This window comes from Canis lupus, chromosome 11 (genome assembly GCF_011100685.1).
Source record: "Canis lupus familiaris isolate Mischka breed German Shepherd chromosome 11, alternate assembly UU_Cfam_GSD_1.0, whole genome shotgun sequence".
Taxonomy (NCBI): Eukaryota; Metazoa; Chordata; class Mammalia; order Carnivora; family Canidae; genus Canis; species Canis lupus.
In genome coordinates this window covers 8,216,401-8,439,923 of record NC_049232.1, presented here as the reverse complement: position 1 = coordinate 8,439,923, position 223,523 = coordinate 8,216,401, and the positions used below count along the sequence as shown (strand labels likewise).

Genomic DNA, 223,523 nt, shown 5'->3' with positions numbered 1-223,523 from the left:
TGGTGAAAGAGAGTGGTCTAGTTTCATTCTTCTGCATGTGGCTGTCCAATTTTCCCAGCACCATTTATTGAAGAAACTATCCCTTTTCCAGCGGATATTTTTTCCTGCTCTGTTGAATATTAGTTGACCAGAGAGTTGAGGGCCCATTTCTGGATTCTCTATTCTGTTCCACTGATCTATGTCTCTGTTTTTGTGCCAGTGCCACACTGTCTTGATGATCACAGCTTTGTAGTACAACTTGAAAGCCAGCATTGTGATGCCCCGGCTCTGGTTTTCTTTTTCAATATTGCTCTGGCTATTCGGGGTCTTTTCTGATTCTACACAAATCTTAAGATTATTTGTTCCAATTCTGTGAAGAAAGTCCATGGTATTTTGATAGAGATCGCATTGAACGTGTAAATTGCCCTGGGTAGCATTGACATTTTCACAATATTAATTCTTCCAATCCATGAGCATGGAATATTTTTCCATCTCTTTGTGTCTTCCTCAATTTCTTTCAGAAGTGTTCTGTGGTTTTTAGGGTATAGATCCTTTGCCTCTTTGGTTAGGTTTATTCCTAGGTATCTTTGGCTTTTCGGTGCAATTGTAAATGGTACTGATTCCTTAATTTCTCTTTCTTCACTCTCATTGTTAGTGTATAGGAATGCCACTGATTTCTGTGCATTGATTTTGTATCCTGCCACATTGCTGAATTGCTAGATGATTTCTAGCAATTTTGGGTTTTCTATATACAGTATCATGTCATCTGTGAAGAGGGAGAGTTTGACTTCTTCTTTGCCAATTTGAATACCTTTTACTTCTTTTTGTTGTCTGATGGCTGAGGTTAGGACTTCTAGTACTATGTTGAATAACAGTGGTAAGGGTGGACATCTCTGTTGTGTTCCTAATCTTGGGGGGAAGGCCCCCAGTTTTTTCCCATTGAGAATGATATTTGCTGTGGGCTTTTCATAGATGGCTTTTAAGATATACTGAGGAATATTCCCTCTATCCCTACAGGCTGAAGAGTTTTGATCTGGAATGGATGATGTATTTTGTCAAATGCTTTCTCTGCATCTATTTAGAGGATCATATCGTTCTTGTTTTTTCTCTTGCTGATGTGATCTATCACACTGATTGTTTTACGAGTGTTGAACCAACCTTGCATCCTGGGGATAAGTCCCACTTGGTCATGGTGAATATTCTATTTAATGTACTTTTGGATCCTATTGCCTACTATATTTTTGAGAGTTTTTGCATCTGTGTTCATTGGTATATAATATTGGTCTATAATTCTCCTTTTTGTTGGTGTCTTTGGTTTTGGAATTAAGGTGATGCTGGCCTCATAGAACGAGTTTGGAAGTATTCCATCCTTTTCTATCCTTCGGAACAGCTTTAGTAGAATAGGTATTGTTTCTTCTTTAAACGTTTGATAGAATTCCCCTTGGAAGCCATCTGGCCCTGGACTTTTGTGTCTTGGGAGGTTTTTGATGACTGCTTCAATTTCCTCCCTGGTTATTGGCCTGTTCAGATTTTCTATTTCTTTCTGTTCCAGTTTTGGTAATTTGTGGTTTTCCACAAATGCATCTATTTCTTCTAGACTGCCTAATTTGTTGGCATATAGCTGCTCATAATACATTTTTTAAATCATTTGTATTTCCTTGGTATTAGTTGTGATCTCTCCTCTTTCATTCATGGTTTTATTGAGTCTTTTTTCTTTTTAATAAGGATGGCTAGGGGCTTATCTATCTTCTTAATTTTTCAAAGAACCAACTTCTGGTTTCATTGATCTGTTCTACAGTTCTTGTCTCTATTTTGTTGAGTTCTGCTTGAAGCTTTATTATCTCCCTTCTTCTGCCTAGTGTAGGTTTTACTTGCTGTTCTTTCTCCAATTCCTTTAGGTTCAAGGTTAGCTTGTGTATTTGAGTTTTTTTTCCAGTTTTTTAAGGGAGGCTTGTATTGCAATGTACTTCCCTCTTACGACCACTTTTCCTGTATCCCAAAGATTTTGAACAGTTGTATCTTCATTTTCATTCGTTTCCATGAATCTTTTAATTCTTCTCTAATTTCCTGGTTGACCCATTCATCTTTTAGTAGGATGCTCTTTAACTTCCATGTGTTTTAGTCTCTTTCAAATTTCTTCTAGTGATTGAGTTCTAGTTTCAAAGCATTATGGTCTGAAAATATGCAGGAGACAATCCCAATCTTTTGGTATCAGTTGAGACCTGATTTGTGACTCAGTATGTGGTCTATTCTGGAGAAAGTTCCATTTGCACTTGAGAAGAATGTGTATTCAGTTGCTTCCGGATGCAAAGTTCTGTATATATCTGTGAAATCTATTTGGTCCAGTGTATTATTTAAGGCCCTTGTTTCTTTGGTGATTTTGTGCTTAGAATGTCTGTCATTTGCAGAAAGTGCCGTGTTGAAGTCTCCTACTATTAGTGTATTATTATCTAAGCATGTCTTTACTTTGTTATTGATTGATATACTTGGCAGCTCCCACATTAGGGGCATAAATATTCATGATTGTTATAGACCCTATGAGAATTATTATTATTATTATTATTAATTATTATTATTGTTATTATTGGCTAGACCCTTTAAGAATGATATAATGTTCCTCTTCATCTCTTACTACAGCCTTTGGGATAAACTTTAATTTATCTGATATGAGGATTGCTACCCCTGCTTTCTTTTGAGGAGCATTTGAATGGTAAATGGTTCTCCACCCTTTCATTTTCAGGCTGGAGGTTTCCTTAGGTATAAAACGAACCTCTTGTAGACAGCAAATAGATGGGTCTTGCTTTTTTAATCCAGTCTGATATACTGTCTTTTGTTGGAACCATTTAGCACATTCACATTCAGAGTAACTATTGAAAGATATGAATTTAGTGTCATCATAATATCTATTCAGTCCCTGTTTTGGGGGATTATTTCTTTGAGCTTCCTCTTTCTTTTACAGGGTCCCCCTTCATATTTCTTGCAGAGCTGGTTTGGTGGTCATATTCTTTCAGTTTCTGCCTATGTTGGAATCTTTATTTCCCCTCTATTCTGTATGACAGCCTTGCTGGATAAAATATTCTTGGCTGCATGTTCTTCTCATTTAGGACCTGGAATATATCCTGCCAGCCCTTTCTGGCCTGCCAGGTCTCTGTGGAGAGGTCTGCTGTTAATCTGATATTTCTCCTCATATAAGTTAGGGATCTCTTATCTCTTGCTGCTCTAAGGATTTTCTCTTTATCTTTGGAATTAGTAAGTTTCACTATTAAATGTTGAGGTGTTGAACAGTCATTATTGATTTTGCGAGGAGACCTCTCTACTTCCTGCATCTGAATGCCTATTTCCTTCCCCAAATTAGGGAAGTTCTCAGCTATGATTTGTTCAAATATACTTTGTCACCCTCTCTCCCTCTTGGCGTCTTCTGGAACTCCAATTCTATGTAGATTCTTCCTTCTCAGGCTATCATTTATTTCCCTTAGCTTTTCCTCATGGTCTCTTGATTGTTTTTCTCTTTTTTTCCTCAGCTTCCTTACTTACCATCAACTTGTCTTCTCCGTAGTTCACTCTTTCTTCCACCTCGTTAACTCTTGTCATTAGGACCTCCAGTTTGGATTGCATCTCATTTAATTGATTTTTAATTTCAGCCTGATTATATCTAAATTCTTCAGTCATGAAGTCTCTAGAGTCCTTTATGTTTTTTTTTTTCCCAGAGCCACCAGTAGCTTCATAGTTGTGCTTCTGAATTGGCTTTCTGACATGGAATTGAAATCTATATTCTGTAACTCTGTGGCAGAGAGCACTGTTTCTGATTCTTTCTTTTGTGGTGAATTCTTCCTTCTAGTCATTTTGTTCAGTGCAAAGTGGCTGTATAAGCGGGCTGAGTCAAGAATATCAGTCACGACCTAAGTAAGTTCCATCCTAGATGATTCTGACATGGTTGAGACCAGAAAATGAAAACGAAGATCTGAACAAAATAAAAGGATCACTAAAGTGCAAAACAAATTTTAAAACAAAGTAGTAAAGAGTAAAAGGCCAAACCACAAAGAAGAAAAGAAAAAGAATAAAATAAAAAAGTAGAGAGGAAAAGAAAAAAAAGGAAACAAGGGGAAGGACTGGAAGATGGTGGTGGTGAAGAAGTTGTAGTGGAGGGAGAATTTAGTCTACCTGAGGGGTCCTAGAGGGTGATCCTCTTGGTTCTGAGTGTATTAAGTTCTGTATGTTAGAAGAACATACGTCTTCTAACATAAAATGCTCAATCCCAAATTTATATAAACCAGCAATAATTATAGAAAGCCACAACATTGACCACCAAAACACATACAAGATAAAAGAGGGGGGCAGAATGGAAATGAAGAGAGAATATAATCTCACAGAATGAACCAGCACAGTGTACCACTTGATTCTGGGTGTAGGTTGGTCATGTTTTAGAAGGTATTAACTTTTGCCATTGTAGAATAAAACAAGGCAGAGAAAACAAGAAACACAAAAACCCATATCTCATATATCTCCCAAAATTATATTGAGTATGTTGAAGGGAATCCAGAAGTGAAAAATATATCTAAGACAGTAATTGTAGAGATATGGATGTCAAAAAGGAAAAAACCTAAAAATGAATAGCTGGTAATATATTGTAGTTAAGGTGGGAAAAGAGAAGAAATATTGGAAATTATTTGTCTGATATAAAAACAAGTTGTAATGGAAAAAGGAAAAAAAATAATAAAAAAAGGGATTCTCTAGTTCTGTATACTATTTCCCTTGGTCCTGGAGCTTCCCAGCGCCGCGTGGTCCAGAACTTGCTCCTCCCTGTCCTTCCAGCTGGTTCCGGGGGCGGGGGGTCCTGCTGCGCTCTCAGGTGCGTGCACCTGGGGGAGACGCCCCGCCCCCCACCAGGTGCCGGGCTCCGCCTGCGCTGCTCCCCGGCGAGGCCTCTGTCCCCCGGGCCCCCCTCCCGGGCTCAGGGGAACGAGGAGGAAGCAGCAGGAGGGCGGCGGCCGGCTCTCCAGCCCTGGAGTCAGCTCCGCGGGCAGCACCGCAGGCTCCCCCCCCCCCGCCCGCCCCCGCCCTGGCCGAGGTGCTCCCGGGGCTGCGGCGCTCCAGCCCCTCCCCGAGGTCGGCCCGCGGGTGCGGGGAGCTCTCCCCGGGGCGCCCCTCCCCTCCTGGGGACCCCGGGAGCCTGGAGGCTTCCCCGCCCTCCTGCCCCCCCCTCCCCCCTCCCCCCCTCCTGCCCCCCCTCCTCCTCCTCCCCACCCCGGCCTCCCCGCCACGCACTTGTCCGCCCGGGAGCTCCGAGCCGGTCCGAGGTCCCGCTTCTCGGGCGGGGCTTCCCGGCTCCTCGCGGCGCCCCTCCCCCACCTTATTTTTTTCTGCCTTCCTGCCTTCTTAGAAGTGAAAACGTCTCTGTGGCATTCTGGCTGTTCTCTCTTTAAATGTCAGGTGAATTCGGGTGTTCAGGATGTTTTGAAGTTATCTAGGGCAGCCGGTGGGCCGGGGGGGGCGAGGCCCCTGCTCCTCAGCGCTCTCGCCTCCGCCTCCTGTTCTCGGATTTGCGGTTAATGAGGTTTAGGCTGAACGTCTTTTCCAATGTTTGTGTTTCCTCTTCTGTGAAGTGACTGCTCCTGTCTTTATCCCATTTTCCCACTTTTTGTGTTTTTCTAATTGATTCTGGAGTTCTTTATATATTCTCGATATGAATCCTTGGTCAGTCCTATGTGTTACAAATTTTCTTTTAGTTTGTAGTTTGTCTTATCTTCTATATGGTATCTTTCTACCTGAAGTTCTTGATTTTAATTTAGTCAAATCCTTGAATTGTTTTTATGACTTGTGCTCGTGTGTGTGTGTGTGTGTGTGTGTGTCTTTTTAAAGAAGTCTTTCTGGTTTCAAGATCACATTTTCAATCCTTTGTAATACATCTTGATATTTGCCAGAACTTCCCTTCACATTGTTCTTCTTCAGGAATGTCTTAACTACTTTTGATGTTCAGTTTTTTATGTAAATTTTGGAATGAGCTCATAAAGTTTTGCAAAAAGCCTGGATTTTTACTGGAATTAATTTTTCTCAGATCAATTTAAGAGTTTACTTATTTATGATTTCAAGTCTGTGAAATATATTGTATTGATTTTGATCTTTAATTTCATTTAATAATGTTTTTTTACACATACGGTGCTCATGTATCTGTGATTACATTTATTTCTAAAAACTTCGTATTTTTGTTGGTATTGTGAATGGTGTTTTAAACACATTAAGTGATTTTTTTGTGTGTAAAGTAAAATGCTAGAATTATATTGATTTCTGTCTAGCTACTTTGCTAAATTAATAATTCATCTGATTCTCTTGGGTTTTGTACATGGAAAGTGAAATTATCTGTAAATAATGACAGACTCTTTCTTCTTTTCCTATCTGTAGCTATTTAGTTTCCTTCCCGTAATGTGCTGAGTGGGACCTCTAGCACATTATGAAGGAAAATAATGGTAATAATGCTCATCTTTGTATTATTTTTGATATTAATGGAGTTGTTTTCCCTTTTGCTGTTATGTATGATGTTTTCTGTGAGCTTTTTGTAGGTTCTTTTTATCAGTGTCAGAAGTTTCCCTCCATTTGCTTTGATTAAGTTTTCTTGATTTTGGAGAGATGTTGAACTATATGGAAGGTTTTTTTCTTCAACTATGGAGCTGTGTGAAGAGGTGTTGCCAGAGCCACTTTCACAAAAGGATTCCGCTCTCCAGGTAAGGCCACCCAAGCAACAGAGGACCTCAGTCAGTGAGATTTTGTACAACCTCCTTGCCCAGGCTCACCCCCTTTCCAAGGCGGCCTGTGTCTAGTGACTGAGCAAGGTGAAGGATGATGATGGCCCAGTTCCCTCTGATGTGGGACAACTCTGCTGGTTGGCCATGGTTTTGTGGGGTCTGTACTGCTGTGTGGGTTGTGTCTGTGCCCAATCCTGCTTTTCTTCCCCTTCTTTCACGGATGTGGATTTCTAATAAACATTCAACATCCCCAAATCAGCTACGGTGTCTGCTTTGGGAATTTATCTTGTAACAACATGATTTTTCTTCCTTTTTACTTGCTCATATAATGAATTGTATTAATTAGTTTTTCTTCTGTTAAGCCAACCTTGCATTTCTGTGATAAACTCATATTTATTATTATCATATCATTATACATTGATGGATTATGTTAATGTTTGTGCTTATTTTAGATTTTTACCATCTACAATTATGAGTGAAATTGACATTCCTTTAGTGTACTGTCCTTTTCTGCTTTTTGTCATAGAGGTTTTCATTGGACTCATTAAACAAATTGGGAATTTTTTTCTCTTTTTCTTTATTCTGGCAGAGTTTATGTCAGAATGTAATTTTTAAAATTGCTTAGCTTTAAATTTATCTATCTGGTATCTTCTTAGATTTTTTTCATAGTCAGATAATTTAGCGTCCTTTATGAAACCTCTTTAAAAGTAATAGGTTCCTACAGAGAAAGAATTTCCCCAGTGAGTCTCCTTAAACTGACCACAAGTAGAAAAAAGATATATGAGAAAAATTTCCCAAGTTAATCAACTGAGGCAAGGTTAATAGACAACTCTACTGTGTGGTCCACCATAGATAATTGTCTGGGGATTCCAGATGGGCATCCTTGTTCCTTTCCTATACCCTATAGGATAGGGACTTAGTGATGTTATGTTTCAGAAAATCTTCTCAGTGAGCATTGTGGAGGACAGAAATTTCTTCTAGCTTAAATTCATGAAATAAATGCAGTGCACTAACCTAATACTTTGTGTAGGTATCTGGATATCTGGGGTCTAGTCTTGGCACTGCTATAACTGCTGACCTCAGGCCACAGGTGAAACTCTTATATGAGCTTCTTTATCTGTGATTTGAGATGTTGTACTGAATGCTCTTGGGATATTTTAATCTAACTGATTTGACTTGTTTAATGGTTATGGGAAATCAGATTTTGTACATACTTTTGAATCAATTTGGTGTGTTACATGTTTTTCTAGGACGTTAACAGTTTTATCTGTGTTTGCACATTTTTATAATATTATAAAAAAGCTTCTTTTTGGTATTCTTTTATAATTTTCTGGGTGCAATATCTCCCTTTTCATTTAAGTTACTATTATTTCTACCTTCTCTTTTTTATGATGAATCACGTCAGACATTTATCTATTAGGTCTTTTCTAAGAACCAGTTTTGGCTATGTTGGTTTTATGTTTTTTATTTTGTTAATTTATTTTTTCTTCTATTTTTTGGAACATGGTTAGAATTCTTTTTACCAAATTCTGAAATTAGGTGCTTATGAATTCATTAATTTCAGATTTTTTTTTAGCCATTCTTCTTTTCTAATGTAAACTCTTGAAGCTATGCAATCCCTTTTAAGTACCATTTAGCTTCATCATATGTATTTTGATATGCAGTATTTTTATATAATCATTTAAACATTTTATGATTTATTTTTAACTTAGATGTTATTTAAAAGTATTTTTAAATTTTCACACCTGTGCAATTTTTCTGTTTATCACTCTATTGTTGATATTTAACACAATGGTATCATGGTGAGAGAATGTGCTCCAAGTAGAGGCTTTGTGATAACAGATGCTCTGTTTTTATTTCTACCAACTTGTTTTATGCTTTCTGTTCGCCCTGAATTTTCTGTTTCTTTCTTCTTCCTTTCTTCTTTTGTATTCACTTTCTTTCCTTCTTTCACTTTCCCACTTCATATTCTCATTTGATAATTATACAGTCTATTTGTTTAAGCATCCTAGAAGCAAACATTGATAAATATACGTGCTTAGTGTTGCCTAAAATGAGTATCTTTACTCTCCAGAATAATATACATGAAACTGAGCATACTTCAATTTTGGTTATTTTGATCATCTGGCTTGTACTCCATTATTGGACTATATTTCAGTTTTTTTATTTTCAGTTTAGATACTATTGTTGTTTTATATAGTTGTTGAGATTTATCCACATATATATTCAGTTCTTTTTGTACTATTCCATTTTACATTTTTTACTTTCCTAACAGTTTTGTGTTTTCTTTCTGCCTGGAGTACATACTGTAGAATTTCCTTTTAGAGAGGGTCTATATTGTCAAACTCCGTTTCTGTTTGTCTGAAAATATCTGCAATCCACCCTCGATTTTTTTTAAAGGGGATTCATTATCTAATCTTTGTTTGAAGTTCTGTTTTCTTAGAATTTTAAAGATATTGTTCCACTGTCTTCTAGCTTCTTTTGTTAGTATTGGGGGATCTGCCATTAATTTGATGCTAAGTTCTCTGTAGGTAATTTGTATTTTCTCTTTAACTTATTTTAATATATTATTTCTCTTTAATATTTTCAAATTTCTCCATGATATATTCAAATGTGGATTTAAAAAATGTATCCTGAGCATTCACTGCATTTCCTGAGCCTCATTGTTATCTTCATTTCTGGAGGAGTCTCAGTCATTCTCTCTTTTTATGTATTTTATCTCTCATTTTTTCTTTCTTTCCTGTTGGATATCTTATTAGTAGACTTTTTCATTCTATCTTCAGTGATTTTTAACCTCTGATACATTTTTTTTGGGATTATTTTGTCTCTTTGTGCTGCACTGTGAATATCTTCAAATCTGTCTTCTAGTTTGCAAATTCTCTCTTCAGCTGTGTCTAATTTGTCATTGATTTCATGTATGGATTTTAACATTTCATTAATTAGAATTTTCATTCTCAAAGTTTTATTTTTTCAAATTTGCTTCATTTATTTTATATTTACTTGCTTATCATATATTAAGTATTCTCTTTTATATCTTGATGATTATTAAATATCCTTATTTTGTAATCAAAACTTGATAATTTTAGCATGTAAGATCTTTATAGGTCTGACTTCTGGTAGTTCTTGTTTCTTTGCATGTTTTGTGATATTATTCTATGGATTGTGAGCTTATATTCCTCAGAAAGTTATTTGATGGGATTTTTGTAATCTGAGAAAAATACACATTTCTCCAAATAGAATTGGTGTTTGTTTTTGATGGATGTTTGATGATACTACTTAGTTAAGAAATTAGGTAATTCAGGCTGATTTTTTTTTGGATCACAAAGGTAGTGTTAGAACTCAGGTGAGAAGCATGTGTAGTTGCTGGTGATAGTAATGAAATAACAGAGGAGATCAATGTCCAGGTTGAGAATGTTAAGCTTCTGTTTTGTCCCCTTCTGAAAGGAATGTTTACTTCTGTTTTACTCTTAAATAGCCTATGGAGCCCAATTTATGGAGATGTCTCCCACTAAACAGCTCTAGGTAGCTCTAGGATAGTTTCTTTTCTTCTTTCAAAACTGAGGCTTAAGCTCATAGGATTAATTTGGTGACCTCAGGATGAAAATCCTCTGAGTTTTACTCATCTTTCTCAATTCCAGCCGTCACTTCTTTTTACCTTCTTTGAAGAGTCCTTATTTGCTTGCCAGGTCAGTGATGAATTTTAAAAGATTTTTTAAACATATATTATTCAGTATTTTTTGATATTGTCAGTAGGAGGGATGTTCATAGTATCTGTTGCATACTGTTGTAATCCCATGTTTAAAAATGAGGAAACACAAATTCAGAGGCCAAACGTTTGCCACAGGTCATAGGACTTGAAGGTATCAAAGTTGAGGATTGTTGTTCCCATGCTAATTGTTCCTGTCATTTCCTGGCGCTCTGAAAACTGCAACCATCAGTTTAAAAGACTACACTTAATAAACATACAATTACAGAGGTCATTTCTATAAGATTTTAAGGCATTTTTTTTCTTATTTGGAAAAGTGCTTATAATCTGATTCTTTTTTTAAAAAAGTTTTCATTTAAATTCCAGTTAATTAACATACAATGTAATCTTAGTTTCAGGTGTATAATATAGCGATTCAACACTTCCATGCAACACCTGGAGCTCATCACAAGTGCACCCCTTAATCCCCATTACCTATTTATCCCACCTTCAACCAGCACAATTTAATTCTTAAATGGTCTTTTATGAGGAAAACAAAGTAGTCATCAATATTTTTTAATTTGGAGACAGCAGGAATTCACAACCAATTTAGGATAATACAAGAGTGTTTTTTCCAAGTCAATTTTGGAAAGTTTGGAAGTAGCTTTTAATTTTCAAATAATTTAGATAGAAATATTCAGAATAATGAATGATAATCATAATGTAATGTTTGTTCTCCCTTGGAAAGTAAGAAGAAAATTATGCAGGTATATTTTATAAACAACAAATAAGCTGACGATTTTTAAAAGTAAAGGTTTATGTCTTTGAGGAGCACTTCATTGTGAAGAATGTGCTAGATGATTCCTTTGGCACATTTCTAGATTTAGGGCAAACTTTTCTTTCCTTAGATAATTCTGTGAACACTGATCAGAGCATATGAGGTGAGGAAAAAGGAACAGCCAATTCCATGTCCCTGATGTCTGGGTGCCAGTTGGTACAGTTGCTACTTTTGGTACAACCCCATAATATGAAAAGGCAATTATAGGATAATTTGAGATGGGAACAGGTGAAGCTCAAATAATTTCAGCCTGAGGAGAGATGAGCAAATGGCAGCTATTCTGAGCAGCCCTGGCGCAGTTACTGTAGTGTTTGGACAGGCATGTCTCCTAATGTGATTTCATTATGCTCAGGTTAAAGACTTGGGTTTTAGATCAACAATGTGCAAATTTGGTTTATCACCTGTGTTCAAAAAAGAGATGACAGAATTCCAGCAGGAGAGCTTCAATGTTTGCCAAGAGCACCAGCGGAAACATTGTTCTGTTTTTGTCTCTCATAGAACAAAAGGTCTGAGTAGAAATGTGAAATTATTTGTATTAGAGAATAAGGAATGGCTAACATTTCAAGAATACTCTTGAAATGGTACTGTTCACGTATATGCATCTTTGCATGCTTACTTATCAAAGTAAACTTTGATCCCCATTTAGTGATTTTAGCCTATCCAGGACTTGGTGATTTTTGTGGTAATTGTACTCAAAGTGAATGAATCACAGAAAAATATTCACTGCCGATCCCACCCAGCTGGTTCCATAATCGCCACTGCAAAGGATAAGGAACAAATCCTACAGCCCAATTTGTCCTTGTCAGAAGAGCAACAATGCTTAGGAATAAAACTCAAAGTTATACATGACTCTAAAAAGAGCAATTTGTCAAGCGTTTCATTGGCACAAATTGAAATGAAATGAGGTCTTGGGCTCTTGAGGTCACTTTGCAACAGGAAGAATTCATTATCTAACTATACACAGAGGAAAACACTTCACAATTGTATTTGCTTGTAAAGGATGAGTGCCCACACATAAAGCCAAAGCAGCAGAGGTCATTGACAAGGAATAAACTACATGAAAGCAGAGATTCAAGTGTCCCAGGCTCATTGATTCTTCCTTATTTCTCCTGGTCAGAGCTGCTTTGTGGCATATAGCTCAATGGGATGTGGGAAGTACTTGGGGAGCTCTTTGTTGTTAATACAAAATCATTTGTACAGGTCCTGCTAAGTTGTCTACTGGAAGCACAATGCAGTCTTGTATGTCTTTTCCCCTTGGGGTGGGAGGACTTTGTTCTCCATCCTTCTCCATATTCCATATTATTGTGAAATGTACATTTTCTCTTAAGGCATTTTATGGCGTTCTCCCCATTATGTGGAACAGGTGCAGCCTTGAATATTTAACAGCTCATTAGGTAGTTAGAGATGGGGCATTGTTTCAGTTTAAAAAGTGGAGAGAAAGAAGTGCATGCTGAACACATCAATTCTGAGGACTGCATTTTTCAATATATTTACAAATAACTAGGAACAGAGAATTGATTATTACATTTTCTGTTGGGCAGAGTTGGTGACAGCTCTGAAGATAATGACAAAAATCAAAGTCATTTAAAAATGAAAGCAAAAAAATAGCATGACTACAGAGAATGATTTTAAATGAGGGTGGGAAAAGGAAGTAGATGTGGAGATGTATTCCCTTGATCTCCTTCAATAGCTGAACCCTCCCCAAACTCATGCATCAGGAGAGAAGGGCTAGAGAGGCTCACCTCTCAAAGTCAGAGGCCATTTTCCACTCCTGATCATTTCTTCTTACTGAATCAAGTCTCTTTGCCTTTTAAGTTATTTTTCTTTACATTGTTTTCTGATAATGTAGTCTCTAATTTATTTTCTTTCTCACCTTTCTATGGCTGCCTGTTGATTGCAATTGCCTTGAAACTATAGATCACTTTGGATAGTATGGACATCTTAACAGTATTAATTAAGTCTTCCAGTTCATGAACATGGGATGTCTTTCCATTTATTTGTGTCTTTTAAAATTTCTTTCAGCAGTGTCTTTTTTTGGTCTCAAGTGTAGTTATAGGTGACTACACATTTGCATTGTAGTTTTCTTGAGTGATGGGTGACTTTGGACATGACGGTGGTGCCCTGCATTGAGATACAGTGTCCATGAAAAGAAGCAGTCTGCAGGGCATGGGTAAGACCATGATCCAACTGCTGGCCCTGTTGAGTTTTAAATGTTAGTGTGGCATCTACAAAATGCACTGAGATGAAGAGATTTAGAACTAGAAATTGATGATGTATAAAACCATTAGAGTGAGTGAAGATACTTAGGATATGTATTTACAGAGAGAGAGAGAAGGATACAGAGAGGGAAACCAGTTTTCCCTTTAGCTCTATTCTCCCAGTAATAAACCATCTAAGTGACATGTATTCCAACCTACTAAACCTGTTTCTACTTTAATTTCAAGCCACAACAGCCAACAGGAAAGGGAGGACATTAAGAGGAAAATTCAGACAAGCAGCATGAAGTGTCAAGGTAGCAAAAGCATAAATGCCTGCTTATTGCTTCCTTCCAGCTGCTTGAAAGCCATATTGAACAATCATGTTTCATCTTGTAAGATTTCCCTCCCAGGGCTTGTAAGTCATGTGATTCTTTTCTCATTTCCCCTGACAGAAATAACTTTGGCCTTGAAGGCTTGATGGAAGAAGAGACTCAATTCCATTTCTCCTTGTCTAATCATTTTTTCATTATTCTCTCTGGTCCTCAGTTCAATGGGCAAGCCCAAATAATTTCATGAAGGCCTCTTTTCTTACCCAATAGAACTCAATCTCCTTAAAATTCCATGTAACACATTTAAAAGTGGCACAGATTCTCTCCAGGCTAGAATGATTTAACTGTGATTTGGCATTGAAGGTGGAGACTACAGTGGGTGGACAACCAGCTCCATCATTCAGTCATTGAAGTGAGGTAACAGTAAAGAGAGTGAGCACCTTGAGCTTACCCCAGCCCCTCCTCCCAAGGGGTTGGTAGAGTTTCTTAATTCCTAAGTATTTCTTGGTATAATTCATAATCTTTTTAATCATTTTCTTATGGTTTAGTTATGAAGGGGATGGAAGAAATGTGACAGTGGTGGTCATCTTTCCCATAGCACTTCTGATTGTGAAATATTATATTTTGTATCTGCCTGTTTTATTCACAATTTCACCTGCAGTGCTGACAACAGTGCCTAGCATACATTAGCCACTCAGTAGAGAGTAACTTTTATGGTCAGATTGTGTATTGAATATGTGATCATTTTGGTTTATAAAATGTAATAGCTTTGGCCATGTGACTTTGCATTAAACTGAATAATTACAACCACACTTTAGTTTGTAGTTGCTTTGGTGATGTTTCCTAATTCCTTATTTTACTATTGCATCTTGGATCTGGCACTGGATCCTACTGTCAGATATGAAAGGATAGTGATGTGCCTTTTTTTTTTTTTTAAACAAGTTTGATTTACACTTTGCATTTATTGTTACTTGTCTGGCCTATAAAGAGACCTTGATAATTGACAGTTGTATTCAAGTCCTAAAAGAACTCAGAGAACTGGTGATTAGAGGTGCCTTCTAGCTGTCACTTTGATTTCAGTGGGATTGTGCTTCAATGCTTTGCTTTGGAACACTAGGAGAGAGATAGTTTTCCTTTACAGGCTCCCTGTAGGAAAACTCCACCAGTGTGGAAGAAAAAAAAATGACACCTACTGACTTTACTTTTCATCTGGAATTAATACAATCAGCAAAGTCTAAAGAAGGTAGATAAGGCATGTTTTCATTTCCGTGAAATCAAGATTTTCAAAGCTTTTGAGCTACTAATCCTGCTCCCTCCTTTCTGCTACTTTTCCTCTTTTCTCCAGTGCAATGTCTGCATCAAAGCTACATCTCTCTGCCATGAACAGAACAGTCAGAGGTGAGGTGAAAATGCAAAGCATGACGATCGAACACGGTTACTTCACAGAGAGGCACAGATCTAAGATGGGTTTGCAGTGGTGTCCCATCCTGACTACCAGCACAGCAGGAAGTGCAATGAAAGATGCCAGGCTGGATTATCCTGGGGCTCCTTGGCAGCCATGGAACTTGGTACACCCTCTCCTGACAGGTGAAACCCTTAAAGAAAGTCAGGCTCCAGAAAATTGAAGGGATATGACTTTTTTTTCTCTATGGTCAAGACCAGTTTCCATTTATCCTCTTGTGGTTTTCAGAAATGACTTTACACTGGCAACTGAGAGGAATGGAGTTGGAGGTTGGAGAAGTGGGGAAACCCCTGGTGGATCAGGTGCTCTGGTTTGCTAAGTAGGTTTGATTCGGAGAGTGTGACATGTTTGTAAAGGAAATACTGTTATAGTGGAAGAGTTGACTATGAATCTCACAGCAGAGGCAGAAAGAAAACAGAGTCAAAACAAGGTGCTGTATTTAGGAACTCAGTTGTTTAAATCAACATCAGACAGTTTTAGCTTTCTTTATTATGGAAATTAGGCTCCCTATTCAAATTGAGGATACCAAAGGAATGGAAGAATATCCTAACTTGGAAAATGTGTTGACCTGTGTATTATAGAAAATTATCTTTTAAGCATTAGCTCCTTGGAGTTGGCAGGGATTCTATTAGTATGAGATCTACTCCCCAGAGACAGAGGTCTGCATGCCTCTTGTTAGTTTCGAATTCTGTGTGGCATTTCTGAGGCAAAACCTCTACCTGAAGCGTCTACCTACTGAAAAAGATAAGAGGAGGTGTATAAATTGTGCTAGGATTGTTAAGGTGATGAAGTAGTAATGTCTAACAGTGGGAGGTGGTGGAATGGAATAGTCAGGAGATCCGGCGCTGGTGTCATCCTGTTTGGGTTTGTATCCCCACCATGGGTTCTTGGACCCTTGGGCAAGTTACTAAATGTCCAGTCAGTCATTGGAAGTGGGTTTATCCTGAGAAGGGGAGTGACTGTAGTCAAGGCAGTTCTACTGACAAGTCTCTTGGAGGGGCTGGGAGTGGAAGGCCCTCTGCCAACAGCTGAGGCAACAGGTCCTTCCATGAAGGGAGATTTGGGTGGCATCAGTGTCTATGATGCTGAGCTTCCTTAACGTTCTGTTTACTAAGCATAGTTTTTTTTTTTTTTTTTTTTAATCAAATGAGATGATACTTGTAACTTAGAACTCTGTGTGGCATGGAGTTAATATTTAATTATCACTGTGTACCAGGCAGAGGTTAAATAATTTGTCCACAGTCTCCCAGGTGGTAAGTGATGAGGATGGCCTTGGAACTGAGGCCTGACTCTTTACAGATTTTTTTTTTTTTTTTTTTTTTTTTTTTTTTTTACGAATGAGGCAATTTATTAACCCAGCATTTGTTCGAATGCTTCTTGTTGGCAGCTGCCACCTGTCGGCGATTCTGTCCAGATCCCACTGTCCCTGAGGTGTCAGTTTGCGGCCCCCATCTTGGTCCTTTTCCACCATTTTCAGCCGCTCTAGGGCTTGGAGGACCCTGCGGGCCCCGCTCTTGGAGCGTCTGCTGAAGTGGCTGGGCATGACCCCGTTTCTCTGACGTCCCCAGGAGACCTTAGTCATGGAGCCGACCCCAGCGCCTCCCCGGAGGTACAGGTGCCGTGCTGTGGAAGCAGCTCTTGTGTAGAACCAGTGCTCATCGGAGGGAGCAAGCCAGCTTGACAGCGTCCACCCATTCAGGGACTTTCTGCTTCCCGAGCTCTGACGAACTCCCGCTGGCTCACGTCTTCTACAGTAACTCCAGGCATCCCGCGGCCTCCGCGCTGCCCGCCAGGGGAAAGGGAGCAACGGGGCTTCCCGGGCGCGCAAGTCGGGCGTCGAGTCGCGCGAGAGGCGCGGGAGGTCGCAAGAGGTCACGAGAGGTCGCGAGAGCGGGCCCGGAAGAGCCGCGCCACCTCTCTCAGGGCGAATGCGGCGTCGCCTCGGTGGAGGTGGCGGGGCGTGTGGCGAGGGGCGTTTTTAGTTTTGATGATCGAATATCTAACATGCTAGAATCCATACTGGTTTGAAGAGGTTTGCTTCAGTCAGGTTTGCTCAGCGACTGCACCTCAGGTAAGGGAGACCTCCCCAGCCACAGCTGACGGAGGTGAAGCGATAATGTTTCCTCTGTCCTTTTCTCTCTCCTCTCTTCTCCCTCTGCAAAGCTCCTCCCACCCGTGGCCCCTGTCTCTGCCCACACTGGTTTCTAGTGATGAGCAAGGGCATGATTTGGGGCAGGCGAGTTGACGTAAGTAACAATGGTGGAGGGAAGGAGGAGAGGTCAAAACCCGGGCTGTCCTCTTCGTCTCCCGACTCATGGTGTCCCGCCTTTTTCTCCCACTTTCCAGTCCTCCTATGCCACCCCCCAGACTCTGTTCTTTATATTTTGTGCCCCGTCCTAGGTCCAGAAATGAAATGCTCGGGTATTCTTTGCGCGACAAGAGGTCGGGGCGTCCCCCCGAAACTCAGATGAGTCTTCACTAGATCCAAAGATCTATGCTGTAGGTCTTCAGCGGGAAGATCTTTCCCAAGCGCCCACACTGGGATGTGAATGAGTGATCGGAGCACAACCTATTTGTCTTGAGCTGCCTGTATTTTCTCCCTCTGAGTTACAAGTTGAAGAGCCAGTGAGTTCCGTTTTTGTTTTTATATTTCGCATACCATTTCTTCTTCATGTATGCACTATGGGAATATATTTACAAGTAAATTACCATAAGCGTAATATTCTAGAGCATACAATGAAGTAAAAGAATGTATTTTCAAAGAGCTTAAAGCCTTCTTCAGGGTTGTATGACACAATAAGAAGTAGGGCTGAATTTTCAGAGGACTCTGTTTATGTGATACTTAGTTCTTCTGGGTTTGCAGCACAAAGTTAAAACGGAAATTTTTAAATTGTTGATGTCAACGAAATATATATGTTACACACATAAGAGCAATAGAAAGCAAATAATTTGTAATAATTACGTGCTCAACCCCATGCTGAAATCTGTCCACTGTCCTCAACCGTACAAAGCTTTTTCTCATGACTTTGAAGTTCTCATTAACCCAAGAGTCATAGCAGGTAGAGAGCCAGGATTCTGTGGTCTTTTCCCACCTCACTTACTCCTCCCTAGCAGAGGAAGAATGACTCAATTTTATTGGTAAACTAGAAGGAGATAAGGGTCATGGCATCCCATTCTTTGTTTCCTCTTTAAAAGAAGACATAAGGATCCCTGGGTGGCGCAGCGGTTTAGCGCCTGCCTTTGGCCCAGGGCGCCATCCTGGAGACCCGGGATCGAATCCCATTTCGGGCTTCTGGTGCGTGGAGCCTGCTTCTCCCTCTGCCTGTGTCTCTGCCTCTCTCTCTCTCTCTCTCTCTCTCTCTCTCTCTCTCTCTCTCTCGGTGTGTGTGTGACTATCATAAATAAATAAAAATTAAAAAAAAATAAAATAAAAGAAGACATAAAGTGCCCGAGTTCACCTTCCAAGGGGCCTTTCCCAGTATAGCACTTCCTAGAACTGAGTGTATAAGTTTAATTTTGGAATTTGCAGTTGGGAAGCCCATTGACTCACAAATATAAATCACTTTTCTCCAATGTCAGTTTCATAATAATGATAAATAATTTATTATCAGAGGCAGCCTGGGTGGCTCAGCGGTTTAGCGCCGCCTTCAGCCCAGGGCGTGATCCTGGAGACCCAGGATTGAGTCTCATGTCGGGCTCCCTGCGTGGAGCCTGCTTCTCCCTCTGCCTGTGCCTCTGCCTCTCTTTCTCTCTGTGTCTCATGAATAAATAAATAAAATCTTAAAAAAGAACTTACAAAAATTTATCATCAGTAAAATGTGGCTACTGTATTTGGATTCTGTTTATCTTACTCTTATCTTATTCCCAGTTTGAATCCGGTGGGGATGAGGGATGTCATTTGTCAGTTTCTACTTAATTTGAATGTTCAAGTTTAAGGTTTCCTCATGAATTAATTCCAGACCCAGATGACTGCATACTAGATGGATCTGCATTTATTCAACAACATTGTGTGTGTGTGTGTTTCTTCCAAATAGGAGCTCTTGGGAAGCAGGAATTAGGGAAGAACTGCTAATTTGAGTAGATCCTCTTTATTCAGCTGAACAATCATTTTTAAACTCCCGAGATTAGGTAATTGGTGCACCAGGCCCAGAGGACACAGATTAATAGGACACGCCCAAGGGCCTTTGGATCCTACAAAAGATAGTGGCACAGGGGAGTGGAGGAAAGGTCAACCAGGAGTCAGGGTAGGAGAGTGGTTATTCTTTTTCCTCTGTTTATAACACTTCCTGAATGAGGAGCACTTGGGTTAGGCTCTAGGGTCAACTGTCACCCTAGTGATAAGGATAATTGAAAGTAGTCTGATGTTTTTCCTCACATGTCAAGTTTTATATAGAGTAATCCTATCATTGTACAGAGATGAGAGATAAAGAGTACACGCTTTGGAGTTTGATTAGGACAAGTGACTTAGCTGTGTGTTTTTGTTTCCTTACATGAGAAACAGGGATGATAATAGTACCTGCCTCATAGAGTTATGGGGAAGGAGAAGTGAGCTAATGCACATGGAGGCTGAGCCCAGTGCCTGGTATAGAGGGCTTCTCAACCCAAGTGAGATCCTATGGTTACTAGCTATTATCAGGAATGTACATGTATGTTGAAAATTTAGCTAAATCACTCCATTGATATTGCTGCCTTGGCATCTGTTTCGTGTGGCCAGACAGTCTCCAAGATCCTTGAACTGTCCCTAGTCCATCCTGAGATGCATGTTCTAAATAACGGTCAGTAGAAAACAGCTCACAGGATCACAAGCAAATTTAAGCTCCTACAATTTTCCATCAGCTCTTGTGAATAACATTCTCCTCAGGTCTTTCCCCTTTTGTGTCCCTTAGATAAGACCCCCTTGAACTTACCAAAACTCTGCTCTTTTTGAACTGACCAATCTGGCCTTAGTCTGGGAACCCCAAAGCACTCTACCTCTGGTCTCTAATAAAGGCATGTGACCTAGGGCCTGTCACTGCCTTGACCTCCCCATGTAGCACCTGTAGGCATGCACTGTGTACTTCCTCCAGAATCTGTAATAATCTTCTCTATTTCAATCTCCCTGTGGTCTTTTTATTGAATCTAGGCTCACCATCCAATGTCCCGGGGCTCCACTTAACAAATGTTAAGTTAACAAAGTCACAACAATGTGGCATGGAACTGGGGAGGAGAAGTTGAACCAGGAAGACCAGATAAATGGGTGTTTTTTTTTTAAATTTTTATTTATTTATGATAGGCACACAGTGAGAGAGCGAGAGAGGCAGAGACACAGGCAGAGGGAGAAGCAGGCTCCATGCACCGGGAGCCCGACGTGGGATTCGATCCCAGGTCTCCAGGATCGTGCCCTGGGCCAAAGGCAGGCGGCCTGGGGTGTGATCCTGGAGTCCCGGGATCGGGTCCCACATTGGGCTCTCTGCGTGGAGCCTGCTTCTTCCTCTGCCTGTGTCTCTGCCTCTCTCTCCCTGTGTCTGTCATGAATAAATAAATAAAATCTTTAAAAAAATCATTCAAGGTAGATGTTGTTTTCTTGGTTTTATAGATGACAAACTTGGGGTTTAGGATCTTTCCAAAGATAATAAGATAGAAGTTGCCAGAATTTGAACTCAGGATTTCAATAAGACTTTCTTAAAGTTACATTGATTTAATGAGGTCCTTCCATTTAATATTAGCATGTTGCCTACTACTTTTAATTATGAATTTTAGAAATGCAGAAGATCATCAAGAGGAAAATAAAAATCATCCATAATATCATAACTCAGTAATAGACACTATTTAAGTTTTGGAGTATTTTCATCCAGTTTTAGTGCATATATATATATATATATATATATATATATATATATATATATATTTGTTTTTTCCCACAAAAGTGTTTTTAGAAATCTCCTTAAAAGTATGTTATGAAAGTTTTTTCATATTATTAAATAGCTTTCCAAAACCTGATTTTACATTCCTACACTTACTTAAGTGGATGAAGAAAGCCCTTATTGTTCAAATGTATATTTCCCATTTTCCAAATTTTAAACCTCTTTGCGTATAATTCTTGTGCATATCTCTGATCCCCCAGAATAGACTTCAGAAGAATAATTACAATGTTAGAGGTTTTTTTCACTTAAGTATTGGTGTATAACAAACCAACCTCAAACTTAGCCACATTAAATAACCACCATTTTATTATGCTCATGGATGCTATAGGTTGGGTATTCAGTCAGGACACAGCAGGGATGGTTGTTCTCTGCTCCATGATGTCTGGGATCTCAGCGGACAGACTCAAAGGCTGGGTATAGCTAGGACTGTTGAGTGCTGTTCCTACATGTGGCCTCTCCAGCCTGGTAATCTCAGTGTGGTGGTACTTTTATGACTTGGCACAGGGATCCAAGAGTATGTCAGCGGCACAAGGCAGGTGTATATGGGCTTTATGCCTAGCCTTGGAGGTCACATGGTGTAACTTTTGCTGTACTCTATTGGTTGAAGCAGTCATAATTCTGTCCCATTTTAAAGAGGAGAGAATATAGACCCTTACTCTCAGTGGAAGGGGTGTCAAAAAATTTATAGCCATGTTTTCAAACTACCAGAGAAGCTATAAACCACTTTAAGGATTTCAATGTATATCATCAGGATGGTCCCCAGAAATGTTATATAAATCAATATTTTTTCTAGTAATAGCTGAGAGTACTCTCTTACCCATACTGGATATTGTAATTTTAAGAGTTATTTGTCAAAAAAAAAAAAAAAGAAAAAAGAGTTATTTGTCAATTTGATAGGCAAAAGATAGCATATCATGTCATTGTAAATTTCAAATATCTAAATTCTATTTACATTCTGTGTTTCTTTTCAGATGTGTGTCAAAATTTAATATGAATTTTTATTTTTTGCTGCTTTTTTGTTGTCCTTCATTAATTGGTGCATTTTGTCTATCTGTTAAGACTAAAGCCAGGTTATCTGACTCTGGGTCAAATTCCTTCACTACCATACTTAGCAATTGTAAGAAATGAATATTTTTAGGACTACGTGTAAGGCACTGTTTATTTGTAATCCTGACTCTGCTTCTTCCAAGCTATGTGGCTTGAACAATTTATTTAAACCTCCTGGACTTGGTTTCCTCTAATACTGGGATGGTAACATTCCTATCTTACTGGTAACTGTGGAGGATTCAAAAATGTCCATGCAAATGCTATGAAGAAGACTTATTATATGCTAAGTATCCAGTAAAGGTAAGTGGTTATTCTTAATATTATTACTGTCACCATAATGGTTGACAGTGAGACCTGGACACTTGTGACTATCCTAGTGATTATCTCATTCTTTCTCTTGGCCAGTTTGTGACTGTGTAACTGTAGTCATGTCAGAGCCATTTGACTTCTGAATTCAGAAGGCTCATGGTTCCCCTGAGAAGGATTTCATCTTTTGCTTGCTAAACTTGGTTCTCAAGTTTTTCAGAGTAGCTAAGTCACAAACAATGCAGGATGGGCTTTGGAGCAAGGGTTGGGAGGGGGCATTTTAATTAATTGTTGAGATGCTTGGAAATAATCACCAGCCTTGATTGCCATGCCAGTACAATTAGAAGGATGTGGGGAAAGAATTCATTTCTTTGTGAAACTCCTGAGACAAAACTAAATTTGATGGCATATCCTCTGCTTTTTTCATTTGTCTTTCCATCTGTCAGACTGATTGTAGAATAGAGCATCGTAGAGCAGTGCTGATAAAAGAAAAGTAAAACTCTTTAGAAGGGTAAGTACCAAAGGGCCCTCATTGCTTCAACTCAGGAGAGGCCTTGGAAACAAGCAGCCAGGGTCTGGGTCTGAGGTGGCCAGGGGCAGCGTTCAGCCGCACACCTGTCTCATTCCTCTGAGCACGCACCTTCCTCCCAGCCTCACACAGCCTCTTTGTGTTCTTTCTTTTCTGAGCCTCACGGGGGTGTTGGAGTGCCTTGCTTGGAGGTGTGGGGAATGGAGGGCTGCAGAGGCGGAGGCAATGTGAAGCGAGGCCTGGCGGCCTGTCTGTACCACCTCCGGGGGCACTGAACATTTGTTGTCTCCAAAGAGGGCTTCTCTGGCTTCAGCCCAGCTGTCCCTGTGTGATAACCACCATGGCTAATACTGTACTGATGAGCCACTTCGGGTCTCCGCCTCACCGCCTCTGATCACTGTGAAATATGAGTTGGGGGAGCTTTCTGTAACAAATGCCTGCTTGACTGAGTCCCTATTCAGGCATCCGGTGTCAGAACTTGATGCAGACAGCCGCTCCAGCCAGACAGTGACAGATTCAGCCTCCTGCTCAGACTGTCAGGGGAGTCTCCCCAACAGGCTTGGGCTTGTCACAGGAGTGCCTGGCTGAATCCTGCCAGGGCTGTGGGCCGCACCTGTGTTTCCAAATGTCAGTGGGCTTGAGAGCCAGCCACTTCCCATCGCCCTTGTTGTCAAGGTCAGCAGGCCTGATGGGGGAGGGGTGCTCCTGAACTGAGACGGACCTGCCTCTTTTGTCCTTTGCCCCTCCATCAGAAGACAGATCTTTCAATACCAGAGGGTCCAGGACATGTCAAGAAAGGATGTGAGAAGATCTTCAGTAAACATTAAGAAAAAAACAAAAACAAAAACAAAAACGTAAACAAACTTGCCTGGAGATTGGTCCAGGCAAGTTTACTTCTTTGAAATGTCATTTTCAGGTTTCCTTTAATACTATCTTGCTAGTCTGGACTGAATATGGTGAAGGAGAACAAAGCTAGTAGTGGATGATAAGGGAGAAAGAGTTCATTTCAGTGGCCACTTTTGGGATTCTTGCAGCGGTGGCCATATGGTGATCATAGTGATGATTTATAAATCAGAAGTTATAAACTGATGGCCCATGGACTGAATTTGGCACAAAGGATTTTTATTTGGCCAAGAATGCTTATTTGTTTTTGATAGAACTTAATGCTAATATTTAGAATCCAGAATATCTCACATACAAACATGGTTTCTGGCCTTTCTTGAAGCACACAACATTGGACTTGCATAGGTAAACAACATCATTGTCACTGCTCACTTTAGAAAGGGCACATAGTCTGTACTTTACCACAGTCCTCACTGCTCCCTGTTGTTAGATCCAAACTGCTTCTCTTATTTCTATTACATGGATGATTCCTGTAGATACTTGAGTTGGTAACATCCTAGAAAAAATGCTGAACTTTAAATTTTACTCAATCTTGAGTGAACTCTACTCAGTGTCTTTTTCCCCCCTTCCTGGGATGATATGTGATGGAATTGCTTGAATTTTCAAGATGTAAATGCAATTGATGTTAGAAAAGAAGAAAAATAGTGGTTTTATTGTTATGTGAGGACCATAGTTAACCATTGCCAGGCCTTACCTTTTGACTTTAGACAAGTGTTTCATAAATGATCCACTCTGTGACAAGTTTTGGTGTTTCTACTGACAGGAAAAGAGAAATATGTTAATTGAAACCTATTATATTATCTCATTTTTAATCCTTACCCAAATCCTTCCAAGTTAGCAATATGGCTTCTTCTCTGTGAATGATGAAATGGGGCTCAGAGTTAAGGACCTTTCTCGGTGTTTTAAAGCTGGAAATTAAGGGAACCAGAATTTATATTTATGTAAAAGTATTTCTCTTTTCTACAGCATACTGCTCTAAACAATAGTATTTTGTGTTCTCTCTATGAGCTAAAATTCAAGTATTGTTGAGATAAAGTGTGCTACCTTTCTGAAATAGGATGCATTCTGTTTCTGGAAGCATATGTTTTTTGTTTTGTTTTGTTTTTAGTGGGGGAAGGGGCAGGGGGCAAGGGAGAGAAAGAATCTTAAGTAGATGAGCACAGACCCCGACATGGGGCTGGATCTCACCACTCTGAGACCTTGAGATCGCGACCTGAGTCATAACCAAGAGTCGGACACATAACTGTCTGAGCCACCCAGATACCCCTAGGAGCACCTGTTTAAGAGTCTTTGATAATAATAGTAAAAAAAAAACCCTTGTTCGTTGTGATGATTTTTTTCCTTATTTTTTTTTAACCCACATGATGTGCAGATTAAAATGGTACTTTATTGATTTCCACAGTGGAAATAGTAACAACAAATTTATAGAGCACTTACTGTGTGTTTACATAGGTTACCTTACTTAACTATCTCAGCAACCATTCAAGGTAGATAGTTATTATCCCCATTTTATAGATGAGGAAGCAGAGTCATGGAGAATTCTGAGACACATTAATGAACTGCTTGATAAGCCATCAGACAGGTTGGGAACAGAATCATTAATAGTCTTCTGTGTTAGTTTTCTACCTGTCTGACCTTTGATGAATGTTAGCCAAGATACTAGACGTGTTGTAACTATTCCATTTCTGTGGTCTCTAGCTATGCCAATCAGCTATCCCCTGTTCTACAGGGGAATAGTGAAAAAATCCCCTGAGAACTTATTTGACCAAATAGAACCTTAGCAAGTGCTTCTACAAATAAAGGGTGGTTTAGGAAGGTCATTAGTAGTTCTGATAGTTATAAATAAGTCGTTTTGCAGTGATGATTATGAGGTGGATCACTTATGGTTAAGTGGTATGATATGAGAATTGACCTACTTTCCAAAGATAATGAATTGTTGATTATGAGAAAAAAAACAAACCACTTTTAGATGACAGTAACCACTGTGCTAGGGTTGCTGTTTGAAGTGTCCATAGATGGCGGTAGTTGGAACATTTGAAGTATTTGAATTGAATGCATTTGAAGTAGAGGAAAGCGATGAAATCTCTGTGCCTGTCACGAAGGTGCTATACCGGGCCACATTGTCTAGCATTAAAGTGGAGAATTGACTTGGAATAGGTTTGAAGGACTAAATCTTAATGCCTGCCTTTGAAGAATTTCTTGTTACTGTTTACTCTTAATGCAGTTGGAGGCTGGCCTATGTCTTTTGGAATCCAGGGTCCATTGACTACTCTGATGCTGTCACAGAGAATATGTGAGAAAGTTAATATCACTCTGCTTTTTCTACCACTTGTCCCACATTCTGGGGCTAATTGGAATCTAAGAGGTATCCATAATGCCTGTGTGCATGGAGCTGTACCAATGGCTGCTGTGCATTTTTTTCTGTTGTGACCAAAGCCATCTTGTTTTGGGGCATGGAAAATTAGGTAGGAAAAAGCATGAACAACTCATGGATAAGGTATTATGAAACCTCTCAGTATAGATTTAAGTGGTAAGCCATCTGACATCCTCTCTTTCCCTTCCCTAGAGATGTAATGGATTAGCGTCATTAGAAAAGCTATGCTTGCCCAAGGTTTCCTCTCTGCTAGTTAAGTAACAAACCAGAGCTGAACCCAGTGCTTTTGGTGCTATTACTTGCCATATTTCCTTGTGGGCTGCTTTTCCTCTGACAGCATCCTACACCTCCCGGTTCCCAGGGTTTATCTTGGGCCTTTTCTTACCACTTTTCTTTATCTCCAGGAAGATTTTGTTAAAAAACAAACAAAACCCATATCTTTAGTTGCCACTTAAAAGCTGTTGACTCCTAAAGAAAACAGCTTCAGACCCTTTCTTTCCCTTGAGCAAGAGTCCTATATTATCTGCTGCTCATAAAACCCATCCCTGTGGATATTCCGCAGGCTTGTCAAAAACAACAGGCTTTAAGCTAAGCTCATTAACCTTCTTCACTATCTCACCTGCTCTGTTTTGTGCATGTCTTACTTTTGTGAAGTGTGTTTCAAACTTCATCATGCATAAATTTTGACTCATTAAAATGTCTACGATGGGGTGAGATACGTTGTTTTGCAAACACCTCTAGTGATTCTGGTGTTGTGGTCCACATATAACACTGAGAAAAGCAGCTGTGTGTCTGTGCCTCTCTCCATTTGGTCACATAAGGTAGAAATCTTGGAATCATTGTAGACTTATTTTTTTCTGCTTAACCAATGTCTCAGGGGCTACTGTGTCCTACTGATTCTACTTCCTCAGTGTGTTTCAAATCAGTCTCTTCCCTGTCCCTACTGCTGCTTCCTTCCTTCCATCTTAGATCATCCCAAGCATCTCCTTTTTTCTTCTTTTTTTTTTAAAGATTATTTATTTATTTATTTATTTATTTATTTATTTATTTATTTATTAGAGACACACACACACGGGGGGGGGGGGAGAGAGAGAGAGAGAAAGAAAGAAACAGACAGAGAGAGAAGCAGGCTCCATGCAGGGAGCCCGACATGGGACCTGATCCCAGGTCTCCAGGATCACGCCCTGGGCCGAAGGCAGCGCTAAACCGCTGAGCCCTGGGGCTGCCCTCCTTTTTTCTTCTTGACTTACTCTTGTCCCCTTTCATCTACTTTCTACTATGCAAGTAGAAGATTTTTCCAAAATACAAATATTATCTTGCTATTTCTCATCTCAGAAGTTTTCAATGACTCTCTATTCTAAAGGATAGAGGCTAACCTCCTTAGTGTGGCATATTAATTCTTGTGTGATCAGGTCCTGACATATACCTCTAGTTTCACCTCTTTTTCAATCCCTTATTTCAACCCATATTCCAAATATATTAAGCCATTTGTAAGCCTTAGCATTTTTTTTTTTTTTTTACTCTCTGTATTCCCTGTGTTATTATGCAGGTTAATCTTTTTGCTTCTAATACCCTTCCTTTTCTTTGGCTGGCTAAATTTTACTCTGTCATCTGGTAAATCAAGTCAAGCATTTCCAATTTAAAGAAAGACTTCCATAATCTTTGCTGACTGACTTAAGGATTTCTCTGGTTAAATTTCTTTAGATCTCTATGTCTTTAGACATCAGAGTATTTATTACAGGGTGTTATATTTGTTGGTTTACTTCTTTAAAACTAGAATGTGAGTTTCTTGAGAACCTTGACTATGTTTTTAATTTCTCTGTGTCTCATACTATGTCTGGCATTTACTGGGCAGGCAAAAGATTCCTGAGAATGAATGAATGGCCAAATATTTTTAAATAACTTGGTAAAACGTTAGTCACATAAAGATTCAGAATGAAGAGAAATGTCCTTTGGTCATAAGCCTAGCAATATAGGTAACTCTTGCTTTAGTAATGGAAGGGTCCCATCAGTTTCATTTTGTTTCTCCTAATGAAGGGGAGGTATATGTGAAGATCAGCTTATAACCTAGTCACCCTTCCCAAATTTGTTTTTTACCAAGTCCTAGTTCTTAGAGTATGCAAAGGAAGGTGGTGTTCCATTGCTAAAATGCAGAACCTCTGAGACAATTTTAGGATGTGGATTTAAAGCCTAATTTGTACCAAATCAAATGGAATTTCAGGAAGGTTGCTTTCAGTCCAATAAAAGCAGTTGGATTTTCCTGGGTAAGGGAGTGGAATCCAAATAGTGAAATAATCTCTTGTCACCCAAACTCACACAGAAACCAGGCTGTTGTTCGGGGCTAAATGGCAACTTGCTTATCAAAACATCGCTTTTATCCAAATATTGTGAGGGTCTCTCTGGCTCTCCTGTTTCTTCTTAAGAATAATCATTAAGTCAATGTTCAGTAGTATTTATTGAGCAACTATAAAGACCCTGGGATTGTGTCACAAGCTTAGTGTACAACGGTGAACAAGACACTGTCCTGACACAGAATAGGCCAGCAGGTAAGCAAGCAACCTAGACTTTAGAAATCCCTAACTGGCAATTTCTCAAAATCCTCCTCCACATCAAACAAACAAGAGCAGAGTTGGGAGTCAGGATGAAAGAAAATTTTGCTTTCTGTTGTGTGAGAAAAATTCCTTTAAGGAAAGGTGACATCTGCAATGTTTTAAGTGAGGATGTTCCAGTGGTCTGGGGCTCCTCATTTTTTTTTTTTTTTTGAAAAAGTATTTCAGAGTGCGGGTATGTTTGCTGGATACAATAAATGTGACCCTAGAAAAAACACATTCCTAGAAACAGAAAGCCTGTATGGCTTTTGTCCAACCAAGGCCTTAGGATGGAAGGAGCTTTGTATGGAAGGAGCTGCCTCACTACACAGTGAGAATGTGAAGAGACTAGAGAGAGGACACAGGTGTCTTAGTGAGAGCAGCCCTAGGGGAACTATGTGATCAAGTGACATGGTAAGTGGGATTTGGTAGGGGATATCTCTGGTTACCTAGGGATTGCACCTTGTGTAATTGAATCCTATTTTAGATTTTAAGAGTATGCCATTCTTCTAGTTTAAAGCCATTTTACAAAAGAAGTGAGTTGAGGCTAGTCTATGAAAGAACATGGAACAGTTGATTTAAGTGAAGGAGAAGAATATGAAACTATCCATTATGTTTCTTAGTCTCACATCAAACTTATTTGTTTATTTATGATTTTTTTCCCCCAGAGAGCAATGATTTTGTTGTTTTCTCCATAAAATACATTTATGTCACTGATGAGTTGGCTACAGATTCTTTCTCTAAATAGAGTGTTCCTTGAATATGATATTACCCATTCACACATCTGGTGTTTTCAGGATATTTCTGGAGGCAAAGTTGCTCTGTTACTTCCTACGCTGAGGAACAGGGCACAGCGAAGCATTTCCAGCATTGCTCCCTCCGAGGGAAGCTGTCTTTTGTGTGACCGTGGGTGATTAGATGATGGAAGGCAAAGAACTTTTGCTTGCCTGGAACTGGGCCCTGAGGAACTGTGCCACTGGCCCTCACCATGGAGCCAGGAGTGCCTCTGTCAGGGAGTGGAAATCAGCTTTTTTTAGAACTCAGGAAAAGCCTCACAGAGATACTTTTGAACAGTGCAACTTAGTTTTTTAGAAAGTGATGTTAAATTTTAGCTCTCATTCTTGTCAATGCCAGAGGCCAGGAGCTGGGATCCTGGGTAACTTTATTAAGGGCAGTCACTCAGGACTTCCCATTGAACCCAAAGGGTGGTGGAACATCACTCATTGCTGGGGGGACCCCTCAGCCCGCCAGTGCTGAACAACCGGGGGCCTCTGACTGTGTGCCCTCTGTCCAGCGTGGCAATGACTTCCCTCTGCTCGCATGTCACTGCAGCATGGGAAGGAGCTGGGAGTTGGGTTCAGCCTGCAGATGGAATATTTATAAAATATCCAATCCACTCCATTTGACCAAATCCAGCAATTTGGATTATAATATACCATTAAAATAAATCTGCACAGGAAACAAATGGGGTATTATGAATTGATCTCAGTTATTGTTCTACAGATAATAGTATTATAATATCAACTTGTCATACCTTATGCAATAGATCAGCAATAGAACTTAGAGGAGAGAGCCCAAGACTCCTCTCATTGCTCTTTTTTATGCAACGAGAAGGGGTGTTGAGGGTACTGTGATGGCGTATAGCCTGTTTGTCCGTATCCATCCTTTCTATAATGAATAAGAGGAAATTGGAAGAACGGTGTGAAATCCTTAGGGTGGGTCCCTGCATAATACGATATATCCAGCAGAGTAGGCTAAAGATGGATTTTCCTCTGGAGGAAATAAGGCCAGTGTGTAACTGAATTTTAGTCTAATTTGAGGCCAGAGTTTTAAGGAGTCTGTCCCCAAATAAGAAATTATCCTCTTCATGGTGGATTCTTGAAATTTTTGGTGTTTATGAGCTCTTGCTGGGGAAAATAGGGACCAAGTTTACTCAAGATGGGATTCTGATTGTCAATCTAGTAGTCACTAAACTTCTGTGGGCCCCATTCCTTTATTTAAAAAAAAATAGAGCATTGAATTGGAACTTTATTAGATCATTTCTTTATCCAAAGTTTACCATATTTATAGGAAAATCCTATGTTCACTTTTAATGCTGTTTCACTTTTCTGTCATTCACTTACTTAGTAGATACTTACAGACTACATACTTATGTTTCAAGCACTATGGAAGATGAGGGATATGCCTGCAATGGTGAAGAGCAGAGTCTGGCTTCCAAGGAGCCCAACATAGAGTATGTATGTTGCCAGTGTGTGGGGGATGATAAATGATACAGATAAATCAGTAACAATTACACAGTATAATACATGATAATCTGTGAGAAGTATAGGGTGCTTTGGAAATGCAAAGGAGGGATAACTCAGCCCTAGGAGCAGATAAAGACAGATTCGAGGAACAACAGATTTAATTTCCGTCCTGCAAGAGTTCTGCTGAGCAAGAGGTTGAGGGGTTGGAGCTGCAGAGTAGGTCATTTTCAAAGGAAAGGATTTGCACAAGGATTGAGAGAGACAGAGAAACAGAGTGGGGATGAGTGATAATCTTATGGGGATGGAGGAAAATCTGCATGAAATCCAGCACACACAGACAGGAAGGGAGAAAATGGCAGGAGACAGCTGGAAAGTAGGGTGAGGGCAGGTCATGGAGTACATTTTACTTTGCTTGTGGGGTTTGGATATTATTCTGAATATTGGCTGAGAAATGGGGGTTTGTAAACCAGGGGAGTGGAGCTATCAGCACTTTGCTTTGGAAGGATCTTTGGCTACTGTGTAGATGGTATTACAGGGATGGGGAGGTGGCTTGGAGGGTTAGACTGGAGGGAAAAACCAGAGAAGATGCTTCCATTTCTTGACAGGGCCACCAGCTGCGTAACTTGGAGTTTTCCAGGCTAGTGGACTCGAATCTTGAGGCTGTTGAGCCAGAAGTGAATGATGAGAGGGTACCAGATGCTGCTGTGTAAACTTGGGCTCCCTCTGAGGTTGCCTCAGCAGGCAAGGGAGGAGCTGCTCACTGCTTCTTCTAACCTGGGTGCTAACTGAGGCGTGTCTCCTGTCCAGATTGGGGCTGGCATTTGCAGCCTCACCAGGAGTGGAGAAAGAAGAGCCAACTCCGTTGTAGGCTGATAGGAAGAAGCTGAGGCTCCACAGGACACCATCAGTCAGGATTTGCGCATTGCCTGGCTGAGTTGTCCAAATGGACCCATATGCCCCACAGTTCCTATCCATGCCCTTGAATAACCTTGTCATTCTCAGCTTTTACTTTGTTGATTCATGCAATACTTGGACTTTCCAAAGAATGTGCAGACTCCTTTGTTGGAAGCAGACATCTTCTTCATGCTTGCAAAGGGCTGCGGAGTCCTGGGTGAGGGGCCTACAAGATCCCCAGAGAGAGCAGTGTTACAAGGAAAACAGGCTTGGCCCCATATTTCAGGGTCCTCCTTGGTCCTGGTGGGTAGAAGAAGTGCACATGTGTGAGAATACCAATATTTGGCACCTGTACCACATCCCATTCACACTCTAGTAAGGTGGGCTGAGGTAGGGGATGAAGATTGCCAGTCTTTCTATCCAGAGGAATCTGTGCTTGTATCTCCTCTTTGCTATGCTTTACTTCTGGGCCTGAGGGATAACCACTCAGTGTCAGTCCTTGATGAGCCTGTGCAAAACTCATGGAAGGCCTATGCTTCCTGAAGGTGTTCTATGAATATGTTATCTTAGATTTCATTCTATCTGTCGCCGTTACATGTAACTGTATATTTCAATCCCTTAGTAGGCTGTAATTCCTTGAGAAAAGCAAATGCATTTATCTTTCCTGGTTTTCCTAGAATCAGTAAGCAGGGTGCCTTGATTTTAAGACTTGTCCAGTAAGTGCCTCTTGGAATACTGGGGACTATGTGCTATATGCTTAGGTTTGCTCACTCAGGTCTTAAGAGTTTAATAGGGAAAGGAGGTCTTGTAGACAGGGTATGCTGCCATCAGTCATTTGCTTTTAATTATTGGATTCTAACCTTTGATAGCTTCCTAAGATAGATGAGATCCCAGATACAGAAAATTTCTGAAGGGCTCAAGGCACACAGCCAAGGGAAGGTCCATGAAAAGCATAGTTTTGTGTGTTCACTATCAGCCTTGGAGACCATTTACTGATCATTAGTCATCATATCACAACATGTCCCTCACATACAGGACCTCAGTGTCAGGCCCTGTGTGCCCAGTGCTGTACAAAGAGCATCTCTGCTAATCCTTGCCACAACCTGTGAAAATAATATTGCTGTTTTTAAGATGTGGACACCTAATGCCCAATGGAGATTATGGCTTTTGTTCAAGCTTAAGTAATATTAAAACAGGCCTCAAATCTAGATATGCTTGACTCCAAAGCTTTGGAGTCATTACATAGCTTCATTGGTTGTGTTAGTAGGACAGGGTTTTGAGCAGGTGGGCCAGCATCCCTGCAAGCTTCACTGGCATGGGCATGCATGTGTGGGAATTTGCTTCCTGGAAGATTCCATAGCAAGTAGAGGGCCACGACAAACTCCAGACTCCCTCCTCCTAGCCCTGGAATAATGATGGGTTGTTGCTATAACTTCTTGATATGTCCAGTTATGATCTGGAACAGAAGGAAGAGATATGGTTGTGGCTGAAGGGCCATTTCCGGGCAGGACAGTAGAAAGTAATTGTGTGTGTGTGTGTGTGTGTGTGTGTGTGTGTGTGTGTGTTGGTGGAGTGGTTTACTGACTGCAGATCTCTGGGCCCTCTGTCTGACAATTGTAGAGACAGAAATAGCAACCTTAGAGTTTGGTGAGTTTGTGTGGACTCTGATTAAGGTAACCCGAACAGGTAGTATCTACTCTCTACCGAAAAGTTGCACTTGAGGGCCAGCCAGTCAACTATAGTCTATGGAGCAGAGAGGCTGTTTCCTTGTAGGGATTACCCAGATTGAGGGGTTAGAGGAAAGAGGAATGTATAGAAGTCAGGAAGTCTAGAAACATTAAGGGATAAAGAAACCAAAGAGCCATTGATTATTTGTGTTCTTGAAATTGTCTGTGTTTTAGCTTCTGAATATTTATGGCAGGTAGAATCATTCCTTCCTCTTAGAGCATTAGGTACATGGAAAAGATAATATTCTTAAATGCACTTTTCAAAGTTTGGCAGAATTGTATGAACCCAAGGTGTTATTACTATACTGTAACAATCTTTGCTTTGCCAATAACCCTGATATTTTCTTGTGAATGCAGTCAAGAAATTGAGGCTCAATTTTCCAAAAATTCTGAAGTTTTTGTTGGAAAAGTAAAAGATGCTCTTCATTGTCACACTTATAATTCTAGTGAAAGTTCTTCTCCCACCACCTCCCTCAAAGACCCCACTGACTGTTCTAGAAATAAGGTTCAAATGATAGAACTGAACATATAGGCTTTGATTTATCTGTTTCTATTATTTTTTCTCAGTGGGAGAGAGAGGGCATCTTTGTTTAAAAAGGATTTGGAAAACAAACCCCCAGTCTAATTAAAGGCATTTTCCTGGTGATGTTAGACATTGTTTTTTAGAAATCGTTGCCATTGGCAGAAGAAATGGTTGAAGTTTGAACAATCAACAGCACTGAATTATCTATTTCTCTCTGCATAGTGAGCATATGGTAGTCCCTTTCATTGTGGTGTAGGCTTAATTCATCCAGGGAAGCTGTAAGTGGTCCCTTTTAGGTATGGCTCTGACATGATCAAGACCACCATGAAAGAGAAAAAAAAAAACAAAAATATATATTGTAGTCATGCAGCAGAACAAATGATTATAGCCCTACCTACTATTCCCCCTAAACAAACAAGTGCAGCAAGAATTGATCTGTTTACAGAGAGACAACTTTAGACTATAATGACCCATTCCTGGCTCACCATGTCCCCTAGACTCATTAAATCCATTTCAGCCTTCTTTCTCCTTTGTCGAAAAGCTCTCAGTAGAGCTAGTGACTGAAACAGTAGGTTTTTGAGATTCTGTTATTTGGTTGGTATCTGCATAATTCATTTAACTAAGTTAAGTTAAAATTGCACAAGAGTTGACTTCACCAAACAAATGTGAAACCAACTTTGTAATTGCATTTTGGGTGCATTTTTCAAATGGCATCTTCTATCTTGAAGTCCCTTCCAGACTAAAATCCGTCATTCTGAATGGCAGTTACAGAAACCAGATCTTATTTGGATCACCTCTTATAGGCAGATTGTCCATCTGTGGCCTTGGTTTGAAATCTTCAGTTTGTTCTTTTCTGCAGAATCTGGTAATCACACCTCAGACATAGGTTTTAAGGGGAGAAAATCTGTGCTCCTGAGATATGGAATATCTTGAAATTTTGTTCAGAGATTACTATGGGTGCTTCTTAACCATTCTCTTACAATCATAAAAATGAGTCCTGGCTAAGAAGTGGGTACACAGGAATGGTATGAATGTGAACTTCTGGCTTCGTGCTGATTCAAGTTCAGCGAGAGGCTGGGGGCAAGATTGCAGCTGTGACATCAACAAAATAAAACACTTCTGTGATTCAAAAGATACCTTCAAGGAAATGAATAGACACCCCACAGAAGGGTAGAAAAGTTTTGCAAATCATACCTCTGATATCAGGCTTGTATCTAGAATATATAAAGAATTATTACAACTCAATAATAAAAAGATAACCCAATTAAAAATGGACAAAGGATCTGAATAGACATTTCTACAAAGAAGATATACAAGTGTCCAATAAGCACATGAAGAGGTGTTCAATATCACTAGCCATCAAGGAAATGCAAATGAAAACCAAATGAGATAATACTTGTTACTTACTAGAATAGTTTTAGTCAAAAAGACAAGTGTTGATGAAGAAATGGAGAAATCAGAACCCTCATATATTGCTGGTAGATATGTAAAATGATGTAATTGCTTTGAAAAACAGTCTGGCAGGTCTTCAAAGGGCAAAACAGAGAGATTTAAAAAAATCATTTGGAAATCTTGAAGGGAGAAAAATACATAGATGATAATGTGAAATCCCTGCTGTTCCAACTTCTGATTTGACCAAGCACAGTTATACCCCAGAATTGGGTGAGACGGCATGGAAGACTTGTCTTTCAATGCTTTATGCTTTTGTAAGTAAGGAGAAAATTTTCTAGGAGGTCTGGTAATTATGTAATTTCAGGAATGGCCAAAGCAGGTAGTGTACAGACTGGGAACTGAAAAGGCAAGAAAAATGAACAGAGAGGAAAGACCCATTTCTAAGGTGCAAGAAGCCTTTGAATCTGAAATTTTTGTTGTGGCCCATTCCAGGCCTGGTGGTGACTTTCTGTAGGCCTGTTTGTCTGTTGTTGTGAGATAAAGAATCAAAGCTCTGCCCACGGCTCCTCTCCTTCAACCTATACCTTACTGAAGATTTTTATTTCACCTGCCTCTGTAGTGTGTTTGGGATGGAAATTGTTAAAAAGAAAATACAACAGAGTCTATAGGCCAAGGCAACACTGGAAATCATCCAGGCGTCCTGCAGAGCATGCACAAAAGAGATGTTGAAAGCAAGGCTTCATTTTGAAAGAAAACCCTTAAGGGAACACGTTTTAAAATTCTTTAAAAAGTCTTTGTTTGGCACATGAAAGTGAAATGACCAGAGGGAAGACTGAAGAAGTTAGACGCAGTCAAAGTCTAAACTTGAGGGCACTTCCCTGTTTTCTCTTCTACCTTATTGTCTTCCTCATCAGATCAGCTATCCTGTTTCCATTTATTACTTGACTGATTTATGAGTGAGGAAAAAAGAACTCAGAAGAAAGTGGCCTAAAATCCCTATCAGTGAATTGGATTTAAATAGCACCCAGGTGGCTGGTGAAAAATAAAACCAATAGCACAATCAATCAGAAACCGGCTCTAGTTGAGAAGTACAGTTTATGCTATGTGTTAAGCAAAATATTCAGGATTATTGGAATTTTTGCCCTTTTACCCTTTCTCTTTATTTGGCACAAGTGTTTGTTTGAAGAGCTTAATTAAAAAAATATAAAAAGTACTGGGGGAGACTGAAACAGAAGTCCTTCAGAGCCAAAGCTCAAAGCTTCTTGCCTTATGCTTTCCTAATATGGCTTATCTATGCTGTGTGTTTGTTGGCATATTGTTTTATTAATTGGTGTTGGCTTTTCTGGATGCTAAGCAGTGGATACAGGCAGATATTGATGTTAATTAGTGTTTTGTTAGAAACACAAAACAAAAGCAAAACCCTTCTCACATGAGGCACTCTTAGGAATGTGCATTTGTAGTTAAATTGGCCCACTTGGGCTGACCTCTTATGACATTAACAGACAATTTAGATTAGCATAATACCCTTTGTACTGTAGATGTTTCTACAAAGGCATTTATACCAGGACTATAGAAAAGACAAGTGGCCTATAGATATTTTCTATGCATATCGAAATAATTGTTCGCAGGTTGTACTTTTATTCTTTGGGAACAGACAGTATGGTGATTTCATTGTATCTCATTTCAGCAAGATGCAGAGAAACAGGTGGACACCTCTACTCCAAGATTACATTGTCCTACCCACCTTGGGCCTCTGGTGTACTTAGCACCTGCCGATGGGGAGTTGTTTCTGGAGTGGAATCTAGAGAACCTGGATTCCAGACATTGGCACTTGGATCTTGGACAGGTCCTTTAATCTCCTTTGAACTCTGGAGAGTTTTTTTGAAGAAGATTGGATCAGCTGAACTCTTGCATCCTTTCTAGCTCTCAGAGTTCATTATTCTGTGATTTATATACTGCTGCCTCAGGACTACCATTCTTAGAACAGGTTAGGTCTAATCACATAAATTAAAATGTAGACAAGGTAAAGCATATAGGACAGGGACATTATGCTTACCTTAGTTTTATATAATAAAAAAGGAAAATATGTTTTTACATATGCACAGATGTATAAATATTACATACACAACACATTAATGGTTTCTTATTTATTTCTTATTAGTGATTGAGCTGAACTTTACAGATAAATTTTTATTGCATTACTCCAATTATTTGTGGCTGTTAAAATTTCAGCAGCATACAAAACCAATAGCCTACCAAAGCCAGCTACTATCAATCCCTTTCTCAGTTAACAACAATTATTGTGCATCCGATATATGTTCACACTGTGCTAGGAACTCTAGGGCAATTGAAGAAATATGAAACTTAGTCCAATTAAGAACAAATCAGTGCTACATTCTTTGGCATTAATTGTATACATAATAGGGATTTAAGAAGGAGGAAAAAATAGAAAGTGGTTCTATTTAGAGAAAGCATCATTGAGTTTGTGACTCATGAGGTGAACTCTGAACATTGAATGGAGTATGGGCATTTTAGTAGGAAGGTGGAAGACAAACATAAGCAAAGGAATGAATATGGTATCAATCATGTGCACAAGCTATGTTGCTATTGGACACCGCTATGACTTGAGGGGGTGGCCAATATGGACAAGATATTTTAGAGGAATCACCAGGGAGTGCGCAGAATGAATCTTCATGCCCTGAGTTTACATCCTCTATAGAACAATTCCATATGTTCCCAGATGGAATAAAAGTGTTCACTGCATGCTCTTTTTCCATTTCTAAGTGTTGGGTTGCAATTAAGATGATGCTTATTGAGGAAACCTAAATTATCTAAGACCTACCTTAGCCCAGCGTATTTCCTTTTGAGGTCTTCGAAGGAGATATAATTCACAGAGTGATCTTTTAAAACCAGAAAGCATATGACATCACTCCTGTGCTTAAAATCTCTTAATGGGCTTCAGTGCCACTCTAATATGTAAAAAAAACTTAGTCATCACTTTTATCCTCATGACAAGAAATAGCTGGGCACACTGAAAATCAATGACTTTTTGGACCCATCAGAGAACTGAGTCTTGAGGCAAACCACAAGTAAGAAATTTGGAGAGCAAGATGCTTCCAGGGAGTCATGGCCAAGATGTATTTCCCTTAAGCAGAAGCTGCTGAAGCCATAGACTAGAAGGAACTCTTAAGTGGTAACTTTGATCAATTGTTAGAGGCTAAGTGTGGACTGTTTGAGAGTGAGAAACACTCGGGGGACCACACTTTATGGGCTTGGCCTCCAGGAACCCCGTGAGGTTCTCATGGTGAAGATCTGAGAAAGATCGTTGTATGGCTCTGACAGACAAGGGAAGCATAATTGTTATTAATTTGCCTCCAGCCATCTCTGTAAACAGAGGACATTCTCCAGGGGAAAAGGCTTACCATGTCCCAGCTGAGGTCAGGTCATTCCTTCCACCCCTGCTCCCTCCAGCCTTCCTATCTCACCTAAGGGTGGAGTGGTGGTAGTGGTGGACATAGATGACCAGGGCCAGGAAGAAAAGAAAGTTATGTCTGTGGATAAACAATAAAGATCAGCCCCAAGACAGACCAAAGAGAAGACCAGTGAGGTTTAATTGGAAGATGATGGAACACTGCCCCTCTCCACACTTTACCATGACATCAGAAGGGAGCCAGTATAACAGTTATCTATAGTTGAAAGAGCTTTAAGATAAGAATTCTTTATGGGGAGGAGAATACTCAGGGAAGCAAACACTGGGAGTGGGTAGGGGAGACATAAACAAGGACACTGGAAGTATTTGAAGTTCTGGCACCTATAGCTATAGCAAACATTAAATATAGCCCAACTCCTAGTTAGATTAACATAAGTACTCACACTGAAGACCATATACCTCAGTTCCTATTACCTGATACACATGAAACTTTCAACAGACCATTATAAGGCATGACAAAAGGTATGAAAAAAAAAAAACAGTCTAAAGAGCAATCCTCAGAACCAGATGCATTTATGACACATAGTAGTGGAATTATCAAATGGGGAATTTAAAATAACTGATTGTTATGTTAGGAGCTCTAATGGGAAAAGCAGACAACATGCAAAAACAGATGAGTAATGTAAACAGATGGAAACTCAAAGTATCAAAAGGAAATACTAGACCTCAAAACAAATGAAAAGTGGGACAACTTTGAAAGGTGTAGTATGTATAACTGGAATAACAGAAGGAGAAAAAAGAAAGGAGCAAAAGAAATATTTGAAGCAATAATGGTTGTGAGCTTCCAAATTAATGATGGATATCAAATCACAGACCCAGGAAGCTCAGAGAACACTAAGCAGAAAAAATACCAAAAACACAAAAACAAAGCACAAAAGAACCAAACCAAACCAAACCAAACCCCTAAATCATGGCATATTATATTCAAATTACAGAAAACCCAAAACAAAGAGTTTTTAACCAGAGTTAAAAAATCAAACAAAATAAGAGTACAAATATCATAATGAGCACTGAGTAATGTATAGAATTGTGGAATCACTTGTAAACCTGAAACTAAGATAACCCTGTATGTTAACCATACCAGAATTAAAATTAAAAATTAAAAAAAACAAAAAAACAAAAAAACTCCCCAAATAAAAAAAAAAACACACAGTCCTTTACCTAGAGTAACAAGAATAAGAAACCATGAAAATGAGAGAACAAAATGAAATATTTTGAATGTTGAGAGAAAAATTCCCACCAACTCAGAATTCTATATCCAGTCAAATAATCTTCAAACTTGAGAGAAGAAATAGATTTTCTCAGACATACCAAAATTGAGGGAATTCATTGCCAGCAGTCCTGCCCTACAAAAAAATGTTAAAAGATGTACTCAGGGGAGAAGAAAAATGATATAGGTCAGAAACTTGGGTCTACATAAAGAAATATATTGGAAAAGGAATAAATGAAGGTAAAATAAAACATTATGTAAAAGATAATGTTTTTTGGAAGTGATGATAATAATCATTGGGTGATTATAACGTGAGTAAGTGAAATAAAGTCAGTTGTGTCACAGGAATAGAAGAGAGAAATTGGGAATGTTCAATTATAAGGTATCTGTACCACATATGAACTAGTAGGATGTTGCTTGAAGGTGGGCTTAGTTAAAAATGCATGTTGCAAACTCTATGGCAATGACTAAATTTTTTAAAAAGGAGAGTAATTGATACTCTAAGAGAGGAGATAAAATGGAATCATATGAATGATCTAAATTAAAACCTGAGAAGGCAACAAAAAAAAAAAAAAAGAGGGTGGGTAGAACATAAAGAATAAATGCAGTGAATAGAAAACAGTTGCAAAAAGAAACAAAAGCAAAAATGAACTATTGGGACTTCATCAAGATAAGAAGCTTTTGCACAGCAAAGGATACAGTCAACAAAACTCAAAGACAACCTACAGAATGGGAGAAGATATTTGCAAATGACATATCAGATAAAGGGCTAGTTTCCAAGATCTATAAAGAACTTATTAAACTCAACACCAAAGAAACAAACAATCCAATCATGAAATGGGCAAAAGACATGAACAGAAATCTCACAGAGGAAGACATAGACATGGCCAACATGCATATGAGAAAATGCTCTGCATCACTTGCCATCAGGGAAATACAAATCAAAACCACAATGAGATACCACCTCACACCAGTGAGAATGGGGAAAATTAACAAGGCAGGAAACAACAAATGTTGGAGAGGATGCGGAGAAAAGGGAACCCTCTTACACTGTTGGTGGGAATGTGAACTGGTGCAGCCACTCTGGAAAACTGTGTGGAGGTTCCTCAAACAGTTAAAAATAGACCTGCCCTACGACCCAGCAATTGCACTGCTGGGGATTTACCCCAAAGATACAGATGCAATGAAACGCCGGGACACCTGCACCCCGATGTTTATAGCAGCAATGGCCACGATAGCCAAACTGTGGAAGGAGCCTCGGTGTCCAACGAAAGATGAATGGATAAAGAAGATGTGGTTTATGTATACAATGGAATATTACTCAGCTATTAGAAATGACAAATACCCACCATTTGCTTCAACGTGGATGGAACTGGAGGGTATTATGCTGAGTGAAGTAAGTCAGTCGGAGAAGGACAAACATTATATGTTCTCATTCATTTGGGGAATATAAATAATAGTGAAAGGGAATATAAGGGAAGGGAGAAGAAATGTGTGGGAAATATCAGAAAGGGAGACAGAACGTAAAGACTGCTAACTCTGGGAAACGAACTAGGGGTGGTGGAAGGGGAGAAGGGCGGGGGGTGGGAGTGAATGGGTGACGGGCACGGGGGGTTATTCTGTATGTTAGTAAATTGAACACCAATAAAAAATAAATTAAAAATTAAAAAAAAAAAAGAAAACAGTTGCAAACATGGTAGACATTATTAACCTAACTTTATTAGTAGTCTCTTTAAATGTGAATGGCCAAAATATACTAATTAAAAGAGACAAAATGGATTAGGGGGGAAAAACAGGCCCAACTATGTCTGTTGCCTACAAGAAATCCATTTTATTTATTTTTATTTATTTTTCATTTGAATACAGTTGACACAATGTCACATTAGCTTCAGGTGTACAGCATAGTGATTTGACAAGTCTATACATTATGCTCTGCTCACCACAAGTAGAGCTCCCATCTGTCCTATTACATTGCAATTACAATATTATAGACTGTATTCTGTATGCCCTGTTCTTTATTCTCATGATTTCCTCATTCCATGATGGAGGCCTATATCTCCCTTTGTCTTTCACCCATTATGCTCAATCCTCCATCCCACTCCCCTCTGTAAAAGCATAGATCAGTTAAAACCTTCCAATTGCTTTCCATGGCACTTGGAGTTAAAATTCACATTCCTTTATAAGGGCTACAAGGCCTTGTGGTCTGGCCTCTGCTACTCCTCTGGCTCCAGTTCTTACTGCTCTTCCCCTTGATTATTTTGCACCCAAGTGGATTTTCACATGCACTTCTACCTCATGACCTTTGTATGTGCTGCTTCCTCTAATTGCGATGCTCTTTCCTCAGATGTCTCACTCCCTTGCTGCCTTTAGGTCATTTTTCAAATGCTACTTCTTCAGAAAGTTTTCCATGCTCCTGTGTTTAAAATCTTCACATTCCCTCTACCTCTCCGCATGTCTTTTCCCTACTGCATTTTTTTCTCCTTTAGCTCTAAACCATCTAATGTTCTTACATTTTACTTTTTTTTTTTCTGTTCCAAGCTGTCCTTATCTACTACAATGAAACTCCATGAGTTGAATTTTTGAAAAAATTATTTTTTGGGGCACCTGAGTGGCTCAATGAGTTGTCTGCCTTCGGCTCAGGTCCTGGGATTGAGCCCCACATCAGGCTCCCTACTTAGCAGGGTCTGCTTCTTCCTCTCCCTCTGGTCCTCCTCCCCACTTGTGCTCTCTCTCTGTCTTAAATAACTGAATAAAATCTATAAAAAATTATTTGTTAATACTGTATCTCCAGGCCTTAGAATCATGCTTGGTACAGAGTAGGTCTTGATAAATATATATTGCGTGTTTGAAGGAAAAATGGATATATTGTTAAATGCAGTGTCCTAAGTGCCTAAACCAGTGCCTAGAAGAATGGAGGCTCAATAAAATACTTGTTGAATGAGTGAAAGTAACATATTATTAGCTGAGTTTTGTACTCAAACTCTAGTAAGCTCCAGTGACCTAGGCTACTTCATTTGGGAGATTCCTTTTTCTTAGGCAGGTGGAGACTTAGACGGGCTCAGATCATATAGGCCTTAAGGCCTGCTCTATCTTTTCCCCAGTGTCCTACCAGTGGTGTTCTGAAGCAAGTTTGTACTTGGTCTGGAGAGTCCATTGTTTAATTCTTAGGAATTCTAGAAGCTAGCACTTGACCATGATGGAAGTACTTATAGCACAGTATTTATACTTCCCTTTCATGTTTCCTCCTCATGCCTGGGCTTGAGAACTAGTCTTTTACTAGCACATCAGTAGGGGCAGGAAGGAGATGGGAGAAGGATTTTTTTTTCTCTTGGTGGTTTTCAAATGGGAAGATACATTTTGATTTCCCTCGGGAGCTTAAAATACACACACACACACACACACACACACACACACATACACACACACACAAATATCTAATACCTGGGTTCCATTCCAGACCTACTGGTAAAAGCAGTGGTATACTCATTGCCTACTGCTGCTGTAACAAATTACCATAAACTTAATGGTTTAAAACAACAAAAACATATTCCTCTATTGTTTTGAAGGTCAGAAGTCTAAAATTAAGAGCTGTATTCCTTCTGAAGGTATGAAGAAAGTATGTGTTTCCTTGCTTTTGACTGTTTTTTTTTTTTTTTAGCTTTGACAGGCCACCTACGTTCCTTAGCTCATGACTTCATGACATCTTCTCCTTCTATTATATCTGTTATTAGTGATGCTGCGTGTTCTGCCTACCTCTTAAAAAGACCCTTGTGATTACATTGGGCCACCTGGATGTCCACCTGGAATCTCATCTCAAGATCCTTAACTTATGTAATTATATTTGCAAAATCCCTTGACCTGGTAAGGTAACATATTTACAGATTTTGGGAATTAGGACATGGTCATGTTGAGACAATTATTCAGACTACCACAAGAGCTTTTCAACCTTGGCTGAACATGAGAGTCACATGGGGAACTTAAAAATTCTTATGCCCAGGTTCCATCCCAGAACAATTAAATCAGAATTTCTGGGCTGGGACTCAGGCATTTTATATTAAAAACTCTTCAGGTGATTCCAAATGTACATGTAGTGAAGCTTATAAAACACTGGGTTAGAGGTGCCAGGATGGGATCCAAGATGCATATTTAAAAACACCTTCAGAGGTGAAATCTGAAGAGCACCCTGATTTAGAACTCTTGCCTTTAAAACTGAGAGGATTTATTAATTTATATTCTGGTGGCTTATCAACCTAGGGAGACTGTGAGCTCCTTAGGTTCAGGGCCATGTTTTGCTCATCTTTGTCACCACAGGACAGCGTGTGATAAATATTTGTTTAATGCATGTGTATTTTTTTTAAAAAGTAATCTTATACAATGCTTCATCTCAACACTGTCTTCTACAGGATGCATGCAATCTTTTTAATGTCCATGAACCTGTACAAATTTATTAGGAGTACCAAGATGGGGTAGAGGAGGGCTGAGTGATTTCAGTGGGAGAAAACGATTACCTTATCTGCATCTCACTTGCCTGGTGGCTATCTCCTTTTCTTCACACATCTCTTCCTCTACTGTGGGTCACTTAATGTCTGTCTTCTCCTACGACATCCTATGAGACATACAGTGTATTCATTCGGAGCAAGGATAATGCATATTCCCCAGCAACAATGAGTGTTAGAAGTTTAAGAGGATAAGCTCCCATCTAGAGGAGGTGATGCAAAGTAATCTGTGTCAAGATTTTTTTATTAACCTGGGACAACCATTTTTTTTTTAAAGGTCTAGGAACTACCCACACACAGATGCATATTATCAGATTTAAAAGGGATATGATTCTACTTTGAGTGGGAGACACCGCATTCATCAGCAAATCAAGAAGGCCAGGTGATATTCCAGAGGGGTCAGTGAACCCCTGCTTGTACCCTTACCCACTGTGCTCTGGCCAGTCATAGTTTGTTGAATGTTCCAGATGAGGCCAAGTGCCTTTCTGCCTGACAGCCTTTGGTTGAGTTGGCTGTCTCTCAAATGCTCTTGCCTAAGATCTGCTTAGCTAACTCCCTTGCCAAGTTCAAGTCCTCCTCATCATACTTCTATTTACCTTGCTCTGGTCTACTTTTGTCTCTCTCTTTTTTTATCTTAAGGTGCTAAGCACCATCTGGTAATGTTTAAACAGGATGCTCATTTTAAAATTTCTAAATCTCTTTGTCTCCACTTTCTAGATTGTAAGCTCTGCAAAGTCAGGGATTTTAATCTGCTTTGTTCACTGGTATACCTCTGGACCTTGAACAGTTCCTGGCATGTAGTTGGCCCTCAGTGAATAATTATCGAATTAATAAGTGAACAAATGAGAGAAAAGGATTCCAACAGCAAACAGAGACACTAGAGAAGCACAGAGCATGGTATGGAGGAAACAGGATGCAATGTCCAGGATCTGTGGAAAGAGAGAAAACTTACATCTAGGTCAGCATGAGAGGAGATCCAGAGAAGTCAGCGAAGAGGAAGGAGGCTGGGGTGTCAATGGGGTTTTGATTAAGGTTAAGAGGCAGGAATTATGGTGCAATGGAGGAGACTTATTACTCCTGAGGAATCCAGAAAAAGGCTAAAGATGGTAATTTAACTTGGGAGTGGAAGGGGAAAGTGTATAGGTACTAATCATTTATAAGCTAAAAGTTCAGGGCTTTGGAACGAGGGTAGAGAAGACAAAAGGGCATTTAAGGAGAGTGCTGACAAGCAGTGTCTGGAAAGAATTGTGCTTAATATATTTATACCTGAGCTGTCACCAAAAATGGTAATGGTGCGATTGAGTGCTTTAATTAAACCTGAGCTGTGCTGACCGTATAATGTGAGTGTAAGTATTGTGGTGCTTCAGTGGGATGTGGTCTGCGTGAAATTCCCTCACTGTGGCTACTCAGCCGACTCGTGTGTGTTGGACTCCTCTGAATAATCAATGATTGTGGGTGGATGATGGTGCAGGAGGCAGTCTAGGGGAAAAGCTCCAGGAATTTTGGAAATGGGAACAGGCCAAAGCCAAGAGTGTGTGGTAGCACAGGTGTGCATGCGCACGTGTACCCATATACACATGTACATTTACAGGCACACATGCATGTTTCCATAATGGCCAGTCGGGACCAGTAGCAACCACATTTTACGGTCTTCCTGTTTGCCTCATGATCCTTAGCAGAATAGAAAGTAAGCACTTGAAATTAATAACATTAGTATTTGGGGGTTGCTGGTGGTCAATGGAGCATTTTTTTGCAAAGGGTTCAAGGAGAATGGGATTTGAAAGGTTGTTACTAAAGTTCCCCACCCTATCCCTACCTCATACTGGAAACAAGCAGGCAAACTGATCCCAGAACTTTTAGGTCATAGCACCTGATTGCTCACATAAACCTGCTTAGACATCAGTGCTGTGTGTCTTACCAAGGGAAGAAATATTTTTAGAATTGGACCACCGTGATTAGATCCTAAGTAAACATGAGCAGCGCTTGTCTGTTTTTCTTTTCTAGTCTGGGCTAATCAGGTATTTCTAGTAAGCCCAACAGTTCTACCCCTGCCACAAGCTTGGTGATTGGGAAAGGGTGGTGGAGTGTGAGTGGGCTGGAGGGTGAAGGTGAAAGGGCATTAGCATACACCTACAGCTTTCTTCTTCAGTTTATCCTTTAGAAGATTCCTTCTGAAATGGCTCTTACAAATAAGCAAGCGGCTGCTAGCACTACCATGCAGTCTTTTGAAGTTATACCACCCCTTTCTCCTTGATCCCTGAATTTCACTGATGAGCTTTTATCTTTGGCATCGTCCCAATCTTGCTTGGCTTTGATTGCTGACATAATGGATATGTTGTTATTTTCTGTAAACTCCACAAGTAGGTCTTAAATAACCTAATTAGCATTGAGGTTAATTAAGAGGGAGGAAATTGGCCTCATGATAAAAAGGACAGATAGGTATACAATGTCATTATGCATTGAAGGCTGGAAACTGAAAGAGGAAAATATAGAATTCTGGTTTTTAGGATTAATAAGGCTAGGTTCTGTTTATGTACTTACTGAGAAGTAGAATACTTACCCTGATGTGAAGAACATTCTGGAAACAGTGAAAATCCTCTTCATTAGTATGGGAAGCTTTTCTAAGTTATTTACTCTTTGGTACTTTGGGGAGATAGAATTTTAAAAGCTGGAAGACAGAACATCATGCTCTCTCTGACCTCAGGGCATATACAGAAGGATAAAAAGAGAGCACCTAGATAATATCAGTGGATTAAACACCAAGCACATTAGCCCTTTGAGGAAGCATGGTACTAAAAAACAACAGAGAAATGTTTACTTTATTGAAACAAAAACACGTGGAACTTATAATGTCAGTCATGACTCAGCTGCCAAACAAAAGTCACTTACTGTATTTTTTAGCTCTCTAAATAAAAATTATGACAGTACAATGACTCAGTATTCTGGATGTCATACTGATAATTCTGAATGATGAACACAGACCAGTGTGCACTGAACACAGGCTCGTTTGTAGTTTCATTCTTGCCCTGATAGGGAGCCAAAAAGGACACAAGTTCTCCCATCCTGGATCCCATCAGGCTTCTGTTGTGAACACTTCATATAAACCATGGACAATTTACTAGTTTCATTGAGTTCCATAAGAGCTGCCCAGTAGTGAGTACGTCTGTCTACCAAAAACATATGATAATGGAGGAAATTGAAGAACCAAGACCAGAAGCACCCCCCAGATCTGAGGGGTTAGAAACAGATTTTGAGTGTAGAAGAAAATCAGGAAATGGAAATAGGAGGTACAGCAGAGAAAGGATGTTTTAGGAAAATTGTTATGCTGCTCTGTGATGATTTTAATTAATTTATTTTTATTTTTTGTTATTTTTTTTTAGAAATTATTACATTTTATCTTATGTAAACTTAAACATTTTTCCTTTTTTTTTTAAAAGATTTTATTTATTCATAAGAGATAGGAAGAGACACAGCAGAGGGAGAAGCAGGCTCCCCGCAAGGAGCCCAATATAGGATTCGATCCTAGAACCCTGAGATCATGATCTGACCTGAAGGCAGATGCTCAACCACTGAGCCATCCAGGCATTCCTTAAACATTTTTAAATAGTGATTCCAGGCCCAAGTGTAGACTGGGAAGCTATTAGTTTTAAAAAGTTTCCAGTCTTCCTAAAAGAAGTGTGGGGTTTTGAGCTGATAGATCAATATCATAGATCAAATCTATTGATAAGGAACACAGATTTTGACCTGGTAACCTGAAATCATTCTGGAAACCTAGAAGTCACTGTACAGTGCCTTCAAAGGCCACTGGACAGTGTAGAAGTGGACGAGGATGTACTACTCTGAGAACAAGGGGGGACCTGAGGCAGTGGCTTCAGGCAGTTTTATTTTCAGCAGACTTGAAAAGGTAGAATGAAAATGGTAGTTCTGGAACTGGTACTAGAGTGTCTAAGGGGAAGACTGGCCAGCAAGGCGGCTGGGGGAAAGATGCTGTGGGAACGGGATTCAGGAGCCAAAAATAGATGGGGTTTTTCTGCTTCATCCAGTTTCTAGGTAAAACTGTGTGTGTGTGTTTGTGTGTGTGTGTGTGTGTTGAGGACAGATGAAAATACATTTCTCAGTGCCAGGCTGAACCTTTGGCCAGAACACAACTCACTCTTTGGCTCCTAACCATCTAGACCCCTTTAACAAACCCAGGTCTTGCTGGTGCAGTGGGTTGGGACAGCTAGCTGCAGGGTGCCACGTCTCGACCTTTGAAATAGTGGGGTGAAAACTATTAACTTTCTGAAAGAACAGTTTTGCGAAGGCAAGAAATGATACCTGCTTGTGTTAACAGTTAACAGTCTGCTTAGTTTTGAGTTGCTCTCAAGGGCAGTTTTTGAGGCTTCTCACCATCTTCAATAGCAACTGTAAAGATATTTGCAGCTTTATTACACTTTCTTACCCCCCCCCCCCCCCCCCCCCGCCCTTGGGCTAGTCTTGCGGTTCAGGACATTTATCAGGCACCATTACCTGCTATTTACCTTGGCTTGTTACTCAAACCTCGTTGGGTCTTGAAAAAGCAAAGTCTTGAGAAGAAACGAATCATAGATTTTTAGGGTTGGAAAGAGATCATGAAGGTCAACATTTGTCATTTTTATTTACTATAAGGTTCTTAAGACATTTCACAAAGATCATTGCTCTTGTGCTGGAGAAAGAGGTGGGAGTAAAGATAAAGACTCTAGCAACTGCAAAGACCAAATTTGCTCTAGGATCTGTATTCCCTACTTTGGGTTTCCACTGTTTAGCATTATTAACAAAAGCTGATCACCTGGGAGTAAACAATCTTCCTGGAGTCATTGGGCCTTTTAGAAGCAAGCATGGCAACATGCCAAGCTGCCACCGAGAGGGGTTGCTTTTCTGCATGCAGTAAGTGGGCTGTGTGGTGTGATGGGAAAGTAATGTTTACCATCAGGTCTTTGATGCTAAAACATAGGGAAGACCCCATAGCTGTGTCTGTCCCATAACAGGTGGCTGGGCTTCCCTACCCACTTAAAATAGACATGCATGGTTTCCTAGAGAGATTGGGAGGCAGTTTAATACCAGTGAAACAGGAGGACATTTCCCTACCTTTCAGCAGCAAAGAATGCTGGAATATACTTGTGTGATGCCCACATCTGATACTGAAATTTAGCAGGTGAGAAGAAAGGCTAGATATTTACTAGGCCATTTGAAGATCTTGCTAGAAGTTGTATTCTATTGTAGACCACCCTGGAAAAGGACTCCAGAGTCTTTCTAACCTAAGGATCTCCTATAGCTGGGAGGCAGGACAGTGTGTCAGTGAGGACTCACATACATGGACACGCATTATTTGTTGAATGGAACTAGAGTTTGCACCTGCCATGTGTCAGACAGGGTGCTAGACCCTGGAGAGGTACAAACAAGGAAGACTTAGCTCCTTTTGAGGGGGAAAGCAAAAGACAGGCATAGATGGACGTCATGCGGCTGATGTCATTCTTGTTACCCTGGGAAGAATAAATCATTTTTTAGGGCCTGAAAGTAGCTCCCTTTTCCTAAAAGTGGGCATAGTCCCAGTGCTCTGTGCCCCAATTTCCCATACAAAGGAGGCAAGTAGGGTTGATACCCTTTAGTGGTTGAGTGGAAAGCCCTGTTTTCCAGCATAAGCAACGTAATCAGAAATCTACGGGGGAGAGGGGAAGAAGTCGATGGGGATGCTCCTCCTGCATGACCATGAATGGCATGGTGTGTGGCTTAATTACCTGGAAAGGAGATGTACTGAGACATTCTGCATTTCAGGAGATGAAGGGGAAAACTGTTTTTATTATAGATGATGAGAGTCTCCTAGAAGGAAAAGGGAGTTGAGACCAGGTCTGTAAGGGCAGGTACTGAATCATCTCTGACACAGCATTCCTAATTCAGCTAATTCATGGAGTATGGTGGGTAGGGGGTTCTCAGGGCCTTTATAACCCAAGCCTGGGACATTCTTGGCTGAGGTTAACCTCCAGGGAGTGGATTCACACTCCTATGCAATTCCATGGGTGGGCTGTGGAAAGACTTGGAGCCTTGCCCCCAATCCTCAGCACAGGACATCCCAGATCAATTAGGAGCACTAGGTGAATGAATACCTTCTTAGTTTCCAAATCCCACTTCCTCAGCTCACCTCTTCTTTTGTATTAGTAGAGGTGTTCCTTGGCAGAGGTTAGGCCATCCTGTTCTTTTCAGGGACAATTATCATAATTACCCATCTCCTCTCAAGCTTCTATTTTTAGCTGTGTGTCCTCCTCTCTAGCTTCATGTTATTCTGCATCTCAACCCTCTCCCTCTTTCAAATCCTAAAGCCATTAGATTTCTTTCTGCCACAGGTTATTTGCTTGTGTTGTGCTTTATGCCTAGAATGTTTTTTTCCCACCTGGGATGAGCCCATAATATGAGGGGAATACCAGACAAAATGGTTGGTAAAATGTGGATTGGAACTCAGGTTATTTTTCACTTTAGTTATTATTGATCCAGTAAATGTAGATCAACATTACATGATAGTATGTATGGTCTCCTCTTTTTCTTGTGCAGGAGGGAAACCCAGGGAATTGGATGACAGAATAGGGCCCACAACCTCTTTCAGGCTGGATGTCGGAGAGGGCAGCAAACAACAGAATTCAATGATAAGAGGAATTCCTGATTACACCAGTTATGTTTCTGGACTTAGTCAAGGTTCAGTAGGACTGGATATGGCCTACCGGGCTCTCTCATCTTGGTGCCTTCTCATTTCACAATGTTAGCTGAAACTTCACTCCTCAGAGAAGGTTTTTCTGATCCCCACTCTGCCCTCCCCTCTTGAGTGGTTAATATGAGGGATTATGTTGCGCATCTCCAGGACCGTAAGCTTGTGTAGTAGATTCAGATGTGGATGGTGTCACTTTGAATTAGATAGTGCAGTTGCTCTTGGCATAAGTGATGAAGCCAATTTATTATCTTACATAAGGAATATGTGTGTGTGTGTGCTTGGGTTGGGGGGCTTGAAGATTGTTTAATTCACCTCAATGATGACATCAGCCATCACTTACCTTCTTTTAGCTTTCCTGATGGCTCCCATATGTCTGACACAGGACATATACAGTGCAAGAAGAGAGTCTGGCTCTTGCTACATGTCTCTGTGTAAAAGCAGGATGCTGTTTCATATGTGACCCTGGTAATCTTATGTTCATATCTCATGAAGCTGTAGGCATATACATGGTAATCACCACAAGGGGAATGGTGTCATAGCTGTTGACATATACCATTATAGACTTACATTTGGACTCACCATAGGATCCCCTCCCTGAATCACCTGGAGGGAAAACACCTAAGTATAAAGGTGTTCCTTCCCTGCCACCAAGGAAGAAGAGAGAAGAAGCTTTTATGCAGGCCACTCCCAGTGTTGGTGATGTCCTCAGTTTGGGAGGGGACCTTGTAAAAGCTCCTGGAGGACCATGTTTCTTTTCTTCAGGGCATTTCCTCTCAATTTGTCATTACATATTTATTAGTATTACTGTTAAATTAGTCTCCTTGACTTGTCTAAGTCTTCCTCAAGAACAAACTGGTGACTCTCAGTTCCTAACATTTTGCATGGGGTCTATCTCATAAGAGGCATTCAGTAAATACATATAGAATGTCTGAACCAAAGATCCACTGTCTTCCTTTAGGGCATGGAAACAGGACTGGCTTCCCCTTCTGGACTCCATAAGTCTCTAGAGATCTTGAACCATGATGGGGTGCATCCTCAGGAGGGAGATCCTGAAATTCTACCTACAGGCAATCCTCATTATTTGCAGTCTGTATTTATCAATTTGGTTACTTGCTAAAATACATTTGTACCACCTTTGCTTGCAAATTAACAAAGCACGTTTGCAGTCATTTGCAAACATTGAAGAGAATGATCAAAAATGTGAAATGTCTAATCTACATAGTCCCTCCTGGAGTAGAATAAGGTGATGCTCTGCCTTCTTGTATCAGCTCTCATACTGCAAGTGAATTCTCTTTTATGAGCCACTTAGTGCTGTGTTTTTCACATTTTTATGTTTTTGGTTGGTAGTTTTACTGTTTAAATGGCTCCCAAGTGTAGTACTGAAGTACTATCTAGTGTTCTTTAGTGTAAGAAGGCTATTATGTGCTGACAAAGAAAATGCGTGTGTTAGATAATCTTCATCAGGGATGAATTATAGTGCTGTTCACTGTGAGTTCTGTGTTAATGAATCACCAATATATATTAAATAAAGTGTTCTTAAAGAGAAACACACATAAAACATGGTAATGCACTGATTGGTGGATGAAAATATTGTGACAAGAGGCTCGTAGGAACCTAATCCTATATTTCCTGTAGGAGCAATGGTTCAGTATTTGCTAATTAAGTGTTCATGGCAACTTTTGGAGCATAACTACTGCAGCAAGAATCAACTGTACTTTGGTTTTTTGAGTAAAGAGTCAATAGATAGGACTACATTAGTTTGTAGATTATAGAAATATTCATAAAATTACATAATTAACACTAAATCTTTGTATAACCTCTGACAAAAGTACATAGGCATGCTTCTAACATTTTCAGATAATGGAACAAATGAATCCTCCAATCTAATTTTTTCCCATCTCTTGTTTTATCCTATACCATGTAGAAACTTACATGCATGTGTGAACAATTCAAATTCCATGTCCCAGCTCCATTCATACTCCTGCAAATATTTGCCCCTTGGTGATTCCTGTGGTCCAAAGGTGAGTATGCTGGTGGCATGGTCCATACTTGGGAGGCAGGCTAGGGAAAAGGCCTTTGCAAACCTTGGAAGAGGGCTCAGGGCCACTTCTTGGATCCAAATGTTGAGTCTAGAAGGAGGGGGAGACATAGACTTTAGGTGATTGAGTCCTTCTTCACTTATAGATTCCTGGTCCCCAGGAAAAGGTCACAGTCAGAGGAAGGACAGAGTAGGGCCCCCTCCCCCCCAGAATGCTGGGCTCTGCATAGGAGACTAATAAGTTTGCTGAGTTTAAGGTATGGAGTATGATATGGCACACAAGTGTTTTTTTTTCTATTTCCATATTAGGTAAGAAACAGAAATTCCTTATGCAGAAATAGTGTTTGAAGTGAATTTTGAGAGATGACTAGGAACTTTCCAGTGTATGGAGTTCAGGACTGGGTTGGGAGGAGAAAATTTTTCAGGCAGAACCAAGTAATATGGTAGTGTTTTCAGTGAGCTGTGAATAATTCTGGAGGGGTACAGCATGGTATGAGAGGCACAGCATGGTATGAGTGGCGTAGAGGCTCAGATGGTGGCAGGGGCTTGCTTGGTCATGGAGGGCATGGCATGCTGAATTGTAGAGTCTCTTCTTTATCTTGCTGGTCCTGGGGAATTATTGAGTGACACGATCCCATCTGTTTTAGTTAAAGCAATATGCATGTTGGATTGGAGAAGCATGGGGTGGAAGTTGGACTTTGGAAGTAGCTATGGGTATACTGTAATTTTTCCAATTGAAAGGTGAAGAAAGGCTGAACCTCAGTCCTAGTCTTGTGGGGTAATGTGAAAGAACATGAACAAGAATGATGAAATACATTTATTATGTTAAAGGAACTGTCCTTTACAAATGTTTTACAGATGTGATTTAATCTTTATGTCAACCTTGAACAACAGGTGCTGTTATTTTCCTCTTTTTTATAGATGGAGAAGTTCAGACAGAGAAGGGTTAAATAAACCACTTGCTACATGGTCTTAATGTGTATGTTTTCTCAAAATTCATGTGTTGAAGCCCTAATCCCCATTGTGATTGTATTTGGAGGTGGGGTCCTTGGGAGGTGGTTAGTTGTAGAGAGGTCATGAGAGTGGAGACCAGAAGAAGAGGAGGGCAGAACTCCCTCTCTTCCCCATGTAAGAATACAGTGAGAAGACAGCTGTATGTAACCAGGAAGAGAGCCTTTACTAAGAACCATGCTGGCTCCTGATGTCAGACTTCCAATCTCTAGAACTGTGAGAAATAAATGTTTGTTGTTTAAGGGCACCCAAGCTTAGGATATTTTTCTTACCACAGTCTGAGCTAAAGTACTGATCAGGGTCCTTTTGCTGGTAAGCAGTGAGGTCAGGATTTGAACTAGCTTGAACTCTAGAGCCTACTTTTATTATTAGCATGGTTAAGTCAAAAGTAGAGAAGAGGCAGAATTTGAGAGGTTGCGGAAAGGTCAAATCTTCAGGACCTGGTGTGGATTAGATGTGGAGATGAGACACAGAGGGTGTTCCTCAGGTTGATTCCAGGTGACTTAAGAAGATACTGTTCCAAAAAAAAAAAAAAAAAAAGGAAGATACTGTTCCAGTTTGAAATGGGAATATGAAAAGAAGAGTGATTCTGGGGGGGAAGGGGCCATGTTGATCTAGGGACATTCTGAGTTTGAGGTGACAATCACACATTTGAGTGGAACATCCAGTTGGCAGGTTCTGGAGCCCAGGGAATAGGTCAGTCAGAGGGTGGCATCCAGTGAAAGGTAAGGGCTTCTCATTTCTGATGTGCAACCTTTGGCTAATAGAAAATTAGTGGAAAAGTGGACATATTTAGCCTAGAAGCAACCTGTTCACCTAAAAAGTATTGTAGAATGGACAATAAAGTATTAACTGTGATCTTCGTCACTTATCAGCAGTACACCTGCCGTGAGTTGCTTCACTTTTCCTGGCCTCAACTTCTGAATCTATAAAATGGGAATGATAAAAAACTGTCCCTCACATTATGATTATGAAGATTCATGAGTTCATCCTGGAAGCTATTTACAACAGTGCTTAGTCCAAAATGAGAGATAAGTAATGCTTTTATATATGGCAGATATTTCTATAGGGAAACTAATTCCAGAGTAGAGTCTCTCTCTTCCTGGCTCTGTCTCTCTCTTTTTCTCTGCCAAATATTGACAGTATTTTGGAGGAAAGTCCATCATAAAGCAAGTCTATAAAATAGACTTCTTAATGCCATATTGAAGTGAAGTAGTAACAGGTACATACTATATTCAGATACTCATGCAAAAACAGTCACTTATTTTTTATTCTGTAAATTTCTTCCTGAGCCCTTCTCTGCTGAATACATAAAAAGAAGTAACATTTAATACAACACAAATTTTAGTCCTCTTCAAAAACTTAAAACAGTGGTGACTCATTCTGTCACAGGTAAATGCTACCTATCTGCAGATTTTCTTCCTCTTATAGTTTCCTCTCCAAGATGGAGCCGGGTGTATGGTGGGGGGGCATGGACACCCTTGAAGTGGCAAGAAGAGGGTGGCCTGAGACCCATTGTGGGGCTTTATCCTTTTCTCTGGGCCTCTGGCTTCTGAGGTCATCCTGGTTTGTCTGGTGTTGCCACTTGATCCTCATGTCTATGGCTGGTGAATTCATGATGGAGTCTATCATCCTGATGAGGCATCAGCTTGGCCCTTGCTGGCTCTTGCGCACTGCCTGAGCACTAGTTATGGCTCCTTTCAGCCCTCAGGCTGGGTGATCTGCTCTGTAGCCACAGAGTTGTTTCAGCCCATCATGACAAATCCTGAAATAAACTCCTGAGATAGATCATCTTTGACTATACTCTGTAATCTTACAATGTGGGAAACAGTCTAGGCCCTTCCAGTCTAAAGGAGCAGGTAGGGTTGGGTGTGGAAGGGTGTATGCTTTCTTAGACACAAGCAAGAACATGGCCACAGCTCCTCTCTGAGTCTTCTCTTCAACCTAATTATCATAATTTTTTTTCTACGACTTGAGCCTCTAGAATGTGTGGTCAGGAAGGCCTTGTCTCCTTTCCCCATATCTCTAAATCCAAAGGGGCTGGAGAGAAGCTACTTTTCATCTCCCCTTTGGTTTTGTGGGACATTCTCCATGTCATATTCACTTCCAAAATGGTGTTAATGTTCCCTAGTCCCTTTTCTGGAACTAAGTGGGAAATGAAAATAACATTGATTATTCTAGTGATACCAATGATGAAAGCCTGTGTTTCTGATTAAAGATAGAACCCTTGAAGAAAAGATAGGACAAGCATAAAACTCTACAAACATGTATGCATGTAAATAAGATTTCTAAATCTTAGAAAGTCATTTTTAAAGAAAAGATTTTATTTATTTATTTTAGTAATTAATACCTACTCTTACTAACAATGTGTTCCTAAAGAAGTTACTTAGCTCTTTATATCTATGATGCCCCATTTATTTGTAAAGTGGGTGTATTGATACCTGTGTCGTAGGGTTACTGTGAGGATTTGATTAGAACAGCATCTGGCACATAGTAGGCACTATATCAGCATTTGCTGCATTCATTATAATTTGAGGAGGCTGAGTCTTAACCTCTTAACCAATGCTTTCCTTTATGTCTGCAAAAATGGGTGTTAAAGTTTACTTTTTAAAGTAATTATTCTTTTTGTTATTTTTTTATTATATGTCATTGGAGCAGCTGAACATTTGAGACATACCTGAGATTTTGAGAGTTTGGAAAACAAAAGTAACTTGACTTAATGTAGAGCTTCATTCCCATTGCCTCACTGTGTTTTTTTTTTTTTTTTCTTTTAAGATATCCGAGGTCCTATTAATTCTGGGATGCCATGATTCTTTCTGCCTCTTTCTTCCTCTCCCTCAAATTCTTTGAACACTAAATAATTCAGGCATTACAATGATTTTTGGTCATTTTTTACTCAATTTATATACAAAATTATTTCAAGTGGGGAAAGATCTGATGTCATAGCATTTGCTAATCATAGCTACACCGTCAAAGGTTGTATCAAAGATACGAAAAGTTGGAAGACACGAATGTTGGGTGTTGGAGGAAGGTGAGAGTATTAAACCATTTGTTTTTTGTTTTGTTTTGTTTTGTTTGTGCATGTATGGCAGTTTTAAGTTATTAGTTTTTAAAATCAGTACTTTTTAATGGAAACAACTTGACCAAAAATCTGTCACAGAATTTTGAGACCCATTAAAACAAAAGTTTAATGAGAAAAAAAAAATAGAAATGAACCTTTTAACTATTTTTACTGAACTTTTGAAAAATTAATTCTGATAGTTTTACAACTAATTCTTTTGAGTTATTCTCCACTTCAAATTAAAATGCTGTATCACAGTAAGCTCCAAATCAGCTTCTATAGTTCTCTCCCAAATTCTAGCTATTGAAAGCTAATTTTTCAAAGTGGAAAGTGGAAGGTTTAGGTATAAAGTCCTCTTGTGGGCAGCCCCAGTGGCTCAGCGGTTTAGCGCCGCCTTCAGCCCAGGGCCTGATCCTGGAGACCTGGGATCAAGTCCCACATCAGGCCTGCATGGAGCCTGCTTCTCCCTCTGCACGGAGCCTGCTTCTCCCTCTGCCTGTGTCTCTGCATATCTCTCTCTCTCCCTCTGTGTTTCTCATGAATAAATAAATAAAATCTTAAAAAAAAAATAAAGTCCTCTTGTTTATTTTATTTTATTTTTTTTATTTTTTTTAACTTTTATTTATTTATGATAGTCACAGAGAGAGAGAGAGGCAGAGACATAGGCAGAGGGAGAAGCAGGCTCCATGCACCGGGAGCCCAATGTGGAATTCGATCCCGGGTCTCCAGGATCGCGCCCTGGGCCAAAGGCAGGTGCTAAACCGCTGCGCCACCCAGGGTTCCCCCTCTTGTTTATTTTAGATGGAATTTTATCAGAGTTTATCTGTAATATTGAAAATCACAGAGGTAGAACATTTTTCTTCTGTGTCTTCTCATTTCCAAGGTCTTGATCCAAGGGCTAGGGAAAATGGGATATGATTCAGCAAGAATAGCTAGTATATTCACAGTGTGTGCATGTATATAAGACTTGTTATAAGGAAAAATTGTTGACTTCTGATAGTTGCCTTTTGCTGGGCATTTTTACATTCATCTCCCCATATGGTTACAATGGCTAGCTGAATTATCTTCTCAATTGGGGTTTCACCTTAAAATTCTGAGCCATTTTCTTGGGTCTCTGAGAGCCTGGACCTTAAGCTTCATTCTTGCTATGTGATTATAGGATTTCAATTTTTATTTGGTCTTAAACAATCTTTCCTTTCTGCTCTCTGTCCATATCCTTTTATTAATGACTTTAAAAAGCTTTCTTCCTTTTTTGGGTAGCAAGAATAACACTTTTATTTCATTTAAAAATAGTAGTTTATTTTTTTATTTTTTAAAATATTTTATTTATTCATGAGAGACAGAGAGAGAGAGAGAGAGAGAGACTGAGAGAGGCAGAGGCAGAGACACAGGCAGAGGGAGAAGCAGGCTCCATGCAGAGAGCTCGATGCGGGACTCGATCCTTGGACTCCAGGATCATGCCCTGTGCTGAAGGCAGGCGCTAAACCGCTGAGCCACCCAGGGATCCTCAATAGTAGTTTATTTTTAAAAAAAGTCTTTGAGCACAAAATTGCTCAAGTATTATAATGATTTTAGTTATCTCTGAATTGACTAATAATGTGAATTATTTCTAATCACAGAAATTATGATGATGTTGCATTCCATCATAGGAGCTGCAGCAGTATGGGACAAATACAAGAAAGAAAAGAACCCGAGGGGAGGGACACGTCCTCATGAGAAGAAGTGTTGGTAATCAGCACTGTCAGAGATCAAACCAAATTAATACTATCTTTCCAAAGATAACACATATTTGTAGATTACCTTCAACCTTTGCCTTAGGGGGGAAAATTAATTTTCTCTGTTGATGTATTTAAACAAAGTCTACCCATAACAAAATGTTTCCTCTCTAGATAACTGTCAGGGCAAAAGACAGGCTCAAGACTTCTGATGTGTGTGTGTGGGCATGTACCAACTTCCCCTACCCACTGCCCCACCAGGTTTCTCTCAGGGTGCTGCCACATGGCTGGCAGAAAACCCCTGAGTTCGCTGGGGTGGATTTTTAGCATCCTTATATGGAGGCCTCCTCTTTGGGTGCTTTTGGTAGTCTGCCTGCTGCCAAAGGGAAAACATGAATGTGACATTTGGAAACATGAGATAGCTGTTATGTTTTTATATACTGTGAAAGGTTACGCACACACACATAGAGGCATATAGTGTAATACGGAATGAAATCTTTAATGGAAAATGTTGTACTGACATGGTGCAGAGATGTGTGTGTATGTGGTGGTGGTGGTGGTGGTGGTAAGGCTGTACCATTCCAACCTACTGAGATTTTCATATAGAGATTATTTATATGTGGTTGGTATGTGGAATGTACCTCTCTTGCCAAGTACTCTAGTTGGGTATCTTATTTCCTGGGTAATATAATTAGGAAAGCAAAACCCATAGAATTTAAGATGTTAACACATCTCTTCAGCTCTGAGTGAGAAATCACTTTACATGAGACAAGAATATATTAATTTGTATTCCAAGCAGAGATGGAAAAATATCTTATAAATTTTTAATCCACCAAGTGGCATGTATTATCCTGAGTTAGTATTGTCCTGGATCAGGCTGCATTTTGTACCTGATTGTTCTCCATTTGGAGAGGCAGCTACTGTAATGCAGAGGATAGAGCCACCTCTTTCCCCTACTCCCAACCTCAAGAAATACCAAAATGATGGGCTTTAATGAAGGGTTAAAATTACTGGAGTTTATTCTTCTTCATTTCCCTTTTCACCAGTGAGCTTAACTGAAGCAACATGGATTTTTCTTTTCTGCATCCGAACACTGAAGTTAAAATGTATTCCACGCTGAAAGAAAAAAAAAAAACCCTCATAGTAAAGAAAGGAATGTATATATGTATATATGTACATATATATGTATATATGTGTAGTTTAATTAGAACTTTTTAAAAACAGAGTATGTTACTATAATAACAAGATTCATGACATTGGCTCTAAGATATGAAAAATTGAAAGCATTACCAATAGTTATCAATTATTAATTTTAAATGATTAATATTATTTGTTAAGACTAAGTATAGCCTTAATTAAATACATCGTATTTTTGTAATTATTAAATTCTGCAGAAATAAATCTTCACTACTTAAAACTCAAGTGTTTACAGAAGAAATTCTCAAAGTTACTAGAAAGATATATAATATCAAATAGGTCATTAATTTTTCTCACTTATTTATGGCCAGAAGTAGGAGATTGAAATATCTTAGGGAAATCTCATAGGTGAGTATGAATATATCCTGCAACCAAAGGGCAAATGAGGAAATAAGGTTCTAAGTGTAGCATAGTGCTATTATCCTTAGTTATTCAGGTTTTTCTGTCAAGGAATAGGGGTATTTTCAGAGGATGGAGAAGGGTTTCTCTGGGAGCATAACTGAAGGAGGAGCCAGGATGAATATTTCCAGCCTGAGATGTCTTGGTGAGTGATGGTGCCCCTGATGTTCCTTCTGTGAACTCTTAAGATGGCCACAGTGAGAGAAACATGCTTTTGTTATCGTGAGGCTTTCTTAAAAAGAGCATTGTAATAAAATAGCATTTGGCAGTAAAACTCAATATTCAGTAAAATATATTTAAAATTGTACTGATTAAATTTCCCTGGGTATCATAGGTTATGACATTCTTCTCTGAGACATAAGGTCAGAATTTCACTGGTGCCAGAAATTAAGACCTACTGAAATGTTAGGTCATGGGAATGGTCTGGTCCCCAGTAGGAAGGGGAACCCCCTGATGGCCAAAAGGACCTTTGATGTTTTGCCCCTAGCGAGTTCTGCCTCACCTCTATTTCTGATCTTCCGCTGAATAACCTCCTAACTAACCTAATTGGTGGTCCTCCCGCTGGCTACCTCCAATTCAAATGAGAATGGCTAGATAATTAAGCCCTTTCTTAGCTGCCTTAAGCCTGGCCTTTGTGACAGTGTGGTCAGCAAGCCAGCTGACCCTGCAAGTCCCCTTTGTCATCATCCCCTTAGTTTGCTGAGGTGGATTTTTGGCATCCTTACATAGAGGTCTCCTCGCTGGATGCTTTTGTCAGTCCCTACCCGGTGCCAAGCAAACAACTCTCTTAACACTGGACATGCCCAAGTGAATAAAGCACCATAAATTACATCCCCTAAGGGCCTTAAACTTGACTACCTCCTTCCCTTACCTTGTTCACCAGCTTCGACTCCATTTGAATAGCATTTCTTCACACTACATTCTTAACAAGGTTATTTACTCTGCATGCCCAATGAGATTGTACCTTATGTAATAATTTCTCAGCTTTGAGAGATGCCTGAGAGGGCCAACTTGTTGGCTACTAAAAGAAGGTGGCCTTTATGGCTGGATGTGCCTTCGTAGCCCAAGTCTTTGGCCATTTAAGAATGTCACAGTGGTATATGGAGACTTTTACATTCTCCATGATAGATCTGTTTTGCTAGTCATAGTAACCAGGGGTGAGTAACAATCTGTGCCAGCTGTGTAGTTAAGTATGTCAATTTATTTAAAAAAAATGGCTCTGTAGAGTCAACTCGATTATTTATGGAAATAGGAGAAAGGAATGACAGCGATAATCAGAATCCACTTGTAATTTCAGACCTCATTTGGGTTAGTTCAACCCACTGACTGGCTGGCTCCTAGAAGGTAAGAGAAGTAAATGGGTCAGGCAGTGGGCTCATTAAACTCTCAGGATGTTGAGATCCTTGGATGTGCGAGAAAACCTTTCTTAGTTTTATAACTGTGTACCGAGTTGTTTAGACAGATTTGACAGATATATCTAGGCTTGGCACAGGGTAGGTGTTGTACATATTCTAATTCCCCTGAATGGTTCTTGCCTTATTTGTATGTTCGATGCATTTATTCACCTTGATAGTACCCAGATACTACCTACATCCCAAATACTCATCACTGCTAAACTCTCTGCTTCCCTCCACTTTTGATCTGATGCACAGAGGGGGACCTCTTACCACCTAAAACACCACCCTTCTGTTCTCTTCTTCCCCTTTTGTCCCAATATATTTTCATTTTGTTCTTTCTCGTCTTGCTTCTCTGCCACGGAGTGGAGGACTTGGCCCCTGGGGTGCCATTGAGCGAGGAAGGCGAGAGATGGCAGCAAGAAGTAGGATAAAGGCCTTAACACTTGGCACAGCAAAAAAAAAAAAAAAAAAGACTTGGCATAGCTGCAGAATTTTTATATTCAAAAGGTAGGTACCTCTTGAACATGGATCAAGTGGGAGTTGTATGTTGTCCTACTTTTGACGGCGCTTGAGGATATAGTTGTGATTGCAGGGCAAAAGGGGAATAGAACAGAGTAGACCCAGAATCCCCTCAAACACAAAATATGAAAACAGTGATTTCAACAAAAACACTGCCTGAAAAAAAAATCTGAGCTCAGAATTCTACTATGTTACTCTGGAGCCCTCACTTCAAATGGAAAAGGCACAGACCTTTTGGCTCTCTGTGCTTGCACCTGCCCTTCCACAGGTTGAAGCAGGGTTGTAGGATTGCAGGTATGCTGGGAAGAAGGAAGCCCAGCCTGTGGAAGGGGAATGACAACTTCATGCGGCTGTGGAAAAGGAACTGTGAGGAGGCTGCCTGTGGATTCACCTGAAATTCTGCCAGCTATTCTGAATGAGACCATTCTCGTGCTCAAATAAAACAATCCTGATTCAGTCTATTCAATGATCTATTGAAGAAGCAGTTAATGGGGAGAAAGTTGTCAAATCTTTAGCTTCTGCAGCTGTTTATAGTAGAATCTGGAACGAGATGGTGTATAATTTAACCCCAAATGATCGCATTTTAATTTCAGCAGATTGCCATTGTGCAGTGTTCTGAGAGAGCTCCTTGCTATCATGAGTCGTGCCTCTTGGAAGGCAAGATGTAGTCTCAATGGCCACAGATCTTGGAGCTTAGAGTCCTGGCTTTCTGCATAAGCTCTTCTGCTTTCTGGCTTGCTCTTGCTCAGGGAGCGCCTCCACCTCTCTGGATCTCAGTTTTCCCTGAACTTTGGCAAACTGAGACACTGACAATCACAGCAGAGCATTGTTAGGATGGTTAGTTGCAATTATGCAGGTTCAAAGTGCTCAGCCCTTTACCACAGTGTGTGACTTGCATCTGCACAGAACACGTCTCTACTTTTTTTCTTTACTTTTCCTGAACCAGTAGGAAAGACCACAAGTAGAGGAAACACAGTCTTTTTTTTTAAAGGCAATTTGAGTTCTGTCAAATTGTTGACCAGTGTTCTCAGACTTCCATGAAATCTTACCTGAAAACTCTCTATAAAACAGAACTCTGTTTAGAACATATCACCACGTGTGGCTGAGGTATAATACCACCACAGAAATGGAACTTCGGTTGGGGGCCTGGGGTTTCCACTGTTTTAGTCCCTCAAGCAGCATTTACCCTGTGACCTGTGAGAAGCACTCCCAATTCCTTGAATGGAGTGACTGTGGAGTTGCATACCGAAATGTACTCCCAGGTATCTCCATGAGCTACTCCAACTCTGTGCCTCTGGTGATTGGAATTACTTGTTCTCCCCTCATTTGCTTATGTATCAGAGATATCTTAATGGTATCCTACACTGGATTCATAGAGAATATTTTGGAACTCTGTACCACACATTCTCTCTGAAACCAAAGGGAGAGAAGCACATGCCTAGGGGATCCTGAAGCACCATGTGTTTAGACCCAGGATATTTCCTTGAGGGCATTCCATTTTTAAGCAATGGGAGCCAGCTATCAGCACATTTCTCAAGGATTATTGCTTGTGCTTGGGCATACGCTGACACCTGAGGTCAAGATGAGCTAGGATATTTACTCAATCCCTGGGATGTAGTGCATTTCCTGCTGATAATATATAAATAAAATATTTTAGTAGAAAGTTATGAATTCCTCTATATGTGCTCATCTATGCTTAACTCAGTGGAACATCAGTACCCAGAATGTTAAATCCTTTTTACACAATTGGATTGTATACTTATGCATACTAATAAGGTGTGAATTCAGGATGTTTATCTTCTTCCTGAGGATTATAAATTCTTTTGGCAGGTACTGTCTCTTTCTATTTCACTGTGTAATATGTGCCTAGAGGCAACTATTCTTTGCCAGAGTGTATCCTTCAAACCACAGAAATCAATGTGGTTAAAGAATGTCCTGAAATGTGTGTTTCAAATAGGTTGCGTTTTTCCCTCACCAGTACATGCACCACCATTGGTGGCTGTCTTCCCGTAGCTGTTATATCTATCATGTTGGTTTTCAAGATAAGTCCTTTATTTTATGATCATTTAAAGTGAAATAAAAATTGGTAGAGTGTAGAATGCCATACTTTGTTTTTGATTTGGGACAAATACTTAAATGGCTATTGTAAGAGCCAAATTTTCTTTTCTTTTCTTTTAAAGATTTATTTATTTATTTGAGAGTGAGACAGCGGAGAAGGGGCTAAGGGAGAGAGAGAGAGAGAGAGAGAGAGAGAGAGAGAGAATCTCAAGCAGACTTCCTGTTGAATGTGGAGCCTGATTCAGGGCTCAATCCCAGAACCCTGAGACCACAACCTGAGCTGAATCAAGAGTAAGACGCTTAACCAACTGAGCCACTCACGTGCCTCAAGAGCCAAATTTTAATGCTCAACTGCAGTTGACTATATTTTGAAATTTGAAAAATGTATTTATGCTCTCACTGTATTTGGTTTTCATTTGTTTGTTTTGTTTTTGCCTGTCTTCTTGTATCTGTGAACTAGAGTAAAGATCTTGGTTACCAGTTCTTTTGGTGTTTCCAATCCAATCTGTATCAAGCATTTGAGTGAGAGGTCATATGTTTGGGGTCAAATTGCTAGATCATTGAGCACTCAGCCTATTCTTAATCTCAGGAGAGGAGCAGTCCTGGGTTATAGAAAGATAAAGAATAAGAGGAAGAAGGAGAAGAAAAACTTTTATGCATCTACATTTTCTGAATCCAGGGGCCCTTATGACTACATCAACTGTTTGCAAGTGGTCAGTGCTTTCTTGTGGATATGTAAGTCAATATCCACTGGTGTGGTTCTATCATATTTTTTGTTATCTTTACAAATTTGAAAGCAATGGTAGGCTTTAGCAACTCATGATTTAGTAATAGATGCTTATAATTGTCTGCCAGGCATCCAAGGTTGGGCTTCCACAGTGGTGGTAGGGACTGTGTGCTTACTATTGGCAGTACATCAATTTGACATACTGGTTATTTGCTTCCTCCACTCTGCTAACCACAGTGGATCTCAGCCCTTATATGTGAAACCAAGAGAAGTGATTTGAAATGAAAATGAATATTAATAATCTATCACATAGGTGGCTGCTGGCTGTAATTCATTCTAAGTAATGCTGGTGAGGACTCTGAACACATGCCTGAGAGTCTTCAGACATACGACTGATTCTATCACACAAAAGCAGCTATGTACAACTACACTGCAGCAAGCTTCAGTGTTTATCAGCCTATATCAGTTTTAGGAACATCATTTTCTTAGATCTGATATCACCAGAGATAAACACGCCATCATAATTCTGTCACAGAGAGAGATTTTTGAGTGTGGTGGTATTATACCTCTGCCACACATGATGATATGTTCTAAATAAAGGTCTGATAATTGTAGACATTATCTCTATTTTGAAGACGAGTAATTTGGAAGTTGTGTGGAAATAATGCATCCATTATTTTATACACACACACACACACACACACATGCATCCAAATTGCATACTGGGGAAAAAAAAGTATTTTTTCCCCCCTGAGATTGCATCAGAGGTCAGGAAGGAAAAGTAGAAGCTTGCTCAGTTTATGAGGAAAGAGCTAGGTTCACTGGTGATGAGGCGTTAATCAGGAAGAGGATCCCAGAATGAGCTGGGAAAGGTAGCAAGCCAGATCTGGAAGGATAGAGTCTCATGGCCCCAGGGGAACCTTGTACTTTCCTGTGTCTTTGATACAGAGGTTGGCAATTGTTTTGCTTCAAAGTGGGAAGGGAGTGTGTGGACCAGAAAAAATAGTGCAGGGTGGGTATAAGCAACAGGAAGAAATCTTAAGGTAAATCTGCAGGTTGTTAAAAGCCCACGCAGAGTGCTGGTACAGAGTTCGTGTGGTGGTCTGTATGAGGCACCAAGGAGATTCCAGGCCTCTGCAACAGACCAAGTAGTAGGGACAATGACAATGACAGAGGTAGCAAGAGCTACCAGCTAACATGTGACAAATTCTAGGTGTAAATTACTGTGGTTAGCACTCGACATGCATAATCTTATTTAATACAGTAGTCACAGAAAGATAATATGCCCATTTTACAAATGAGGGAATTGAAGCATAGAGAGGTTAAATTGCTTCCTTGAGGTCATACAACCAGTAATAACAATAATTTAATCAAAAAGGAACCAAATTGCTCTTAGGTGTTTGTAGCTCTATAGTGGATTTTTTTTTTTTTTTTTCTGGAAGAGTAACGCAATTGATTCTCAATTTTAGCTGTGCTTTTAGAGTCATTTGGGGAACTTTAAAAACTGGTGCCTGATCCTACCTTCCAGACATTCTTTAGTTGATCTGAGGTGGGATTGGGAATTTTCAGAGCTTCCTGGGAGATTACACTAAAGTGTAATGGCGAAGGCTGAAAACCCCTGCTTTAAGGTAGATTCTCTTCTGTTTTTTTCCAGTAGGATTTCATTTGACTTCATCATTTGATTTAATCATAACTGTGAATCACGTGTCTTACCTGTTCCCTCTAGCAGAATGTAGACTCTATTCCTGTTTAGGAGTCCCATTTAGTGCTGGATAAATGAAAATGAAAGAGTATCATCCTTCTGTAAAAATAGTTAATAACCAGTCAGAAAGTATCCAAGCTCCAGTTTTTAAAGCCAATATTTAACAGTTGTTTGGAATAGTAATTTATTTTAAAGGGGTGTGGGGTCCTGGCAATCTCTCTTTGTGTGGGACCATCTAAGACAGTCAGATGGAGGAGAAGATGAGGAGGAAGAGAAAGACCAGGAAGCCAGTGAGGTCAATGGTGTGGAACTCTATTCCTAAGAGGAACATCCATTATACAAGTATTTTTCAGGATGAGAAGTGGGTTATTTGGTTTAAAATGGCATTTTAAACTTCAACCTAATATTTGATTCAAACTCTTACATCCATGTAAACAAGGAAACTTGTTGGATGAAGACAATCTGGGCAGGGAACCTTCGGTTTAACCAACCCTGCAGGGAAAGGCTTTGCTTTTCACCCAGTGCAAGTTGGTGTGGGCTGGACTGGGCTGGGTTGGGCAGGGGATCATCAGAAGCAAGGCTCTACTGTGTCTACTTTAGTCCTGGGCTACGATGAATACGACCAAAAGGCATCTTTCAGCCTGGAGAATAATTCAGGCCCCAACAGCTCATCAATCTGCTATTGCTTTGCAGAGCAAAAATTTAATACATAATAAATAATTTCTCGCTGCCTCAAAAGGAATGAAAATTTCTTTGTAAGAATATTTCCTATTTTAAAGTTAACCACCATCACACCATTAATGCTTGATCATACACTTAATTTGAAATCCAAATACTGCAGATTTAAACTAAAATTCTACTCGTAGAATGAAATGATTCACTTGGTATGTTGTGATTTCTGCATATAGTTTCAATACTCACAGAGATAAGATATGGAGGAGAAACAAAGTGGAGCTGAATGGGAAACACACTGAGTCAGGGTATGTGTTTCTATAATTAGTGTCATCAACTATTTTAAAATTCATTTAATAGGCATTTTAATAATACTTAGTATGTACCAGGCACTATTATGAACACAATATAAATATTAATTCCTTCAGTCGTCATATCAACTCTGTGAAGTGGATATTATCACTATCATTCCTATTTTACAAATAAGAAACCAAGGCACAGAGAGGTTAAGTGACCTGTTGAAGATCATACATCTTATGAGTGATACAGCCAGGACTTGATCCTCAGCTCTGGCTCCAGGACCTGCATACCTAACTACTAAACACATCATCTCTCTAGGAAAAAAAACACTTCCCAGATTTACATGCTCTCTTGTGAAAGCTGAGAGATTGCTTCCTCTGGAAAAAGCCCATTCTTGTCAGTTCAGTTGAAGATATCCCATGCCTGAGATGAAATCTATAAGATTGTTGAACAGTGATGAATGGCACTATAGGCTCATCTTGAAGGAATGGCCATCTGGCTGTCAGACATGCACTCATTGGATCAGTCCTCCCCTCCATGGTGGGAGTGGCTAAGACTAGAAAGGTGAACTCACATGTGTGTTTGCAGATAGGCTAAAAGAGAAAGAAAACATGTATGGGATAGATACAGTAAAAACATCCTCTAGGAAGTAGGCTGAGGTATGTGGCAAGTGGAAACTCACTTTTCTTTATATATTTTCTCTGCTGCAAAAGTATTTTTTTCAATACAATGCAGGTACTAGTTACATAATATTTTCAATAAAAAGGGATATCACTCTGTATATGTGTCAATTGGGGTAAGACTGGACAGGGAAGCTAGGTGGCCTTTGCAGTCATACATGTAGAAACTGTCAGTGTCTGAGCAGAGAGAGAGCAGATGAGGACGGGGTTGGGGGGTTTGGGTTTGGGGCCATTAAGAAGAAGCAAACTTGAGTCATTGGCAAAAGTGAAAGAACTGAGATGCATGATCTTAATGCCAGGTGGCATTGCCACTTGATGCACATGCATGTGTTTGAACCCTGGATGGACCATATTTTGACAACTTGGCAGTAGGAAATGTGCATGGAGGTAGTCTATGCCTGTCCAAGCTGGCAGACATTTTTTAAAAAGTTTATTTATTTGAGAGAGAGAGAGAAGGGTGGAGAGGCAGAGGGAAAGAGAGAGAGAGTTAAGTAGACCCCACCCTGAGCATGGAGCCTGACATGGGGTTCAATCCCAGGACCCCAGGATCATGACCTGAGCAAAAACCAAGAGACAGACAGTTAACCGACTGCACCACCTCAATGCCCCCAAGCTGGCAGACATTTTTGTTTATGCCCATGTCTGTAAGTCTAGTAGGAGAATTAGTTGTCATGAATTAAAATATATATGATTAAGTATTTTTTAAAGCTATGGTTAATCAGATCATGACAGAGTTAAATGAATACATTTAAACCCTTATTAATGTTCCTAATTCTAAGCATTTACAGTTAAAATCAGTATTTTTCTCAAAGCAATGACTCTAGGTACTGGATTGTATCATTTAAGCATATCTGTGACAAATATGCTAATTGGGAAATGATTTCACATCTAACTTTTCTATTAGGTAAACTGAAAAAATTAAAGGGTTTGAGAAAACCACATACAGCAATCTATTATTTTATGTAGAAGTAAATTTTTGTCAATAATTAATATGTGTTTAAAATACTGTAAACATATGAACTCTATAATACTGTATGAATTCGAAGAAGGCAGGAAAAATGACTGTTAATTAACTGTTGGATTAATGTTTATTATAACTAGGAATTTATATTTAGAATTGTCAAAATTAGGATAGAGTGGAATTGTATTTTTTATATGTTATAATACTTTGGATCCCCTCATATAAATAATGTGTCAGCATTAATAAAAATATCCTTTTAAGGGGTGCCTGGGTGGCTCAGTCTGTTAAGCATCTACCTTTAGTTGGTATCATGATCTCAGGATCCTGGGACTGAGCCCTATGTCAGGCTCCCCACTCAGTGGGCAGCCTGCTTCTCCTTCTCTTCCCCACTAGTGTTCTCTCTCTCGCTATCTCTGTTGCTATCTCTGTCTCTCTCTCTCAAATACATAAATAGCATCTTAAGAAAATAAAGAATATCCCTTAAAAATGGAGCTTAACCATTTTGCTGTTGTTTCCATTCTTTGTTTTCCTAAGTGGGTCTCAAGTATAAGTTCTTTCTGGCTTCAGGTAAAAAGGAATTTGGAAAGTTTGTTTAGTGTAATAATTAAGAGTGTGAGCTCTAGAGACAGACTGCATAGATTCCAGTCCTAGTTCCAGTACTTACTAGCTGCATGGCCTTGGAAAAATTATATAATTTTTGTGTGTCACAGCTTCGTAATCTATAAAAGGGGAATAAAAGTGGTACCAACTTCTACAGATGTAGGAATTACACTAGTTACTATATAAAGCAATTAGAACAGTGCATACATATAGTAAATGTTCACGTAACATCACATATCAGTATTAGTCCAAAGCTAATGACTAAGAATAGCTTTTGACTAATAATCAAATCTCAACATCTTTGACTTAAGATCTTGGAATAATGTGCTTTTAAGTAAGCCTATTATGAAAGCCTAAAAAGAGAACAGTGCAGCTCACCCTTGTTGGGTGCTTACTCTGTGTCAGGTTCTTTTCTAGGTACCTCACAAGTAATCTTTTAGTATATGTCAAGAAATAAAGAATAAAAGGAATAAAAAGGCATAGAAAAACTGAGATAAACATAACAGAGAAGATTTTTCCCTAAACCTAAAAGAATCCCTAAGTTGGCATGAGAGATGGTGAGTCTTGGTAGGAGGATGGTCTTGGGTACAGTTTCTCAGCAACTGAGAAGACGCTGCTGATTGGTGTTTCCAGGTCCATGAGATCATAGGCGCTTTTGTAAAAGATTCCTGACGGAAAGATAAGGAAGGCTGAAAGGAAGGAACATCCTAGTAGGTTCCCTGTTCCAACTCATCTTGTACTGCAGATTAGACGGCTGTCACTAGAGGGCACAGTGCCCACGTTTGCACACAAGGACTAGATCTGCTCTTCTGTACATGGACATCTCTAGAAGATTTCATTTAGAATCTAGGGCAATCCTTCCACCAGGAGAGGTACCTGCTTAGTACAGAGACTGCCCTATTCCATGTGTACATCCTTCCTCTTCTCACAACACTCCAGCACACCTGAGATCAGAAAACGTAGTGTGGCCGCCATCACTCAAAGAGGTAGGCTGTGCTATTGTAGGGCTGCTGTGAAGCCACTTAAAACCCAGAGCTGGTATCTTTTGCTTTGCAAAAGCTTCTTATCTTGATGAAGTCCCAATAGTTCATTTTTGCTTTTGTTTCTCTTGCCTTCATGGATGAATCTTGCAAGAAGTTACTGTGGCCGAGTTTAAAAAGGGTGTTGCCTGTGTTCTTCTCTAGGATTTTGATGGAATCTTGTCTCACATTAAGATCTTTCATCCATTTTGAGTTTATCTTTGTGTATGGTGCAAGAGAGTGGTCTAGTTTCATTCTTCTGCGTGTGGATGTCCAATTTTCCCAGCACCATTTATTGAAGAGACTGTCTTTTTTCCAGTGGATAGTCTTTCCTCCTTTGTCGAATATTAGTTGACCATAAAGTTCAGGGTCCACTTGTGGATTCTCTATTCTGTTCCATAGATCTGTGTCTGTTTTTGTGCCAGTACCACACTGTCTTGATGACCACAGCTTTGTAGTACGACCTGAAATCTGGCATTGTGATGCCCCCAGATATGGTTTTCTTTTTTAAAATTCCCCTGGCTATTCGGGGTCTTTGCTGATTCCACACAAATCTTAAAATAATTTGTTCCAGCTCTCTGAAGAAAGTCCGTGGTATTTTGATGGGGATTGCATTAAACGTATAAATTGCCCTGGGTAGCATGGACATTTTCACAATATTAATTCTTCCAATCCATGAGCATGGAATATTTTTCCATCTCTTTGTGTCTTCCTCATTTCTTTCAGAAGAGTTCTATAGTTTTTAGGGTATAGATCCTTTACCTCTTTGGTTAGGTTTATTCCTAGGTATCTTATGCTTTTGGGTGCAATTGTAAATGGGATTGACTCCTTCATTTCTCTTTCTTCAGTCTCAGTGTATAGAAATGCCACTGACTTCTGGGCATTGATTTTGTATCCTGCCACGCTACCTAATTGCTGTATGAGTTCTAGCAATCTTGGGGTGGAGGCTTTTGGGTTTTCCATGTAGAGTATCATGTCATCGGCGAAGAGGGAGAGTTTGACTTCTTCTTTGCCAATTTGAATGCCTTTTTTTCTTTTTGTTTCCTGATTGCTAAGGCTAGGACTTCTAGTACTATGTTGAATAGCAGTGGTGAGAGTGGACATCCCTGTCTTGTTCCTGATCTTCGGGGAAAGGCTCCCAGTGCTTCCCCATTGAGAATAATATTGCTGAGGGCTTTTTGTAGATGGCTTTTAAGATGTTGAGGAATGTTCCCTCTATCCCTACACTCTGAAGAGTTTTGATCAGGAATGGATGCTGTCTTTTGTCAAATGCTTTCTCTGCATCTATTGAGAGTATCATATGGTTCTTGTATTTTTCTCTTGCTGATATGATGAATCACATTGGTTGTTTTACGAGTGTTGAACCAGCCTTGCATCCCAGGGATAAATCCTACTTGGTCATGGTGAATAATCTTCTTAATGTATTGTTGTATCCTATTGGCTAGTATCTTGTTGAGAATTTTTGCATCCATGTTCATCAGGGATATTGGTCTATAATTCTCCTTTTTGTTGGTGTCTTTGTCTGGTTTTGGAATTAAGGTGATGCTGGCCTCATAGAACGAGTTTGGAAGTACTCCATCTCTTTCTATCTTTCCAAACAGCTTTAGTAGAATAAGTATGGTTTCTTCTTTAAACGTTTGATAGAATTCCCCTGGGAAGCCATCTGGCCCTGGACTTTTGTGTCTTGAGAGGTTTTTGATGACTGCTTCAATTTCCTCCTGGTTATTGGCCTGTTCAGGTTTTCTTTTTTTTTTCCAGTTCCAGTTTTGGTAGTTTGTGGCTTTCCAGAAATGCATCCATTTCTTCTAGATTGCCTAATTTATTGGCGTATAACTGTTCATAATATGTTTTTAAAATCGTTTGTATTTCCTTGGTAGATACCGTCAACAAAACTCAAAGACAGCCTACAGAATGGGAGAAGATATTTGCAAATGACCTATCAGATAAAGGGCTAGTTTCCAAGATCTATAAAGAACTTATTAAACTCAACAGCAAAGAAACAAACAATCTAATCATGAAATGGGCAAACGACATGAACAGAAATCTCACAGAGAAAGACATAAACATGGCCAACAAGCACATGAGGAAATGCTCTGCATCACTTGCCATCAGGGAAATACAAATCAAAACCACAATGAGACACCACCTCACACCAGTGAGAATGGGGAAAATTAACAAAACGGAAACCACAAATGTTGGAGAGGATGTGGAGAAAGGGGAACCCTCCTGCACTGTTGGTGGGAATGTGAACTGGTGCAGCCACTCTGGAAAACTGTGTGGAGGTTCCTCAAAGAGTTAAAAATAGATCTGCCCTAGACCCAGCAATTGCACTGCTTGGGATTTACCCCAAAGATACAGATACAATGAAACGCCGGGACACCTGCACCCCGATGTTTATAGCAGCAATGTCCACAATAGCCAAGCTGTGGAAGGAGCCTCGGTGTCCATCGAAAGATGAATGGATAAAGAAGATGTGGTCTGTGTATACAATGGAAATTTACTCAGCCATTAGAAACGATAAATGCCCACCATTTGCATCGACGTGGATGGAACTGGAGGGTATTATGCTGAGTGAAATAAGTCAATCGGAGAAGGACAAACGTTATATGGTCTCATTCATTTGGGGAATATAAAAAATAGTGAAAGGGAATAAAGGGGAAAGGAGAAAAAATGAGTGGGAAAGATCAGAAAGGGAGACAGAACATGAAAGGCTCCTAACTCTGGGAAACGAACTAGGGGTGGTGGAAGGGGAGGTGGGTGGGTGGTGGGGGTGACTGGGTGATGGGCACTGAGGGGGGCACTTGATGGGATGAGCACTGGGTGTTATTCTGTATGTTGGCAAATTGAACACCAATAAAAAATAAATTTGTAAAAAAAAAAAAGAAAAAGAAAACATATCCACACACACACACACACACACACAAAATAAAAAAATAAAATCAACATTTAAACTTAAAAAAAAAAAACAAACCCAGAGCGATTTAATCGCTGGGACAGCGATTAATGATCCCCACATTGCATTGATATTTTGTGTATATTTGTGTTTATTTCAGAGACTTTTAAAAATGTATACTTTGCCCAAGACAGAAGAGGTAGATTCTATACAGATCTCCCTAAATCCTTGTGAACCTAGGCAAGTCATTTCATGTTACTCATTTCTTTCATCTTGAAGAATTGAGAGCTTGGCTTATAAGGTGATAAAAATTTCTAATAGTTATGAATATCTTGTGTCTTAGAACTCAATCTGATGATTTTGAATACTTACAGAAGATCAAGGCTAAATTTTGGAAGCAAAGTTGTGATGTAGGGCTCTGATTTGTAGATTGACAAGGATGAAGGCTAATAAAAGGAGAGCAGCCTTTGGGGGACAGGCAAAACAAGCTGGTTAAGGAAGGAGAAACAAGAGTCTGGAGAATAGAAACAGGATGGTGACTGCTGGAGAATGTGATTAAGGTCTTACCTTCTGGTGACAAGAGGCAGAGATTTAGAAATCTTTGTGCCTTGGGTAGATTTGCAGGATGATTTTTGTTTGTTTATTTGTGGACCAAACAGTAATTTACAGCTTCTCTCTGATTTCCATAGGGTCTTTGATTTCCTTAACCCCGAGAACTTAAAAAATAGAAAGCTATGCACTGAGTACCTGGACAAAAGGAAAAATACAGGAAGAGTTGGCAGAAATAAGTTTCTTAGCTTTTTGGTCCCCAGTGCTTGGCTCCAGGATGTAATCTTTCACAAATTCAGGCCTACTTTCTTTAGGGAGGAATGTGGCATGGAGTAAAGAAATATTCATCACTCCTTGTGGACCTTGGTGATAGCTGTGTAAGTAGCACATATAACTGTGACCTTGAAGAAAACCAAGGACTAGAGACCCATCTCAGGGGATAGATATCATGCCAGCAGTTAGCAACTATGACCCTCCCAGCTTCTGTGTAGCGGAGTTGAACCATTCTCTTGTTGATTTCTCTTCTCGAGAGCATTAAAAGTGACTACCTCTCATTGGTTTATTTCTTCCTCAGGCTCATAAAATGGAGAACGAATCTAATTACTTTCTCTTATATGGGGATACAATTTCTATGAATTTGAAAAGCACTTTTTTGGGGCATTGGTTTTAGTATATTAATTAATATATCATTTGATATATAATACTTTCTAGATTTTTCACATTGTCATAGTACTTTTTAAAAATAAAAACAGGAGATAAAATATCTGTAGAGGGATTTTTTTTGATGAGGTTGAAGTCTCTTTCATTTTCTTACCCTAAGTAGTTGGGTCCAAATGACCCATATTCATACTCAGCAACTTAATAGCCATTAAAAAATTTAAAAAAAATTTAAAACCCACAGTTACTTGCTAATGGGATACATGTATCTGTTCAGCAATTCCCAGTCTCTTGAACTTTGGAATCAGACCGAACTACCTTTACTTCCTGTTCCATGTTGATTTTCATGATATACTTGCTTTTTATCATAGCAACTACCCAACACTTAGCTTTGCAAAGATGTGGCCCTTGTCAAAAGCAATATAGTGTGATCTAATATCAAAAGTATGAACTATGTCAAGCTAGGATTTTGTGCTATGTCTGAAAGATATAAAATAATGTTTTCCTCAAAAATACACAATATCTGACATCACTGTAGTGTCCCAGAGTGCCTTGATACATAATTTGGGAACCATGACTCTAAGGTTAGATGATGGTACTTAAAAAGTGGAATTTGAAGCAATTCCACTATAGTAGAGAGTTAGACAACTAACAACTTCTCCATTGCCTGTCACTCTCCAGATGGTGGGAAGTTGAGAAATTACAATTTGAGCAACCAGGAAGGCAGGTGTGATGCTAGCAGGGAGAAAGGAGGATAGCTCTCTTGGGAAGGCGCTGAGAAAAAAAAAATCTTGGCTCATTTTGACTTATGGAACACAGTGAAGGTCCTAGAAAAGATAATTCTACCTTGCATCTTAAAAAATTAGTGTTTGAATAGATTTAGGTGACCAGATCTCTGATATATCTGATATTGTCTTCAAGGTAGGATTACAACTTCTAGAACTAACATTGTATCTCTGGGAAAGTCCAATCTGTGTTAAGTTGGTTCTTTTGCATACTGGTTTTCTGTAATGAACTATGGTTAAAATGTGGATCATCTGTCTGGTATTATTGATTTTTCAATATACTAATGGTGAATTTTGTCTATAATATAGTCTAGAATGTATAGAGAATTTCCTTCAGGTGAATGCTTCTAGTCATTAGAATAAAACAATGCATATTTATTTCCAGGCATCTGTCAAGGCTCCAAGCCTATTGATACATGCATATTTTTTTTAAAGTCCTGATGATATGTTATATACATAAGTTTGTGCCCCTTATTGAAAATAAAACAAACCCTCTTTATTTTCTATCTTTTAGACATGTTGGGAAAAAGAAAATACCAGAAAATATATCAGATACGTTTTAAAGTCTGTTACCTAAATGATTATGTTAATATCGAACACCCAAATTAGGCAGATTTAAGCATTCACTTCAAGTCAGCATCAGAGTGAGGCAATCTTCTCCCTGCAGGAAGAGGCTCTGCACAATTTATGCCATGGAGGAGTAGAGGAAAATGTGTGCTTTCCTCAGATAAAGCCCATCTACCAAAGAAGAATGGGTGAACATGTCTCTTATGCACCCCAAATTTAGCAGTCTTTAGGAGTAGTGTGAGTCTGGGCCAGCAAATGATCAGGTGATTTGCTGATTAGCATCCTCCACAGAAGGGAAATGTCGGGAGTAGGGAAGAAATATTCCCAGTCACATCTGAGAGTTAATGGGAAGGGCTCAGAGAGTTCCTCTTTGGGGCTGAGATCATCGTGTCAGTTTAGAGACTTCCAATCCATGGCTCACCGTCTTTAAGGGTTAAGCTTTGGAATGCCAATGCCATCGATAACAATTCCAGACTCTTACAGAAAACAGTCGTGTATCTAATTGTTTGTTTATGGTGGTAAGGACCTACTCATTCTCAACCAGAGAAAGAATCAGCTCTGGCTACACATAACAGATGACAAGAAATGGGAATGACTTTCCTTTTCTTATAAAAATGGTGACCGTGAGATTTCACCTAAATGGTGATGAGAGAATACTATCTGGTGTCAGCACAGCATCCACAGAAAGAATGGGCAGCTTGACATTGATGGGAATGCTATTAAGGGCACAATATTATGTGAATAGCACTGTCTCCAGCGCTTGGGTGTAGGCTCACTAAATTCTTCCCCGAATGGCTACCATGGAGGATGTGCCACTTATTGCCCATGCACACTCTGGTAACCATGAGTCCCACGGCTCGGGTGGGGTTCCTAGCACCTAAGCTCTTATCCCTAGGAAGGCAGTTCAATGCCTTACTTAGGACTCGATTTAAATTAGCTGTATCTCTTTTCAAAATAAAAACAATCCAGTTGGGGAGAAGGATGACTTCACATTATGAAAATAATTTGTAAGGGCTTCTGAGAGGCAGTAGAACCCTGGACAATGGGAACATTCAGATCTCAAGTTAAGAATTCAGGGGAAATTAAAAGAGGAGTCTGTCCATGCCTGGAGTAGGAACCCAAGGTGAGAAACAGAATTTGTTTCTAGCTTTTTAGACTTAATAAGGATAGCAATAACAGTCCAGATATTTGTCTTTCTTTACATCATGTTTTAATTGGGTGTCTGTAGGGGATCCCTGGGTGGCTCAGCGGTTTAACGCCTGCCTTCGGCCCAGGGCGTGATCCTGGAGTCTCGGGATCAAGTCCTGCGTCAGGCTCCCGGCATGGGACCTGCTTCTCCCACTGCCTATATCTTTGCCTCTCTGTCTCTCATGAATAAATAAATAAAATCTTAAAAAAAGTTTTTTTTTAAAAAAAATTGAATGTCTTTATATAGAGGCTAAGAATACTGGTTAAAATAAATTTTAGTAGACAATATTGAGGTTTTTATTATTTTTACTTTCTTTTTTAGTTGAAAAGGTTATTGAGTAGCAAAAGTATCTCTTCGTCTGTCTTCCCATTTTTCTTTTTTTTTTTCTTTCTGTTTTAGAGATTTTATTTATTTGAGAGAGAGAGAGAGACCACAAGCAGTGGGAACAACAGATGGAGAGGGAGAAATAGTCTCCCCACTGAGCAGGGAGCCCAATATGGGCTCAATCCCAGGACCCCGAGACTATGACCTGAGCCAAAGAGAGATGCTTAAACTACTGAGCCTCCCAGGTGCCTCCCCTCATTTTTTTATGTTCCTTTTGCCACACTTACAGCAGTACCGAATATACGAAATTTGGTGCCAAAACCATGTATTCTTTCCCTTTCTGATTGCAGAATATCCAAATAATAGACAAAATACCTAAGAAAAAAACCATATATCTTTAGTTTTCTGTCTCAAATGCGTCTAATGAAAATTTATGTCTATATAGTGGGAGTAAGAGTTTATAGAAATGAAATACCGGATGACATGATTGTGTTTCCAGACAAATCTAGAGAAAATGAGTTGATTTCATGAAAGAAATGCGGAAAAGATTTAAAGGGTTATTTAATTAAATATTTTATTTTAAAAGTTTTACTGAAGGTAATAGAGATAAGGGCTAGTCTTTTAGTACCTGGGAGGGTCCATTTCTATGGACCGGAATTCTCAGTGTGCAGGGCTGCTACGAGAAGGAAGGACTAGAATTTTTGAATATGGCGGCAGTTAATTCTGGCAAGTGAAGGGCATTGTCTGAAGCAGAGCTGGACCCACAGAGAGAGGACTGGAAGAGAGCTGGGAGTAACAGGCTGCATTCAGCACAGCTGAAAGAACTTCACTTCTCCTACACGCTGCTCAGTGACACACAAAATTAAGCATGAAAACAGGAAAAAGTGGTTTTGAAGCTGAGGCAGGCCAAGCCACCCACGATCACTTTGAAAAACTTTTAGCATTCACCTCAGGAAATGACCCTTCACATTTCTTGTTCACATTCTGGCTGGCAGCCCAGAAGTGGGGGAATCAAGGAGGATGATTATAAAACTCAGAACTTGCTTGAGTAAGGCCCGGGTAGTTTGCAGGTTTAATATTAAATTCGTTCAGTGGTGTGGTGGGGGTGGAGGTGATGGGGAGGAGTGTGAAGGAGAGTTGTCATGATAGTGATGTTTTGTAGTTTTGAAGAGAGTGCTTAGAAGGTATTGTAGAAAGCCCTTAAATAAAGAGTTTATTTTGACTAACTGAAACACATTATAAAATTCTTCAACTTTGACGTATTTATGACACAATCTGAGGTAGGATTGATGGAAATGTTATATCTGTGGGTGTTGGGTGCTCAGGTGGATATCTGAGTCACAGAAGATTAACTTGGAATCTATCCGCCATCCAGTCCAACTAATAATATACTTTGTGGTTGTGGAAGTCCTGTCTTACAGAAGTTCCATTTCTAAAAATCTCAGCACCACTTTATAGAACTCTTAAGACTAGTACCTGAGTTATTTGTCTTGGCAATCGGTTTTGTCCTTGCTCTAAAAGGCCTGAAACACTGGCATTGTTACATTGCCTTGCAGACTACCATATGGAATGTACAGCACGGGCTGCAGAGGTTCATCTCTCACTGAATTCAAATGAATATAATTGCAAAGTTTCCAAGTCCCTGTGGATCTAAAGGTAGTGCTTTAAGTAATAGGATTTCTTTGGATAAACTTTTTAAAAGTTTAATAAAAATCACTTTTTCCAGAGTTAAGTGGGGCATTTCTGATCATTGCATCAAGCAGACCACCTGGAATAGTGATGTCTTATTGAATGCAATAGCATTTCTGCCAAACTTGCTTAGTTTATCTTGAGCCCTAACTGCCTTTGGCTGAAAGTGATAGCTAAAAGCACTTTTGTGACTTGCAATTGGCCCACTGAGGTATCCACTTGTGCAAATTTCTGCATTTGTCCTTAAATGTGTCTTAAATCATGGCTTTGATTTGGCAGGATAGCCCTGACAACCTGGATTTGCATGTGGGTTCAGAACATAGGTTCAGAACATAGGTTCTGTGCAAGTGGGAAGCCCTCTCACTCTCGGCTCAGAACAGGTTCTGTGCAAGTGGGAAGTCCTCTCACTCTCGGCTCATACAGTAGAGTGGAACATCCTCTCTTTCCAGCAATGTGACCAAACAGCCAAACTCCAGGTTTCCTTTAAGTGAAATTCCAGCCTATCCACATGAACTTCAGAAACTTCTTACTTTGGTTTGCCTGAGATAATTGCGAGGCTGTTCATATTGGTGACTGGTTTAAGAAAAGCCAAGTTGGGGCTGGCATAGAAAGGGATGTTGAAGGTTATGTTAAAGTCAACTCAAGACTTTTTGCAGTGAAGCCTTGGAAGAGAGAGTTGTCTGTGGGATAAGGATGAAGAAAAGTAAGTTGGGGAAGGGAATAAGAATAAGAAATTCTAGGAATTTCTAGATTCCTAGAAATCTACAATTAAGTAGACGATAATTGTATCAGAGTACTGTGAATGGAGTATGTCCAGCTCTCCTTGCCTGTGGAAATGGATAATTATGTTTCTCTGTTTCTGATGTTAATCATGGCCTCCTGGCTTGCCTGGCTAGTATAACATGGCTGGGTATGGTATGTGCCACTAACAGGCAGAGACGTAAAGAATGTGGTTGTCCACATTTCCTTCTGTCTACTCTACTCATAGAGGTGCCTGCTCAGATGAAGCTCTGTCAGCTTGATACCTGAGTGACAGCCATGAGCAGAGTCCCTCTGTCACCCTGCATTGGACCTGTCATGTGAGCCAGGAAGAAAACCTTTGCTAAGGCATTGAGATTTTGTTCCCATAGCATAACATAACATCCCATCTAATAGAAATTAGGACCTAGAAAGAGGAAGCTGGTATAACAGAACTATGAAATAGGTGGCATTGGCCTCACTGCTGAGCAATAAAAAATACTTGTCAGAAGGCTGTGATCCATACTATATAGTGGCAAAACATTTGGTAAAAGTGTTGTTTGCAGTGACTTTGAACAGCTATAAATCAATAAAGGAAAATCCAACAGGATAATAACATGACATGCAGAGTATGAACAGTTAATGTGTTAGGCCGGATCCTCTGGGACATGGATGCAGGATTACATGTACAAGGGGAAATAGGTTCGAGAGGAAATGAGGAAGGAGCTGGGAGAGGCTAGGCCAGTTCTTAGACCATGATATGAATCTGATGTTAAATGAAAGAAAGTTTGGGCAAAAGTGTCCTAAGCCACCATACCATCTAAGGAAACCTCTGCAGCATTGAGAGTCCTTGGCCAAAGCCACCCTCGGAGATGTCACATGGAATGGGCCTGCCAAGGGTCCCTGTTTTGCTTGGTTGTTGGCTGGGAGCAGAAGGTGGCAGCTGGGATCCTTACTTTCTTTCAAACCCTTTAGTTGCAGGTCTGCAAGACACACTCTTCCGGTCATCACTGTTAGCTCCAAGATGTTAGGCTCATGACAAGATGGGTAACACTCCTCATACTAAGTGGATTTCAAAATAACACAAAACATTGTTTCATCCCTCACATAGGTAAAATATAACTGTTTGAGAATATACTTTATTGACAGAGATGGGAAAAACAGGGCTCTCCTCTATAGTTATGAGAATGTAAATGCATAATCTTCTCAGAGTCAATTTTCCATATCTTTCAACATCACACATGCATATAACTCTGGCCTGGCAATGCCATCTTTCTGATCTCTCCCACAGATATATTCGTGCATATACAGAGCATTACGTCCCGAGATATTTACTTCAGCAGTGATTGTAATAGCACAAGAGTAGAGACAAATGCCCATCAATACGGAACCAATTATATAAAGTATGTCTATCCATAAAATTAAATATGTGCCTTTAAAATAATGAGGCATGTAATGACAAGGCACACTATCTCAGATTTAAGCTTAAGCTAAAAAAGAAGATACAGCAATGGTAAAATATGCTAACATTTGTGTTTTAAAAAGAGAAGGAGTCCTAGATACACGTCACTTGTATCTCTGGATACCATATAAGAGACTAACTTTGTAGTGTTATCTGAATGTTTTACCATGAATATGGATGACTAATTAAAAAAACAATTAAAAGCTAAATAATACAGTAAAAAAAAATTCCTCTCTCTTCTGCAGCTCACAGCCACTATGTGTCAAAATGATTTCTTATCCTCCTGTTACATGGTCATGTAGAGCTGTTCTTGGCTGGCATTAGTACCTATTATTAAATTGAAAAGGAAAAGAATGAAAGGTTATTTCAGAGACCCTGGAGTCTTGTATGAGGACAATTTTTGCTGTATTGGGAAGCTTTGCCTTTTACCAGGATCCACCCTATAATGAACAGTGCTACAACAATCTAGAGACAAACCAGAGTGCACTGTTATAATCAAGTTTTGGGACACAGTTTTAAGCTTCCATATATCATTTTGCCAAAGATTTTTTTTTTTTTTTAAACAGAACCAAACTCTGCATTTCTCTTGAAGGTCACACACTAGTATGAAGCTGGGAAAGCTGTTAACAGAGAACAGAGTGTGACACACTTCACTGTTTTCAAGGAAAACCAGAACAAGAAATATTAAAGCGGGGCAGCCCAGGTGGCTCAGCAGTTTAGCGCCACCTTCAGCCCAGGGCCTGATCCTGGAGACCCAAGATCAAGTCCCACGTCAGGCTCCCTGCATGGAGCCTGCTTCTCCCTTGCCTGTGTCTCTGCCTCTCTTTCTCTCTCTCTCTCTCTTGTGAATAAATAAATAAAATCTTAAAAAAAAGAAATATTAAAGGGGATGGCCATTATTTGGATCATTCTCTTTGAACATATATTCTAGGCCCCCATCTGCATGTCTGAGATATAGTATTCCAGAGTCACCCAATAGGAGGGATCTCAGAGACCATCTCTTTTTCTTCTCTTATTTTATAGATGAAAAAACTGGTTCCCAGAGAAATTGAACAAATTTTTCAATGTCACACAGCCAGAAGTTTGGCCATTTTCAGCATCAGAACATTTACTATTAGCATGTCTCTGTCTTTATAAAATGTAGTGCCCCTGACCACCTCTGACCATTTCTGACCACCCTTCCCTGAGGCTCAAGAAATCTGCTAGGTGGGTTTCTTATGTATGCTGTCTTTTCCATCTATGCTTACACCTTTCTGGAAACACTGTCCATCGGTTCACATTTGCTGCTAAACCAGATAGCAAGGGGGGAATGAAGAATGGAGATTGCTCATTGTTCTCCATTTTAAAATATATGTTGAGCTTCCCCCTTCTTTTTTCCTTTTCATGATTACCATATGAGTATCGATTTTAATTAGTTCTGTCTATTAAGATTCCCCTAAGGTTCAGAAGCCAGCCTGGTAATTAACTGTTCAGCTTTCCTCTTGTTGGCAGTATTGTTAGGTGAGTTACTGCTGCCCTCGGCCACAAACTGGGATCAATGTTCCTCTATGGATCCGCCCTTAAGAGTTCAGACACAGACTGGAGTTCCTGTGTCGGGTGGTTTTTCCTTTCTTGTTACAGACATGGGAGTAGGAAGAGGAGGCTCTCAGAATTTATGACACTTTTCCTATTCATTAAGGCAGATACAGGGCCTTAATGTATCAACAGGGCCTCCAAGTGTGTATGTTGTTGGCAAGTATTATGGTGAAGTCTAGGTGGATTTTTTTAAGCTTTCCTGATGTAAAAAAATTAGTGGTAGTGTAGTGCCAAACTACACCCCTTTGTTTTTGTGAATAAACTTGTTTCTTTTGTTGGGTGGAGTAGGGGTAGGAAGCAAAAGTTTTTTGTCCGATTTCCTCTACCACTTTCATTCCATTTTGAATTCTGGGAAAGGTAAAGAACACTCCTGAGTAATTTGTTAGATGTGTGAGATCTGATCTCCCAGAAAACGTGTTGCTGAGAGTCTTAGAACATTTTGAGGCTCAACTCCCAAAGTGCATTTTCTATGCTTATGCAGATTTTACTGACCAAATAGTATTTGGGTTTGTAGTTATGAGAGAGTAGGTGTTTGGGGATAATGATGGTAATTCTGGACTTTGTTTACTAGTCAATCAATTAATAATTGTGTGAGAGCCATAATAACAGTCCTTTCAGATTAAATCAAAATCCCTGCTGTTTTCTGGGGCCTATTATTGAATGCAATCCATTATTTTTAATGAAATAGCTAAACAGTTTAATGTGTTCTTTGTGGTGGTTAGAAACTCTGTATTTACTGACAAGACTACAAAATTCTCTGTGTTCGGGGATCCCTGGGTGGCTCAGCGGTTTGGCGCCTGCCTTTGGCCCAGGGCACAATCCTGGAGTCCTGGGATCGAGTTCCATGTCAGGCGCCCGGCGTGGAGCCTGCTTCTCTCTCCTCCTGTGTCTCCGCCTCTCTCTCTCTGTCTATCATAAATAAATAAATAAATCTTTAAAAAAAATTCTCTGTGTTCACCTGAACAAATAGTGAAGGTGGGAAAAGTCCTGGCCTGTCTGTTCCTTAGGTGTGAAGTGCCCTTCCTTTACAATGGCATCTTTCCTCCTACAGTGTCCCATCTGCCCCACAGACTCTCTCTTGGGTACCTTGAAACCTTGGCAGTCAGAGTTTATTTCCTGACATTGCTAGCCAAGACTGTCACTCAAAGCTGAGGCTTTACTTCCCTTGCGACTTTTTTTGTTCTTGCCTGATCAATCTGGGAGAGTTTGAATTGAATGGAAGTTGAACTCCCATCTTGATGGCCAAAGTGAGAATAACTGGATCAGGGAACTCAGAGTAATCATTATAAAACAATTATATAATCAGAAGAGTGTCTCCTCTCATCTCCTAATAATATTCTTAACTGACTATCATATGGCAGGCCAAAACGATACACTTTGTGTTCTTTGTCTTATGTTTAGCGTACTTCACTGGGTAAGAAGAATCAAGCAATGCATTAAAACATCTACTATTAGTGCAGTTGAGCCATTCACTTATTTGATTATTATTTATTGAGTACATAGTATTTACATATCAACTTCATGAGATATACAAAATGAACTATAGGCTTCCTGCCTTCAAGGAGACTATATCTAGGAGCGATTTAGTCTGATCAGAGACACAGAGGTGTCTGTGAAGCGAATGAGTGGAAGTAGACCAATGGCGAGCCTGTGAGCAGCTGTCACGCAAATGAGCTAGAGGAAAGAGTATTCATGTACTAGGCTCAGAAAAGACTTGGGTCACATGTAACTGCGTGTAGGAACACGACTCACAGCTGGATTTTAAGGGCAATTATGCAACTATGACAATACTAAGCAAGACCTGATTTCCCCTTAGACTTGAGTCCTGCAAAATAGGAATGTGTTATCTATGTCCTTTCACAGCAATGCTTAATGATGTGTCTGTGCAACAACAGAACAATCCTTTAAGGGGGAAAGTGAGTGACAGTCATTGACAAAATTTGCTGGGAATTAATTTTCTGCAGTTCCCTAGTGAGCACATGCATTTTATATTTCAAGATCATTGTTGCAGATGAAAGAAATGTAGGAAAAATAGGGCTGTATTCAATTCATGTTAAACATAATACTTTATACTTCCACGGGAAAAATGTTCATATTTGCTCCAAAGAAGGTTATATAGAAACTAAAGTTGCCAGTTATGAAACATTAAATGTTTGAGTACTAACCCACCTTGATATTGTTTAATAGTGTTACATTCTGAGGCCTGATTGCTTCAGATGTGTGATGTATGGTTATTTCCAATGTTCCTCTTCTAGAAGATGGTGCTCCTGGGAAGAATAAACAGGACTAGGAAATATTTTTTTTAAAACAGTTTCTTTTAAGTTACAGTTTATCCTCTGAAAAAATTACTTTGGAGGAATAAATAGGATCTACATGCAAGTTTGGTATTACCAAATGACCCTAAAGTAGTATGGTAGATTAAAGCATACCTCTGGAATTGGACTCCTGGATTGGCTTTGAATCTTAGCTTTGACACTCATTAGCTGTTTGATTCTGGCCAACTTAGTTAACCTATCTGTGCCTTAAAAAGTCTATCTAATACAGGTTTTGCGAAAATTAAGTAAGCTAATAATAACTCAATTTTTAATCCAGTATGTGGCTAACATACCCTGAAAATAGTCCTGAGTATTCCTGCCTTGGAGTGAGTGCTCAGAAAGTGCTGTGGTTGAACCTGAAACTAATGTAGCACCATGTGTCAACTAGACTGAAATGAAATAAAAAATTTTAAAGCAGCGCTGTGGTTGTGATTGTCATAATCACAAACCCTAGCCATTTGCCACTAAATCATTGCCAGGGGCCACCAGACTTCATGTCTGTTGGTGGCTGCTCGACTTCTTAACCCTAGAAACCTGTTTCGTGACCTTGGAATATTTATGATTCCTAACATGAAGGCCAAGGCTAATTCCCAAGACCTCTGCTTCTTTCCCAAATGCAACACGTTGGATAAATTTCCCTTTGTTTACTTGGTATATAATTTATTCCCTATTTCCAGAAAGGATTCAAAGTGTTGATTAGGGGCCTAAGACCTCCAGCTGCGTTGACATTTCCTGGCTGGTCATTTCACAGTTGTGTACAGAGACCTCATTGTTCTCTGCCACCAAATGTGACACAATCATTTTCTTGTTGGAGGCAAATCTGTGGTGGGCTTGCTGAGTGTGCAATCGCTGTTGAAAAATCTTATGTGGGGTCTCAGGGATCCTCTTTGACTCCACATAGACTAATTGTGCTGATATTGGGGGGTTCAGATATAAATACTACCTCCCATCTCACCAGGAACTGTCAGTATTTCCTTAGCACCTGCTCTGTGCAAGGGAGAAAGATACTCCTTTACTTTCAGAAGATCTATTCCAAATCAGAAAGAATCACATGTCATATTTTCCCCAAGTCAGGCACCAGAATAGATCCAATGGAAAGTTTCTGAGTATTGTGCAGAAAAACACAACAAAACAAAATGTAAAACAGTAACTTTCTCCAGCATCACCTGGTAGAAAATATCCAAGTGTATCAGAGTACCAAGACCAGGGCAGCCTGAGAAAGGGGAAAGAAGTGTGGTGCCCAGGTATCATCATTCTTAGAGGCTATATGGAGACAGGCCATAGGGCTGCCCTCTATCCTTTGCCCCTTGATTTGTGGTTTCTGTCAGCTTTACACTTGCAACCAGACCCTGCACACCATTCTGTCATCTGTCTCTACCCCAGTTCTTAGGAAATCCAATGCTTTTGGATTCTATCTTCTTCTCTCATCAATCTAAACCATGTTAGGCTCTGTTCTTCTGTCTTCATTCTCTGACAGTAGAGAAATAAAGTGTCATTCACATTAGCTGCCTTGAGGTCACTCTAATTCCAATGTAGGTATGTGTCTATGCATTTGTAGGAGTTGGGAGAGGTAAGTATCATTATATATTTAGGGAAGAATGTGAGTAACTCTTATGCTGTTTCTAATTGGGTACCTTAGCTATTAGTTTTGTTGTTGCTCTACTGAATAAGCTAGGACTGTAAATGTTGACTGAATTTCTTTTCTTTTCTTTTTGTTTCTTTTCTTTTTGTTTCTTTCCTTTCTTTTCTTTCTTTCCATCATAAAACACAGTCCATTATTCTGATGGGCCAATTTTGATTATTTTCAGGAAGAAATATTTAAAGAGATGTGCAGATGAAGTGAAAATAATCCAGCATGCATGGGTTGAAAAACTTACTATCCAGATATGGAAAGAGGAGGAAAGGGAGAGCTGTATCTTTTTTTTATTTACTTTTTAAAAAGCTTTATAAATAATAGTGTCATGTGTCACTTATCTTGACAAAGAAAAATAAATTACTCCAACAGGATGTGGGAACACACTCCTGGTTTGTATCTTAGTGCTGACCCTACTTTCTGCTCTTTAGAAGCCGTGAAGCCAGGCCTTCTGGTCCTGCTTTCCCTCATCTCTTTCTCCTGATCAAGGGGAGATTTTTCTCATCATCAGACCCATCCTGGAGCAGCTTCTTGGCCTTTAACTGTTGTGAGGCCTGATGTCCAGGACCGTCTAGCTTCCACTACTCTGTCACGGAATTCAAGAGACCTGCCATATTATGTAATTTAAAATCACAACTGTCCTAGAGAATCCAAGGCACAGAGAGCAATCAGTGTTGTACTGGACTACCCCCAAGCACTACAGTTGGGTTGAGAGGGAAGGGTGCTTGTCAAGTGTCTTTTCAGCATGGAGTCCTCTCCTGATGATGGAGGATCACCATCCTTGTGGCATCATTTACAGGTATTGATAGTCTCTTTTCTGGCTCATTCATTTTGCTCTGACAGTTGGCTTGTGGTATGGATATTATTTCATACCTGTATATTACCTCTTGTTGTTTACAACTAGTGGATCTACTCATTTAATTGCAAACTGCATTTAGTCATACTGTTAAGTGGAGAGGGACAGAATGCAAATAATGAAACAATGAAGATATATGGGAGCATGGTTTAGAGAGAAATAATGGAAAGAATACTGGACTAGGTATCCCGAGGTTTGCATTTATTTTTGTTTTTGTCCTGTTTTGTTTTTGTTTTAAAGATTTTATTTTATTTATTCATGAGAGACACACAGAGAGGCAGAGACATAGGCAGAGGGAGAAGCAGGCTCCCTGTAGGGAGCCTGATGCGGGACTCAATCCCAGGATCCTGGGATCATCACCTGAGCTGAAGGCAGATGCTCAACCATTGAGCCACCCAGGAGCCCCCCCCACCCCCCCAAGGTTTGGATTTGAGTCCAAGTTCCTAGGTCTCAGGGCTGGTCCAAGGATATCTTAGGCTCTGTCCATGCTTGGCTCATTTTGTGTAGTCCTTGTGTGCCTTTTCTCTATTCTCTTGTCCAGCTGCATGTTGACCCTTTTCTTTTGATTCCTTATGATTTTTCTAGGTCATGGACAAGGTCAACTCTTTCTTTCTTCCTCGCCACCTCTTCCCACTCCTCCCTTCCTTCCTTTCTGTTCTTATTATCTTTTATCAAGCCTCCCAAACAGAGGAAGGGCAAGTGAACTAGCATTTATTGAGGGTTTCTGTTTGCTAGGAACTTGACCTATATCATATCACTGAATCCTTGAAACAATGCTGAGTGATTGGACTGGTTATTTTCATATTTTCATGATTTCAAGGAGGAGGAAATTGAACATAAGCAATGTTGAATATCTTGGCCAAGAGCACATGGTTGATGTTGGCAAATCTACATCTGTCTAAATCCAAAAGTCTATGATCTTTCACTGCAGAGCACTGCCTCCTCATGAAAGTCTTGCCTCCTAGGGTTTCCATTGTTTTTAAGAGTTGATCATGTTCCAGTTTTGATGGGTAGAATCCCGATGTCTCACCAGAGCTCTTCTGTCTTCACTATTCCTAATTCCACACTAAAATAGACAGTCCTATTTTTTTTCAACCTTAGCAAAGTACTTACTTTGGAGTCCCCTTCATCCATAAAGGTCCATATTCTTAACCTTTTACAGGTCATAGAGGTAGAGAATCTGATGAAATCTATCCTTATGAATTTTCATGTGTACGCATGCACGCACACACACTAATTATGGGAATTCAGAGAACCCCAGAAGCCTATATCTGTACCTCCGTTAAAGGTTGTTTGATCAAGAAGATTACTTTTCACTGATCAAAGGCTGGAAAAATGTCCAGTTTTCTCTGTTCTGGGTAGGAAAGGAATTCATTTTCCACACCGTATAATGGCATGGTGTACATGTCTTATCTCAGGTGAAATATTTCCTAGGTAGGTGTTTGCACATGTTCTGCATGTTCTCTGGCTTCCTTGGACTGGCAAGCTCAGTGGGTCAGTACTCTAAAGATGATCAATATGTCTGAGGTCTGTATCTATGCCTCCTTTCTCCACCTGAAATATTGTTATAAGTCTTATTTTCTCTGCTTTTCAGGGTAAAAGTAAAATGGGATAAAATATACAAGCACTTTGACAGGAAAGTTTCATGTCAGTGTGTCACTGAAGAAAACTTTCTGGGCTTGGCCATATTTTGCATAGTCTCCTATATGAGCTCTTCTTGAATTATCTTGATTCAAAACAGCTGTAGCTGACATTTCTCAAACTTTCTGAAGGAAGGGAAAATTTGGTATTCCACCTGAGGCTTAGCTAAGGACCAGCAGCCTGCTGGTATACTTCCCAGCTGCTCAAGCCCTTCATTTTAAATGCACTCTGAGGCTTAAATTGGACAGGCCCTTGCATTTTGCATTTTTTTTTTCTTCCCTGAGAGCTACCCAGTGCTGCTGGCAAATTTATAGCTGGCTGGTTTGGTTAATTAGGAGAAAAGTCTGATGCATGAAGATTATGTAAGCCATGAGCACTGTGAAGTAAGCATCTTTTGGGGTTCACAATCAATGCAGGGAAACGTGACACCTGTCCTTAAAATGCCTGTCACGGTAATTTTATGTTATGGATTCGAAGTTTGGGATGTGTCATGGCAGTCTCCCTGCTGTTTGCTTGGGTATAGACACAATGCTCCGAAGCCATAACACGATCTTATTATAGGATGGCTCCGGTGTCTTCAACAGAGTGAGCAATTCTGATTCATTTTCTCGTTATGATGCAGAAGACACTTGCACCTTTAATGTGGTCTTTGCTGCCTGTTGGAGCCCTTTTTAGGACTAATCATTTGACTTTGCACTAATGAGATTAAACCCAGCAGGGGCAGATATTTTCCTTTTTAATTTTCATTCCTGTTATTTAATTGGCATTACACACACATAATGAAACCAGAAAAAAAAAAAAAACACCCTGTAGCAATCTGTTCAATACAAATAATCCAGACAGATGCAGCCAGATGTATCCATGGTGACCTTCTTGACTCTGTCACTACCTGCATGTTAGGGAAGATGGCCCGCAACACTTAACTCCCCAATTGCTGAATGTGTCAGAGAGATGCTTTTTCCCTTCCAACTTCCATTAGAAAAGGCAGTTAGCCAAATCCGTATGTTTCTCCGCATTGGGCGGTGTCTGCTCAGCATCTGTGTGAGTGATGTAGCTCGGGGTTCTGAGTGGGTGCTGGTCCCTGGTGTTAGGGCCGGCTCTCTGCCATGCAGTTCCAGTGGTGTAGACAAAGACATTCTCCATCTGTTCCCAAGGCTCCATCGTATGGTGTTCTTCCTGGAGGAGAAATATTGAACCACACTGATGATGAGGCCATCAGAACAGGTAACAAATAGGTTTCTATATCAGGTAACAAAACCAGCCTTCTCTTCTGAAAAAAAGGACCGTCTTTTAGATTCCAATAGGAGGAAGTCCTCCCTGATGAGCCATAGTGGTTTTTAATCTTCCTGGATTCAGGATCCTGGGGTCAGCCTCTTGATCCAGTGGTGTCCAACAGAGTACCATCGCATGGTGGTGACCATGGGGCTTCCTTCAATGTACTGTAACTACCCCTTTTCTTCCCAAACAGGTCAGGTGACCATTACCGTAAACTCCACATCCTAGGGAGCAAGTTGGGTGATTCCTAAAGGTATTTTGGAACTTTGCTTTGTTTATACAGCATGTGGGCCATAACAATTTCTGTGCCTGTGTTCTACCGGACATTAACATGATATCGTCTATTTTGCCACTGAAGGAAAGGTACAAAGGAAGGAGGCCTCACTCTACTTCGTTGTGCTGTAGCCTCTCTTGTGATTTTCCCTACCCAATGCTGGTTCTCTTCTCCCATCCCCTATGCCATGAAATGCACCTGCATCCTGGTGATAGGGACACTAGGAGGCAAATTTTAGACACCCTGTATTTTGTCAGAACTTTTATTTGTGTAGCCTGGGCTCTGGCTCTTGTCTACTAAGATCCCACCTCTCTTGCAATTGCCTCTACTACAACAGTCACCTTTTTACTGTTTTCATTTCCTTCTTAGATGAAAGCAGAATGATCAGCATCCCTCCCTGGCTCTGCACTGTGTGTCCTTTGATAGCCGCTCCAGCCTCACCTTGCTCTGCATTTGCCTTGGTTTTGTCTGCTGTAGCCACTTCCCTTCAGTTCCCCCACTTTACCTGGAACATCCTTTGCCCTCCCCTTACTCGCCTTCATCTTGCCAGCAGCTTCAGTGGCCACTACTCCAGAGCTGGATGTCCAGGTCATGTCATACACTTGGTCATTGGGGCTTCTACAATCGTAGTGCCTTCCTGCTCACCCCTTGCTGTAAACTTCCATCTGTAAAGTGATTCCAATCTTCCATTTTCTCAATGAGAAGATCAGTTTTTTTTTTTCCCAAACATGAATAAGTAAACTTGAAGAGATACAGTTGAAACAATCAAGAGCCTACTCATGATATTTAATGTCGGCGTATTACGTGGTGACAATCACGTTGTATAAGGCGATGTGAATGTAGAGACATGCTTTTTCCCACTTTCCTCATTTCCATGGTCTTCATATTCATCTTTGACACTGTGTCTTCATCGTTGCTAAAGCCACTTTCTGAATTCTCTAATGTGGTTTTGTGAGGCATGTCACCTTCACTTCTGTCTAAGTTTTTTGAGATACAGCACTTTTTTGAATCATGCATGATGCTGTCACTGAATATTTATCCCCAGCCACCAGAACCCATTTATGTAACATTAGGACAGTTGTTGTTTTTTTTTTTTTTTCCATTTGTCGTGTGAGTATGTATTTCTGATTGCCACACTAGCCTCTCACTGTATTGCTTTAAAAGTGATCTTTAAAAGGCTTGTTTACAATGACATCCAACATTTGCAATTGTTAGGTCATCCCTCAGGGACAATTACTAAATCTTCGTTAAATTCCATTCCTTCTTTATTGCCAATTATGTCCGTTCTAGGTTAATTTGCTGAAAGACAATTCAGTGAACGACCAATTTGCTTAATTTACCTGTTTCTTTTCACTATTTAATTTTAGCCCGCAGGCTTTTGTTTTGTCTGCCTAACAGGGTTGTAAGGAATGTGAAATTGGTCTCTGCCTCATTTCCCTCTACTTGGACCAGATACTGTGGGGCAGCTCAGCCTTCACCCTCTCTTCCCCAATTTTTTTCTAATAGCACTTCCATTTTCCTTAGGTATGCAGCCCTCTCTCAGAGCCATGGGACCCTGGACAAACTGACCCCACATTTGTTTTAAGCATTTTACGTTGGGTGAGGTAAGGTGAGGCCAGGTGCAGATGAAGAGGGAAAAACCAGGGTTTTCCAGTTTTGTTAGCCCAGAGACCCCTGAGGAGAGCATAGTGTGCCACACATGGACACTCTGGGGAAGCCTTGAGGGCCGTCATGAGGCAGAGTAAGGGAGCAGAACTGTGGGTAGGCACTGTGATTGTGGTTTTAGTGAGAAGGAAGGGGGAAGGTAGGTTAGGAGACCTAACTCTGGTGTAGTGCCCCCATAGAATTCATGTTCCCTGTGACATTACAGTAGATGGTTTGGGGCTATCTAACATTTCCAGATGTTTTTGGGTGAGTCCGGGTTTATTTGGGAATAGCTAGTAGCCATTTCATAGATGTCAAGGCATTGATTTACAGAAATGAATGTCTAATATATTCCCCACTTCAGGTGTAAGTCTTGATAAGTCTAAACCACATATGGAATGCCCATGGTGATACATGACATCCATTTGCCTAATCCTATCTTAGGCCAAGAAGGACTCAGAGAGCAGAACCTGGCCATCTGAGGCAATGTGGGGTTGCCAGTATGGAATATTGACACCCAGAATAGGCAAATTACGTTTTAGCAGAGGTCAGAATGAACAAACAATTTTCATAAACACATCCATTCTTCCTGATGTTCACAGATCATCCACAGACTGTAGATCACCCTCAGAGATAAAAGAAGAAGAAGGAGAGGTGAGAGGGGATAATATTTATCCAAAAGAGTCTGACTAATGGGAATGAGGGCTCAGGTTACTTGACTTGACTTGATGTATTCAAATTTCCACTGGGAGGGTCTGAGAGCTAAGCTGAGATGTTCAGAAATAAAAGAAGCGTGTCTACTGCATTCATTGCTGCTCTATAGCAAATATTCTATCTTGACATCTGTAAATGGTCTTTGATGCAGAGATTTATAGCTACATTCCTCCTTTGTAGGTTTGGTGTTTCCACTGGCCTTACCTATACTTTGACTTGCTCACTGTTCTTTTAATATGGTACCCCTGTGGGTGCTGTCAAAACTGTAGGAGTGTAAGCCCACAGTGAAGATCCACAGTGTTACACTGGATCTGTTGGTTTGGTTCTAGTAAGTGGAAACTGACTAAAGATGGCCATGTCAAATTATTATATTGGCTCATTTGACATAACAGAAATGCCAATGCAAAATTCTTTTATCATTTTGACTAAAAGGCCACAGTATTTCAAGCCCTAGGTGGGTGTCAGAGATGGTCTGCCAGTCACCCCGCAGGCATGGATGCTTGCAAGCCCTTTGTCTTTCTCTCTCTCTCAGATGCCTGGATTTTATGTGATAATACTCTTTAGATTAAGTCCTGCCTTTCACATTTTTGCATTGTCATTTAAATTTTTCATTACATATTTAAGTGTTCCAAGGATATAATTTCCATTGTTTGGTAAATATTTTTTTTTTCTTTTTAAATTTATTTATGATAGTCACACAGAGAGAGAGAGAGAGAGAGAGGCAGAGACACAGGCAGAGGGAGAAGCAGGCTCCATGCACCGGGAGCTTGATGTGGGATTCGATCCCGGGTCTCCAGGATCGTGCCCTGAGCCAAAGGCAGGCGCCAAACCGCTGCGCCACCCAGGGATCCCCGTTTGGTAAATATTAACACCTAAAACAAACTTTAAGATGATCCAACATATATGAATTCTGTAGTGATTTGATTCCCACTATTATCTTTTTTAAAAAGTCATAGGGGATCCCTGAAAAAGGGGATCCCTAAAAAATCATAGGGGATCCCATCCCACTGGCTCAGTGGTTGAGCATCTGCCTTTGGCCCAGGACATGGTCCTGGAGACCTCGGATCAAGTCCCACGTCAGGCTCCCTGCATGGAGCCTGCTTCTCCCTCTGCCTGTGTCTCTGCCTCTCTCTCTGTGTCTCTCATGAATAAATAAATAAAATCTTAAAAACACAATTCACAAAGAAACTTTTTGTAATAGAAAGAAATCTTGCATCATTTCTTTTTGTGTTAGCAATTGTATTTCTATTGGTCTTCCTTCAACAGAAATGTATTCTAATGTAATATATTATGTTTGATTTAAAAAAATTTTTTTAAATTTATTTATGATAGTCACACAGAGAGAGAGATAGAGGCAGAGACATAGGCAGAGGGAGAAGCAGGCTCCATGCACCGGGAGCCCGACGTGGGATTCAATCCCGGGTCTCCAGGATCGCGCCCTGGGCCAAAGGCAGGCGCCAAACTGCTGCGCCACCCAGGGATCCCAGTGTATTATGTTTGAAAGTCTTTCACCTCACCCTACTTTTCTAGCACAAAAACAACTATATATATTTAAATTTTAAAAGTTTTCCTACCACCTTAAAGCTTTAAAGTGTGAATATTTTTCTTCTAGATTCACTTATAATTCTTCATATAGAGTAGATCAGAAAACATGCATTTATTAAGAATTATGATCAATTATTATATGTAAAAGTAAAATTTTTATTGAAAATGCATTTAGTAGGAGATTGGTAAGATGACTTTTGCTTCAGACAGCATTCATCTTGTTTCTTTGTTCAGCTACCCAGTTTGGCCACTTGGGAAAATGGACCTACGTAAGACTGGCCATGTATTGGGAAAGGATCAAGGAGCAGTATGACTCAGGGATGGTCTGCAGAAAACCAGTGTTAGGAACATGTGCATAGAGAAGTTGAAGATCTATAATCAGCCTCACCCTCCTCAGGACATGTTACCCTTAGGGGTGTCCATAACCTACTTTGAAAGATCAGTGTCTTTCACTATGGGAAATGTGGCAGAGATATATTTCAGCAAAATACCACCCCCACTTTCAGGCTCTTCTTTTTGGAAAAGGGGTGGGGGTACCAGAGCAAGCCTTGGTCTACTCTGCAGATCAGGATGCCTACAATGGCTGAAAGAGCAAACTCATATATTTTTAACATGGAAAATATCTGCAAAGCAAGTTAAACATGATAGATGACCATTTCTTGGAGGAGAACCAAAATTCTCAGGTGTGGGGGAATTAGCATAACTCAGTGAATACTAAAACTGAACTTATTTTTAGAAATCTGTAGAGATTTGTTCTGATACAAAGCAACAGCATTATAATGAAGGGTAAAATAACCCCAGAAATCAGAAGATATTCTGAGGTCCAAATCAACAAAATATCAGAACAGATATCAAAGGGAAATCTAAAGCGATTTATCATAAAAGGCCGGAATACCGTCGGGGAAGGATCCTTCTCCCAATGTTAGCTGATATACAAGCCAAGTGGGTATGTCAATTGTAAGACAAATAATGGTCTTAATAGAATTGCACAGCCAAACTGCTTTGATGGAATTGGATCAAGGGAAAGCAAGAGAAGGAATGCATTTGTACAGGATGAAGAATTGTCTTGGAATACATTGTCTCATGAAATTTGGCTTTCAAAATGGGCTCAATTTAATTTTGAGAATTAGCTATTTGAATTGAAAATAAGCCCTCAGAACCCTAAGAGGAATAATGATAGCACTGGGTTGAGATGCAGACAGTCTGGGGCTTTACTGAGATTTGGTGGCAAGCTTGGTTTGACCTGACCTTTCCTAGTTCCCTGGACAGGTCTGGTGTTCCTACTTGTGACTTTGACAGGTGCACATGCCAGACCACTGTGCCAGGCCTCTTCTGGCAGTTCTGAATCACAGGACATACTCCTTGGTAACTTTGCAACTGGGCAAACAATTATACAATAGCAAAGATCACCAATGACCTTCTGCTTTCACCTTGGTCTTTTGGCAGGTATGATATACTATTTTAATATAGAAAGTGTTACAGAGTGTGAGGTTCTGGACACTTCAGCGAAATTTTTTGTGGGCAAGTGCAAGAATTTTTCCTCTGCTTTTATTTATGTTCTGGCTTTCTGATGATGCACCTTTATTGAGGAGATGTAGATATCTGTTTATGTTAATTTATTTTCTGATATCTCTTGTGGCAGTGATTTTTTTTTTTATTATTCTGTCTCTAAGGAAGGTAATTGTTTTGAACCTCTGTTATTTTCTATCCTTGGGGGGGTCTCTGGTAATTGAAAAATGATGTCATTAGTACTTGGAAGGAGAAATAGGTTGTTATTTACAGTTAAAGGGATATACTTTAAAAAGTATCAGTGATATATTGTTCTATGAAGTTTTTAAACCAATATTATATGACAATATTTTAAAATTCAGAAGTTAAGTAAGGGAAAATGGGTTATATTTTCCTAATATTGTTGTATTTTGCAGAATCTGGTCTCTTTTTTTGGTAACACCGTAAATATTAATGAAAATTTCATTGATCCAAATAGTATTTACTGTTTGATTCCATGAATATTCTAGCCACATGCATGACATATATATAGTATCATCACATTTATACTCAAAGTCATTATGAAATTCATAGATATATGACCTGAACTACTCCCCCTTAAAATTTTGCATATTCACACTGTCTTATCACCTTGAGCAATAGTTCAAAGAACATTTCTATTGCTCGTGTGATAGGTACAGATCTCAATCTCCAGATACCCAGAAAACCTAAAGGGAACAGGGAAAGGGGTGGTGAGGATGAGACAGCTTCATATTTAGCAAAATGCTTACTTGGGATTAGATGACCTTTCCTATAAATCAGAAGAAAAGTTGTCAGCTGGGCACTTTCTCATTTGCAGCATGTACAAGCAGCAGGAAAATGAGGCAAAGCATTCTTTGAAGCAAAACATTACATACGATGCAATTCATGCTCACCATTGTCTCTCTCCTCCTAGAAGCTATTAGTGAACATAAATCAGGTGAGGCCCCAGTACATCCTGCTCCTCCACGGGCACTTCCTATTAGTTGCATCTTTATTTTCCTACCTGAAGCACTCTTGCCCTTCCCAGCGACAGGAGGGAGATAAGGTGATCTTATGCTGAGTTGACTTTCTTGAACAATAACAAAAAAGGAATGTTTTGCAATACTAAAAACAGAAAGTGTCCGGTTCACATTATTCCAGAGGATGGTAGTGAGATGCTTTTAAGTTTTTCTGAACTGTGGAGTGATAGCACTCTGCTGTCCCCAGAAACTCTCCGTATTGGTTTGGAGCCATGGGAACCTTCTTGGTACACTTGGAAAGTCACACCAATCCTGGCCATCATTTTAGACTCATAGAAAAAAATATTAGCAATCCCAATGGCCACACGAGAAGTACCCCAACTGTTGGACTGCTTTCTTCATTCTTTGGGGGAAAAGAGGTTTTATAATTTAGTGCTTGTCTTCATGTGGCTCCCCCCATCTTTCTAACTTCTTTCTGCTGACATCAGACTTGCTGCTGCTTCTTCACCAGCCAGGTCATCTTTTTTCCCAGGTGATTCACTTATCATGCTCTTCTCCATACTAGCCCCTGGTTACACCTCCCTTTCTGCCCCACTTATCCCCACAGCTGTCCAAATCTCAGTGGGTGGCCCTTCACCCACTGCAGTGAGTGCCCAGGGCTGGTGTTTTCTCTCCAACCCACTAAGTCTCTGTCATGCTCACTCCTTTCCCAGTGTGACTCAGTTCAGGGTGTCTGGGAGAGAAGACACTCTTCAAGAGCCACAGGTGAATCTTACCTAAAGGGGATAATAATGAGATGTCACAATAATGGCCAAAATTAGATTGTTCACTTATCCACCTATGAGGTCCATTCTGTCTTGAAAATCATGTCCCTTGTGGGGACATGAACCCTTGTGGCCCCATTTCAGCAACCAACAGACAGAAGGAGCATTGGAACCACCCATTCCTTCTTATGACCCTTCATACCTAGGGCAGTCATCTTGCCTGTATTTAAAAAAAATTGTCGCCTTGCCTGTGTTTTTAAAGAAAGTTAAACTCTGGTCTTGCTTCCTGGGAACTCTCTCATCCTATTCTTGTGGTTGTGGCAAAATAAGAGAGGGTTTTCAGGGACCCTGACTGCAGTCTGAATGGCCCCCTGGAGGTGGGGGGGCTGCACTGAGTATACACCAGTGGGTGGGCAGCAGGATAGCATGGTTGCTGTGCTGCAGGTAGAAATACTCAATCTCCTTCCAGTTCAGCAGCTGGTGGCAGGACCTCAGTGATTCCATTTGCTGTCTGGTTCCTCTTCTTTGTGGATAGGCTGTAGGACTTGAAGTTTCTGCACTGTGTGTTTTGGTGGAATTAACTTTATTGATTATATTTATCATGAATTCCCTTCTTAATAAGGAATTGACACAAACTTTTAATAGAGTTGGATTAGAGAGAATACCATAGCTAATACATGTTGAGGGCTTTTGCTGAACAGGCATTATCTCCTTTCCTCTTTGTGATGACAGGAGAGAAAGATGAGGTGCAGGGAGTGATTTTCCCCATGTCACTCAGCCATCAAGAAGTGGGGGCTGGGATCTATCCCTGTCAGCCTGACCCCGCAGCCAGTGATCTCACCCGCTGGTGTCACTGGTGGATGGAACTAGTTTAGTAGCTTAATGTGTCAGGGCCAACATCTCTACCAGGCTCCCGAGCTTTCCCTTGGAGGTGGCTGCTATAGTTTCTGCTTTTCCTTTCTATTTTCAAGGGGAGAAGGATGAAGGAGGCTGGGATTTTTGAGATTTCCAGTTGGATCTCATCGTCTAGAGCTCTACCCCATGACATCTCCAGCTATAGAGGAAGCTGCAAGAGGGAGTGTGCAGCTTTTCAGGATTTGTAGTTGAACAAGTGAAAGGGCATGGTTTGGGCTTGGTTGGGCAGTGACACGATTGGTAGCATCTTCGATGTGACTGATTCTATAGAGGCCTCCCTGACTTGCTTTGAGATGAGTGCCAGGGAAAGGACACTCTCTCTCCCTGAACACTACTATTCCCTGTAGAAGGCTGAATTATGTCCCCCATACACATCCAGGCCCTAATCTCCTCAATCTGTCCTTGAATCTTTGTAGCCCTTATATGGCAAAGGGGACTGTGAAGATGTTATTAAGTTAAGGATCCTGAGATGGGGAGATTGCCTGGATTATCCATGTGGGACCTCAGTGGAATCACAGGCGTTCACCTGAGGTACAGCAGAGGAAGATTTGACTGGAAAGGCAGAGGTAATGTGATGACTAAAGCAAAACAATTTGCTCCTGGTTTTGAAGTCAGAAGAAGGGGTCATACACCAAAAAATGCAGCTCTAGTAGCTAGAAGAGGCCAGAAGCAGATTCTTCTTGGGGTTGGGTAGGGCAGGAGGCTGAGAGGAATGTGGCCTTGCTGACACTCTGATTTTTGACCCAGTGGAATTGATATTGAGATTCTGACCTCCAAATAATAAATGTGTGTTGTTTGAAGCTACCACGTTTGTGATAATTTGCTATAGTAGCCTGTGTGCATGTGTGCGTGTGTGAGAGAGACAGATAGATAGAGAAATAGTAGAAGGCAAGGCAGGGTGACAGAACTTACCACAACTGATGGAAGTTCTCTGCCCCGTGACATGGTGGCTTAATGCCTTTGTTCATGGCTATGGTCCTTAGTAATTAGAGCTGAGAAAATGGGGTGGGGGGAGGGGTTCCCATTAGATTCCATTAGGCACTTGATACTACATCTGTAATGGTGAGGTCTGAAATAATAGGGCCTGGAACTTTTTAAAAGGCAAGAACTTTCTTGTGTAAGCAGAAGGGATTGGTTATATAAGTCAGATTTCTATTTCTCACTTCCACCTGGACTCGGGTAAGGGGTCCATTTGACATCAGGGCAGTACTGTCATTATGTAGGCAGTTGTCAAAATGGAATTCTTTTCCCTGGTTTTTGCTGAGGTCCTAAGGGCTGAGAAGAAAGCAATAGGAACCCCACATTTCAAACTGCATCCCACAGTCTCCCATGCAGGACTGGCAGAGGAAGTAGCTGAAAGCCAATTTTATAACCTTACCTGGAGGGCACCTAGGAGACAGGCTTTAGGAAAAAGACTGTGGGAGAGCAGTATTCTCTCCCTTCTTTGCTGCCCTCATCTCAGCCCGAGAGGGGCTTCGAGAAATCTGCTTGCAGATTTCCAACTCTCCTTGGGAGTTTGTAGGGGCTCCCAAGGGGCTGACCATTTCTGAGGAGGTGGCTCAGGCTGTGTGCCTGGCAGCAAAACACACACAGAAGGCTATGCCAGGAGCCATTTCACCCCCCTCCAGTGGCAGGACAGAAGGCATGAGTTTTCCTGTGGTGCATGTCAGTCTGTATTTGTGGTGGTGAATGGGAGCTGACCACAATGTGGGCAGGGAACCCATGTGCTCTGATGACACAGGAGAGTCTGCTGGGGGGTCTGCTGGGGGCCCAGGGGCTGAGAGAGGCAGGATGGGCCTGCCACTGGAAAGTAGTATCACCCACATCTGGGGGCCTTGGTTAGAGATCACCAGAAGGGGGTTTCCGTGTTACCCTCCAACGACCTCAAGAGACAAAGAGCTGGGTTGATGTTGCCAAATGTTGGATCACAGAGGAACAGGCCATGCTTAGACTGTGTCCTTCCTCTAGTGCTTTTCCCCTTGGGCCCACTGCTGGACTCTGGAAATGTAAAGCTGGGAACTTGAGAGCTGGTCCAGCAGGCTTCCCCGACCTGACATTTATTTCTAGGCCTAAAGCAGTAACACAGTGGAGATGGAAAGGGACTCTAAATTAGGTTAAGAGTTTGGAGTGTTGTTTTTCATGTTTGAGTAGGCATTTATTTCCCAACTGAAACCATTCTGCCTCAATCAAACTGAAAAAAATTGAGGGATCTTCCAGAGATTTCCTCCAAGAGATAGGTAAGAATGAGTGTGAAGATGAGGTTTGAATGGGTAGCATTCAAGTGAATTAGTTGTTTTCTGCTTGTCCCTTGGGGCAGATGGCTCTTGCTGTCTGATTCCTGGTATATCAACACAGAGTCACTGGGTTGCTTTAGATCGAGTTCTGGATTATCTTTTAAAATGTACTTGGCCAGTGTGAGTAAAGGTGAAACCTTCATGCACGTTAGGGGCAATGCTTTAGCCTCAGCTACTTTAGGTAACTCCATAACAGGGGCCATTCAGAAAGGCTCCGCCCCCACCCCTTCCCCTACAGCTGGCTTAGTTCTTCCTTCTTTGCTGGAACACAGGCTCAAGGCCTGGAGCGCTCTGCCTCTGATCCCATTAATTTGTTCAAGGCTTTGCTCCCTAACTATTACTTCTGTTCTGCAGTAGGCCTTAACCCCACCTTCCTCTAGTCATTGCCTTGAGTGTCCTTCGGATACAACAGCAAGGATTGAGGTGAGGGTTGGCAGTGGGTGGGGGTCCTAGCCAAAGCCACAGCCTGGGTGGCAGATGAGGTTCTGTTTCCACTGCTGTTATGGGGGCTTTTTGCTGAAATAAAGGGACGATATGGTGTGAAATTGAGAGGGTGGTCTGTGTACAAGGAGTGATGTGGATGCATCTCAGGAAAAGACTGACTCTTCTGTGATTTTTAGAGGAAAAAAAGATTGATTTAGTGAGTCATTTCTGAAATGCACTGAAACATGCATTCGTAGGCTCTGAGCTCTGTGATAGATTGATCTCAACTTAATGCAGTTCAACAATGCTTGTTGAAGCCATCACCGTTAAAAGGATACACTAGCAATGCTGAAAAGCTGAGGGTTGAATGGGTTTCAACTTTCCTCAGCACTGAGCCAGAAACTACTCATTTGTTTTCCTTTTGTGAGAATCACCTCATGCCATTCAGACAAGGTGACAACCATGCCTGAAGAAGCTCTGTTAAGCCAATTTACTTTGGGCGTGTGGTTGTAGTTTAGAGGAAAAGTTGTGAGTGAGGAGAAGTTGTTTCCCCAGCTCCATAGAGCTTTCCGAGAACCAAATAACCGAACTATTCTTTCAAAAGAGTCATGGGGTTAACTTGGTGTCTTTATTTCCCTTGCTGCCCCTCACACGCTGTGTGACCTTGGCAAGTCATTTAACCTGACAAGTCTTTGTTGGCTTCACATATAAATGGCAGAAGGCTCACTAAAGCTTTAGGCCATTTGAGCAACAATTCTAATTTCTTTTCTGTTGCTGGACAGTTGGTGTGTATACCTGGGTAGTTTTCACCTTAACTATGGCCTTGTGATGTCACAAATAAGCTTTGGTGACCGGTGGGTTCTTGTCTTGGTGTTTGAAGACCCACCAAGCTTTTACCACCTTGGTCATCCTGCTTTTCATTGCCCTGACTGGAACTGCATGCAGATTCCTCATTCAAAGAAATAGAGCTAAGAATATTTTCTTTTGGAGTTAAAAAGTAGATCCTGGAGAGGTGCTTGGCTGGCTCATTTGGTGGAGCATGAAACTCTTGATCTTAGGTTTGTGAGTTTGAGCCCCACATTGGGTGTAGAGATTACTTAAAAATAAAATACTGCAAAAAAAAATAGGTTCTAAAACAAACAAACAACCAAACAAAAAGATTCTGGATTTCTTATTTTTAAGTACGGAATATTGCAATATAGTATTGTCATATTTCTATTAATTCTTTAAAAGAATCATATAATCAGACTCAACTCATTATTCCTAGATTAAAATACCAAGGCTTTGTGTATTATTGGCTCTGTTTAATGGACCTTTGGTTGTTCTTAAACATTATTTTGGGTGTGGGTGGATAAGGGAGATGGCTTTGCCTCCTTCTGCTAGGGATTATCACATGTGCCACGAGAGAGATAATACACGACTTCCATTCTAAAACTTGGACAAGAGAGTTGGAAATCACACATATGAACCAGAGTTTGATGATGTAGAGTGGAGGCTCCTCACCCATAAATATGATGCTCCAAGGTGTGGAGCACCCAGGTGAGGGCTGGTTGGTACATGAGCAGGTAGAGATGTTATTGATAAACTGTCTCACTATATATGGTAAATGGATTTGTTTGCAAAACCTAGGTTTCCTCTGTCACCCTACCCATTGACAGTATCTGGTCTTCTGGGTCAGTTCAGTCTAGGAATCTCTGCATTTTGAGTCTCCATGACCTTCTCTGTGTGTCCCAAATTACCCTATATGTCGTGAAGGGAGTTGTTATATCCCTGATTCCTTGTCCAGTTATCTGTCTTACCAAATTTCTGTAAGCCCCATGAAGGGTCATATCTATCTTGCTTACTATTGTTTTCCCAACAACTGGCATTTATTGATTGAAGTACTTATTGATTGAAAAAAATCAATGATAATTTAATAATCTGCAGTTCTTGAAAGATGACCTGAAAGTTTCCAGGAGAGTTTTAATGATTTTCTTCAACTTGGCCCCTCTGTAGTTATCTTCCCCTTCTCCCATCATAGATTGAATATATTTGGTGCTATTTGTTAATTCAGCAGAAAATGATTGTACATCTTCATTTCTGTGTATCAGGAGTGGTTCTGGGTTCTGAGTTTAAAGGGGTGAAGAAGAGACAGGAAGATCCTTGCTGCCCTAGAGAGCAAGAGGAGACAGAAACGAATTAAGCAAAGAGATAAACAAAGACATTTTATTTATTTATTTTGGGACATTTTAAATAGTTCTGTGTGCTTAAAAAATGGCAGCATGATGTTCTAGAGATTGGGTGGTGTGGGAAGTCCTGAGGAAAGGAATGTTTGACCCCTGAAAGATGGGGAAGAGCCAGCCATGTAAATGGCTGAGGAGTGGGATAGAGTGGAGGGGACATTTTAGGCATAGGCAAAGGTCCAGAGATATAGGGACAGGCTTGGAATATTTAAGAACTGGAGAGAAAGCCCAAGGGGCTTGGGAGGAAGTGAGTGAGAGTGAGTTCAATAATATGAAATTAGAGTAGGAGACAGAGGCCAGATCACTTAGGGCATTATAGGCCAAATGTAGCAGGAAACCAACTAGGTTATTTGGAGAGGGTTTTGATGTGTGCAGGATTTAGGAAAAGCAACAAAGGTTAGTATAGTACCCCGGGGCTGGTGAAAGGAGCAGAGCAAGGGGAGGCAGCAGCTCCTGACCGTGAACTGGCAGGGAGGAAGTCAACCACCACTTCGTTTTCCTTCATGTCCCAGAGCTCCCATGGATGCCTCCTCCTGGCCAAAGCCAACCAGAAGCAGGAAGGAGGGGAGCCCAATGAGGTAGCCAAAGAATGAGCCCCCCATGGTATAGACAAGAGTCCAGTTCACCTGCTGACAGATTCAGATTTTCCATGCATAAATGAAAGCCACTGCGGGATATTGACAAGGGGAGTGACATGGTCTGGTGTCTGTTTTGAAAACTTGACTGCAGCTGCTGTATGGAGACTAGACTGTAAGAGCAGAACTGAAGGTGGGATGCCCTGTTCAGGTACCCACGCTGTGGCCCATGGCTGACACCCCACCTTGTACACAGAAGGATTCAGTTACTGTAAATGACTCCTGACCCTCCCTGATGTGACAAAGCTGGTTGATCAGTTCAGGTCCACCCATAATGGTACATGCTGGGAGGCGCTGTGTGAAGTGATATGAGGGAGGTGGGACGGTAGTTGCACAGCTTTTTGGAAGACTGACCATGCACTATTTCTAGTTTGCAGTTTGGTCTGAAACTGGACATTTGGTTGACTAGCTCAAGGTGGTTCTCCCTCATGTCAAACTGCCCATGTGCTGTATGTTATTTAGTGAGGAGGGTTCTACGGTAATGCTCAGGAGAGTGTCATGGAGGAGGGGCTCACCTGGGAGGAGTCCTCTCCTCCAGTAGGGACTGTTTGCTGGGGTCTTTGCTCTTGTATCTCTTCATGGCATCATGATAATCCTGGATATTCCTGGAGTTTAGTCTCTCTAAATTGGACTTTAGTGAAGGAAAATGGTATCTGAAAGCAATTTTTTGGATAAAACATCATAATAGGTTGGCCATCCTGGGCAGAAAATTTATATTATGTGCATTTGCACATCTGTGTGTTTATAGGGAGCAGGGAGGGGAGAGGGAGTAGGAGGAATAGAGGAATAATAAATAAAAATTAAAAAAAAAAAGAATAGAGGAAGAAGAGAGAAAGTGTGAGGTTTTGACAATGGTGTGATGAGTTCAACTTACCTTTCAAAACTGTTGCGGAAAATGTTCTAAGGTGTGCCCTACCCAAACTGAGGATAATGGTAAAAATTTGTGAAATTTAAAAGGACAACACGCGTGTAAAACTTTCCTTTCCTTTTGTGTTATAGATGTTGGACTTACAGTCTGAAACACTGAGCTGCTATAGGTAGTTTGTGTTGCTATTTATAGTTCTGATTTTAAGTGAGAGTCACATTAAGAATCTATAGAAAGAGTGTTGTTGAGTCAAAAACCAACTTAACTTTTGACTCCAGCATAAGTCTTGGGCTATCTTCATGTGATTGGAGGCTTGAAGTTTGAATAGTCTATTTTTATTGTCACATAGGATTTTGATAACATGGTAAGTTACAGAAATAAAGTGGCTTTAGTTTTTCAGTTATCTCTAGAAGACATTTTTAAAGACAGGTTACAGTTTTCCAGATTGGAATTGCTAACGAATAAACCAAATGTTAATGATGGATAATATTTTAATACTCTGTTACAGGTATATTGATCTAAATTGTTCAAGAATCTTTGAATCGTTAGTTAGTATTCAAGGGATGGCTATCATGTAATGAGATGGCTTTTAACAAACTCATTAAAATGCATTCAATTGACAAAAAATAAATTGAATGTGGACTATTTGTAAGGCAAGTGAAGGAAACTAAAATGCATAAGGTATAGTTTCTGCCCCCAAGGAGCTTATGTATTGTGATAATTTTGTACTTAAATATAATCACCTTGGGAAAGTATCACTTTTTTCAATGAGATCACTCCTGCTAAATGTCTAGCAACTCTTTTGGAATTATCTTCAGAGTTGATTTAATACATTTGCACATGTGCAGGCACATGCATGTACGCGCAAACATGCACACACACTCGGGTACACACAATGACAATCTCTTTTCTTTAGAATAAGGTTCAAAAAATATGGCCTGCATCAAATCCAGCCTACTACTTAACTTGTTTGGTAGGGCTCCAGAGCTAAGAATGGTTTTTACATTTTTAAATGGTTGACAAAAAAATCAAAAGAAAAATAATATATCAGGACACATAAAAATTACACGAAATTCACATTCTGCTGTTCATAAATAATGTTGTGTTGGAACACAGCAATGTTCATTCATTTGTATACTATGGCTGCTTTTATGCTATAATGGCAGAGGTGAGTAGTTTTGACAGAGACCATATGACCCTCAAAGCCTAAAATATTTGCTCTGTGGTCTTTTGCAGTATCATATTTTTAGGATAATATCTAATTTTTTTAAAGATTCATCAATTAGATCCTCTACCTTGTTTCAAAGATCTGACTCTGAATTATACTTTCACTTTTTCCCAATCTTCAAAAGACTTTTTCTCAGAGGTAAACGATTTCACATCACTTTATGAACATTCAGGAGAATCTTGTTCAGATTTTGAAGTTATCCCCAAAAAGTTTTCAAATTCTGTGAGCAATGGTCACATTGTTACTACACCGAAGAGGGTATGTCCCTGAGTCTGTTAGGATCTGAGGAATATGGAGAGGAAAAGCCCCGCCCCCCCCCTCCCCCCCAGTAGTCCTCCAAGAAGGCCTCAAAGAGAAACAAAACAGTGTTTGGGTACAGCAGAAACATGAGTCCACTCTCTTTGCACAAGTGTATCTCTGCCTCTCTCTTGTGTTCACTGTGACACTCTCCTGCTGAAGCTATTGACTGCCATCTTTGTCTCCTAATATTTCCTGCCTCCATGGCCTCTCTTTACTGATGGCTTCCATTGTCTCATTGCTTTGGCTTCTTATCCATGGGTCTCTTATATCCCTCCTTCTTGGTGTCTCACATTCAGACATTCTAGGAAGGAGGATCTTATTGGATCTGTCAGTCACTACCCAGTGAAGTATACCTTTGATACACAGAGTGCTTGACCTAGGTCCCTCCCAGTTACTGGGACAGTCATCCCTGTTGAGCAGGTAGAAAAAGCAGGCCTGATCAGTGACCTGTTAGCCCCATTCAGAAAATGTTTGTTCTTAGTCATCTGTTGATCTATTGGTCCTTAATATTCACTGGTATATGGATGTCCAGACATAGGGACAGTGCTCAAACTATTGGTGTCCTCCCCATTATTGAACTCAATAGCCAGTGGATATCAACTTGGTGAATCTATATGGTGGAGAAATGCTAGCTACGGATTAATCACTGGGAGCAGACTGAAATATTCCAAGAGGAAAACAAACACGGATGTTACCAGACATTTCAGATAAGTTGAAAGGAGAATGAGTCATGCTGAGATAAGTTTGAAATACTCAGTAATGGCCAACCTGTGATCCTTCAACTGGGGGCCCAGTATAGCATAACCCAAGCCTATTTATGTATCTGAAATTTTATGTCTCTGTAACAAAAATTTGATTTTTAGTAAGTTCATTGGAATTTGCAGAGGTCCTCACTTGAGATCAAGAAATTTGAACCCTTAAAATAAACCATCTGTTCTCTCAAACTCCAGACCTATTTACTGTCTTCTGGACCCATCTCTTCCTCCATCTGTTGTCATTGTTACTTGTACCTTTTCTCTCACTATCTTATTTAACCATTTTATATAGAGTCAAAATAAACCAGAGGGTAATAGATCACTCATCTAGAAACAGTTTGCATTGTTCCAGACAAGGGTCAAGGACACACAGAAATAAGAGTGATCTCAGCCCTTTAGAGATGCACCCAATGACTGTGCACAGGTAAAAATCCCTCATTATTTATTTCTCTGTGATAGTCACATCTGCCTTTCTGGAACATCCAGGGAACTCTACTGGTGTAGATGGGATTCCCTCTGGAGAATTTAGCTCTTTTTAATGCCACGTTGACCTTGTCTACCTAGAACTTGAATCTCCTGCTCTGAGAAACATAGGAGGTAAAAGTGGTGGCCATAAATACTGTGACCTTGGTACTATCTCAGGACCAAGTAGCTGTGACTAGATAACTTGGATAGTAATAAAGGTGGATACCCACCAGGATTACTTGCATATTAGCAATTGAGGATTAAAATGCTTCTTAGGGTTGTAGCAGAGGCAGATATGTACATTTTGGGAAGAGTGAGGGAAGAGGTTCTTTATACATTCCTTATGAATTTTTTTTCTTGAGAGCGAGAGAACACAAGCAGGGAGGGGCAGAGGGAAAAAGAGAGAGAGAGAATCTTAGCAGGCTTCACACTTAGTGCAGAGTCTGATGTGGGGCTTGATCTCACAACCCTGAGATCATGACCTGACATGAAATCAAGAATCAGATGCTTAACCAACTGAGCCATGCAGGCTTCTATAAAATATTTTTAGTATATAACTGTTATCATTTTCTTTTTAATGTTCTCCCTGCAAATGATCTTACCTTTGCCATCAAATGGCCTGAGCTATCTCAAACACATGAGTAAACTTTGAGTAGCTATCACTTTCTACTACACCAGTTCATTACCACCCAATTGCTCCTGTTCATGAGGGAATAAAAACAACAACAACAACAAAAAAACTAGACACCACACCGTTATCCCCCTGGCCATACCTGCTTTGGAGCATGGTAGAAGGTAAGTGCTGTGGTAAAGCTGGATGCCTGGCATGTAACACAGCTTAACTGCTTTGGAGCATGGTAGAAGGCAAGTGCTGTGGTAAAGCTGGATGCCTGGCATGTAACACAGCTTAACAGCATGATGAGTGAAGTTAATTAACCTACCCAGCTAAGAGGCAGAAGCAAGAAGCACATTTCAGAGCTCCAGAGCATCAGGAGAATTTTAGAGGGAGTAAGATATTTTGAAATTATACAGTGATCTCTATTAAAGTGATAACAGCTGGTACCAACTTGACAAATCAAGGGATTTTATAAGAAAGACAAACTGCACACTTCTTGCGAAATTCAGCCAGACTAATAATATCAGGAATTATAGCAGAAGCACTTGCTGCTGTCAAGTCAACACACAGTCTCATTGACCTTTTATAAATGGATGAAAATAAGTTTATCAAAAACCAGCAAAATATATTGAAAAGTAGGCTGGAGGTGAATGGTGGGAATTCTGAGAAATTTTACTGAACCAGCCAATTGGCAATAATTAAAAACGGCCTTCTCACTTGAGAAACCAGGGACGAATGTGGCCAGCCATTGGTAGGTAAGCTTGCACATTCCTTGGAGGGCCCTTTATTACTTGCATTTGCCTTTTTTTTTGGAAGTGTATTTCTCCTGTGGGCTTTAATGATAATGCCTAGAACCCAAACTTCATGACTGAGAAATGTTCTTTGGCCTTGGCAATAAGCGTTCAACTTTGCTTAGGTGTTTGTTTTCTGCCAATGCCATGGCCCTCATGATGCCCTGAGGTATCTGTCTTGCCACCCAAGGCAGCATCTGAGCAGTACGCTTCCATTTCCTTGAACATTATCTCTTAACTACTTTTCACCAAAATGAACCTTTTTGAGGATATTACGCCATAGTTAAAAAAATCTTTCTAGCAATTTTGTCAGTAGAGTCTGGTTTAGTCCTTGCTGCTTGCCTTTACATGTCAAGAACACACACTGGGCCAGTCTTTCACTGGTTTTGAATAGTTCTTTAATTTGTGATCACTTGACTTTTCCTCTCCCCATCCTCACCCAAAAATAACAATTTAATTAGGTCTGCTGGCATGAAATCCATTTCTCAGTTATGAGCATGAGCCCACTTCTTCACCTGAGCACAGAGCTTGCAGAATCGCCCTAGTGATCCCACCCCCCAGGAAGACTCCACTCCAAGGGCAATGGGGCCAAGCCCTGCAGAGGAAATGCGATGTGGATAGCCCCATCTTTCTCTGTGGCTCAGTAACAAGGCTCATTATTTACAGTGTCCTCTCTGCTCACTGGCTCTGTTAGCATTTTTCTTTTCAATTTGGATCCTGGCCTGCATTGTGCCCCTCTCATGAAGCACGTGCCATTACGATTTTAAAATAATGGGAAGAACGCTATGGCACCACTTGCTTGGTGATATGACTCTCAAACTGTCTACAGATTGCCGAGTAAGTGAAATGTTTTGACAGAGAGAAATATGTGTTGTCAACATTGCTTTATCCATGGTTGAGAAGGGAAATTGAAACTGTAGTTCAGCAGAGTTCAGATGTTGATGACTAGAATGATCTCCTCAAAACAAATGACTATAGACCATTTTGTTTTCCTTTATGCCTCATTCTTCTCTAATGAAATGCCCAATTAAAAGCAGAGCGTATGTGCTTTAAAAAAAGGCTTAGGGAGGATTCTGGGAAATATCTGTGACAGGAGCCATCCTTCATCACTGAAGAAAATTATAGCACCATTGTGAAGAAACAGTCTGTGTTGTGACCTGCAGTGTCTTGTGTAGAGATTTTAAAGGAGACTCGGAATAAGTGTAACCTTTTAAAGATGGAAGATTGTGTGTGTATTTGTGTGTGTGTGTGTGTGTGTGTGAGAGAGAGAGAGAGAGAGAGAGAGAGAGAGAGACGGGGGGTAAGGGGAGAGATGTGAATTATTCGTGATATATCAAACAACTGACACTGGCTAGAAGTAGGGAAAAAAAATCCCCAGTAGAGTGATATGTTTAGGACAACTTGCGAATTTATCTCTGGGATTAAGTGGAATGTGGAACTGTACAGCTGTGTGTTGTCTCCTTGCAAAATGAGTTTCTCTCTGTTTCCCTGGCAGGCGTGTTCTTGTTAAGAGCTTGTTCAGAGTGGGAACACTGGTAGCTCCCGGAGCCCTGCTGACCATTATCTTCGCATTCAGGTCTGCATTGTGGAAGCAGCTCTCTATTTTTTCACTTAGAGAACATTCCTGATAAGAGAAAATGTTGACAACTTAGCCTTTTTTGAGAATCACTAAGGAAACATTTCTTCTTGTCAGTCTCCTTTCGTAGACTGGGCAGGAGAAAGAAAAGGGGATATTGCTTTGGAGAATAACCTTGACTTTCAAAAGGCATTTAACAACCAGTATTTTCTTGAGCACCTACCATGTGCAGAAGTGTATACGCTAGTCATTGCAGATTGTAAAAAGATGAATGAAGCTGAATTCATGTTTTTTTTTAATTAAAAAATTTTTTTGAATTCCTGTTTTTAAGTAGCTTAGGGCATTCTTATTTAAAAAACTAATTGCCTAATTGGAAAGACTATAAAATGGATACAGAAAAAGTAATAAGGAAATTTATATGGGTTGAAATTCCTGTGGCTCACGCTGAGGGTTCTGAAATAGGCAGACCTGTTTGAACAAGGACTCTACTACCTATTCCCTGTGACATTGGTTGGACAGTATACCTTAAGATAAGTGTCCATTTTTTCTCCCTTGTTAAATGAGATAATGATATCTACCTTGCAGGGTTTTTGGGATGAGTAAATGAGATACCAGAAATACAGTGTCTAGTGTCTAGTGCAGTGCCTGGCACAGATGAGTTCACTTGGAATGTCAACTTTCTTCCCTCTGATTTCATGCCATGCTCATCCCCTGGCAGTCAAATTGATGCCCATCACAAATCTGCCCTAAACTCCACAAGTGATTTACTTGCATTATGATGACGTTTTCAACTGTGTCATAGCTCTGGAAAATAAAGAAGTCCAACACAGGGCAGGGTAAGCAGATAATAGTGAGGATGGTTTTCTGAACACCAACTTTCCAAGGTTTATAAGGCCAAGTGAGTCTTGTCCTCATCAAATAATGGTCACACAGGGGAGGTGTGGTAGACATACATCCTTCCACTAATATCCTGATATTTCTCTCTCCAGGAATATGGCAGCATTATACACCTCTTTCCTCTTGGAAATTAGGTATTCCAGGTGGTTTGCTGTGGACAGTGACATGTGAGTAGAAGTGACCAGTGTCACTTCCAGGAGAAAGCTTTAGAAGATTCCATTCTTACTGCCACCATTAGTTGGGGCTTTTGTCAGTCTAGGTTCATGAGATACTACAGTGAGCAGGATCTCTCTGATAATTCATGTTAAAAATAGAACATGAGTAAGAAGCTAACTTTTGTTGCCTTGCACCCCTGGGATGTTGGGCTTCTTTGTTCATAGGCTGCTTAGACTAAGGAAGTTGCACACAGATTCTGGTAATGCTGCATTTGCTCCAAACATTTCAGTGCTTCCTCTGGTGGAACTGCTTTCAGGGACAGTATATGACAACGCCAGTCTCTATGTAAAACCATATTTGCTCTCTGCCCATGGTCGTATCACCCGGCTTCATCCTCCACTTTATTCATTAGAGTTGACTGATGGTAGCTGCTGCCAAGGAGATATTGGACACCACCGAGTGAGTGGAATGAATGAGCCTTCAGAAGCAGTGGTGAACAAAGACTGGGATGAGAGTGCACCTTATGGAGGCAGTTCACCCATGGTGCAGGCAGTGAGAAGGGGTTTGATTATAGAAAATGTAAAAATAAAAGAACTAAGAGTGTGTTTTTTACTGTCACTGAAAATGTGCAATTTTAAACAATGTTAGGGACAAGTACTCCTCTCTTTTGTGCTCCCACTTTCTCTTTTTGTTAAGCACCTGCTCAAAAGCAATTACAAAGAAACTTCAAAACTTGTGAGCCACAGAAATGTAATTGGAACATGTTGCCCCCCGCTACAGAGTGTTTTGAAAGAGATAATATTCTTTTGGGATATTTATCTAAAAAGAAAAAGAAAAGTCATTTCATTGCCATTTGTTTACAAATTTGGATGTTTATGAATTTGTATTAGTCATGTGCATTTGTCTAAATCCTACTTTTTGTATTATAAGATCTGTGAGGGTAGAGCTGGGCCTCATTCATTCTTAGGTGTCCATAGGGTCTGACCAGTGCTGAACACCTAATTGGGCCCCTACATATGATGAATGACTCAAGCTATGTTAGCAGAAAAACAGCATTTTCCTTTTTTTTTTTTTTTTTAATCACTCACACATGCAAGAATCGGGCAGGCTTTGGCCCACTCCTTTGAGGATATTCCTGTTATTGATGCTGAGAAATTTCTGGAGCCTGCTCTTTGGAGAGAGATATGCTCCAGCTGCTGGAGCTAACAAAGATCCAAGACTGCTCCTTACACACACATGAGACATTGCACACACCCACCTATGAAGAAAAATCAGGAGAGATGACTCCTCTGTGTCCATACACACACCCGGGATTGCTTTTCATGAGTATCACTGTTTTTTGATGTTCTTTCCATACCCTGTTATTCACATTCAATGAAGATTAAGAAGTATGGGGGAGAAGAAAAAGATTTTGATTTGTCTTAGGAAACAGACTCCTAAGTGAGTCTTTAGTGCAGTTGGATTCTATAGGAGCTAAGAAGGGAAGCAGGTTGGAGAGAAGCTTGAATCTTGGCTGGTAACTCCAGGCTTCAGTTTTGGAAAGTGTGAATGAATATAACACTGGTAAAGATAGTGGTTAGGATCAGCCTACAATAATCAATAATTGTCAACTTGTCCTGGATCCCAGTCAGAGCAAGCTTGGCCTTGGGGAGAAATATTATTCTCTTTCACTCTCATTGTTTCACAGACAAGTTGTGATCATGGAAGTGGGGCTTCGGGGAAGCTTGGGTGTGAGAAGGAGACGTTTTACCATTTGGCATGCCCACCTTCTGGTTTTTCTGGGTGGGAGTCTAATACTGAAGGGAACATGTGTAGCCACTGTCATGTTTGGAGCCTATCCCATTGTCCAAGGGACCTTCCAGATGGCCTTGGGTAGACCATCTTGTGAACTCAAACAGGCTGGGTGGATAGCATCTGGAACTGTTCCAGGTTCTGGGATAATGAAATGGGGAAAAGACAGACAACCCAGGTATTTTAATTTCTGATTTTTCCAGAAAAGTGTATGGTCATTTTGAGTTCCTGGTATGGTATGATAGAACATTAAGAAGCTGAAAATATGCAAATTTCTCTGCTGCAAGCTCTATTCTTTGGGTTTTGCCATTAAGAATATAGTTGACTGACATGTAAATGCTTCTGCACTTGTAGGATTGACATGAGATCAAAATGAAAGAGGTGGCCCAATATTTGGCTTTGTTTTTCCTCCCTGAGAAAAAAAATTCCTGGACTTTTTTCACTGTCCTGTCTGGAAAGAACAAACTGAGTGGGCAACCCAGATCTGACACTGAGTGAAGCAACAATATCTGGCAGGATGTCTGAGTGTTTTTTTTTTTTTTTTTTTTTAATCTTGCTTTAGGAGATGTTGTGTGTGTATTTTTCTTAGATTTTTAATAATATTCTTTGGTGTGTAAATGAATTTAGAAGCAATAATTTTCTTTACAGGAAGTCTTTGGGTAAATAAATTACAACATGATCTCATTTGTTCCTGCCCGTTTGCCATTTGTTATTCAGACAATAAAAAAAGATACAACTCCAAGCAGGACCTTGGGCAAGTCACTTAACAATTTTAAGCCTGTCATCTATAAAATGTCAGAGTTGAACTCTACAACTTCTGAGGTCCCTGCTAGCCCTAGAAGCCTGTCCTCTGGATACAGGCAGCGAGACAGCCATCCCAGAAGCTAGACGTGCATCCCCCACATCGTTCCCTTTCTATAGTTTACATGTTCCTTGGTGGCTCAGTAATACCATTTCATAGAGGTAGACCTTCAAATAGTATTTTCTCTTCTAGCTCAAAAGCAACATTTTAGACTCTGCAAGAAATATTCTGTATAGAATGAAACAATTAAAAACTTCATGGAAACATTATTTTTAGCTCTGTGAGTTATTTCACAAACTTACTCCTTTTGTCTCTTTTTTGTCACAGGATTTAGGCAGCTTATTTCTCTGGCTTTCATCAAGTATCTTTTTTCCCTCCTGTTCAAAATAAGCTCTGTTTCCTTTTTCCTGGCCAGATGAAAGCCTGTATACCCTACTCTTCCTCATGTCAACCCAACTATGGTGGATTCAGGGTTCAGGGTTCACGTCATTCCAGATTGTCAATTTCAAAGGATAGTTCAGAGACAGGGGGATGAAAAACAAGCTGCAATTTCCCTCTTCAGATCTCTCCAACACACACTGTCTGTGTATTATTTCAGAAAACCCATTGAAAAGTACACTGTTTCCTTCCCTGACTCGGCACCAAATCAAGAAGTGGCACATAATGTATTGGTGTGTTTATTATGCATCATTTTGCTGCTGACACCAGGGCCATCAAATATTGGGAAATTTACAGCCAGGGAGGTCCAGCCATCATGCCTTGAAGTGAAGGACAAAGTATTCTGTTATTCATCTCCAGTTCTGGCCCTTTATGGTCAGACAGTGAGCAATATACTTATCAAAGTCAAAATAACCTTCACTTTAGAAAACACACTTGTCTTTAATTACTAGAATCAGAATGCATAAACAGCTTCTGTCTTGATAATAGAAGGAAGGCTGAATTGATGTAAGTTTTGAGTATTTCCTGATTTGCCAATGACACTGTGTTCAATTAAGTTTTAATTCACAAATTATGTGTCTGTTATTCTAGAGAAGTGGAAAAACTTTTGGAGTTAAAAATATTTATACAGTCTGAATACATATCATGCATATGGCATGTATGGTAATTATGGTATGTATATACATACTTTTTATATGCATATTTGTTATGCATTGTTTTCTTTTCTGTTGAAACTAAGGCCAGGAGATCTACTTCTCTGCCTTGCCCAGAGCAGCTTAGAGTCTGAATACTGGAGGCAGAAGAATATGAATTTGAATCTCTGACTACCTCTATGCCATAGGCATAGGCTCCATTTACTCTTCTGTGACATGGTGGTAAAAATAATAGTATGTACTGTATGGAGGTACTATTTGAAGGTGGGTTTTTTTATTTAAAAAAAAATTTTTATTGGAGTTCAATTTGCCAACATGCAGTATAACACCCAGTGCTCATCCTGTCAAGTGCCCAACTCAGTGCCCATCACCCAGTCACCCCAAACCCCTGCCTACCTCCCTTTCTACTACCCTTTGTTCGTTTCCCAGAGTTAGGAGTCTCTCATGTTCTCTCACCCTCTGTGATATTTCCTACTCGTTTTCTCTCCTTTCCCCTTTAATCCCTTTCACTATTTTTTTATATCCCCCAAATGAATGAGACCATATAATGTTTGTCCTTCTCTGATTGACTTATTTCACTCAGCATAATACCCTCCAGTTCTAGCTACCTTGAAGCAAATGGTGGGTATTTGTCCTTTCTAATGGCCGAGTAATATGCCATTGTATACATGGACCACATCTTTATCCATTCATCTTTCAGTGGACACTGAGGCTCCTTCCACAGTTTGGCTATTCTGGACATTGCTGCTATAAACATCGGGGTGTAGGTGTCCTGGCATTTGACTGCATCTGTATCTTTGGGGTAAATCCCTATGTTGTAGGGTAGCCTCTATGTTTAACTCTTTGAGGAATCTCCACACAGTTTTCTAGAGTGGCTGTACCAGTTCACATTCCCATCAACGGTGCAAGAGGGTTCCCCTTTCTCCACATCCTCTCCAACATTTGTTGTTTCCTGTCTTGTTAATTTTCCCCATTCTCACTGGCATGAGGTGGTATCTCATTGTGGTTTTGATTTGCATTTCCCTGATGCCAAGTGATGCAGAGCATTTTCTCATGTGCTTGTTGGCCATGTCTATGTCTTCTTTGGTGAAATTTCTGTTCATGTATTCTACCCAATCCATGACTGGATTGTTTCTTTACTGTTGAGTTTAATAAATTCTTTATAGATCTTGGATACTAGCCCTTTATTTGATATGTCATTTGCAAATATCTTCTCCCATTGGGTAGGTTGTCTTTTAGTTTTTTGATTGTTTCTTTTGCTGTGCAGAAGCTTTTTATCTTAAGTCCCAATAGTTCATTTTTGCTTTTGTTTCCCTTGCCTTCATAGATATATCTTGCAAGAAGTTGCTGTGGCCAAGTTCAAAAAGGGTATTGCCTGTGTTCTCCTCTAGGGTTCTGATGGATTCTTGTCTCACATTTAGATCTTTCAACCATTTTTAGTATATCTTTGTGTCTGGTGTAAGAGAATGGTCTAGTTTCATTCTTCTGCACATGGCTATTCAATTTTCCCAGCACCATTTATTGAAGAGACTGTCCTTTTTCCAGTGGATAGTCTTTCCTGCTTTGTCAAACATTAGGTGACCATAGAGTTGGGGGCCCATTTCTGGGATCTCTGTTCTGTTCCATTGATCTCCATGTCTGGTTTTGTGACAGTACCACACTGTCTTAATGATCACAGCTTTGTAATACAGCTTGAAATCCAGCATTGTGATGTCTCCAGCATTGGTTTTCTTTTTCAATATTCCCCTGGCTTTTTGGGTTTTCTTCTGATTCCATACAAATTTTAAGATGATTTGTTCCAAATCTGTGAAGAAAGTCCATGGTATTTTGATAGGGATTGCATTGAATGTGTAAATTGCCCTGGGTAGCATAGACATTTTCACAATATTAATTCTTCTAATCCATGAGCATGGAATGTTTTTCCATCTCTTTGTGTCTTTCTCAATTTCTTTCAGATGTGTTCTGTAGTTTTTAGGGCATAGATCCTTTACCTCTTTGGTTAGGTTTATTCCTAGGTATCTTATGCTTTTGGGTACAATTGTAAATGGGATTGATTCCTTAATTTCTCTTTCTTCACTCTCAGTGTATAGAAATGCCACTGACTTCTGGGCATTGATTTTGTATCCTGCCACATTGCTTAATTGCTGTAAGTTCTAGAAATCTTGGGGTGGAGTCTTTTGGGTTTTCTATGTTCAGTATCATATCATCTGTGAAGAGGGAGAGTTTGGCTTCTCTGCCAATTTGAATGCCTTTTATTTCTTTTTGTTGTCTGATGGCTGAGGCTAGGACTTCTAGTACTATGTTGAATAGCAGTGGTGAGAGTGGACATCCCTGTCATGTTTTTGATCTTAGGAGAAAGGCTCTCAGTGTTTCCCCATTGAGAATGATATTTGCTGTGGGAATTTCGTAGATGGCTTTTAAGATACTGAGGAGTATTCCCTCTATCCCTACAGGCTGAAGAGTTTTGATCAGGAATGGATGCTGTATTTTGTCAAATGCTTTCTCTGCATCTATTGAGAGGATCATATGGTTCTTGTTTTTTCTCTTGTTGATATAATCTATCATGCTGTTTTATGGGTGTTGAACCAACCTTGCATTCTGGGGATAATTCCCACTTGGTCATGGTGAATAATCTTAATGTACTGCTGGATCATATTGGCCAGTACCTTGTTGAGAATTTTAGCATCTGTGTTCATCAGGGATATTGGTCTATAATTCTCCTTTTTGGTGGGGTCTTTGTCTGGTTTTGGAATTAAGGTGATGCTGACCTCATAGAACGAGTTTGGAAGTATTCCATCCCTTTCTATCTTTTGGAACAGCTTTAGTAGAATAGGTATTGTTTCTTCTTTAAACATTTGATAGAATTCCCCTGGGAAGCCACCTGGCCCTGGACTTTTGTGTCTTGGGAGGTTTTTGATGACTTCTTCAATTTCCTCCCTGGTTATTGGCCTGTTCAAGTTTTCTATTTCTTCCTGTTACAGTTTTGGTAATTTGTGGTTTTCCAGAAAGACATCCATTTCTTCTAGTTGCCTAATCTATTGGCGTATAGCTGCTCATAATATGTTTTTAAAATCGTTTGTATTTCCTTGGTATTGGATGTGATCTCTCCTTTTTCATTCATGGTTTTATTAATTTGAGTCTTTACTCTTTTTAATAAGGCTGGCTAATGGTTTATCTATCTTGTTTATTCTTTCAAAGAACTAACTCCTGGTTTTGTTGATCTGTTCTACAGTTCTTCTTGTCTCAATTTCATTGAGTTCTGCTCAAATCTTTATTAACTCTCTTCTGCTTGGTGCAGGTTTTATTTGCTGTTCTTTCTCCAGTTCCTTCAGGTGTGAGGCTCACTTGTGTATTTGAGGTTTTTCCAATTTTTTTGAGGGAGGCTTGTATTGCGATGTATTTCCCTCTTAGGACCACTTTTCCTGTATCCCAAAGATTTTGAATGGTTGTATCTTCACTTTCATTAGTTTCCATGAATCTTTTTAATTCTTCTCTAATTTTCTGGTTGACCCATTCATCTTTTAGCAGGATGCTCTTTAACCTCCACGTGTTTTAGTTTCTTCCAAATTTCTTCTTGTGATTGAGTTCTAGTTTCAAAACATTGTGGTCCAAAAATATGCAGGGGATAATCCCAGTCTTTTGGGATTGGTTGAGACCTGATTTGTGACCCACATACTTGTGGGTGGTCTATTCTGGAGAAAGTTCCATGTGCATTTGAGAACGTGTATTCAGTTGCATTTGGATGCAAAGTTCTGTATATATCTGTGAAATCCATCGGGCCCAGTGTATCATTTAAAGCTCTTGTTTCTTTGGTGATGTGTTTAGGAGATCTGTCATTTTAAGAAAGTGCCATGTTGAAGTCTCCTACTATTAGTGTATTATTATCTAAGCATGTCTTTACTTTGGTTATTAATTGATTGATATACTTTTCAGCTCCCACATTAGGGGCATAAATATTCATGATTGTTAGGTCTTCTTGTTGGATAGACCCTTTAAGAATGATATAGTGTCCCTCTTCATCTCTTACTGCAGTCTTTGGGTTAAACTTTAATTTATGTGATATGAGGACTGCTACCCTAGTTTTCTTTTGAGGACCAATTGAATGGTAAATCGTTCTCTACCCTTTCATTTTTAGGCTGGAGGTGTCCTTTGGTCTAAAATGAATCTCTTGTAGACAGCAAATAGATGGGTCTTGCTTTTTTATCCAGTCCAAAACCCTGTGTCTTTTGATGGGATCATTTAGCCCATTCACATTCAGAGTAACTATTGAAAGATATGAATTTAGTATCATTGTAATACTTTTTCAGTTCCTGTTTTTGTGGATTATTTCTTTGAGCTTCCTCTTTCTTTTACAGGGTCCCCCCCTCATATTTCTTGCAGAGCCAGTTTGGTGGTCACATATTCTTTCAGTTTCTTTCTTTCTTTTTTTTGTTTATTCTTTCAGTTTCTGCTTATATTGGAAGCTTTTTATCTCTCCTTCTATTCTGAATGACAGCCTTACTGGATATAGTATTCTGGCTGCATGTTCTTCTCATTTAGTCCCTGAATATATCCTGCCAGCCCTTTCTGGCTTTCCAGGTCTCTATGGATAGGGCTGCTGTTAATCTAATATTTCTCCTCATATAAGTTAGAAATGTCTTGTCTCTCGCTGCTTTAAGGATTTTCTCTTTATCCTTTGAATTTGCAAGTTTCACTATTAAATGTCGAGGTGTTGAATGGTTTTTACTGATATTTTTTGGGGGGAACCTATCTCCTGGATCTGAATGCCTGTTTCCTCTCCCCAAATTAGGGAAGTACTCAGCTATGATTTGTTCAAATATGCTTTCTGGCCCTCTGTCCCTCTTGGCGCTCTGTGGAACCCCAATTATACATAGACTTTTCCTTCTGAGGCTATCATTTATTTCCCTTAACCTTTCCTCATGGTCTTTTGTTTTTTTCTTTTTTCCTCACATTCTTCCTTGCCATCAACCTGTCTTCTATGTAGCTCTACTCTTTCTTCTACCTCATTAACCCTTGTCTTTAGGACCTTCAGTTTGGATTGCATCTCATTAATTTATTTGTAATTTCAGCCTGATTAGATCTAAATTCTGCTGTCATGAAGTCTTGGATCCTTTATGCTTTTTTCCAGAGCCACTAGTAGCTTTATAATTGTGCTTTTTTTAAAAAAGGTTTTATATATTTATTTATGAGAGACAGAGAGAGAGAGAGAGAGAGAGAGGCAGAGATACAGGCAGAGGAAGAAGCAGGCTCCATGCAGGGAGCCTGATGTGGGACTTGATCCTGGGTCTCCAGGATCAGGCCCAGGGCTGAAGCCTGCACTAAACCGCTGAGCCATCCGGGCTGCCCTATAATTGTGCTTCTGAATTGGTTTTCTGACATCGAATAGTAATCCAAATTCTGTACCTCTGTGGCAGAATACTGTTTCTGATTCTTTCTTTTGTGGTGAGTTCTTCCTTCTAGTCATTTTGCTCAGTGCAGAGTGGCTGTATGAGCGGGCTGAGTCAAGAATATCAACCACAACCTAAGTAGATTTTACCCTAGATGATTCTCACAAGGTCAGAGACCAGAAATTGAAAACAAAGATCAGAATGAAATGAAATAAAATAAAATAAATAAATAAAATAACTTTACTTCACCAGTAAAGTGAAAAGCAAATTTTAAAACAAAGTAGTAAAAACTAAAAGGCCAAGAATCCCAAACAAGAAGGAAAAAAATTAAAAGAGAAAAAGAGAAAAAAAAAAAAGCAAAAAAGGAAAAAAAGGAAAAAAAAGAAGAAGAAAGGGGGGTACTGGGAGATGTTGGTGGTGACAAAGTTGTAGTGGAGGGAGAATTTAGTCTACCCGAGGGGCCGAGGGTGATCCTCTTGGTTCTCAGTATATTAAGTTCTGTATATTAGAAGATGCTCAGTACCAAATTTATATAAACCAGCAGTACTTGTAGAAAGCCCCAACATTGACCACCATAACATAAATGAGGTAAAAGAGGGGGGCAGAATGGAAATGGAGAGAGTATATAATCTCACAGAATGAACCAGCACAGAGTATGTACCATATGGTTCTGGTTGTAGGCTGGTCATGTTTTAGAAGGTATTAACTTCTGCCATTGTAGAACAAAATGAGGCAGAGTAAAAACAAACAAACAAACAAACAAACAAAAAAAAACCAAAACAAATAAACAAAAAAACATATCTTGTATATCTCCCCAAATTAGGTTGAGTAGGGTGAAGGGAATCTAGAAGTAGAAAATATATCTAAGACCTGTAATCGTAGAAATATGTCAAAAAGTAAGAAACTTAAAATGAAGAGGTGGTAAAATACTGAAGTTAAGGTGGGAACAGAGAAAAAAATTGCAAATTTATAGTCTGATATAAAAACCTGTTGTACTGGGGGAAAAAAAAAGGGTGGGGTACCCTCTGATTCTTTATACTATAAATCCCTCTGACTTCCCCTGGAGCTTCCCAGCGCCGCGTGGTCCAGAACTTGCTCCTCCCTGTCCTTCCAGCTGGTTCCAGGGGTGGGGCCTGCCGCGCTGACTCTCAGGTGCGTGCACCTGCGGGAGACGCCCCGCCCCCCGCCAGGTGCCGGGCTCCGCCTGCGCTGCTCCCCAGCGAGGCCTCTGTCCCCCGGGCCCCCCTCCCGGGCTCAGGGGAACGAGGAGGAAGCAGCAGGAGGGCGGCGGCCGGCTCTCCGGCCCTGGAGTCAGCTCCGCGGGCAGCACCGCAGGCTCCCACCCTGGCCGAGGTGCTCCCGGGGCTGCGGCGCTCCAGCCCCTCCCCGAGGTCGGCCCGCGGGTGCGGGGAGCTCTCCCCGGGCGCCCCTCCCCTCCTGGGGACCCCGGGAGCCTGGAGGCTTCCCCGCCCTCCTGCGGCCCCGCCCGGCCTCCCCGCCCCGCACTTGTCCGCCCGGGAGCTCCACGCTGGGTCCGAGGTCCCGCTTCTCGGGCAGGGCTTCCCGGCTCCTCGCGGCGCCCCTCCCGCACTTCATTCTTATTTTTTAATTTTTTTCCGCCTTCCTACCTTGCTAGAAGTGAAAACCCTTCTCTCTGTAGCGTCAGGTCGAATTCAGGTGTTCAGGATGGTTGGCAAGTTATCTAGGGCAGCTGGTGGGGCGGGTGAGTGAGGCCCCTGCTCCTCCGCCTCCTTGAAGGTGTGTTAAAGGTTAAATGAGATTGCACATATGGAAAAATGGTTAGTACAGTGCCTGGTCCAGTATGTGAACTTGAGGAATATTTGCCATAATTAGTACTGCCTCCCTCCTATTATTGTTAAAAAAAAAAAAAAGTAATTCCATAGAAAATACATATTGTAAATCCCTTTATATAGAAAAGGCAGGAAGGAAATGTTATTCTTACTTTATATATATGTCTACATATGTGTATATGTATGTATGTTATGGCACCCAGTGGTCCTTGGGAGGCATGCAATTTTGAGAACCTTGCTAAGATGACTCAGAAAACAGCCAAGCAGTGAAAATAATTCTTGGTTGATAAGGCATCTGTGCTTACCTCAAGACCCACCTGCCTTCCCAAAGAGGTGTTACTATTTAGGGTTAGCTCATCTATAAAGTGGCCATCTGACCATATAAAGGCAGGGATGTGTCTTTGGAAATAGGTAGATTCTGGAATATGGTAGTAACTCTTGCCTATGAACCGGGTCCCGGTATAGCCAAATGTAAATGGCAAAACAATTAGAAAATACACTCTAAAGCTGTTTGGGAAAGACCAGGAGAATTTGTGGAATGTGATCACTCCTCCTAGCTGAGACCTAGAGGTAACACATTGACAAAAGTTCTCTGAAGAGTCAAATCGGAGTGACAGTCTTGGCTTGCTTGGGTTGTCAAGATTCCTTTGTGCTGATGGTAGGTGAATTGTTGGATGGTGACTTGGAGAAATAGACTTGACTATTTCTCTAAGAAATGACTACCCATTTTAGTTATAGACAGTCTGAGAATCTTTATTTTTTTTTGTATCACTGTAAGATGAAATTTAGGCAAATTAATGGGCTATAATTTCAGACCACTAGTCTGTTCTGAAATCATAAGGCTAGCAATAGTGCAATTTGAAATGAAAATTATAGTTTGAGTATTTTTTTCTTTCTTTTCTTTTTTTCAGACTAAGTAGAGTGGACAGGTGGAACAGTTAGAATCTGCTCATGATTCACCTCCCTCTCACATGTGGGCACACTCACACACACACACACACACACTCTAAAAGCATAGGAGAAAAGTCTTACCCAAATCTTCTGGAAAGTACCCATTTAAGCTACATGTGTATTGCATAAACATTGCTTGGCTTTCACAAGAGCCACCGTACAGGGAAGAGGAATCATAACGCATATTAATAGGTGAAGAAAGCTTTTGGGAAAGACCGTAAAACTTTGGAGGCCATAAACTCTGGGAATGGATTCCAGAATGAAAGTACTCTGAAAGCTCAGAATGCAGGCTAAATGTGTGTGGGGCCAAGTCAATAAAGTTTTTGTCCTGAATTGCAAAGTACAGTTGGTGCATTGTCTTCCAGGCTCCTCCACCTTTACCTCTTCTTCTGCCTTTTAACCTACTTGTTGCTTTGTGAGAGTGACCCTGATATTAATACAGAATATAAGATTTAATGAAATGGTGACATTTTGGCTGGATACGTTTTTCATAAAAAGGGTCACTATATATTTTAAAGAGGTGTCTTGGCTAGCATTTTGGACTGAAAGAGAAACAGTCATCAAATTTCTGTACTCCTCTATAGATCTCTCCACAAGGTCATGCCTTGTGGACACAGCTACTGCTTGGGGCTGAAGGGGAAACCCACCTCTGGCTTACCTTGGAGACATGCTGGAAGCCCAGACATGATTCTGTAGGAGGGTCAGCTTTCCAAGTGGCCTCTGTCTGTCCTGACATCGCAGTCTTAAAAAGTGCCTACGTTCTCACCATCTTTGTAAGACCATTAACCACTACAGAGTGCTCGTCCCCATATTTACAACTCCACACTGGGTCACCACCAGAGTTTCTGCCAAGCTCTGGGGGTCCCACATAAGCCTCCCACCATGTGGCCACAGCACGTGTTTCCTGAGTGAACTCAGTGCTGCTGTCTGGGTGCACATTTTCGGTCTATAAATCCTCCACATTCCTCGGCCTATTTGCTAGGCCTCCAGCCAGTGCTGTATTGTATGAGAGAATGCCACATTTCTCAAGAGAGAACTGAGCACTCCTGCCTGGACTGTGTGGCTAAACCTCCAGTTGTTAACGGGAACAGGCTGTAGCTCCTACAGGGCTATCCTTTGACCAGTGTCCTAGGGCAGGGCCCAGGTCCATTGTGTGCAGATGAATTCAGCTGCACCTGACAGTGGGGTGTGTGGCCATTCTGCTTCAGCTATGGAAGGCAGCAACGTATTTATTTTGTTTCAGTCTCAGTGGAATCATAGGAGACATTTTTTTCCTCTTTTTTTTTTTTTTCATTCCAGTGTGATGATGGGCTTCCCTAGGTTGACAACACCAGCAATGAAACCGTCTCCTATAGAAAGTCAAGCCATGGCTGTGATAAAGAGTTGCCCATTGTGGATGAGTCCATGGAGTCAGGAGAGCAAAATGTCACATATATTGGTTTCAATCACATGATTCATTTTTCCCCTGAGATTTTGACAGGTGTAATATCTTTCACATTTAAAATTCTGAAAGAAGAACAGACTAGTGGGAAGCTAGGGTCAGGAGAGGGAGAAATGGAGCAGGTCAAATGCTGCGTGTTCTTCAGGCAGTGGTAATGTGTCACATCATAAATGTTAGGGCAGGAAGTTAGTTGAGGTGGGGTTATGGGTAATGGGAAACTGAGGCATCCCTGCTTTGGATTTCTCATGTAGGAATAGAGATGGTATTTGGCAACCTCAGGAGGGTAGGAGGAGGGTGGAAGGGAAATAGATATCCAGGATAGACCCTAGAACCATAAACAGAATGCATATTGCTCCTGAGCAAGTCAGTAGAGCTCCTCTTCTTGATTCAACACATCTTTACGGACTGTTCACTCTATGCCAGGGATTGTCCCCTAGGGATACTGGCTTGTCATCAGTAGTCACATCTACATCTTTATTAAATGTTTCCATCCATCCATGCTTGCTAGGTGTTCCCAGGGAGTTAACTGGAATCAGCAGTGGCCTCCCTGAATTCTATGGAAAATACAAGATGCATATGTTTCTTCTATTACAGTGTTCTGTGTTTGGAAATGAGCAGTTTTGAGTTGTTATGCAAACACCAAGGTAATAGAATGTGTATAAATTACAGTAAGTGCAATTACTCACAGGAAAATTTGTTGGCATTTAGTCATGTTATTGTGTTCACTGCAGATTATAGCTTGTTACTTTCTGTTCCTCTAATACACTTTATCCACTTAAGTTTTGAAATAGAAATGAAATGCTGGCATATCATCATTTTGCCAGAAAGATATATATGTGTCTTCTATTGCATTAGACAGGTTAATATGTTTTTTGCATTTTATAACAGGGAACTTTATTAGCATGATGAAATTAATGCATGCATGGCAATATCTTCCGAACCAGTTGTTACCAGTAGATAAAGTCTGTTGTGGTAATTGCTAACTGAATGTCGGATCAGGGTTATTAGTGAAATAAAATCATTCACTGTGTGATGATCAGAGCTACAATGTTGTGAAGGATAAAAGAGCTGCCTGTACTCCCTAGTTTTAATTAGCTGTTAAAGAGGTGTCCTGGGTGATTTTGAAAGACTCATCTTATCAATATTGTTATTTAGAAATGATTTATAATATTGTTACAGAGTCTGCTAATGTTTCTATCATTAAAAGTCTATCATTGTTTCCATTATGAACTCTGTTGTTTGAAAGCTTTGCAGACAGAGCTTAAATATTTCCTTCAAAGCTTTGCACACATCTTTCTTTAAAAGATTGTTAAGGTCTTAAAACCCCAAGAGTTACTGCTTGTGGATGGGCCACAACTAATCTTTATTCATATGACAATGCCCAGCTTCAGTCCCATTAAGAGATGTAAGCCTAATTTTAGAGGAAGAAACTCCTCCCCTTTATCTGTTGATTGTGCTTGGAAGTGGGTCTTGGTCACCCTGGAAATCTGCACGAGTAGATTTGGTGTAATATATCTTCTGCCATTTAATTAGTCAATGGACTTTTCTAGTATTAAAGCTTTGAAACATAAGTTTCCAGAAGGACCTAATTTATGGTCTGAAGTGGTCCTGAGTAGAATTTCCATGTCTGTCAATTCCTGTATAAGTATAAACAGAAACATTTTTGAAGAAAAATATTCTCCAGAGAGCTAGAACTCCCTTTATAATGACTGTGTTCCTGAATAAATCTGTCTGCAAAATCATAATTCTGTAGCTTTGATCCTGGTCATGGTCCCAGCGTTTACACCATTATATCATTTCCAAGGAACAACATTGGGGTTGGGGCCATTGGATCCATGGTTGTGCAATGCTTGGATTTCTAGATCTACCAGGTAGCCATACTTCGCAAAGGTCATCTTTAGGATAGTGATAAACTTTCACAGAAATTTTGTTTTTTAAATTTGAAGAGACCATAAAAATTACCTACTCTTATTTATGGCTTACAGTGAGAAAAATGAGACCAAAGAGACTGAATACTTGTTTAGACTAAAGTATCTATTTAGTTAAAAGACCCTGTACAAGAATCTAGCCTGGCATAGCAGTATTTTTCTGCTAAATGCTTGCCTTGCATTGTTATTGACCATGTATATTTATATTTAGCCAATAACAATGCAAGGCAAGCATATATATGTATATAAAATATGGTATATTTTATATATATAAAGTATGGTAGTAATAAGGTAACTTAGATACCATGTCAATCACTCTAAAATAAAAATTCCATACCTTCATTATTTAGTTATGAAATTTGAGCGGATTGTTGTGACTGCTAGTTTGCTTGACTCTCAGTGGAATGAGCTAGTAGGCTAGTAGGCTGGTGGCTTTCTGAGGATAAGGTAAAATTTTTATCACAGAAATCCTCAAAAATAATGGGTCCAAATAAGTCAAGAAGAGATTTTTCGTGCCACTTAAGGGTGCTATCAATTTGAATGCAAGTGCATCTGTTTCCATTTTAGCATTTACTATAAAAAGGATGTTGAAAATCCAAAATAACTGGTACCATATTTCCAGTATATCCCAATAATATGTTGGTGCCAGGATTGCCCATAATTTTCTCCAGTGTGGCATTTCATTACTTTTTCCCATATTATTCCACAGGTTTGCAACTTGACCAGATTTATTTATGGCCTCTGGAAAGATGTACTACTTCTAGTGCTGACAGAGCTAATCAATGCCTCAGTGAATTTGTCTACATTGCAAAGTGATACCTGGAGGACTTTCTGAGGTAACTGTCCTTTTGAAGTTATAGGGTGCCTGAAGTTCTTTTATGGTCATCTGTGTCTTCTGAAGCAATGTTTCTCAACTGTGGTGGCACATTAGAATCAGTGGAAGATCTTGTATGAGGTCCCAGTGCCTGGGTCCCACATCTGGTGACTCTATTCTGGGATGAGACCTGAGCATGGTAAATTTTGAAAGCTCCCCAGGTAGCTCTGGCAAGATCCCCCTTTTTCTTTCTTTATTTTTTAAAAAATATTTTATTTATTCACGAGAGACACACACAGAGAGAGAGAGAGAGAGAGAGAGAGAGAGAGAGAGGTGGAGACACAGGCAGAGGGAGAAGCAGGCTCCATGCAGGGAGCCTGATGCGGGACTTGATCCCCGGACTCCAGGATCACGCCCTGGGCCGAAGGCAGGTGCTAAACCACTGAACCACCCAGGATTCCCCAAGATCCCCCTTTTTAAAAGTTTCCCAGGCATGCAGCAAGGATTGAGACCTACCAGTGAAAAGAAGTGGCTCCCCTTCATAGCATTGTTTAAGGAGAAGGGATTCTTTTATGAAAAATCACCCATGATTTAACAGTCCATGTGCTATCATGAAGAAAGAGTTGGAGCTGACAGTTTTATTATAAATGGCTCTGATGTGATGGCTAAAGTTAATTTTCAGATGTTCTGTTTTTACCTCAAGGGACTAACTATACCTTGTTAGTTTATGTTTAACTTGAAAACAGTAAAAATATGAAAAACAAATAAACCCCAGCAATATGTATGCTACCAAAGAGATGAATTTTTAAATTATTTCTCTTCTATTACTATGAGATTTAACCAATATTAATAGTGACTTCTGCTCATGTTAATAAGTAGATGTTTGAGGATCTGTTCATTTATTGGTTCAAATATTGGCTTACCTTTTGTGTATCAGGCACCAGAATAATCAGTCTGCAACACATCATTATCTTCATAACCAAAATTTACTGTGGAAATAGACAAATTATTTTGTGGAATTACTGTTGATACCACAACATCTTTGAGACAAGTTCTTTAAAGTGCCATGTGATAGGCAATTGTATGGCTCTTTCAACAAATGAAGTCTGCTAGGTTTTACTTTTGTTGGACAAAAAGCATTAGAAAACTGATGGTAATAATTAGAATTTCTAATATAATTTGCAAACTCTAAACCTTTTGTTTTTAAGGCACAGACTTCCAAGTCAGAATTTTTGATGATGTTCTTGAAGAAAATAAAAGGTAAAGCACAAATAAAAAATACAGAGTTATTTATAAGAGAGTAGATGAAAGAAGTAAAAGCACACAACAAAAGGGGTTAGTTAACAATTCTGGTGTGTCCATATGATGGGATGTTATATTATAAATTTTAAAAGTTGTAAAGAAAATGGAAACATGCTTGTATTATATAGAGAAGAAGCTGAATATAAAGCAGTAGTAATAGTACGATACTCTCTAAAATATACAAATATTCATGTTGATTTTGTTTTTCTCCATTCTCTGGGTGGTTTGGGTGATGGCAAAGTCAAGGTCCCAGATGGTCTTGGTTGTCCTGGAAGCTTACCCAGGTACAGGGTATTTGCGAAGCTGCTTTTCCCAGTGAGTGTCCAATTTCTGGTGATTTCTTATAACCATGATGCTGGATTATCCTGGGGAAGACAATGTGGGTACATAATTAAAAGCTTCACTGCCTAGCAATGACTCAGATAAAGTCAACTGGCCAAGTGATAGGTCAGCACTCCCTCACAGCTCTTTTACCTAACAGAAGCCATCATTTCATTCACCACATGTGTCTTATAGCACAACACCCCTCTCAAATCCCTCCAAAGCTATTCTCCTCCCCTGAGGGAAGCTCACTAGACCAGATACACTTCCATCCCTCATTAGTGTTCTTCTCACTTTAGATTGTTGTTGTTTTTTTTTTCTCATTAACTTAAAGCAGTGGTTCTCAAAGTGTGGTTCCCTGGGTCTGCAGCATCATTTGGGAATTTAAATCTGGAAGAAAAAAATTGCACTAGTTAACAATGATGTGTTTCTTTCCTTTACAATAATATTTATCTCCCAAAAATTTATGGAATTATGATAGCTAAGATATACAAGGCTTTTAGTATGTGTTGAACATTCTTCTGTTTTCCAACTGTTAACTCATTTATTCTCACAACCACATTCTGAAGTACGTAGTCTTATTTCCCTATTTCACAGAGAAGGAAACTGGATACAGAGAGGATAAGTAGCTCACCAAGGGTCATGAAACTATAAAAAATGCTCATAGGAGAAATACTGGAAGCAAATGTACAGTATCAGCAGTGGTTTTTTTTCTGGGTGTGGTACTACAAAGAGCTTTACATTTCTTCTCCATGCTTTTCTGTATTCTCCAAAACAAATATGTATTATACTTGTCTTGGTTGGGGGGGGGGGGAAATCCGAAATATTATTGAAAAGAACTAAGGAAGAAGTTTCAAAGAAGACCTGGAGTAAGGGTGAACCAGAACAGAAACAAGAGGTGTTGTGACTTTTTAAAAAACCTCCTCCCTCAGGTCAGGTCTTCCAGGACCTTGGCAGCTGCTGAGCAAATAAGGAAATAAAGAGCCCCATGTGTAGGTACAGTGAGCTTCAGAACAGGAAATCCAAGGAGGGCATGACATTGAGCCATCTGATTTTCCCAATGTCTTCACAGGTTTTGGAACTTACTGTCTTTGCTAGGTAGGCAGTGGTAAAATATATTTTATCACAGTATGTCCGGGAGGCCTTTGATGGAACAGAACCCAGCTTTCTGTATCTAAGGTATAAAGAAAGTTTGGCCATAAAATAATGCCCTGACTCATCTTTAATTAAGTGTGCAAGGTGGGAAAGGAATTAGTGTCTTCTGGTGTATGGGATGGAGAAACAGCTATAAGTTTTCAAAATAGCCCATTATTAGCAATCTGCACTGAATCGATTGGTACCTGCAGCTCAGTTAGCCTTTGAACAAGCTGGACAATAACTGAAGTAATTATTTGGGGTAAATTATTGCCATCGTAAAATGTAATCAATGTTTTATTACAGCAGAAAGAGATGTTTTTTTCTTAATTTCTGTCTCCATTCCACCTCTCTTCAGCTGAATCTCCTTGCCAGAGCTCTGAAAGAACGGTATTTTATTTCCTCTCCTGCATTGGCAAGAGAGTCTCAGGCATCCAAATGCAGCAAGACAGGACACATCTTGTAAAGGTTTTCCATTTTAATATCCCTTAATGACCAATATTGAATTCTTTATAGTTAATCTGCTGTCCTCATGAAAACAATCTTGATGGTTAAAAAAATCAATCATTAATGAGCAGCAAATGACAGCTCCCCAACAACACAGCTGTATTTTTGTAAAAGTGATTAAACATTGTCTGCATTCATAATTGCATGGTTAATAAGAATGTTGAGTACCAAGTCAAGCATTGTTGCTAATGATGACAGATTACGATGCTACAAACGCTTTGGAGTTATGGGGCTAAATTTTCAAAGGCAGTCCCTGGAACGGAATGCACACAGACCCACTAAGTATTCAATTTGCATGGACCATTACCAGGTTTGTGCATGGCATTTGGGAGCTATGCAGTTGAGACTCTTTTGAAAATCTGGCCCATTATGACAGAAAGCATCTGTAATTAACAGTAACTGATCTCCCTCTGCCCAGTGTTGGGGAAAGGTATAAAATGATCTGTGTGTGGTTTGATGGAGCCTAAAGCCCCTTTGGTGAGGAGTCCTGGAGGTAGAAAGGAAGGCAAAGAGCCTCTGGGGTTGTTCTACAGCCTTAGAGGTAGGTGTAAATGTTGGAGTGCTGCAAGCAGGTGACAGAGTGGGCAAGTCATTGAGAAGGGGACCTGATAATACTATCATTGATGATTTGCATCTCTTGTTTTGGCCTTAAACATACTCCTTAAACCTTGGGAATTCCTGAATTATCATTCACAGGTCTGACTACTGAAAATCTGAGATTGTCCCATGGTTCACTGGGGATTGATAGCTGTGCTGAGGGGTGAATGGTAATCTTTATGAAGCTGTGGGCAGAGTGAATCACTGAGTGATTGAGCAAGCCCCATCTGCTGCTCAGTCTGCCTGTACTCTGATCAGGTATGAAGCAACTTTCTGTCGGATGCCCCATGTGGTCACAACGTATGAGGAAAATTGCATGCTGTAAATGAATTTATAAATTTAAGGATTCTTGGAAACCTCTGGTCTCTTGCTGGGATGTTGAGATTCTAATGGACAGTTCGATGGCTTTATGTCTTGTGCTCTTATTTACTTATTCCAGTTTGTATGGATATCTTATCTTGACAGTTCGTTGGCCTGGAGAACATAGACCATGTGTATTATTCCTCTGCTTTTACTTGACTCAGTGATGTTTTTTCAGGGTCAGTCATCTTTTGTCTGAGCAGAGGATTACAGAGTCTCAGTCTTCAAGGCAGGCTGACTTGGGGTTAGAGTATGGTGTTAAGATGCCTGGGTTTGGAATGCTACTCTGTCACCCACTAGTGACATTCCACACCTTTGAGGACTCACCTTTCCTCATCAGTGAAGTAGGAGTGGTATTAGTAGGGTTACTGTGAAGATTCAGGAAGGTATTTGAAACTCTTAGCTGATGACTAGGACATCATATGTGCTTGATAAAAGTTAGTTGTTCATATATTTGTCAATGTTAAAGCCTCAGTTTAGGGTCCTGAGTGAATAAGTACTGTGGCTATGAAAGTGTGATTTTTTTTTTTTACCTAGGCTGGATCATTTTTTATATTTCTGAGAAGCAATGAGGGGGTGCCCTTAGTCCATATGTGAAGTGGCTGTAGCTGATAGCAGTTACTTACATAGTATAGGTTGAAATGTCTTCCTCCTCCACCTAAGAAAGAAGAAAGAGGGTCACCAGCTCAAGCAGACAGGTCAGCCTGGAGGCATGGCAGGTGTCATAGTTAGAAGGTCCTACAACCTTTGTACTGGCATCTGAAATGACACCCAGAACTGTTATCAGGCCACATTCAGGAATGGGGTTGAGATGTTAGTAGGTCAGAGCTTTCTGGAGCCCATGATTTCCAGCTCAAGCTTCTAGCTCTCACATCAGCAAACAGGGGAACTTTTTCCTCCCCACACCCTATAACCAACTTTTATCATTTTTCCCCTCCATTGTTTATTGTTTAAAATACAAGGAAATAAGTATACGTAGATTTGTTTCCTACGCTTCTTGTCACATAAATGTGGTATACTGTGCATAGTTTTTCACTTTGCTTTTGTTTACCTAACAATATATCCTGGAGATGTCTTGTAGAAGTATATATCAATCTTTTCTATTCCTTTTTACCATGAGTTCCATCGAGTGGATGCACCATAGCATAGTCAACTAGTCCTCTATTTGATGGATGTTTGAGAGGGAAAGTTTCTTTAAAATAGTAGAGCTTGGATGGCAGTTTAAACATCCTACAGGCTCTCGTACTCTCCTGTCCCCCGTCCCCTTTCTTGGGTTGTTTGCCCTCTAGTGACTTAGTGGGCCCTCCTCACAGAGGACAGCCAGAAAATCTACACTAAATGAAACTGAATCACAAAGGAAGAATGGGTTTGTGCCTTTGTCTTCATTGTCTCTTCTATCCCAAACACTTTGGAGTCTTCATGTGTAACTGCAGAAATCTTAAAAATGTGATGGAGAATTAAAACCAGAGAGAGACAGTGATATATGTCAATTGTTTCTCAATAAACCTAGAAAAAAACCTACCCCAGGCAGAAATAAATGCATGGTGTTGTAAAATTTTAAAGAATTGGAAGTGTGCTCAACATTTTAAAATAATTTAAAAAATGAAGTGGTGGGGGAGTGTGTGTGGCTCCAGGGATTTAATGAAAAACTTGAAATTATAATTTTAATACCTATCTTTACTTTAATGCTCCATGTCTTCATCTGGCAAATGAAAATCATGCTGGTTCTTACTCACTTCTCTTGAGGATGGAGAGTCGTAGCTGCTAAGTTATTGGAAAATATTTTGTAAATATGAAACACAAAGCTACAGTAGTAATTTGCATGGTGATGATCTTCACACCTCATTGCATAAATGATTAGCAAGAAAATTAGGCAGGACCGTGCATTTTCGAGAGCCTTCATAAAGACTGGCAAATACCAAGGCATACAAATCTTCTTTTTTTGGTGTTAAATAGTCTGATACTCTATGTACATTGTTTCATGTGGATATTGCTGCACTGGGAAAGAATTATGATTTGATCCAATCCAATAGCAACTCTCCTCTTTGAATAGCTCAGGCAATGCCCCCTGACACCCTGACCCTTGTCAGGACCCTTCTTATTTATCTGGCCCCTTCCTCTTCTTGTGTTTATTTATATTGTTCCCAAGCTATTTGTTTTGCTCTATTATGGCAGATCCTAAATGAGAACACATCTTCAAACCCAGTTCAATCTAGTGCTATATCCTCTTCTGTGGCATGGAGACTGGTATAACTGGCAATGGGACCTTAGGTCAATTTTTTTTTAACTTCTATGAGGCTCAGCTTCATGGTCTGAAAACACAGAGTCAATATGTACATCTGAGGATTACTATGAAGATTTAATGAGATAATGTTAGTCATCAGTAAATGTAGCCCTACTCTATGAAACTTTCTTGAGTCTGCCCTTCAGTGACGCCTCTTTTGTTAGAATGTCTGTTACATTTATGAGACTTCAATCCGTGACACACGTCTTATTGCTTGAATAAGAATGGTTTTGCATTGTGTTCTTGCTGTGTTGTATGTATAAAAAGCCTACATCTCATGTTTCTTCAGATTGTCTTCTGGAGAGCAGAGACTAAATTTTAATTGAGCATCTACTGAGACTCAAAGCTCAGAAGCAGGTTTTTAGAACTAGAAGGGAATATAGGGATGTGTCACATTATCTTTTCCAGACACAATAGCCTTCATCCTTTATGTTCTTCTACAGTGTGATCTTGCCATTTCCGCATCAGGAGGTCAAATCTAATTCTTCTCACTTGCATCCGAGCAAGCTTTGATCAATAGAATACAGTGGAAGGGACATTATGTGACTCCCAAGATTAGGTAATAAAATGTCATGTAGCTTCTCTCTAGTTGAATAGAGTCAACACATTTTGGATTTCTCAGTCTTCCACAAGAAACTCAAGCTCCCTGAGGCTGCCATGCTATGAGACTGTCCAGGACACATGGAGAGGCCACTAGACATGTAAATAAAGAAGTTGTCTTAAAAATGGGTCTTCTAGCCTCTGCTGTTGTAGCCAATCAATTGACCCACAGAACCCACATGCATAGTAAAGTGGTTGTTGTTTTATGGCACTGAATTTACCATAGTTTGTTATACCACAAGGATAATTGGAACAAGTGATCATGATTTGAGTACCATGTTTTGGAGATTACTAAACTCAGAGAGATTAAATAAATCATTTTATTCAAACGAAGACTTAGTGGTAGAATCATTTTTAAGCACTGGGTTTCAGTCTTGAAACTCCATGCCCTCATGATTCATTATGTCATGTACCTTTCTAGCTCTTGTCATTAGCCCTGTGAAATTATGGAGTTAAAACTTGACTTCAGCCCTGTGTTCTCAACTGATACACAATTTAAGGAGTACTCTGCTCATGTAGTAAGCAATGAGGAAGTGAATTACAGGATAAGCCTAGCATATAGGAATCTTTTGCAGACTTTAGGTACTGAGACATATTGGGGGCTCCTAAAGAAGGGACAAGGATGAAGAAATGAAAAGGAGAGGTGACAGTCTGCTGAGGTTGGAGCCTTGCAGGAGAGGAAGTGGAAAGCAGCACCGTAGTATTAATATCACAAGGCACTGGTGGAAAAAGAAGGGTTGACATTGCTTCCATTTTATTGAGGCAAACAACTGTGCTGACAAGTTTAAGGCTGATGAGCAGCCTTAGCCAATCTCTTACTGTCTGCAGCTGAAGGAGAAGTGAGCAGGGGGCAGCATATGGAGCAAGAAGGAGCAGAGGGAGGCAGCAGCGGAGGGGAAAGAAAGCTGCAGGAGGGATGGGAAGAAACTCAGGAAACCTATGGAAGCAACCCACTGAGGTCTACTGAGGAGAGAGATGGGGAGCCCAAGCAAAACATTGGGGAACAGTTGGCTGTAAGCATCCAAAAAAATTAGGAAGAATTAGAGACTGTAAGATACCATAAAGGGAATAAAAGCACAAACAAAAGATGTTCAAAGAGAACACTGGGGATTGAATTTAAAGCAGTTAAAGAGTGTCTGGAAGAGAAAGGAATATGGGGATTGAAACCTATTTTGGGTGGAAATAGTCAATTGGTTCAATTTTTGATAAATGAAAATTGGGTGAGAGTTTGAGTGGCATAGCATATTTTGAGTCACCTGCTTACTAAGGCCATATTGTATTTCTAAGCTGTCCCCAAAAATGAAGTTCTCAATGTTGTTTTATTATAAGAGAAATGATACATATATGAATTTTTTTTACTGGATGGTCTGGGAATTGCATTTTCTTGGTTACTTGGAGAAAGAAATAGCATTAACAGTAAAAATCTACCATTGTAATGACACAATATAAAAATTAGTGAGAGAGTGTTCATTGTTTAACCAATGCCTCAAAGGAAAAAAAAACCCACAAGGAAGTAATCTGTTTAGTTCATATTCTGGGGTTCTTTCCAATATCCAGAGACCTTCTGGTCCTTATATTTTGACTTGTTAGTACTTTTAAGTCTGAAATCTTGATGATGACGAGGATGACAATGGTGACGAGGATGGTGACAGCAGTGATTAAGATGGTATTTTCTATATGCCAGGCACTATTCTAACTGCTTTACATGGATCAACTAATTCAATCACCCCAGTAATCACTTGTGGTCACTTAAATGATTTTAGTTATATACATTTTGTGGGCGAGGACACTGAGGCATAGTTCTCTTTTTTGGTGTTCATCCTACCCATGTCTCTTTCTATCTAGGTAATTGGAGAAGATTAGAAAGAAAACCTAAAACCCGAAGGGTAATAAAAAGCAACTGTCTGCAAAGTCCTTGTCATTTCAGAACCTTGTCAGCTCCCTTCACTGAGGCTCTGTTCAGGAGTGAGTCACACGTCTCCATGTCCCTTACTGCAAAGGTGTTTGCTTATCAGTGGAATGACTGATATTGTCAATGGAGTGGTTGCTTTTTATGATGGTGGGAGGGCAGAACATTATAAGGCCACCTCTGGATGGGTTTCATTCTTTAGTAGCTATCTGATATAAAGGAAAGAATAGGAACTCTGGAGGGGGACAGGGCTTCACTATTTGAATCTTGACTCCACTTCTTATTAACTGTCTGACTTTGAAAAATTTATTTATCATTGTTTTATTCACTTGTAAAATAGAGATAATACCATCTACTTTGTGGGGTCATTTTGAAGATTAAATGAAATGAGAGATATAAAGTGCCTAGGAAAGTGCTCGAGAGTTAGTAGGCGTTCAGAATTGTGTTACTTCCACTTTTTTATAGAACTGATATTGGTGATTACACATATTCAATATTAATCAAATCAAATGTTGATAGGTCTTTTGTAGGTGAGGCTGAAAACTTTGAATTTTCAAGGGCACAAGGATTATATATCCCCATTATGAAATGATCACTGAATGAAAAGTTGGAGAATAATGAGTTTTAGGCATATGAGAAAAGAACACCCAAAAGAGAAAACTATAAATGTCTTTTAATTTCAAGAACCTTTCTGTGGTAGATAGAATAATGAATTCCCAAATGTGACCACATCATAATACAAGGACTCTGTGACTATGTTACCCTACATGGCAGAAGGAACTTTGCAGATGGGATTAAGTTAAAATTCTAGAGATGGAGGGATTATCCTGGATTATATGAATGGGCCATCCAATCACATGGATCCTTAGAATCAGAGAATTTTTCAGATTGTGATCAGAGTAAGAGATATAGAAATGGGTAGGAAATAGCAGAAAGGGAGCAGAAGATGGAAGACTCCTAACTCTGGTTGACAAACTAGGGGTGGTGGAAGGGGAGGAGGGTAGGGGGTGGGGGTGACTGGGTGGCGGGCACTGAGGGGGGCACTTGATGGGATGAGCACTGGGTGTTATTCTGTATGTTGGCAAATTGAACACCAATAAAAAATAAATTTATTATTAAATAAAAGAGATATCATGGTGGAATATAGTCTGAGAGATGCAACATGGCTGGGCGCTAAAGATGGAGAAAGGAGCTATGAACCAAGGAATGTGGGTAGACTCTGAAAGATGGAAAAGACAAGGAGAAATATTCTCCGCTAGAGTCTCTAGAAAGGAACACAACCCTGCTGACATCTCAATTTTAGTCCAGGGGCAGCCATGTTGGACTTCTGATCTATAGAATTGTAAGGTAATAAAAATATGTAAGTAAGTGGTGTAGCGGCATTTGTTCTCAAGATGCCTGTTGGAAATAATCTTAACTATGGCAGTTTCTTAGCCTTTATAATAAGAGCCTTCCGCCTGGTAGGGTCCTTTTAGAAGATATGCTACATTAGGCTATTAGGCCCCCTTTGGAGTGACTTAACAGTGACCTCCTTTTTCTCCAGCCTGCCCCCTTCACTTCATTACTCAGATGAGCCTGTCATAGTCACATTTGTGTTATGAGATTGCTCACTTGGTCACAGTTAATTTGAACAGAAGACTTGTATAGCTTAATGTGGGCCAATGAGCATCTCTTTCCCAGGAGTGTGGCTTGGGTTGAGGCAGGCATTAGTCACAACCTCTGCATGTGGCTTGAACTGAGATGATGGTGTGACTTTGAGAGCTGGGTGGTGGCTACAGGCATGGAGAAGGTAAAAATCAGGTCTGTAAGGAGAGGAGTCTGATGATGATGGACAGAGTAGAGATAAGGGTCAAAAAAAAAAAAAAAAAAAGACCAAGAAGGTGTGGCCTGTTCCTCTGACCCTCAGTCAACATTTTTTTACCCCTCCTCGATCCCAGGTGTATTCCTGCCCCAGATTCCACAAGACAACATTGTACCATTAGACAGAAATGGCCTCCCCCCCACCCCTTAACCTTCTAAGAGTTTTTCTGTTCCTTACAAACAAAATAGCCTTAACTAAAATACCTATTATGATATAGATAAATCACGAAGATGGGAAGGAGATTCCATTAATGTCATTTTGAGTCCTTTTCCATGCTGTATTCTCAGGAAGCTTATAGAAAGGTTTAGAGAGTAAGATTATGCTGTAGGCCAAGGGAGCATTTCATACTTCTGCAGCTCTAGCTAGGGATCATGGTAGGGCCTGCCTTGTAGGCTTAGAGATCCCTGGATGTAGAATGCTTCTTTAGGCTCTGGCCAAATGCATCTGAAGCTCATGTACAAAATTAATGTGGGCAAAGGGGTACTTTCATTTTATTTTTTTCATTTGTTTTTATTGAAGTTCAATTTGCCAACATATAGTATAGCACCCAGGGCTCAACCCATCAAGTGCCCCCCTCAGTGCCCATCACCCAGTTACCCCATCACCCCACACACCTCCCTTTCTGCAACACTTTGTTTCCCAGAGTTAGGAGTTTCTCATGGTTTGTGTTCCTCTCTAATTTTTTCTACTCAGTTCCCCGCCTTTCCCTTGGAACTGGAGGGTATTATGCTGAGTGAAGTAAGTCAAACAGAGAAGGACAATCATCACATGGTTTCACTCATACAGGGAATATAAGAAATAGTGAAAGGGATTATAAGGCAGAGGGGTACTTTTAAATCAGGATTCTGCAATTCTAGGTGACTTTTCTGCAGCAAACTTAAACACATACACATGGCACCTTAAAACCCAACCTTAGTGCTTTTCTATATTTAACCTAATTTTAAGAATATGTATGGCAGATATTTTGTTTTCTTGGAGGAGCATTTGTAGCCAGAAATGGTAGTTTTCCTAATCACCGTTAACTCATAGAATTTTTTTAGTTTTATTTTAAAGATTTTATTTGTTTTAGAGAGAGAGAAGATGAGTGAGAGAGTCAGAGTGAGAGAGAGAAAGAGAGAACACACAAGCAGCGGGGAGAGGCAGAGGGAGAGGGAGAAGCAGACTCCCCACTGAGCAGGGACCCCCCCCCCCCATTCCCCAATGCAGGGCTTGATCCCAGGACCCCAGGGTCATGACCTGTGCCAAAGGCAGACACTTAACTGACTGAGCCACCCAGGCACCTCTAACTCATAGAATTTAAAAAGCAATCACAAAATCAAGCTATTCAACTTTTTAGTTATGCAGACAAGGAAATATCCTCAGAAGGGTTACGTGGCTTATTTTATGACTTCGGTGGGGTCTGTATGTGTATCTATATACAGAACTATGAAACTCAGGATTATTTAGAGAATGAATGAAGTATCAGAGAACATAGAAATCTTTGAACTGAAATATTTCTATGAATACCAAGTAATTTTTTTATAATACATATAAAATCTTATATCTTACCTTTCTTTTTATGAATTGGAATTATTTCTATAAACTCAAGTGTGCTCAAAGAAATACAATTTCTTTGATGGACTATATGTTATTAACTAGAAGTTAGATAGCCCTAAAGGTAACATATCCATGCATTTGTTCATCTTCTCTCTCTCTCCTTCCTCCTTTCCTTCCTTTTTCCCTTCCTTCCTTTTATCTTTCTAAGTATTAATTATCGAGTGGCTGTCATATACCTATTTCTAAAACTTGGCAATACATGAGTAAAATAGTATGCTCCCATGGGGTTCTCCTCTCATGGAGCTCTTACCTTCCTTATGTTGGAGTTGGGGAGAATAAGGAGAAAACATATAAATATATAAGATAATTTCATTTTATTTTATTATTATTTTTTAAGATTTTATTTATTATTCATAGAGATGCAGAGAGAGAGAGAGAGAGAGAGGCAGAGACACAGGCAGAGGGAGAAACAGGCTCCATGCAGAGAGCCTGACGTGGGACTCGATCCAGGGTCTCAGGATCACGCCCTGGGCTGCAGGTGGCACTAAACCGCTGCGCCACCGGGGCTGCCCTATAAGATAATTATAGATAATGATGAAGTGCTATGAAGAGAATTAAAAGCAGTCATATAATAGATAATAATAGGCTGGGGTAACACAGGGTATTATTTCTTAAGGTAAGGAGGTAACATTTAATTGATCTACTTATTCTGTCTATCCATCCATCCTATCTATCTTCTCTGATTATATAAGACAACATGTTGATCGATTTACTCTCAGTACACAGGGATTAAGTCACTTTCCCAAATCACAGAGTTCATGATTTTAAATCTGATTTTCTTTCCATTGCTTCTACTTGCCTCCTCAAAAGGGCACTGGATTGAGAATCTGTTCTCAAAAAATTCATATTCAAGTTAGAGAGAAAACAAATACAGGATAATATTTCAAAGTACCAGTTGGTTTCTTCCTCTTCTCCACAATCCTCACAAAATCCCTTCACTTGTATCCCAAGGACTTCTTCTTTGGCTCCTACTCTCTCCCCTAGGGCCCCCCAGATGAAGACATGAGGCAAATCAGAAACAAATTCTACAAAGAGTCAACTATTCTTTTGGAAAGTTCCTGGTAGATGTGAAGGAAAAGGTTTAGACACACACTTGTACTGTTTATGTTCCTGATCTCAGAGTCTAGTCTATAAAAACTCTACTGTTACTGAAGCAGATACCCTCTGTCATCAGTTCTAGCCAATTGTGAGGAAACTGAATCACTACACACCTACTGCTTTCTTTGATGGACCTTGAATATCACCAGGTGTCTGCTTCAGTCATCTGGTGGAGAATCATGGTTGTGTATATAAGAAGGTCAGTCCAGATCTGACCTGTTCTAGTAGTTAGCCCAGGAGCACACAGACTTCACAGATGGGAGGAAGGAGAGACAGTGATGACATGAATTGGAAGCTTCAGTTCTGACCAAGATGGGGCGAGATATTGTCTGAAATCATGTGTTGTGTTTTGTCATATATGTTGTCTGCTATCATAACAAACTACTCCACATGTCAGTGGCTAAAAACGATAAACATTCTTTTACTTAGTCTGTGGGTTGGTGATGTAGGCTGGACTTGGCTGAGTTGTTCTGGTCTCAGCTAGGCTCATTCCTATTTCTGATGTTGGGATATTGACTGATCTAAGATTGCCCCTGCTGAGATGACTGGGGGCACTAAGTTCTTCCCATGTCTCTCATCCAGCAGACAGCCTATGCATGCTCTCATGGCACTATAGAAGAGTGAGAGCAATCAAGGCCAATTGTGCTAGTGCTTTTTAAGCAAGCATCTTATTGGCCAAACAGGACTTATAACCAAGCCCAGGGTCAGCATGGAATGGGGACTGCAGATTTGCATGGCAAAGAACATGCAGTTTCAAGAGCAGGTGAAGAATTGGGACCATTGATGCAATCAACAACATGAGTTATTCACAATTAGAATGTTAAGGATTACTTATTTTTTAGGTGGTCTGGACATAGTTTGAAGGGTAGATAAGGACAGGGAGAAAGTGGAGGCAGGAAACACAGACAGAAGCATATCCAGGGAAATAACAATGCCTGAATCTGGAGTAACTGGGAAAATGAGAGTAGAGTGATGAGAGCTATTGTCCAACGTGGATGAGCTGGGGATGAGGAAATGCAAAAGAAAAGGAGGAAGCAAAGTGGATTCTGGAGTCACTGATCAGGAGGGTAATAGTGACCTTAACAGGCAGGTGACATGAGTAGGGCAGGTATGTGGGAGACAGAGCAGCAGAAAAGCAACATGGGGGGAGGGTTATCTGCTTAGAGCTGTAATGCATGCTGGGAGGATAAAGGCTGTGAGTACTGGAGGTGTGGTGAGGCCAAGAACTCAGGGGGCTTGAAGCTCATGGACAATCACTTAGAGTCATCATATTGGACAGAATTGGGAATTTGCGAAGGCTCTGATGATGGTGTGTAAGTCTTACTGGGTTACCCTTCAGTATTCCCAAGACACCGTGTCTAATGGATAGTGCTTGAGGAGACCCCCGAGAAGGTGAGGACATGATGGTGTACCCAGATCATGACTCCCTGCCTCCCCACAATTGCCAGGCTCTGCTGCGGGTCTAATCAATTACATTGCTTTCACTTTGTCCCCAGCCACTTGTCTCAGCTCACATTCAGGTGCTGTCTGAATGTGTCTCTTCTATCCTATCTAGTTCAATAAACAATTGTAAAAGCTGGCAATCAGGATGAAGCCAAGCATTCTAAATCTTAACTTATTTTTCTGTTTTGCCAATAAGAAAGTCTTTTTAAGACAGCCAAAGTGGAGAGTATTTTGAATTTCTTTTTCTGTCTGTTCTTGAATTCCTCAGGATCTCCACTGATAACACTCAGAATGATTTCTGGGACTCGGCACTAGGGCTTAAAATAGTTTGAAGGCTTCTGGGGCAACCACTTGATATGAGAAGTGGTTTGTTAGCCATGTTAAGGAAGAATCAGATGTCATGTTGTACAAGGTTAATGAGCAACAACTGCCTCATAGCTTGAGTGTGGCCCATACCACATACCCTGGTTTCTGCTCACTCCAGAGAGAGTCCCAGGGTTGTAGGTAAAATAGAAGTTATTAAATACAGACATTATTTTTTCTGGGTCTTAGATCTATTCAATCCATCTTTGTCTCGTTTGTCCTTGTGAGGCAACTCCTGCCATTTGAAGTAAGCCGAGGTTCCATGAAGGGCCAAGTTGTTTTTGCATTGTCAAGGAGACCAGGAAATAGAACCTGGGGAGCAAAACAAACCCTTTGTGGGAGTGGATGTTGCTTGAATGTGGAAAATGTGAAACGATGTGGCTTTCTGGCTCTTTCCAGGCACTGACTTCTGCTGGATTTTGTGAAGGGGCTGGCAGGAGAGGGATGCATTTCTCTTTTCTCCAATCCAGCATGAAGCAGCTATTGTGTAATCACCAATCATGAAGGAACTGTGGTTCTAAGCCAGTATTTCACAGAGCATGGTCTGTGGGCCTGAGGCAACGGATCAGCTTCACTTGTGAGAATATCTCTGCACTGGGCTCCTGGGAATTATTTTTTATTTATTTATTTATTTTTTTTAGCATGTATCCTAGGTACTTGATGGATAGGAATCCACTATCCTAGTGGACGAGTGTCCATTTATTTGTTATTATTTGTATGCTTCGAAAGAACACATAGTAGCAGGAACAAAGAATTAAAAGTAGGCTCCTTGCTTGTGGCTATGCAAAACAATCTAAGCTGACTTCTGACTTTAAGGCATTATCTGACATTGCTTACACATCTCTGGTTGTGCTAGCAGGGTGTGATGGAGATGACTAGTTATTCACCAACAAGTCCTGCTCTCCCTTGCATGTAACAGAGTTGTTCCTGGACCACTTGGCCCACTCAAATCCAGCAATGGCCTCTGACTAGTTCTCTAGTGAAATGCAGTTGAGATGCTGTCTGCCTATTTCTTTCCCTTTGGCCTGGGTGTAGAGGAGTCTGAGGCCTAAGTAAGTGATGAATAGAACCCGGGTCCTCAAATTAACCGGGTGCTGAGAGTACCTGCTTTGGACTCTTACCTGAATAGGAAATAAGACTTATTGTGCGGGGCCCCTGAGATTTTAGGGTATCAATGGCTTTTGTTACCCGAAGTAATTCATAGAGATTGGCCTATTACTTACGCAGTTTGAGGTAAGAACTGTGTTCTTTGACAGCTCAGTTCAAAATATACAAGGTTTACTCAAACAAACCTAGTAATCTTCTGAAAAGTAGGGAATCATCTCTTAGTGGAAAGAGTATTGGTCTTAGAACTAGGAAAGTGGATCCGAATCCTAGTGCTGCCACTTACTGGCTCTGTAGTTTTAGACAAATCACTCAATGATGTTGAGCCCCAGCTCCTTCCATTATTTAGTGACAATAATAATAATACGGTATTATTTGCCTCTCAATATGTGTGTGAAAGTCAGGGATTCTCTCATGAAAACACTTTGGAAATTACAAAGTGCTGTCCTACAAATGAGAGGGATCACTTGGCTCTTTTTTTGTTACAGAGCTGGAGTGAAGTGCTGTTTTCTAGCTTTGATATTTTCAGAAGCTTCCCAAGTCTCATTTTTTCCCTTCGGAAAATGGGGATAATAAAGCTTACTAGGATGATTGTGATAATAAAAATGAGATAACATACATGATGGTGTCTAGCCCAAGCCGCAGCATATTGCAGGAATGCAGACAAATGTTCGCTCCCTTCCCTGAGGCACTGTATGCTAGAGGGAGGCAATTCAGGACAAATCCGTTCGGCTGATGATAAATATGAACTGATTGCTTCCTTTGCTTATATTTTACTCACCTCTGCTGACTGGTGAGATGATATTCATTGTATCATGTGTCCCTTTCTTGCCTGTGCTTGATAGTAAGCTCACAGCAGCAGGAAAGACAGCCACAGAGGAGCATGAAGTATTACCTGTTTCTACTGCTTCTCTCACAAAGATGGAAAAACTCTAGGCTTTGTGAGTCTGATGGGACCACTTACTGAAGCCTCTTGCCAGCCAGACCCTGAGACCCTGGTATTCCCGAGTGCTTTTGCGAAACCCATCCTCTTCGTTTCTCTCTTTTGTCTTCACTTGACTTATTCTTTACCCCAGTGTCCTCTTTATTTGGACTATCTTCAAGCTAATCTACTTGATTAGAGGTTCACAACACAGAAACCTGGCTCTAAGATAAGTTTTTTATACGACAGTAATGGTAATTCCTGCGATTTATTTGTGTGCTGAGCTACCATTTCCATAATACTTTCTTTCAGTTGAGTTATCTTGTTTGTTCGCTGTTGGTTTACATAGGCTCATAGCAGCCATTCATTATTTTGTTCAGTGTAGGTGCATTTATTGAGCAGAACACCACGGGAGAGTGCTGGGAAGATAGGGTGGAGGGTAGAAGGGATAGAGAGCTAATATTTATCAATTATGCATTTTCTGTCAAGTTGGTTTTAATGGAAGTTAGCTAATTTAATTCTTTAAATAATTTTTCTGAGGTATTGCTAGTGCTTCGCTCAGTATGGTTGTTTAAAGTTTTATTAACTGTCAAATTCCATAGAGAGTTTAAAAACTTTGTCCAAAGTCAAAAAAGTTATGTGGTGATGGAGATGGGATTTAAATTCTGGTCTCTCTGGTTCCAAAGCCCATGCTCTTTTCCTGGAGTTACTGCAGAGGATCGACAGAGATAAGTAGTTGCTGTCCAGATAGCCCCATGTCCATTTACTTGGGGAGCAAAGATATAAACATTTGAGTAGAAAGACAAGGGAGCATTCGTCTCCTCCTTCCTCCTCGTCTCTATCCCTCCTGCAAAATTTATTATCTATCACGTGGCATCCAGTATTCCAGGCTGTGGGGTACAATATCCTCCATCTTGTAGTGACCAGTTTAATGTTTAAGATAGATAAATTGAAAGAATGATAAACAGCTAGATGGATAATCTAATGTGTGGTAATGACAGCTGCTAAGAACAAGAAAGTAGAGCAAGGGGTAAACCATGATGGAGCTTCTAGGTTAGATGTAGTGGTTGGAGAAGGTGACATTTTGGGTAGGTGACACCTGAGTAGGTGGCATCTGAGTAGACCTAAATGAAGTGAAACCCTTTGCGGGGGTGGGGAAGGAATAGCATGTGGAAAGCCCAAGGCAGGAGTGGGCTTAGTATTCAGGGTTGGAGTCAGCTCAGGATGATTGGGGGATGAAGATGGAAAGTTCAGGAGAGGCCTGTGGCCCTTGGGAAAGCCTTTAGATTTTATTCTGAGTGAGGTGGAAAGCCATTAGCATTCTGAGCAAAGAAGTGATAGCTGCCTTAACATTTACCAGGAAGCACTATGGATATTGTGTGGAGTTTAGATTTTAGAGTCAGGGAGCCCAGCTCAGTCATTTGCAGTTGATCATACTTGAGAAAAACCCAACGATGAACATGAATGGTATCCAAAACAAATACTACATTTCATTCCTTCACTTTCTGTTCTTATCTTTGGATTTTTTGTTTCAATTCTTTGTACATCTCTTTAAATGTATTAAATTCCTACTGCATTCAAGGTACTGTGAAAATTGCCATTTGTGTCCTTATTCCTTTCTTTAAATCTCTACCTACAATCTAGATTTTTTTTTTCTTTTTACCTAAACCAAATTACAAGTTGTCCCACTTATCTCAACAGAGGTAGAAAGAAATCAACTACTTTGGTTTTCTGATAGCAGAGACCTAGCTACAGGTCTAAAATGAAATGAACTGGCATTATGGTGATAGCAGGCCAGCTTGCCGAGAGCACCCCTTCTCAATGATGGCAAGCTACTGTTGGACACAGTCATGACAAAGGCTGGTGTTTGTGATCAACTTCAAACTTGGACCCTTTCCCATCTGGGTAGCACTTGCTGTCCTCCAGCTGAAGTGGGTGATTGGATTGAGACTATCACACGTCAAATGCCACGAAGAGCTATTAATTTGAGTGGAATAATTGAATAGCCTGACTTGCTGGAAAATGTAACTACTTTACATATCATCGTAAATTGTTTCCCAAGCTATCTTGGCCTCCCTTCAGCCATGAAAATATTCAGATGTGAAAAAAAAAAAAAAAAAAAGATGCTTCTTGAACACTTACCCATGAAAGTCAATGAGATTGCTTTGGACTTCTCTGTAACACTCCAACTATCCACACATGGAAGTTGTTACCTGCCCTGTGTTTGTTTAAATGTTGGTAGATGTAATGCCAGCACTGCTGTTTGGTAGTGCAATGCTTACTTCTGTGCAAAGGAGTGAATAGTCCAGAACTCTTCAACTTAATTTTGGAACATTCTTTCAATTAAAGAATGAGTCTTCTCTCAGTACATCATGATGATTTTATGTCTTCTCTCCAATTTAAAATATTCTTGGATTTTGAAACTGGATTATGTTCATGCATAATTACTCTCACATTGCAATGAGAGTCTGAACTATAGGACTGACATAGCATGTGAAGGCTGGGCCTCAGGTACATCTGGGAAGAGTTTAAGAAAGTCAATTGTCTTTGTATTTATCACAGTTTGTCCAGATCCTCCTTGCTTCCAGGTCAAGCTTAAATCTTAACCTTCTTTAAGAAGTTACACTGAAAAAAATATTTTAAAAAAGTAAAAAAAAAATAATAATAATAAAAAGAAGTTACACTTGAGTTGTTCAGCACATATAATCCACTCTCCCTTCTCAGAGAAGAGGGACAAGAATGATATTTTCTTAGCAACCATGGTGTTGGATTGTCACGTCTCATCTGATATTTACACAAGTACTCTGTGAGGTAGGTGTTATTGTCCTCGTTTAGCCCAGGGAAAGGGTCTGACGTATCCATGGTCACACAGCTAGGAGGTGGAAGTGTCTGGATGTGAATTCAGATCTGTGTGACAGTAGAACTCTCCACCAAGCCATGTGATTTCTTAGGACATTCCAAACGCTTACAGCAAGATATACATTCCTTAGCACTTCATCACATACCAAGCTTTGTACTTGCCATTGTTTTTTGTGTGGATTTCTATTCCCAGCAATGTTACAATGTCCATGAAGGCGGTTCCAGGACACACAAAGACCATGTGGCCTCTGCCTTATGGGAGCTTGGCACAGAGTTACAGGCATGAAAAGCAAGATGTTTCCTAACCCATGATGGGGAGTCTGAGGGGACTGTACAGAGGATACACAGGCAGTGCAAAGGAATAGTCTCCTTGTCTCTGTGGAGTTGGGGTGAGGGTGGGTGGGAGCAGAAAATATTTTGTAAACTTTAGCTCTTCAGATGAACAGGTATTTGTCCAGAACCTGGAAGATTTGGGCCAGGGCGAGGCTTAAAAGGGAAAATATCCCAGGCAAAAAGAAGTCACCAGGCTAGGAAATGCAGCCAGGTATGCTGCATAATGATGAAGAGTTCTGAAGGGATGGATCATGCATTAGAAGGGCAAGAGAGGCACACAGAAAAGAGGCTATAGGGAGGGGTAGGCAGAGAGCAGGACATGAGTTTCTTGAATACTTACTGAGTTTGAATTTTATTCATTGTTTCTTATGCCAATGAAAGATTGTAAGCAAGAGTGCAATTCAATCTAAAACAAAAGTCTCATTTAAGGCTGTATGTGGTATGGCAATTACTTGGAAGGTATTTGAAGAGTGGATAGGAGGGCAGTTAGGAAACTGTTGGAATTCTCCATGCAAGAGAAGATGAGGTCCTGGGTTAGGTGAGGAGCAATGCAAAGGGAAGACAGTCCATGGAGACACACTCAGCATGTTTTTTGCTGTGGGTGACCTTGAATGCTTCTTGTGGCGAATCATTTCCTACTCAATTGCTCTTACCACACAGTCCCAAACATGTGAATTCCCTTTTTCTTGGCCTGCAATGCTAAGAGCTTCATTTGCTATAACAATAATGAAAAGAATGTGAGTGGAGATGACTGTAAAGCATGGAGTCCTGCCCCAAGATGGGGGGGTGAAGTTGAGCCCTCTCTTCCGCACTGAACCCATGCGGGCAGAATTACTAATCATCATTTGTTGGCATTGGAGACAGTGATTCATAGATGAAAATAACTTCAGAATATTTAAGAAAAGCCAGGAGGAAAATCAGAATTATTACCAAAATAATTTTTCTAGCAGGACTCTGGCCATTTATCTTTTCACATAAGTGAAGCTAAACTATATTAGCAAGTGTTACAGCAATTTAAGAGTTCTTAGCTGTGTGTCCTTGAAGACTATAATATTTGTAGGAGGTAGTTCCACTGCTATAAATCTATGTTGACAGGTGTAAATTTACACTAATAAATTAATAACACAAGTAATAAAAACAAACCCCAGCTCCTAGGATACTGGATTTGTGGTAGAACTGATGGTATCAAGAAAATACAGATCAAATGCCCTCTGATTGATTCTTCCTCTTGATTAGTCTAAGATTTGTACAGATGAAATCATCATACTTGGTATTTTTCTTACCTGTGTTTCTCACTTATTAAATATATTCATCACATCTCTCTACTGTTTCTCTATCCAGAGGTCTGCTTTAAGGGTGAGCTAAAAAATTAAACAAATGCACAGTATTTCTCATGAGGGCCACAGCAGAGTTTTCCGCTTCCTCTGTGTGCTGTGACATTTTGAACCTCAGCAAGCTGTTTATCTTCTAGTTTCCAGCTTCTAGGTGTTATTTTTTTCCCCTCAAGATTTGTGATAGTTCAGTAAGTTAGTGTTTTCTGGTTTTGGGTCCTCTGTACTGTGTTTCTTGAATCTCTTTGTAAGAAGGGATATTCCTGTTCATCTTTGATCACCTTCAGTTCTTAATAAAATGTCCTGGCACCTAATAGGGGCCATTTAGTTTATGTTGGATGAATAAGGACAAATGTATGCCCTTCTGGAAAAGGAAATAATTGTTTTGGGGGTGATATTGGGTGAAAGAAGGAGATACTAGTAAGCTAAATTGATATAAATCATTGAGAAAGTGGAGAAACACTGGGCATGACATATAATATGTTGAATTTTACATATGCTGAGTTTGCCAAAAACATAGCCTTATACAAAACCATTTTGGCATGAATCTTAAGAATTTTTGACTTTGTCAGCTCTGAACCAGGAACAGTTCTTTTTAAAATAATGATATCCACTTAAAAAATTCGAGTGTAGAACAAGTATGTACTTCTTTCAAAAAGAGAAACTCTACAGAAGCCTACAAATTCTTCATGGCATGTATGGATGGCTCTACCCTGATGGCCCACATGCCTGTCCCATGTGGTTACATTGCTATCTTACCTCTACTAGGTCGACATCCTCAATCACCTGGGCTGCTCCGCCTCTTCACATTGACTAGACAGGACTCTCCCTCCTCTTCTACTGCAGCATATGTAGTGTGTCTGTGCTGGCTTCCTATGGGCACCATCACAGTTCATCTGGCTTAAAACAACACCTGAAGTCTGTGGATTAAAGTGTGGCTGGGTTCAACTGAATCCTTTGCTTAGGATGTCACAAGGCCAAAATTAGCAGAATCACTTACTGACAGTTGTAGGACCGAGATTCTTATTTCCTTACTGGCTGTCAGCCAGGATCTGCTCTCTGCTCCCAGGGCCCCTTCATTCTTTCCCATGGGGTCTCTTCCATTAGAAGTTCTGTCGTCATACTGCCCACCAAAAGGAAAAGTTTTGCCAGGTGGAGGCTAGTCAGTCCTCTGTAGAAGATATCTAGAGCTAACAGTTGATTAATAAGACATTGTCACTTTGCATATAGCCCTAATAAATTTAGTTTACGTCTACTTTAGAGCCTAGTTTCTGAACCCTAGATGTCTGTTTGATTACTATTAGAAGCCAGATAGCCAGCCATTTGGACATGTTTCATGTGCATGTAAGGACTTACCCTTGCACAGATGGTATCAACTCATCTCAGGGTCCCTCAGCCACATTACTGATACTGGTAGTACCCTATGTCATGCAAATGCCTTTGAAAGCATCATAGCATGGTGCAGTATGGAAGGAGAATGTGAATGCAGGTAATTGTCAAATCCCAGGCAGTATGATGATATACTGGAAACTGCCACTCTTTTGGCCAGAGCTTTCTCTTTCTTCCCCCCCAAGCCTAGACAGGTTTATGGGAATAACTCATGTATCATGAAGGACTCTCTTGAGTAACTGCCACCATCACCAGCTTCCAGATGATTTGCAAGAGAAGCTATTTAACTTTCAGTAACTAATTCAATAAAGAATTTCAATTACCCAACAAATTTAATAGAATTTTCTGAATTTGGGAAGTACAGATGAAGCATTGGAAATTATACGATCAGTCCTAAGGTAGCAAAGTAAGAAAAGATTTGAAAGTATGGCTTAGGAACAGCATGGCATCTTGATGCTATAAAAAATCGTTGACATTAAAAGTGATGCTGGGGAATCTTGAAGCTTTAAAATGGGAAGAGCACATAACCTCAAACTCACTGCAATTTCCATATGTCACTTTTGGTGACATCATCTAAGATTAAGACCATTGGTGAGATACCATATTCTGTAGACATTTCTGGGCCTTTAACATGAGGATGATGGAATCTTCCCTATATTTTCCCCTATGAGACCGCTTGCAAAAGCAAAGCTGGTTGGTGCTTACTTCATGCACTGAGCTCCTTTGTAGGGTGCCTTTAAAGCACTGTTTTGATTTAGCTACAAATTGACTGCATTCCTGAATTTGGGAAATCAAATTTTAACATGAACTTGCAAATAGCTCCAGTGCTTCACCCCTAATTCATATTCCAGCAACCTTCACTGAAGCAGGAAGCAGAGTCAAGCTGTTGCCATGAAGATCATTTCAAGAGCTCAGAAATCCTCCAGGGATCCCTTTATCACTGCTTTTCAAAGAGGCCTTTATTCCTCTCTTCTCCTGTTTCCTGCAAAGGGAGTTGTGTCCAATACTCGAGGACATGGTGAAGCCAAAAAGGACCCAAAGACTCCTCCAGGACTATGATCTTCTGAATTGTGAAATCTGCCATTCTGATCAGTATCCTTTCTTCCCACCCTACCACATTGGAATAAATGCTACTCTTCTGTGAAACTTTACTGTATAATAAACCTGCCTCTTTATTTTTAAAGGACTGAGCTTCCAGGTCAGTTGGCATTTGTTTTGCTTTAAGTCTTTTGGTGTAAACATCCATCAAATTCTCATAAAAAGTAACATTTTTGGACTATATTATCTACTTGAAGACTGTTTTACTTTTATTTTACTTTATTTTTTAATTACAGTATTGTTAACATATACTGTTATATTAGTTTCATGTATATAATATAGTGATTCAGCATTTCTGTGCATTGCTCATTGCTCATCATGGTAAGTGTACTCTTCATCCCCTTTATCTATTTCCCCCATCCCCCACCCCAACATCCTTCTGGTCACCATCAGTTTGTTCTCTATAGTTAAGAGTCTGTTTCTTGGTTTGTCTCTCTCTTTCTCTCTTTCTACTTGAAGATCTTAATTGACACAAATTTTCCTTATGACTGGGCACCGAAAAGTCTCTTGATGTAAGTCAATAAAGTGGACTTTTATTTCAAGTATGTTATGCTTAATTTTTTTTCCTCTGAAAGGTATAGGGGCAAGAGATGAAATGGTAAAAATAAAATAAAATAAAAATAAAAACGTAAGAAATCTGTATTTATATAAGTAATTACAGATACGAATGTAGGTCCAAAGTTACTAAGTGGATTCAATGTATTTTCAGTAAGGTTAGGACTAAAAATTACATCAGGTATTTCATCTCATTTGAGGTAGCTGGGAATTACCATTTTCCTTTTGAAAGGGAAAATAGGAGCTTTTCAAACTCACAACATTCTGATGGAAACATACTGTCCTATTTTATGGGGGACATGGAGAAAGAGAAAATAAGGTAGATTTTTAAGAAGCCTAAAAGGAGGCAGGCATTATCAATTGCATTTATATTCAATCCAAAAGATCATATGATTTTCTTCTGAAAAAATGTTAACCTTGGTCTACATCTATATGCATAATCAAATTAGGGTGTGAGAGGGGCGCCTGCATGGCTCAGTCAGTTAAGCCACTGACTCTTGATTTCGGCTGAATAATCTCAGGTCATGGGCTCTGCGGTAGGCACAGAGTCTGCTTCAGATTCTCTCTCCCTCTCCCTCTGCTTCTGCCTCATCTGGCACATGTACTAACATGCTCATGCTCTCTATCTCAAACAAAAAAAACTAAAAAAAACCCCAAGGTGTGAGTACATGCTGGGGGTGTAACTATATATTGAAAGTGCATGAACCCACAGAGCAAACCAAATCCATATTCTTTTTTTTTTCAAATCCATATTCTTAAAGTAGCTACTATTCTTACTTGATGGGAAGTAATTAAATCTTTTAAAATGCAGTATCAATATGTATTTTATCTATATGAGTATATATAGACAAAATTATATGTGTGTGTGTATATATATGTATATAAACATATATATACAAACATATATATACATAATGAGATAAAAGCTAAATTTGTATTTATTTTTTAGAACACTAGAATTCAAAGACAGTTTCTGGGGAAACAAGTGTGACCCATGAAGTATGTATTTATTCTCTTCTGAAATAGGGCTTTTTCAGTGACAAAAATGGAGAATGCTCATCTGCATCATAGGGAAATTAATGATTGGACAAGAAATAGACGGATGTGCTCTATTAAGATCTAAAACAAAAAATAAGGTAGCCCGGGTGGCTCAGCGGTTTAGCACCGCCTTCAGCCCAGGGTGTGATCCTGGAGACCCGGGATCCCTGCATGGAGCCTGCTTCTCCTTCTGCCTGTGTCTCTGCCTCTCTGTGTGTGTGTGTCTCTCATGAATAAATAAATAAAATCTTTAAAAAAATAAAATAAAACAAAAAATAATACTTGGCTTCAGGTATTTAGAAGTACTGCACAGACCCAGTCTTACAGTCGGATTACCATTTTCCCATTTTCAATGATTTGAGGATATAAAACCAAGACAAATAAATACCACTTTTGAGTATCTGCCATATTCAAGCCAGAACTGTATGTAATGAAATGGCCAAGATAGGAAGTATTCATGACTTAAAACTGTGACTTAAACATGACCATGGTTAGGGAAGGCCCTGGCCAAGCTTCAGAGGAGCAGGAAAGGTCTAGTCAGGGTGATGAAATGGCAAGTGGGTACAGGTGGTTTCTTAGTAAGTCAGAAGCCTCCCGCTGGTCTAAATAATATATTGATAGTCAGATGGAACATAGAAATGAAACGTTCAGGAGGAAATGTTTGGAGAACAGCAAGGAGGTCTGTTTGCAGGTAGGAAAACGTAATCCTCAGGAGTTGGAGAGAAAGACTGGCAAGACTTCTTGTTTAGAGGAATTGAAAAATAGGGCATACCACCAACCTGAGATTCAAGATGTGGGAACCTACCAAGGATTCAGCCTATTTATGGTTCTCAAGAACCTGCGTACTTAACTGGGATCTCAGTGAGGCTAATAGCAGACACCATTTAATGCTGATGTCTCACTACTGACCTGAGTGGCTCGTGACAGTTACCCTGTCTCAAAAGGGACCGATTCCAGAATTCTAAATATAGAAGGAAATGCAGATGATGGTCATAGAGCCTCAGGTAAAGAATAAAGGAAGTCATTGGCACTCCTCCAATTGTCTTGCAGGTGCAAAAGTCATTTAATTTTCTGTGTGTGTATCTTGAATACATATGCCACCTAGTTAGTGGCACAATAAACACATTCACATTAAATGTCAATACGTATTTTAATGTTTTAATCAGTGTATGTACTAAATAATTTGAGTTTGCAAAGAGATTATGGAGACTGAATCCAACCTTAAGCTTGGCAGGAAATTAATACTTGGACAGGAATACTAGTGCATTTTGCTATGGCATATACTCAGATTTAGAATAAAACCACTGTATTTTCTGTATTTTTCAAACCAATCTAGGGATATAAAACTAAATCTAGTTAGAATGAGAATATTAAATTAAAAAAAAAGTCATTAGAATGGAACTCAGAGCTGCCACATAGAACTGTGGGGTGAAGCACAGTCATTAGTGACCTGTAGGAACACAGACCAGCCTCACCACAGGGAGAATCGGAGAGTCTGGTCCAGCAGGACAGAAGGTACGGTCAGGAGCAGCCCTGACAAACAAGGCCCTCTGACAGTTCTCTTTAGAGCTCTGCTGGTAGCAGCCATCCACTTGCTTAAGCTAAATGTGAGCTCTGAGTGGACGTAGGGATCAGATCACAGCACCCCCCTTTCCCTGCCCATTCACTTGGTGCTTTGAGGGCTTAGCATGCTGCCTCCTCACGTGAGTCTCTGTTTTGTCCATGTCTGGCAATCACTGCTTGGAACCTCGCCTCTGGCAGCTGAGGATTTCAAGTCTCCAGACCTGTCATGATGCTCTCCAGGAGAGGCATCAGGCTGTCATCATCTATTAGGCGGCGCCTGGCTGACACAAGAGGACTTTCGGCAAGGGCCCCTCTCTCTCAAGCTCCTGAATCGCATCTTTTGATAGGAGTTGAGATAAGAAACCAGTTCAGAATCCAAATTGAGGCACTTAGGTGCTCTCCTGCCTGCTTGGCCTAATTCATTAAGTCACTATTTTGTAGTTTGGGGAAAGTTTGCATAGTTCTGACAATTTCAAGATTTTAGATGTAACCATTGATTTTTTTTTTTTTTTCAGAGGGACTGTTCCATCGGTCACGGAAACTGAGCAGCTGGGCACTTTCTTCCCTTCTTCATCATTGCCAAGGAAATAAAAAGACCAAGATTTTAAGTACACTGCACGAAGCTATTCTTTCTGGCTCTGGATTCAGCTCAAGCCCACTCCATTCTTGAGCAGAAGAATGTCAGGTCCTGCCTTTGAGGTGCTTCTCTTGCCACAGATAGGGTGACATGACCATGTTCTTACCAGAAACTAAGACAAATTTGACCTCAGCATGTGGTATTTACAGAATTTTATCCAAATCTCTTCTTGTTATCACTCCACTACTGATCTGTGCCTCTGTTGTAGTAACTGGGATTCAATCTTGTTAACAATTTTGATGAAATCACTTCTCCCTCCTGCTTTTCTGGGTGTTCCTCTTTGTTTCCTGTCCTTTGTAGCCTTTATTTATGGCTCTCCCTTAATCGTTTTGCTTTCTTTGGTAATCATAGCCCAAATCTCTCCAGGAGCCATGCTTTCCCCACTTGCAGGGATGAAATACAAGACCCAGTTTTAAGTAATTTATGCTCACTGGCTCTTGTCATTGGTTATAGGCTAGGCATGCACTTCGAGCAGGTTCTGTGAGAGCGAGAAGGAGATGCCTTTTGTAGACTATCAGACAACAGCTGCTCTAGTTTTTGCTAAAGTCTTAGGCTAAGGTGTAAGAAGCTGTGAGGTAGTCCAAAGGTCTTATGGACCATGAAGGGTGTCTGTGTTAAAAAATTAAGCTAATGTGCAGAGGAGACCAGAGCTAAGTAGAGGTGGCATATGGAACATATCTGGTGACATAATGTGAGACCTTTCAAGCAGCTGCATCTTAAGCCAGTTCTGAGTCACCTGATTCTTTACTTCACTTGAACAAGTTTGTATTGGATTTTCTGTAGCTTAATTTTTGTTGTTGTTGTTGTTTTAAGTGATTGGGAGTTTCAGTGGTAGGTTTGGCCACTTTCTGACAGCTTTCTTGATATCATCTGGGGTCTACCTCTCTATCTCCATCCACCTTCATACTTTCTGTGCTGGGTTTACCCTCTGTTGGGACATGCTGATACTTTATATTCAGTCCTGATACTCTTTTATGGTCTGGAAGAAATTCCAAGATATAGCAACTGTATTTTCCCACTTGAGTGTTTTAGGAAAACTTAATGACTCAAATAAACCATCTCTTCACTAACTGAAAGTGGGGAGGCTTCAAGGAATTTCATGTAACTGACCTGTGGATAAAGAAATATATTAAGGTCAGTGGCTCATTACTTTTTCTTTTTCTGTTGTGGACATTGTTATATTATTTTACTTTCTTCTTCTTCTTCTTCTTCTTCTTCTTCTTCTTCTTCTTCTTCTTCTTCTTCTTCTTCTTCTTCTTCTTCTTTGGGGTCCTCGGAGAGTAGCCTTCGTTGAGAATGGCTAGGAGGAGGTCTTTTTTTTCTTCTTTTCTTCTTCTTCTTCTTCTGCTTTTCTTCTTATTTCTTCTATTTTCTTCTTTCTTCTTTCTTCTCCTTCTCTTCTCCTTCTCCTTCTTCTTCTTCTTCTTCTTCTTCTTCTTCTTCTTCTTCTTCTTCTTCTTCTTCTTCTTTTTTTAAAAGAGCCACTCCTTTAATACAGAATCTTCGTTAAAAACCAACCAACCTAGCCCTGTACAGCTGCCCTTTTGAATGGGGGGACCACTGTGGGGTCTCCGCCTCTCTGAGAGGCGGCAGATGCTCCTGGCCACTCATTTAACTAACTGTCCCTGGCATGCGGGCCCAGATGGGGAGGGCCCCCCTCCCAGTGGGGACCCCACCTTCCAGGGGACATTCGTGCATGTTTACGCCTTTTCTGATTGTGTCAGTGGCCGCGGCATGGCAACTGGGCGTCAATAAAGGTCTCTGCGGAAGCTGGGGGGCTTGTGTGTGCTAGCATCGGGCGAGGGGCAGGGGCTCAGCCACAGGGGTGTGGGTCACTCCGGGATGTTGATCACCAGGTCATCGTCCCCATCCAGGGCATCGTCCCCGCTGCCCGCGTCGCTGAACATCTGCCGACGGATGGCGCTCAGGATGGTTGGGGGGGGCATCTTGGGTGGAGGCAGTGGGGCCAGGGCTGCCCCCACCCCAGCCCCGGAACCTCGGCCCAGGAAGGTCAGCGGTCCTCCCACTTTATGACATTTTACCTGGCTGGCAGGTAACAGAGTTAACTGCTCATAAAGGGAACAGAAGATGAAAAAGATTCTGTAATAGATCTTATTATATAATGGGATCAGAATGGCTAGGAAGGTGAAGAAGTAGTTAAAGTCAAGGCAACCTCATGGTTCCTGCCATCATGCATCTTGTGATTTTCTGAGATGCTAAGGGTGACTTAAGAAGTGGGATTGAGGGGTGCCTGGGTGGCTCAGCAGTTGAGCATCTGCCTTTGGCTCAGGGTATGATCCCGGAGTCCCAGGATCAAGTCCCACATCAGGATCCTTGTATGGAGCCTGTTTCTCCCTCTGCTTGTCTCACTGCCTCTCTCTCTCTCTCTCTCATTCTCTCTCTCTCTCTCTCTCTCCCTCCATCATGAATAAAAAAAAAAAAGAAGTGGGGTGACACAAGTGCATATTGACATCACTAAACTCTTAAGACTTAGTCATGCAATAAACAGGGATCTTCTCCTATACAGAGACCATGAAGTGCATGGAATGGAGGTTGGTTCTGGGCATTGTATGGAAGTCCAAACTGTGTTCCAAACTCAGGGCCAAACTTATGCCTTTTAGGAATACTAAAACGTTCCTCTTCCACTGCTATGGGATCTAGTAATTACATTTTAATCTATGCTCTTTTAATTGGGAATTTCTCCCAAACTCTTATTTTTATTTTTTTATGACCCATAGTAGGCTAAGGGGATACAGATGCCTTGTGGGTCAAAACAAAACAAAGCAAAACATAACTCCACAGCAAATTGAAAAGCAGCCAAAGTCCTCTCCATTCCTTGGCCTTCTAGTTTCCAGTTCTCCTTATTCCCCTCTACTACAATCCTCCCCCTCCTTTGTGAGTCTGATCTATTAGGTAAAACATTTTAGCCTCAGTGCTAAGGAAGTAGCTAGGATAAAACCCTGCAATGTAAGGGCCAGAGGTTCCTGGGTAAGAAGGGTGATAAGGGCTCGATGCTCTTAGTCTGGAAACTCTTCATAGATGGGGTAAAATATAAACAGTTATGAAAAAAGTGTCATCATGATTTAAAGAGAAAAAAATGTAAGAATTACTAGGAAGGTGGACTAGCCAGAAAAGAGAGTCCACCTTTGTCAGTTAGAGTTAGATTCAGCTGCTAATAGGCAATTTTTTTTTAAAGAGTTTAGTAAATACCAGTATTTTGGTATGTTAGTGTTACACTCTGAACAGTGGTATGGTGCTTTGTGGTCATCAGCGACCCAGCCTTCTATCCTTCTTCTCTTATCATCTTAAAGGCTGGCTTCCAATCTTAGTGGTATTATCTCTTGGTCCAAAATGACTCCTGAAGCTCCAGTCATTGTGATGTAGTCAGACAGGTGGAAAAGGGAAAAAGGGGAAAAGAAGCTTTCCCCCCATTGAGTTGGTTTGCTTTAGGCTGCTTATCCAGAATGCTCATATAAGACTTTGCTGATCTCATTGGTCCAGGCTTAGTCACATGATCACATCTAGCTTCAAGAGTTATGAGAAATGTAGTCTTTTAGGTGCTCTCAGTGGACTCCCCCACCATGCCAAAGTAAAATCTGGGTTTTCTAACTAAAGGAGGATGAGAAAAATAGCTCCTAGCAACTTGTAGTCTCTGCTTCAAAGATCCTTGAAATCCATGATTGCTTCTTTAGAATATGTGCTAAAGTGTTAGAAACTTTGTAGACTTATAAGGAATATGGGTGTTCTTACTTTGAATATATGAATTGATTAGGAACATATATTGATTTGAATATATGAATTGATTACTTTGAATATATGAATTGATATATGAATTGATTAGCCCTATTAAGAATACTGGCTTTGGATATAATGACTTGCAATTTCTGAGAAGGGGTTTATAACATTTGATTATGAGTGAAGTATGGAAGGAGGTAAAAACAAGATTATAAATTCTTCGGGGGCTTAGATATGACAAAATGGTCAAATAGAAGTTATGAAGGGATGTACAGCTCCCAATAAAATATATGAATTTATTTAACACTGAAGAGTTTGAGGTAGATTTCAAATGTTATGTTTATGGTTCTGGACTTATGAGGAGAAGGCCTGAATAAATCATAAGCTGCAATTATAGAAGTAAAACTAGTGCATTTTAGTGCTTGCTTTGGCCGTCTGGTTCAGAAGCAGGCCTTGTAAAGTCAGTGGGTGAAGGGAAACACTCATAGCACAGTAGGGAATATTGGGAATTGTAGGGAATCTGGAGGGGCAGCAACTTCTTGTCTGCAGCCAATTATTGCCATCATGGGAATCAGGCTTATATCCTCCACTTTTTCAAGAGAAGACAGAAATCTAGAATTTTACTAAACCTTCCACATTTAAAAATCATTGTGCAGGCCAAGCAAATATGTCTAAAACCTGGATTTGTCCAAACTAGTACCAATTTGCAACTTTTGGTCTAGTTCAACATCTTTATTTTACTGAGTCAGGGAGAGATCTAGTGACTTGCTCAGGGTCACATAGCTAATTAATGATAGCACTAGGACAAGAACCCTGCCCCTCGACTCCCAGATGTCTCCCTCCTTCACTACATTCAGCATAGCTTTCTGATAGAGTCATGTGGAACTGTTTAGTGGAAAGAAATAATCAGAGGAATTAGGCATTTCACATAAGGTCTACAGTTAACTCTATAAGTACCTGACAATGCTTAGCATTCAGGGGGCATCAATCAATGTTAGCTCAATCTCTATGTAAATTTGTTAAAATCATGTAAATTAATGAATAAAATAAAGGAAAAGGAAAAGAAGCAAAAGAATCATTATCAAACCTTGGGGAGCCCCATAATTAACAATGGAAGCAAGATAATGAATTAGCAAAGAAGGCATCCAAGTCCAAGCAGCCAAGATTGCTTTGAGAATCTCTTGCCTTTACCTTTGCCCTAATTACAGCTTTAGGCTGTAAATGTTTTAATTTGAGGATAATTTCAAGCCCTTTAATAAATTTCTTTCCAATTATACTGCTGTCTTAAACTTATAGCCTCATAAGAAAATGTGGTCTTCAGGGGACATTTCTTCTCCCCTTAGTAGAAATTAGATAGATTGATTAATTTTGGCTTAACTTTCTAAAAATGTTCAGTTGTGTCTTGAGATTAACCCACCATTAATGGTTAAATGTCTCCAGAATATGTAATAATTGTCATTAAAAAACATGAGTTTCACTAGAAGAAATGTCCTTTGAAAATTTCCTTTTTGGTATAAATATGTCCTTATGCATGGCCAAAATTTGTTGAATTATCTCAATGCCATAGATCACAGAGTAATAATTTTTGAAGTGATCGATTCTCCCTTAGGTTTTAATGTGCAGAGTGAAATGCATTTTAAGACAGTGTTTAAAGTTATGAGAAGTCTCCAGAAACTAGAATTTTTGATTTAGTGCTCATGTTAGGATCTTGACCAGTAAACACAATGGACCTTGGGGATCTCGTGGATTCCTTAGGCAATTTGTCTCAGAACTAACTGCTTTTGCAGTGGATTTTGCTTAGAGTAGTAACAGCCTATATTTATAATTTTTTCTCTTGGCAATTATCTGAACGGGAACTGAGACACCTACAAGGTCAATGGTACCAGATGCAGGTTACATACTAGTAACTCTTGTGTATTAGATTTATCTTTATAATACTCCAATTTAACAGTGCTGAAAAGAGCTGGAATGTGGTCATTAAAAAGAAGGGAAAAAAGGTCTGTTAATCATCTAATATTTAACCATTTTTCTCGTGCTTTTGTTCTTCTCTCCTTTGTTCCAAGGCACATGTAGAATGCTTACAGATCTCAACAAAAAATGGGATGTTTTTCTGCTATCACCTGAAGCTGCTGTGGCCATAAAACTAATAAATCACTAGAAAATCTCCTTGCCCATAAAGGATACCCACCTTGAGCAGGTCCAGTATCTTATCTCTCCATCCAGATGATCCTTGTTGCTAAATACACAGAGTCTGATTTTGGAGTCTTCACTCAACTATAGTTTCCACTATTTTCTTTGGAGGGGAAAGTCATATGAAATGATCATAAGTAATGTGGAAATGGGCTATATTTTTGCCACTTGCATTTGTTGTCATCTGGGATCCATCAAAATTCTTCTGGGTCAGCTGAACACAGTTTCATGCTGCCAGTCTGGGGGATGAAGGAGAGAAAGCATAATCCCACCACTCTGTCCTTGCAAGGACAGAGATTCTGGAGATAAAGGATATTCTTGATCATAGATGCTCAGCCTGTGCACCATTGCCCCTTCTCCTGGGTTCTATGGTGTTCAACTTCTGCTGATGCATTAGAGCCCTTGAGGGTTTAAGGCTTCTATGTCTTCTCTAGAATTTCAATGATTCTAGGCACTGTGTCATGGAGAATGCTTCACTCCCTTCTGTGTAACTGTTACTACAGTTAGATGGCTTCTAATCAGTTCTAGTTTGAGGGTCTTTAGCAAGATATATCTTTAACTTTTATTTCCATTTCCTCCTCCTTGGGGTGAAGGGAAAAGCCAAACTGCCCTGGATTATACTCAGAATGCTTAAATCTCTCCCTTGATTATAGTTTGTCTCTGGTCCACGGGTCTGCCTGACTCACTCTCCCTTTGGGAGCTCCTCATGCAAATACCATGCTGGGAGCCTGCTTACCCCTTTATCTCAGATGTTCAGACTTGCTGCTCAGCAAGGAATGGACCCAGCACAGATTTAAACTAGGAAATTCAAGAACATCAATATTTAAGAAAACTCTAGACAGAAGTGTGACCTTTGGGGCTTAGGCATAGTATTTGGGGGGAATATTTCAGAGAGCTTTTTTAGACCTCTTTGGTGGCCTTCCAAAGACAAATGCTTGGTCATTCTAGTCTGTCCTACATCCAAGCCAGTGTGGGTACTGTGAAAATAGCATTAAGAGCATTCTAGATTCTTACTGGAAACAAGCACCTTCTTTATTGTAAATAACTCCATACAGCATCTGTAATAAGTTAGAATCAGAATGATCTTTCTGTCATGATTCCATGTTTTTATACAATTCATATGCCTCAAGCTCCACAGGAGTCAATAAAATATGATTCAGAAGTAATACTGAATTTTAAAGCTTAGTATGCAGTGTATGGAAGAAATGCTTCATCATTTTTCTTGCTGTCTTTTGAAGGCACAGGCATAGATAGATTTCATCACAACATTGGAAGCACATTTTTTTTTTTGGAAGCACATTTTTGAAAATGCCAGTATCTCCATCACTTATAGATTTGTTGTAATTAATGCCGATGACTCCCACTACGCTGTTGTATTCTTCACTCAGACCCTTAGTCCTCTCTTTGACACTCAGGACTGAGTTTACCCACCTCAGTGTGGCTCTCTTCCCAGGATTCTGTATATTCTTACCTTCAACTTCCTGCCACATCCACTGGCCATCCTCAGACCAAGAAAAAAAAAAAAAAAAAAAAAAAGGAAATGTACAAACCAGTCTTCATCCATATATGTCCTCTGAACTCTGAACTTTCTTTCCCTCCATGTCAGTTGCATTTTCTCTCATAAACTGTAGTATTTAAGACATATATGTATATATATTTGCACATATTTTTGTATATATGTAATGTGTGTATATTTATGTATATATATGTACTATTTTAAGGGACTTTTAGATTAGAAATGTATGAGGTCAAGTTGGATATGAAAATAAGATGCAACTTTGTCTTTCCTGCAGTTGATGTAATTTCCTCATGAGGCTTGTCTCCTTGGCTGTACGGAGGGGGTGTGTAGAAGGTGACAGGACAGGGGAATTCTGAAGTTGCAAAATGATTCTCTGATGCCTTACAGACCACTTTTGTCTGGCATTCTCTTTCAGGTGCAACACTCAATTCTTATGCTTTCTCTCCCTCCTCAGCTCCTTTCTGAGATGGCACACTGCCACAGGGAGGAGGGCCTTGTGGCATCTAGTGGTGTTGGGGCAGGAAGCCTCACTGTCTGCCAGACATCCTCTGGATATTTTCTGTTCTGATTAGCCTGGTGTGCAGTGAGCCACATCTGACTCCACCTGGACTCTTGGAAAGGTGTACTGCCCTTGGTTGCTGGAGCCTGTGACCCTGGCCATTTTCTTTTGATCCAGAAATCCCTACATGCTGCAGCATGTCTGGACTGCATGCCTGCCTGTCCAGCAGGTCTGTTCCTCTGCATCTCTGCATGTGCTCCACCAGACATACAGCACTCCATGAGGCCCTGAACTGCTGTACAGTTGGAGGAAAGCCAGGAGAACCTCAGCCTCACCTGCCTTACCACCTCTACCTGTCAGGGCCACCACATTCCTTTGCCTGGAGGATGTGGTGCTGAGCCACATGCTAGGCTACTCCTAGAAGGTTGCAGATTTTCCAGGCTACCCCACTGAGGAGGCCAACCATTGCCTGGATGTCCATGTGTTCTCCTCACCTCACTATGACCACTGTCTTCTAGAATTCTTGCTGAGGGCTGGAAGTTGGATGTTTGTGTCTGGCTGCCTCTTCCTCCTCATCTTCCACTTTCTTCTGCCATTGAGGTTTTCCTTTATTTCTTCTTCCAGTCTGACAAGAACTTTCTCTGGGCTCATGATAGCAATCAGGATTCAAGGTGGTGGTGAATGGAGGGAGAAAGTTAGAAAACATATCATTTAAAAGATTTCAAAATAACATCCCTGAAAATAAAATTATACACTATCTGTAAGTAGTGTTTCCTCAAACTACATATCATCCTAGAAGAAAAATGGGGATCATATGAATGGTAATAAGTACTGTATTGTTTTGGGTCTCATCTTTATCTTTTATTTGCCCACACTAGTCCCACTTGAAGTTTTCCATATTTATTGCTACTATTCTTACTCACATATTTCTCTAAGTAGTGTGAGTATATGACTAGTCCTTCTTTGTGGGCTTTGCTAATTGGGCAACCTTGCATATCCCTTCCATGGGTATCCAACACTGACAGTGAGGGTGATGATGCTCAAGCCACTGGCATTGTCTCCAGTAATTGGCAAACAGAGTGCCCTCTGCTGCTCTGGAAATGCTTGGTGCAGGGTCCCTGGGAAACCTGAATGATATGGTTGGCTGCTGCCCTGGGAGGGCCATGCCTTCTGGTTGCTTCCTGTCCTATTCTGATTACACCCACATGGGCCATGAGAAAGTGGCAAGAAGGTTTCTCTCCTTCTGATAATATTAGCTATACGTCTTGAAGTCTCTCAAGGAATTTTTGAAGATTCAAAAGCTTATTCACTATTAACCTGCTACTCTTGGGGGCTTCTATTTTGGTGACTGGGGTGTTGCTATTGGATAAAGCCTATACTTTTGGGATACTTTTTGTGTCTTTGTGTCTCTAGGACTTTCCTTAAATTCTTATGCAAATGAATAATTTGTATGTTTTTCCAACCACTTTTCTTGATACTCTATCACCATGGTAGTAAAGTTTATTCTTAATCTGGGGCTCCTACCTTCCACATATAATTTAAGTAGATTAAAGATTTACAACTTTTTGTTTAAATCTGTAAATGTTCCAAGCAATCTCTCTCTCTTTTTTTAAGATTTCATTTATTTATTCATGAGAGACCCAGAGAGAGAGAGAGGCAGAGACACAGGCAGAGGGATAAGCAGGCTCCATGCAGGGAGCCCAATGTGGGACTCGATCCTGGGTCTCCAGGATCACACCCTGGACTGAATGAAGGTGGTGCTAAACCGCTGAGCCACCTGAGCTGCCCTCAAGCAATCTCTTGTATGTAAATCTTTTGGTCTCTTACTTCCTGGGTTGCAAAATTTTTTCTCTTGAAGTGTTTGAATCTTTTTACCACCCCTCTCATCCCATAATAATGGAAGACATTGATTAAATGATCTCCTGGCATAAGAGCCTTTTTTAGGTAAAGGCTTGTTTGTCTCCTCCTCCCACTCTTTCCAAAGACGTTACCTTATATCTCCTTTCTTACACTGGTTTGTGTGACTTTTTGAAAAGTCTTTTGCTTTCAAATTTGGGAAAAGTAAATTAAATGTAGTGAGAGAGAATGAAACGACCCTCCCCACCATCCCATTAGGATCATAAATTATCTATTGGGAGGTTGCGACATCCTTTCTGGTTGACTCAGGCAGAGCCATTCTCAGCTCATGTGTGGGCTCCTGGTAATAAAAGCAGGAACAAGTAGGAGTCAAATGTTCCTTTAGCAAAATGATGTTATCTCTGAAAGTTCTCAAAAAGCAGCTTTAAAATCATCTTAATATGTGAGACGGATAAATTGAGCCTCCCTAGGGTAATTAATCAATTAATTAACTGATAATTAATTAGTTCCTACTGTGATGAGATGAGCTCGCCTTTAGTCATGGAAGAACTTGCACCAGGCTTCTGTGGAAATAAATGAAGACCAACCAAATGAGAACGAGCAAAGGCTATTTATTCTGAGCTTTCAGGAAAGTCAGTGACCATCACTTCCATTAGTCTCAAAGGCAGACAGAGGCCTGGGATGACTTTATAGTGGAAAAAAGGAAGACTTCAGGTGTGCCCTGCATGAAGGCTATTGGCATGGAGAAGGTATAAGTGGGCTAACTGGAAGCCAGGCAGTTCGTGGTACATATTGGTTAAGGGTACATATTTGGCTTTCTCTAGTTGGCCATAAGTTGGAAGCAGGGACAAAAATTTTAAAATCCATCAGTTATTAATCAAGTTTGGCTGTTTTGGGCTGAATGTTACATGTGCAATTTTTGTCTTCCTAGATTGGTTGCTAGAAATAATGTGATCTGATTTCTTACAGATCTGGCTTAGCAGGCTGGCATCTTATGCTGGTTATTATAGATAATGGGTTGGTGGTTGCTACAGATGGTGGGTCAGAGTTCCATTTTTATATATCGTCCAGCCATTGTCTGTTTTCTTTACTCATAGAGAGTCAGCCAAAATTAGGCTATGTACTATTTTCCTGCACACATATAGTACCACAGCTCATCCACCCTTCTGAAGCCAACAGGAACCTTAGGTAGAATAAAACCTACATAAACTTCTGGCTGAAGCTGAAGCCCTAAGAATTTGCAAGAAACAATGAAGAATAGGAGGCTGGCATTACTGAAATGGGACTTTCTGGAGGAGAGAGCCACAATGCTGGCCAGGAGACAGTTGCTTATAGGTAGGCTGGGAGGAGATGATATTAGATACTTGGGAAGATGAAGGAATTACTAAGAGAGGAAGCACTCACATGAGGCAACCTCCCATGGCCTCAATTCTAACTTCTTGGGTCCTCCTGGAGTTGCCCTGAGAATATGAGCTAGGAATAAAGCTATCCTTCTCAGTTCTTTTTCCAATTTGCTTTGTGATGTTTGATGCCTCAGTGGAAGAACTGCTGTGCCTGAATGTCAGTATGGGTTCAGTGGGAGGATGAACATGTGGTGCTGGAGAACATCTTGCACCATGATCAGCTGGTTGGGTCTTGATGAGAAAGAGTCTGGGGACTTCTCAGCCCCTTAACCAATGAAGACTGGTAGATGGAAAGAGCTACAGGCAAGTGGACATCATTCTGAGAAGACAGCAAGGCTACATTCCCTGATCTTACTATTAGGTTCCTTGGCAATGCAGAGGGAAGCCCAGAATCATCTGGGCAATATTAAAACTAACCCTGGCCCCCCGAACAAACAAACATACAATCAAAACACAGCAAAACAAAGTCAAAGCTAGCCTAAAGATTGAACCTTCCCAAATTGTGACTCAATGCTTATCTGAGTATGGGTTACCTGTATAACCAACCACACGCATGAATAATGTCTCTACTCTGGCTTTGATATAGAAGTTGAAACAAAACAGTGAGCTGGATTCATTAACTTTTAATAGGTAGGTTTTCTTTGCCGAATATTGTTTTTATGGATCAAAAAATATCTTCTCAAAAAAATATCTTAAGGAAAGTGGTTATAATATCTAAGGCATCAAGATTCTCACAAATAGATTTTGTAGGATGATCTTTTTCATGGGGAAAACATTCAGATTTGATTTACTTAATCAAAAAAAGATTTCTTAGGATTAGTCATATCATATTGAAGTCTTTTAGGGTGTGAAACAGTGAATTATAAAATAGAAACCATTCAGATATTTGGAGGCTCATGTTTTCAGTTCTTCTGAAATACAATTATTAACTTATATAGTCCTTCCATCGTGATGTGACTATAGTTTTTATATATATACATATTAATATATATTCATTTATATGCATGCATATAGTTATACTACTTTCTGACTCAAGGAATTTTGATACTAGATTAAATAAAGTTTAATTTAAAAGATGAATTTGAGGGCAGCCCTGGTGGCGCAGTGGTTTAGTGCTGCCTGAAGCCCGGGGTGTGATCCTGGGGACCCCGGATCGAGTCCCACGTCGGGCTCCCTGCATGGAGCATGCTTCTCCCTCTGCCTGTGTCTCTGCCTCTCTCTCTCAATCTGTGTGTCTCTCATGAATAAATAAATAAAATCTTTAAAAAAATAAAAAATAAAAAAAAATAAAAGATGAATTTGAAAGTAAGAAGAAAACAATCCCATTTGAATAATACCTTCAAAAAAGGAACTATTCCACATGTCTGTACAGAATATGTATTTGGGCTCATTAGTGCAAGTTGACTAATAGCACACAAACAGCTGGGGATCCAAATATGAGGATCTGTGGTCATGGCAGGACTTGGAGCTCTAAAGAATTTCACCAGGGACGAAGATGACAAAATTACACACCAAGTGACCTGGCTTAGGTGGCTGAGTCCCTTAGAAAAAGGCCAGCATCCTCTTTTTTTTTTTTTTTTTTTTTTTTAAGGCCAGCATCCTTTTATTCAAGTATCCTCTGTATATGAAGTCAAAACAGTAAAGGCCACACAACTGAGGTGAAGTGCTGGGCCCCAGAATTATCAGCCTAGAGCTCGTTAAGTTCTATATGCTTTTATGATAGTACCAGATCCAGAGTCTGGGACAAGATCAAATGCAGAGGTAAGCACAGAGGTCCCAGTTTCAAAGACTAAGAGTGGGTGTCAGTGCCTGAAGCCAAGCAGATCCAAGTAGATGGGACAGTCTGGGGAAAGGATGATGGATTGAATCGGACGTTTGCCTTAGAAAACTAACTGCCTAAAACAATTGTAAATGCTAATCAGAGTTTCTATAAGGGGACTTCAGGATACCTTATATATATATATATTTTAAGATTTATTTATTTATTCATGAGAGACAGAGAGGCAGAGACATAGGCAGAGGGAGAAGCAGGCTCCTTGCAGGAAGCCCGATGTGGAACTTGATCCTGGATCCTGGGATCACGCCCTGAGCCAAAGGTAGATGCCCAACCGCTGAGCCACCCACGTGTCCCCCAGGATACCTTATTTTGAACCAAAGATTTGAATATCTTTATAAATGCTGCATTATTATTTGGGGCTGATGTATGGGGTGCACATGTCCATTCTTTTCTTATTAAAAAGTTTCATTACCATTTGGCAAGAGCATTTCATCCCACTTTCTAGACCTATGCTATATGTTGCTGACTGAGTGGCATAGGCATGAGTTTTCATCTTACTAGATCACCCAACAACACCTGTATTTTTTGTGGCTGTCAGTAATCCCATCAGAATGGCTCTGAATTCATGTGATCATCATCTACCAGGTAGGCAGGACAAAGGACACACTGTTCTCCTCCCTTATGCTCAGTCTCACCAAGCTAGCTCTCTGATCATTTCAAAACTCCAGTTTCCTCACTCCCAACACATCATTTCCCTCCTTTTCAATTTCACTTTCAGACTCTGATGACATAGGCTTAAGAGATCAATTAAACTTTAATACTGTTCACATCTATCCCATTGATTCCCAATCATTTCACTTATATCTTTTTGATTTGCCCTTTACCAACTGGACCAACTAGAATACCTGTTTGATAACTTGTCAAGTTACACTTAGGTTACTATGATCTAGCATGTCCTTCAGCTAGAAGCATCTCTCTTCCTGAAACCACTTTTATTAAGATATTTCCTGGGTAAGGTCTACAGTTGTAAGCTCAGTTGTACCTCATACTCTAGATCCCTCACTAGTGAACCCTACTGCCAAGTCTGCTCTGTTTCCCTTCTTCCTCCATCTCGACCTTGCACCTGGATAAAACCTTCTCCTGACTCCACGTCCCATTGCCTGAGGTAGCACCCCTCTGCTCTGCTATTCTGATCCCATGTGCCAGGCAAAGCCCAACCCAGCACTCATATTCTCCAAGATATTTTTCCAATCAAACTCTAGTCCACAGTGATGTTCTTTTCACACCAATTTTCTATGTTGTTCTCAAAAGCATTGTCATGAAGCTTCTCCAATTTGAAAAAAAAATTGTCATATACAGTCTATGGTACTATTGGTTTATCCTCTTAAGTTAGTATCCATTACACCTATTTTCTTACCTTTGTGGTCAAGCTTTTTAATTTTTTTCAAATTATTTATTTTATTTGGAGAGACTTTCTACATCTTGTGCTGAGACTAGTGGTGAGTGCAGGGCTAAGCACGGATTGGATTTTTAACTGATGTTTCAGGGAAAATGTGTTATTCAGCTGGAGACAAGAGAGTCATTTGGTGACAGAAATGAGACTAGAACAGTTTTATGTAAGGACAAGAATAAATTGAGCTAAATGATTATACTTGTATCAAATTACTGAACCTCAGAAAAAATGTAAACTATATTAACTCACCAGGGACAAAATCTACCATATATCCTCTATCTCATGGATTAGAAAATGATCCAATTGTATTATTTTGCTTTGTTTTCAGAATGTATGACAAGTAATAATTTTCTGTTTGTGAAAGATAGCTCTGAACTTTTTGATTTATTTGCTCATAGGTTTGTAAAAATATGTTTCTTGGTTTGGTTGAAAAAATATTGAGGGGGGCAAGATGGTGGAAGAGTAGGGTCCCCAAGTCACCTTCCCCACCAAATTACCTAGATAACCTTCAAATCATCCTGAAAACCTATGAATTCGGCCTGAGATTTAAAGAGAGAACAGCTGGAATGCTACAGTGAGAAGAGTTCACACTTCTATCAAGGTAGGAAGATGGGAAAAAAGAAATAAACAAAAGGCCTCCAAGGGGGAGGGGCCCTGTGAGGAGGCGGGCTAAGGCCGGGGCGAGTGTCCCCAGGACAGGAGAGTCCTGTCCCGGAGAAGCAGGAGCTTCACCAATCTTCCCGGGGGGAAAGGCCTCGCAGGGGGTTGGAGCAGGACCCCAGGAGGACAGGGATGCCCTCAGGCTCCCTGGGACACTAACAGACACCTTCCCCCCGGGGAGAGCGCACCACACCCCGCGGCCGAGCTCCCTAAAGGGCTGCAGCGCACACGGCTGGACCCGGAGCAGCTCGGAGGGGCTCTGGCGGTGGCTCCGCGGAGGGGGCTGCCTGGCTGGGAGAGTGATTCCAACAGCGCAGGCCCAGGAGCACTGGGCACCGGGGGCACAGCCCAGGATCTGGCCTCCCCCTGGACAGGCAGAGGCCGGGAGGGCCCAGGATCGCTAGGACGCTCCTGCCCCGAGCTGAGGAGATCAGCGCCCCGCCCCGGAGCCTCCAGGCCCTGCAGACCGAGAGCTCCAGAGTTCCTGCGGGAGCTGACTCCAGGGCTCTAGAGCTGACCGCCGCCACTGCTGCTGTTCCTCCTGGGGCCTCACGGGGTAAACAAACCCCACCGAGCCTCACAGTGGCCTCACCAGATAACAGCTTAAACATCTTTCACTGAGCCCTGCACCAGGCAGGGGGCAGAGCAGCTCCCCCAAGTGCTAACACCTGAAAATCAGCACAACAGGCCCCTCCCCCAGAAGACCAGCTAGAGGGACAGGGGAAAAACAAATTATTGACCAAGCAGCCCTGGAAAGTTCCAGGGGAAGTCGAGGGATTTACAGTATACAAAATCAGAGGCTACTCCCCCTTGTTTTTTGGATGTTGATTTCTGTTTGCTTTTCCCCCCTTTTTTTCTGTTTCTTATTTTTTTCCTCTTTTTTTTTCTTTTTTCTTTTTTCTTTTTCTTCTTTCTCTTCTCTCTTTTTCTCCTTTTCCCAATACAACTTGTTTTTGGCCACTCTGCACTGAGCAAAATGACTAGAAGGAAAACCTCACCTCAAAAGAAAGAATCAGAAACAGTCCTCTCTCCCACAGAGTTACAAAATTTGGATTACAATTCAATGTCAGAAAGCCAATTCAGAAGCACTACTTTCTAGAGCTACTGATGGCTCTAGAAAAAAGCATAAAGGACTAAAGAGACTTCATGACTGCAGAATTTAGATCTAATCAGGCAGAAATTAAAAATCAACGGAATGAGATGCAATCCAAACTAGAAGTCCTAACGACGAGGGTTAACAAGGAAGAACGAGTGAATGACATAGAAGACAAGTTGATGGCAAAGAGGGAAACTGAGGAAAAAAGAGACAAAAGACCATGAGGATAGATGAAGTGAAATAAGTGACAGCCTGAGGAAGAAAAATCTACGTTTAATTGGGGTTCCCAAGGGCTCCGAAAGGGACAGAGGTCCAAAATATGTATTTGAACAAATCATAGCTGAAAACTTTCCTAATCTGGGAAGGGAAACAGGCATTCGGGTCCAGGAAATAGAGAGATCCTCCACTAAAATCAATAAAAACCGTTCAACACCTCAACATTTAAGAGTGAAGCTTGCAAATTCCAAAGATAAAGAGAAGATCCTTAAAGCAGCAAGAGACAAGAGATCCCTAACTTATATGGGGAGAAATATCAGATTAACAGCAGACCTCTCCACAGAGACCTGGCAGGCCAGAAAGGGCTGGCAGGGTATAGTCAGGGTCCTAAATGAGAAAAACATGCAGCCAAGAATACTTTATCCAGCAAGGCTCTCATTTAAAATAGAAGGAGAGATAAAGAGCTTCCAAGACAGGCAGGAACTGAAAGAATATGTGACCACCAAACCAGCTCTGCAAGAAATTTTAAGGGGGTCTCTTAAAATTCCTCTTTAAGAAGAAGTCCAATGGAACAATCCACAAAAACAGGGACTGAATAGGTATCATGATGACACTAAACTCATATCTTTCAATAGTAACTCTGAACGTGAATGGGCCTAATGACCCCATCAAAAGGCACAGGGTTTCAGACTAGATGAAAAAGCAGGACCCATCTATTTGCTGTCTACAAGAGACTCATTTTAGACAGAAGGACACCTGCAGCCTGAAAATAAAAGGTTAGAGAACCATTTACCATTCGAATGGTCCTCAAAAGAAAGCAGGGGTAGCCATCCTTATATCAGATAAACTAAAATTTACCCCGAAGACTGCAGTGAGAGATGAAGAGGGACACTATATCATACTTAAAGGATCTATCCAGGAAGAGGACTTAACAATCATCAATATATATGCCCCGAATGTGGGAGCTGCCAAATATATCAATCAATTAATAACCAAAGCTAAGACACACTTAGATAATAGTACATTTATACTTGGTGACTTCAATCTAGCGCTTTTTACACTCGATAGGTCTTCTAAGCACAACATCTCCAAAGAAACAAGAGGTTTAAATGATACACTGGACCAGATGGATTTCACAGATATCTACAGAACTTTACATCCAAACTGAACTGAATACACATTCTTCTCAAGTGCACATGGAACTTTCTCCAGAATAGACCACATACTGGATCGCAAATCAGGTCTGAACCAATACCAAAAAATGGGAACGTCCTTGTATATTCTCAGACCAAATGCCTTGAAATTAGAACTAAACCACAAGAAGAAGTTTGGAAGGATTTCAAACACGTGGAGGTTAAGGACCATCCTGCTAAAAGATGAAAGGGTCAATCAGGAAATTAAGGAAGAATTAAAAAGATTCATGGAATCTAATGAGAATGAAGATATAACCAGTCAAAATCTTTGGGATACAGGAAAAGCAGTCGTGAGGTGGAAATACATCGCAATACAAGCATCCATCCAAAAACTGGAAAGAACTCAAATACAAAAGCTAACCTTACACCTAAAGGAGTTAGAGAAAAAACAGCAAATAGATCTTACACCCAGCAGAAAAAGAGAGTTAATAAAGATTCGAGCAGAACTCAATGAAATACAGACCAGAAGAACTGTGGACAGATGAACAAAACCAGGAGTTGGCTATTTGAAAGAATTAATAAGATAGATAAACCATTAGCCAGCCTTATTAAAAAGAAGAGAGAGAAGACTCAAATTAATAAAATCATGAGAAAGGAGAGATCACTGCCAACACCAAGGAAATACAAACGATTTTAAAAACATATTATGAACAGCTATATGCCAATAAATTAGGCAATCTAGAAGAAATGGACGCATTCCTGGAAAGCCACAAACTACCAAAACTGGAACAGGAAGAAATAAACAACCCGAACAAGCCAATACCCAGGGAGGAAATTGAAGCAGTCATCAACAACCTCCCAAGACACAAAAGTCCAGGGCCAGATGGCTTCCCTGGGGAATTCTATCAGATGTTTAAAGAAGAAACCATACCTATTCTACTAAAGCTGTTTGGAAGGATAGAAAGAGATGGAGTACTTCCAAACTTGTTCTATGAGGCCAGCATCACCTTAATTTCAAAACCAAAGACCCCACCAAAAAGGAGAATTATGGACCAATATCCCTGATGAACATGGATGCAAAAATTTTCAACAAGATACTAGCCAATAGGATACAACAATACATTAAGAAGATTATTCACCATGACCAAGTAGGATTTATCCCTGGGACGCAAGGCTGGTTCAACACTTGTAAAACAATCCATGTGATTCATCATATCAGCAAGAGAAAAAACAAGAACCATATGATCCTCTCAATAGATGCAGAGAAAGCATTTGACAAAATACAGCATCCATTCCTGATCAAAACTCTCCAGAGTGTAGGGATAGAGGGAACATTCCTCAACATCTTAAAAGCCATCTACAAAAAGCCCTCAGCAATATTATTCTCAATGGGGAAGCACTGGGAGCCTTTCACGTAAGATTAGGAACAAGACAGGGATGTCCACTCTCACCACTGCTATTCAACATAGTACTAGAAGTCCTAACCTTAGCAATCAGACAACAAAAAGAAATAAAAGGCATTCAAATTGGCAAAGAAGTCAAACTCTCCCTCTTCGCCAATGACATGATACTCTACATAGAAAACCCAAAAGGCTCCACCCCAAAATTGCTAGAACTCATACAGCAATTCGGCATTGTGGAAGGATACAAAATCAATGCCCAGAAGTCAGTGGCATTTCTATACACTAACAATGAGACTGAAGAAAGAGAAATTAAGGAGTCAATCCCATTTACAATTGCACCCAAAAGCATAAGATACCTAGGAATAACCTAACCAAAGAGGTAAAGGTTCTATACCCTAAAAACTATAGAACACTTATGAAAGAAATTGAGGAAGACACAAAGAGATAGAAAAATATTCCATGCTCATGGATTGGCAGAATGAATATTGTGAAAATGTCAATGTTACCCAGGGCAATTTACACATTTAATGCAATCCCTATCAAAATCCCATGGACTTTCTTCAGAGAGTTGGAACAAATTATTTTAAGATTTGTGTGGAATTAGCAAAGACCCCGAATAGCCAGGGGAATTTTAAAAAAGAAAACCATATCTGTGGGCATCACAATGCCAGATTTCAGGTTGTACTACAAAGTTGTCGTCATCAAGACAGTGTGGTACTGGCACAAAAACAGACACATAGATCAATGGAACAGAATAGAGAATCCAGAAGTGGACCCTCAACTCTATGGTCAACTAATATTCGACAAAGGAGGAAATACTATCCACTGGAAGAAAGACAGTCTCTTCAATAAGTCTCTGGGAAAATTGGACATCCACATGCAGAAGAATGAAACTAGACCACTCTCTTTCACCATATACAAAGATAAACTCAAAATGGATGAAAGATCTTAATGTGAGACAAGATTCCATCAAAATCCTAGAGGAGAACACAGGCAACAAACACCCTTTTTGAACTTGGCCAGAGTAACTTCTTGCAAGATTCATCCATGAAGGCAAGAGAAACAAAAGCAAAAATGAAATATTGGGACTTCATCAAGACAAGAAGCTTTACACAGCAAAAGGTAACATCAACAAAACTCAAAGACAACCTACAGAATGGGAGAAGATATTTGCAAATGACCTATCAGATAAAGGGCTAGTTTCCAAGATCTATAAAGAACTTATTAAACTCAACAGCAAAGAAACATACAATCCAATCATGCAATGGGCAAAAGACATGAACAGAAATCTCACAGAGGAAGGCATAGACATGGCCAACATGCACATGAGAAAATGCTCTGCATCTCTTGCCATCAGGGAAATGCAAATCAAAACCACAATGAGATACCACCTCACACCAGTGAGAATGGGGAAATTAACAAAACAGGAAACTACAAATGTTGGAGAGGATGTGGAGAAAGGGGAACCTTCCTGCACTGTTGGTGGGAATGTGAACTGGTGCAGCCACTCTGGTAAACTGTGGAGGTTTCTCAAAGAGTCAAAAATAGACCTGCCCTACTGCAATTGCACTGTTGGGGATTTACCCCAAAGATACAGATGCAGTGAAACGCCGGGACACCTGCACCCCGATGTTTATAGCAGCAATGGCCACAATAGCCAAACTGTGGAAGGCGCCTCGGTGTCCATCGAAAGATGAATGGATAAAGAAGATGTGGTTTATGTATACAATGAAATATTCCGCAACCATTAGAAAGGACAAATACCCACCATTTGCTTCGACGTGGATGGAACTGGAGGGTATTATGCTGAGTGAAGTAAGTCAATCGGAGAAGGACAAACATTATATGGTCTCATTCTTTTGGGGAATATAAAAAATTGTGAAAGGGAATAAAGGGGAAAGGAGAAATAATGTGTCGGAAATATCAGAGCGGGAGACAGAACATGAGAGACTCCTAACTCTGGGAAACGAACTAGCGGTGATGGAAGGGGAGGTTGGTGGGTGGTGGGGATGACTGGGTGACGGGCAGTGAGGTGGACACTTGACGGGATGAGCACTGGGTGTTATTCTATATGTTGGCAAATTGAACACCAATAAAAAATAAATTTAAATAAAAAAAAGAAGAAGAAATATTGAGGAAGTTTTCATTCAAAAGAGGTCTTCTTTTTTTTTTAAATTATATTTCTTTATTCACAAGAGACTGACAGAGAGAGAGAGAGAGAGAGAGAGAGGCAGGCTCCACACAGGGAGCCCAATGCAGGACTGGATCCGGGGACCCCAGGATCACACCCTGGGCCGAAGGCAGGTGCTAAACCCCTGAGCCACCCAGGGATCCCCACGAAGGCTGCTTTTGATAATACATTAACACATAGACTTGGGGAGATATTTTATTAGCTTTTAAGAACAGCTTTTAAATTGTGAAAATCTGGAGGTCTGATCAAAGAGGTCTATATTTCAATGGTTCCAAAATAAATATGTTAGGCTCTTGTATGTTGTAAGGAATAGAATATCATTAAGGATCTCCCATAGTAAGGATTTCTAGGAAGGGTAGCTACAGAAATATAGGAGGAAGGAATTGTTTCCACAGCTATGGGTAAACCCTAAGGAGAACCAGGACATTGAGCAAACTACAACAACTGCAGGCATGCTTTCGAGTTGGGATTCCCCTGTAATTTTGTCTCTGCCAGTCATTATGGACCAATACTTCTCAGTTCTTTCTACCTTATAGATTCTACTTTCTTTCATTTTTTAAAAAGCTTTTGTGTATTTCATTTAGAGAGAGAGGAGGAGCAGAGGGAGAGGGTGAGAGAATTTTAAACAGACTCTGAGCTGTGTATGGAGCCCAAAGCAGTTGGAAGCTCAACTTGCTGTGCCACCCAGGTGCCCCTAAATTCTATTTTCTTATGACTTGTGCTGCCATGTTGCATCTATTGTCTCTTGGCTTCTATCTACTGCATTCTCTCTGTGTATTTCCACCATTATCCACACTGATATCTCTTGGCTCTTTTTGAAGTTACCTAAAATTTTCATAAGGAAAATCTAACAGATTCTGTATTTCATCACCTACCTCTGATACCAAGGCTGTCTATGGCCTGCTGTGGTTTCTGACACCAATCTGTGGTACAATTAGGTGTAGTCAGAGTGGGAGGGGTTGTATTGTTCAAAGTGGTACCATACCAGTTAGCATTTTATTGGTAAATTTATCTTAGACTAGAGTTGGCCTTGCAGGACCAGGGAATTTGTCTTATTAGGGTCCTAGAATAAATAGATGTGGGGATGCTGGAACTGCACACTGAGAAACTCGTAAGACTAATCTGAAAGCCAGAATATCATGCAAATTCAGCTATCATGAATTTAAAATGAGAAATGAGAAATGAGAAAAATGAGAAATGAGAAATTCAGCTATCATGCAAATTAGATATCTGTGACTGCTATCATGAGAAATTCAGCTATCATGCAAATTAGATATCTGTGACTGCCTGGCCAATTCATTTTTCCTCCCTGTAGGCAGAGCTCAACTATGGGCAGGTTTGCCAGACAATTGGCCAGAGTATGAAGCTATGAGGTGTTCTAAACAATTTTGGATTTCTAGATATAACTCTTCACATAACTGGCCAAATGGAATTGGCTTCACTTCTGGTTCAGTAGGTTGGTACTTAGTGGAGATTTATTGAATGTGAAAGTTCTTTGCTGTACCTTTGGTGGAAATAAAAATCAGTCCTTGCCAGTGCCAATCTATTTCTTTGAGTTCTTTTTCAGAATAGACAGCCATGTTGTATTTTGGACTAGGAGTTCAACACCCAAACCCTTAAGACCTCCTGGTCTCTAAAAGTGTAAGTCAATAACCAATAGACTGACTTGATATTAACAATCTAATCCCGGACATTTATTCAAGATTTTGATTCTCTCACAATAGCTTAAATCATCATGCATTTCTAACCTAAGAGCCTTTCTACTATTTTTAAGAGGAATTTACATATTTCTGATCTGATCCATTACCCATTGATTTAGTATTCGGCTGGCACCACAGAAATATTTTCAAATATAAGGCCCCATTTTAATCCAAAGCCTAGTTCTTGGATAGCCAAATTTTTCCTCAGTTCTCCACTATTCCCCTTATCAGCTTCTCCTACTAAATGTAGAGCAACTTGAGGCCGAGGTGGAGTCTTAGTGCCAGGACCTAGCACCCTGTCTGACACATGGCTGGGTTTTGGTTGAAGTTAACTGAATATGAAAGTTCTCTGTTACTAATACATCCTGGTGATTTTTGTAATAACTGCCTATAGATACAAATTGAAGATAGATCTAAGGAATTAGTGAGTATAGCAGAGGAGTTAGCTTAAATCCCTTCATGTATGGATTTAACACCATCTCTGTGAGAAACATACCTTCCCTTTTCTGTTAAGGATATGATTTCAATACTGATTCAACTTCCTATTTGAGAGTAAATTGACAGAGTATCAGTATACAGTGTAAGAAAATGTCATACTATATTGCTTTAGTATTTGGATTTGAACACTCTATTGGGAAGTGTGAAATGATCACCAGGACAGCTAATGGCATGCTATGTTGGCTTACTGTGATTCAACAAACAAAAGAGGGTAAGTCTCCTTTGGCATATTTGCTCTTTGTGTGGATATATTTGTTCTTTGTGTGTGGTGATGACTTATCCCAATCTGAGAATCACTTTATTTCTAGAGATATGATGATGACCTTTGCTCTTCATAAAAGAGCCATGTTATGACATCTTTAAATGACTTCAAATTATGTATATATTTATATATATTTATATACACACATATGTATAATATGTATATATATGTGTGTGTGTATATATATATGTTTCTTTTCTTTAGCCATCAAAGAGAAGGCAATTGCTCTCTCTTTTTAAGAGCCATTACCTACTATTAGCTGTAGTACAAAGTATGCTCTTATATATTATCTGGTACACTAATTAAATTGAATGGGGCAGTGAGAACGTATTCACAGTGTTGGAGCTAATGACCCAGTGCATTAGTAGTGATAGAGAAAGCACACAGGAAGACAAATGTCTTATTTTAATTGCACTATTGTGCCATTTGAATAAAGAGAGTGACATTTCTTTCAAATTGTCTGTAAGTAAAGTCTGTCATTATATGAATGGTAAAGTATCATCTCTGTCTCCAGACTAACTAATGTTTAGTAAACATTTTTTCTTTGTTGATTATATCCATTTAGGGACTGTAAAATCAGCGCTGCTAATGTAATTGTAAACGGATATTGATACCAATTACGGTTATTACACTGTTGAAAAATTAGGCAGTATGGGAGCCTCAGAATTGTTAGAAAAGATAGCCTATATATGTACTTTAAAAAAAATAGCACCACCAATTAACAATGAAAGCCTGTGTTCAGGACCTCACGACAGAACAGACTTAAAAATATAGAGTCTTGGGGGAATGTGAGTCTCACAAGAGTGGGGAATTGTTTGTTTTGTTAACACCCATGTGTCTAACATATAAAAGAATGCTTTGCATATAGTACCTTGTCAATATATATTTGCTGAATAAGTAAAAGTCATATATAGTCTTCCATGAAAATCTCATTCATGTGGGGAATATAAATAATAGTGAAAGGGAATATAAGGGAAGGGAGAAGAAATGTGTGGGAAATAACAGAAAGGGAGACATAACGTAAAGACTGCTAACTCTGGGAAACGAACTAGGGGTGGTAGAAGGGGGGGAGGGTGGGGGTGGGAGTGATTGGGTGACGGGCACTGGGGGTTATTCTGTATGTTGGTAAATTGAACACCAATTAAAAAGAAAAGAAAAGAAAAGAAAATTTAACTTCTCATGAGTACCTAGGATGTGTTTCTGTTTCAATCCATGCAGTCTGCTGTAACTGAAATGTCATAGATGGGGTGTTTTAATGACAGAAATTATGTCTCATAGTTCTGAAGGCTGGAAGTCCAAGATAATGGTGCCAGCAGATCCCCTATCTAGAAAGAGATGGCTTCTCCTAGTTGACCTTTTTTTTTTTTTTTTTTTAAATCTGACCTCACATGGCAGAAAAGGTGAGAGAGCTTCCTGGGTGTGTTTGTTTAGTTTTTTTTTTTTTTCCTATAAAGGCATTAATCCCATTCAGGAGGGCTCCACCCTGCCTCCAACGGGCCTGCCTCTATATACCATCACATTGGGGCACAGTTTTCAACATGTAAATAGTGTGAGGACACAAATATTCAGTCTATGTCAATTTCCAAACTATTTATTATCTTAGTTTATTAGGATTGGCCTTGAAATATAATAATAAAAATCTACTTCTCTCCATTCAACTCTCTGAGTGCCTCTTCTCAAGTATTATTAGTATCTGTTCCCTCTGTTTTGAGAAGCTAGGTTGTAGGAAGTTAGGAAATTTGGCACAGTCATTTGGCTGTGCAAAAGCTGAACTGTTCTGTCCCCTTCCCCATGCTTTCAGCTCCCACCTCCCTGTGCAATATCCTCCACCCACAGCTAAGGTAGTAATAATGTTGTGGCTTCATTCTTGTTAGAAATGGAATCAGAATATCAACATGCAGATAACTGATAAGTTTAATAAAACTCTAAGCTATGTTTGTATTATTACAATTTTTCAGTAAAGAAACTGAGATAAGTTGCTTGCACTAAGCAATAGAACACTTGAGCACCATGAAAAGTAACTTTGAATACTAGTATTTGCAGTAGCTTTCATTGGGAGAATTATTTAGTGATGACACTATCTGACGTCTAAAACTCTAGGCCTGATGGAGAGCAATTCATTTGTCTTAATTGATTTGAAGCCCTAGATTTTTCTAGGTTCTGTTGCAGTGACAAATGATCCCAAATCTCTACAGGTTTCAACAGTGTTTATGTGGCATTCAGGTTGGTTGTTTCTCTGACACATAGGGTAGAGAAACAACCCCAGGATCAAAGAACAGTCCCTGAGACCTACCATACTCTAGGCAGAAGGAGCAGAACAAGAGAACTAACAGAACCACCCAATAGTTCTTGAAGCTTCTGCTCTGATGTGCCATACAGCATTTCTCTTCATATTCTGTTGGCTAAAGTTAGTCACGTGGTCAAGCTCAATTCTTTATTGGAGCAATGAGGTTTGTTCGTTGCCTTAATAACTCCTGTCTCTTCCTGACAGTCTCCATAGTACAGCCAAATCTGTGTATTCATTAATATTCTGGTCATATCATTCTCATTCATGAAACCTATTAATGGCTCCCTCATTGATGCTAGCAGTGGGTTTGAGCTCTCCCAATACTAGGGCAAGGAGACCAGAGGCTTCAGAAGCCTCTGTTGCTGAGCTGCTGTGGTTATTTGTTCAAGGGGAGACATACAGAAAAGAATCTGGTTCCCTCCACAGTCCTAGCATGAGGCTCCTTCGATCTGAGGAGGAGGCCCTGTCTTAGTCTTTTTTTCTTGATGATTCTCTTAAGGAAGTTCAAAAATTCAGGATGGCAGCTTTGAATAATTAAGGAGAGTCTGAATAGAAACAGAGCACTTGGTCAGGTGGGAAGAAGTGGCTTAGTATCTCTTTACTACCCTCTTGCTCAATTGTAGGGTTTACCAGTGTCATGGGAGCAAAATTTAAATTAAAAGACGAGTTTCTAATTTTCACTTGGTTACATGTTGGTATTGTCCAACCAAAATAAAAAGAAACAAAAAAGAAAAAAAAAGAAAGAAAAAAAAGGATTTTCAAGTTGAGAATTTCACCTAGAGCCTTGTGTCCACTCAAGAGAAATACTTCAAGAAAGAAACAGACCAAAGTGTTTGGCCTCCGGGCTCGCTTTTCTAACAATTAAATTGGCTACCTTGCAAGCTATTTCAAAGACATTTCCTGTTTGAAGCAGTCTGCCCACTCTGCATGAGAGGATGTAGCTGATTATCTTCCTATAAACAAGGGAAAGACCTCAGGTGGTCTGACTTGGAAGGGAAATGTGGCTGTGGGAGAGAGGAACCATCAGGGCTAAGGGGAAAAGCAAGAGAGGAAGCCAGAGGAAAGAGCTTTAAAGCATAAAACGAACTGGAAAAAATCCAAACAAGGTGCGATGGGAAGGTTCTGCTGGTGTTACTCATTCCCGGAACTGGCCACCCTTCTCTGGGCAAAGGACTGAGGTTGCTTATCTCATCGAGACACACTGGTGCTGTGTGCTGTGCAAGAACATGTCAGATCTAAGTGTGCGCTAGTTTTTACTATTTTTTTCACTATTGTGAAAGTGGTGAGTGTTTTGTGTAGTGCCTGGTTTTCTAAAGCAGAATATAAAGTCGAGGTGAACTGGAGCTATCCGAGAAAAAAATGCCTCTGGATGTAGTGAAACAAGCATGAAAGATTTTATTTAAGGCTATTGCAATAGGATTGGGAGGTTGAACTGCACTCCCACTCCCCTGAAACAAGAGACAGGAGCATTTTAAGTGCTGAGGTGAGCTAGTGGAAATTACTGGAAGATGTCATGGGGGAGACTGGTCAATGTGATTAGGTCATCCGAGTTTGCTAATTGGTGCTTCTAACAGTTAAACTCTTACCTTTCCATAATAAGACAGGCAGATAAGGACGCTACCTCCTATGGCTCTGGGTTCCTCCAGACATTCCTGGGTTATAGAAGTGGCAAGAGACTTTTAAAAAGATTTACGTCTCATGAAACAGAGAAGGAACTTACAACAGAGAATTTTCTCAAGTTAATTCTCTAGGTAAAGGAAGATCAGGGCCTTTGGTCAGGAAGAAACCTGCCCGAAGTTCAGAGAAGTCGAGGGGAATGGTAAGCCCCTCTTGGTCGATAGAGGTTAGGCGCATTTAAGAGGTCGGAGAGCAGGTAAAGGTCTAACTGATTGCTTCTCTGCAAGTCAGCTCACTGAATTAATAATGAGAATGTATTGTTTCATGTCACAAAAACTTCTAGGTAACGTTTGGTTTGAGCCAGAGCAGGAAAAGTTTCTTTTCCAGTAATCTCTGTTTCCTTGACCCTCACACCAGTGTGAGGGAGGTTCTCCCCATATGGTTTCATTCTAGCCCTTTTCCAGGGCTAGAATGTTCTTCACCTCTTCCAACAGGAAAAGGAAGTTTTATCAGCAACTTGGGGAATAATAAGAACGAGCTTTTTTTTGCCGAGAAGCCCAATAAATATCTCCTCAAGTCCTGTTGGCTCTTGCTGAAACAATCCTATGGCCAAGTAAATGGACTTTGCTGATTTTCCTGAATTAGAGGTAGGTTCGTTCCTAACATGAGGAGAGTATGTACATTAGTTTGCTTGGGCTGCTGTAACCAAGTACCACGAATTGGGAGGCTTAAAATAATATAATTTTTTTCTCCTAGTTTTGGAGGTTAAGTCTTAAATCAAGGTGTTGGTAGGACCATGGTCTCTTGCAAGCTTTAGGGGAGAATTTGTTGCATATCTTTCTCTTAGCTTTTGGTGCTACCAGCCATCCTTGACTTTCTGTGGTCTATATAGCTGAGTAACTCCAACCTTTGACTTTGTGGCCGTGTCATTCTCCAGGTTCAGATTTCCTTCTTTTAAACAGACACTGGCTATATTGGATTAGGGTTTATCCTAATGTCCTCATTTTATTTGGTAATATCTGTAAAGAACCTCTTTCCCAATAAGTCATATTCACAGGCACTAGGGGGCTAAGACTTCAGCGTAGCTTTTTTTGTGGACATAATTCAATCCCAAACAGGAGTTCCCATAATAAGGTTTCTTCTGTTTTGAAGAGGGGAATGGCTGTTGCAGAAGCAATAGAAAACTATCCATACATTGTTAGAAATAATTGTAATTTTATGCATCCTGTTCCCTGATTCCCATCTCCTAAATTAAGATTCCTCTTTCCTAAAAAATGTACTCTAGTAATTCTGTTCTCCTCAAAGGATCTCCCATCCAGTGACCCCATCACCTTACTTCCCTCCCTACTTGGCTTGAGTTGCAAAGTCCTCATTAAAATCACTTTCTCACTCATACTCTGAACATACTTGTCCTCTTTCTCTTGGTGAAGCACATTATACAAAACCATGACCCTGGCTAAATTACCTCTTGGTTAGCGCTGCTCCTGAGCCTGGGCCTCTGAACACAGCTAGAGAAAAAGACCCTTAAATGCTGACTGGTCTCATTTAAAATTTATGACCACAAATCTCAAATGTCCTCTCAATATTGCTTAGCCATCTTATTATATCTACATACATAAATATACATATATACTTATCTTATTCATTAAAATTCTCCCACTGTCTCGCCCTGTTTCACATCTTTCTTTTTCTTCAATGCTTCCATACTCCCCTAACATTCCTGATGCCCATCTGAGGCTCTTGTTTCTTATTTCAGTGATAAAATAGCAAAACAAAGTAGAGCTTTTTAATCCACCGATCACAGAATCTACCGGAGTGCCCCCTCCCCCCCACTGTACTCTTATACTCTGCCGTCCTTCCCATAACAGTGGGAATAATTTTTTAAGGTTGTTGATCAGATCATATTTTTCCTTGGTTATCAGTCTTTCAATAAATTAAGTATTGCCCAAAGAGCTTATCAGAAGCCTGTGAGTCTTCACATGATTTAGCACCTATTCTCCTTTCTAATTTCATCTACCATGTCTTCTACCACTAGCCCTGACTCCCTCTATCACTTGAACCTACTATTTTTAATTTCAGAGCACTTAACACGTCTTGAAACTATACTATGTATGTGTTCACTGCTGTACCCTTAGTGCCTAGAACATGCCTGGCAAGTAGGAGGTAGTCTACAAACATGGGTTGAATAATAGTAATGATATTACCAACAGCTCATAGTTTAGCATTTTATATATGCTACGTGATTAGTGCTCCACAGGGATTATTTTGTTTAGTAATGAGAACAGCTCTGTAATGGAGGTTCTCTCATTATGTCCATTTAAGGGGTTAATGCTTGATTTGACATCCTGTCACACCGCTTCTGAATGATAGAGACTGAATTTAAACCCTGGTTATTGGTTTTGAGAGCCTTATTCTCCACTGTTCTGCCTCTCTCAGGTACTCTCCTGCCTAAATTTCAAGCCCTGTTACAAACTCAGAGAAATTCGCTGCTCCATTTTGGAAATGCAAGTGGAAATGAATCACCCAAGCTTACGTGCATGTTCTCCATGCCTTCCCCCAGCTTCCCCGTCCCAGCCTAATTTCCAGGTCCTTCTGGTTGCATTACTGCATGAAGACATTTCACCTTCGGCTTTTACATGTGTTCCCCTGTAGATCCAACACAGCCTGTTAACTCTTTTAGGAGTTTTGTTGTGCATTTTTATCTCCCAGGGCAAAGACCGATTGTCATTTTCCCACTTCTGTAATCTTTTCATTGCCAGAAAGATGCAAATGCATACTTTTAGGTCCATGAAAATGCATCGACATGAAAGAAACAGAGTTACCATAAATGATTAGGCATTGGCTGTCACTAAAAAGACAGTAGGCCTGTCCTGGAGACTCAGTCATTACTTGATTTACTAGTAAAGAACTACCCCAAACAAAAATATTCTTGTTTTGCATTTTTTAAAAATGAATTTAACATGATCATTGCTACAAGAATTACTATACCGATGCATAATGGAACTAAATATATGTTTTAATAGCCAAAAAGTGTGAGTCTCACTCCTAAGTAGGCACAGGAGTGATTTGGAAGAAGTTTCCTCTCTTACATGTGTCTGAAATTTTATTTTTTAGGAAGAGCTATGTCGGAGGGATCAGCCTGCTTATTGTAAGATCTAGTTATTGTTTCTTCACTGCTTGTCTTCCTACAGTATGTTTTGTGTAATTCTGCTCTCTGCTTGCTTATCTTGAGTGTTTAGCTTTAATCCACTTATCATTCTGTGGAATGTTCACTAGATATGTGTTTTATTTCATAGATGGAAAATAATCCTTTAAGCTATTTTAAAAATAACACCTTCACTTTTTACTTGAAGTCTGCTCACTTATTCTTATTTATGCTGAAAACCTCTTCTTTCAGAGAACTTTCTCCCCATTCCCCTTGGATAATTAAATAACTGGTTTTGTTCCCTGCTTTTTTGAACCTGGAGCTTGCCCTTGATTCTGCAGCTGCTTTTGAGCCAGATCTCAAGATAAAAACCACTTTTTCACTCTGTCGTTTCCTTCGATAATGCATGTGAAGGACCAGTGGACCCCACTGGACAAATTAATTATTAAGTCAACTAAAAAGCTAAATGAGGGCTTCTCTCATTCATCTTTGAAGAGGAGGCACTGGAGATTTGTTTTGAAAAAGCAAACCAGGGGCTCTCCTCTCAAGAAGTGCTTCTCTTGATGTATGAGTACCATGGCTTATTTTCTCAGGATGGTCCACTGTTTTCCCACTTTGTTTCCTAAACACTGATGTCCTTGTGTTCTCCTTGCAACACACAGACTCATGGTCTGGTGCATAGCACGTCTGGCTCACACACATTCTGCCCTCAGGAATATATGTTGGCCTCCTGACATACTGAGCCAAAGTTGAGAATGAATTACTTAGAATCACTTTGCCAACAACAGGGACGACAAATCCGCTGATACACTCAGTTTTTGAGGAAAGATCAATTTTGTCAAATTATCTTACAGTATGATCGGAAACATTGTGAACACAAGTCAATTCGATATTAATTTAGTACTTTGTATTTGACACTGCTTGACGCTGAACTAAATCTGACCATCTTGCCCCATAAAAGTGGGATGATGGGCTGCACCTCTATCATTTTACTACTACCTACAACTATTTATACCACTGCTGTAATGCCTACTGCTGCATCAACAACTCCTCGGGAACTTTTATTAGACACTCAATATATGACAGGCACTGTTCTGATTATATTCCCTTAACACAACAGCTCTTGTGCGTTAAGAGCCATTAATATCTCTGTTTTGTAAATGTACAAATCCAAGCCCAAAGCAGTTAAGTAACTTGCTCAAAGTCACATAGCTAGTAAGTGGCCAACTGGGGGTGTTAATCCCAGCTCCAGAACTTTGTACTACACTGCCCTGTACTCAGCCTCTAATTAACATAGCAGATACAGGGTGGATGCTTCAAAGATACACTGACTTTGTATATTTTAAAGTGTTACTGCAAGCAATCTGAATAATTTGCCAGCCTGAGCTGCATATATGATCATGTTGTTTTAATCTTTTTTAACACATTGCATGAGATCAGTCCACTTTTATGAGCAGTCCTATGTTCTTGAAGCTTTTCCTTCCCTCTTTCCCTGAATGTCTAAGAATCTAAAAGGTCTACTCAGTCCCATAGGGTTGGTTCACCTTCTTGCTTGCAGTTCTTCCTCAGTGCAACCAGGTATTGCTCTTGGTGACCTGTCCCCAACATGTCACAGAGTACAATTCAGTCCTCTGCTGTAATTACATCTTTTTTTTTTTTTTTGTAATTACATCCTTGCAGTTCATTCATTCAACTGTTTTTAGCAATCACATATTATGTGCTGGGCCCTGTGCTGTGCTATCCCTAAAATACAAAGAGGATAGAGAGCCACACACTCCCTCTTTATGGAACTTACATTCCAGTGAGAAAGGTTGACATAAACAAGGAAGCCAATAACTGAGTAATATAACTGTAGATCACCCTTAGTGCTTGAAGAAGCAGGGAATCATGTGTCTACTAAGGTAATCAGGGAGGACAGCTTTGAGGAGGTGCTGTTTAAACTGAGACCCACAATTATAAAAATGCTCTAAAATTAGGAGCACCTAGGTGGCTCAGTGGTTAAGCATCTGCCTTTGGCTCAGGTCATGATCCCGGGGTCCTGGGATCGAGTCCCACATTGGGCTCTCCACACAGAGCCTGCTTCTCCCTCTGCCTGTGTCTCTGCCTCTCTCTCTGTGTCTCTCATGAATAAATAAATACATTTTTAAAAATTCTCTAAAATTAGATTATGGTGATGGCTGTACAGCTCTGTGAGTTTACAGAAAACATTGAATTGTATCCTTTAGTCAGGTGAACATTATGGTATACAAGTCATGTGTCAATAAAACTGTTTGAAAAACCATGACTTGCAGAGATATGACCAGAAATCGACTGCTCTTTATTTTCTGCCTTTGTGCCTTTTGAGGATTCTGTTGTGCATGACCTGGGGAAATTCCCAGTGATCCCCCTTGATTTAAAATTTGGTTTCTTGAGGGGGGATTTCATTGGTCCATCTATATTACAGCTTTTACTTCTACTGGTCTTTTTTCTCTGTTGTTCCCTATCCCTGTGAGTTTATGCCCTTAAAAACCATCTCCCTTTGCCATGGTTTTGGTGAAGTTCAAGAGAAAGCAAAGTGAGATGTGTTTATTCAATCTGTAATCTTAACTAAGAACCCCCATTATATTTTCTACGTGGTTACTGCATGTATACATAAATGCTGTTGTTCTGTACGCCAACCAGGATACTTAATTTTCCTAGCACTTCTACCAGTGTTTTGGTCAATTTTCTTGGGGTTCTTTTTTTTTTTTTTTTGAGTATATAATTGTATCAAGTGCATATTATTATCATGCCTATATCTTGCTGATACTTATGTTTCATTTCTCTTGGCAATCACATTCACTAGTACTTTTAGAAAAAATGAAATAATAATGGTGATGATGGGAGTCTTTGATTTATTTTTCCCAAATATTAATGGGAATGCTTCAAAGTTTCCATCATAAAGCACTATGGTTTGAAGTACATCTTTATAAAAAAAACAAAACCAAACAACAACACACCTAACTGTTGGAAGAAGCCAGCTGTGCAAAGAGCCAGGGTGGGGAGGAGCATTTCATTCTGTGGTAACTCAAGAAATGAAAGGGAGACCAGTGTGGTAGAGCTTGGTGAGCATGGGTAAGAGCAGATGGGATGGAGTTGCAGACATGGTTGTGCCCAGCCATATAGAGATTTCTAGATTGCTGAAGCAGTGTAGACAGAGGTAACAATTCCCTGTCATTTCTGGTTAAAGCTTGACTTTTATGATGCATTTGAATCTACACTGGTCACATCTGCTTCCAGCTCTTGTCGCACCACCTCTCTTTCCCATTTGCACTTCTGCTGAACTGGATTAGCTGTAGGTTAGTGGCGCAGGTTGGGGAAGAAAGCATTGCTATTTCTTTGAGGCCTAGCTCTAGTTCCCATTTTATTATCAGCTTGAACAACCAGGCCTGAGGTTTTCTGTCAAATGGTCACTTTGTCTTTTGCTGAGGGGTTATTCTCGCTACTCACCATCTCCTTTGCCAGTCCCTGGTGAGCTCATCAGCCAGTACCCTCAACTGTCCTCTGCCCTATCCTTGGAATTCGCAGGAACATCTGTATCCCACTGTTCCATAGATCATATCATTCCACAGTGCCACTCTCTCCTTAATTATGTCACATTGCAGTTTCTCTTTCCCTGTTCTGTTTCACTGCGAGTCTTTCCTAAGGCATGGGCTACTTTTCTAAATTATTCTTTAGGAAGTAAGATACAAGCGCCCCCCCCCCCCAACCCAGGAGATTTTTCCAGAAGTCTGTGATTGTTTTTAACATCATTTATCCCAGATTTTCAACCTAGGATATTGCAGTGAATGAGGGAAGCCAAGCAAACCATTTGACCGTAACCTCCTCTCTTTTTCTCCATCCTGTTAAGGACTTCCTACTCATCCCGGAAGCTGTTTGCCACCTTTTTCTACTTGCCTCTCAACATCTGCATCTCTACATCAAAGCTTCCAGGGAAGCTTTATGCTCAGACTTCCTGGCTTTGGATGCATGGGGTGAAACTTTGAGGATTCTGAGGGCCCTTTCCTTCCTGAAAAAATGCTGGCTATGTTATTAACAATAATCTGAACGGAAACACAAAATCCATGTATGACTTCTAAGTTCTAGGCGAGGCTCAGCCTTTCCTGTGGAGAATTCATGCTCTTGTTTCAATGGGCGCATGACTATGGGGAGTCGAGCAAAAGGATCGACATGGAATGAAACATTTATCAGTTTAATGTCGAAAGAATTATTCCTCTTACAGTGTGTGGAGAAGGTTTTGAGGCTGAGCCAGACTAACAGGTGGAATGTTGTGCTTGATCAGCATATTGAGTCATGGGCACAGAATTTCACTGGGCTTCTGGTGCTTACCTAACTCACATTTTAATCTAGTAGAACCTACAGGTGTCTGCTTCTTCCTAGTTGGCTCTTGTAACTCAAGGGGAAGCTGAGCCTACCTCCCCCATCTCCCACTGCAAGAATAGATACTAGTTTTATCCAATCATAGTGATTACATTGCGGTGTGGCATCCTTTCCATGATCTAATTTTAAGAGAAGCTATATTTCTCCAGGTGAGTTTCATTCGTAAAGGGTGTCCACGTGACCTACCTTAGCCTACACTCAACTGAAGTTCCTTTATTTCAAGACCAGGAAAGAACCCCTCTCTCCTTTTGGATATGCAGAGGAAACCTGCAATCCCTGCTGTTTCAGAAAGCCTTCTTGTGACTAAGGTAAAACAGCCCTGGGGTGAAGCAGATCCTTTAGATGCAGAGAAAAGGAGAGAGAATGAGCCTGGATAAACCGAACATCTCTGCAGTCTCCTCTACCTTTAAACTTGTTATGTGAGACAAAACATTTCCCCATTGTTTAAACCAGTTTGACACAGGATTTCCACTCTTGTTTTGTTTGGCCAGCCTGAATCTTTTATCTGGCATAAATGGGTTGGAGAGAGTAGTAGATTGGCATCAGGTAATTGACGTCCTTCCTAGAGACCTTGAGACAAGGGATTAGAAAGTCAGGGAAATGGATGCCTGGGTGGCTCAGTGGTTGAGCATCTGCCTTTGGCTCAGGTCATGATCCCAGGGTCCTGGGATGGAGTCCCACATCAGGCTCCCTACAGGGAGCCTGCTTCTCCCTCTGCCTATGTCTCTGCCTCTCTCTGTCTCTCATGAATAAATAAAAACTTAAGGAAGCCAGAGGAACAGGGGATAGCTTGGAGCGGGGGTTGGAGATACCCTTTATTTCAAGGTAGCAACAATTGCCTAATCCTGTTGCACAGCTGCCACCAGGTTGGGAGAGGGTAGGGACCTGGAGTGTCTGGGTTAAGGGAGGAGAAGGAATACAAGTTACTAACTTTTATTGAGAACTTAGGTACTTGGCCCTGATTTTCCATTTAGATACATTATCACATTTTTGCTTCTCCACAGAGAGAGATGTTTATAGAGAGAAAAACCTGAGATTCTAAGTAATATTCTGGTGATTGTATAGCTAGTACCATTGGATTCCATTCAGGCTTATCTAGCATCTGTGGTTCTTTCTCAATTCCGCAGGATCTATGTTTGGTTTAACAATTTAAAGAGGCAACAAAATCCAGAATACGTTTATTTTATTTTTTGCGTCCCTTAAGTCTTTTTATTATTTATTAATTTGTTTGTAGACAAACAAATTTTCTTTTTTATTAATTTGTTTTTAATTGTAGTAGAGTTGACATAGGATATTAGTTTCAGTTGTGTAACATAGCAATTGGACATGACATACATTGCAAGGTGCTCACCATTTGTCACCATATGAAGTTGTAATGGTATTATTGACTATATTCCCTATGCTATACTTCACATTTTTAAAAGAGGTCAATCAAAAGTGGCTAACATGAAGAGGAGATGTATCTCCCAGCCCTAAGGGGCATCAGCTAATTCAGAATAGATTCATTTTTTAAGGTTTTAGATGCTTTCGGCTAATTATTTCAATGTTCTGAGGGCAGAACACTCTGAACTCTTAAATACTTAACACAAGGCTGAAAAACAACTCTAAAAGATATTAGCACAACAATGCATAAATCCTAATACTTTGGGGGAAATCTTCTTATCTCTCTTATGCTGCTAATACCACAAAGCCAGGCAGAAGGGGCCCCACAGAGCCCTGGTGCTTGATGTTTCTCCAAACTTGGTGGGCATTATTGAGATAATTGAAGATAATTGAAATAGTTGAAGCAGGAAAATTTAGGGCATATCAATTGTATATGTTATCATCTTTACTTCTTTCCAAATCCTTCTCTCCTTCAAATCCTTGCATTTCAAGATGAGACAAGACTGATCCTGTAAGATTCTGGGCTGTGAGGGTCAGGATGGTTTGGTTTGCATTTTCTATAACCCTTTCTACCCCAGTATCATTTTTTTTTCCCGAGGAATCTTTTCCTTTGGATCAAGAATACATCCAATGAACTTCTTTCTCTCTTGCTAGTTTAGCCAAAGAAGCCAGAGCTATATTCTTCTGGGAAATCCTACATTAGGATTTGGAGGAATTCTGGTGTCTTTTCCCTTATGGAAAATAATGAATTCCCTAAAATACATAATTACACAGAAGTTCTCATTTAAATTTACTTCTTAAATATTCAGCTTCTTCCCTCTAGGAGCTTGTCTTAAAAGATCTGAATGGTTCTTGGGTAAGAATCCACATGAAACTACTTTTCTTATTCATTAGCCCTGCCTTGCTAATTCGGAAGGAGAGCCCTCAAGGTATGTGTGGTTATTAGAAATATTTGAAAAATGGAATTTTAAAAAAATTAAATGGTACTTTTTTTTCTTTTTAGCTTTTGTATTTCAGAAGATAATAGGGGAATCATTTGAACTTTGCATTTGTGTAGGTCAAAAATGATCAAATACTGGCAATTTTGTACATTCAGCCTAATCCTAATATCTTGGCATCCCATGTGTTACATTTTGTGTGAAGTTGTTCTCTCATAAATATTTTCTCTTCTCTCATAAATTTTCTGATTGAAAAAAAAAAAACCTGAAAATGAATTCCTTTTTAAGTTTCCGAGGAAGTCATTTACATTGAATATTTTCTTGCAAATGAATCAGCTGCTGTGTTTTTACCCCTGTCTTCTATTTTAAAGCACATTTTTAAAAAAATTTATTTATTCACAAGAGACACATTGAGAGAGAGAAAGAAAGAGGCAGAGACACAGGCAGAGGGAGAAGCAGGCTCCATGCAGGGAGCCCAACTTGGGGCTCAATCCCAGGTCTCCAGGATCAGGCCCTTGGCTGAAGGCGGCACTAAACTGCTGAGCCACCCAAGCTGCCCTTAAAGCACATTTTAAAATGTTCTTTTCTACCAGAGTTCATGGTATAGTTGAATGAAGGACTCCTGTAACAAAAGTAAAATATCTGTCTTGATACTGTTTATAGGGAGCGTCAGTAGAATTAAGCTTGAATGCCCTGCAAAATAGCCCTAATTAAAACAGAGTAATTATCTTCTTGCCTGCTTCTGGCAATACCTCTCCCTTCACTTACATGTTCATAAGCTGACTAAAAGTTAATCACATAGCCTATTAAGAGAGAAAAGGGGTACATTTTTGAAACAAAATAACTATAAACCAGATTTTAATTCTGATGTAAATATACTTACTTTGTATTATAATTACTGAGAGTAGATAATTAATAAAAATTCTCAGCCTTCTGAAATCAAACATACACAGTTCCTTTAATTGCATGTTAGGTTTTCTTGAGGGCCAGCAAATGTAAAGCCCTTGACATCAATGGATTTTGCTTTTAATTGTGGCTCTTTTTAAGAACTCACGGTTTAAAATATTACATTTTTCACCTGTGAAAACTGGATGCACAATCACCCTGATAATGATCATCTTGGTGGAAATGATCATCGTGGGTGAAGTGTTTCCTTGGTTCATGAAAATGAGGAAATCACAAGGCAAATCCCCCTCTTCCCCTCAGGGCTGCTCTCTTTGGGTATGGAAGTGTTAGAAGTCTCTGGTTTCCACCTCACGTCCCTAAGGTCCAGAGGGATCCAACAGGTGTGGTGTTTGTGGAGGGAGGAGGCCATGGGGGTGGGGGGTTCCCTCTTGTCTTCCTCTCTGCCAACTCTTCTCTTTCTCTCACTCCATTGGCAGATGCAGGGCATTGCTAAACTGGACATGCTCCCTGCCTTGGGCAGCATACATTAAACGGGGAAGAGAATTAGGACATAATTTTGAGGTTCGTTGTCCTTATTATAAGTCACATTCAGATGGCAAGGATCTTCCTATTTTTTTTCCTTTCTCTTGTTTTCTTTTTATCTCTCCCCTTCCCCCTCTTCCCTTAACCTCTCCTTCCTCTCACTTCACCCCAATTCTATTTTCCTCTTCACTTTCCTCAAAGTTACTTGGTAAACTGGTTTGGCTTATGGCAGGTATTTGCCATGAACTGATACTGTAAATGATGGTCAGAATCCATGCTAGTTCATAAGCTTTAATGCTTAGTGTTGTTAAAATATTATATTGAGATTATGAAATCACATTGTTGCAATATTGGTAATTAAACTCAACAGAAGACATTTAATTAAAAGTAGACATTTAGTTTACAAGGATAATTTTTTTTTTTTAATTTATTTATGATAGTCACAGAGAGAGAGAGAGAGAGAGAGAGAGAGAGAGAGGCAGAGACACAGGCAGAGGGAGAAGCAGGCTCCATGCACCGGGAGCCTGACGTGGGATTCGATCTTGGGTCTCCAGGATCGCGCCCTGGGCCAAAGGCAGGCGCCAAACCACTGCGCCACCCAGGGATCCCTACAAGGATAATTTTTAATCCTATTTTCTATTTCATTTCATTTGCTCTCATTTTAAGTTAATTTTAGGGTTCACTATGACTTCCAATTCAATTCTGAGATTTTAATTTATTAAATCATCTAATTCACTTTTTTCCCATTTAACTTGACTTAGAGAAAATGTCCGTGAGAAAATCTAATCAATACTCTTCCATTGAAGAAATAAAGAAATTAAGAAGAGTAAATGCTTAAGGCAGTGATTCTCATCATTAATTAAATGAGGCAGAATTTTTAAAAAAAATTGTGCTGGGCTAGTAATTTTCTCCTTCTCTACCTGTGTTACCTAGTTGGTAGAAGTGTGTTTGCAAGTCTCCTGGCTAGAGATTCAAAGACAATGTATAGTGATCTGATCTATCATTCCTAAGCACAGGTGAGCTTTTAACTTTTAAACTTTTTAAACTTTTTCTACAACTGTACTTAATTTCTATTTTGAGCAACTGTTTCTCTGGAGCGGTAGAAAGTTGTTCTGATGAGGGTTTCCCTCACTTCTTGTGCTGAAGGGAACTCAAATTCTAGGAGGCTTCCACGGTGCCATAATGTTGTTGGTGGTGGGGTAGGTCGATCAGCCACCTGTGCCATCTGGCAGTGCTGGCATCCAAAGTCCTATTATCATCTGTCTGGTTCTGGATCACTGGAACACACAAACCACTGAACAAAGCCCCATGTTCTTGTTGGCAAGGCCCTTGTCACACTACCACTTCTCTCTGCTGCTTTGGTACACTCTTGGACCTGCAGGAGACATCAGCTCTCATTGTGTTGAGTTCTGACAAACTCCTATAGTTGGCTAAGGTCTTGTTAGTTCTGTAATGCCATATTGCTATTTTTAATCTGAGGATTTCCTGCATTTTTCTACTTATTATTATTTTTTTAAGGATTTCATGTATTCAATCATGAGAGACACAGAGAGAGAGGCAGAGACACAGGCAGAGGGAGAAACAGGCTCCCTGTAGGGAGCCCAACCATCCCAGGATCCCAGGATCATGACCTGAGCCAAAGGCAGATGCTCAAGCCACCCAGGTGCCCCCATTTTTCTACTTATGATAGGTACTACTAGTCAATCTCTTCCCAGCTCCCACAACATTTTCTGTGAGTTCTGGTAACAGTCACAATGCAAGGCCCATTTCTCAATAGCCAGTGTCTTGATTCCGATGAATAATTCTCTCTCTCTTGTCCCAGCCTTAGAGGAATCCTGGTGTGATAGAAATGTTGTATAGGAAGGCTGTAGGCTGACTTTTTCTCTTCCTCACTTCTTCTAAATCTTTTGATCTTTTTTCCCCCAGGATTTGAATTTGCCCAAAAACTTCTGAAACTTAGAAGGAGGGAAAAATCTAGCATAGAGAGGATAGGGATAAAAAAGGGCTAATAGGTAACAGAATATAGGGGTGGAGACAAGCCTTAGTTATTTAGAAAATATCCCACCATGCATCCTTAATTCTTCACCATCATCAGCCATATCAAATTAGTCAACCATATCTAATGTCCTATGAATATAAACACTATGGTGTCTTTTGAATTCATTCTGTCTTCCCCAGAAAAGGTCCAGGGAAACCTTCAGTTTCATACCTCCTACCAGGTAAATGCCAAACTTCTCAAAGTTTATAAAAGTCAGATTTCTTCAAAATTGGACTTTAGTGACAACACTTCTTTGATCTTTTCTTGCCTCCTACTCACTAGATACTGTACTATTTCATTTCTTGACAATATTATTTACATTGCCACCATTGTATTTTTGTTCATACTTATCTCTTTACCTAGAATCTTTTTGCTGCCTTTTAAAAGACTATTTATATGTATTTATACAAGGCTCAAATTAAATGCTACCTCTTTCAAGAAGCCTTCTTGGATTTCACCAGATTGGCTTTTCTTTTTGGCCACCTTTACCCACTGGCTGTGTGTATATGTGTGTGTGTGTGTGTGTGTGTGTGTGTGTGTGTGTGTTTCTAAGCATTGAAAAACATTCTGCCTTAATTAGGGGATTAAGAGGTACAAACGTCTAGTTGTAAAATACATAAGTCCTGGGGATGAGAAGTACAGCATAGGGAATATAGTGAGTAATACTGTAATAACTTTATATGGTGACAGATAGTAACTATGCTTATGGTGAGCATTGTGGAATATATAGAATTGGTGCATCACTATGCTGTATACTTGAAAGTAAAACAGCGTTGAATGTCAACTACACTTAAATAAAAAAAATAAATAAGTGAACATAATAATTGTGTCTTGTTCTGAAATTTAACAAGGATTTCCGTTTTTGTTTTTTTTTTTCTATTGATTTTATAGTCTACCTTTTCAGTTGCTCTGACAAAGGCCAAAAGTTCTGTTCTCTAACTCAGTCATTCTTAATCCATTTTCCATCTGATTCTCTCAGATTTGGGTAATCATAAGACCATGGTACAAAAGGAGCAAATGTGAGTGTCTTAGGTAACCCAAGTTGACAAAATCACTCTATTTGAACTGGCTGTTCTTTCAAAGGGATGAAATGTGGGGAGATGTGAAGGGAAGGAAAAGGCAAGCTTCTGGAAGTTGTACTCATTGCTTTCATTACATCTCAGAAGACAGACTGGAGTCCCAAGGGTACACTTAACTGTAGGAGAAGCTGGGGAATATGGGTGCCATATTCCCAGTTAAACTTAGTATGAGGAAGGAAGGAAGATGGGGTAGTGAGGGAGAATAAGTAGTCTCTCTACACAGACTGAGTCTGAACATTTCCTTTTAAGTTTGATAGTACAGAACTAAAATTCTACCAACTTTTTGAAGTGCTTTCCTTTGGGAGACTGGGAAAAATTTACTGTTTCACTCTCGCATTTAATAAGTAGACCATCTCTTTTTGGAGAGCAAGTACTGCATAAGAATTTCTGAGCAAAATGTTTTGAGAAAGCAGATCAGGAAATGTAATGTGTTTGTCTTTGGTATTTTTAGGTTAGGCTTTGTTACAGAATTAGCTGAAAGACGATATTCAATAGGCTGTCCTGGTAAATAGTTTAGAGGAAATTGAGGAGGAGAACTTATAATGAAAACTCAGGGTTTTCCATCTAGGTAATACTGACTTGGTTTTCTAGGTCTGCTCTGGTGGAGTCCTGAGGTTTCACACTGGCTTTACATGTAGCCAGGCTATGCCTTCAGCTGCCTTCACTAATTAACCACACCATCCAGTGGGCAAACCCAGTTGGGAGAAATGTAGCCGTAGGCATCCTAGGTGTGCCCACAGCAGGAAAGGGTAGGCCAGAACATCTCCAAGAGATTTTTTTTTTTTTTTTAAGATTTCAGAGGAGGTGAAAGGAGCCCTTGTAGATAGCTCTTTTTAATCAATGGTGACCTCAATATGTCATCCCACATTTTTTGAAAGGGATTTGTGAAATGCAACAGCTATTCCTTAAATTTGAATGTATACTTTGTCCTCTCTCTGCAGCCCCCAATTTTGCTATCATTCATGGTTGCTAATATCCCTGCTGTCTTCAGCCTAGCTGCCAACTCTGTCAGTTACTGAAATATTGTTTATGCAGGAGCAATTTATATTTTAGAGAGATGAAGAGCAGATTGCAAAGCAGACTATTGCCAACTTGTTGGAATGCATTCCAGTTTGGAACACTTCAATATGATTTTTGAATTATTATTTATTATTTTACGTTGATGGGTAAAGGCCTTCTTGAATAATTGATTCATAAAAAAATAATGCTGTGTTTGAAATAATTGCTGGTTCTCCTTTATTTGTGTTTTAAGATACCTAATCATATATTCTTGAGAATATTAAGCATAGAAGGAATGAGTTGACACTGCTTCAGTGTGACGTGTTTTTACCATGTAACACGTGTTATGGTAATTTCTGTGTATAAGCGTATTTTCATGTGTTTTTCATCTAATTTTTAATGACTTGTAATTTGTTTCTGAACAATGTTTTACATTTTTTGCTGTTTCAAACAACCTTAGAAGAATGCTGGTAAGGCAGAATGGTTTTTGTTTTATTCAGTGGCCTCACTCTATGTCTTGGAAGAGCCAACTAATAACAAACATTTCTTAGAACATGTTGAGCTTTGTAGGGAAGAAAGTGATGCTGGAACTAGATTTTCTGCCTTTATTTTTCTTCCTTCCCTTATTATATAATGTGCTGTTTGCCTTCTGGTCTCCCTCTCTTTCATCTTTTCCTCACCTGCCCCAATTTTCTTTCTCTCTCTCTTTATTTTTAATTGAAGTACAGTTGACACAGTGTTATATTAGTTTCAGGTGTACAACATAGTGATTTAATAAGACTATATGTATGCTGTGCTCACCACGAGTGTAGCTACCATCTGTCATCATGCAGTATTATTACAGTATCACTGAGTGTATTCCCTATGCTGTGCCTTTTATTCCCGTGACTTATTCATTCCATAGCTGGAAGCCTGTGTCTCCTGCTCCCCTTTACCCATTTTGTCCATCCCCCCAAGCCTCTCCCCTCTGGGAAGCATCAACTGGTTCTCTGTATTTATGGCTCTGTTTCTACTTTTGGTTTGTTTATTCATTTTTGTTTTTTAGATCCCATATATAAATGAAGTCATACAAGAATTTGTTTTTCTCTGTCTGATGTATTTCACTTAGCCTAATACCCTCTGGGTCCATTCATGTTGTTGCAAATGGCAATACTGCATTCTTTTCATTCTTTTTTTTTTTTTTTTTTTAAGATTTTATTCATTGATTTGAGATAGAGAGAGAGCAAGAACAGGGGAAGAGCAGAGGACGGGGGCAAGACTCTCAAGCAGATTCTGCAAGCTGAGTATTGAGCCTGACTTGGGTCTTGATCTCATGACCCTGACTTGGGTCTTGATCTCATGACCCTTGAGATCATGACCTGAGCCAAAACCAAGAGTTGGGCATGTAACCCACTGAGCCCACCCAAGTGCCTGTGGTTGCATTCTTTTTTTTTAAGACTGAATAGTATTTCATTGTGTGTTTATATATATGCACATACATACACACACTATGTATAGACAAATAGATTGCTAGATATCACATCTTTGTCCATTCATCTATAGATGGACATTTGTGTCTACATATCTTGACTATTGTAAATAATACTGTGATAAGCATAGGGGTGCATATATCTTTTCCATTTTTTATCTCTTTATATTATATATTTTTTAAAAAATATATTTATTTTAGAGAAAGAGAGAACACAAGTGGTAGGACTGAGGAAGAGGGACAGAGAATCTCACACACAATGAAATACTATTCAGTCTTAAAAAAAAAAAAAAAAGAATGCAACCACAGGCACTTGGGTGGGCTCAGTGGGTTACATGCCCAACTCTTGGTTTTGGCTCAGGTCATGATCTCAAGAGTCATGAGATCAAGACCCAAGTCAGGGTCGTGAGATCAAGACCCAAGTCAGGCTCAATACTCAGCTTGCAGAATCTGCTTGAGAGTCTTGCCCCCTCTAATATCAAAGATAAATTATAAGTGTCCCTAAGAAAAAAAAAAAGAAAAACAATACACAGGCCCTTGGATTTCAGGACAGTAGTTCTTATTTCTGCTTTAGACATAGGGAGCATTGTTCAGTTTGGCTTCCCTTAACATGTTGAAAAACTCTATTAAAAACTTATATATTTTTTATGTTTTGAGTAAAAATGTGGCTAACCTGCATGCTATTTGAGAATAAACCTTCATTTTCACTGAGATTTCACCAAATGGAAGAAGGTGGGATCTTCCTTTTTTTGGACATAATGAAAAAGAAGCCCCCTCCTCCTTTTTAAAAGTACAATTGCTTAACAAAATACTTTTTCTGGGTGCTATATAGCGATCAACAAAGTAGGCTGTGGCAAAGTCTTTGTGGTTATATTTCTTGCCAGTTATGTAATATAATTACAATATTTTATTTTCTGTATACTGAGAAATTTATGTACTGAATAAAATGAATGTCTCATCATGTTCACTATTTGGCTTTTTATCATTTCACTTGACATTTAAAACATCTTCCTGTATTAGTGAGCAATATCTAGAGCAGTGGTATACAAATCACCTGATTATACAGCCTATGGTACAATTTAGTGTCTAGATTTGTTCAGGAATCAAGAGAATGATTCAACAATTATTACAGAAAATTTATTTTCATTTTTCTGAAAATACATACATTTAACTTATCTCAAATGGTCATTTGGGGCAATTAAAAAAAGTAATGTCTGCTACTGCTAGAAAGAGTGAAACAAACTTACCATTTCATATTTTCACATCACATGGTGCACACTGCTCTATAATTATGCATTGTATGTGCACTGACATATAGTTGGGGATAGATGATAGTAAGACTGTTGTGAGTACCGAACATCCTAGTATTTGGCATGCCTTTTTCGAAGTTGAGGCTTATTTAGCTAGACTTGAAACTTGATTCTGTGCTTATATGTTCACATATATCCCAGTTACTGGCCAGTTAGGAATTTTAGGTGTGTAGATGTCCCAGAAAGTGGAAGTTCCATGGTGCAGTAGGTAAACTTAGACATCAAGGTGAACTCTCTCAAGCAAGTGATAGTAGACATAGAGGGACATGCTGTAAATAAAAGGTGAAAAACTTTTTTTTAGGATGAACTGTGGATTAGCAGAGGACATTTGGTAAGGTCCTCAGAATTTATTGCCTATGGAACTGTAATAACTTCCTGAGCTAGCTTTTCTGCCCACAGTGTGACCCTTGCTAATATACGCTTCACATGACTTTCATCCTTAGATGCAAATTGATCCTAACATGCTTTGACTTTGCTTCCCTGATTATCTGTGCTCTTTGGTGTTTTGTGCACAGCCTTCCATGTATGGGCCTGGCCAGTGGCATTGTTAATTCCTCCCTCTGCTACTAACTTTCACCTTGCTCTTGTGCTTCTGGGCCCAGCTCAGTATCAACATGTCTGGGAAGACTTCCTTAATCCTAAACCCCCAAAGTTCTAGGAGCCAGAAGCTCCTATCCCCTTCCAAATACTCTGGGCCATAAGGTCACCATATCATTCATTTGCTTATCTGTCTCACTGCTAACCTAACTGACTGTTTTCTATCATGGTTATCAGCCAAAATGGTTTTGAGATTCCAGTGAAACTGGTCTCTTACAGCACGTGTTGGGAGAATTCTCTATTCTTCTTGATCTCTGAGATACTGTGGAAATTAGGAGCTAGAATTCACCTGAAATTCTTCTGTGGTATTGAGGCAGGTTACCAAGCTTTTCTGGATTCACTCTTTCAGTCACTGTAAAAGGGAAACATAGAGGCTGCTTTTCTATGTATATAAATTATTCTGTGCTATATAGAAGTAGGCATATAGCTAGACTAGGTTGGAGAAAACCTTTTTATAACAAAGGTATAAATATATGAATGAATAAATACGGTAGAGATTCAAAAAAATATTACATTGACTTGAATACCCATACCCTATCAGAAACCTTATTCATTTTTTTATTGGAATATATAAAGGTTATATTGTTTCAGTGACATGTTGAATGTTAATTCAATCACTTATTTAATTTTACTAATTTATCACACAATTATTAGCTGTTTACCACGTACCAGGGACTGTGCCAGGTACTGGTAGTGACCAAAATGGGATTCCTCTTCTCAGAGAGCTCATAGTTGTAAAAGAAAGCAGCTTATTTCAACTCCCTTCAAGAGAGCTGGAATGTAATTCAAAGAGATCTGATAGTAATGGTTCTGAGAAATATCTTATGTTTTCTTCATTTTGTTTTGTTTTGTTCTGTTTTTTAATGTAGAAGATATGTTTTGGAAATATTTCTTGAATAAATAAATTGGAAATTAAAATTTTCCAATTTGAAAGCAAAACTGAGGATAACCAACCTGAATAAATATTCACTTTCATTGAATGATGGCAAAGCTGTGTTCTATTGATCAATGGAAATAATACCCTGAAAAAGAGGAACTTCTACAGAAAAGAAATTTAAACTCCTTTCTCACTTGATTATTTGTTAATAGCTTCATATTTCACATGGTACCAGAGGATATTACTTTGGTGACATTCAATAAATCTAAGGCAGCAATAGAAATAATTAATAATCTATTCATAGAATTCGTGATAAAATAGTAGGAAAACACAATCTGATTATGACAGTAATAGAAAATAAAATGGCACAATATGGAAACAGTGACAAATAAGTAAAGACTAATTAATATATGCCCCTGTACTCCCAATTTTTATTTTTAAATAATTTATTTTAAATGGGTGAATCTCTTTAAAATGGTTAATTGCAGTTAATATTAGAAAATCATATTTATAGCATTTTATGTTCTTGGTTAAAAATGTTTAAGTTTTCATTCACCAAATTGCAGAGTAAGGAGGCTTTGTGACAATTTCTGCTAATTATGCAAAGTTTCCAAACATTGAAGGAGTTAGGATTTAGGAAATAACCTTGAAAAATCTGGCCCTCACCCAAATCAGCTTGTGGTATTTTCTTTCTGCTTGATCTATAAAGAGAAGAAATGTGTATAAATGTTCCATGATCACTGCATATGTGATCCTGATTGACGTTTGAGAATCTTCGATCTAGCTTAATTCTCTTGTCATTTGGCAAGATTTTTAGGTCTGTTTAATCCTCCACTTCCTGTAAGTCATTAACTCCTTTTTCTAAACTTTAAGAAAGGTGGGGGAGGAGGAGGAGGTGGTGGGAACAAGAGAGGGTCTGGCGTGGACAGAGGTTTGAGCTGCAGTTATGGACTTGATTCTGAACTTCAAGCGTTTTCTTAGTCTCTGTTTAACAAGTGCTCAAGAAGGGCATTGTGCTGTTTTGGCAAAAAGTGCCGATTGATGTCTTCCTGTGAATGCTGTGCTTTGTGACAGGCCCTGGTGGTCAGTTAGAGGTATCTGGGTTTCTGGACAGATTGATTTGAAGCCAGCCTACTGGCATATGGGAGTGAACAGTGGTCGCCACATCTTCTGTATCAGCTTGGAGGATGCTGAAGTCGGAGTTGGTTTAAGGGGTTGCCTGTAAAAGATTTCCAGAATGAATTTAAATGGCCTCCGTCAAAGGAATTGGGCCCTGTGGATCTGTTAACTGCAAAGTGCACAGCTGCCTAGTGATTTGGGTAGATGGATATATAAAGGAGAGTGAAAAGAATTGCAGCACTTGTAAGAAAAAGATGATTATACAGTCCCTTTGTTTCTGCAGTCATGTCAGCTGACATCAGGTTTCTTATTAACTCTGATGCTAAGAAGCCTCCAGAGAGGCTCTGTGGAACAGTCTGCCCTGCAAGTAGTTTCTCTTCTTGAAGAGGGAAAGTTTCATAGAGAAATGTGTGGAAGGAGATGGACCAAAGGACTGTCACTACCGACCTCGTGGTGGGGGTGGTGAGAGTGGGGATAGAAAACGATAGTGACAGTCCCAAATTTTCCGATGTATTTCTTACTGTTTGAATATCAAAAAATTAAAGTAACCATAAAAGACTTTTACATTGTCTCAAGAAGATTCATTATTGTGTTTATTGTTGGAGTTATATAACCTCAATACTGTTAACCTAAAAACAGTGGAATATTGAAATGTGTGGGCATAAAGTTATGATTAAAAAGTAATACAACAGGCATCTCTCTCAGTTAATGGAACAGAGCCATCTTGGAAATGCTTGCCTTCGGGCGAATTCTTAAGGCTTTATGGTCTTATCTTTTTGGTTGTTACTGCATTTCTGAGCAGAGGGAAAGGGACAGATAGGTTTGTTTCCATTTCAGGACGAGAAGAATTTTCAGATGGCCTACTGAGAATAGTTGAATAAATTATGGAATGTTCATATAATGCATTTAAAGAGATGGATATATTTTGACTGGGGAAGATGTCTGCAGTATGTTGTTCAGTGAAGAAAATAATAAAATAAAATGAAAACAATTGAAGACGTCACATAAAACAGGCACAAACTCCCCTAAAAATGCTGTTGTGATAAAAGGGATTATATCCATGGGATTATATCCTAAATTATTGCCATCTCTTATTTAAATTTTTTAATTGTGAAATCTAAATGTAAAAGTTATCATACACATATTTGTATATACATCCACCATATATATAGATATATATATATACACATCTTCTATATGTATATAAAATTGCAAAAAGACTGTTTGCCCCACATACCACTAATCTGTCCCTCCTCAAATGCATCTGCTCTCACCCTGCCTCCTGTTTTCCAGGTAACCACTATCTGTTTATTGCCTTACTCATTTCCTTGCTTTAAAAGGTGCTTTGCTTTCTCTGTATTTTTTTCTCAACAATATATTGCTTGGTCTAGAAAAACCAAGTAATTTGTACAAGTCTATTACCGTTAGAGGAAGACTCCTGGGGAGACGGTAAAATGAACAGTCTCTGATTCATTGGCTTCAGGCATCTTTAGAGTTTCCAAGATATCTTTCTCAGAAAAGTCTGTCTACAGGTTCTGAGTTCTGGGAAAATGGGGCTTACAGACTAAGCAGGGTATCTAGCATGACTAATTTAGAATACCCAAAAGAAATGTTCTCAGAGGAAGTAGAGTGCTTTATGTTTTCTTTAAGGGTACCAGAGTCTGCTTCTCAAGTCAGAGGTTTACGTGAAGACAGAACAGTTCTGTGGGATGAAGTGAATGAACTTGTCTGCTTCAGGGTGCAGTGCATCTAGAGAAGAACAGGAGCTTCATCAGCACATAAATAATCAAGACAAACGGAGAGTCCATGTTACCCATATCCAGGTGTTCTGTCATCAGGTACATGGGACTGTAAGATTAGGACTTGGGAATGTCATCTTTTAAGCAGCACTACTCCAGCCAGGACTAGTAGCCTTATATCCCTGTATACAGCTGTAACTCTGGGATTTCTTTCCTGTGTTGAGGATTCCTTTGGCTTCTTTGCCTGTCTCCTGGTCAGTTCCCCTATTTCTGGATACTAATATCCTTTTGTTTGTTTACTCTTTCTCTCTCTCTCTCTCTCTCTCTCTTTGTTAACACAGATTCCATAGCAAATTTTTGAGAAAGGAGGAGAGGGCTATGTATGTTAAAAAGACATTTCAAGTTTGAAAATGTCTTTGTCTTATCTCCACACTGATGGATAATTTAGCTGGCTATCGAATTCTCTTTTGGATATCATTGTTCTTCAAAATTTTGAGGCATTTCTTCACTACTCTCTTCTTACTTTCAGGATTGCTACTGAGACATCCAAAGCCATCTACTTCCTTCTGCTGTCAACATAATGTGTTCTCCCCATTCTCCCCCACTTTGCCGGAAATATGTAGAATTTTCTCATTGTCACCAGTATTCTGAAAAACCATATTATGCCTCGATACAAGTGGTCTTTGATCCACTGCGCTGGGCACTCAGTGACCCATATCATTCTGGCAATTCAGGTTGGATGCTGTTGGTAATTTCTTCCTTTCCACATTCTCTGTTTTCTTTGGAAAACCTAATTATTTGGATGTTGGATTTGAGAAACTATTTCTCTTATCTTTCATAGCTATTTTCCGTCTCTTGTCTTTTGACCTACTTTCTGAAAAAGTTTCCTCTTCTTGACCTTAACGCTCGCTTTGGGATTTTCATTTCTGCCATGATGTGTTTTAATTTTCATAAGCTCTTTTGTTTTGTACTCCAGATGCTCTTTTTTTATGTGTCCTGTTTGTGTTGCAGTATCTTCTTTCATCTCTTAGAAAAGGCTAATGAAAGTTATTATTTAAGATTGTCTTCTCCTGGGCAGCCTGGGTGGCTCAGCGGTTTGGTGCTGTCTTCAACCCAGGGTGTGATCCTGGAGACCTGGGATCGAGTCCCACGTCGGGCTTCCTGCATGGAGCCTGCTTCTCCCTCTGCCTGTCTCTCTCTCTCTCTCTCTCTCCCCACTCTGTGTGTGTCTCTCATGAATAAATAAATAAAATCTTAAAAAAAAAAAAAGATTGTCTTCTCCTCAGAGTCACTCGTTATCTAAGTTTTTGGATTCTCTTTTCTAAGTTAGAGTATTTTCTGATTACCTTAGAGTTTCTGCTAATGATGAGATATTCCTGCCTCCCACTACCAATTTGTGGAACCTATTGATATTATGCTTTGTTATTAGGTATCTTGGGTGGGATGTTTGTAGGGTAGGGTCAACTTCTAATGACACCATCTCTAGGTGTTGCTTTTGGAATTGGACAGAGTCTCTAAAGATAGAATATTCTAGTTTTCTGCTTGAAGTTTAAAAGTCTGGTTGCTGGAATTCTAGAAGTTAAATTATACTTTTTGCTTTTGAAATTGGGAATGAATGTAGAAACACAGTTTAAAGTTAAAGATAGGTACTTAAGCTCTCAACTATGTGTGACATCCCTCTAGCCAGAGACCCTTGGAGATTAAATCCACAGATTTCTGCTGAGATGAGAGATGTTGCCCAGCAACATGGCTTACAGGGTCTGATTACCAATCTATTTCTCAGTATTCCTATAGTCCTTCAATAATTTAATAATTAGCCACTTTGTCCAACTCTTCCCTATTTCTGGAGGTACCAAGAGCCCCCAGATTCTGAGTTTGTCAGGATTCTGTAATGTTAAGTATGGTTATTTCATATTTTTGCCCCCTTTTTTGGTAGGGAATTTAGCTTCCTTCTGTCTACTAAATCAGTTACTACACATCCATGTCCTGACCAGCATGCAGTGCTTCATTACCGCCCTCTCTATTGGGTTGACATCTCTAAAATAAATCCCTTTGACTCTGGATTCAGTGGAGTTTTGGGAGAAAACAAATTTCACCGAATAAATTTGGCCCTCTTAAACTAGAATGACTTACTTTTTAAAGTTCTTGATATTCTCTGTGTGTATAATAATTAACATATATTACTTTAAAATTACCTAAAGTCATGTTCATTTTGAGCAAAATAAATGATGAAATAATTGTTATGGTAATAAAAGAAATAGATAATCAAAATATAAGGTAATATGAAAAAAGGAACTAAGAGTACCTGGCTGGCTCAGTCAGTGGAGCATGCAACTCTCAATCTTGGGATTGTGGGTTCAAGTACCCCATGATGGGAACTAAATATTTTTGTCTGTCTTTCCAATATTTACATAAGTAATTGAGAAAACCAGAAATTTCTCCTAATTCCTTGTAGATCAGTTAAATGAGTCCATCAGAAGACTGGCATAGTTTTGGGTAGCCTGGACAGTAAAAGTTCTAGGTAATGACATATGACACATGTGCCCTTAATATGTATATAATTAAGTATATATATACTTATATATTAAGTATATACATATATATATCACATACACATATATTTAAGAGACTAGATGATATTGTGAAGATGTATTTTGCATGAAGAATAGATAAATAGGCAAGCTCGGAGTTGCTAAGCAAAACCTAGGAGTAGGGATTCCACCTGCAGGCCCCTGGAGTACATACTCTGTATCTGTGGGTCAGGGTCACTCTCTCCAGCACATGGTGTAGACAACTGCTTCTCCTACATGCCCCAGAACTTTCGTACTTTCTCATGGAATCATGTTACCTTTTGCTTCAGGATCTTTTTTGCTCAGTCATTCAGAAACAAATATTGCTAAATTCTCCAGGGTTGCCAGTGATTTAATACATTTCTCTTCCTGGTTTACAGATTTGTAAGTTACCCAGGATTTCCTAGAAATGATACATTAACACTTCAGTTATCTTCAGTGGTATTCATATTCATTTCAGGAGGCAATAAAGGATGAGAATAAAATGGGCTAACTTGGTACATTCTCAGGGTTGCTTCCAGCAGGCTTAGAATGTCCTAATGGGTTCAAAAATATACTTCTCAGCATTGACTCCCTGGTAAATGCATATATGAATCATTAAGGTATTGCTTTGTAATCATGGGTCAGAATCTGAGGAGGTTTGTACCAGCTTGTTAGCATTGTTTACTGAAAACAGGGAGATGAATGATTTGTACCTGAAGAATTCTGCTCTTGAGGCTATGAATGTTCCATCATTGATTTACTTATTTGACTGTCCATTTCTGTGGTTTCCAGATTAGGGCTGTTACGAAAGTACTACAGCGTACATTCTAGGATATGGGTTTTGGTGAGTAAATGTATTCCCTTCTGTTGGGCATATACTTAGGAATAGAAGTTGTTGGCAATTTAGGTATCCATATTTGCAGCTTTAGGAGATATTGCAAGGTGTTTTCTAAGGTGGTTGTACCAGTTGGCACTTCATATGCAGGTGATCTTTAAACAGGTTAGAAAATGTTGCAGACTTCCTTGGAAAATGAGGAAATTCTTTTCTGATGACTCTACGTACAATTATTTAAATGACACTTAGCTATAGATTTTGCCTGATGGGAGACACCAGCTTGGTTGGTTCTTGTTAAACAATTCCTACCACTGATTTTCTTTTCTTAATTATGATTGATTTCTGTGTCCAATAGTTTTTCCATTCTCTTTTAAAAAAATGAAGGCAGAGTGTCTGGGTGACTCAGTCGGTTAAGTGTGACTCTTGATTTTGGCTCAGGTTATTATCTCAGAGTTGGGAGATGGAGCCCTGCCTTAGGCTCCATGCTCAGCGGGGAGTCTGCTTGAGATTCTCTCTCCCTCTGCTCTTTCCCCCAGTTCAGGTGTGCCTTCTCTCTAAAATAAATAAATAAAATATTTTTAAAAATTTAAAAGTGGCACCTGGGTAGCTCAGTGGTTGAGCATCTGCATTTGGCTCAGGGTGTGATCCCAGGGTCTTGGGATCGAGTCCTATACCAGGGTCCCTGCAGGGAGCCTGCTTCTCCCTCCACTTACATCTCTGTCTCTCTGTGTGTTTCATCAATAAATAAATAAAATCTTTTTTTAAAAATAAATATAAATAAAAATTTAAAAAATGAAGGCAAAATATCATCTCACAAATATCCCTTGATATGGATTTCTGAGATCAAAATTAGTCAAATTCTAGCCTGTAAACTATTTTGGAATCTTCTGGATATTTCAGTTTATGATGATTTAAAGAACAGCATTGTCCTCACTACCATTACCTTTTCTTTAAATTCCTATGTATGTGTGAGAAAGAAAATATTCCACAGACCCATGACATTTTATTTTTCAAAGAGAAGCATAATTAAGACAGAATTTGAAGTATATCTAATTCACTTTGGAAGCCCAAGGAAATTTGGATAAGTATGAGAAAGTTGAGAAAATTAGACATGTAATACATGCCAATTAAATTTAAAGGAGAAGATGACTCATCTGGAATTAAGAAAAAAAGATGAATAGAAGACATGACCAAATTGAGAACCAGTCTTGCTGTTGGAGCACAGGAGAAGGGCACTTGGGTAATGCTGCTCAGACCAACAAACTTTAAATGCTCATTAAAAAAATTCTTCTTTTTTTCCCATCGATAGATACTCCTTTGAAATGTCCCAGAAATGTCCAGCTATCAGATGTAAATTAGTGTAGTTGATTAAGTTTAATCAGTAACAATCCAGTGTGCAGGACAGGCAGGGAAAGTAATAGGGAGACAAGGCTCACTTGTGCACGTTTCCCTGGCTGACCCATTGTGATTTGTCAGTCAAGAGCTTGTTGTGTCAAGCAATAAATAATTCATAGGCCTTGGTTTGTTATTTAATCTTCTTTTCCTTTTTATAGTGGTAGAGAGCAAGGTACTGTGAATCTGAGATACTTATCATCCAGCTCAGCAGAGATCATGACTGTCCAATCTTATTTTATGTGTACAGACCCTCATTCACCCCACCTCTGCTCAGATAATGACAACGCAAAGGCTAGACTCCATAACCATTTCACTTAAAAACTTTTCAGCATATCTTTAGAAGTCAAAGTCTCCTCTTTAATAGAATAATTATGTTATCATTTTCACACCTAGAACAAATTTCCTTGATCTGTGTTTAGTATTTTTTTGTCATATTAATCAGGTTGCATTTCAACACAATACTTGGATCAAAGAACCATGTTCTGTGTCTTCAAGTTTGCATTAGATTTCATCACAAATCAGCATAACACATTCTATGTTCAAACCTACTCAAGTTCATGGCAGAGTTCAGTTTAATAAGGACTTTCTTTGTCTTCTTCTTGTGTCACTATTTCTCTTCTATCAACATTTCTCCCTCTAATGGCATCGCCTGATGGAACAGATATCCAGTGGGTACTTGTGTATTCCTGCATAGATGCCTTAATTGTAAAGTATGGTATCTTTCAGCTATGAATTTTTAGAAATGCATACAAATGCAGCATCTCATTCAGCATTTTAAAATTGTTCCCATGTAATGTCAGCAGATCTTTGGTAGGGGTACATAGAATGGTCTTCCTGGGCTTGATAGCAGGAATTCTCTAGATGAGATTAAATTCTCTGAGCCCAGAGAGAGTCCATTGACACCATCAGATATTTCAGTATCACTAGCAGTGCCATGTAGTGCTTTGAAAAATGAGGATGAGTTGCAAGTCATCTTCTGTCTCCGTTAAAAGTGAATGTGTGGTGGATAAAAAGTAATCAGGGAAAGTGAGTATAGTTGTACTCTTGTTATCCAGGCATATTCATGTTCTTTAGGAAAGGAATCATCTCCAGTGACGTGCTTGCCTCATCCAAAACCTATAGACACTTCTAAGCGCCTCAGAAACAGATGGGTAAAACTTGCCATGAATACAAAGGAGTATATTTGGGTATTTTTAGGAAGAAAGAAGAGGTTCAGAATTATATTAGAGCCACTTTATTCTCTTCTAAACCAAGAAAGGACTAGTTCCTCCTTCTATAGGCTGTCGCACAAGATATTATGTTGCATTATGCAGCTGTGCAGTGCCAAAATTGAAGGTCTGAGGCACTTCCCACTTACACTGGCTATGACAGGGGCATAAATGCCTTTGAGGGTAGGCTGGACTGTAGTTCTTAGCTCTGTAGCCCTCCATGACCAGTGGGTCCTGATTACTTTTCTGTATTCCATTTCATTCCTATGTTGCCAGTTGTCTCCATTAGGAGAGAGGAGGTTATGCCACAATAATAAAACCCCAGCATCTCCGAAGCTTATTTTTTTATTCCCATAAAATCCTCTGATGGTCAAAGACATCTCTCTGGGGCAGCTGTCCTCTGTGTGTTGGTGGAGATACATTCAGACTTAAAGACTTAGTTCTTTAAATATTGCTAAACTTGGAGTTTGCTGGGGTTTTTTTCTTTTTTTTTTTTTTGTGATGAGACCAAAAAAAAAAAAAAAAAAAGAGTAGTATTTCTCCTTTTCTGTTTTTGTCTTTTTTTTTTTTTTCCTTCTTTCTTTCATAGCACCTTCATATCAGCATGTCCTTCCATGAACTTTGGTGGTGGAAGAAAAAGCCTGGAGAATGGTGTAGCAGCTTCTAAATGCTTCCAAATAGATGTGGCATGACTTGTTTCCCACTCACATTCCATTGGCCAAAGCAAGTCACTCAGCCATGCCCACACTTAATATATACAAGGAAATGAAGGTCTTCCATCATCTTAGTATGAGAGGAGAATTGGAAGTTCTTATGGGCCTCACTGATGCATATCATACCAGTTTCATTCTGGCTTATTTCTTTTACTATTACTAGAACTCCACACTTTATGTTCATATTTTGGTGAGGAGACAAGACAAGGATACCATTTCTTCCTTTTGTTTTTCTTGCCTTTCTGACCCAGGAACAGTTTTTTCCTGAACACTGTGTGCTACCACAGACATTTTGCTGGGGTTAGATCCACATGTCTTAGGCTTGAAGGTGTGTACACATCACCTGGATTTTGGTTCAGTAGGTCTGGGGTGGCACCCCAGATTTTGCATTCTTAATGAGCGCCTCATCTGGTCTGCTGGGCACACTTGGAGGAACAAGCCTTTGGTCTACAACTCTGTTTAGACAGGGGCAAACATCATGATTTTCACTGGATTCATACAAAAATTTAGGCCATTAGTTTTTTTTTTTTTTTCTCTCCCCTAAAACTGAATGAAGGGATGTGTCGCATGGTGATAGTTGTCAACCATGTATGAAGACTGTCAATGCAATTCAAAAGCATGTTTCTAAAGGATAATTGGCTTTGTGTTCATTCATATTGAAAGAGGACTGCTAGGAAGAAAGGAGACCTAATTGAACACTCAAGACATTCCACTAAAAGCCGGCGTCTAATTATTGTGGGGCCCACACAGCAGGGACGCTGAAGGAAGAGAATATACCAAAAACATCTTTATACTCTTTTGCTTTGAAGAGCCCTTCCTGAGATCAAATGCAATTTGTGCTAAGGAGGCAGGGACTGACAAGTTTTACCCCCAGCAAGCCTCTCAGAGACAGGCAGACAGAACATCTGTCATCGTGCTTCGATTTTGCCTAATTATTAATAGAACACTTATTTTTTTTTCCTGATCCATTACTAATTAAGATTCTTGCATGTTTTAAGCATTTCACTTAGTGCTCAGGATTCCAGATGAGTTGCCATTTGGCTCCAAGATGCAGATTGGCTTCAGAGGGCTGTATTAGAATTGTGTGCATGTGCGCTTGGGTAGAAATGAGGTTGGGCTGGGTAAGAGCACTCACAGGCACTTCTCATTTTATCCAGAGCCTGTTTTTCACTTTGCTCATTTGTAATGCCAGTCCATGATGGTGAATGGGTGTATTGCTATAAATTAACGGCCATGTCTCATAGTTCTTATTCTGGAGATGTAATTCAAAGAACTGTCACAAGGAATAGCAAAGCTATATATTCTTCTTTACAGCAACCATCATAAAAAAAAAAATCCCAATTACTTTAAATTACCACAAAATGACTTTAAAATCAAACCCAGACCTATTGCCCTTGATTTTCTTGTAATTAGTTCAAAGGGCAGGAGACAGTGCAGTAAGTTTTGGGGTATATTATATAGCAGTTACATTTTTCATCATCAAGGAACTTTTAGTTTACAGCTTCTTTCCTTTGAACTAATTCATTGAAGGAGATAATAATTCTAGATTCGTTTTCTTATTCTGCTGACACTCAATTTCTGGGACTTGGGCATATTTCACTTTCCTTTTATCATTAAAATATTTAAAACTCTAATTTAAAATCTTAGCAAGTGCTTGGTTTTTATGTGATAATGGAAACTCGCTGGTATTAGCTCGAGGGATTCAGCAATGCCCGAATCCTGTCCTGGCAAAGCCACTCTCTTCAAGAGACTCTGATGAAGACAGACATATAATGGACAATTACAAAGACAAATACTTCTGGGGTCCACATGTCTAATCTGCCACTGCAGGATTCTTTGTTAAACTCAGCAGTAAAAGAACAGAATTTTTCTCCTATCTCTAAAATCAATTCCAAATTTTGTTATCAGCCCATTACACAAGAGGAGAAACCAAAGAAATCAGAGGGTTGATCCCTGGGTAGGTAGATCAGATGAGTGCTACATCACTGACTGATCTAATGGGAAAAGCTCTAGCACATTCACTACCAGAACAGAGTGGAGTGGTGGTTCCTATGGATTTAGGCACCTTGGAAAGTTGACTTGTTTTTTGTACAATGTTCCTTACCATTTACTAATTGCAAATAAAGGCATCAAGTTCTTGTACAAATGCAGAAACTCTCTTCATACACTAATCCATATATCCATCCATTCATCCAACCTATCAAAAGAAAAATGGTGGGAAATAATGGTGTCCTCTTCTGACTAGAGTATCTGTTCTAGTATCTTCTACTGTTTCCACAAAGAGCAGTCACCTGTACAGCAATTGCTTTAGCAATTAGAATTATATATTTTTTAAATATATATTTTAATGGGTCACAGGATGTATGGTGTGGTGTGGCAAAGGGCACTAGATCAAATACATTTATTCAAAGACCCTGTATCCCCAAACTTCTAATCACTTGATTTCCCCCTATATTTGGAGCATTGGACTAATTATCCATTGGTGTAATTTTTAATAGTTATTCTGACCCTTTCTTCATCTCCACCCATATAAAAAGCATATGGAAATGGTCTATAAGTTTAAGGCATTTTTTCTCCTTTATAGAACATTTTTAGGGAACTTCAAAGGATGTTTTTCTCCTCAGATGTTAGGAAATATATAATCGGATACAAGCGTTTCTCAGGGTAGGTTGCTTCTGGCCATTTTCTAGGTAGGTACTTTTTGGTCATTCCATCTGCTTCCAAAATTTTGACAAATCTGCTGAAATCTCCCACTGAGTGCATTTCTAACATTGCCATTACACAGAGTTGACTTTTCTCAGGTAACTTTCATATTTTATTATCTCTTTATTGCATAGCCAACCTTCTTGTCAGCTGAATGCTTGTCTTTGTTCTATAGCCTGGTCATCTGAATGCTCCCTCATTCCTGTCCATACTATTTTTTTCTCTCCCATTAGCTCTATACAATGCTTCCATTTCCTCACTTGACACTCACCCAGTTACCCAATTTAATGTGGCTTCTGATCCATCACTCTGCTGAACCATCTCTTTCTGAACTTGCTAAGGAGTTGCCTATTGCTAAATCCAAAGAGTGTGTTCTAGTTTTAAGATGTATGACTTTTGGGGCAGCCTGGGTGGCTCAGCGGTTTAGTGCCACCTTCAGCCCAGGGCCTGACCCTAGAGACCTGGGATTGAGTCCTACGTCAGGCTCCCTGCATGGAGCCTGTTTCTCCCTCTGCCTGTATCTCTGCCTCTCTCTCTCTCTGTGTCTCTCATGAATAAATAAATAAAATCTTAATTAAAAAGATGTATGACTTTTGAATAGCATTCAAAACTGTTGGTCACTGCTTTCCTCATGAAATAGCCTCTTAGTTTGCTTTCCATCATATTCTTTGCACCTGCTCTACAGGCTTCTCCATGACATTCTTCAGTGGCCACTCTCTAGTCTCTGCCAGCACAAAAGGATTTATACTTAAGGCTTCAGTCACTTCCTACAAATAAGTGACTGAGAAGGCTGTATCTTTAGGTAAGACATCTCCTCCTGGCTCCGTGTTATCCACACTCTCTGCTTTCTTGACCTCTCTGTTGCATGAGTTACAGACATCTCAGAATCACTGTGATTAAAACTGAACCCATGAACTCTTCCCCGACCCTGGCCTTCACAGGTGTTCTGTCTCTGCATGGCATCATCACCCATTGAAGATATGCCATCTAGAATCTCTGGAATCATCCTTGACACCTCATTTCCCTTATCCTTGTATATGCTCATTCAACATTTATTCCACAAATACTAAGTGCTATTATGTACCAGACAGTGTTCCTAGTGTGAGAGACACATCATCAAATATACCCACATCCCATCCATCACCCCATCCTGTCAGTTTTACCTCATGCGTATAGCCTGTTCTCTCAAGTTCATCTATTCTTTCCCCAGCTCTCATCGTCTCTCACTTAGCTACCACAATAACTATTCAGTATGTCTACACTAAAACAAACTTTCCAAAAGCTGCTAGTGTTACCCTAGCCCATCCCTACCTCCTCTCATGGTTTAAACTCCCTAGTGCTCTTGGGGATGGGGCGGAATTCATTATTTGGACCTGATGGGTCATGACTGCCCTTGGCCCTATTCCCTGTCCAGCCTTGTCTATCCTTAGCTTTCCACTCCATCTTTCCACTTCTGCTACTCTCCATCCCTTTGACCACAAGTTCTTTGAAATTGAATATTGCTCCTTCCAACTTCTGCAAAATTTCAGTTCACAGCTTAGCACAATCCTCCCTTGTACTGACACTCTCCTTGCCTCTCCAGACTAGGTCTAATGCCATTACTACCCATGTGAGTAGAACACGCTCACGTCTCTCTGCTCTCCTCAAATGGTCTGCAATGCTTTGTACGGTGCCTGGCACATATTAGGGATTCACTGATACTTACAAATAAGTAACTTATTTTTATGAAAAGGAGTTGCCCAGGCCTTTTGCACATTTGCTCATCATAATGGAATTCTTTGGATCCCTGGGGCTTTCACTAAGATTTTCTTAGGCACTCTACCTAGACTTTTATCTCTGTCCTGAAGTGACCTTTTAAGGAGTTCCACGTGTACACTGTCATCTCTGATTATTTAAGATGCAGCAGAGAACCTCAGACCATTTACACCAGAGATAATTGCTGGGAAATATGTAAATTACCATCAATTACTTGCATTTATCAAGTTTCATTTAAACTCCTAGTTAAGCTGTACACAGTTGCATAAATTATTTTAAAAACTGATATCCTTAGGAGAGAACCTTGTAATCATGCTGGAGTGGAAAGATGACTGACAATGAAGTAGATGGAACTATTTATGTTGCTTAAAGTAATTTAGAAAAGTGCCCAAACAGTTTGGTTTTGGTCTTGTGACTCTGCCAAAGTCAGATGCTAAAAACTTGGCATGTTCGAATTTATATTTTGTCTTTTTTCCCCTCATCCTGTCTGTTTCCTGCAGTGTCTTTGAGAAGTAAAGAGGAGAAAAAAGTGGGCCAAGCAAGAGTGTGGAACCTGGATAAGACACCAGATTAAAAGTGAACTCAAAGATAAAGTTTGATTTTTTATTTTTATTTTTGTAGAAAAACACCCAGCTGTTGTTTACAGATGGCATCCCCTGGCCACATGATCTTGGAAAAACCTCTTTACTTCCTAATAAAATAGAACCAATAATATATGTATATTATATATGTGTAATATACATATGTACACATATGTAATATATGTTAACACTCTGAAGAGCATACCACACAATTAGCTCATATGATGTGTGTTTTTCTTTGTGAATAACCAGGAGTCCTGGGATTCCTATGTGAATAACCAGGAGTCCTGGGATTCCTATGTCCAAGACTTTTTGAAATGGTAAACACTTTTTAAGTGTATGAGATGTGCCAGATCCTAAATACCTTACAAATATTTATTCATTGAATCCTTATAACAGCTTAATCATGAAATAAATATTATTATTGTCAGCCTTATTTATAGATTAGGCAAGTGAAGTAAAGGGAAGTTGAATAGTTTTCCATAGGTTAGGATCATATGACTCAGAAGCAGTGTCTTCATTTTGGAAAATAATGACTTTATTCTAGAAGATTCTGGGTCCTGTAGCTGCTATGTGGGAAAATTCTTCTTTCCATTTTCTGTTTGAATGTCCCATTTGCTTTACTTTGTATGTCGGGTTGGTGGTGTGATACAGGCTCCTGCTTCAAGATAGGATTTACTGTTTCACTTTATTTTTCTTTCAGGATACCATGCCAGAATGCTTTTGAAATTTTGTTATTCTCTGCATCAATGATTTGTCCTTTGAAAAAGAGAAATAATACCTGTCATTCTGACATTTGGAGATCTAGACTGTACCATTTGCCCCTTCTTAGCCTTGTTTTAGGTAGTAAATCAGGCAAGGTATGGGAGTACTTTGCTTGGAGATTAGGTATTACCCATAATAAGAGTCTCATGGTGTTGGCACGTGGTGGATATAAGATGGGAGATTTTTTTAATAACATTTTTAGTTCATGCAGAAATATTTTTTCTTTTCTTAGATTTTTTTTTAACTTCTCTCTTCTTCCTATAAATAGAAAAGTGGGGGGATCCCTGAGTGGCTCGGCGGTTTGGCGCCTTTGACCCAGGGCGCGATCCTGGAGTCCCGGGATCGAGTCCCGCATCAGGCTCCCAGCATGGAGCCTGCTTCTCCCTCTGCCTGTGTCTCTGCCTCTCACTCTCTCTCTCTCTGTCTCTGTGTCTATCATAAATAAAAATAAATACATAAATCTTAAAAAAAAAAAAAGAAAAGGGTTCAGTTTGGCTATTGGGCTGTTAGTTCTTCTGACATAATATCAAGAGTACTTATATTTATTAATCTCTTTCATTTCCCTAAGGTGACTTTGGAGTTAAAAGTCTTACAACTAATGATTTGATTTGGCTTCAAGGATAATGAAATTAAATATCTCTTGATTCATCTTTGTTGTATAGACTATAGAATTGTTTCATATTTGTGTGTGTGTGTTTCAAATTTAGTAAACAGTTTTATGATTCTTTCAACTTAAATTTGAGCAGATTTTGAATTTCAAGGCAAAATACTACAGGTATTTTTAAGAGAATGGTAAGCTATTTTTTTCAATGTTGATTTTGAATTGCAGTAAGAATCCTATTTTTAGTTACATAGGAAAAAAATGTTTAGGAATGGAAAATATTTAACTTTGTCTAATTTTCTACTTCTGTTTTGCACTTTGAATATTCTTGGATTTTGCTGTATTTGACATAATTGGGTTGGTGAATATAATAGAAGGCAATTCTTTCATGCTTTATATATAAAAACACTGGGAAATTGTGAGAGGTAAATAATGTATTGTTTTTTTAGACTTTCTGAAGCTCTGATTTAGGGTTGCACATAAATACAGAACATCTAGTTATATTTGAATTTCAGATCAACAGTGATTTTTTTCTAATGTAAGTATGTTCCTGAATACTGCATGGGACAGGGACACCTGCCTGGATAGCTTAGTGGTTTAGCGTCTGCCTTTAGCTCAGGTCGTAGTCCCAGGGTCCTGAATCGAGTCTCACATCAGGGTCCCCACAGGGAGCTTGCTTCTCCCTCTGCCTGTGTCTCTGCCTCTCTCTCTGTGTCTCTCATGAATAAATAAGTAAAATCTTTAAAAAAAATTTTGCATGGGACATATTATACCCCCCAAAAATATCATTGTGTAGCAGGGCATCCTGTATTTTTATTTGCCAAATTTGACAACTCTTAGTTTTGGTTAGTCCTGTCATGTCCCTGTTGGACACTGATTTTCCTCTCAGGGCCTCTGAATTGATCATTTCTAAAAGTCACATCAGTCCCAAAGTGGGATTTAAAGCCATTATGGAAATAAGCAGATAAATAAATACACAAAAGAGAGCCATGCAAGTGTTGTGATTAATCCATTTCCATTCACCTATGGTGTGCAAGGAGGAACCCTCAAATCCCCTCTCACCAATGCCAGATCTGACCTGGAGACAGGGAGCAGGCCGAGGGGTGCCCATTAAGCCTTATCCCAGCAGCATGGCTGCCCCACCCAGGCCCTTCTGAAGCTCTGGGTCTGGAACAGCAGTGCCACACAGGATGAGAAAGCAGCTCCAATGCTCTGTTGCTCCTAGCAAATTGTGTGTTCAGTGTGCTTCCTTCCCCTTGTTGCCCTGCTTCTTTCTCCTGCCTTGTGTCCGTTCTTGGCTCATAGCAATAGATTCAGCCACAGCCATCAAACAGTACTGATGGACAACTATGGCTTACTTAGAATCCACTACCAAACTTACCCGCCAATACTGAGTACAGCGTTGTGGACCTAGTAGATACCAAAATGTGGTTATACAGATCAAAATGCTATAATCCTATCATGGCAAAAGCCAAAAGAAAGTATCTAGATTCTATTTAGGATATTTGATTAAAAAAATTATTTGAGAAAAATCCTATTTGAAAAATGTTGACTGACTTATTTGCTGGGACAGCATTGACTGCTTTTATGAGAATAGGTCTTTCCATAAATCCGAAATTATTAGCCAATCCCATGATAACTTATGTCAACAATAACATTATTAATGCATGATAAATACACACTTGCTCTCTTAAACACAAATTAATGACAGTGAAAGATACCTTCATCAGACGTGAGAAATATGGTGAAGTCTGTTTTTTTATCAATGTGTACGTAACATACAATATTATATTTACTTCAAGTGTACAACATAGTGCTTCAGCATTTATATAGGTTAGGAAGCGATAACCACAATAAATCTAGCCACCGTCTGTTACCACACAAAGTTGTTATCTATTGTTAACTCTATTCTCTGTACTCTACGATGTATTCCTCTTTCTCATTAATTTTATAAGGGAAGTATTGTGCCCTTTAATCCTCTTGCTTTATTTCATCCATCCCCCTCTTCCTCCCTTCTGGCACTCACCAGCTTATTCTCTGTATCTCTGAGTCTGTTTCTGTTGCCTTTCATTTATCCATTTGTTTTGTTTTTTGGATTCCACATATAGTGAAATCATACCGTATTTGTCTTTCTCTGTCTGCCTTACTTCACTTTGCATAATAACTTCTAGATGCATCCATGATGTTGCAAATGGCAAGGAGTCTTTCTTTTTCCTGGCTGAGTAATATTTCATCATATGTGTATATATACTATATTTTCTTGATTTGTTTTGCCACTGATGGATATTTAGGTTGCTTCCATATCTTGGCTATTATATTGCTGCAGTGAACGTAAGGGTGCATATATCTTTTTGAATATATGTTTTCATTTTTGGGAGGTAAATACCTAGAAGTAGAATTGCTTGATCATATGTTAATTCTTGTTGTAATTTTTTTGAGGAATCTCCATACTGATTTGCATAGTGACTGGACCATTTTGCATTTCCACTGACAACACATGAAAGCACTCTTATACATCCTTGCCAATACTTATGTCTTGCCTTTTTGAAACTAGCCATTTTGCCAGATGTGAAGTGATATCTCATTATGGTTTTGATTTGTATTTCTGTGATAATTAGTGATGTCGGGCAGCTTTTCATGAGCTGTGGCCCATTTGTATGTCTTGTGAGAAATGTTTGTTCAGGGTCTCTGCCCATTTTTTAATTGAGCTGCTTGTTTGTCTTTTTTGATACTGAGTTGTGGGAATTCTTTATATATTTTGGATATTAATCCTTTATCATATATATCATTTGCAAGGTGAAGTCTATTTATTTTTTTATTTTTTTATTTTTT

General features: G+C 39.9%; 2 long non-coding RNA genes and 1 pseudogene across 3 annotated transcripts; 1 reads left to right on the top strand and 2 right to left on the bottom strand.

Annotated features, from left to right (window-relative positions):
- Positions 1 to 16,581: 16,581 nt before the first annotated feature.
- LOC100687490 lies at positions 16,582 to 16,998 on the bottom strand (annotated as a pseudogene).
- A 114-nt stretch (positions 16,999 to 17,112) lies between these two features.
- LOC102152834 lies at positions 17,113 to 163,508 on the top strand. Of its 2 annotated transcripts, XR_005366553.1 has the most exons (8): positions 17,113 to 17,302; positions 17,632 to 17,856; positions 112,216 to 112,296; positions 113,286 to 113,360; positions 129,261 to 129,387; positions 130,574 to 130,625; positions 157,448 to 157,631; positions 163,368 to 163,508. It is a non-coding gene; the product is annotated as an uncharacterized LOC102152834 (long non-coding RNA). The 2 variants fall into 2 exon arrangements; XR_005366552.1 differs by lacking the exon at positions 163,368 to 163,508 and having other exon boundaries at positions 157,448 to 158,733.
- On the bottom strand, positions 60,397 to 71,409 carry LOC111097992. Its single transcript, XR_005366554.1, has 3 exons — positions 70,993 to 71,409; positions 67,413 to 67,500; positions 60,397 to 60,518 (listed from the first exon to the last, which is right to left on the bottom strand). It is a non-coding gene; the product is annotated as an uncharacterized LOC111097992 (long non-coding RNA).
- Positions 163,509 to 223,523: the final 60,015 nt, after the last annotated feature.